This window comes from Amblyomma americanum, chromosome 7 (assembly GCF_052857255.1).
Source record: "Amblyomma americanum isolate KBUSLIRL-KWMA chromosome 7, ASM5285725v1, whole genome shotgun sequence".
Lineage (NCBI taxonomy): Eukaryota > Metazoa > Arthropoda > Arachnida > Ixodida > Ixodidae > Amblyomma > Amblyomma americanum.
Genome location: NC_135503.1, coordinates 179,924,468 through 180,212,825, shown reverse-complemented (window position 1 = coordinate 180,212,825; position 288,358 = coordinate 179,924,468). Strand labels below are relative to the sequence as shown.

At 46.3% G+C, this 288,358-nt stretch overlaps 1 pseudogene; it reads left to right on the top strand.

Moving 5' to 3' along the window:
* Nucleotides 1-81,208: 81,208 nt before the first annotated feature.
* LOC144098226 (uncharacterized) lies at nucleotides 81,209-90,309 on the top strand (annotated as a pseudogene).
* Nucleotides 90,310-288,358: the final 198,049 nt, after the last annotated feature.

Genomic DNA, 288,358 nt, shown 5'->3' with positions numbered 1-288,358 from the left:
CTACAGGAAGCGGCAACTTACGTAGAAAATTACACCAGAGAGAGGGGCCTAAGATGCTCGACGGAGAAGTCGGAACTCCTAAGGGTCGGCAAGCATCCCACCCAAGCGACACTGGAGGTCGTTCTCGAGGGGCAGAACATCCCGAAAAGAACATGGTAAGGATCCTGGGAATGTGGTTGCAAGGAAGCCGGAAATGCAGCCACACGATCAGCGTGCTGAGCAAGGCGGCAGAGCAGGTGGGCCGTATGATCAGCAGTCTCTTCCAAAAGAGATACGGAATGAAGGAAGAAGACACTCTCAAGTTAGTCAACAGCCTAATTGTCAGCCGAGTCACGTACTCCCTGCCGTACCACGCGACGACCAAGGCGGAAAGAGAGCAAGCCGACACCATTCTCAGGAAGGCGTACAAGACTGCTCTGCACCTACCCAAGAACACGTCGAACGAAAAGTTGCTCCAGCTAGGCATCAGCAACACCTTCAGCGAGCTCGCCGAAGCTCTGCTGGGAACGCAAACCACGAGACTCAGAGGCACCCCTACGGGACGAGCGCTCCTGAGCAAGTTGGGTCGGGACACGAGCGGACTAGTAGACAGATACGCGGACGTACCAGACCACCTTAGGAAAACCATTAATGTGGGATCATTGCCGAAAAACATGGACCCCAATCTTAACGAAAACAGACGAAAAGCGACGGCCGAGTACGTAGAAAGAACACCAGCCCAGTTAGACAACACCGTATAAACGGACGCTGCCGTATATCCGCGCGAGAGAGAACGCGTAGCCGTGACGGTAGTGGTAAACAAGGAAGGAAACATGATCACGTGTGCCACGGCAAAGTTCGCCGGCATAGCGGAGGCCGAAGAGATTGCCGTTGCGCTGGCGGCAGCAGAAGGCTACAGAACGGTCCAATCGCTCAACATATTGACGGACTCGAAGGAGACGTGCAGCAACTACACGAGGGGCAGGATCAGCAGAACAGCCCATAGAATACTCAGCGGGGTAACCTCCGCCGAGGAGAAACTCGGGCATAACCTAATCTGGATCTCGGGCCACGCGGGCATAGGGGGGAACGAAAGGGCAGACAGCCTAGCTCGAGGTAACGCATTCCGAGCAGGGCAGTCAAATGCTCCGGAGCTCCGCCTACAGGCTTGCGAGGGGGAATACGCAGATACCTTAAACTTGCATAGGGGAGCTAGAATTAGTTATCCACCACCACACACAGCCCTAACAAAGGAGGAAGCGACCGGCTGGCGCAGATTGCAGACCAACTCCTTTCCTAACCTACACATACTTAATAAGATGTTCCCGACACAATACAGAGCCACCTGCCCTTGGTGCGATGCCACACCTACACTTTACCATATCACGTGGGAGTGCGATCGCAACAAAGCATTCCACCAACACGAACACCCGAGTGCGGAACAATGGGAGAATCGGCTCACCAGCGGCGAGCTCACGACTCAAAGGGCCTTAGTGCAGCACGCGAATGATGCAGCACGACTCAGTGGAGCCTTGGAATAGGGGCCCACCTTTGCTGACGAGATGCCTCAAGTCGCCAGCGCCAGAGAAGACGACGGAGACCTCATAACCGCGAAACCCTTGAAAGATCCAATAATGATTTCACTCACTCCCTGAAGCTGAAACAGCAGTTCGGCTGGCAGCCAGCGGTACACGTTCCTCATTTATAGGCGCGGTCTTCGTCTGTTCGTTCTTCGCGCAGAGGCAGGCGCGCACATAGACGCAGTATCAACTGCGGAATTTCCTTCTCGCTCCGGACGCGCGACACCATTGGTCAAGCGCGAAAACCGGGCTCGAGAAGCATCCAGATTCTTCTAGCGTTGTGCCGCCGCCGGCGTGAGAGCGAAGGGAAGATGACATCACTTAGCACGGTCAAGGCTACGCCTCTCCATCGACAATGAGAAGAAACTATTCGGACATTCTCGAACAATCGACGGTGGTGGTTGTGGGGAAAACATTTATTACGAATGAATAGGAGGTATGTTTGGATCAGCCCGTAAGGTACCGATCCGTACAAGCACTAGGTGGAGGTCCCTAGTATGGGACCCCAGTGGCGGTTGCCGCCGCCCGGGCGCGCCCGACTAAGGCTTGTTGGGCCTGTAAGTCGTGGCAGCCGAGCAGGGTCGCCTCCCAGTCCTCCCGGGTTGGGTTGGGGATGGGGGGAATAGCGGGGTTGGAGGGGCAGGCCCAAACCATGTGATAGGTGTCAGAGGACACTGCACTACAGTGTGGGCAGCTGCCACTAAAGGAGGGGTCAAAATGTTTTAGCGCTGCCGGGCACAGCAATGTATTGGTGAGAAGGCGGAGAAGGAGCCGCTCATCCGCCTTCTTCAGGCCTTTACATAGACTAGGGTAAAGGCGATGACAATTTTGATATGTTGTAATATCTTTGAATGTATAGACCGGATTAAAATCGGGTTCCTGATCGGATGGGGAGGAGAAAACAGCCCGGTGAGAGAGCGCGCGGGCGGCTGCGTCTGCTGCCTCGTTTCCTGCCAACCCCTGATGAGCAGGGGCCCATATGAGGTAACGGTGTGCGGGGTCCGTATCCCGTATGCAATTTTGGTATATTCGATAGGCTAGGAAGGGAGTGCAGCCTTGTTCGACGTTCCGACAGGCCCCTCGCGAGTCGGTGATTATGTATTTTGAATTGGAATGTGAGGCCGCGAGAGCAATCGCGACCTCTTCTGCTTGTGTTACACTGCGGGCTCTGAAAGTTAGGCCGTTAACTGTGTTGCTGTCGTGAACTACCGCGGCCGTGTACCATCCCCCGTGGTGAGGGCCGGAGGCGTCCACGTAGTAGACACCTGTTTTGTTGCCATAATATCGGGCTAGCGCTTCCGCTCGTGCCAGGCGCCGACCATTATGGTCTTCGTGTGACATGTTTGCTGGAAGAGGCCGCACGTGGAGGGCACGTCTCCACAGTTCCGGGATGCGAAACCTGTCTTCCATTGGAGGGGTGTGTTGGATATGGAGTCGAGCAAGAAGGCGGCGACCCGACTCCGTTAGCAACAAGCGCGTGTACTGGTTTGTAAGGTGCGCCTCCCGGAGCTCCCGGAAAGTGTTCACCACCCCAAGAGCCATAAGCCGGCTGTTTGAAGTAGTGATGGGAGGTCAAGGGCACGTTTAACAATTTTGCGAAGGATGACCTCAAGGGCGTCCTCCTCTTGTTTCCGTAGGTGGAGATAAGGAGTCGAATAGAGAATTCGACTAGTTACGAAGTCGTTTGCCAGCCGCAAGGCATCCTTACTTCCTAACCCTCCGCGTTTGTTGGAAACCCGGCGGACCATGCGGCCCACCTGGTCCCCCACCTTACGGAGTTTGGCCAATGTAGTGTCTGGCCGCCTGTGTTTGTGGATGTAGAGTCTGAGTACCCGTATCTCATCACTTTCGCGTATGGGACCGCTCTCAAGAGAGAGAGATATTTTAGTTGTGCACTTCTGTGAGGGGCGGAGGTGCACAAATTATGATTTTTGAGGAAAACATTGATGACCGCAGCGGCGTAATTGAAGACCGCAGCGGCGGGCGTAGCGGACTACTATCGTCGCCGCTGTTTGCAGGCTGGTTTCAATGTCTCCTGTGCTGCCCTGTGTGGCCCACAGAGTGATGTCATCGGCGTACAGGGCGTGCTGCACGCCGGCGACACCACTCAGCTGGGCCGGCAGGTGCATCATGGCCAGATTAAAAGCAGCGGGGAAAGTACCGCGCCTTGAGGGGTTCCCCGCGTGCCGAGTAGGTAAGGACCATGGTCTCTATCTTGAATTCGAATGTAGGATTGTCGATCCATTAAAAATTGGCTTATGTATTGGAATGTGTTGAGGCCACAGTCGGTGTGACTTAGGTTAGTGAGTATGATCTCATGTGTTACATTGTCAAATGCCCCTTTAAGATCCAGGGCGAGTACTACCCGGTCATTATATGGGGGCATTCGAGGGGGTCAAGGACTTCCCGATTGAGTTGCAGGAGGACATCCTGTGCGGATCTGTGTGGGCGGAATCCGAACATGGTGCTCGCAAAGACTTGTTTGTGTTCAAGATATGTAGATAACCGATCCCGCACCATCGTCTCCATTAGTTTGCCCACACATGAGGTGAGAGAGATGGGGCGGAGGTTATCTGTGTCAATTGGTTTGCCAGCTTTAGGAATAAAAGTCACCAAAGCCGTTTTCCATTCGATTGGCAGGGGGGTGTCCCCGCGCCAAATCGCATTGACGTATTCCAGGAGGGACTGGTATGCCAAGTCGGGCAGGTTCGTCAAAAGCTTGACGGTGACCTTATCCCGTCCTGGCGCAGTGCCCCGTTTCATTTTGGCGAGAGCCGCCCGCAGATCATGGAGCTGGAAAGGTTGATCCAGCTCCGTGTTCTCTCTGCCTGCATAAGAGTACGCAGATCCACGGGGGTCTTGGGCTGTACACAGATACTGGTCCCGAAGTTTCTGTGCCAGTTGAGTCGTGTTGCCAGGAAAATGGTCGCATGCGGTCGCTTTCCCTTTGGCGCCCCGCCGGCGATCAAGTGGAAAGGGCCGCCGCACACGCAAGGTTACGTGCTGTCCGGAGTTCCTTTCTCGCGGCGTGTGATCCGCCGTCGGCGCAGCGGTGCGTGGCTGTTAAGGCGCGCTCACACTAGCGGGAAGCTTCCCGCACCGGCACAGCGTCAACGTCGACGCTGCCTCGCAGCTCCTCTGAATGACGCTCACACTGCGCGCGTTTTCTCGCTGCGGTTGTCTTGGAATGTGGAGAGAGGAGGTGCTGAGGGAGGACCCGAACGAGCAGGAAGAGAAGGGGATAGTCACGTGACACTAGAGAAGACTGGAAAGCGCACCCTTTTCTCGCGTCGTCCTCTTGATCGTCTGCTAGCTCCCCTCCCGTCGCCCTGGCAAAGCAGCCGCCGAGTGCCCGGCCGACCGGCCGGCTGGACGCGCGCAGCCTCCGCCGACGGGACCGACGTTACGGTTCACGGTCGGCGCCCATTGGCTGTTCTCGTCAGCGGCACGGGAAAAATATGTACCGAACCCATCGCTCTGCGGGACGGCACAGCAGGCTGTCCGCGGGAGAAAAACCGGCTTGTGCGGGAAGCGGCACGCGGAAAACGTCCTGCGTTGCGCGTTTTCCCGCTAATGTGAGCGCGCCTTTACACCGCTGCGCCGACGGCGGAGCACACGCCGCCCGCCTCGTCATTTGTGCGCATGCGCGGATAGACGTCAGAGCACGCAGCTGGTGTGCGCGCTGCGCGCTACATCACGCTCGCATTTTGCGCCTTCAACGTGGCGGCGCCGTGGCCGGTCACGTGATGCGGAGCAGCTGCCAGGGAAACCGAGTGGAGGAGGAGTGGAGAAGGAGAGTTAATCTACGTCCTGGAACAAAGGCGAATAAACGCCATGCGAAACGCAGGGGCGAAAAACTGGCTTTGCAATTCGACGGGAACCCACCGCGGTGGCTCAGTGGTTAGGGTGCTCGACTACTAATCCGGAGTTCTCGTGTTCGAACCCGACCGCGGCGGCTGCGTTTTTATGGAGGAAAAACGCTAAGTTGCCCTTGTGCTGTGCAATTTCAGTGCAGGTTAAAGATCCCCAGGTGGTCGAAATTATTCCGGAGCCCTCCACTACGCCACCTATGTCTTCCTTTCTTCTTTCACTCCCTCCTTTATCCCTTCCCTTACAGCGCGGTTCAGGTGTGCAACGATATATGAGAGAGATACTGCGCCATTTCCTTTCCCCAAAAAACATATTAAATTCGACCTGACCCGCCGCGGCGGCTAAATGGTAAGGGCGCTCGGCTACTTTTCCGGAGTTCCCGGATTCGAACCCGACCGCGGCAGCTGCGTTTTTAAGGAGGCAAACCGATAAGGCGCTCGTGTTCTGAGCGTTGTCACTGCGTGTTAAAGGCCCCCAGGTGGTCGAAATTATTCCGGAGCACTCCACTACGGCACCTCTTTCTTCCTTTCTTCTTTCACTCCCTCCTTGATATCAATTCCCTCACGGCGCGGTCAGCAGTCATGCAGTGTCACAAAATTCGGCGCAAAGTCGAAAAAAACGGCGCAGAGCGGAAGCAATGACGCCCGCGCACAGTGTAAACAATGGCTGTGGTTTAGCTCTGGTTTAAACCTGGAGTGACGCGATAGCTACAGCCGAATGGAACTTGCTCCGTCGAATTATATTGCCACGTGCCTAGCGCCGCTCGTGCCCACAACAACCGCTTCGTCGTCGTCGGCACCAAACAAGGCTGTCGCGCGGCGCTAGGCACGTGGCAATATAATTCGACGGAGCAAGTTCCATTCGGCTGTAGCTATCGCGTCACTCCAGGTTTAAACCAGAGCTAAACCACAGCCATTGTTTACACTGTGCGCGGGCGTCATTGCTTCCGCTCTGCGCCGTTTTTTTCGACTTTGCGCCGAATTTTGTGACACTGCATGACTGCTGAGGTTTCAACTTTGCCAAAATTTCTCATAATCCTCGAAGGCTATATATAGGGTGTGATTATATTCTGGGCATTTCTCTATCACTTGAATCACTGTGTCAATATGGTCTGTTGTATAGTATCTTTTACGAAAGCCTGCCATATCATATGGTTTATTGAAGTCTATGGTTGTCCTGATTCTAGTAGCGAATACGTCAATAAATATCTTGTAGGCAACGGACAGTAAGCTGATCATTAATTCATGAGAGCTGTAAAACCCATCACAACTTTAAGACTTGGGTGCCACTACAGCGCTGTGGTGCGCACCTTTTCTTCGTGTCTTTCAAAGTTTCGCTGCGTATTTTAACTGTTCATTGCCTGAATTGCCGTCGTTCATAAATACTCGCAAGGCGTGCTTTATTTATTTTGTACGCAGTGTTGAGCTCAAGCATGCCCTGATATCACATTTTAACAGCGCCGTAGTGAGGTACACTTTTTACGATGCGATGGAGCGAGTGAGCTTTTTTTTCGGTTTGGGGGAAGACGCGTGCAACGCAGCAGAGGACGACGGCTCAAGAAGCGAAGAAAATACGTAGGACGCAACAAACTCTCGGTGTCAGGGCTCGTGTGATGCCTTTTCTTTCCTTGCGTGGTCGCCCCCTGTGCGCTGCACGCTTCCGGCAACACGAACCAGCAAGCCCGTGGTATCACATTAGTTGGTAAATGCTTGCCTCAAGAACTACGTGCTGTCCAACACACGTCATCTTCATCATCAGCCTGACTAGGCCCACTGCATAATTAAGGCATCGCCGATATCTCTCTAACCCTGCCCTGTACCAGCCGCGGCCTCCTTATCACTGTAACCTTTTAATCTAATCCGCCCACCTAACTTTCTTCCGCCCCTTGCTACGCTTGCCTTTTCTTATAATCCAGTCCGTTACTATTAGTGACAATCGGCTATGGTTTCTTCGCATTACATGCCCTGCCCAAGCCCATTCCTTTTATGCGAAGAATATTAACGTAGGTTTCGGGCCTTCGCGCGACGCCCGGCGGTGGCCACCATTGACCCTGAAGTGGGGTCACGTGATGACGTCACACAGGCTGCAGATGGGGCCTCATATCGCGCCGTCGGTCGCCTCCCGGCGGTGGCCACCATTGACCTTCAAGTAGGTCACGTGACATGACGTCACGTGATGACGTCACACCGGCTGCAGATGGGGCCTCATATCGCGCCGTCGGTCGCCTCCCGGCGGTGGCCACCATTGACCCTGAAGTGAGATCACATGATGTGACGTCACGTGATGACGTCACACCGGCTGCAGATGGGGCCTCATATCGCGCCGTCGGACGTCGCCCGGCGGAGGCCTCCACGCTTCGGTTCGCGCCGTCGCGCGCGACGCGGCGGCGGCGCCACCATCGCTGCATCACGTGATATGTGACGTCACGCCAGGGATGAAGCGGCGCGCGCCCGCCGTCGTGTCAGTCTCTGTGCCCGCAACCGCGCCAGCGTCTTTGCGCCGGACGTGTATGCGGCAGCTGCTTGACATGCTTCGCATCCACTGGGCTTAACCTTGATAAGCCTCCAATTTTTTCTTAAGCTAGAAGATAAGTCAAACCAGCTCATATTTCTAATGCTCGGAAAGCAGTACGTATGCTTGCCTGTATTTAGCAGGCTGCCATTATGCAGGCGCAAAATCTTCAAAATAACGGCTTATAGGATGTTTGTTCACTGCCCCAAGAAAGGCTAGTTGACTTTAGCATCTTCGATTACCAGATATGACACTGGTAGCCCTTTATGAAGCACTGCTGAACCCAGAATTGTTACTTTTCTACGTGGCACGAGGTATGCAAAGTGCATTGCACTCTAAATATTAAAGGAGTACCCTCTTCTCTAGCGCACTACCTTTACGGGGCAGAGTGTGCTGCCGAAATCTTTGGGTAGGTTCTTAGTAGTAAGTATTCAGAATATTTATGCTTGCCGACGGAAACAAATTTCCGCTTCAAAACGTGCGAAGTTCTAGCAGTTACGAAGATTTAACCGACATCACAGCTTCCTCATTTGCTAATCTCAAGAACTCCTGTGCAGATTTTAACATCTTCATCCTATTGCTAACTGCATCATTACTATGGTCAAAAAGCAGCGGAAATGTCTAAAAAAGGCTGTTTGTTGCGAAGTCCTGCGCCCACAAAGAACCGAATGACTCGGTGACGGCGTAGAACCAAACGTGCTTGGAGGCCGTATAACAGAATTCCTGCTGTTCTTTCCCGCTATAAAGTTAAACCTAACTTGGAAATTTCGAGACAAGGTAGGGAAAGCAACTACAACAATCTGGAAAAAGTGGAAGTTGTTGCACGTGGCCACGATCAATAAATTTAAGGCCGGTTGCATCCCGCGTCACAAACGGAATGAAAACGACACATGTCGCCGGCTTTCAGCGTGAACTAAAAAGCAGACAAAGATTCCGGCATTACTCCCCTTTCAAAGAAGCATCGACGCGATGGTCAGCGACAAGCGAGGTGACCAGAAAAATATACCGGTCTGCACGGAATAAACACTGAGAGTGTAAACAGCGTCCTTTCATCATCATCATCATCATCAGCCCTACTACACCCACTGCAGGGCAAAGGCCTCTCCCATGTCTCTCCAATTCACCCTATCCTTTGCCAGCTGCATCCACCCTTTGCCTGCAAACTTCTTAATCTCATCCGCCCATCTAACCTTCTGCCGCCCCCTGCTACGCTTACTTTCTCTTGGAACCCACTACGTTACCCTTAAAGACCAGCGGTTATCTTGCCTTCGCATTACATGCCCTGTCCAAGCCCATTTCGTTCTCTTGATTTCGACTAGGATGTCATTAACCCGTGTTTGTTCCCTCACCCACTCTGCCCGCTTCCGATCTCTTAACGTTACACCTATCAATTTTCTTTCCATGGCTCGCTGCGTTGTCCTTAACTTAAGCTGAACTCTTTTCGTTAGCCTCCACGTTTCTGCCCCGTAGGTGAGTACCGGTAAGATTATGCTGTTGTACACTTTCCTCTTGAGGGAAATTGGTAAACTGCCACTCATGATCTGCGAGAATTGGCCATATGCGCTCCACCCCATTCTTATCCTTCTAGTTATCTCCCTCTCATGATCCGGATCAGCTGTCACTACCTGCTCTAAGTAGACGTATTCCGGCACAATTTCTAGGCTCTCGCTTCCAATTGTGAACTGTTGTTCCCTTGCTAGGCTGTTGAACATTACCTTGGTTTTCTGCATGTTAATTTTTAGACCCATCGATCTGCTCTGCCTGTCTAACTCGTTGATCATGATTTACAGTTCACCTCCTGAGTGACTCCGCAATGCAGTGTCATCAGTAAATCTCAGATTATTCTGGTATTCTCCATTTATTCTTATTCCCAATTGTTCCCAATTCAGGCCTCGAAATACCTCCTGCAAACATGCGGTGAACAGCATTGGCGAGATCGTGTCTCCTTGCCTGACGCCCTTCCTTATTGGAATTTTATTGCTGACTTTATGGAGCACTATAGTAGCTGTGCAGTTGCTATATATATCTTCCAGTATTTTGACATAAGGCTCTTCTACCCCCTGATTACGCAATGCGTGTATGACGGACGGCATGGACAGCTTCTGGTCGTCCGCTGCGTCGCTGGGATGCTGCTATTCTCTCAGAGACGACTTTATGGTCCTGTTCATCTAGTCGACAGTCAACCTTGTACGGGCCGAAATAGCATTGCGAAAGTTTTTCACTTAATCCGCGGTGGAGAATAGGCGTCCAAACCCAAGCTTGGTCTCCTGGCTTGCATCCGTTTTTGTCTTCGTGGGCGGTAGCGTCTAGCGTCGGTCAGCTGCTGGTATTTGATCCATAATCCGGCTTCTTCATCTTGTGCGCGCTGAAAGTAGGGGGCGACATCGACGACTGGGATTCTTGTTGCTGCCCTGCTATAGACGAGCCTAAGAGGTGTTATCTCTATGGTCTCTTCAAAAGCGATGTTCAACGCTAAGACGACGCAGAAGAGGTTGGTATCCCATACCTTTTGTTTGACGTCTACATACATGGCAAGCATGTAAGCAGTGGTTTTGTTCAGAACCACCGTAAGTCTTTTGACCTTGGTATGGTATGCCGTAGTTCGCCGGAGGCTTACTTGGCTGTAGTTCAGAATGCCTTGGGTAAGTTCGATCGGGCATAATTGCTGTTCCCCTTTCTGTGATGACAGCTTCTGTGGCGCAGTGGCGCAAATGGATCTGTTCGACTAAAAACTTTTCGACATCCGCCGCAATGCCGCTCTGTAGGGTTCTTGCTTCGGCGTAGCGGGTAGTCGTTCACCACGATGATCTACTTGTTGCCCGCTGTTTACGTTGGAAACGGTCTATGGAGATCCATTCTGTCTGTTAAAAGGGCTTGCTCGCTGGTGTCATGGTCTTCAATTGTCCAGCTGGCCTGACCTGTGGGGTATTAAGCCGGCACCGCGCGATGTCAGCAGACAGTCGTGGTCGGTAGTGACCAGCAGTATTTACTGAATTCCCCGTAGAGTGCGGGTGAAATCGAGGTGGCCAGCTGTTGATTCTTTGTACGAAGCTTTCAGATTTTCTCCTCGTAAGCTATTACGAACGGCGAGAGGGAATGAGGTCTTCCTGCGGACGAAGTTCTTCACGAAGAATGCAGTTGGAAGGCAGAAAGTTCACAAACCCCGCTTTTATGCTGCACCAACCGCGCGAAGTCGGTGGTGCATGTCAGCCCAAAAAGGCGTCTTCATCGCCCTCTCCCGGTGGCTTGTCAGCAAGGGCGCCAGCTGGCTGTCCTCATCCATGCGCTTGCGTCCAGATGTGTTGAAGCCGATGATGCCAAACTCCTGTGGGCGCAGGTTTCATCGAGTGAGGCAGCCGGAGGGATCCTAAAGACTGCAAAGCAAGCACACTGCGTGGTCATCGTTGACCAACTACTATGGGCGTCCATACAGGTAGGCGCCGAATTTCTTCATAGATGAGGTGAGGACGAGGCACTCCTTCTTAGTCGTCGAATAGTTAGCCTCGGCCTTCGACAGGGAACGGCTAGAGTACGCGTTTGCTATCAGCAGTACCTCGATTTTTTAACGAAGACGGCGCCAGGGCCTACGCTGTTTGCGTGGCTTTGAATTTCAGTCTAAGCATTTTCAACAAAGTGCCCACAGGCCAGAGGGAACTGTGAACTGTGAAGAGGGAACTGTGAATTAAGATTCCTTGAAGGCTTGCGTTTGCTGCTCTTCCCACTTAAAATGGACCGCCTGCCTTTGTCAGCTGTGTCATAGGCTCGGCAGTGAGCGAAGAATTGACGAGTCGTCGATAATACGTGCACAGTCCGTGGAAACTCCGCACAACTTTCTCATCGGCTCGCGGCGGAAACTGTGCAATATCAGGTGTTTTCTTCGGGTGTGGTCGTACACCCTCCTTTCTTACGATGTGACATAGAAACAGCAGCTTTTGATAGGTGAAGTGGCACTTCTCTGCTTTTAAGTTAGGCCGGAGAACTTGATTGCCTCCAGGCTCCAGCACTTCGAAATGCTTTCATCTGGTTATCAAAGTTCGAGACGAAGACAACGATGTCATCTTAAAATGCTTTGCAAGTTTGCTCCTGCAGGCCTGCCAGCACTGTATCCATTATTGGCCTAAACGTCGCTGGTACGGAACGGGGACCTTATAGGATCACAGTGAACTCAAAGAGGCGGTCCGAAAAGATAAATGCAGTCTTATCGCAATCTCTTTCATCGACTTCCATTGGCCAGTAACCGCTCTTGAGGCCCGTCGACAAGAAATACTTGGCATTGCAGAGCCGGTCGAGTGTGTCGTCGATGCGAGGGAGGGGGTAGACGTCCTTCTTAGTTATGTTCAGGTGGCGGTAATCGATGCAGGAGCGAAGTGAACAGTCTTTCTTTTTCACTACAACAACCGGTGGCACCCAGAACTGATTGATCTCTGGACGAAGTGGTCGGTAAGCACTTCGTCCATTCATAATAGTCTGGCGTTCTCTTAGCGATACATGGTAGAGGCTGCGGCGGAGAACTCGGGCATATTCCTCGGTTACAATTAGGTATTTGGTGATGAGTGTTTGTCGAACTTTTCACGCCGACAAGAAGCACAAGCTTCAACTTGCAAGAAGCCAGAGTATAACTCTTGACTGTTCTTGGAAGGACTCGGTTGATGTTGAATGTGGGCGAGTTCTCATGCTTAGGGGATGCTCTTGGGTATCGGCAGGAAGGGGTGAAGGTGTCTCGAACGTCGGATACTTAATCTAAGTAAGCAATCGTCATGCCTATGTTCAGCGTTTTGTGTTTCATTCCATTTCATTCTTTGGCGAAAATAACGAAGCGCCGACCAAAAGGTGTTGTCAAGAAGGAAGGACGTTTCGACTTCCACAGGGAAGTCTTGTTCACTGATGGCCAACAGACCTACCCCCACCGTCCACAATCTGTCTTCGTATAGGCCTACTCGAACAGAGCTCGCCGTTCTGGAGCTTGGTTTGAACTTCAATACGAGAGCGGCTCCGGACGCAAAAACAAATCATCTGTGCCGTGGAACAGGCTGTGGGACGTGTGGAAAACAATCGCCGAGAAGAAGCTCGTACCCGTGCGATCAGCGTACTCGCCAAGCTGCCACATCGGCACCCCACCCCACTCCTTGCTCAGGAGCGTGATGCAGTCAGGAGCCTGCGGAGCAATACGGATATCGTAATCCTACCTGCTGACAAGGGCAACGCCACCGTCATCCTAAACCACAGCGACTACGTTGAGAAAATGACGAAGCTTCTGGAGGATGATGGCACGTACATGCGACTCAAGCGGGACCCTACACTCAAGGTAGAGCGAGAGTTGCAAAGGCTTTTGACAGACGTCTTCCAGTTTGTTCCACCACAGCACAGGTCGTTATACATCACGCTCCTCTGTCACAATGGATCTGCCCATGCTTTATATGGCCTCCCGAAGATCCACAAGCCAGGCGTTCCAATGCGACCAATAGTGGATTTTACCCGCTCTCCCTTGTACCGGCTTTCAGGCTACTTGCACAAAGTTTTTTCGCCACTCGTTGGCAAGAGACCGACTTTCGTACGCAACTCCTTTGATTTTACTGAAAAAATACGCGAAATCACGATTGACAGCGACGAGATAATGGTGTCATTTGACGTCAGATCACTGTTTACCAGCGTCCCCGTGGATCTGGCGGTGGAGGTATGCCGTTCAGCGCTTCGGGACGACGACGGACTGAGTGCTAGGACACCCATCGATCCATCGGACCTGTTGAAGCTTCTGCAGTTTTGCTCGAAGAACACGTACTTCATCTTTCGGGGCACTGTCTACAAGCAGGTTCATGGCACTGCCATGGGAGCAGCTATCTCGGTCACAACCGCAAACCTCACAATGGAAGCACTGGAAAGCCGCGCTTTGGCTTCGTTCGAGCCGCGCCCGAAGGTCTTCCTGCGGTACATTGATGACTGCTTTTGCATAATCAAAATGAATGCCTTGGCTGCTTTCACGAACCATTTGAACAGCATGGAAGATTCCATCCAGTTTACCGTCGAGGAGGAGATTTCTGGCCGTCTTCCTTTTCTGGACGTCATGGTGAAGCGACGTAATGACCGCCTATCATTCAAGGTGTACAGAAAAGACACGCACACAGGCCAATACCTTCACTTTAATTCAGTCCATCCTACGTGCCATAAACGCTCCGTCGTTTCTACCCTCGTCCGTCGTGCGGAAAGAATATGCTCGAAGCCCGAAGAAAAAGCCTCTCACATACGCCAAGTGCGACGCGAGCTCAACAATCGTGGCTACCCACAGCACTTCGTGAACGCTGTAATACAGCAGACAACGAGACCAGGTCAGCCCGTTCGCCTACCTTGCCGTGCCCGAGCTGCAATACCCTATGTGCCAGGCGTGAGCGAGTCATTGGCCCGCGTTTTTCGCACCTACGATGTGCATATAGCTCACGTGCCTGCGTGCAAGCTTCGTCACGAGTTGGTGTCCGTAAAGGACAAGCTAGAAAAGGAAAAGTTTCCCGGAGTAATTTATAAAATCCCCTGCTCAGACTGCGATCATTCCTACATAGGTGAAAGCGGAAACTTTGAAAGACGGCTGAATGAGCACAAGAATGATGTCAAGAAAAAGAAGGCTTGTTCCAACGCACTGGCTGAACACGTTGAAAACACGAAGCATGATGTCGCTTGGGAAGAAGCGGCAATTATCGGCCGTGAGAAAAACTGGATGTCACGCCAATATCTGGAGTCTTTGTTTATCCAGACAACAGATCAGACGCTCAGCCGTAACATCGGCAATCTACCGCCCTCGTACGCTAGATGCCTGCGACGATTAGCACAACGTACTTAAGCTTTGTGTGCGAAATTTTTTCCATCAGTGAACAAGACTTCCGTGTGGAAGTCGAAACGTCCTTCCATCTTGACAACACTTTTTGGTCGGCGCTTCGTTATTTTCGCCAATGTATTCACCCGACCAGACGAGACTTCGTTGAACCTTAGATTTCATTTCATTCATTGTTTGCCTAAAGGCCCGAAGGCATTACATCATTGGCGACGTATTGTCGTAGCGAGACTGTAGCGCAGGAAAGGGCGATGACACACGAAGGAGAAACGAACAACACGAGCGCTCGAGCTCGTTTCTTCTGCGTGTCTGCTCGTTGCTTGCTGCTCTACAGTCCCGCTATGATCATGCGCCAACAACCCAAAAATGCCACGCTGTGGGATATATTGCTTTGAAACGGCGAAAGGCGATGTGCACATGCACAAAAAATAGAAATTAAAACGTACAAACTTATATAAGAAAGACTAATCATTACAAACAAGTTACTGATTACATAATGTACCCTTGCAAAAAGTACTTGAATATAAGTATCCCGGCGTTTATTTTACATCTAACCTAACGTGGACGAGGCAAGCTGAGCATGTTACATCTAAAGCCTTCAGAATGCTTAATTTCTTAAAACGAAATTTCAATAAAGCAAAGTATAATGCCAAACAACACCTGTATTTCACTTACATATGACCAACTTTTGAATATGGCTGCCCTGTATGGGACCTCCAGTTTGCTTAATTATTTGACCAGCTCGAGCGCGTCCAGAATAATGTTGTGGGATTTGTGTACAATAATTACTTCTCAACTAGTGTCACGTAAAAGCCACCTCGGTTGGGGATCTATAGCTAACTTTACGAAACATTTGATGCAAATCGTGCATCGTATCCATTTTGGAAAGCTGACCATAGACAAAGACCGGTACCTGGTTCAACCTCTTTTTTTTTCAGACGACTTGATCATCAGTGGAAGATCCGAGAGATTAAATGTAGGACAGATATTTACAAAACTTCCTTCTTTCCACGGACGATCAATAAGTGGAACAGGCTGCCAGCCGGCGTCACTGAGTGCTGCACGGAAGGTCAATTCCGCTCATTTTTTTCTAATGTGTGGCATGGCACGCAGTTCTATTGCGCGTGCCTTTTCATTTCATTAGTGTCATTGTATTTATGGAGCGCGGTTGTCTTCCTTCAGTGCGTGCTTGTCCTGATGTAATATTAGTTGTGTCAATGTATTTTCTTATCCTGTGTAATTTCGGCCAAACGAGCAGACTTATTGTGTTTCCCCGCCAGCAATAATGCCTTCGGGTGCTGCAGGTCTCTGCAGGTCAAACAGGCCGCCTTTGTTTGCCATCCAGATGCGTCACTACTTTTCTTTGTATGCTAAGAAAAGAGACAATCGATGCTTACTGCTCCTAACCTGCCCACGGCTGTTTTTGAGCGTGTTGACTGAATTCTTCAACAGCTGTCTTTTTTTTCCTATTGTCAGGAGATGTGGAAGTAAATACAGGTCATTTTCACACGCGCACCATAATAATCGGCGGTGATTCCAGCGCAGACACCTCGTGCGAGGAGAGCAACCCTGCCGTTAATGTCATATTAACACAATCGGAGCAAAACATGGAAATACTTCGTATATTGAAGGAATTGCAGGCACAGTCAGTCGCGCTTTCAGCCAGTAACGAAGATATAAATCAAACCATGGAAGAACTACGGAGCGGACAGCAAAGTATTATTTCAGCCCTCGCCAATATGAATTTCAGGCTTACGACAGTTGAACACTCACTTGAAGCAATTGACGAAGTAAAGCAGGATTTCGAGTGCACTGCTCTTGATATTCGCAAACAAAATATACTGCTGCAGGCACGAATTCATGAATTAGAAGACCGGAGTCGTAGAAATAATTTAGTTTTCATGGTATCGCCGATGAGAATGACCATAGAACATGGAATGAAGCGGAAAAAAAAAACTTCTAAATGTCCTGTCAAAATATTTTGACCCCGAACTCTCGCCGAATGACACAGATAGAGCCCATCGATTAGGCCGGTATTCTAATTCTGGATGCCGTCCGGTGATTGTGAAGTTCAACAACTTCAAATCCAGAAAAAAAATTGTGAAGTGTAAAAAAGACTTCAAAGAAGAAGACATTAAATTGACAGAAGAATACTCGTCCGCCCCACGCCAAGCACGTAAAAAACTTATTGGCTTCGCCAGATCACTTCCTGGCTTCCCATCTTTTAAGCTAAAATACAATATCTTGGTCGTGAACGACAGATCCTACATGTATGACCCTGTAAACGATAAAACATTCAAGGTTACCGCAGAGAGAACCAAGCCGATAACCCAGCATGCGCCTTCGTCTCTCCCCGCTGCATCTAGCTCTTGTAAATATGCCTAACGGATACCGAGGGGAAGTGACCGTTGTCTAAGCGTAGCTCAAACATCAGTTTTATGTACTAATATCCGATGTGCCATCAAAAGACGTACAGAACTCTCCTCTGTCATAAGTGCATGCTCCGCTGACATCGTCGTCCTAACTGAAACTTGGCCGCATGAATACATACATGATTCTGAGATATTCGAATCACTAAATCATTTCCTCTCCTATCGTTGTGGTAGAAAAGGTCGGCAAAATGGTGGCATACTAATAGCAGTCAGTAAAAAAATAGTCATATTCTCTTCACATGACATCAGGCATCGAAATTATATAAGTATCTCTTCGAATAGGCTACCGGAGAATAATCCTAAGCGCATGCTGTCGACCACCTAATGCATCTCCTACATTTGTTGCAGAGCTTCATGATGCCAATAATGTTATCGTAACGCGTTGCGACCATCCTCTTCTTCGACACTACGCAAGGAATTCACTAATTTATGCTCACTGTTTAATCTTACCCAAATTGTTACTCAGCCTAAAAGAATTTTTTTTATTTATTTATGAAATACTGCAGACACTAAGTCCAAGCAGGGTGGGCGTACAAGTGAGTGAAATAAGAAAGAAATAACACTGGAAAATAGACAGAAATAGCACTAATTGGTTAGACCTCATGGGGCAATAGTTGGTTTATTTGATTCCAATCTATTATAGTTCGTGGGAAAAATGAAAATTTGTAGGTGTCTGTTTTGGCGAATATATGGGTTAGAAAACTAGGGTGGTAATGTCAAGTTTTCCCGGCAGATAACGGCTTTAAGTATAATGAGGGGTCCAGACCAAATTTGTTCTCTAATAAAAGCGCAAGAAACTCTAACCTGAATTTTTTTCTTCGGAGTTCAAGTCATTCAATTTGGTTACTTTCCATCAAAGTGGTGGGGGAGTCAGTCTTTGCATATTTATTAAAGATGAATCTAACAGCCTTTCTCAGTATTCGTTCCAAATTGGCTATGTTAGATTTAGTATACGGGTCCCACACTACGCATGCGTATTCGAGTTGTGGTCTGTTTATAGAAGAAGAACAAAGTAGCGATGTTAGGGGGCACGTTCTTCAGTTTATGTCTTAAGCAGCACAATTTGCGAAATGCGGAAGAGCAAATGTTATTGATATGCAAGTTCCACGTTAATTTGCTAGTTATAGGTATGCCTAAGTATTTGTAGTTAGAAACTTGTTCAAGAGGGGACGAAATTAATTTGTATGTGAAACTCTGTGGTATGTTTTTTCTTGTTATCGGAAGATACACACTTTTGTCAGCATTGAGAACCATGCCCCATTGGTCGCACCATTTCAAAATATTGTTCACAGCGTTGTTCAAAACATTCTGGTCATCCCTATTAGTAATTTCTTTGAATATTATACAATCGTCTGCGAACAATCTAATATGCACTGATGGGGTAATTACTTGAACAATGTCATTAATATATAAACGAAAAGGCAGACGGCCCAAGACACTTCCCTGTGGTACATCGGATGAAACTGGAAGAGAGCCCGAACATTGTCCACCAACTTCAACAAACTGCCTGCGGTCCTTTAAGTATGCGGTTATCCAAGTTATGAAAATCTCAGGAATGCCAATATGTTTCATTTTTAGAATTAATTTATCATGAGGAAGTTTGTCGAACGCCTTGCTGAAATCTAAAAAAATTGCATCAATTTGGCCCTTACTATCTATACAGGATGCGAATGAGTTAATTACCGTAATCAGTTGTGTTACTGTCGAGAAACCCCTTCTGAACCCGTGTTGGAATTCGTTTATGACCACATTTTTTTCTAGAAATTCATTCACAACAGCACGATGAAGTCAATGATATGGCACGAGAGTTATGCAACAAAAGACGATTTCCTTTTTTGTAAACGCGGACAATTCGCGCTGTCCCCCAGTCATCAGGTAAATTACTTGTCAGCAAAGAAGCACGAAATATGATCACGAGGAGTTTCGCCAGGGTTTCAGCATAACGACGAAGGAATACATTTGGAATATTATCAGGACCACTTAACGTTTTCGTTTTTAAGTTTAATAACATAAAAAAGGCACCTGAATAAGATATGAAATTCACTTCAGAAAGATGATACACTCGGCTATTCGCCGTACACGCGCTCGGAGCGGAAAATACGTTTTGAAAGTACCCATTAAAATGCTGGGCAATAGCCATCTGATCACATACCATAGCGTTGTTCACTGAAACTTGTGACACGGTTTTCTTTTTCTCACTTATGTAATTCCAAAATTTACTTGGCTCGTTTTTTATGAAATTTTGAAGTGATGTGTTAAAAAAATAATCTTTAGAATCACGTATGGCGCATGCTAGATTGTCGAGCAAATGTTTTATCTGTTTAGGGTCTGTGTGCTTCTTGTGCCGTTTTACCTTTCGCCGGAGTTGAATTATGCTACGTGTCATCCATGGGGTTTCCTTACGTTCTTTTTTGTATTTGCTTGGCACAAAAGTTTCTGCGATTACTGAAGTTACAAGTACATTAGACCTCGTACTACCAAAATGCCCAAAACTGAAGTCAGATATAACCTACATGCCCCAGTTAAACGATCATTCTTTGCAAAATATCTCGCTGAACATTCTCATACAAAAATCTGCTAGTCACACTAAAATAATACGCATGTATTATCGCGCTGATTTCAACAAAGTTAATAATAAACTAGGTTCTTTCCTGGCCACCTTTTTCGACGAATTATACTCGCGATCGGTGAACGCAAACTGGCGCTTATTCAAGAACAAAATCTTAGATCTCACGAGCCGTTTCACGCAAACTCGAGTAATATCTAATCAGCTGCATGCGCCATAGTATAACGTGCATCTTAATCGCTTGTCTAACCGTAAGAAATGTTTCATCCGTTCAGCTAAAGAATCACGCACTGAACATCATTGGTTCCGTTATCGCTCTGCAGCTTACATTTACAATCCTGCGGTCAAGAACGCTAAAGCAAATTATCAGAATAGCACTTTATTAGGTAAGTTGCTCAATAACCCCAGAAAATTTTGGAGCGTAATTAACCTCTTTGAAACGACTTGAATAATACTAACGAATTCAAGTGACCAGCCTATATATGATACTGCCTCTGCAAATGTACTGAATGATGTATTTTCGAGCTTTTATTCAAATGGTGAAATTACGGATTTCTCTTAACTAGCTCATAAAAACTTCCTCCCAATGTACCCTTTAGTCATCTATCCTGAAGGTATAGTTAAAATAACTGATAGTCTTAAGATATCTTCCACTGCCGGTGTTGATTGCATTACTACAAAGTTCCTGAAAAGTACTAAAATGTGTTCATCGCATGCTTTAACAAAAATATTTCAGCAATCAATGAAAAACGGTGAACTATCAGCCGATTGAAAGACAAGATGGCTCCTGTGCATAAATCTGGTAACAAAAATTCGCCGTTTAACTACCGGCCCATATCTATTACCAGCATCCCGTGCAGAATCTTAGAGCATATACTCTTTTCACATATTATCACTTTCCTTGAATGAAACTCGTTTTTCATCCTTCTCAGCACAGTTTTAGGAAATCCTATTCATGCGAAACACATCTACTCTTATTCACGCACAAACTGCACGCAATCTTAGACTGCCGCTCGATCGCCGACTGCATGTTCCTAGATTTAGCGAAGACATTTGACAAGGTTTCCCATTATCTTTTGTTACTAAAACTGTGCATGGTAGGATTACACACTAACATTTTAAAATGGCTCGTAGTTTTTATTTCCCATCGTCAGCAGTTTGTTGCTGTCAAGAACGTTAATTCAACCGTTCACCCAATTCTTTCCGGTGTGCCCCAAGGCACCGTCTTGGGGTCCTGCTTCTATTTATATTTATCAACCATTTACCCTGTAACCTTTTTTCTTGTGTTGATCGTTGCCGATGACTGCGTCCTTTTTCGGGAAATAACAAATGATGGTGACAAGCACATGATTCAGTCTGACCTTAACGCTATCTCAACATGGTGCAAATCTTGGAATATGACTTTAAATGCTGAAAAGTACAAACTTATGCGCATTTCTAGTGTTAATAGCGAATTGCCCGTATATACTTTTAATGATGTGTTACTTGATCCAGTTACCAGATACAAGTACCTCGGAATTCATATCACGTCCAACCTTAGCTGGCATGCGTACATTGAGCACATCACTAACAAAGCTAATCGCGTGCTCGGATATCTGAGACGTAACTTTCACGCAGCCCCAACTAACATCAAACTTCTACACTATACCACACTCGTAAATTCACAACTAGAATATGCTTCATTAATCTGAGACCCTGGTGTTAAGAGTTTGATCTACCTACTGGAGATGTTAAAACACAAATCAGCGCGGTTTATTCTCTCTTACTTTCGGCGTACACCTAGCGTAACGCTACTTATACTACCCTGGGCCGAACTTTATTTTTTTTTATTCACATACTCTAAAGGCCCTTTTAAAGCATTACATAGGGGGTTGGGGTGTACAGTTAATCTAAACAATACTCCACACGTAGTTCTACAAGCAACACAAATCCAGAACAACAGGCAAAGTGGGCTTGGCAGCAGCGCATCGGAAACGATGTTCAGGAGCCATTTTTGCTTTATTCTTCAGGTGCTGGTGGGCCTGTTTCAAGTGCAGCCACCTGTCTTCTGCTTGCCTGGACTGTCTGCCGTCATCGCCGATATCAACAACGACCTACTGGCACGTGCTGATGTGACAAGCGTCAACAGAATCATCGAACCGGCAGCCAGGATTTCTGCGCATGCCCCGACGTCTGGGACGGCAGAGCACGTGGTTCACCAAGCCTTTAAAAGGAGCCCTGCATCTGCGTTCATCTTCAGTGGGCTCGGCAGCAGCGCATCGGAAACGATGTTCAGGAGCCATTTTTGCTTCATTCTTCAGGTGCTGGTGGGCCTGTTTCAAGTGCAGCCACCTGTCTTCTGCTTGCCTGGACTGTCTGCCGTCATCGCCGATATCAACAACGACCTACTGGCACGTGCTGATGTGACAAGCGTCAACAGAATCATCGAACCGGCAGCCAGGATTTCTGCGCATGCCCCGACGTCTGGGACGGCAGAGCACGTGGTTCACCAAGCCTTTAAAAGGAGCCCTGCATCTGCGTTCATCTTCAGTGGGCTCGGCAGCAGCGCATCGGAAACGATGTTCAGGAGCCATTTTTGCTTCATTCTTCAGGTTTGTTCTTATATGCCTACTAAATGCTTCCGCAGCGATAACCGCTGCCTATTGCTGCTGCCTTGCCCACTATGCATTGCGTACTTTTTATCTGATGTCCGGTCATTCACAGAAGATCTATTGTCATGCGGTGACATTGAATCTAACCCCGGTCCAACACAGGAGGATTTGTTGCTTCAGCTTGTTTCAGGCCAAACCAATATGACTGCCTCTATTAACCAGTTGCTGGAAAAACAGACTACGCTGGAGGATAAAATCGGAGGTTTATCTGTTCGCATTACCAACCTGGAAGACAAACTATCCTGTCTGGCATCTATAAGCAAAGTGGTCAGTGATCTAAAAGAAACGGTAGCTCAACTTGAGCAAGATAATTCATACATGCTAAAAAAAATTGATGATTTTTCAATCCAGTCTTCAGTCTTCAGAATGCGATCCGGAAAGAACTCTTTGAAGAAAAATTGAAAGTTGAAATCAATAGCATAGAGAGGTGTCACAGGCTGGGAAAAAAGAAGAAAGATCAAAGCCGCCCCGTAATTATGAAGTTTCAGGACTACAGAGAAAAACTTTCGGTGTTACAGGCTTGTTCGGGGCTGAAAGGAACCAAATTCTCTGTGGCTGAAGACTTTTCCAGCCGAGTTCGTGAAATTAGAAAAAAGCTGTGGCAAAGCTGTGCAGTGGAGAAGGCTAACGGCGCTAAAGCCAAACTGATATTTGATAAGCTGGTTATCGACGGTACTATGTTCGGATGGGACGAAGTGAAGAATGAGCCCTATCGTATATCTAAAAAGAGGGAATGACAGACGCATATTATGAACAAAAGGTTCACACTGATAAACGTCAACTGTCGAAGTATTGTCTGCAAAGCTACGCAACTTGAGGGCCTGCTGTTGACGTATGATGTAGAAATCGCTGCACTCACTGAAACCTGGTTGGGAAAAAATATTTTTGACAGCGAATTCGTACCACAAAACTACAAAGTTTATCGCAAAGACCGAGATGGAAGGGGCGGTGGAGTGGCCATACTGTTCAAATCTTCACTGCAAGTCTTTAGAATGCCAGATATTGACGATGTAGAAGGCATTTTTTGTACATTTTACAAAAACAATGTTCGTTACGTTTTAGGAGCCGTGTACAGGCCACCCAATTCCTCTGTAGCACTCCTAGTGAATCTAAAAAAATATATTGAGCGCCATATAAAACAGAACGATAGGCTAATGTTGACTGGCGATTTTAATTTACCAAACATAGACTGGACTGCCTTTTCGCATTCTAATAACATCATTGAGCAAACTATGCTTGATATTTCTATTGCCTTTGACCTGCTTCAGGTAGTTAAAGATCCTACTAGAGTCCACAATGGTTCATATTCAATTCTTGATCTATTTTTTGTAAATGGTACTGTCAAAGAAAATGTCGAATGCTATGTAACGACCGGTATTTCTGATCACAAAGCTGTTGTACTGACATTGACAAATGCAAACTTTGATCGCCGAAATACTGTCGGTTTCTTTCCTAATTTTTCTCGTGCACATGATGAATCTATTCTTGATATGCTCGACTTTCATTATGACCGCTTTATGAATTTTAATGGAAATGTGAATGACCTATGGCTATTTTTCAAAAGTGTTGTCTTTCAGTGTATTGAACGCTTCGTTCCAAAAATTGCAAAAAAGTCCCCAAAATGTAACCCTTGGATAACACGAGAGACATTACGCTCACAACGAAAGCTAAAAAGAATGAAAAAAAGGTTAAAAGCAGGAAACTATTCCCAAACGATCATTGATGAACAAACAGAAAAACTCAAACAGCTGATTGCCCATGACAAGGAAAAGTACTTTTCTACTCAGCTACCTACCTTCATTAAAACATGCCCTGAGAAATTCTGGAGGCAGATAACTCCAGCTTCACGATCTCATGATACTTTCAAAGTAAATGGAATATGTGAGCTAGATGATGCTTTGGTGTCCACGGCTTTCAATGACTACTTCAAATCGGTGTTTACGCAGGATGACAGCTCTCTTCCCTGCTATTCCGTGAATTTGCCTTCAATTCCTGATGTTGTGATTTCCGAGGCAGGTGTTCTCAATTTATTATTGAAGCTTGATGTAAAAAAATCTCCCGGACCAGATGACATTCCCAACGCATTCCTGAAGCGTTATGCAGAATGGTGTGCCAAGTACTTATGCATCTTATTTAACAAATCACTAAATGAAGGATCATTACCGGATGACTGGAGAACGGCAAGAATCAAACCAATTCACAAAACTGGAGACAAAGCATCTATTCAGAATTACCGTCCGATATCGTTAACATCTACAGCATGCAAGGTCTTGGAACACATCATTCATAAACATATAGCAGATTTTCTTGAACAAAACAATTTTCTAACTAATGCACAGCATGGCTTCAGACGAGGATTTTCCACTGCCACTCAGCTAGTACAAACTATACATGATTTTGCGCAGGCAATAAATGAAGGAAAGCAGACTGACGCTATATTTATGGACTTTAAAAAAGCATTTGATAAAGTTTCGCATAACAAACTTCTTCACAAATTAGATAATGTACTAAAAAATGACAAATTACTTGCATGGATTACAGCCTACTTAAGAAACCGTCGTCAGTTTGTAGTAGTAAATAATTCCCCTTCCCCTCCAGTTCCTGTTGATTCCGGCGTTCCCCAAGGATCTGTTCTTTGGCCACTCCTCTTCTTGATTTTTATTAATGACATTGTCGATAACATCTGTTTCTGTTAGATTATATGCTGACGATTGTGTGTTATATGAAAAGATTACTACTACTGAGGACCAAGTACGGTTAAATAACGATTTCACTAAGATAATAACATGGTGTGACCAATGGCAAATGTGCGTTAATTATGATAAAACAGTGTTCATGCGTATAACCCAGAAAAAGAAGCCTCTTTTGTTTAACTATACTGCTAAAAACAAAGTTCTCTCTCGAGTGAATACTTACAAATACCTAGGTCTGCGGATCTGCAATAACCTCTCCTGGACAGAGCACATTGACAACGTTACAGCTAATGCCCTACGCAAACTATTTTTCCTCCGACGTGCTCTGAAGCTCGCCCCCCCCAGTGTACGTTCACTTTCGTATAACACTATTATTCGCCCTATGTTAGAATATGCCGTCATAATCTGGGATCCTTTCACTAAATCTAACATTGCTAAATTAGACAGAGTCCGAAAGAAGGCAGCACGGTTTATTTACAATACATATAACCGCACATCTATCACTGCACTTCTTAATCAAAGTGGTTTGCTTCCAGTCTCTCATAGAAATCGCATCTGTCGTCTAAAATTTTTATTTCAGTTAATCAAAGGTCAGTACAATATTGACACCTCCAATATTATATCGTTCTCCTGAGGGTACAACACAAGACAACGCCATGATTTTACAGTAACACCATTAAACGCACGAAATAACACCTTTAAGTACTCTTTTTTCCCCAGAACGATTACAGACTGGAATAATCTAACTAATGATGCAGTAACCCAAACTTCACTGAAAAGGTTTGAAAGCCACCTTTAACTTTTTTTATAATGTCGTACCGCTACATTTTTGTTTCATTGTTTCTTGATCTTAAATTGTTGATCAATTGTTCTTGATTGTTTGCTTGTTCCTGAGGTCGTTTTTGTTGTTTCCAGAATTTATGTATTGTGTGCCCACCCCTGCGAAGGTGTTGTAAAAGATCGCAGTATCAATAAATAAATAAAAATAAAAAAAATAGAAAAGAAGTGCAGAAAATTCGAAGTTGAGCATATGCAGGCATCGAGCCTTCCTAATCAGAATTTATTTGTAAAAAAACACATTAGTTTTTGCACAAAGGCGTCGTGATTTAAGGTGAAGACAATATCACCCGGTTACTTGTTCCAGTGGGGAACGGCAAGAAACAATGGTGAATGACTAATGAGGTGGGTACGTGCAAACATGGGTTCGATTTTGAGAGCATGATCTAAGCGCAAAAACACACGGTGGGCGGGTCTAATATAGTATGAAGCGAATGAAGAGTGACTGTGATACAATCTGTGAAAGTGTGATAATAGTGCTAGTGTTCTCTTTTCGAGTGATGGTAGCTTTAGCGATGTTTTGATTGCCGTTATGCTGGACTGACGTGAATAGTTCTTAGTTATAAATCTCGCTGCTTTATTTTGTATCGACTCCAGTTTGTGAATTAAGTACAATTGATGCGGCTTCCTAAGTAAGGATGCGTATTCTATTTTTGAGCGGACGAGGGTAGTGTAAGCTAAAGGTTTGGTGGCAGGATCAGCTTGGTGCAAGTGACGTCTGATGAAACCAAGTGCTTGGTCTACCAAGTCAGTGGTCTACTGACAATTGCATCGATATGGTTATTCCGTGTTAGATCAGAAGAAAAATGAACACCTAGGTATTTTTTCTGTGGAGACATTCTCAATTGGAATGCTACTCATGTAATAACAGCGATTTTGAAGCTGATCATTGGTGGTGAATGTTATAGTCTTTGTTTTAGAGACGTTAATTTGCATTTGCCACTGTTCACACCAAGTGGTGGTTCACTTGCATCACGACGCACAATTGCACGCAGGTGCCTGTTCCACAATATTTGATCATGAGTCTGTTCACTACGAGTTACGTTTTCCCCTTCACATATTTCACGCCGCACAGGTTACATACATAAGGTAGGCGTTTCTACATGCAAAACTAAAACATTCTCGGATTCTTTTATTCCTCGCGCGTCATATGACTGGAACCACCTTCCTTCCTCAGTTGCCACAATTCTTGACCCTGTATTGTTTCGGTTTGCTGTCACCGCTTCTATTGAATAACATATTGTGTTGATCACTTATTATATCTTATCTATGTTTTGGTAATTTATTTTTCTCTGCTGTTGTTTGTATTTTCAGTTTTTTTATGTATTACCCCCTCCCCTCTCTAATGGTTTGCCCTGAAGGTAAAATAAATAATAAAACTGCAGGTGATAAAGCGGTCTTGAAAGACACATTAAACAACATTTTCTACAAAGTGCGCTGAGCTGATCGCAAACTATATGAGATGAATTTTTATTTCTTCGCGGAATGTTTTGTGCTCAGTGCATGAAGCGATGTCTTTAGGCAGTGAATTCCAGGGTTCTATTGCGCTGGGAAAGGATGGGTTGTTGTAAGCAGACGTGTTGCCTCTGATACGTGCTATGGCCTTACTGTGACTGAGCCGGCAGGACGTTCGTATTGGGCTGTTCGTATAGCGTGTCGTGATATTCCGCTATGACAAAATCTATGAAGTAAGTATGAAGGAAGGAGGGACTGCTTGAGGTGACACTAGTTTCTTTTGAGTGGCATGAAGTGATGAACCAAGCTGCACGATTTTGGATAGATTCTAACTAGATGCATAGATACGATTGCCATGGGTGCCAGATGGATGATGCATACTCCAATATTGGCTGCACAGATGTTTCGTACGCCAGCTGTTTTATGTTATGGGATGCAGGTTTTGGGATTACCTCTCAGGTACCCAAATGTGCGTGAAGTGTCGGAGCAAATAGTTGTAATGTGGGTGGCACATAAAAGTGATGTTGTGAGATGTACACCTAGATATCGTAAGACTTTACAACGCTGATAGGGACTGATTAAATCCTGTAATTGTAATTCCTCAAGGTGTATTTGCTTGTGAACGACAGTGATTTGCATTTAGGAAGATTTAAAAGCATCTGCCATTTCTCTTACCATTATGCAATAACATGAAGGTCCTGTTGCAAGACAAGGTTATCAGTCGGGCTATTTATTGCATTATAGATGACACAGTCATCCGCGAAGAGTCGTAATTTAGATTGAATGTTTGAGAGCATGTCGTTAGTGTATAATAAGATAACTGAAAGTGATGGGCCAGCCCCTTGAGGGACACCCAGTGTTACATTTGTTCAGGGTGACTGGATGTCCTTGGCTGATGTGAACTGCGAGCGCCCTTTTATAAAATGTCCGAGCCAGCTTATTAAATTGGTAGGAATCCCGAGGCACGAAAGTTTTGGAAGTATATGAATATGAGCCACGCGAGAGAATGCGTTTGAAAAGTCTGAAAAGATTGCATGTATTTGTAGGTTATCGTCCATGTTCTTAAGCATTCCATAACTACAGCGCAACGAACGGAACGTAGAAGGACACAGGCAGGGACACAACACAGCGCTGAGTGTTGTGTCCCTGCCTGTTGTGTCCCGGCCTGTGTCATTCCTCTAGGTCCCGTTTGTTACGCTGTAGTTATGGAATATACAAACCCACTCGCCACACAACATACCTTCTTAAGTATGTCTTGGGTGAACTCGGCCAGCTGTGTTTCGAATAAAAGTGATTTCCTGAAGCCATGTTGATTAAGATCAAAGAAGTTAATTGAATCAAGGTGGGACATTAAGCTTGATGATATAATGTTTTCTATAAGTTTAGAAGATATGCTAGGAGGGCACAGTGGCGTAGCCATAAATTTTGTTCCAGAGGGGGGGGGGGCTGCTGTTGCAGCACGGCGTCCTCATAGAATTTTGGGGGGGTTCAAACGCAGGAATAATAGCTGCATTGCCTTTGACAATGCTGTTTTGTATTTTTGTATTAGATAACGCTGTGCACTGTATACCCTAGTGAACTACGAATTTTCTAAATAAAATGATGTATTCGTATGTCTTACAAATCGTGTTCGACATAACTGATACAAATGCTTCCATGTGCTTACGTATTTAACAAACAAAGAAAATATCACACGAAGCCCTAGAACTATATCAGTCCGAAACCGGCAAAGTAGTGCATGCCGCTGATATAAAAAAGGTAAAGGTCATGAAAAGAGCAAGCAGCGAACAAATATTTCAATGAGTCTTTGATGTTCAAGAACCTTTACATTTTTGAACATATGCAACGGCCAGGGAAAAATCTCAATGACGCTGTTCTGCCAATGTACTGCGCAGCAGCAGCTGTCACCGGAAATGTATTGCTAGTATTTGCACCAAATTTTTGCCTCAACACAGAGCACGTGTATACACGAGGAGTTCTGCAAAATATACTAGAATTCGAAGATAAAATGAAGTATTAGTAATGCGAAGATACAACTTGATAAAGGACAAAAAGTGCCACTGGAAACAAAGTCACTGTATGGTCAATTGTTCAGGGGAAGCCCCCAAGGAGGAGTAAATTTGTGGATGCCAGTGAGTAATTACTCCCTTATTACAAATTTACTCCATCTTAGGGGCTTCCACTAAACACTTGACCAACTCTGTTCTCACTTCGAGTTATTGATCAGCTCGCTCTCGCCCTGCCATAAGCTCGCCGTCCCTGTTAGCTCAGTCGATAGAGCGACTACTCTGGTGTACCGGTGGTCCCAGGTTCGAACTCCGGACCAGGACGAATTTCTCTTCAACTACGAAGTTTCTGAGAAAGCTCTATAGCTTGCCTTTGTAGCCATGTGGCTGCGCTTGGGTGGATGCCAATGAGTAATTACTTTATAATAAGAAACGTCTTCCAAAGCACAGCCTCGCGAACAACCAGCGGTAGAGTCCAGGAACAGACCAGAGGCAGCGTTCAGTCCAGAGCACGCACGAGGGATCGAGCGTTCGGCGCTTCTCGTCGTCTTCGTTAAGTGCTAGCCTCTGAAGATTCCAAAGCCGAAGGCCAGCCTTACAATTTCCCCCGAGCGAAAGGGCGCCATCCTGGCGGCCTAGGCCGAAGTGACGACGGCGGCGTCATAGTGTGGTTTGAGGCGGGTCGTGTGGACAATGGCGTGGCCTCGGTGACGATGATCAGGGGATGGCGTAAGGGGTTCGATGAGGTAATTGACGGGGGATGTCTGCTGAACAATACGGTAGGGTCCCTAGTACTTGTTAATAAGTTTGGAGGAAAGGCCGGGACCTGAGGAGGGCACCCAGAGCCAGACCACAGAGTCAGGAAGGTTAGCGAGAGGAAGCGCACGTGGATCACGGGTGCTTTTCTGCTGCTGCTGGGCGTGAGAAGTGAAAGACCGGGCAAGCTGTCGGCATTCTTCGGCACAAGTTATGACTTGAGAAAAAGTTGTAAATTCGGAAGCATCAGGGCGGTAAGGAATTCGGAAGCATCAGGGCGGTAAGGTAGAATGGTGCCCATTGTGCAAGAAGGCTCACGGCCGTACGGGAGAAAGTACAAAGAGAATCAGGCGGCGGCTTGAGCAGCGGAGTTATAAGCGTATGTGACCAAAGGGAGAACGCGGTCCCAGTTACAATGGTCGGAAGAAACATGCGTGGCCAGCATGTCGCCGAGGCTGCGGTTAAAACTCTCAACCATGCAATTTGCCTGGGGACGGAAGGCGGAGCTGGTGCGGTGAACGATGTTGCATTCCTGAAGGAGAGCTTCTACAACTTCAGAGAGGAAGGCCGGACCTCTATCACTGAGCAGCACTTTGGGCGCACCATGGCGAAGAATGATGCGATGGAGAATTAAGGATGCAATGTCGTGGGCTGTAGCGGATGGTAAAGGCGATGTTTCAGCGCAGCGTGTAAGGTGGTCGATGGCAACGATGATCCAGCGGTTCCCGGTTGATGTGGTGGGAAGAGGGCTGTAGAGGTCGATGAGAAAGCGCTCGAAAGGCTGCGCTGGGCAAGGCAGCGGCTGCATAGGAGCGAGGGGTCGGTGAGGTGGATGTTTGCGTCGCTGGCATGTGGTGAAGGACTTAACGAACTGGGGGACATAATGGGCCATCTCACACCAGTAGTACCGCTGTCGTAGACGGGTGAAATCCTTCAAGAATCCGGCATGGGCACACTGTAGATCATCGTGCTAGGAAGAGCAAATGAAGGAGCGCAGATGTGTCGGAATGACGGGAAGCCACTTGCGACCATCCAGGAGATGGTTGCGCCGGTAAAGAAGCTCGCCTCGGAGCGCGAAATGGTGGGACTGACGACGAAGAGCACGGGAAGGAGGTCGAGACAATTGGCCAGATAGGAGATCTAAGAGGCAACTGATCCACGGGTCTTTGCGTTGCCCGGAAGCTACATTATCGGACTCAAACGTCAAAGAAGGCAGAGCGGATATACAAGGCACTGCCTCAGATGGTACAGAGGAACGTGAGAGGGCATCAGCATGTTTGCGGCCGGAACGATAGATAACGCGAACATCGTATCTTGGAGTCGCAGAGCCCAGCGCGCCAGTCGACCACAGGGATCTTTCAAAGAGGAGAACCAGCTGAGTGCGCGGTGACAACGTCCTAAGGGCACCCGTAAAGGCAGGGGGCGAAATTTGGCGATCGCCCAAAGGATGGCTAAACACTCCTTCTCGGTGACAGAATAGTTGCCTTCAGCTTTTGTGAGTGTCCGGCTAGCGTAAGCGACGACGTATTCGTCAAGGCCTTGCTTGCGCTGAGCGAGTACTGCACCGAGGCCGACGCCGCTGTCATCGGTGTGGAGTTCCGTTGGAGAACGAGGGTCGAAGTGACGTAGAATTGGTGTAGTGGTCAGGAGGCGACGGAGTGCCGTAAACGCTTCATCACAGGCTGGCGACCGGGCCGAAACGTCGTGGCTGGAAAGGAGCTTGGTCAGGAGGTCGATGATAGTGGCGAAATTGCGGACAAAGTGGCGGAAGTAGGATCAGAGGCCCACGAAGCGGCGGAGGTCTTTTACAGAAGTCGGCTTCGGAAATTTGGCCACAGCTCCCAACTTGGCCGGGTCCGGGAGAACGGCATCCTTCGACACGACATGTCCGAGAATGGTGAGCTGCCGAGCTCCGAAGCGGCGCTTTTTCAAATTGAGTTGGAGTCCAGCGTCGGCCAGGCAACGAAGAACACTCTCTTGGCGGTGGAGGTGAGACGGAAAGTCCGTGGAAAAGATTACAACGTCGTCTAGATAACAAAGGCATGTGTGCCATTTGAGCCCTCGCAGTATGTTGCCCATCATGCGCTCGAATGTGGCGGGTGCATTGCAGAGGCCGAAGGGCGGCATTATATTCATAGAGCCCGTCGGGTGTGACGAATGCAGTTTTTGGGCGATCGGCCTCCACCATCGGAACCTGCCAGTAACCGGAGCGCAAGTCCAATGAACGAAAGAACTGAGCGCCCTGCAGGCAGTCGAGGGCATCGTCGATAGAGGGAGAGGGTAAACGTCCTTGCGTGTAATCTTGTTCAGACGACTGTAGTCCACGCAGAACCGGATGAAACCGTCTTATTTCTTGGCCAGGACCACTGGCGATGTCCACGGGCTGTGCGACGGTTGTATCAGGTGACGCTTGAGCATGTCGGTCACCTGCTCATCAATGATGCGGCGCTCAACGGCTGACACGCGGTACGGACGTTGACGCAAAGAGGCATGGTTTCCAGTGTCAAAGCAGTGGGTAACGGTGGTGGTGCGGCCCAAGAAAGGTTGCTGGTAGTCAAACGAAACTTGAAAACGCAGCAGAACGGCGAAAAGCTGGTCTCGTTGGTAGACATCAGGGCGGCGTCGACGGAACGGTGAAAAATATCGACAGACGAGTGATTCGTGATGGGAATATGCGTAATGGCGCTGACGTGAAGGCCGGCCGTGCAATCGACGAGGGGATATGCTGAGGCGGGATCGAGAAAGGCGACGCTACCAAGCGATTGGCTACGGAGTGAAGTGGTAGGGCAGGAGAACGGGTTGGCCACGTAAATAACGCTGGATCCACGAACAATTGTCAGCTCGGCATGAGGCAGCAAAACAGAGTTCTGGTCAGCGCATCGTAAAGAGGGGGTATAAGTGACAGCTGAATCTTAGAGAGCAGCACAAGAAAGAGGCACCAGCACTGAAGAGAAAGGCGGAACGTCTGTGTCCTCTGACAATACCAAAGCAGCGGCAGCAGCACCGGTTACGTCCAAGGGGGCGTCACTGTAGGGCGACAAGTCAAGCAGAGCACGAGCGCAGTCAATAACGGCGTGATGTGAGGAGAGGAAGTCCCAACCAAGGATAACGTCTTGAGAGGAGCGGGCGAACACGATGAACTCGATTATGTAGGGAACGTTCCCGATGAGCAGGCGGTCAGTGCAGGAGGCTAACGGTCGAATGTTCTGAGCGCTGGCGGTGCGGAGAGAAACGGGAGGAAGGCGTGTCGTCATTTTTTGAGTCTGCGACAGACTGTGTGACTGAGAACGGAAACGGCTGCGCCAGAGTCAACAAGTGCTTCAACGCCGAATCCCTGAACGATCACGGTAATAATATTGGCAGGCAAAGGAACAGGTCTTGAGTGAGTCGCTGCTGGCGACGCAGATCTTGCCTCTGGAACTGCGGTCGTTAGTTTTCCGCGTGGACGGCGGGTTGGCGGTGGAGCATTGGAGAACGGGAACGGTGGGCAGAAGACGGCGAGCGGTGCGAGCGGGGATGGTACCTGGGAGAAAAAGAATCCGGAGGCGGCTCGTGTGATGCAGGCGAGAACGACGGCGGAAGGTCGTACGTCGGCTCACGCCTATAATCTTAGGGACGGTGGTCACGACTGTGACGCAGACGAGCCACGTGGCCACCGAAGCCACTGGCGTAGCAAATAGGGCGGTTGTCGTGTGTGCGCCAGGGGTTGAGTGGCTACGGCTGTGATCGAAGCGGGCAACCGGACGGTAAGGTGGGGTTGGAGGCCGCTGGGGTTCTAACTGCCGGGTAGGTGGCCTGTAGACATGGGAAGCAGGTGAGGGTCGCGACCGCACCACGGCATCGACGTACGTCAGAGGAGCCGCGATCAGAGGTGGCTGAGGAGGAGGTGGCAGTACCTTAGCGGCCTGATCCTCGATCACACGCTGTAGGTTGGGAGTGGGCGATCGCGCAGACGTAGGCGGGCAGGTAGACAAAGATAGCTGGCGTGCGACTTCCTCGCGTACAAACTGCTGGATGCGCTGGAAGAGCGACGGTTGGTCCCGAGTACCGCCCCTAGGAGAGCCAAGCTGGAAAGCGTGGCCACCTAAAAGCAAGCACGCCATGTAGAATAAAGGCGCTGTTTGCGCAGCTCATCGAAGCTTCGGCAGTAGCCGATGACACCCGAGACAGTCTGGGGATCTTTGGCAACGAGCATCTGGAAGGCATCATCTTCAATGCCTTTCATAATATGTGTGATCTTGTCGGCCTCACTCATAGCAGTGTTGACACGCTTACAGAGGTTGACGACATCTTCTATATAACTGGTGAAGTTTTCACTCGTTTGCTGGGACCGACTTCGTAGCGTTGCTCGGCGCGAAGCTTACGCACTGTGGGACGGCCAAAGACTTCAGACAGGCTGGTTTTTAGAGCTGCCAGGCTTGAGATGTCAGCCTCGTGGTTTCGAAACCAGAAATTGACTACGGCGCTCAAATAGAAGATAACGTTGGTGAGCTTGACGGTATCGTCCCACTTAATGTATGCGCTTACGCTTTCATAAGAGGCCAACCAATCCTCCACATCCGTGTCATCTGTGCCGCTGAAGATGGCCGTGTCACTCTGGCGCGGTGAAGCGGCTTGAGTGACGGTCTCAGGCATTGCAGAGGTGGTAGGCACTGCGCGGGTGCGAAGCTGCAGGGCGAGGGGATCGTTGGAACCTCCACCACTTGTAATAAGAAACGTCTTCCAAAGCTCAGCGTCGCGAACAACCAGCGGTGCAGTCGAGGCACAGACCAGAGGCAGCGTTCTTTCCAGAGCACGCACGAGGGACTGAGCGTTCGGCGCTCGAGCTTCGGAGCGTTCGGCGCTTCTCGTCGTCTTGTTCGTTAAGCGCCAGCCTCTGAAGATTCCAAAGCCGAAGGCTAGTCTTACGACTTCCTTATTTTTAAGTCACCGTATGTGTGCAAAAAACCTCACAGCAAGATATTTAAATACACGCATGTCTCCATTAAATCTACGTATCTAAGCAAAAGTCACTTTATATAATGCGTCACACAAGGCAAATAAACTTCTTGTGCAATCACAGGTAGTAAACTTTACACAAGGAAATACAGACAATCAAGGCATGAACAAAACTACAATAGCAGAAATAGCGATATGTACTTGGGTCATGCTGTGGTCGCGACAGCCCCATATGGTTATAATAATAGAGGAACAATGCAGAAATCAATACGAAAGTATGCATTTTTTAACTGCCTGCGTGGCTAAAGTTATTCTGCACCCATAATTACACCGGAGTATTCCTCTTGTTCCAAGGAAATTAAAAGCAGTTCGCTAAAAAAGAAAGGCAAACAAAAGACACAAATGATGCCGCCAGTTGATATAACACATATCCGAATGTGTATGTTGGGAAACGCCGCGTGGGCAGGGCTTTCAATAAGCAAGGTCAATCAAAATCTGCTTTTTATGCCCTCAAAATTTCCGTATTCGCATGGTAATTTTGATGAAGATGCTAACTTTTACAATAAACGGCACAAACTTCTGCGGTATGAGAAGGCACACATTTTCGCATTAGCCCGTTTATGGAGATGAAGGAGCAGAGCTTTTCACTTGCTTTGATTTTTGCTGCTCCACTATCTAAAGGACAAACTTCACTCGGCAGGAAAGTTTAGCGAAGCGGTCAATTACTTCATCCACGTTGATTTCGATGTCCCTGTGGGCGTGTAGAAGCGCCAGCCTAACCTTGCGTCCCTTAAACATTGTTGAGCGCAAGTAGTTTTTAAGTAATCTCATGCTCGAAAACGTTCTCTCTGCGCTGGCAGTGGCCACTGGCAGGGTGACTAGAATCATCAGCAGTTTTTACACATTTTAGTAGAACCTGCAGTCGCAATGAAGGAGGGCATCCGTTCCTGTGCTGGGGCGCTGGCTTGCTGCTTCTTTCCCTCAATCTGTCCACCATAGTCGCAGTTCTCCTAAAGCAGCCCTCGTATCTACGTCCTGCGCAAAAACAGCCAGGAAATTTTCTGATCCTTTCCGTCGATCATCCTGCATTGGTGGTATTTCGGATGGTACATTTGCAGAAGATTGTCCTCTGCTTTTCAAACCATTGGTGCGACTGCATTAATACGTGATCCATGTAAGAAATGAGCGCAGTTCTCCGGAAATATTCCTCCACATATTCTGATGCAACGCTGCCACTATCCTGGTGTCGGACACCGGCTCGTCGGCTGGTGATTTCCACACCCAGTTTTTTGCTAGTTCATGTACATGTGTAACGATTTTTGAGAATGAAGCATTCGCGTTCTGGCGCTCGTTTTTTATGGCCTGCTGTGCCAAATCTATGTCGCCAACGGTGACGATCATGTTCATGTTCCTGGTCTGCAGCTTCTTTGACAGAGGCAGAGTCACCGCTAACACATGTTCCGCCACATGCAGGCTCACAGGGAACGCCGTGACAAAAGTGCCAACGTTAGGCTATTTGCCTGAACTGGACTTTCGCCATTGCCGCTTAATTTTATCTCCTCTAGTGTCGCGATCAACGGTTTAAACAGATTCAAAAATGATAGAACTGCATCATGCTTTTCCACCCAGAGCGTTTCACATAGTCGCAAATGTCGCTTGAGGTAGCTGACCCCGGGTTAGGTTTTCCTGTCTCCGGCGGTCGGAGCCAGTTGCGTTTGAGGGTGGTCGGGCCCGTGAGTGGGGCCGCACATTTGGGCAGTCTTCACGCTCGCCCTGTCCTGGCAGGCAGGCCAGTAATGGAGTCGAGATAAGAAAAGATCAGAGAAAAAACTCGCTGTCCCCATTCCCATCCTAATTCTCATAACCATTTTATCCAATCCCTTCCGCTACTACCCAGGAGATATCAGGGGAGTCTTCCCGGGCCCGCCCTCCAGCTGTGGGTGGCTATGTAGCTTTTTACCCCACCCCCTTCATTTTTTTCCATTTGCCCCACCTACGCGCGGCAAAAGTATACAGTTGCCTTCGGGCGTTTTCATTTATTTTAAAATTGGATTAAGCCGGTTGTACTTCGAGTGGTGCAGGCAGGGACTTATTATTTTTCATTCTTTTTAGGTTGTCCCAACCTGACAAATGCCTTGCGGACACGGGGCCGACCACATCAAACTTATCATTCTCATAAAACGTGTGAACGGATAGGAGATTTGTGGAAAAAGTTCGACGTTGCCTTTATCGTTCCAAAACAATTTCGGATATCTGTGATGGAGCACGCCGCACAGAGAACTAGGTTGAGGGAGTCACTGGCGCAATGTCTACAGTGCGGATAGATATTTCTCACGAACAGCACCTTGCACGCCTTTCGTTTTACCAGCCATCGAGCTGGCACCATCGCAACTTTTGCCACGAAGATGACTCTTGATAATTCCAAGGTCTAGCAGAAATTTTATAATGGTGTCGGCGAGCGCCCTGCCTGTTTGGTCCTGAATGGGCACAAAACCTAAGAACACTTCTTCGATGTCGTTGGCATCCTTGTTTAGGCACCTTGCACAAACGGTGAGCTATTCGATTCCGCAATGTCCGTTGTTTCGTCAGGAAGCACGCAGAAGCAGCCTGCAGCATATACTTTTGCAACTAGGCTGTCTTTGATAATTTTAACCCAAATTTTGCAATTTCGTTTGGTACATCTGGGCTCAACTTTAATACGAGGCTTTACTGGGGCAACTTTCTAAATGGTTCTTCAGATCTGTATCTCCGCAGTAAGCTCGCATGCGAAGAAGGGCTCTGAAAATACCAGAATTTTCAGTAGAGGCTCCGTATGACCACTCTGCCTATGGCCACCGAGATCCACATCTTGTCGCCCGCAAAAGACAACTGTTTCAATAATAGGCCGTCACTTTCTTCTGTTTTTTCTTATTTGGCTTTGCCTACTCTGGTCCATCGGATCGACCACATTAGGGGCGCATCCTGAGAATGTTTGCAGAAAATTATCAGCTGCCATCTGAGACTCATGGTTCTTAATATTTTCGTGTGTGTCTAAGAATCCAAGTGCGCGCTTCCATTTCTGGAACGGCTTGGACACGAGGGCTCCGGTGCGCGCATGTTGGCCCTTGCCTACCTAATCTCTGCAGAAGAGGACACACACTCGGCAAAACGCACCTTCTTGAAGCGTTGACTAGCTTACCCATCGGTGCCTATCTAGCCAGGCCAAACGAAACCTGCGTTTCTGCAAATATTTCGTGCTTTTGAACATGTAACCAAGCGGTGGAATCCAAGGGGAAGTTAGCAGCTCATATTTCGTCTGATCGTCTGAGCCATCGTGGTACATCCCAATGTCAAACTTGCTTGTTTCCACCTCCTGTGGATCTAAAAAAATTAAATATTAGAGGCAACACTATATAGTGCACTACACGACTCTGCTGTTTTCATATTGAAGCGGGAAGACGATGACGAGACTGAGCGAGTGAACGGGTGGACGAAGACGAAGACAACGAAGTTCTGACTGCGTTCTGAGTGCCGTTCGTAGCTGTTCCTTCGCTGGTGTACATAGTTGTAAATGTATTCGTTCCCGCAACATATTTGGTAGAGGTGCGCCTTTCCCCTACGTCTACCAACGACGGAGGTCAGCAGCGGCGACAGTTGCCATGCCATCACTCGTTATTTCTGCTCCTCGTGACCCTGGGACATTTTCTGGCACCGACAACGTTGACGTGGACGACTGGATCCAGATGTATGAACGCGTGAGTACATACAACCGCTGGGATCCAATCCTTATGCTCGCCAAAGTTATTTTCTACCTAAAAGACAGCGCCCGAGTCTGGTACGAGACTCACGGAGTTGACGTGACCAGCTGGGACGTCTGCAAGCAGAAACTGCGCGACCTGTTTGGACGGCCGCTCGGCCGAACACTCCGCTAAGCGGGACCTCGCATCCCGAGATCAAACTTCTACGGAATCCCATGTTTCGTACATCCAGGACGTGTTGGCCCTCTGCTGCAAAGTTGACAATCACATGCCCGAATCTGACAAAGTGGGTCACGTGTTGAAGGGGATCGCCGACGATGCCTTCAACCTGCTCGTCTACAAGAATTGCACTACAGTCGACGACATTATTAAGGAATGTCGCCGCTTCGAGGAAGCTAAAAGCAGGCGTATTAGCCATACGTACACACGCCTCCCCAACACGGCTGCCACTTCCTCATGTGAAGACCTGCTGCACCGGCAAGCTCCTGCGCCTTCAGAAAATCTGACCCACATCATTCGACGCGAACTCGAAGCCATGTACCCTGCCTCCCTGCACCTACGTGATGACTACAGCCACTTGCCCACCATCTCTATGGTACAAGCCGTCGTCCGTCAAGAGCTTGCAAATCTTGGCCTCCAACCCGTCAGCCCTGTACGTCCTTCATCCCCACCCGACATCACTGCGATTGCTCCTGACAGACCTTTCTACTTCGCTCCACGTCACCATAACCCTAACGACTGGCGGACACTCGACGACAGGCCCATTTGTTTCCTCTGCCACCGTATTGGCCACATCTCTCGTCACTGTGGCAATTATTGGTCCCGTCGTGGCGCATACAATCCTCTCAGCTCTCACCGCAACGACGAACAGCCCAGCCACTTCACGCCCCCTCCAGCCCGGCAGATTGCTACAGTCAACGGCCAGTTTTCCCGCCCCAGCCGCTCCCCGTCCCCCCTGCGTCGGCAGTCTCGTTCGCCCCTACGCCGTCGCTCCTCTCCTGGGCCCTACGTACGCTCGCAAGCGGAAAACTAGACACTGCAGTGCCTGGAGGTGATGCTGCAGTACAGCCCTAGTCCGAGAATCCTCGCTTAACCCTCCACGCACACCAAAATTTGCTCGCTGTTCATGTCAATGGAGTCCCTGTGAGAGCCCTGATCGATACGGACGCGCAAGTGTCCGTCATGAGTTCAACCCTCCGACGCCGCCTCAGAAATGTACTGACCCCTGCACCCACAGCCATTCCCCGCGTTGCCGATGGCGGAACGTCTCCTGTGGTTGGACTATGCACAGCCCGTGTGACCATTTCCGGCCGCCATACATCCGTTGTATTCTCTATTCTGGACCAGTGCCCTCATGACGTCATTCTTGGCCTCGACTTCCTATCTGAGCATTCAGCCCTCATCAACTGCGCCACCAGTGTTGTCCAGCTTGGCCTTCCCCTTTCTGCTGAGTCACCGTCCCCAGTTGTACCTCGACTTTGTGCTGTCGACTTTTTCCATCTAACGTCTAAAGCCGCCACTTACATTTCTTTTTCATCTGTTCCTCCTGTCCCTGATGATCCCTATGTAGTCACTCCGGACCTTGACGTCGGCCTCTCGCGAACTATTGCGCTTGCGCACACTGTCTGGACAATGTCGGCCAACCGAGCGTACCTTCCGGTTCTGAACTTTGGCTCGTCTATCCAACCGCTCCCGCAAGGTATCTCACTCGCCACGCTCTGCCCGGCTGCCGAATGTGTCATATCAGTCGTGGACACCTGCTTACCTTCTACTCATCAAAGCCTGTTGCCTGCGGCCACATCAACCGAGAAACCAACGGACGACTACGCCGACATGATCTCTTCTGACCTAGCGCCGATGCAAGCTCACGATCTTAGGTGCCTTTTATCATCTTTTCGCGACATCTTCGACTTTGATGCCCGCGTTTTGGCTCGTACCTCTGTAGTGACGCATCGCATAAACACTGGTGATGCCGCTCCTATCCACAGACGTCCGTACCGCGTGTCCAGCGCTGAACGCACCGTCATCAATCAAGAGGTGGAAAAGATGCTTGCAAATGACATCATCGAACCCTCATCAAGCCCTTGGGCTTCACCAGATGTCCTGGTAAAAAAGAAGGACGGCAGCTGGCGCTTCTGCGTTGGTTACCGGCAGTTAAACCGCATCCCAAAAAAGGACGTATATCCTCTCCCGAGGATCGATGATGCATTAGATTGCCTCCACGGCGCCAAATAATTCTCTTAAATTTATCTTCGATCGGGGTACTGGCAAATTGCCGTTGATGAAAAGGACTGCGAAAAGACCACCTTCGTGACGCCTGATGGCTTATACCAATTTAAAGTCATGCCATACGGACTCTCTAACGCGCCGGCTACCTTTGAACGAATGATGGACTCCCTTCTTCGCGGCCTTAAGTGGTCGACCTACCTCTGCTACCTTGACGATGTTGTGGTTTTCTCGCCTACTTTTGGCACGCACCTCGAACGCCTCTCCAGTATTCTGACAGTGTTCCGTAACGCCGGACTCCAGCTGAACTCATCGAAATGCAGATTCGGTCGCCGCCAACTCACTATTCTCGCACACCTGGTTGATGCTTCTGGTGTCCGCCCAGATCCAGTCAAAATTCAAGCCGTCAAGGACTTTCCTCTTCCTAGGTCGTCGAAAGGTGTGCGCAGCTTTGTCGGCTAGTGCTCGTATTTTCGCCGTTTTACCAATGCTTTCGCCGGCATCGCTTGCCCCCTCACCGACCGTCTTAAGAACGACACCACCCCTCCCCCCCCCCTTCAACTGGGGCCCTGCTCAAGAGTACTCATTTTCCTCCCTCGTTCAATTGCTAACCCCCCGCCCAGTTTAACCCATTTTGACCCGTCGTCTCCCACAGAGGTTCGCACCGACGCCTCCGGATATGGGATCGGCGCCGTGCTAGCCCAACGTCACCAGGGACAAGATCGCGTCATCGCTTATGTCAGTCGCCTACTTTCCGCCGCAGAGCAAAATTACCTCATTACTGAGCGCGAGTGTCTCGCCCTTGTCGGGGCTGTAGCTAAATTCCGCTCGTACCTGTTCGGCCGCTCATTCGCTGTTGTCACTGATCACCACGCTCTCTGTTGGCTGTCTCCACTAAAAGATCCCACCGGTCGCCTTGGTCGCTGGGCTTTGCGCCTCCAAGAATATTCATACTCTGTAGTGTACAAGTTCGGTCGTCGCCACCAGGGCGCTGACTGTTTATCCCGGTACCGTGTGGAGCCACCTTATCTAGAAGACGCTGAGACCCTGCCCTGCCTCTTAGCTATCACTGCTCTCACCGATATCGCCAATGAACCGCGCCACGACTCATCTTTATGCCCTATCTTTGATGGCCTCCGCTCTGCAAACCGATCTCCGTCTCTGCAAATTTATGTCCTCCAGAATGGCATCTTATATCGCCGCAATCTACGCTCTGATGGTCCTCCATCACTGCTCGTCATTCCCCAACATCTACGCTCGTCTGTCCTTGAAGAATTGCACGATCTGCCGACAGCAGGCCACCTTGGCGTGTCCCGCACGTACGCTCCAGTGCGGCACCGCTTCTTTTGGCCTGACCTGTATCGTTCCGTCAAGCGTTATGTTGCCACTTTCGACCTTTGTCAACGTCGGAAAAGGCCCTCTACTTTGCCTGCCGGTCTCCTACAACACATCGACGTACCTGCGGAACCTTTTCACCGTGTTGGCATCGACATTCTTGGCCCTTTTCCCACGTCCCTCTCCGGCAACAAGTGGATCGCTGTAGCAACTGATTATACGACTCGGTACGCCATCACGCGTACTTTGCCTACCAGCTGCGCTACCGATGTCGCCATCTTCTTCATAATGCCATTCTTCACCATGGCGCCCCTCGTCAACTGCTCACCGACCGTAGTCGTTATTTTCTGTCCCGATTGATTAATGACATTTTTTGTTCGCGTGCCACGCAGCACAAGCTCGCGACAGCTTACCATCCACAAACCTACGGGCAAACGGAACCGTTCAACCGCACGCTCACCGGCATGTTAGCAATGTACGTCTTGCCAGACCACCGAGATTGGGACGCTGCCTTGCCTTGTGTGACTTTTGCGTATAACTCTTCACGGCATGACACACCCGGCTATTCCCCTTTCTACCTTTTGTTTGGTCGGCACCCCATCTTGCCTTCGGACACACTCATGCCGTCTTCTTCAGTCGCCACCACTGCTTACGCTCAGGACGCCGTCGCCCAGGCATCGCTGGCGCGCCAAATAGCCCGTAGTCGGCTCCGTGCCTCATAAGCGTCCCAGAAGTCCGTCTACGAAATTGCACCCCTTGCGTGCTAGCCATCGTCCTCCGGCCCCTCCACCGACGTCGTCCATGTCTCCCGCCTAAAACCTTATCACGACGTTCATACGTCGCCACTCTAACGCCTAGACGGCGTCTCATCAGCCGGGGGTCCTCAAGCGGGAAGACGACGACGAGACTGTGCGAGTGAACGGGTGGACGAAGACGAAGACGACAACGAAGTTGTGACTGTGTTCTGAGTGCCGCTCGTAGCTGTTCCTTCGCTGGTGTACATAGCTGTAAATATAATCTTTCCCGCAACAATATTGTATACTAATTTAACGTATAAGACTTCGGCAGGAATTCTCACTGGAGGAGCATGTTGCCACAAGCGGTAGTGGCGCCCGCGGCACAATTTTAATATTAGTCTCTGAAGCGAGTCTCCCGTCTTCAGGGGCGGTAGTAACATTTTGTCTAGACGCAGTATCTGTGTAAACAGGAAGGAAAAAATTTAAGCAGCAGCTGTCAGATGTCGCTCTTCCCCTTGAACCAAGGGGGTTTCTAGGTTCGGCGGGAAAGGTATGTTGCCAGCCGGACAAGACGCCGCCTTTGTTTCTTTTTTATGCCTCGTAACGTCATGTTTGGATTTGAAACGTCGTGTGAAAATGGATGTCTCGCATCTATCAGCAAGGCCCTTTCTGCATACTCGTAGCGTAACGCGCTGGTCCGCCGTTCGTGACTTGACTGAAGAGCTCTTTTCCAACGAACTGACGGAAACTGCCCGAGTGTAGTTCTTTTTTGTGATGTTTTATTTACGGATATGTGCCGGCGACACAGCTAGCGTGAAGTTTTCCGCGAGTGGTGCGGCAATATGTGTAATCAGTGATGGAATTAAGGCGGCTGATGTACTATGTTGACAATGTTCATCATGTCGTCGCTGCAAATCAATCGGTGCTCTTATCGCGCTGCATCTTTGTCTCCACCCCACAAGAGAGATAGATGGCATCCGAAATTAACTGGCTTGGTCTTACGTTTTTTCACGATTCAGCAAGCAGTTGTGCTACACAGGTAAGCTAGCTCATTAGAGAGCTTCACAACCTCAGAATTACGAACGCTATGAAGAGCAGAGGTGGTAAATTACCAAGAGGAGGTTCTTCATCCCCTTGAAGGAACTTGACTTGCGGGATATCTTCCTGTCCAACATTAGCCTCAGTGCTCGTCTGACGCCGTAGGCAAGTAATATTTCGTTGGTGAATTATGGTGAAATATACATATCTTTTGCGGAATAAACGTATTACTGGAGCTTAGCACGAGTGTGACAAAATAAATATGTAGCCTATAAAAACCGTCCAGCCCCTAGTTTTTTAAAACACCGGTTACTTGAATTCAATGACACATGACGGCGAAATGTAAGTCAGTCATGGCTGACAATCTGAGTTGCGAAGCTGTCAGTAATTCTTTTGTGACAAGTATTTATCTAAACCTATTTGCCTACCTTGCAGATAAATTACTTAGTGACCATTGGGTGGTTTGAAGAGTCGTGTGGCATTATTAGAAAAAACTATCAGTTCCCCCAAAAGGGCGCAGCATCGAATGCGATAGCAACACATCAGAAAACTAAATCCACAAGCATGGTGTTGAGCGAGCACAAATATGAACACATCTCATTCCATGACGCTCGCTGTGGAAACGCTGGCTTGAGCAAAAGTGGCCGCATCAGCTATCTTCGTGCTGGCACTGCTTTCAACGCGAAATAAGCGGAGAGCAAGACGAACGGCACCAGACGCACTGTGTACCTATCGCATAGGGCGTGCGCGGCCGCCGGAGCCACGCTTTCTCGGTCGCTTTCAAATAAAGTGCTGGCGGGCTCGCCATAAGCAGCCCCAACCATCCATTGCTCCACTCCGCCTGAGGCCATACGCATAGTGCTCGGTGGCCTACACCACCGAGGGTCTAGAGAGGAACATCGACGAGAAAGTGATGCCGTCGAGCGGAATGATAGCGGTGAGCGACCATTGTTTCTTGTCTTCCACTGCTGGCGAGAAAGCATCCAAAACGCTGTCAGGCCGAAATCCACTCGGCCAAAGAAAAACGAACGCGTCCAAAGGGCGCCGCGCGTGTGCGGTAGTGAGAACACGAAAAAAAAAACGCATGCGCTCTGGCTGGCTTTGGCAGCACGCGAGTAACGAGAACAAGAAAATTGAAGAACGTGTACTGGCGAATATAAGACAAAGTAGAAAAATAGATCAGAAAATAGTTATCTTTGCTGGCTTTGGTATCTTGACATGGACATTTTGGAGCCGGTGAAAAAAATGTTGATATTTTCTTCTGTGACATGACGGTACAAATGAAACACCACAACGCTTCTTCTCATCGGACCTCTCTGCGTGCTTTGTCAACTTGTCTAATAGTGTGTTGATTTCGCTTGTCTCGTTGTATAATCCAATATACGAAATTAAAAAGTCACTCAGTGCACCTTTGGCGTCAAAAGTTTATAAGCATAATAAATTAATTGAAGTTCCCGATTTCAAAATGTAAAGCACGACTTTTGAAATGTCAGTGCCGCTTTTGCGTAAAAAGTTTGTGGGAACTTTACACCCATGAAGTTGCGGAATTGAAATGCCTGGCTCCGTAGACTCCACGGCCGCTGCGAGATACCGCGGCGAGCCCGCTTGCCATCAATAGGCCCTTGAAAGTTTGTGCTAGGATGGGGCTCCTTGATTTACGTGACTCTAAGTGCATGGGCGTTGCAAAGAAATCCAGCCCGATAGCATTGTTCGCGCCAAAATGCCTTTTCTACTCTGAAATTCAAAGACATTGTAGTTGACAAAATAGAGAATGATTTCCGGCGCCGGTGGTTGTTTTCGTCAGCGCTGCGTGACATATCTAAAACATTTCGGGGAGGGGGGGGGGCGGGGCTGAAGCCCCCTCACTACTAAGGTATATATGACGATAGTTAGCTGGGCATAAGTGATCACCTCTTGTGAAATTGTGAACAATTTGGCTACCTTCCATTCATCAGGAATGCTTCCAGTGTCTAAAGATTGGATAAAATTACGTAATGACAGAGTTTCTTTTTTTTTAAGGAGTTTAATGTTTATTTGGTGACATCTTGGACATTATGAGAGGTTTGTGAACTGATTAATTTTGAGATTCTTTCGGGGCTAATTTTTATTACCGGCATTTTTTTTTTGACCATGGGTTTGCCAAACTGTGGGTGTAGAATCTCTGGCGGACGAAAATAGATGAAAAGTAGTGTTTTAGAGGGTTTGCGCATTCATTACTTTCAGCTGCTTTTCCGTCAGGTCCTACAAGAACCCGACGATTAGATTTATATTTAGGGATTAGGATACGCCACAATTTGGTGTGATTTGGTCTGATAATGGATAGAAATTCAACAGAGAAAAACTTGTTTTTCGTGGCAGTCAATTCATTTAAATATTTACTCGCACGCGTGAGCAATCTTTTCCATTCTTCGTGTTTTTTTCTTAGCCTGGCGGATCAGTAAAGTCGTTTTTTCCTACTTAGAAGGCGCATCAAGCTTTTGTTAAACCAAAGATTCTTGGAATCCGATTTGACGACAATGGTCGGGATGTACATAACTAAATTTTTTGTAAATTTGTTTGTAAATTTTTAATCGCAGCTTTGTTCACTTGTAATGTTCCCAGTTTTCGTGAACTGTGGGTTAGACAGGAACCTAGGAAGTCGGTGAAACAGAATGAAATATCCTTATTTATGGAAGTTAAGTTACCTCGCTTAAAGCCAGTGATCAATATTTCTTGCGTCAGTGCCTATTGAAATGTACTGAGGGGCAAATGCGCAGAAACATATAATCTCTAAGGCCCGTATGAGGGGTTACGCAGCGGATGCCACCGGAGCAAGATGTGAGTAATAGATCAAGAGCGTGAGCACTTTTAGTGGGGCATGTGATGACTTGATGCAGGTTGAAGTCCAGTGTTAGGTCAATGAGTTGTTTCGATTCTTTGAAGCGTGAACGGCTAGATACAGAGAGAGAAGCCCAGTTTATACGTAGACAGTTCAAATCATCGAACAGAAAGATGTTGGAATTAGGACATATGCTTTTAATTGTCGTTCATGCGTCATGAAGGGAATCACAGAAAGATCAATCGCTGTCTGGTGGTCTGCAGTAAATGCCCAATATTTCTTTCAATCCGCAGTTGTGCACGCTTACCTAGATATGGTGTGATATGGTGATATGATATTGATATGATATGATTGATGATACGGTTTTTCGGATGACGAAACAGGGTGTAGTTCCTATGTGGAGGGAGGATTTTAGCATCTTTCACGCCTTCCTGTAGCCGCGTTTCTGTCAGTAGAAGAAAGCATCAGTCTCGTCTATAAGGCTGTGCAGTTGATCTCGTTTCGGTAAAATGCTCCGTATGTTAGTGAAGGCGATATTGAGGTTCTAGAAAGGTGAAGGGTCGGGGCTATTTTCGCTCAGCATGTTTTGCGAGGCATTCGGTGCTTTTTGATGACTTGTCGGAAAGCTGCTCGGTCTGTGTAAGACCAGCTAGCTGCATTGTAAACTAAATTACGCTATCAGAGGCAGGATCATATACATAGCTTTCATGCCCTACATGAAGTTTGGCTACGTTAAGCTTAAATGCGCATTTTATGGGCCAAATAAATTGTATCATTTCAGAGCGCGCGAGACGTGGGGCAAAAGCATAATCTTCTCTGATTGCGTAGCTTTTATCTTTCAGTTTGGGTCCGCAGGCTAGAATGGTGCCCTTGGTTTTCAAGTGCGCTAATTTAACAATGATAGGGCCCTTTCTGCAGCATAAAATTTTTCTTAGCGGTGGGCACGCTCAAAGCTGGTTGGGTCTATCAAGCTCATTAGAACAGAATGACAGGAATTTTGTTTCTGATTCTGTCCAGGTTAGATTTTCAGAGTCGTCAAGGCGTAGGAAGGGCGAGTTGTTTCGTCGCATTCGACTGCTGGCATCAATAATTGCGGCCTTTAACATTGCTATTTCATGTCTAATTTGCCTGTTTCTTTCAGGTTAGTTTGGGTGCTCAATTTCCGTTGGGATAATTCCAGCGCAACCACATGGTTTGTTAGTCAGGATAATAAATTGTAATGGGTGATTTGGGTAGTACATATCTGATTCAGCTTAGTACTGAAGGCTGCGTGTTGTTCCTCAAGGTGCTGCAGAGCATCCACGATCGCTTTATCATACCTCTTGGGCCTGAATTAAGCTCGACATCGCCTGACAGCAAGAGCAATAACCACGACAGCAATCCAAGGGTTAGCATGTCACAAAACTCCATGGCAATTGACAATGTAGGGGCATGACACCGCTACAAGGCAGTGGTTGCTATTTCGGTATTCTTTCGAAGAATTTAGGTAACCAACCTGAAACAGGAGGATGCCCGTAAACATGGTGCGGTGTGCCTCGAGTGGTAGGCGCAGCTGCTTGGCTTGAGTAGGGCACGCTCGGGTCTGCGACTGGTCACGGCGATGCCGTGCGTTGCCAGGCGAAGTGCTCTACTCATGCTGGATTCGAGTTCGGGGTGATTAAAGGATATTCCAGCCAAAGCGGATTCCATTTTCTTGCTCCAGTCAAGGTGAGGGCGGTAGTTCAAGGCTGGTAATCTGAGGATGGGCACGCAGTGGAAGACAGCCAGCATGTGTGCATATCAAACAGGAGGATGGCCTCTTGCGATGCCTAATCTTCGATCTGGGAGACACTCCATGTTCCCTTAAGTGATGGCTTCGACGTTCTTGGCCTCCGTCACACATACGCTGACCATGACTCTTGAGCGTGGTGGGAATTTCACTTGTTAAATCCAGGACACTCAGGTCATCGTTCTCATCGAAGGGATGACTTCGTCCGTCAAAAGCGTGTTATGATTAGATCGCAGGTCGATTATCGCGTTATGCCCATTAAGAAAATCCATGTGCAAGAATACTTCGCGGCAGCATTTCTGTAGCACTACTAATGTCGCACGATAGGTATGTCCGTTGACGGTCACTCGCGCAGTACATCGTCCAATGGCGTAATACGGTGACTACCTGCGGTGCGGATTTGTGGGCCGTCGCAAGCGGTCGTGACTTCCTTATAATGTTCCAGTAATCGCCCAATAAGCGGCTCCTGTGTGGACTAGAGCGGTACCTTTCCGGCCATCGAGATGTCCTGGCTCTTGCACACCTCATCGTCCTCGGTGCCGGGTCAATGCTTCGTCGCGTATGTGAATGGTGGGTAGGGCGTGTCATCGAGGCTTTCTGGGTGGTGGTGGTGGCATTCTGAAGTAGTATTGAAGTCCTAACAGCGTATTAGGTGTGGCGTCTTCATGTGGGGTGGTCGGTGGTGGATCTTCCCTGTTTTGTTCGTGAGCAACGTCACCTCCAATGGTTTCAGTCTTTAGTTTCCCGTACGGGGGCTGGGGTACCTTCCGCGAACCGACGCTGTGCAGCGGCGGCCCGGCGACGCAAAACGTTGCGTTGACGGTGATAGTCAAGTCAAGTCAATTTTATTCCAGACATGTAAAGAAAATCACACGGCTGAGGAGTAGGGAAAAAAAAAGCCGCAATATTGCGGCTTGACAACGTTCCCTATCCCTAAACTACATCGGCGGCAGGGATAATGAAAGCGTATACAAAGCACTTAGTTCCCAATTTGAACATAACAGAAAAGAAATCGAAAAAAATAAGAACGTACGGTTTATCCGCAACCGGAAAAGCAATCAACATAATATACCTTACATCACATACAAAAAGAAAAGGCATTTCAAAGCAAACACATTCCAACACAAAGAGCAATCAAGGCATCGCAAAGGCGAGGCTAGCAAAAATTATAAAAACAAAGTTTTCATCTGTTGGTTCGAAGGTAAACTAACGGAAGAGCTGGGTAGGTGAAATTGATTAAGCAAAGTAGGTAAGGCGTAATTTAGTGTCTGAAATCCGTAATTAGTGCGAGGACGTGGAACATACCAAACTTCATGATGGCGAGTTAGATGGGAGTGCGTATTTTTGCGTAAATTGATAGTTTCTTTTAAGAACGGCATTCGACGTTCGGACAAGGATTTGTACAGTTGGAGGAGGCGAAAATCATAAAACGGGGAAACTTTAATTACATTATATTTTGAGTATAAAGGCCCAGAAGACAAATAAGAAGGCACATTTGCTATTGCTTTCAGCGCGGTTTTTTGTACCGTTAACAGCATGTTTTTATTGGTGGCAGTAGTGCTGCCCCAGATTAAGTTACAATATCTTATATTGGATTCGAACAGTGCGATATACAGAAGAAGCTTGGTTCTCTCAGGTAGCATATATTGCATTTTTCTAAGAATTCCGACTGTATGAGACAACTTGGTCTGTAGATGCTCAATATGAGCATCCCACAGCATGTATTCATTAAACACCCAGGGATTTGACTATCTTAGTTATTTCTATGTCAATGACCCAAAATCTCAGAGGATTTTCTAAGTTATAATTCGTGTTTTTGGCTCTGAAAAATACAGCTTTTGTTTTACTTGAGTTAACTAAGAGAGAATTTTCGATAGACCACAGATGCAGTTTATCCAAGGCTTCATTTCCTTTTGCTACTAAGCCATTTACGTCTGAGCCAGTTAAAAAGAAAGTGGTGTCGTCTGCATACAATACATATTCAACTTCTTTATCTATATTTATTAGATCGTTAATATATATATTTAATAGCAGCGGACCCAGTAAGCTTCCCTGGGGAACTCAATGTTAATGAGGCCTGTAAGAAGAGTGAAAATTATCGACAGTGACAAACTGTTCGCGGTTACTGAGGTAATTGGAAATTAAATTAAGCATCTTATCCCTAATACCGTATGCAGAAAGTTTTAAGAGAAGGGTAGTATGATTTATTCTGTCAAAGGCTTTTGAGAAGTCTACAAATATTCCTAAAGTGATCATTTTGTTCGCGATGTTCGTGAGAATGAATTCTTTTTGTCGGAGCAGTGCCAGTTCTGTAGATGAGTGCTGCCTAAATCCGAACTGTTTCATTGTAATGACATTATATTTTTGAAGGAAATCAGACAAGCGTACAAAAATTATTCGCTCTAAGCCCTTGCAAAATATTGGCAAAATAGATATAGGCCTGTAATTATTGAGAACACCTTTAGAACCGCCTTTGTGTAGGACAATCACTTTTGCCTTTTTTCATTTCAAAAGGAAATACACCTGTATCTAGAGCTAAGTTATAAATGTGAGCTAAAATTGGACAAATAATATCTATAATATGCATAATTGCTTACATTTTAATTCCAAATGGGTCTTCACATTTACTAACCTTCATACGCCTGAAGGCTGACAGTACCTCCGTGTCGTCATATGAAGTAAGGAAGAGAGTATTGGACTTATAATTGTCTATGTAATCAATAGCACTAGGATCATGTCCAGAATCTACAAGCGAAACGAAGTAGTCATTGAATTTGTCAGCTAGGTCTTTAGCGGTAAATGTTTCGTTATCAATAATTAAACTGCTAGGCACATTAGATTGCTCCTTACACAACAGTGTGTTTAGTCTTTTCCAAACGATCTTTTGATCTTTGATGCCATAAAATAGGTTGATGTGATAGTCATTTTTCGCTTTTTTTAGGACAGCATTTAGTTTATTCCGATGTCGTTTGAAGACTAAGAAGTCTTCTGAGTCGCGACTTTAAGGAATTTCTGATACAGTTTGTTTTTCTTTGAAATCATTTTAAGAATATGGGCCGTGACCCAGGGCTTGCGAGCCTTTTTAGCTGCTTTAACCGTCTTGTATGGAAAACATTCTCTAAAAATTAAAACGAACTGTTCTAAGAAAAAATGGAATGCTTCATCAGCATTTTTATATTTCAGTACAGGCCCCCAGTCAAACTTGATAACAGCACTTCTGAAAGTATCTAACGTGTCACAATTAATATGCAGCATTTTCTTTTGTATTTTCATGCTACGGTTAATATGTGTGGCATCATAAGTACAAATTGCGTAAACTGGAAGATGGTCACTGAGGGAACTGTCAATGACTCCTGCCGATTTAAGTACAGTCGGCTTGCTGACAATTAACAGGTCAAGCATTGTTGCTGACGAGGGAGTTTCGCGTGTTGGCAGTTTAATGACATTTTGAAGGAAATACGATTCCATAAGAAGCAGCATACGAGTTCGTCGGGGAGAATTTTCGTCTATATTAATGTTAGAATCCCCGCCTACAAAAATAGTGTAACCACAAGCATGTGCAAATTCAAAGACATTCTCCATATATTAAAAAAAAATCATGGATATTGCCATCTGGAGGACGATAAACAACAACAAATAGAATTCTGCCAGTGCACACAGAAAGGATTTCGTAATGAGCTGTTGACGCAGTTATTTCATCTTCCTTCTCACAATGCATGCTATCTAACACTAGCAAGCAAACGCCCCCGCCCCGTCTACCAACTCGATTCAGGTGAAAGGTATAATAACCGCTAAAAGAAAATCCTTCATGATCGTTAAGCCACGTCTCTGTGATCATAACTGCAGTGTAGTTGAATTGAAATTCGTTTAGAAACTCATGTAAAATTTCTTCTTTACCTCGTGCCGATTGCAAATTATTATGCAAAAGTGACAATGCTGATTCTTTTCCAACAGGTGCATTCACGTCACTTGGTTTGGAGTAGCTGTTCATGATGGTTAGCAGTTTTGTATTTAAAAGAAACACACTACAAGCAAGTGCTCTCACGAGACGAGCTTTGCCAGGTCATCCTCCACACGAACAATATGTGCGGATTCTCCATTAGTTCTTCGGACTAGAACTTTACCGTTGGTGTGCCAAGCGTATTCAAAGCCATTCTCTTTAGCCCATTTCCTGGCAACAAGGAGAAGCGACCTATTTCGCTGAGTAAGGTTCTCAGTGACAGATACCTTGCACTGCAAGTCTCTCAGTTTCTTGCATTTCTGAAGCCAGTTGTCTTTCTGTTGCAGCTGAGAAAAACGAATGATTATCCCAGGAACCTTATCTGGCCTCGATGGCAGTCTGTGCAAGGCCTCAACTTCATGCAGATTCAGATTTGGAAGGTCTACTGCGCTACCAACTTCATTGATTTTCGAGAGCAAGTCTTCATTATCAGAGAACGGTACGCCATGAACAACCAAGTTGTGGCGTCTGCTACGCCATTCTAAATCATTTACTTCCAATTTCAGCTGCTGAACCTCGACATTATCATCACGGGCCTCCACAGCTTCAACTCGCTTCCGGAGTTCCTTCAGCTCTGCATCATGCCGAGCTACTGCCTGCAGTATTTCATCGTATTTGTTTGACATTAGTGTTATAGCTCTCTCGATGCCATCAATATTTTCAGGGAGATTTTCTAATTTTTCTAGTTTAGCATGGATTGCCGTCAAAATCTGGTGAGTGTCCATAGGTTGCTTATCTTTCCCGCTACCCGCTCCCCTAAGTCGAGATGAATAGCAGTTAGGGCACGACCATGTCTGAAAGATTGTTTCCGCTTTGTTTTTAGCCGCCGCATCTGTCACCCCAGAACACTTGCCTAGATGATACGATCCAGCACATACCGAGCACTGCATAAAACGTCCTTGAGCTGAGAGCACTTTTGAGCATGCTGCTCAGTCGTTGCCAGAGCCAGACATGGTGAAATACAGGAGCAGTTCAAAAACAACATATAACCACAAAGAACGCTGAGTGTTGCACGCTCGGCAGCGGCGGGAGCAGAATAAAAATCAACAGGTGAAGTAAAAGAAAATACTAACCTGCAATAGACAACAGAACAGTCTTTAGCACATCCGCTCCATGTCACCGCCGCTGCCGATGTGAGTAAAGTGGGCGTGTCGGCCAAAGCGCGATAAGTTGAAGAAAACAGCAGCGTAGTGGCGTCAGTGGTCGTGGCCTGCTTGTATCGCTACTCGTCCCGTGCACCTCGAAGATAGGCTGCAGCGCTCGGTGTCCCGTCAGAAACAGAGCTGCCGAAGATCCTTTCCGGCTTTTGGCAAAGGTGAAGCGATGGGAACTGCAATAGACGACAGAACAGTCTTTAGCACATCCGCTCCATGTCACCGCCGCTGCCGATGTCGAGTGAGCGGGACAAACGGCTCGATTACAGGTACTCCTCTCGGGGCAGATCCTGGTCGGTCTCCCATGGTCGTTGGGTGGAGTGGGGTCGTGCGACATCAATTGAAAATCCCTGCACACCCATTCTTCTATTGGCACAGTGTATAAATACAGGGCCGGGTTCACCGCACTGGAAGCAGAGCGAGCGGCGCCGATCAGGGGTCCTCCAGATGTTTTTTGTTTCCTCGGTGAGCTTTCAACACATGCGGACAGGCGAGTGACTATGATCTTTGGGGCGGCCCCTGGCGCAGAGTTGCAGGACGCCTTTGGCCGCACCTGGCATCGCCTGGCCCCGTCGTGGCCTGGGGTTTTGCGGCCGTCGGAGTCGTGGTGGCTAGTGCATGTTGCACTTCTCTTACGACATCCATAACAATGGCTGCTTGTGGCTGTGGGGATGCCTGAAATATTTTTGCCGAAAAAAAAATATTCGCGAGGTGAGGGCGGTGTGAATATCTAGAAAAGGCAAGAAACCAGGAAATTCTCAATAATTAGCAAGTTCAATTTTTTAAAAAACACTTCAAAATTTTTTTCATTCACATTTGCACCGATTCTCGCTTTCGATGTAATTCAGAGCATGCAGCTTTGCACGGAATAAATCTCCTTTAAAATCGAGAAAAGTATGAAGATGTACCATTTGTGTCGTTTTTCCTTTTAAATGTGAACTTGCTCTCGAAAAATAATAGTAATCACTGGTTTTTTGGGGAAAGGAAATGGCGCAGTATCTGTCTCATATATCGTTGGACACCTGAACCACGCCGTATGGGAAGGGATAAGGGAGGGAGTGAAAGAAGAAAGGAAGAAAGAGGTGCCGTAGTGGAGGGCTCCGGAATAATTTAGAACGCCTGGGGATCTTTAACGTGCACTGACATCGCACAGCACACGGGCGCCTTAGCGTTTTGCCTCCACAAAAACTCAGCCGCCGTGGTCGGGTTCGAACCCAGGAACTCCGGATCAGTAGTCGAGCGCCCTAACCACTGAGCCACCGCGGCGGGTGTCGAAAAATCGGAAATAGCCGTTTTGTTCCCATAGATGTCTAGTACTATTGTAGGCTACCTTTTTGTTGGGGCACGAATTAACGGCATGATGTCATATTACTTTTTCAAACTGCTTTTCAACAAGGTTAAGTTAACAGCGATTACATGGGTGCGTACTGTCCAGCGCCCATCGTGCGTCTCCCGTCTTCCTCCCCAGGGTTGCTAGCCGCCTGCTCGCCCAGGGTTGCCGGACAACTGCGATTTTTCCGCTGCGCGCGCTGGCCGCGCATCGGTAGGCCCGCTTACACTATAATAAAGTTTACAAGTGATGAAACTGCGTACATAGAAGTGAAAAAAGTTGCAAAAAGTGTGTTTTGAGCTAGAAACACTCGTTAATTCCATCCTCAGGTGGTCCAAGTAAATATACAAGCAATGGCAGGTTACGTAGAACGGATTATTGCCTTGCATTGCTGATTTTGTTATCGAGGTAATTTTTCTTTAAAGCGAGAAAGTAGTTTTTCAGTTTAACTCTCGGGCCTCAAGTTGTGTCGTCTCTTAACGCCTCTTCACCACAGAACACGGCACGTGGCATGGCACCACACTTATGGCCAGATAACTTCGTTTGCTGTCGTTCGCTGACATGCATTTTTAGGACTGGTGCTAAAGAAGATATCGCGCGACATTTGCCGTATGACATGCAATAAACGAGATCGTTTTCGCTTGCTTTCCAAGTTCGAACAGACCCGCTCTGGTGCGGGGCGGCCAAGAGAAGAGAAACAACGGTATTCGGCGTGCTGTCTCGCATGGACCATGAGGAGGGATGACCAGCTGGCATGGGAGGTGTATTGCAAGTACTTTAATTATATCCCAAAAGATCGCAGAGAGCTCGCGCCTCGGTGCGCACGTGAAGGTGCGAAGTGCATACCGCTGCGGCGGGTAACGCGAGACGCTCTGGCGGTGAAAGCGGCCCCGCTCGCCCGTAGGTGCGTCGCTCGCATAAAGGTGCTTCGCCACCATAGTGGCTCGTCTACAGTGGTCGCTGGAGCGTTAATTCAGAAATTGCAGATTAAATCAAATACAACAAGGACATCACTTTGGAAACAACTGTGCATTAGCATCTGACGGCCACAAGGGTCAGGTACCGCGTGGAGCTGCTGCGTCGCGGATGGTTTCAACACCGGATCGTTCTGGCCATATCGAAATCGGCGTCTCACAAGCACTTATGCTGTTGATCAGGTCTGTCATGACTCCGACAAGTATTACTGACTGCGAAGAACCACACCGAACAATTGGCTTGGGCATGTGCCGCCCCAGCAACGTTAAGAGACTCTTTTCCCACATAATACCTGCTCGACTACTCAACGTTCCCATGCCTGCAGTGCCAACTTCACTTAAGAACAAGAACGATACATTTCGCGTGGTTGCAGTGTCGCGCTCGGCGGGGAAGAGGCGTTAAAGACATCGCAACTTGCGGCCCAAGAGCTCAACTTAAAAAATTGTCTTCTCGCTTTAAACAAAAATCACCTCAATAAATGTTTCAGAAATGAAAGGTAAAAAAGCGCTCTACGTAACCCGCTATTGTTTGTATTTTTACTTGGAACACCTTATGGCGAAATTAACCAGTGTTTCTAGCTCAAAACGCAGTTTATGCAACTTTAGTATTTCTTTTTCTTCTATGAACCCAGTTTCATCATTTGTAACATTTTGTAGAGGTTTAAGACATCCAGAGGAACAAAACGACTATTTACGATTTCCCGAGGGCAAGTTCATATTTAAAATGAAAACGACAAAATGGTACATTTTCATAATTTTTCGATTGTAAAAAAATATTTATTCCGTGTAAAGCTGCATGCTCCGAATTACATCGAAAGGCAGAATCTGTGCAAATGTCAATGAAGAAAATTTTTTATGTGTTTTTAAAAACTTGAACTTGTTATTAATTATTGAGCAGTGCCTTGTTTGTCGCTTTTTATAAATATGTAAACTGCCCTCGCCTAACGAATAAATCTCTTTCGGCAAAAATATTTGAGCCTTTCATTACGCACATTACGATAAGTTTCCATGAAGTTTGTTGGACAAATTTGAGATGGTCGAGCGCCGCGTCTGGGACGTTTGGCGTGGAATGTCCCAGAGTCATTTGGCTCTCTTTTCACACGACGCCCGTGAGTGCCTTGGATAGTTATTTCCTGAATAGGCCACATGTCCTTAGATAGACTAGTTGTTTTCATGCCGCGTAACACCTTTGCCAGAAGTAAGCGAGCAGCCGTGACGGCGTCGGGAGCGGGCTCGCAGCTGAGCAGCGCCATTGCGGTTACCAGCGCTTTCCGCGCTCCCCGCTTGCGAGTGCTAACTGGCTCACGTATGCCTGCGCCCTCGCTCTCCTTCATTGGGTGATAACATGTAAGCGGGTAGTGTGGACGTCGAGTGATTTCTGGCCTTCGGAGCGCAGTCGTACTGAGCGAGGGAGCAGACTTACGTCAGCAAGTTTACACTGGAGCCGAGGAAAAGCGGTCAGGATGGATGAGCCTGAACCCTTTACGTCGGGTGGTGGTTCAAGCCACTTAGCCACCCAGCGTTTGGGACCGAATCGCCGCCCTCGGCTCCGAGCTCGCTCCGGCCACCTCCGCGCCTGCTCGGTTACCTTTAGCAAAAGCTGTGCATGCTGAGCCCTCTTGTCAGAAAAAAGACGTGTCCGATAGTTCTGGCATCATCCCAACAGTTGAACGATGCCGCGTGCTCAAATTGGTCCTACCATTCCTCTCTGTCTTCGCTTGGGGAGCCATTGGGACTTGGCGGCCCCCGCGGCTGCTGCAGGATGATCGGGGTCGACCACTGTGGCGAGCTGACAGTGCACGTTGCAGATTGTTTCCGGTTGGGCGCGAATGGTGCCGAACTCAGGTTGTGGCTGGCTCGGTGAGCCGGTGACAGCTGCTCCGGTGTGAAGCGCAGAGGGCTGTCGTCACGGCTTGCAGGGGATGTGCGGTACATGGACTCCGACCCAGCACCTCGACCGGATGTCACGTACGGCAGTCAGAAAAACATCAGAAAGGGCTACTAAGAAAAACTATTTACTTTGGGCTGTCCTGCTCCCAAAAGGAGCCGAATGGCAGCGTAGCAACAAGCGTGTCCGGCCGCCGAACAGAATACCCGAAGTTCTTGTCCGCGCTGAGTTAAAAGCTAGCAAGGAACCTTAAAGATAAGGAACGGAAAGCAACTACAATATTCTAGATATATATGCGGAATCAGCTGCTCGTGGCCGTTATCAATTGAGATAGGTCTGGTCGTATCTGGCGTTACAAAGGGAATGATCAACACCCGTGCCGGGGGCTTTCAGCGGGAACGAACAAAGACTCCGGTCTATGTATTTAGTATTTAGTAAGGGAAATTATGAGAGCATTAACATAGAGTTAGAATCATATTTTTTGGTTTTCGATACTTTGGCTGATGAACTTAGTACTGAGCAGTTATGGACCATTCTAAAAGAAAAACTCTTACAGCTACAAGACATGTTCATCCCCACGCAAACTATATCTCCTAGAAGAGCTAAAAACAAACCATGGTTCAACAGCCAGTTACGCGCTCTCACGAAAAGAATAAAGCGAGTTTATCTGAAAATTAGAAAAAGGCGTTGCCCTGGGAATCTAGCTGAACTAAAAAGGTTGAAATTTGAGTTTAAATCGCTAGCAGGAACAGCGAAACTTTCTTACTTTTCTTCACTTGGAGACAGGCTGGCACAGGATTCGAAGCAATTCTGGAAACATGTTCGCAGTCGCGGCAAAGATGACTGCTCGGTACCAACGATAAAAAGTGGTGATACGCTCATTGAAGACGACGCATGTAAGGCTGACACCTTTAGTAAATATTTCTTGTCGGTATTTACTTCATCCCACTAGCGAGCTTTACAGATTCCATCAAATGCTGATCTGATGCCAGAAGTTATCTTTAGTACAGCAGGAATTCGCAAGTTATTGCGCAATGTGAACCCGTCGGTTGCAAGCGGCCCAGATGATTTACCAGCAGCAGTTATCAAAAATTGCGCTGATACATTGTCATTGTATTTTACACGATTATTTGAAAAGAGTTTGCAAGAAGGCACTCTGCCGAAAGACTGGAAATTGGCTCGCGTTGTGCCTATCCATAAAAGTGGACCGATAAATTTGGTAGAAAACTATAGGCCAGTGTCTCTAACAAGTATAGCTTGCAAGACAATGGAGCATGTAATTTACAGTTCTATCATGTCGCACCTCGTTAAACACAATTTGCTTAACCCTGCTCAGCACGGATTTCGCCAAGGTTCGTCTTGCTCTACACAGTTGATTGAGTTTACTTATGATATCGCAGTTGCTATTGATAAACAGAAAGTTATTGATTGCATTTTTTTGGACTTCCAGAAGGCATTTGATATTGTTGCGCATGATCTCCTTGTTTCTAAATTACGCAGCTACAATTTGAATGAAAGAGTCATTGTATGGATCTCTGAATACCTATCCCTACGGCAGCAGAGTGTAGTTGTTGGTGGTCGCTCCTCAAACTATGGTTCTGTCACTTCAGGCGTCCCCCAGGGCTCTGTTCTGGGGCCACTTCTTTTTTTGTTGTATATAAATGATATTAATGCTGATGTTACTTCTTCGTTCAGAATGTTCGCAGACGACTGCGTGATTTATAGAATTATAGATAGTTCACTTGATGTGCAAAGCCTGCAAAACGACTTAGATAAGATAGCCATGTGGTGTAATGATTGGGACATGACTTTGAATACTAAAAAGTGTGTACACGTCACCTTTTCGAGGAAGCGTTCCTACCCTGCTTATATCTACACTATAAACCATGCTGCCTTGAAAAAAGAACAGAATTTTAAATACTTAGGCGTTTATCTTACTGCTGACCTGAGGTGGTCAAAGCATGTTAATTACGTCGTAAAGAAAGCTGCTGGTATATTAGGTTTGTTAAGAAGAAATTTCAGCCACCTTCCACAGCATCTCAAAGGACAGCTATATTTTACTCGCGTCCGCACAGTACTCGAATATGCATCAGTGTGCTGGGACCCGCACACACAAAAACTTATTGACAAATTGGAAAAACTTCAAAATAGGGCAGTCCGCTTTGTACTTGGAAACTATTCCAGGACACTCAGTGTCTCGGGAAGCAAAAAGAATCTTCAGTGGCCAGAACTTAAAGCTCGACGAAGAAACCTGAGATTAAAATGTTTGCATAACATTTTCTATTCCAAGACTGGCATAGACGGATCAAAATATTTGAAGCCGCCTTTCTATGTCTCGAAGCGAAGGGACCACAATTTAAAGCTTCATGAATTTCCTTTTAATGGTGACGTACTCCGTTATTCGTTTTTTTCTGCGAACAGTTCGCGAATGGAATGCTTTGCCGCCACATATTGTTAATGTTCTACCTAATGATGCCTTTTTTCACACGTTAAGTGCATGATTTTTTGTTTTTTGAATGTGAAAGTGCCCCCCTGCTGTAATGCTGAAAGGCGATGCAGGTACCAAATAAAAATAAAAAAAGAACAAAGATTCGCAGCACTATACTGCGTTTTATACATCAAGTGCAGCACTGTCAAAGCTAGCGCTCTCGTTTGCGCTGCCTGCATCCGCGACCAAAAAGTAGTGCACTCCTTGTGGTGAGCGAAAGATAGTAAATGTTTTGCCTTCAGGTTTACTACATGACACATTTGTTATGAGCTTGATTAAGTACACTCTTATTGCTGACGACATGCTATTGCTTTTTCGTGACTCAGACTACTCGGCCACAGAGCAAGCGCGGAGTAACACGCCTCCTTTTATTTTCCCATGCGGACTACGTCCGTGCCTTTCACAGCGTTGCGGCTGCTGTATGAAACGGAGTAGAATCTTCGTTGTGAGAATATACCTCCTCTGGCAAGAATAAGCATTCGGAAAATTTAGTGACTTAAATCTACTTCAGAATTTGGGTAGCATGCGCTGGAGGACAGCTCACTCCCTTTTTGTCCGATGCAGGAGTATTCCTATTTTGAGTGTGTGACTACTTTAAACTGAAGAACTGCTACTGCAACAGCTCTTAGTTTTAAGTTTGGTTTTAGCAGTCGCGACACCACTCTGAATTATAGCAGCAGCGGCTCCAGAGAAACTGTTCGCCAGCTTTCAGGCGCGGTGGAAAACATGATAGTTCTTGGGCACTTTCATGTGTTGGAGACTTATTTGTTTCCTGTATGCAAAATCAACAAAACCAAGTGAATCTAATGTTTGTTTTCATCACTACAGTTATTTGACATTTTCATACATTTCCACTGTAGTAGGAACATCGTCACGTTCTATATAAGTATGCAAAGTGGAAAACTAGTGTAGTAATGTCGACAATGTGGCACTAGGAATATTCTGGCGCCGGCTAAACCTTGGCCCGCAGCACTCGCAGCCGTTTACGAAACCCGTGTCTGGCTCCAGCAGTGGCGTCCTTGGACGCGGTCACACCCGGGTTTCCCACGCCCCCGCCGCTATCCGAGAATTGCGATGTTTGGCCTCAGAAGACGCAAACACCTGCCGAGTGCAGGCGACGCATCCGTGTGGCCAGGCGAGAGTCGGGGCCAGCGGCTGCGTATGCCTTGCAACTGCTGAGATAAAGCGTGGGCGGGCTGCATGCGGGAAGAACACAGGTTCGGCGGTGAGTGTGTTTGAGTTTGAACGGAGCAACGACTGTGCGCGGTGACCCGGCGAGCCGCATGTCCTGCTTTGACAGTGCAGCAGTAGCGCGAGCTACGTCTACTTGGGCCTTGGATTAGTGCGCATGGCCGGAGGAGGTGCCGAAGCACTGTGTGGTAACAATCTTCACTTTCGAGCGAAACCTTAGCATACGACATCACGTCGTGCTAGTGACTTCAACAGCCGAGGGGTTATCGTTGGTTCACAGCGCCAAATTCTCTCAGACGTCACGCGCTACCGCGGCCACTCCGCGCGCGCCGCAGCCGGTGGAGGTTGGGGAGGGGCCGAGTGAGTGGGGCCCGCGCAGGAGCGCCGCCGTTTTGGCGTGCGAGAGGAGGGGAAAAGCGCGAAGACGCGGAGGTTAACATTTTGCTTGCATATAACTCAGCTGTCCCAAAACGCATTAAAATCATTCCTGCTGGAGGATAATTATGAATCGGCGTGTTTTAACATCTCAGACATATCGCAACTTATTGAGAGCCCCTTTCTGGGTGTCTTTAAGGCATCTGTAGAATACTGTAAGGTACTGTTATAGAAATATTGAAGGTGAAAGGGACTTTATCACAAGTAAAATGGGGTAGATGTCTCTGAAAATTGAACAGCGGGTAGTGCAGAACGCGGTCAGTCTAACCACCGAAGCGATCTCGAGCAGCGCGGTGGCGCTTCGTCATTCTTTTTTTCATCTTCCTAAGAGGCACCAGGTGCGGCCGTCATTGTTCGCTACAATTCCACCAGGTTTGAAGAGGAGCCACCCTGGCGACCTATGGCGGGGGCAAGAGGAGCGGGACGTAGTAGATCTTGAGGCAGTTGACGCGGACAGTTTCTTCGCCGCGATATTCGCTATTTCTAAAAAGAGGACGCGAGAGGCACCACAATGTAAATGACAGGGGACGCTTCCTAGAGGATTCGATAACGGCCGTGGTATTGGGTGCGAAATTTCGATGACAACCCCGTGGTATGCATGGCCTAGAACCCACAGCCAAACGACCGATACAGTAGGAAAAACGTGTGGCGTCTGATGTTGATCGTAGCGATAGTTTTGTAGGCCTTGGAATTTCAAGGTATAAGAACGGGCCTCACTGCTAACATTCCTCCGCATGCTTCGCAACTTCTGAAAGTGGCTTCCACTCGGAGGCATTGGTAGTATAAGGTAAGATGGTGTCCATGGCGGATGATGTCTCATGCTTATACAGCCGGAAGAAAGGGGTAAAGCCGGTTGGCGACGGCGTGGATGTATTGTACGTGTGCGTCACGAAAGGAAGGACGGTGTCCCAATTGGTTGAACCTGCCCCTGCGTACAGCCTGAGCATTTCTCTGAGAGTACGACTAAAGCGCTCGGCCAGCCCGTTAGTTTGGGGCTGGTAGGCAGTAGCGGACCGTACGATGCGAAATTCGGCATGCATAGCTTCAACGACGCGGGAAAGAGAGAAGCGGCCTCTGTCAGCAGCTTACGTGCCTCGCCGTGGCGAAGAACAAAATGATGCAGAAGGAACCAAACAACTTTTCGGGCAGTAGTAGCAGGAAGGGCGGCTGTCTCGGCAGATCGGGTGAGCTGTTCAACGCAGACGATAATCCAACGGTTCCCTCAGACCGTGCTGGGGAGCGGCCCGTAGAGATCAAAATAAACACAATCGAAAGGTCGTGCCGGGCATGGGAGTGGTTTGCCAGGGGCCTGGCGCACGGGCGCGGATGACTTCAACCGCTGACAGGCGATACAGGAGCGGACGTATGTATGACTGCAGGCGTACATGCCGCGCCAATAATAACGTTGATAAATATTTAAAGGCTTTCAGCATACTACTATGGGCACACTGACTGTCTGCATTAAAAGAGATGCAAATTTAAAATTTGAACCGGCAGAGAATCGCGAGAACCCTCCGCCGACCATCAGGCATGTGTTGCGGCGGTAGAGGAGGACGTCCCAAACGGCAAAATGCGGCACTTGACGACGTAAAGTTCGAGAAGGCGCAACGTTGGAAGATGCGGATACGACGCCAATGAGGGACACGAGCCACGGTTTTTCCGCTGTTCCTAAGGAATGTCAGCGTTGGTAAGAGATGAGAGGACGGAATCTGTCGCCGAGGAGCAAGCAGCGTCGCTGGAAAAGGGAGGCCGAGACAAAGCACCGGCGCCCACGTGCTTGCGACCAGATCGGTTGGCAACGCGGATGTCAAACTCCTGAAGGCAAAGAGCCCACTGAGCGAGGCGGCCGGACGGTTCTGTAAGAGAGACAGTACAGCCAGCAGAGCGCGTGATGATCGGTGCGACTTCAAAATGGCGACCGTACACACAGAGTCAGAATTTCGTTAGTGCCCATACAGTGGTAAAGCGCAGCTTCTCTGTAACGGAGTAGTTTCAACTTTACCGAGCACACGACTCGCATACGCAACGGCGTATTCTTCGAAGCCATCTTTTTGCTGAGCCATGACAGCTCCCGAGGCCAACGTCACTTGTATCCGTATGGATCTCGGTAGATGCTGTTGAGTCGCAGTGGCAAGGAAGTTGCTGCGAATCCAAAAGATGGCGCAGGGTACTGAACGCTTCGTCGCACTCCGCTGACCTGCCAGACATGTCAATGTTTCCTCCAAGTAGCTTCATCAGGGGCGCAATTATCTCGCCAAATTGCGTAGGAGGCGCCGAAATTTAGAACACAGACATATGAAGCTTCTAAGTTGCTAAAGCGAGACCGGTTTAAGAATCTCTGCCACAGCATGGAGCTTGGCCGGGTCAGGGCGACCGCGTTAGAGATGACTTACCCCAAAGTGGACAACATCCGGGCTCCGAATAGGCACTCCTTGAGGTTCAGCAGTAGGCCGGCTTCAGCCAGGCAATTCAAAACTTGCTGTAAGCATTCGAGATGCGTGGCAAAATCGGCAGAAATGATAATAATGTCGTCCAAGTAGCAAAGGCAGATCTGCCACTTGAATTTCCACAAGATGTTATCGATCATCCCTTCGAAGGCTGCGGGCGCTTTTGCACAGACCGAACGACATCATGTTGAATTCTTAGAGGCTGTCGTGGACGACAAATGCTGTCTTCTCTCTCTCAGAGGCGGAGATCGGCACTTGCCAACAGCCGGAGCGTAAGTGAAGGGACAAAAAGTGCTCGGCGCCTTGGACGTAATCTAGAGCATCGTCAATGCGAGGAAGAGGCCTTTGAGATAAACGGGTGAAACCACGTAGCAACATGTCCTCAACTTGTTCGAAGATGACGCGACGCTCTGCCGCCAACACGCGATATGGCCGCTGTCGAAATGGGCGGTGAGAACCAGTCTCAGTGCGATGAGCGACGGTGGACGTCCGGCCTAGAGGAGTGTAGGCGGCATCGAAAGTGGACCGAAAGGTCTGTGGAAGGGCCGAGAGTAGCGTCCGGTGAGTGAAAGGAAGGGCGTCGTCAATGCCGACCCGGATGAAGGCGTCTGGCAACAGATCACGTGCCGGATCTGAATGCAGAGCGTTGATACAGGAACTGCGGGAAGTCTCATCCAGCTCAGAAAGAAGGCGGGCAGGTTGAATGAAACTCGAAGACTCACCACGTAGCATTGTAAGCGGGCACGGAGAAGGATTGTGGATGAACATCTTCGTGAGAGCTCCTTGAGCAGCGAGAACAGCAGATAGCAGCGGCATGCGTTTGGGGTGCGGTGAACAAAGGAACGAGACGGCGAAATATAAAGCAGTGAAGGCGGAAGTAGCAGGACATGAGAGAAACGCAAGCGCGGAAGCCTCCGGTGCAACGTCGACGTCTTCGGCGACGATGAGCTTTTGAGGACACACGGATTGGGTGTTGTCGGTCAGTTCGTCGGACAGTGCACAAAAGTCAACCACAGCTCGGGCGCAATCGATTATGGCGTTATTTTTCGACAAGAAACCCCACCCGAAAATCATGTCGTGCCAACAGGCCGCAATGACCAAGAACTCTATACAAAATACATGCCATGACGACCCGCACTGTGCATGTGGCCAAAGATGCGATCCTCCTTTAGTAGCAGTGCGGAGTGAGAAACTATCAAATAATGCCAGTTTTTCTAAGCGACGGCAGAGTCACTCGTGAATCACACGGCAGCGCCTGTGTCGAACAGCACATATAAGATATATTATCGACAAAGACCGCTATTGTGTTCGCGGGCAAAAGATGAGGCCTTGAACTTTCCCAGAGAACACAGTTCTTGCCTCAGGAGCTGTGAAACTCAGTATCGCTCGTCAACGAATGTAGGCCGACGGCGCATTGGTAACAGCGAACGGCGTCTTGTATAGGTAGAACGATGTGTAGTATACGGACGCTGGTCGTTTGCGTACGCATCCGCAGAGGAGGCAGAACGAAGCAGCTGAAATGAGCAGGCTGAAGACGCAGCCTCGGGAGCGGCGACCATACGACAGCGAGTGAGGCGGGCCACATGTGTGGGGAAACCACACGAAAAGCATAGAGGACTATTGTCTGCTGTGTGCCAGGGATTGTAATCTAACGGTGGGAGAGCATGGAACGGAGCTGCGCGAAAAAGGCGTTGCCTTGCGAAGGTGACTGGGTGGCAGTGCCACAGGCCGAAGCCGCGCAGCCACTGCGGCGTAGGTAAAAGCAGCGCAACAGGAGCAGGTTGGCTATACCGTGCCAGCGCTCCACCGTACGCCGAAGGAGCAACGGAAGGAAATTCACGGGTGGGGGCTGGAAGGACTTCTGCAACTTGGTCTCGGATTACCTGCGGCAGCGTGGGCGCCAGAGGGTCGGCAGCGTCCGGAGTCAAGTGGACGAGAGAGAATTGAAGCGCAAATTCTTCCCGAACATACTGCTTGGTCTGTGGAAGCAGTGGCGACTGTTCAGAGTCAAACGTCAAAGCCGCCAGAGGCTCCGGGTGCGAGAGTGGAGAACGAATGAGAATGCAGCGCTTGCGTAATTCGTCGTAGCTTTGACATTCGTGATGATGTCGACGTTTGCTGGATTTTCGGCCAGAAGCATCTGGAATGCGTCGTCGCCCACGCCGTTCAGAATTCTGTCGATCTTAGCGCGCTCGGGCACTGAAGCGTCCACGCGCTTTCGCAGGTCTGCAACATCTTCTATGTACCTAGGGAAATTCTCACCAGGCAGCTGCGCCCGGCCACGCAGGCGTTGCTCAGCGCGCAGATTGCGCACCGGAGGCCGACCGAAGACATCTGCGAAACTCTGCTTGAAGGCGAACCACGATGTAATGTCAGCAGCGTAGTTGCTGTTCCACAGATTTTCAACGTACGTGAGATAGAAGATGACGTTGTTGAGTTAGATCGTATCGTCCCATTTTTTATGGGCACTGACCCGCTCGTACGAGGCTATCCAGTCGTCGACGTCGTGGTCTGCGGTTCCGGTGAAGACAGCAGGATCCCGCTGGCGCAAGGCTCCAGCGCAGACCACGATCGGAGGAGGGGCGGTAGGAATAGAGCTGGAGTCTTCAGGCATGGTAGTTATTGGGATCGTACGGCTTCGAAGCTGCCGGGTGTCAGTAAATCCGCAACTCCACCAAGTTAAAGGGGCTTTATCCGCAAATAAAACAGGTATAGAATTCTCCGAAACCTGAACGGCGGGCAACGCACAACACGGCCAGTCTAACCACCCAAGCGACGTCGAGCAACTCGACGGCGCTTCGTGCTTCTCATTTTCACCTTTCTGAGTGGCATCAGGTGCCGTCGTTATTGTTCGCTACATTGGTAATGGTCTAATCTTCCGATGAGTAGCAAAATATTTCTTTGAAGTGTCTGCATCGCTCGTATTTCGAACGTTTTTGATGGTAGCAAACACGCTAATAGCAAGTAACGCTACAGTTTGGGCGTGGTGCAATGACATGAAATAATAGTTTAAGCACACAACTAGACGGGGGTGGTGACGACAGACAGGTAACACACGAGAACTACTTTGCAGAAATTTCTTATTAACCGCAGAGAGAGATATCTAGGCGCTAAAACTTCCATATTACTAGCAAAAAAGAAATGCTAGCCTGCCGAGGGGAGGTCGGCGGATATCTTGATTGATAGACTGAAATCTGGCCATATGTGAAAAAAAGTACGCTCGTAAACTATATTTCTCATTGAAAATGCGCTTGTCCTGAATTTCTGGATGTGAATGGTTTCCTTAGACTTCAGTGTTAGAATTTGTTTCATCTTTGCTTAATGGGTGTGTCCTGAAGTAAGTGGCGCGTAACACGTCATAGTTTCTGCAGTGTGGCGCAGCTTGATAACCCTAAGAAGGGCGTCCTTTTGGAGCACTTTTTGCGTACCTTTGATGCTCACGGCACTCTGCGAGCCATGGCCGTATTGGTGGCTCTAGAAAAACCGGCTACGATTGCGTATAGCGGGCGGCTTTTTTATACTATGACGTTGTTCTTGTAAAACGCTCAAAGGGCTAGAAGCAATAGTCGCTTTCTAGCACTAGCGCCCCAGCGCTGACAGTCGGAGCTCTTACCGCCAACCGCGGTGCGGTAAGTGGCCACCACCGCGGGTTCGGACCACTGGGGCAAACACGAGTCGTCTACTCGGAAGAGCGTTTATTGCTGCCCAGCGATACACGCAATAGCAAACAACCACCACAGTGAGCAACGTTCCGTTCGCGCACAGGGATCAAAAAGTACAAAGGGGAGGACGCATGCGAAAATGTGGGGAAGAAGGTTCCGCTCACGTGGGGTGGGACCTCGCTCACGACAGTCAAGTGACACACGCCAGCCGGGCGCTACTTTGACATCAGCGGTCTCCTTGGAATATCTGTGACTCGTGCGCGTGCGCGGCTGCCGCCAGAAGACTAGCGAGAGAGAAATTGTGATTTTTTTTTTTTGAAGGGAAGAGAAAATACACTGGCGCACGTAACTGTTGACCGAGCTAAGTGGCATCACCGCAATTTCAACAGGCTGCAGAGGGGGAAGTAGGGGAGGTGGGAATTACACAAGAGAAAGGACAGGCAAGAACGGGCAACTGGAGAAACTAGCCTCCTCCCGCGCTGTAGAAAGGAGGTCTCCCTGTCCTAAGAGGGGAAAGAACGAAAGTCTCCGCGGCGGTGTCGCCGCGTGGCGCGTGAGGAATATGGGGCGGCGGGAGTGCCTTCCCCTCGCAAACATACCGAACGGCACGTGCCTAACATCTCGTTATAATTACGTGCGGCCGTTAATAAGAAACAGGGGATTGATGTGTATCCCCTCATTCCCCCCCCCCCTTCTTAAAACTGCCCTACAGCCAAGCAGTGACCGCGTTCACTATGGGATGTACCGAGCGGGGCCGGCAAAACGTCGTTAAATTTTGAGGCCAATTTAAAAGTTTAAGCTCACAGCCACCGGAGTCGTTGTTGAAGGAAGGAAGCCAGGTCGAATAGACCGAGCAGGCGATCACCATGGAGGGCCGTGGATCCAAGCGTTCAAGGGGTTCTGTGAACGCAGGTCTCACTTCCTATGGTCCGTTGGGCAGGGCAGCTGTACCGTGACGTACGGGCGGTAGGGAGGATCAGGGCATTTACGCACGGTGATGTTCCGTTGCATAGCATGCAGCAGGCGTCCGCTCAGCCGGTCGAACACCCCGCTCTTGGTCTGTCCTCTCGGCGGCCATTCTGCGGCGGAGGCTGAAACGCCAACAAGGCTGAGGACTGGGTGAGTTGGTAGTGATTCATCTTTAAACCAGCGGAAGACACAACACACCACCCTCGTCTTATGCTCATATCTTCGCCTGTGTTGTGTCTTCCGGCTGGTTTTAAGATGAAGGAAAGGTGTCGACCCGTCTCCCTCCGAGGGCGTGCAACGGCGTGCGCAGCGGGGCGCCGGGAAGCTCTCGATGTGGAATCTGCATCTGCGGCCTCCGGGGACTCTAAGGCGGCTTCTTTGCAGCAGCTTTCGCTGTGGTAGATACCGGCGCCAGTTTCCCAAAATTCTCGCTCGCTCGTCCCGCAGCCGACCGGAAGTTGACATATCATCATCGTCATCATCCTGGCCATGCCCACTGCAGGGCACAGCCTCTTCCATGTCTCTCCAATTAACTCGGTATTTTTGCCATCCGCGCCCACCCTATGCCCGCAAACTTCTTTATCTCATGCGTCCACCTAACTTTCTGCTGCCCCCTGCTACGCTTGCCTTCCCTTGGAAACCGCTCCGTACCCTTAAGGACCTCCAGTTATCTTGCCTTCACAATACATATGATGTCATTAACCCTCGTTTGTTCCTTCGCCCCCTCTGCCCGCTTCCGGTCTCTTAACGTTACAACTATCATTTTTGTTTCCATAGATCGCTCTGTTGTCCTTAACTTCAGCTGAAACCCTTTAATTAGCCTCCACGTTTTTACCCCGTAGGTGAGTGCTGGTAAGATACAGCTGTTGCATACTTTTCTCTTGAGGGATATCAGTAAACTGCCATTCATGATCTGAGAGAGCCTGCCATGTGCGCTTCACCCACTTCTTATTCTTTTAGTTATAGGTAAGGGTTAATTATAAAGTTGTGGTACAGGCCATTGTTCTGCAGTGCGCGTGGTGTGGCTGATGATGATGATGACTGCCCACGAGAAATGTGCACTCAGGTGGCATGCGCGTTTGAACGGCACAATGCCGAGAAGGATGATGGGGACCGACATGCTTAGCGAGCAGCCCTCTAAGACGGCGTTTCTTGGAGTCCCGTCGCCAGTCGCTATGCTATCCGGTATTCTCGAGGACTGCCCGGGCTGTAGCAACGGCACGGAGGAGGCGTTCGGTGCACAACACAAAACACCTGTCACGAAGGCGGGGCGGAAGCAGTCGTCAGCGGTGGCGCGGAAATATTCTTTTGCTAACTTTTGCGCGCAAAACAAAACACGGCGACGGCACGACTAGAGCGCTTAACGGTCCTTAAAAGAAAACTTTAAGCCACCGAGTATCTGCCACGCCTCGCTATGGTGTTGCGCCGCTCTATGATTTTATCTGAGGCCTTATAACGCATCACTCTCTCAAACACTCTTAAGTTTCAGAGCTTGACGTCAAAATGACGATACCGCGAGGCGTTGACCGCGGAATCAGCGAATTAGCAGCAAGGTTGGGGAGGCTAGTAGCGGGGCTCCGCCCAGGAGCCATTATATTTGCACGAAAAAGGAACGTGTGATACTGTTTTGCTGTTAAGATGCAGTGAATATAATGAGCAATTATTTATTTTCCTAAGAAACTGTATTGAAAATTCAATAACATCAAGCAAAACAAGAAGTATCCTCAGTTTTAAAATTAAGTTACCTGTTCAGTTACTTTTTTTGCAGCGAAGGTGTGCTTTCAGCGGTAAAGCGTGCATTTGTCCGCTTAAAAAACAGAAACGCAGTAAATAAACAACTGCTTTATTTTACTGATAAACTGTGTTGAAAAGTCAGCACAACGAAGGAAAATTAGAAGAGTTCTCAGTTTTGTGATTAAATTTGCTCTTGGGTAACTTCTCTTGCCATGACGGCGCGCTGGCATCGATACAACGTGAAAATGGCGGCCTGCAAGGGAACAGATTTTTCGACGGCTAGTTCCTGGATTTTTTTTTGCGTTTCGTCTAAAATCAAGGTACTTTGCCGACGACTAAGTGCGCGTAGAAATCTGTTTGAAGGTAGATATTGCTACGCTCCAGCGGAGATCAACTTACAAGGAGCGCTCGGCTCGAAATTCGACCTAGACAACTTTATTCTGTTCTCGGTCGGCGCCCACTATGGATGACCGAGCGACGACTGGTTCTGTTTATTTCTCTTTCTTAGAAAATACCAGACAACCATGAATCATCACACAGAAGAAACTGCCGACAGACGGGAGCAGACAGGTCCAGCTGCTGACAGCGCGCAATCTGGGTGCGGGAAATGAGAGACAGCCGACACGACCTGCCTCTAAGGCAACATTCACTCGTCTGTCTAGCAACCTAGTGATGCCGCCCACGTCGGGCTAATCACTTGATGTTCCCTTTGTGTTTCTTTTCCCAGATTGGCTGACGTTCAGTTGTTGCGGTAGTTTTTTTTCTGCCTGTGCAAGATGCAGAAATTGCGATGTTTATGCTCCATTTTATTTCTTTAGACAGAAAGGAAGCACTTGATTTGATAACCTTGCTATTGTCACCGAGGAAGGAACGAGCTTGTTCCGTTAACATTATTTGATGATCTAATAAATCCGGGGTCGACCAGGCAAGAAGTAGGTTCCTTTCATGGCTTGTGTAGAGGAGAATTGCAAAGGGCAGAAAGTTGAGCAAGTTTGTTCACGTTCACTGGTACACAGCGCTTGAACTCTCCACAGTGAATGTGTAGAGTCAATGTTCAAGTTTGCGTATGATCCAGGGCAGCGAGGTAGGTAGGACAGGACACTGATGTGTATTATATTATTGTATTTCGCGCAACGCCAAACATCATCCGAAAATGGCTTACCGGGCCTCGCTGGCAGCAAGGTGGCAATATTGACGTATTGGAGTGCCCGTACTGTGGCTGTATGTGTCGTGATAACCTGCACCACCTAGTTTGGCATTGTTCATAGTTCCGCAAAGGACGCGACGACCTCGTCGCCAAGCATGGTTTTCCCACCCATGGCGAGGAATTTCGTGTATTGACCAGAGCCGGAGCGAACGGCATCATGGAAGATATTGGCAAATACGCTAAGATAAGTGGCCTCTACAAAGCAGTGTAAAGCGTGGCTAGACCAACTATGCCGTTCCTTCATGTATCATTAGACCCCTACGTTTCCTTTCCTTATCAACCCAATTCCCCAACAAACGGCAATGAGCCTCGCTTTCTAAATAAATAGCTCATTAATTCATTTTGCGCAGCCGGCAGAGTGATGTTGGTATAGCTGGGTTTGGTGACGACAATGTTTGAAGGGCTTTAAATGATTTACATAGCTTATAACAACATGCACTTCCTTTCAACTCGGAAGAACACTTAGGTTTTTGTTTTATAATTATGGTCCATCTTATCTGACACACCCTGTATACAGGCCGCTCGAGTAGGAAAGGAAGCAACCAGTTGAAAATGACTAGAATAATAAATACCTTGAAGAAAAGTAGCTTGAAAACAGTTATACATGTCACACATATTATGTGATAGCATAAGGAGCTTGTCGGGCCATTTTGCAGTGTCACCGTCTCAGGCGTTCTGGACTAGACCTCATAGCATTGCGCTAACGCAAACAAAGCTAGGTGTCAGTCATGGAGCAAAAAGAGTGCTCAAAATTTCCCATAATGGAGCTGCATTTATATTCTTAGAGCTGTATAGCATTCCTAGCAACGGTGTTGCATGTTTAGTTATTGTGAAATAACTTCTACTCACGCACTATCTCTGTGATGTTTCGCATCTTTGTCTATCAGTGAAGACGTTCTAGACATTCAGCAGTCAATGTAGTCACTGCACCTTACAATATTTATTATGCATTGCTGTGCAGCGGACTCCTTGCAGTAAGTGCAGCTTTTAGCACCGAGTGAAACCGCTAGCCACATATCATAAAGCTGAAAGCTCAGCTTTGGTATTTACACACATTATATGTGTGAAATGGTTTTCTAGTCGTGAAAATGCATTACGTTCACTGTAACATGCTGTATTTATTGTTCAGGTATCCTCTGTATGAAAACAACCAATTTGAAACTCAATTTTTTTTCTTAATTGCACTTGAAAACACCATATATTATTTATACATCAAGGCGAAGTATGCTTGTATGTACACTGCCACTTCTCCAATAGAAACACTCGTGTAAAATACTGGGCTTAAAAAAATAAACGCTCTTACTGAATGTATGATGCTATAAATATAAGCTTTGTTGGTGCTTTTTGACTCCAAAAAGCATCACGAAGTGCCTTACTCCAGCACTACACGTTTGGTTTATGCATGTTCGTCACCCGGGTAAAGACCACAGGCACTCCACCAAGCTGGAATGATAGCATGGAAGGGGCAGGTAGGCTGACAAAAGCATTGGCAAACGAGAGTGCACAATCATGATTTTCACGTAATGGGCGAGCTGGTTCAACACCTTTTCCGAGTTTGGCAGTGGCAGTGGTGAGCGACAGACACGTCTTACAAGTTTTGCGCACTTTTTCCAGGACACAGCGGCCACCGTCAACGCCTTCCAGCAACCGTGTGCTATTCCCTCCGTCAGCAGTAACCGGCCACGCCCCCCGCTCTCGACAGTTTGGCAGTGGCAGTGGTGAGCGACAGACACGTCTTACAAGTTTTGCGCACTTTTTCCAGGTCCGTTCCTGTTTTGATGAGGCTGTCGCCTCGCTTCGACCCTGGCCCTACCGGAGCTGAACAAGTTGGTTTAAATCGTCGTCTTTTCGTCGACATCCAGGACACAGCGGCCACCGTCAACGCCTTCCAGCAACCGTGTGCTATTCCCTCCGTCAGCAGTAACCGGCCACGCCCCCCGCTCTCGACAGTTTGGCAGTGGCAGTGGTGAGCGACAGACACGTCTTACAAGTTTTGCGCACTTTTTCCAGGTTGGTGCACTTTTTCCCCTCATTTTAACGTCAGTGTAACTGTCTTACTGCCACTGCTGCTGCCAAAACTGTTGATACGCGAGTTCAGTACTTTGAAAAATGGCCAAAGAACTTCAGAAATTGTTTGAGGATCTTAAGCGTGAGATGAAACAAGAGTTTCGCGAGCTAAAAGAAAGTTTCGAGCGAGAACTCAGGAAGGATGTCAGAGATATTAAGGCCAGCATGAGTTTCATAAACCAGTGCTATGAGGAAATGAAAGCTTCCGTGAAAAAAGTTGAAGCAGAGAACGAGGCTCTGAAAGAAAGTATAAGCACGTTGAAGGAAGAACGCGAAGCTCTCTATGCGCAAGTAAAAGAGCAGGAATCCCGACTTATGCAGAACGAGCAACACTCGCGGTGCCTGAACGTCGAAATTAAAGGAGTGCCACGGGTAGACGGTGAAAACCTGCACGAACTGACAAAACAGTTGGGTGAAGTAATCGGGACGCCTCTGAAGGACACTGACATTGAAGTCTGCTATCGGGTCCAGACCGCCGGAAATTCTACCTCCCCTAACATAATTGTGCAGTTTACTCACAGAGCTCCGCGTAACTATTTCTTAGAAAAAGCAAGAAAGCACAGGCTAACGGCTCGTGACCTCGCGATAGAACAAGATGATAAAATTTTTGTCAATGAGCACCTGTGTCCGGCAATGAAACGCCTCTTCGGTGCTGTAAATGCCGCGAAAAAGGAACGAGGATGGGAATACGCCTGGGTCAAGAATGGAAAAATCTACGTTCGCCAAACTGAAACATCAACAGTTATTCCTATCACTCGCAAGGATCAGCTCTCTAGGATTGCTTAAAATGTTCCAGCTTATCTGTACAGCTTGTATGCTCTAAACATGGATTTTCTACCACAGCCAATTCATAAATTGGCCAAAAAGAAAAAACCTGCCCTATCTTTTTTTCATCAGAACGTCCGATCTTTAAGAAACAAAGATAATGAAATGCATGCTTTGCTAGAAGTATTTGAAATGTCTTTCACTGTGCTCATGCTCACTGAAACATGGTATGAACGCGAAACGGCTATATTCTGCCCATCTGGTTATCAATGCTTCTATCGAAATCGTCACGACAAAAGAGGCGGTGGTGTTTCTATCCTGGTAAAAGATAACCTGCTGTGTGATACCGAAGAGAAATTCTGTGCTGTCACTCCTGATTTTGAAGTGCTTACCTTACGACACCTTGACAATATGTTTTGCGTGGTCTACAGACCGCCATCTGGTACCTTTAGCCGTTTTTTGGCCTTCCTTGAAGAACTTTTAAATATGTGACGGAGCAAAAAGCACAGATCTTCTTAGGTGGAGACATGAATGTGAACATGATTGTACCTACTCCTTACCAGAAAGACTTGAGCCTTACCCTTTCTACTTATGGCCTATCTAATGTAATCACCAACCCAACGCGTATCACAGAACAAAGTTCTACATTACTAGACGTATTTATTACCAACGTTAACACAGACACTACATTTGCTGGCACTCTTTGTACAGGTATAAGTGATCATCTGGGAACCTTTTTATTCGTAGACAAGCAATTTCCCATCAAGTGGAATGAACCAAAGCCCACATATCGTCAAGTTATTACATCTTCGCGTCTTGAATCATTCCGCCAGGATGTTGAAAAACAAACATGGGATGCAGTATATGAATGCCGTGAGAGCAACACAGCGTACCTTATCTTTATAAGTATACTTAAGAAAATATACCACCAGCATTTTCCAGTAACACAAGTAAAAAAGCCAAAGAGAGCGCGAAAACCTTGGTTAACGAGAGAACACCTGAGAATGGTCAAGCATAAAAATGCGTTGTATGCCAAATTTGTAAAAACTAAAGATTTAAATATACTTGCAGAATTTAAGAGCTACCGGAATAAACTTACGTCTACGCTGAGGAAAGCTAAGGATTCATACCTAATAGATATGTTCGATGCTGAAACTACACTGCGTCCAGATGCAGCCTGGCGCAAGTTGAACTCTTTGGTGCGTCCCGGTACTCCTACGCTTACACTTGGCACCTTTAAGCATGGGGAAAAAGAGCTCTCCGGTGTTCCATTGGCAGTTGCTTTCAATCACTTTTTTATTCAGCAAACGAAAGATAATGAACTCGATGGGAGTTGCATTAGAAACTACGCTCAGTACGTGCGAGGAAACGATAGGACAAGTTCGCTGTTCTTGGCCCCGACTGAAACAGCTGAGGTTTTCTCTTCCATCAATAACTTGAAGAATAGTAAAACGCTGGACGTAAATGGCTTCCAGATATTGCCCGTAAAATATGTACTTGACATACTGTGCCCGATTATTACCTATATTTATAATTTGATTCTCTCTACTGGGGTTTTCCCTACAGGAATGCAAATTGCTCGAGTGATACCCATTTTTAAAAAAGGTGATAAGAACCTATTCACAAACTACCGACCGATTTCTATACTGCCTGTGTTTTCCAAAGGCATCGAGAAAATAATACATCACAGAGTGACTTCTTATTTTGACGAAAATTACTTATTTCTAGATTTTCAACATGGATTCAGGAAGAAAAGATCTACAGAGACAGCACTTCTAACTCAAAAAGAAATTATAATTAAGGCATTCAGTGAAAACAAGCTCACCATGGGTATTTACATCGATTTTACTAAGGCCTTTGACCTCATAAATCATGATATTCTTCTTTTTAAATTGGAAAGGTATGGTGTGCGGGGCCTAGCGCTAACCCGATTACAATCTTACTTATCTCACAGAACCCAATATGTAGATATAAACACAGCATCCTCTCCTACCCTCCATATAACATGCGGAGTGCCCCAAGGAATCATTCTTGGGCCTTTGCTATTTTTAGTTTATATAAATGACATCGTCTACAGCGCTAGTAATGTTCAGGTTGTGTCATTTGCAGATGACACAACTTTTTTTGTCACAGGTATTTCCGAGGCCGAGGTTGAAAGCAAAACAAGCGAAGCCCTTAATAAACTGCACTCATGGGCAGATGCAAACTCCTTGCACATAAATCCGTCAAAAACACAAATTCTGTTATACCTCCCCAAGGGAAAGAAAATATCTAGGCCTCTCAAAATAGCCTTAAACAGCCAACCAATAGAGCTTGTGACTTCTGTAAAAACACTGGGCGTTATCTTTTCTCACAACCTAACTTGGAATGCGCACATAGAACACATTTGTTCGAAAGTTTCCTCAGCTCTAGGTATACTTGGTCGCTTTAGACATATTTTTCCAGTAAGGGTAAAGATGTTGCTCTACAACGCGTTAGTACTAAGTCTTATCCAATACTGCAGCTTGGTTTGGGGAACAACAGGGGTAACAAATCTTCATAGATTGCATTTGCTGCAGAAAAAAGCCGTCCGGTCCATAGCAAATGTGCCATTCCTTTTCCCCACATGAAATATCTTTATAAAGTATGATATCCTTCCAATCTTCGCGTTATACTTTTACAGGCTTCTATTATGCTATAAATACTCTTCACAACAACGTGACAATCCCTTTATTGTACTTGGACAACTGAGAGAAAATAACAGCTGCCGTAACACTAGATACAAAGAAACTTGGATCACTCCAACACCAAGAACTTACTCTATGAACCAGTCCTTAAGTTACAACCTTCCCCTCTTGCTAAACAAACTAATCCATGACAATTTTGATATTACCAGAAATTCAAAACACAATATCCGTGACTACTGCCGAGACAATTTCAATCTGTGAAAGAAGCAGACATGATATATTTTAGTATATTTTAGTGATGTAAAACATTTGCTTTGAGTACATGTGTGTATTGCGACTTTCGTTTTGCATGTGTGTTCGCGCTTCGCGTAAATGTGGATTTGCATCGGATACCCATGACATTACTAATTGATGTAAATGATGTGACTCTCGCCTTCCTTCTGTACTGCCACTGTCTCAAGGAGTCGGGACCTCCAGTCAAGCTGTTACCATAGCTTTTAGTCCCGGCTCCTCCTTTGTAAGAAAGGAAAATAAACTTGAACTTGAACTTGAACTTCAACTTCAGGAAGAGACTGTGCGACACGCAGCTGGGCGACTGGGAGGTATACTAACAAACACATTGACAATGAAGTGGTAGCCGGTGGGGGCACTTCTCACTGCAGGCTTCTGGCCGGACACAGGTTGGCCAAGGGCACGACCGCATTACACAGTTGCTTACATACTTGCAGATGTGCGCTGTGCACTGACACGAGGCAATGACAGTGACATCTGGAACAGTGACTGATGTGACTCTCCACTCCAGCAACGTGAGTCGTCGCTAGACGCTAAGGTTTCCACCGCAACTCTCGCTGTACCATCACTACGTACGTCTGCCTCTGGAGACGGGTTGTCCAACAGTGGATGAAAATACAGTAGCGCATTGCTCTTCCCTGGAGGTAGATGAGGAGGGATCCTGTCTCTACGAGGTAGCCAGCATGTAGAGGTGGCCTATTGTTATCTGGGTCAGTGGCAGCGTCGCCTGCACCCTCTGCTGACAAGAGCGCATCCAAACAAAGGTTGTGAAGTGCAACACGCGTGGTGATGATACACACTGTCCACTCCCTCTGGCATTGGTGCGTCCGGTGCCTTTGCAAGCTCCAGAAGCGGCTCTCCGGCGCACTGACGCAGCGCTCAACCACAAATTGCTTGAATGCATGTTGCGTTTTGTACAGGCCATCTGCTGAGTTGGGTTTTTGATGCCATGCCATTGGCGCAAGCAGCAATGGCTCCAGTGGACAAACATTGTCTCCTGATGCATAACAAAAAATGACGCAGTTGCACATGGCCTTTCTCAGTGATCTCAACAGCATTACATGAAGCTCTACTATAAAATGGATATTCGTGCTAAGTAGCGCTCAGCCGGCCAACGCATGATTCAGGCGTATAAGTGAGCACTGCTGTAAGTTCTGACCCTTACCATTATACTGATATAAATGATGTTCTATGATTGCCTGCACAACACAAGGGCCGTCAGGTACATTGCTGACCCTCCCACGCAGGAAAAGCACGCCATCTCGAGCTGAGAGGACTGGGAGGTCCTGCTCACATCTGCAGACCCTGCATTGCAGCTTGTTGCGGTGACTCGGGCTGCCGACGTCATGTCCCGACATGACCAACAGCGGGACCGCGCAGTGGCCCAGGGACCCAGCAGGGTCTAGAACTCACCTGTAGCAATAAAGCTTTCCGGTCTGTCTGTCTGTGTTTCTGCTGCAGTTATAAACAAAAGGGTAACTGTGTATCATACCGCAACGTGATTGCATTGCTGTAACTAGCCGCACTGATTCTTGTAGCTTTAGCAGATCCGAGTAATTGCATAGTGCTGCAGCTCAATATATGCGACGGAGGTGGCCCGAAGTTTGACAAGGCTTTTTTCGTGTTGTCCAGAAAAAACTCACCGTCGTCCAGCGGGCTTTCCTCCGCCTTGGAGTGCCGCCAGACGAATGCGTCGTGGAAGGATCCGGGTCAGCAGGTGTCCGCGGCAGGAATGCACATGTTCACGCCACAGATGTGAGAAAAAAAACACCCACAGCACGAACTTGCTCTCGTTGCCGAGGCCCGCACTTGTAGCCGAACTCATGCGGTCAAAAACAGTGGCCAAGGTCTACTCACTATCATGTTCGCAGCGTAGAACCCCTTGTGGCTTGTTCCCGGCACTGATTCGAGGCTACGTGATGGCGAAGGGTTCGAAATCGACACACCCGACGACACCGGGGATGCTACCGCGGCGAAAGTTTTAAGCGAAGGAAGCCCTCCTTAGCCGCCGCTTTTTCTTCCGGTCTCGCGGGAAAGCGAATACACTCCTTCTGCGACCCAACGTTGAGAATGGTCTCCGTCACCTGCCGCAAACACTTGCTCACAGTCGGTTGGGCTACGCCGTCATTTGCTTCATTTCCTACGGTGCTTTGATAACCACCGGTGCCGAAGAAGCCCCGCGCGCACAGCACCTGCCACTCCACTGACGCTGCACTAACCCGCACACCTCCCAGTTCAACGGCGAGTTCGTCGCACAGGCACTATGCAGTCTCCATCCTAAATCGAACCTTCGAAATAACTCGTCCCGCGCGTCAAAATCGTCTTCACGCACCCTCCTACAACATTGCTCGCGTGGCCACCCGCGTATAAGGCACTGTAAACAGCCGCCATTTTCGCTCACGATGATTGTGAACGGTTTAGGGGCTACCTTTCTCGCTCTAAAGTTTCATACCGCAAAATTAGTTGCGCAACGTCATCACTCCAGCTGTGTTCACTACGTAAATAGCAACCGCTGGGGACGCAAAATTTCTGATATGTCCACCGGCCAAGCCCGAAAAATAGGAGTGTGGCAATATGGCGGCATTGTGAGCGTTTTAGTCGGTTTTAGTACTAAGAGCAATCCGTAATACGGCTCCTGGTGTGGCCAACAATTTGATGACGCCGCGTGCCGGCGACAGTACACGAAGTACGTAGAAAAGCAAGCATGGCAAGCTTCTGGGCCACATTTTCTGCCTCTAATCCGGTTAGTATTCAGGCGCATCTTGAAACTCTTGTAGATTTTCTGGGTATTTGGCGAGCGCCTGAAAGGTGGCACAGCAATGTTTCTGACAGGGACAGTTACTTTGTTTCATTTTTGGTTGTGGCGTTGCATTCCGTTGCTGAATAGCGTAAAATGATGGGCTGAATTGTTCATAAAGCACAGAAGGTGGAACGAACGAAAACGCACGCAGGAAAAGAGAGGAGGCACACAGCTGAGGAGAACAGCGGTATTGACTGTGTGCGTCCTCTGTCTTGGCTTGCGTCCGTTTTTGCTGGTTCCACCTTCTGTGCAATTCTGTAGCCAGCATCGTTCCTCTGATTTTTTCGTTATCCGCGCCGTTCCCCGCGCGTAGGCCGCATCCTGCTGCAGCACGTGATAGAAGTACTGGCCTTCAATGACGACGTTAACCACGCCTTCGTGATTAACATGCCTGGAAGAATCCTTGCGGACCTCTTGGAGGGATCCATGCGAGAGTACGACGTCAGCAAGACAGCGCCGGTTGCCGACTTTCTCCAGGTCTCGGGCAAGTCAAACTTCATTTGTTTTCCAAAATAATATTTACGCGACGCCAGCTCGATACACTCTACAACAGACCCAATCTAGTCTTTTTTTTTATTTTCATAGTCCCCCTAAACGCTCACAGTTCTTTCAGAAGAGTGAATCGCAGGACCAGTTCGTGTCTATCAGAAAAATATCCAGCGGAAGAAAGACGCAGCAAAAGAGCAAACATACACACAGTCGCCGAGCTTACGACTGATTTGTTGATGGCACTCTTTCTCGGCGATAATTACAAACACGGATCCCTTATGCAAGTCAGCTCATTCTTTTTCATTAGAAATGCCTCGAGAAGCTAGCGTTCCTGTCTAGTATTTCTCCTCCGAATTATTGTGTTGCAGTGAAACAAAGGTGAACAGTTGCAGCATTTTTTACATGCCAGGCCAGGTTGCTAATTGTAGCTAATCGGCAGGAGTTGCCATGCTCACTGAGCCGTTCTTTCAGACATTGACCTGTTTGCCTCATATAAACTCTTCCTCAGCATGTGGAGATAGAATACACGCTCCCATGTCTCAAAAGGCACTTTTACCATGCGAATATGCCCACCCGAATGTTAAAATCCAGCATTGCGAACTTTTGTTTCACCAAATGCACTTAAAAAGAGTTGCCCACACTTCATTCACGAAAGCCTTTCCGAGCAGGTTAATCGACTAAAAAGTACCTTCTGGCTTTGCGCCCGCGCTGCTGGTATCGGGCTCAAATGAGTTGAGGAAAAATTCGGTGTGAATAAGGAGTTTTCGACCCTTCACAAGCTTGCTGGTCTTTGCGCCCGAATCTCTGGATGCGAAAAACCACAAACCTACATAAACAAGCACCAAACGAGATTCACGAGGTGTGCTGTCGTTGTCGTGTTTTCTATCCCCATGTCCTGTGGAAAAGTTTACATGAGGCAAACTGGCCAATGTGTAAACAAAGCGCTCAGAGAGCATGGCAACTTCGGTCGATTAGGTACCGGAAGCAACCTGCTTTACATGTAAAATATGCTTTAACTGTTCACCTTTCTTTCACTGCACCACAGTAGTTGCCAGGGAAACACTAGAAGAGAACGCAAGCTTCTCGAGGCATTGCGAACGAAAAAGAAGGGTGTTTATCGGTTTTATCGGTGGTTTCATTCACGCCCTCGCTCTGTATTTTTTTTGTATCTCCGTTTGCACAGCAAGGTAGCTTTAAGTACGTGGTTGTGCCAATAATATATCATCCGTAAGTCCGCCGTCTGTGTGTGTGTATGTGTCTCCTATGCTCCTGCGTCTTTTCGCTAGTTCATTTTCCTGCAAGAGGTTTCGGCCACTGGCGTGATTACTCATAGAACTACATACCCAGATAAATAATAAATAAGTGGCCGCCAAGGTAACGAAGACAAAGAAAGAAGACCCCTGATAACTACAATAATCTTTTATATGGATGGTGATAATTCTAACTCAGCTACCAAATCTTCTCATTATGAATGAATGAATTTTAATTTCTCGTCTATGCGAGTGGAAACTGGGACTAAAGGTACTAACGACCTGACGGAAGGTCCGAGCCCCCTACAGCAAACAGCATCGACAGCCGTGATCACTGAAGGAAATATATATAAAAGGGAAATGTACAGAATTTACATAAGTACAGGAATATTACACTTGTGTGTATTACACATTACACTGGCACAATGCACACATAGCACAACTGCACTCTATATATTCATTTTGTGAATGGATAAACATACAAACAGAAAAGGAACAGAATTACAGCAAGCAAAAAGAGGAAACATCGGCAATTAGCAATACGGTAATCTTTCTTTTTTAAATACTTAATGAAGCGCTAATATCTAATAGTTCATAGACGTTGTTAAGTATTTCCGTTGACTTATAAAAGAACTACTGCTTTCCATATATTGTTCTTGTTTTCGCCATGTGTCTGATATTTTGTCGCAGAAGGTGCCGTGGTGTACCAAGATTGGAATATTTTAAAGAATAATTTCTGCTTGTGTACTGTAAGCAGAAGATTCTTATCATAAATTTTGTCTGCACGAAAAAGTGAATAACGCTGGAATAACGGGGCTGTTGCAAGATCTGCGTAACGGCCAAGGTAATTTATGAATATACGAAGAATGCGGTTTTGCAAAACAATTCCCTTATTGTAGTTCGTTGTTGTTGTTCCCCACACCAAGATCCCATAGCAGAGTTATGAATAAAAAAGGGCATTGTATAACTGTTGTTTGAGCCAAAGATGAAACAGGTAGGCTATTCTTTTAATAATGCCTATGGATTTAGAAAGATCATTGCATAACCGACTTATATATGAACTCCATGATAAATGTTCATCAAACTATACACCTAAGAATTTTTGTTTCCTAACGCGCGTCATTTATGTGTCATTAAAATATAACTTAATGTCACTCTTCATGTTTTTGTTACGAGACCTGAATAAAACGTACATTGTTTTCTCTGAGTTGAGTTCAAGGCTGTTTCAGCTCGGCCATTCTAAAAGAATATTTGGATAGGTATTTGCGCTGAGAGCAAGTTCGGTAATGCCATTGGAGGCCAAAAATACATTATTATCGGCATACATTATCAAGTCTGGTGAGTCAGGTATTCGAACAGTGTCATTTATATACATCAGGAACAATAGTGGGACAAGTTTTGAGCCCTGAGGTACACCCTTTGTTAAAGACAAAGTTCAGAATAACTAGAGTTTTCCTGAACAATTTGGCTTCCATTTGTAAAATAACTTCTTAATAAATCACCGGCAGGGCCATGTATCCCGTAATTTCTAATTTTTGGTAATAGCATTTTATAACGAACTGAGTCGAAAGGCTTTCTTAAATCTAAAAAAAAGTCCAAGTGTAACGTTTTGTTTTTCAATGTGGTCAATTATAGTCTTTGGTGCTAAGAAGGGCTTGTTCGGCTGACTTATTTTTTTGAAAGCCACAGTGGCACTTTGTGATCACGTCGTGTCAAATATCAAAGTTTCAAAACGCTTTGAGAATATATTTAGGATGGGTATCGGTCGGTAGTTTGAGGGTAGATTCCTCGTACCGGCTTTATAGATTGGTATCACTCGCGCAGTTTTTAAGGCCTACGGAAAGATTCCTGAAGATATAGAAATGTTCACAATGCAAGCTAAAACTTCACTTAGTTCCTTCGAGACGCATTTAATCGGCTCCGGGCGAATTCCGTCGGGTCCGGACGAGGCAGTACTTTTCGGCTTGTTTATTAAATTCCGTATCTTTGCGCTGTCTGTGGGCTGCATGAAGATAGTGTTTGTCACTGGCGTGATATTGTTTGCATAAGTCATACTTTCATTACCTGCTCTTGGAGCACATGATCCAGCTTGTAGGAAACTATATTTCATGCGCTTGTTACTTGGTCGTAGGAACTTTTTACGTTTCCAAGAAAAATGTCAAAAGATGCATTAACATCGCGTTCATTGTAGACCGCCGGCCAGTCTATCGCTGCAATTAATTCCCGAAAGTGTTCTAGCGAATACTCGTTTATCATTCGGCTATAAAAAGGCGCACGGGAGGCACGGATGTAGGATGTGAAATTCATAATAGGAAACAGCGGTTAAGTGTCGCTTATGTCAATTGAAAGATCACCTGTAATTATATCCTCTTCATTTATGTTATTAACGCAGATGTCAATTGAAGTGGCACTGTTCTTTGTGACTCGGGCTGGTAATGTAACATGATTTGTGCAGGCGTGACAACCTAGAAGTGATTTCAGTTCCCACGCCCATGTATCCGGTGACATCATGTCTACATATCCCATGATTATCACAAGTTCATTAGTAGCGCAGGCTTGCGATAGCACTGCATCCAAAAAACTGGAAACTTTTCTTTTTAACCCGTAGGAGGTCTATAGACGACCAATACCGTGGCCTTCCCACATGTACTGTAAGGCATTCCACGTCGTCTGTAACTATGGAAAATATGTCCACTACGGTAAAATGTTTCCCTTCTTTTATTTACATAGCCACACTCCTTCCCTTTGATTGGTTCTAGTTAAGTGCTGCGAACGATCATATCGAGATAGCCACGTTTCTGTGGAAAGCACAATGTCAAGTTTAATTTTATTGATGCCATCAGGTCCTCTATCTCGTCAACTTTATTCCTTATACTCCTGGCGTTAATATTCATGGTCGAGAAACTTTTTAAACCTGCAGTTTCTTCATTGAGGCTTGATATGTCATATTAAGTGTCGCTGATTGATGGTACTGTCATAACGAATAATTTTGAAAGCAGCGAAAAATTGTCTAAGTGCCCGTACACTCTCGGATGTCATCTTTGCTAAGTTTTTTTGGGATGCTATTCGGATGACCTTTGAAGCTTCATTTTTCCGTGCCAACCCACGTCCTTTGTAAGTCTAGACGAACTGCCAGTTTACCTTCGATTTTTTCTCGCGCGTAGCCACAAGCAGGTACTTTTCTTTTGCGTGTGTGAGGTGCTCATTTACATACGCAGAGTTTTTCAAATCCAAACCGATCTCCTTACATGTCAGCCATTTATTTCTGGCCTTAGCGAGGACTTCGTCGCACTTCATTTGTCGAACGAAGCTAATCACAAATGCTACATCGACATGATGTCACGCCAGATTACGGCGTGACTCACACTTACGGCAACTGTTACCGCCGCTGTCCTCCTCACACTCCTTCTCTTACCATTTCGCACAACGCCTTTATTAACACGCTTCAAAGGAATAAGCGTTGCCTTAGCCCAGCCCCCGCTGTGTATGGTGCGGATTCTTCAGTGGCGACGAGGATGGGATGACAACGGGCCGCCCTCTTAGTACGCCGCAGCCTTCGCCACCATGAGAGGATATGCCAGCCCGCCCAGTTTGACGAGACGGGCGACAAGTGGCCAGCTTAGCCAGTTCCACTGGAGGCTTTCTTTGAAGGCAATGACATCACGGACGACAAGAAGAAGCGGGCCCTGTTGCAGCGGTCCCTGTTGTCGTCAGCGGTTGCAGCGCTGACCACCCACACAGTGGATTTACTGAGTGGTCGATGCGCGCCAGACAAGGTGAACGGACTTTCGCCCAAGTGGTAGCTTTGTTGCAGCAGCACTTTTCGCAGCAACTAAACGAAATAGCACAGTCGTGCAAGTTCTTCGAACGCTACCAGCTGCCAGGCGAACCTGCCGAAGATTTCATAGTTGTTATTCTTCAAATAGCGGACACATGCAATTTTGGTGCAACGGTGGATGGATCGAATGCTACGAGATCGCATCGTTCGTGGACTGCAAAGCGCAGGAGCGTGTCGACAGTTGCTGGCGAAGCCGCAGCTGATGAGGAGTGAAGCATAAAAAATCGTGCTATCAGCTGAAAAGGCAGAAGCACGCGCGCAGCAGATAAGGAGCCACGCCGATGAAGGAAGCGTACATGCGATTGGAGGACAGGCGTATCACCCAAGAAACCGGCCACGGATTATTTCGTGCAACCGCTGGGGAGCGAAAGGGCGCGAACCAGAGAATTGCCGGTTCCGTTCGGCAACATGCTTCAAGTGCCAACAGCGGGGCCATATCGCCCGAGCCTGTTCCCATAGAGAGAGAGAGTTCATTGAAGGGCCAAGGCGGATTTAAAGTGGTGGCGAAGGCTGGGCCGAAAAGTGGTTTTGCGCGACTGCAGCACAACCAGAGGATGGGGGGCAAAACACTCATATAAAGAAATGATAAAGCTACAAAATTTGAATGTAATCTGCCAATAGAAAAGAAAAAATATATTAGCACCTTGTTTTATGAAAGAGGCAAGTCATTTTATTAAAACCTGGCAAATTTTGTATTTTTGCAACACTCTTGACCTGCCCCCTATTCATGAGTGTGCGGTGCATTACAGCGCGTCTTTGCAGGCCTTGTTTCGATACCCGGCTAACCCGGCCACAGTGGCGGGAGCTTACGAAGCGATTTCTTATCGCCAGCTGTCTGCGATGGCGCGCCTGGTAAAGCGTATAAATTTAGCTCGCCGGTCTCAAAATGCTCCTTTTGCGAAGTTTTCGTCGTCCTTGCACGTCGCTTCTTTGTCACCGTTCGGTAAGATTTGCACCCCGCTGCACCGCTGCGGCAGTTTTCTCGGTTTTGTCGTTTCCTTCGGCGTGCGGCCAGTGCGAAGTCTTTTTCCGTCTTTGCACGCTTCGCGCTCTTCCAAGGCTTTGAAGCGCTTAGCGCTTCATTTCAAGATGAGCTTGCGGCATGTGAAGAAACGATGCTCCGTGGTACACTGCGACAGCGTGGATAGTACGATTGGTGTCACGCTACACCGATTCCCGCTGGACTTTCACAGGTGAGCTCTTGACAGTGTCGTCTGCTCTAGGTATGCGCGATAGCTTCGATATGGTTTCGCCGGGCTGTTCGCTCGTGTTTCATAGCTGTAACCCGTTCGTGCGTACTTGGCTTCATGTTTTCGGGGATATTTATGTACTACACTGCAGGGCACACACTTTCAGTGCTGAGGTGTGCGAAAGAGGCCCACATTTTTCTAATTTATAGTGAGTTTCATGCAGCTGACTATCACCAACGTGAACTTCACACCGGGCTCTCAGGAGCAACCACGTGCACGCTGCTGACCGGGAGGCCCATTTAGAACAAAGTTTGCTACCTGCCAGCTCTGAGTACGACATTGTTTAGTTTTGCAAAACCATGAAGCCAATTTGAGGATCCCCTCGCAACTGGGAGTATCGAAACTCAGCCTCGTGTATGTGCGCGGCTTTGAGGAGGCTTTAACTGGATTCGCTGAGCAGGAGTTATTGCCTGCCTTGGTATTGCTGTCCTACATATACATGACTGTCAGGGTAATTTTAAACGCACTTCACTCTCGTCACTCGTTGAGCTTAGAAAAGCAGCTAGCCGCGTGGCATGAGGATGAGCGTTACCGCACTCTGGGGCGCAGAGAGCTTGGCGCGAGCATTTACTACCATAGTTCAGATGTAATGCAAGTATAATTTACTGCAGTTAGCAGTGCCAGGAATAATGACGCATTGGCGTTTCGAGTATGCGTATTCCTTTTGGCGCAGTTGTATCTAACGTGCATGTTGCATCACGTCCAGGTGCCGAGCGTGGGCGCAGTTCTGCCGCAACGTCAGCCTGGAGAAGAAGGCGCCGTCGCAGCTACGAGAACTCAGGATTTGCTCGAGGCACTTCGAACCATCTGTGTATCTGCCGTCAGGAAGGCTGCGACACGATGCTTTGCCTACTCGAGCAAGCATTGCCGGTAATATTTGTTATCAAACTTTTAAGGCATTCGCCGCTCTTGAAATGTCAGGTTTTGTGAAAAAATGAAATTTTTCCTTTTTGTCGTAACCGTAAACAGTCCAGCGTCTTTTGCAAAACGAATTATGTATCTTTCTTGTGGCTTTAAAAATTACAGTAAATTTTTACCTGCACCCTGCTAAGCGAAAACGAAAATGGAAGTATCGCTTTCACGTGAGCACATATAATTATATATATATATATATATATATATATATATATATATATATATATATATATATATAATATTCGTTTTACGTCTCTTGTATGCACTGTACACTGTATGTGAGGTTCGTGACAAATGTCCAACATAGCATAGAATTAGGTTTGTGCTTGTGGTAAGCTAATGGCACAAGCTTAGTAGGCGAAGGGTGCTCAAGCGAATTTCTAGGCACGGGTGCGGAAAAAGTACACTGACGGTGTGAATACTCTTGCTTGATATTTCCGGTAAAAAAAAGGATAATGGAAGTGGGATATTCGGTAGTCTGGTATGGCAAAGGGCTCCAAAGGATCTTAACGTGAGTCTGTCAGTCTTCCGGTTCAGGCTGTTTGATGCCGCTAGCCACTTCAGCAACGGAAACCAGGCGACTCTACATGTTTTGCAGCAAGTGGGACTTGAATCTTTCATATTCACCGTGAAACCTTGTCTCACGAACGGTCCCTGTCGTGTCCAGAGGGCATTCTCGTCCTTCCTTTGATAGCTCAAAAGAAGTGAGGGGAAAAAAATGGTGAGCCTTCCTAAATGTTTGATGAATTTTAGTACTCCAGAACTTTGCTTTCTTGTATGCAGAGCTTCTTTTTTCATCTTCAGTCTTATCAGGATGCAATCTTATGCCGACTTGGGCAAGGTACGCTTGGTGAAAAGCTTCTCGAGATATTGTGTGCTCATGTGTTATGTATCAAAGCATGCACTGAACGATTATAGAAATGCACTAATAATTGTTTGTGTTGTTGCCTTTTACCTCAATATTCATGCTAGCGAAAGCCAATGTTTGTACAGGTTTTTATTTTTTGCGATAATTGCTTACGAATTCATTCTTGTTGCATCTCATTGCGTAGGCCATAGGCTGACCTGCATAAATCTGTAAACAATATGGGGCACATTACTTGATTTGCGAGCTATAGTTGTTTGTGTGATAGGCGACTTTCGCACTCTTCAAAGTAAAACATAGCATATGAAAATTGCAAATGATTTACTGGTGCTCCACAGCTGCTGATGACATCAAACTAATGTGCCTAACGATTAAGGGTGGTAAACAGAATTTTATTTCATTGGATAAGCATTTTTCTTTCTAGATTGATGACAATGTGAACCGCATGCTGTGGAAGCTATAGTTGTTTGGAAATTATTTACTATAAAGGCACTGAATTCTCTTTTCTCTCCGCAATAATGTTGCCATTTCAGACACCTCAAGCGAATGCAGCAGCGACATGGACTGTTCACAATCTCTGAGCGAAACTTCGGCATCAGTGCGCCGGGCTGGAGAACCAGGTGAGCAGGGTTGTATGCATAACTTACATAAATCTTTTGAAAATGGTGACTACTGAAAGCTCATTGGACTGCTTCCTATGATAGCTGCTGTCTCCGGTGAACCTGTTTCCAAGGGGTACGTCCAGAGTCGGTCGTCCCAGTCGCTGCTACTCTTCCAAGAAGGTGATTGTTATTTCGTATCTGCTCGAACAGCCTGAGGAGGTATGGCTCAGAAATATGCTACAATTCCTTGTCTGTGCGCTGTGCAGATGCAGATGGTGCCAGCCCTACTGGTTCTACGCTGATCCAAGCTTGTTCCCACGCCAGTGGCTTCATAATGGTTCAGTGTAAGTGTTAATTCCGCCTGTGGCGCTTAGTTATTATTTGTGCATTGTTGGGTTGCTGGCTTCCCTGTCAGAACTGTGCTGTCACTATATTTTGTTCTTTATATTCTGTGGGCGCAGCTGACCACACATATGCAGGACCAAGCACTGAAGCAAGCGCTTCATCTCTGGAACCTGGCACGGCAGGGGTGGCCGCAACACTGTCAGCGAGTGCTGATCTGTCACCAGGAGCTCCGTTCAGCAGTTCGCCTCTTTCTTATGAAGGTTAGCAATTTTACAACGCTTTCGCAATATTGCGCACTTTTTGGTGCTACAGGACTATATGCAGCTATGACTAAACCCGACGTAGCAACTTATTGCTCTTCCGTCGACTCTGTACGTTGCAGGATCTTTCACCAGCCCCATCAATGAAAGGCGGCCACTGCAGAAACTTCGAGCCAAGCTCAGGCAGCTGCGTAACCGCAAAAAGAGGCTGCAAGGACTGCTGCTTCAGCGCCGACGCATGAAGACCACTGCCGAATTGGTAGATAGTTTGCGTGAGCATTTAACACCAGCTGTTGCTGCTTTTGTTGAAGCTCAGTTAAAGATGCACAATGTCAGCAGGTTTGGCCGTCGATGGTGCAGCCAAAACAAAACCTTTGCTTTAGGTTTATACTTCCACAGCCCAAAAGGTTACAGATATTGCAGAAAACTCCTGAAACTTCCATCTGTTAGGTCACTGCAGCTGTGGCTTGCACGCGTACCATTGAGGGTTGGATTTTATCCTGAAGTTTTTGATTTGATCGAGAAACGGGCAGCGTCTTTTCCACGGCAAGACAGGGCTTGCACCATAATTGTTGATGAAATGCATGTTTCAAAGGAGCTGTCGTACAATCCAGTGCCGGACAGATTTGAAGGCCTTGAAGAGTACAGTGCAGCACAAGGTCCAAATCTTGCAAACAAGGCGCTTGTGTTCCTGGCCAAAGGAATATGTACGCCGTGGAAGCAGCCTCTTGGCTACTTCTTTGCAGATAAGGCAGCGCCTGCAACTGTTCTGTATGACCTCCTCTTCAAATGCCACAAAATGTTGGTTGGAGCTGGATTGCAGCCTGTGGCTGTGGTTTGTGATCAGGGGAACCAAAATGTTTCTCTGTTTTCGAAACTTGTGACCCCTGAAAAGCCGTACTTAAGTGTGAATGGTTAACCGCTTTTCTTTATTTTTGATCCACCGCAATTGCTCAAGTGCTTGCGCAATATGCTCTTCAAGTATGACGTCAGGGTAGGCAGTGACACAATTAAAAGCTCGTACATACGACAGGCTTATGAGAAGGATCGAGAAATGCAAATTCGGTCCGTCCCAAAGTTGAGTGCCCGGCACTTTAATTTAACTTTTGCTTCGAAGATGTCTGTGAAACTCGCAGCACAGGTATTCAGCAATCATTGCGCTGCTGCATTGTGCACATTGGTAACATTCCAACAGTTGCCATCAGAGGCTATCCACACAGCCAGATTTGTTGAGAGGATCGATAGACTATTTGACAGTCTAAATACTTCACAGAAGCGGGGAAAGTCTCCGTATGCATCTGCAATTTGTGCAGGATCTGTGCAAGAAGAGGTTTTGGAAGAGTGTATTGCAGTTTTCGAAAACATCGAAGTTCTAGGCTGTGCGCGGCAGCCCCTTTGCATCCGTGGCTTCTGCCAAACTATGAGGGCTGTGCTGCTGTTATGGAACCACCTGGCCTCTCGCTATGGTTTGACATACCTCCTTACCAGGCACCTGAACCAGGATGCACTTGAAAACACCTTTGCTATTGTTAGGTCGAAATCTGGATCGAACAGCAACTCGTCTTGCCGGCAGTTTCAAGCAGCATTTAGGCATCTTTTAGTTAGCAACCTTTTCAAACTGTCGGAAAGCAGCAAATGTGCTGAAGACATGTCTAGCCTTCTAGCCACTCTCCCAGTTTGTTTATCTAAGTCTGCTCCTTCTCTCTGTACAGCTGCCACATCTTTGCCAGTTGCAGTAGAAGTTTTGCCATATCATTATCAGTCTCCAATACTAGAGAACAACATTGTCTATTTTGCTGGCTGGCTTGCCTACAAGTTTATGAATGATCACAGGTGTGTTACAGGGCCACATACGTGCGTGGTGAGGCTAGAAAATGCCGCTTTTGCCGATCAGAGCCAAGTTCTCTTGTACTTAAGTGTCAAAAATCCTGGAGAAGGTGACTTTGGGAGCCTGTCAGTTCCTACACCCTCGTTTGTAGCTTTCGTCAATGCTTGCGAGCAGGTTTTTGTCGCATCTAGTTCCAATATTGTGGGAAAAGAACAAGTAGGGCATGATCTGTGCATGTTGCTTCATGCCAAGGTAGAAAAATCGCTGACTGTGTGTGGTGATGACGTTTATGATGGTTTGTTTGCCCTGTTCGTCAGGGTGAGGCTGCATTGGCTTGCACGCAGAAAAAATCTTGAACTGCACAGTCAAACTACTAAACGGAAAGCCACGAAGCAAGCACTGAGGCTAAGCAAATGAAAAGGATGCAATTCCCGAGCTGTTGGTTGAATATTTTGTGAAGTTGCAGGCTATTATGCAGCCTGTGCAACAAATCAGCTTAGTCTGGTTTAACGGTTGCAAAGGGTTTTTTTCTGGTTCACAGCCTGGTTTTATTCTTTTATTTTTTACTTTTGTATTTTGATTTGCTAGGATGTGACGTGGTTGCTCACAGGGGCAATGGTTTAACAATGTAGCATCTTTCATCGTTCATTCCACTATGTCACTCTTTTAGGGTACTTTTATGCCATGTACAGCCTGTTCAAGTGTCACCTATGTACTTGTGCAATATTGTCAGATAAAACGCCATACCGATAAAGCGAATGCCTCTGAAAGGAGACTTTCTAGGCAAAGGATTAACCTAGTTTCCGTGGCGCTGGGATTAATTTTTCCACCTGCTCGCCCCCCCCCCCCCCCCCCCCTGCAGTTCCGTGCTGGCAGGTATAATGAAATCAACCATTGTCATCATAACTACCACTCGGCACCACTGGCTACCAGGCCACCTTTTAGCAGGCTAGTTGCATCTCAGAGTTTTTAGTAGGATCTTTGTCAGCGCAACGAACAGAACAGCGCTGGACTTTTATCTGGCTATATTGTAGCGTACAGTACACTGATTACATGCTTTACTGCCCCGCGAATGTCCTTGCACTTCACTGTACGCTGTACTTCATGTTTACTTTTGTTGACGTAAAATTACTTCAAATTGATCCGGCTAACGACTAGAAGTACTCTGGAGATGGGACGCCGGCTCAATGTATGGTATTTGCTCCTACGTTTAGCACGTTTGAGGGTGCTTAAGCTGGCTTTAACATTCCCTTGCAGATGTAAACGCACCTGCTATATTCTTTCAGCTGAAGAAATTAAATGTGAAGAATAATTCTAGTGTGCTCTATGGTCTGTGTTGATGCGCCTACTTATGTCATGTTATGTTTGCTTCAATTGAAGCTGTCGTAGCATTGTTTTCTATACTTTTCAATTTCCTAACTGACAACGTTCGTGGCACTTCAGTGTTTTTCCTATCTGCACTGTGACTATTGAGATGATTAGCCAACTTAAACAATACTGCTTGTGCTGCCTGTGACATGTATTTTTTGTTTGTGTGCCAAGGGTGTGCTTTGTGACTGTATTTGTTTGGTTGCTGCAATAAACAATGAATATGAAACTATGAGAACCATACTTGCCGTACACTCTATTGCGAACTGTGCACTTGAGCCAGTGCTTTGTGCATCATACCTTGCATCATACCTTGCTGTACTCAAAAGCTCTCAAAAGTACTAGCACCAGTATTTGCACTACGAATCATGCATGCTTCGCCAGTGTCTGGAAGTGTTGCTGCCTTTCTATGCTGCCCCTCCTTTACGAGTCACTTTCATTGCGTTCCCAATTGCACATTAACAAGGCCATAACTAGCAGGAACTCGAGCACATTTGACTGGCAAAGGTTGGGGCGCGCTGAAAGGCAGCAACCTTCGAGAGGTACGGGCTCGAAAACGCGGATTCTACAGAAAGACCGCTTTATAATTCGCGCCAAAAGCATGCGTATGCGTGACGTCATTCTACGTCACGTTTGCGTAGTTTGCCTCCCAAAATCCAGGGGGCGCTGGAGTGCCCACGAGCCGCCATTTTTTGGACCAATGGGCGTCTATGGAGCCTTCGCTACCAGTGTACATCTACCTTGGAAGGGCAACCAGGGCTGTCGCGTCGAAGTAAAAACCCTATCTTCGCGGGAGAAGAGCACATCTGTTTGCCAAAATGGTATATTGGCATTGGAAGCAGCGGACAGTGATGTAAGCCACGTCGGCATCACGCAACCCATTGTACGCCCATTGAATTGTGAGGGCGTTCCAGTGGACCTGCAAGTCGATACAGGGTCACCAGTGTCAGTCATCACAAGCCCACCTACGAGCAAAACAAGATAGTGTGGCCCAAGCTGCGTGATTCGCCATTGAAACTGATTTGCTTTCAGGGAAGGCTTCCCGTTCGGGGACAACTCAAGCTCAAGGTTTCTTGCGGAAACTGGTCAATGGACAGATCCCTCGCAGTCCTCGGTTGCTCCGGCCCCAACCTATGCGGTCGCGACCTGATCCAGGCGTTCAACATGCTGGGGGCGCCAGTAATGAACGTGAACACGACATATGAGCGCAAGCCTTTCGTCTGGACGGATGATGTGCACCGGCTGGGAACAGAATTCGCTTATGTGTTCGCGCCAGGCCTAGGACTCGTCAAGGGTCCGCCGGTACACATTGAGATGCAGGACAACGTTGTACCGAAATTCTGGAAAGCACACGAAATTCCATACGCCTTTCGCCTAAGGGTAGACGCTAAACTTGAGCGCCTTTTGGCGGCGGGCACCATTGTCCCTGTGCCTCATTCTAAATGGGTCGCACCGGTGGTACCGGTAGTAAAGCGTAACGGCCACATTCGCCTCTGCGGTGAAATTAAACTCACGGTCAACAAAGCTTATCACACTCAGTAACACCCGATGCCCCGTGTAGAAGATATCCTGGGAAAGTTGAACGGTGGTCAGGTTTTTGCCACGATAGATTTTCGGGAGGCTTACAATCAGCTACCGTTAGACGAAGAAGCCATGCTACTTACGACCATAAACACGCATAAGGGAGTGTTTAGCTTCACTCGCCTGCCATTCGGAGTGGCTTCTGCGCCGGCAGTGTTCCAACGCCGCATAAAGACCATCTCGCAAGGAGTTCCTCGGGTTCAGGCCTACTTAGACGACGTCATCATCGCAGAGAAACACAATGACTGCACCACACTGCACGAAGTGTTGCAGCGGTTTCGGGAAAATGGCGTGTGATTGAATGCGGACAAGTGCAAATTCCTTCGAGCAGAGGTAGATTTCCTGGGAAATCGAATTAGTGCCCAGGGACGGCAACCAAAGTCGGAAAACGTGGAGGCCATTCTTCTCATGCAGGTGCCGCGGAACATCACAGAATTAGTCATATCTGGCAATGGTAACATTCTGCCACAAGTTTCTTCCCAATGCATTTAGAGCCATGGCCCCCCTGTATCAACTGCTCCGCAAGGAAGCTAAGTGGGAGTGGGGTCCCAGTCACCAACAGGCGCTCAGCAAGGTGAAGGACCTCCTCAAGTTCTCTGATTTCCTGGCGCATTTTGACCCACTCAAGCCTCTTGTCCTAGAATGCGACGCCTCGCCGGATGGGATCGGTGCAATGCTTTCTCACGATGTCGGGTCTGGGGTGCGTCGTCCCATAGGCTTTCATTCTCGGGTACTGGCGGAAGCCGAGAGAAATTATTCACAGCTGGAGCGTGAAGCTCTGGCTCTAGTTTTTTGGGGCTCGAAATTCCGACAGTACCTACTCGGTAAGCCATTCACACTGTTGACTGACCATAAGCCGCTTGTGGGACTTTTTCATCAAGATCGGGCTGTACCAGTGATGGCCGCCGCCCGAATCTAGCGATGGGCCCTGCTGCTGAGTGCATACGACTACGTCATCAAACATCAGCCGGGAAAGGACAACGTGTCAGCAGATGCTCTCAGCCGACTTCCGACGTCCGCAACGTCTCAGCCAGAGACCCTGGAAAAAACCTTGGATGGCGAGTATGTGTTGCTCACGGAAAACATCCATGACGGTGTTAAGTCCGCGAAGCAACTGGCCGCTCTCACCTCGCACGATGACGACTTAGCAAAGGTGCCAAAATGGGTGCGAGAAGGATGGCCCAAAAACTTGGGGCCCAAGGATCTGCATTTGCGACCATACTTCAACCGGAAGGCTGAGATAACGTAGAGTCATGGGCTTCTATACTGGGGCCATCGCGTAATCGTGCCTAACAGCGCAAGAGCGGGAATGTTACACCTGCTGCATGATTCCTATCAAGGAATTTGCTCAATGAAGCGGCTGGGCCGCTCCCTGCTGTGGTATCCCGGGATTGATAACCAGATAGAGAACATGTTTAAGTCGTGTCGCAGTTGCGTACAGGCAGAGCCTATGTCCCCCAAGAACTCCCCGGTCGCATGGCCAGAAACGGAACGGGCGAGCATTGGTCAAGGCTGCATATTGATTTTGCGGGGCCGATCGATGGACACATGCTACTGATCGTTGTGGATTCACATAGTAAATGGATCAAAGCCGTACCCCTGAAAAGCACCACAACCCTTGCCACCATAGAAGCCCTGCGCACCTTGTTTGGCACGTTCGGATTGCCCCGGACGCTGATTTCTGATAATGGCCCGCAATTTCCAAGTGCTGAATTTCGGGAGTGTGTGAAGCTTAATAACATAACACATCTCCGGACAGCCCCGTGTCATCCGCAGTCCAACGGGCTCGCAGAACGCGCCGTGAGAACTGTTAAAGATTTTTTGAAGAAGAACGTCCATGGGTCTTTGAAAACACGCTTGGCAAGGATTCTGCACAGGTACCGAATAACGCCGCCGGCCGGGGGCAGTACCCCAGCAAAACACCTTATGGGCTATGAGCTCCGTTCCAGACTGGACAACGCAGTGGCACCACCGGGGCCTCTCGCTTCGCAGTCTCCAGTTGAGCGCCATGTTCCTGGTGTGTTGCGGCCGAGGGAACATAGCTGTCTGGGTAAAGAACTTCTGGCGAGGCGATGCATGGATTTCAGCCCGAATCACGTCATCGGCCGGCACTCGCATAGTGAACGCCGATGGCTCAGAGGAGTAGAACATTCGTCGACACACCGACCAGATCAAGCCTCGTGTGGGGGAGCATGACCTGGACGAGTGAGGCGGTGACACTGAGCGCCAGGATGGAACCGCCAGCCCCCAAGTAGTTGGGACACCGGGACAGGGGCCAGGAATACGCGAGGCTGCCCCAAGTACCCCGACGCCAGAACTGCGCCGGTCGGGCCGGACACGAATACCTCCAGACCGCTAAGTACCGCAGAGTGAACGAGATGCTACATCGGAAGGACGTCACGCCAGATTACGGCGTTACTCACACTTACAGCAACTGTTATCTCCGTTTTCCTCCTCACACTCCTTCTATAACCGTTAAGCAACACGCCTATATTAACACGCTTCAAAGCAATAAACGTTGTCTTGGGCCAGCCACCGCTGTGTATAGTGCGTATTCTTCAACTTTGTTGTGGACATCTGCTTTCTGTGTCGGGACCCAGTTACATTATCAATGTCATTTTCTTCATCATGAGTAATATTCTATAGAAATTTTTCGTACCTACAGATTGCCAACTCCCTCCGTTCGCAGCCAAAATAAATTGTGTAGATTTGGCTACGTAAGACTGCATTGCTAATCATATTACACACATGCTGTTTTGTGCCATCAATATATGAACTTGCCCCATTCAAAGTCAAAACAAGTTATATAGATTTGGCTATAAAATTCTATACCGATTGCTGCGTGCCTTCGCTTTGTTAACACTCTCTGTTCGCTGTCAAAGTGCATCCTTTAGAACACGCAGCGTGAGACTTCTTAATGGGTGATATTTTATCAGCTTGTTTTGGGCTTTCACTACACGAACTCGCTCCACTCATACTTAAAGAGATTCTGTAGGCTGGGTTCAATAAGACTTCACCACAGCTGTCTTCACTATACCAACTCGCTCTGCACACACTCAAAAGGATTTCTATAGGATTGGCGCAGTGAGACTCCACAATGAGCCATACATTATATAGATAAAAACTCGTGCGATATAGGTGTGATACCACGATACACAAGAGAATGTAGTGTATGAATTACATCATTCATAACCCGTTCGTTGCAAAATAATTTTATTTAACTTGTTCCCTGTGTTGAATAAATATAGACGTCCTCTCAAGATGCCACAAAGATGCTATGGGAAGTGCAATAAATTAGTTGTAACGCTTTCTCTTGAGTACATTACGAAGGTGGATCTGCATTAAGTTATCGACTGCGAAAGAATGGCAAGACTGACTATCGCCCCTGCATAGTTGTCTAGGCTCGATCCACACACCGCAACGTTGTCACTGCGGCTTGCTACAGTAGGTCACCAACGAAGCTAACATAAAAATATGGCCTGATGTCTCTGTGAGACATGCTTTGTGTCCGTTGGCACCAAAAAACTATGAAACAAGTCTGCCGATCGCTGGAATATACGCGTCTTCAGGAGAACGGTCTCTGGTGCAGAATCATGTGGCAAACAAAATCTTTTCTTCAGATCAAATTGACAACGAAGGAAATTTCCGCCACTCGGAAGACTATATTAATTGTGACATCTGCATTACAAATCATTTGCAGCCCCTCTGATAGCGAAAACAGCTAAAATGTGCGTCTGACTGTATAGACGCCACGCAGGTCAAATTGTCTCCGAACGTTTTTCTCCAGTGACGAGGCGGAGCGTATAGCTCCAGTTCAGATAGAATCTAATCCACCTGAGATATGAACCACACAAGCTTGAAAGCGTTAGCATGCTGAAAAATATGCGACGCATATAGAAGTTGATTGGAATTCCGAAAAAAAGAGGAACTAGAATGGTGCATGGTGCCTGAAGTATCAAGCACAAATGCGTTGTACTTGTGCGTCTTCAGGTGCAGTGAAAAACACCAAAGGAACTCAATTCACACAGAAAGAAAAGCGACAAAAATTAATTAACAATGTGCGAAAAAAGAATTGAAAATAAGTGTGCCTGTAACGAGGGATTGAAAATTGCAATCGAAACTTGAAAATTGCCCCGCCGTGGTGGCTCAGTGGTTAGGGCGCTCGACTACTAATCCGGAGTTCCCGGGTTCGAACCCGACCGCGGCGGCTGCGTTTTTATGGAAGAAAAACGCTAAGGCGCCCGTGTGCTGTGCGAAGTCAGTGCACGTTAAAGACCCCCAGGTGGTCGAAATTATTCCGGGGCCCTCCACTACGGACCTATTTGTTCCTCTCTTCTTTCACTCCCTCCTTTATCCCTTCCCTTACGGCGCGGTTCAGGTGTCCAACGATATATGAGACAGATACTGCGCCATTTCCTTTCCACCAAAAACCAAATATTATTATTAAACTTGAAAATTGCTTTTGAGGAAAGGAAATAACGCAGTAACTGTCTCACATATCTCTGTGGACACCCGAACCGCGCCGTAACGGAATGCATAGAGGAGGGAGTGAAAGAAGAAAGGGATGCCGTAGTAGAGGTCTTCGGAATGATTTCAGCCACATGGGGCATTTAAGAGGTATCTGATGTAGTTTGGTTGACAACGCTGTATATCAGATGCCCCTTTCCTTTGGCAAGCAATATGTAGGACAAACGGCAGCCGCTTGAATGATAAACTTCGTGAGCATGCGCGCGGCGTGAAGAACATGTGTGGAGAAGGTCTGTCAGCGCACTGCCGCGTTTGTGAGAGCATACCCCTTCTCAAAAGATGTTCGGTTTTAAAACAGGAAAAGAAAAACCGGCTAGCACGTGAAATAATTAAGGCTGAATGATTGGCACTTTTGAAAAATGACTTTGAAGTAGATGTTCTGCAGCGCTGTTGCCAAAGCAGATTTTGTGTCTGGGTGATATGCTTTGATTGTGTATTGCGCTGATGGTGCAAGTGTGATAAGACGATATAAGAACCACCCTCCTTAATGCAATAAATCATTGTTAGAAGTTCAAGCTGTGGGTGTCTGTCCGTGTCTTTTCTACGCTCTGGATTTTCCTTATTTATACTCGTTTCCTTTTTTTTCTTGTTCGGTACGAAATAACCGCATAGCCGTGGCCGTACTCTATGGAGATGTCTTTCGACATCCATGAATTATAGCGCCGCCACTAGAGCCTGAGTGTTTCGTACGAATGTTCATTTTTAAAGAATATTCGCACAAACAGTGAATATTCACACAAATCATCAATCCGTATACGATTCGGTTTTCTCTACACTCTTCTTATTCGAGCCGGCAGAAGATCTAGCATACTCGTATTATGTTCGTTTTCTGAAAACTACTAATTACGTGCGCCTACCTTTAGTGTTTAAGATCTTCGACAATTAGCAGTAAATCTTTAATGTAGGATATGACTGTAATGTAATACAAGTCCTTTGAGCGCCGTGGTATATCAGAGGCAATGAAATTTTATTTCAGCAGAAAAACAGCAATGCAATAAAAATTGACAACTGCTTCAAGGGCAATTTTCTAAAATCACTGAGTGGGAGTACTCGGGCTTGCCCCGCCGCGGTGGCTCAGTGGTTAGGGCGCTCGACTACTGATCCGGAGTTCCCGGGTTCGAACCCGACCGCGGCGGCTGAGTTTTAATGGAGGAAAAACGCTAAGGCGCCCGTGTGCTGTGCGATGTCAGTGCACGTTAAAGATCCCCAGGTGGTCGAAATTATTCCTGAGCCCTCCACTATGGCACTTCCCTCTTTCTTTCTTCTTTCACTCCCTCCTTTATCCCTTCCCTTACGGCGCGGTTCAGGTGTCCAACGATATATGAGACAGATACTGCGCCATTTCCTTTCCCCCCAAAACCAATTATTATTATTATTACCCGGGCTCAAACGTGACCGTGGCGGCCGCGTTTCGATGGAGACGAAACGCAAAGGCGCCAATGTTATGTGCGATGTCGGTGTACGTTCAAGATCTCCAGGTGGTCGAAATTGTCACGGACGCTACGGCACCTCTTCCTTCCTTCCTCTTTCTTTACTTCTTTCATTCTTTCTCTCATTCCTTCTTCATTCATTTCCTTCTTTATTCCTTTCCTTCCTTTCTTTCTTTCTTTCTTTCTTTCTTTCTTTCTTTCTTCCTTCCTTTCTTTCTTTCTGCTTTCATTCCCTGCTTTATCCTTTCTTTTATGGCGCGGTTCCGGTGTCCACAGACATATGTGACACAATTACTGGGCCGTTTCCTTTCCTCAAAAAAAAAATTTTCTTTTTCATATCAATAATGAAGCAGAATGTTCACTCAGCATTTTCAGCGGAGTTGCGACGATAAGTCAAGCCAATTTTCAGGAAATCTCAATACAGGCTCATTTCTGCCTAATTGATGTCAGAAGAAAATTTCAATACAGATTGTCAGCATTGAGCAACTCGATTTCAACATTTATGTAACATTTAGACATATATTTATGTAAGGTTACGCCTTCCTGGAACAGCCCAATTTTACGAGAGACTGTTTTAATTTCCATGCTTCAATGGATTCCACGGGTAGTGTAGAGCCACGGCGTACTCATAAAAAAGTACCCTGAAATACGGTGGCTCTGCAATCCCGTCCAGTAATTCTCACTCAGGTTGATCACATAGCGGCAAGAGCAATGGAAAAATTGCTACACAGCTCCGCCTCCTGAACAAATTCGCACGCGTATCAGCGGCAGCGGATAAAATTAGTTACCTCGGATGGGAGTAGTAGCGCATGGTCGGAGCGCAGCGTAGTATATATGCCGCACAGGCCGTATTCACAAACTGAACCACCTTAGCGTCAGTGAAATAAATGCAGTGGATCAGAATTTGAGCTCCTTCCCAGTAACCAGTCCAGCTGCTAAGCGGTAAATGCGAAGATGGGGCGGGGCAAGGACGTTATCTGCAGACCCTGGTGCCGTATCCGCCTGTGATTGTTGCATTATGTGTCAAATTGAAAGCTTGGTTTTCCCTTCCCTTCCCAGGAGGCTGCTCTGTAGCGCCAGTGGTGCCTGCGTTACGGCAAGCCGCGCTCGCAGAACTCGCTACTTCCAGACGTGCCAGAGCTGTGCATTCCCTACAGGTATTCGAGTCGAGTACAACGTCAAGCTTCGGGCGTACCAGAGGGTGGCCAAGCTACAGACTATTTGTACTGACTGCCGCGTACCGATGTACATGAACGTCGAGAGGAACCAGACTTATCGCTACGTGGTGCCTCAGACCATGTTCAACGGCACTGCGCAGGCGATCTTCGAGAGGCTTCCGAAGAAAGACATTCTCAACACTGGTGCGTACATCTCTGAATGCACTGCGTAATGGCAGCCGCCCACTACCCGGGTTTGGGGAAAGCCAATGCGCAAGCACGGCGCTGTAGTCTCTTATTTCCCGGTTAAAGGACAAGGAACGGAAAGCTGGAGCTCTGCGCTGAATTCTGCTGGGGCTTCCATCCACTCTGAGAGGAGTGTTGTTACATACATGTGACTTTCAACATAGCTGGTACACTGAGGCCCGGGCAGGGAAGCATCAATCACCCTTTATTTTAGTCCCTTAATAGATGTTGCGTAAGCATGCTGCAGAGTGCTCCTTGGAACAAGTGCGAAATTTTCTGTGCTTTAGTAATCGCTAGTACTGCCACGTTCACTGTGGCCACACTAGAAAATAGCTATGAAAAAGCTGCTTTTTTCCGCAGCTTCACAATGCTCCTGCCGGCTTATGGAGCTAATACCCCTGTCACACGGGCACTAGTAAGGCCTTAGAAATTAAGGTCCTTTGCCCCAAAGGCGCGTGACGCGCATCTACACGGCAAAGCGTCAAAACTTTTTCGATAAAGTTCCGTAGCAATAAAGGCGGCCGTCAGCGGCCTTAAAGTTGCTTAAAGGAGCAACCCAGACGACAGCGCCAGCTAGCGAGCTCAAAGAATAAAAAATTGACGCAATTTTTAGTTTTGAAACCGCAAAAAATATCTAATTTATCTTATTCAATGGTTAATTTTGCGAGGAGGCTATGACTAAAGACATCCACACTGCTAAGAAAGGACTTGAACGCTTTTCAGCAGCCGCATCGACACACACGTGTTTGCGCATCTCGCTTTGCTATTTTTTCTTCGTTTGCTCTTTGTTGAGTGCGTGTTTTGAGTTTGCTTGTGTGCACAAAGACACAAGCAACAAAGCACGCTTCTCGAACACAACGAGGAGCCGAACGGAAAAGTGCGCCTACAGTGGTCGGACCGAGAACGATGAAAAAAAAAAAAAAGAAACTGTTTCAAAATATCCGTTTCTCACCGTCAGAACGCTCGTTTACTATCGTGATAGCTACTTTTTTCAAACATACACGAATGCACTCTTAGCTGAAGTGCTACCGTCTGCTTTAATTTCATAATGTTACTAGCGCCGCTTCACACACAGCGGTGTCTTTTGGCATTCACGGAGGCCGCGTTCTAGCTCCTTTGGATTTGCCGTGTAGCTGCGTCGCTGCTCCTTTTCGGTTTTCCTCCTTTAGTGCAATAAGACAACTTTACGGCAAAGGCCGAGAAGACGTCCCGTGTGACAGGGGTATAAGAGTAGATACATGGCTAAAATCAGATGCATTTTGCAAATAGTGTTCATTCAGGGGACAATTCTTCCATATTTCAGCACAGCGACTCAAGAAAAAAAACTTTAAATTTCGAGTTTGGTGCACGTACGCAACACCCAAGGAAAAGTATCCTAATAAACGCTGAGAGAAATGCGGTGCTCATGTGAAAAGACTGAAGGAGTCCCTACGTAACATTCCAATAGCATCTGTGAGCTGACAACCAAGAATATTTAAGATTAATTGTTTCGCTATTTTTACCCCAGAGCAAGAGCATGAAAAAGGAAAGAAACCAGGGTGGCTGACACCAAAACACAAACGCAGCTAAATGTAGTCATTTTAAGTTGTGCTTTATTTAAAATTGTCCTTTCTTGGAAAATGGTAGTCTGTGGGAACAGTAGTTTGCCTGCATAACTTTGTGATCGCGAAAATGTGGTTCACTGTGTTCAAATTTGAAACTGTTTTTAATATCACGGAGTACCTTCTTTTTAAGCATACAATCTTCAGCCGCCGTTGTGGCTGAGTTGTTTTTGTGCTCGGCTGCTGGCCGGAAAGACGGGGGTTCGAGCCCGGCCGCGGCGGTTGAATTTCGATGGAGGAAAAATTCTAGAGGCCCGTGTACTGTGCGGTATCAGTGCACATTATAGAACCCCAGGTGGTCGAAATTTCCGGAGCCCTTCACTACGGCGTCCCTCATAGCCGGAGTCGCTTTGGGACGTTAAACCCCCATAAACCAAACCAAACCATACAAGTCTTCATGTTAGCTGCGGAAGTGTCTACGAACACAATGCTGCTGCAGTACATCTGCAGGGTAACTAGAGCGCTGTGTTCAAGTTTTCTAATGTGAACTGAAAGCATTCTGGGTTCACAGTTCAACGCATCCACAGCCTTGCTTAATTTAGAAGAAACCCTTTTAAAGGCATGTTTTTTGAAAGGTCGCTGCCAGTATTTTTACATGCTTTTACGCAGTAGGGACTCAAAGGCGTAAATGGAGTCAGTCGTGAGTGGAACAAGACGCTTGCCGTTTTAATGCGATGCCATTCCGTGTCCCGTCCACAGAGAAATGTCGGTGTCTGTTCGTGTTACGAAACTGTCATCGAACGAAAAATCTGTTACGTGGTCGGGACGTAATAGTGACGTCATCACTTTAACTAAAGAAATGGTGGCCAAGTGGAATCGAATCGCTTTGAGTCGGGAGCCGGGCGCTATCTCTACACACCTGAGGAGCGTTTTTTGGCGGCGATAGTTTACAGGCCTTGTGCGACAGCCTTATTCTAAAGAGTGGGCAACGAACACTTTGTTACACAGTGTCAGCAATTAGCGCCATGGTTAGAGTAAGTAATTATCGTAACCAGATAAACAGAACCTATGCGCACTGAAAGCCGCAAACGACTTATGTTACTTTGAAAAGTATAATCTTGAGCAATAAGGCAAATTACAAAACTAATACGACACGTACAGACAGCAAACGACGTGTACATTGCGCTCTGTACATGTCTTACGTGTTTCGTCCTTTGTCTTATTGCGAAGGATCGTACTTTTGAAACTGTAAGCCAACTTGCCCAAACGAAATTACTACTATGTTACTTGTCATGCTATCGCATCTTCCTCTTAATGGTAGGCTAAGTGTCTGCAAAGGTTTGAGTTTCGTGCTAGATTAATCAATTTTGTCGGCACCACACTTTAAGCTCATAACGGAAAACACCTTTGATTTATTTCTCTGCTACATGGAGTACTGTGGAGTCATCTGCTTGAGTAATATACTTATAAAGTTATCTGCTTGGCTAATTGGTATAGCATTAAAAATTTTGAAAGCCCTCGGAGAGAAAAAGACAAGAGAAATGGATGGAACTAATGCATCACCCGTCCACTTCTGCTGTCTTTTTTTATCCGAGCGCTTTAAAATTTAAGGATAATATTCTTACAGTTTCTAAGAAATCTTGGAATACCATTTCTGTAGATTAGGAAAAGGCTAGCCCCAACGATACGCCTATGTGGGACTCTTGAAATCACGGATTTTTATACCTCTTATTTACTCAGGTTTCATTTTACGTGCTGCCCTTGTGTGCAGTGAGAAAAGCTTCATTTAAAGGGACACTGAGGAGAACCCTATGAAAAATTTTTTGTTAGCAATATCTGATAGGTCGGCATTCCATAACTTTGTTGACGCTTGTCCGGGAGCGAAAGATGCATTTACTTCAAAGAAATTTAGATTCGAAGTTGAAAAATGTTTTCCCGCCGCTCCGATACAAACTCGAGAACTCTTATGACGACACGGAGAACTCTTACGACGACACAGAACGGAGTGACGTGAAGCGTGACGTAAACGGAGGCTCCGTGATTTCTGACGGCTAGCGGTGCGGTCTAGCAGCTGCCGAAATGAAAGCTACCGCCGCCGCACGTTGAAGGCATCCATCGGGGGTCGCCACCGTCGCTTCGTTTACGTTTGCACCGGCGTCTTGCCAGCGTTACGATGGATCCCGTTCCCGAACCCGACGACGTAGTTCTCGCAAAAACTCTGGCCTGCATTTTAGCGACCTCAGCCCCACAGAGCGTGCGATGCTTTTGAGGGAGCACGGTTAGGTTAGGCGCCGACGGGTAGTTTCTCCCTTCCTCAGTGAGCACCGTTGCAAACTAAATATCGTAACCCCAGTGCGGGGAGTCGCGAGGGGTGCGTTGCGCCCATTGGAGGCTGGCTGGGGCTTTGGGGCCAACGGATTGTGATTCCTTGAACGGAGCGGTTGCACGGCGCAGCAGGCAGCGTCGAGGTCTCCCACGGTTGCAAGGGCCAAGTTATTTATTTTTTGCCACAAAAACAAATGGGTGCTCGACGGCGGTTGCGTTTAAAGTCGGCGGCTTGAAACCAAAGCCGGCGCACGACGCTTCAACGGCTTTCGCTAGATCCAACGGGTCCACTGGATCTGGCTCTCTCGCCAACTTGCATGTACCTTCAGATATGTACTGTGAATGGATTAATATAGCCGAGCTCGAAAAGAACAGCTCCGCTGAACTGCCGCAGCTATTGAATATAACGCGCACCTCGCCGCGGAGCCAAATCAGTCTGGCCGGGCCGGCGGCGGCTGGCGCACTCGGCGCGAAATGGATACATGCTCCAATCTCCCCGCCAATGCGGTCAGAGTGCGCCGAAGCCGCCGAATGCGTCAGTGGTCAAGCGCAGTTGGAGTATAGAGGGTCTCGCTTTGACCGACGTGACTTCGCCGTGCAGGGCGCGCCTCGCCGCAGTATAAACGCGCCTTAGCAGAGCCTGCGCATAACCGCTAGCCAACGTATTCAGCGGCGGCATCCATGGGAGCCACTGAAACCCCCCCGCCCACTCACTAAATAAAAGAAAAGAAGTCCGGTGCCGAGGTTCGGATTCGAACCAGGGCCTTCGGCGTTTGAGGCGGAAACGCTGCCGCTCCGCCACGACGGCTCAAGTTACAGCCGTCAATAAAGGCACATCTAGTGAATGCACTCTTCTGATGCAGAAATCTCAGCGCTTTCGCTAGGTTTATACTGGCCTAACAGAGCTAGGCCATCAGCAATTTTTCGGAACTGCCTTGTACCTTGTCTCCCGTCCATAATAAACGATTTCCGTTAAGTAGTTTGAAGTTGACTGGCACAGCCGGGAATGTTTCGCCGGGCAAGCGTGCGAATACACAAGTGCTGTCTTGCACGATCACCGACCATCGTGCCATCATAGCTTTTCATCGACCGTGGCGATCATCTGACAAGCCTTAACATGCTCCTTCAAAGGTTAACTAGCACTTGAAGCGGCACTTGGAGTTCCTCTGTTGTTCGGTGCTTGTAAATCAAAGCGCGTCAAAAACAAAACGATGGGGCACGCAAAGCTCATAGACGCGAGGCGCCATAACAAATCGAAACTCTCCGGGCCATCTGTGGCGCCGCCAAGCATCCGTTTTCTTTGCTTCCAACATTCAGGTTGTCTTTTGCCTGCTTTCCTTGTGTGATAAAAGTGCACTATTGGTTTTAAAACAAAACTTACTTCAATTTTGATCTGCGCAACCTACCTTTGTCAGCCTCAGAGATTCGCGAAACCAAGAAGGATGGAAAATTCCTCCGAGGTGGCGTCTCTCGTCCTATGGCGTCACCACGCTTGTACTTGCGAGATTGGCCTGTGGTGGCGATACCTGTATTTTGGTTCTTGCTATTTTCTACCTTACAAAAGCTTTGTTTTCAGTAAGAGCGGCGTTTTTGTGATCAGGAGCTGGTATTCTATCGATACAAGCCAACTTCACTTTCTCCTCAATGTCCCTTTAAAAAAGTGCTCAGTAGCGCAGGACAAGAATGAAGAGATGAAATCCATCTTGAGCTCCAGCGCTGAATACTCAATTTTGATGGTCGAATTTAAGGGCACAATGAAGGAAAATATAAACGGGAGATAAAAAATTCAGATTCATAAATTACCCTTCGGGAACATTTTCAGCCCCGGGGTGGCTCAGTGGCTATGCCGCTAAGCTGCTGGCCCGACCGACGCGGGTTCGATCGCGGCCTCGGCGTTCGAATTTCAACGGAGGCGAATCTCCAGAGGCCGTGCTCTATGCTACGTAACTGCAGGTTAAAGAACAGCAGGTGGTCGAAATTTTTGTGGAGCCCTTCACTACGGCGTCCCTCATAACCTGATTCGCTCTGGGACATTAAAGCCCTATTAAACTTAAACTTTGTCATTTCAGTTTTTTTTCCCTCGTACGAGATGAATATTGTTTGGTTGAGGAAATCGTGAATGGAGTTCCGACTGCCTCCTCGATTGTCAACCTATATTTATACGGGTCATTTTTATATGCATCTGTCTGGCAAATAAAAAACGGCAGCAGCCTGAGAGGGCTCGAGCAAAAGTGTCCTTTTTTAGAAGACATAAACTCACAGGGCCACCGCACTGTTGGCTGTTGGCCGAAGATTTAGTATAAAAATTATATATTTTGTCGTGGTAATACCTTTCTAGCGCAAAAGCGATTTGCTAGCTGCTTTTATTTGGTATCAGTATTCTGTTCTATAAATTCGCGCAACGCAGTATTGCAGTATGCGCTGGCTTTGCTCATTACGAGTTATTGGCAGATTTAAATTCAGAATATTGACATATCTGGTGTTGTAGTTCGGAATCACTAAGAGGTTTATTTAAAGTGGGCGTCTGCTTGAATACATTATCTCACAATGACAGACTTTTATTTCATACATCAGCTTCAACTGCAAAATATTGATTTCGCGGCAGAGTCGGAGGCTCGATTCTTGGGATTCTGAAGGTGAATGAAAGGGTCGAAGTATGCTTTATAAACGTAGGCGTGTGAGCTAGAACAGTATGTTAAATCAGTCAGTCAGTCAGTCAGTCAGTCAGTCAGTCAGTCAGTCAGTCAGTCAGTCAGTCAGTCAGTCAGTCAGTCAGTCAGTCAGTCAGTCAGTCAGTCAGTCAGTCAGTCAGTCAGTCAGTCAGTCAGTCAGTCAGTCAGTCAGTCAGTCAGTCAGTCAGTCAGTCAGTCAGTCAGTCAGTCAGTCAGTCAGTCAGTCAGTCAGTTTTTATTTGCAGGAAAATCACATCATCCTGCGGGTGGCAGAGACTAAAGGCATGGCTGCCTGACGAGGTCTCTGCCCCCGTAACAAAAGAAGCAACCTACAGAAGTACAGCAGAGAGCTGGTACAAAAAAGAGAAAAAAAAGAGAAGAAAAAATGGCAGTGGGAAAGCGAATAATATATGGTTTTCTGAACTCAGACGTCGGTAATGCTCTACACGGCAATAACACAAAGCAGTTTGATGAACATTTCGAGAAAACGTTGTTAAGGTGTGATTTCCGCATCATGTTGAAGTCTATCATTACTCCAAAGTTTTGGATCCAGTCAACTTACCGTTATTCAACTTTTCAAAGAATATTCTCAATAACTCAATAATTGGGTGTTTATTAGGCGAGCGAAAAAGAATATATTATGAAGAATATGATTGGAATTAGCCTAACCGCACAACCATCGCGCAGAACGAGAACCTGCTCAGCCTTACAGAACAGGAGTTGTGTTTTGTCTTTCCTACCATTGACCTAACCGCTAACCTAAGTCTCTCGTTTAGTGGAGGTTCGGGTTGACATTCTCGTACCGGTCTGAAACTCCGCAGCCATGCGCTAGAGACACCCGATATTCCCGAAGACGCTAATCATCAAGCCGTCCAAGTGGGCTCAGCAGTCCTGTGTTCCGGCTCTCTCCGCCAGAAGGGTTGACGACCATGATGCTGAAGACTGGCTCACATCAAACGAGTGTTGAGCGCCTATAACAATTTGGACGATGCTACAAAATCGACCAACGTCATCTACTATTTGACGGTCATTGCCAACATTTAGTATCTAAACCACGAAGGAGACCTCTCCACGTGGGTTACTTTCAAGAAAAACCTCTACGAAGTGTTCGGACGCCTTGCTCTGCGAAACATGGGTGCTGAACACAACTTGCGTAACCGTTCGCAGAACTTGGGCAGACATTCACGAGCTACATTTAAGATGTTTTCAACCTGTGCACTAGTGGCAACGCCCAGATTTCCGAGACCGAAAACATCAAACATATTCTAAAAGGAATCGAGGATGACTTCTTTCAAATGCTGGTGTCGCAAAATCTGCGCCCCGTTTCCGAAGTTGTCAGTCACTGCCAAAGCTACGACGAGCTGCGCAAGTAGAGGCGCCTCACTCGCCAGCACGCCGCGCCTGTCGAGTCGTTTGACGGCCTGTCGGCTGCACCCGGCCAATCTGCGCTATTTGCACAGACTAAAGAGTCCGTGCACCCGGAAATTGCTTGTCAGCTCTCGCTCCTGCCACCCCATTCGAGGCCGTCTGCATACCTTGCTTTAGAATTTCAATTTGGGCTAGATAATTCAGAGCACTTGGGAAAGCAAACAATAGAGCCTGCAAAGATAAACGCATCAAATGTACGACGCAGGACAAGCGGTAATTTAATCTAGCCTTATTTGCCTTCATCTAACCTACACTTACGTAGCGAATAAAATTAGGTGAAGTTTCCGTCATTCTTCCACTGTGTCTTTGTAGGCGCTGTTGTTATCTTTCTCAAGTTCCATACCTGGCGCCAGACCTTCGTAATGTCATCAGCGAACAACTGACTGAGGCTCTTCCACCGGTCCATCCGCCCACACCTGCGCTGCCTCCTGCACCTGCAGTCGAACCTTCACACGGCCGACGCCACCTAACTACCGCCAGACTATGCTACGCCTTCAGAGCCTGTTCCTAAATGTCCTCAAGCACCGACTCCTTTTTATCCGACCGGTTTCATCATTCGCCAATCCCTGGTGTACAAGTGACAATCGCCCCATCCCTTAGTTTTTCGGATCGCCTGGTCATGCGGCGCGGCTTTACCGTCATTCTGTGCCTATAGTCACCGCCACCACCGCGACTTGCCGGCTACTGGCTTCTCCAAGTCAATACTGAGCGCCAGCCAAGCCGCTACCGAATCATCCTCCTGTCTCAGCGCCTTCTCCGCCCGGCACTCACTATCCCCGAGTCGTCGCTACCTTTGTCATATACGCCGGCGCCCCACTCTTACGCAAGAGTAAAACCACATGCCGCAGTTCCTGAGGCCGCCAGCGAAATGCAAAACGCCTCATTTATCTACCGCAAAACATATCGACGTTTCTGTAGAGTGTGCTTCTGTTACAGCGCTCATCGACACCGTGCTGGCGTTTCTGACATAGCCGCCACATTTTTCCGCTCCTTGTGAAAAGTGACGACACCACTTTTTGGATTCTCGCTGCGCACCGCTAGCGCGCAGCCTATTGCGCCATTAGCGTCGTCCACGGCTCACCACTTTATTCAGTGCGTAACTTACGTAACTGAATTCATAATTTCGCCAAGCTGTTCACATGACATCATCTTGGGCTGCGAGTCCTTGTCGTGCCGTAACGCAGTCATCGATTGTGCTCGTGCTCAAATGGAGTTCTTTGCGCTCCCAGCGATCCCTCGTCGACCCCTGCCCTTTCTGCTGCTTTTCCCAAAGACGTCATTGCCGAAGACACTGACCGCATGCGCGCTCTTCTGTTCGTGTTCCCATAGCGTATGCCTTTGCTCGTGGCGGGAACGCACTTTTTACACCATCGCCCACATTTCTCCTCCGCAAGCCCCTGCCCCTACCTCACGTCGTGCTCTCCAACTCAGCTGGCCCTCTTTCTTTGTTAGAGGCCAATCTGTTTGCATATCCATCGGCTGTGCGTCGCGGCGAGTCCCTGGGTACCGTCCAGCTGATTAATTTTATTCTCCATTGCTTTAAGAATGTTGCTTCGCCATCCCTCGACGTTACGTAGATGCACTCACCGCACCTGTTCCTGCGCTTTGGATATTCAGAGCATTCTGTGGTAGCAATAAGCGAGTTGTGATAAGATTGTCAAGCAAACTAAGGTTAAATGCAATGAGTATGAGGCGCCGGTGAGTTTGAAGGAAACGCGGCTCGTATCGGCAGAGGAGGCCCAAGTTGCGGATTTTATGCGGAAATGATGCGTAATAATTGCAAGCCTTGACAGGGCTGACCTACAGAACACCAAACTAGCGTCACATATGAATGCTTTAGAAAGAGAACTAGAGGTAGAAAAGGCGGAAAAGCGAAAACTTCAAGAATAGCTTGATATATTTGAAGCAAAAATGTCTGACACCGCCAAAAAGCCATATTGGCGGACATTCCAGCGCCAGACACGTGTATAGCGCGTGCACTTGTATGGGCAGCGATAAGAGAGTAGGCCACGCAAGTTTGGGCAGGAACAGCTCTTTAAAGGTGGCAGATCTTTAGTTTGGAAGCCATAAAGAGAAAGGGAACAGGGAAAGGGAACAAGGTAAACCCAAGAAATGAGGTTACAGTGACTCATAAAAGGAAGTAGAATTCGGAAGTTAGGAGGGAAGAGAGAGTACTCTAGTGCTTATGGCTAGTGACTCAAACATGTGGAGGTGCAAAAAAGCTATAATGGAGTGCGTAAAGTGTGATAGGCGGGTAGCCATTGGGGTATTACCAGAGAGGGCAATGGACGCGGTACTGAGAGAGACGAAAAACGAACTTTCAGAGAATGTTTCAGGGCGCAGTTTCGTAGTGACAGCGCCATGGCTAAACGATATCCTGAATGGTAACGTCGCAAAAGCAGTGGAAAGATCAGTTGAAGGAGCTGGCGCTATAACGGCGATAGCACGGCAAGGGCAGATCGTGGAGTGCACAGTGCCGGTGGTGCAAGGACGGAACGGAGATGCTGCACGGGACGTTGTGGCTCTTAATCGATAGATAAGGAAGTTAAGCCAGGATAAAGGCCTTGAAGTGGCAGATATAAACAGGGAAGTCCACAGAGCAGGCTATGGCAGAGGGTTTACACGAGATGGTGTTCAATTTAGTCGAAGAGTAGAAGCAGAGGTCGGCTGTCTTTTCTGGCAGCCCACGGCAGCTCAGCGCGTAGGAGTAGGTGGAAGCGGTGAAGAAGGCGTAATAATGGAGGCTGAGAAACACAAAATTCACACCAGAAGGTTCAGGAAGAAAACTACCGCAAACAAATTTGCCACCAAGATCGATTACATAAACATGAAAGGGGGTAGACAGAGACCGCAATGGTTAGAAGTATAACCGCTGTTAAAGGACAATGAAATAAGTGTGCGGGCGCGGTGCGAGACCCATCTCATGGATCTAGAAGATCCACCGTTTATGGATGGCTACGTCTGAGATGGGTGCAACAGATAGATAAAGAGGTAAATTTATTGACGCAGGCAAAGAGGTCGGCCAGAAAGATTGACATCTGGCCAGCTACTCTGCACTGAGGAATGGGAGGAGAAGAAAGCAGCTCGTGATGGGTGACGATGTGGTGGGAAGAACAACAACGAAGAAAGCCGAAGGGGCAGATGGGCTGATACATTCAACGAACAAATTGACAAATAATAAAATTAAATTGCAAAGAACATGTCTGGGTAGCAGAAATTTTGTCGGTAAAAGTACATGCCTAGGGGCAGTTTGTTTAAAATACAATAAAAAATTATAACGCTTCTTTGTATTTAGCTCTTTATCGAACACATCAGGGTTATTAGTAGGTATATAGGAGAGGCCTTTGTCCTGCAGTGGTAGTAATTATGCTACTGATTATGATACTCAGTGTATCTTATGCTCGTAATTAAGAGCTTACTTTTTTAGCGCTCTAATATATTCCAGGAAGAAACCTAAGAATCCTAATGTTGCCATTTGCACCTCTTCTTCAGAGAGCATGGCCAAGTTTTTCCTAGCCTCCATGCAGCGGCAGAACATCAATAAGGTTGTTTTTTAAGGGTACATCTGCATTAGAAAGTGGGTGAAGAAGGGGATGATGGGCATGAACACGAAATGTTGCTGGCTGCACGAGCTTGATATTTTTCGATTATATTTTATATTTCATCGCTACAGACGTAACATGGACGCATTCACAACATACACCAGCATGGCCGCTGTCACAACGTCCCGCATCTGCCAATATCTCACCCAACCACTGACCATCGCCCACCGTCTCCAGGAACCACCGTGCTTTCTAATATAATAATTCCCCAAGGTGTTGGATGCCAGTTTCCTACATTACTATCGTTGGCTTTTTTCCAATATTGCAGCCTAGCCGCACTGTAATTGCGGACAGCGATAGCGTGCTTAGCCTTACTGACCACTGTACATCGTTCTGCTACCATTGGCTTGAGCACTGACCTAAGCACCTCTTGCAACATTTAGTTTTAGAGCAATTTTATGTCAGCTTATTACTTTTGCGCCAATATGATAAGCCTAAGCACTCACTTGCGCTCTGTGTGATCTGCTCCATATTGTTTTCACGAAAAACAAGAGCTGTGCCTTCAGCCTACATGATCACCTTCGGTGCACGTAAAAAAGGAAATATCTTTAACATAAAGAGATAAGAAAATAGGGCCTGAGACGGACCCCTGGGGAATGATTGAGGAGATATCTGGTAGTGATAATGAAAGCTCATTTAGAAAAGTATATTGTTTTATCCTAGTTAAGTAACTAGAAAAGAATTCTAATGTTTGTCCTCTGAGTCCAGATTTTTTAAACTTTTTTAATAAAACTTGTTCTACAGCAGTCTAAAAAAATTATTGTCATTTTGTTCTTATGCAATGCCATGCATATTGTTTGGGATAATTTCATGGCTGCTAGAGATATAATAATAATAATAATAATAATAATAATAATAATAATAATAATAATAATAATAATAATAATAATAATAATAATAATAATAATAATAATAATAATATATTTTGTCACCGTCAGCAGCAAATACAGGCAAATACAGCTTTAAGGCGGCTTGTAGGACCGTACCTAAAAAAAATACATAGTGACAGAAAAGTATGACTCATGGGTAAGTATATAGCCGAAGAAAGCAAAATAACAATAAACATAAAAAAGACCACACTGAGAATTAGTAACTTCATTCGAAACACAACTGAAAAGATCATTAAGGCGCAAAGCCTAATAAGGCGAAACAGATTGGAGTAATCCCAAAACTAATTTTTCCATTCATTCTTCAGTAAGTCTCTGAGCTTGCCTCTAGAGCTAGCCTTAAATATTTCATCGGGCAGTTTGTTGAGGGTAGTCAGAACATAAGCGCAACGCCTGGCCGCACCATACTTCGTGTTTGACCGGAGAACAATGCATCGGTTATGTTTTCTAAGTTGTCTCGTCTGGGTAGTTTCCTGGTTAAATTCACTGTACCAATAGTGCTTAAGGACCACAGTATCAATGGATAAGAATTTGGAATAAGAATTGGGAGCCCTTGTTTACAGAAGATATTGTCAGCTGACAAAATGGGTGTGTTGTCCGCAACGTTTTTAAGAATATTCTTTAAAATGCTGTCGATCGTACATACCCAACTATCCGAGCAAAAGGCAAAGATGGTAGTACCGTATCTTAACACAATGCACGACAAAGCATGTAGAATTGTTTTTTTTACGGATATAGGCACAAAACTTTTGATATTAAACAACAGCCATGCCAAAGACCTCAATTTACAACAAAGATTAAGTAAATGGTAATGCCAGGTTAAGCTAGTGTCGAAAAACACTGCTAGATACTTAACACATTCCACACATTCAATAGGTGAACATTTACAAGAAACACAGTTTGAAATATGCAAGTAAATAGGAATGTTAATAACAGTTGTGTTTAGTGGAGCGCGAAAACTGAGGAGCTGTGTTTTTCGTGCGTTGACAGCAATTACATTGTCAGCAAACCGCCGCATTGCATTGTAAATGTCACTTTGCAACAAATCAGAGGCCAGTTTGTAGGATATAAGCTTTGCCAGTAACGCTGTGTCATCAGCTTATTGGAACACTAAAGAATTGGAAATAGCCAAGGGGAAGTCATTCACAAAAAAATTAAACAACAATGGCGATAAAAGTGAGCCCTCAGGTAGACCCGCTTTGAGCGGCTATTTACAACTGAAAACGCCCTTATCACCGATAGCGACCACTTGATAAAGATTTCTGAGGTAGTCTTCGAGAATGTGGTAAAAAGGCGCACGGACTCCTGGCAAATACAGCTTGCCTATCAAGATTTGATGGCTAAGGGAGTCAAATGCGTTCGCTACATCTAAAAAGAGAGCACACGTGAAACGATTCTGATCAAACGCTGAAAACAGTTTATCCTAAAATTCCTCAAGAAGGGAAAGAGTACCGCGCCGAGAGACAAAGCCGAACTGGCGATCATTCAGGGCAGAAAATTTGTTAAGAAAAGAAGGCATAGTGCATAAACGAAATTTTTCTAAGACCTGGGCAATTACAGGTGGGATAGAAATTGGCCGGTAGTTTTCAATCTCATCTTTATGTCCTGAGTTGTGTAGGGATAAAACAACTGCAGTTTTCAGGTGTTCAGGAATTCCGTCGCCCTCCAAAAACCATTCAGTATGCAAAGGAGAATATCTGCAAGAACATTAAAATTTCTGCGAAGGTTGTGTAAAGGTATCCCATGATATCCAGTACGCTTGTTAGGACGGAATCTCAAAAGGATCCCTTCCAGATTATATCTCAAGATCCCAGGAAGAAAAGCGGGCGCAGGTATGGACTGAATTAAAGAACTAGAGCTAGTAGTTGGAGTATGCGCACTTTTCGACGCTTTTACAAAGTGTTTATTGAACGCATCTGCTACTGCTGGTGGAGGCTGACTGAACGTTCCGAAAACAGAACGTGTAATTCATACCTCTGAGGTAATTTTCTAAAGACCAAGTCTTGCTCACTTTATTTGAAGATTGATGGAATTTATAAAAGAAGTAATGGCGCTTGGCGCCGAGTAAAAGGGCGACAACCCTGTTTCTTGCTGACTTGTATTCTAAACGCAGAGCTAGGTTTTTTGGACTTCTTTTGCACCTTTTCCACAAACTATCTCGATACGAAATTGCATTAAGAATGTCCGGCCTCATCAAGCAGTGACCCTTTCTGACTGTTTTAGTTACCACCCGAGTGCACTCTAATTCAAAGATCTTCAGCTGCATACAACACTTTTCATAGACCTTGCCCGCTGAAACTTCCTTATTTAGCGATGCCCAATCAAATGAAGCGATAAGATTATCAAGCTTGAACTGATTGACCATGGGGACAAGGAATTTGCGTTGAACAGAAGCAGTTACCGTATCAGCGGTTCCAGACACATTCCGTAAAGCTAGACGACATGCTACGAAATAGTGGTCGGCCAGCCGTTGTAAAATAGTCCACGACCGAAATGAGCAATCAGGAGCTCTAACGGCTTTGTGGTCTAGGCACGACTGCACTAGTTGGTTATTAATTGATCCCACTTTAGTAGGAGCGCCAATTGTGCATTCTAGACCATAAGCAGAGAACCTGGATAGGTATAATCACAAACCGGTGGTTTCGTAGGGAATAAAATGTTAATATTAAGGTCACCAGTCAAACAGAATTGATCCACGGCACTCCAACGCAGCAAAGTATCTTTAAGCCCAATAAGAAATCGTGAAAGGCTGGACGAGGGCGGTCGATAAAGAGATAACAGATGCACAGAAAATGACTGTTTACAGATTTAGAGCATTAGGGACTCAGCATGCTCAAAAGATGCATCTACAGGAGAAACAACATAGTTGTCATTCACAAAAACAGCAATACCACCGCCACGACGTCCGTTTAGTGTAATAGAATGGGCAGAAAAACCCTGCAAAGTAAATGTATCAATGCACGCCTGAGAAACATTGATTTCAGTTACTACGAACACGTCAACATAGGCAGCTGCAGATTCAGCTATAAACTTAAACTCTTCCCAATATTTGCGCGAAGTTCGATTGTTTACGCTCACAACTGTAAAATAGTGATCAAAGTTGTATCCAAATTCTGTTTTAGATGAAGTAAAATTGGGTAGTTCGCAGAATGAAAACGGCATAGTGGTTAAACAATAATTTGCAGGTCTGCTTGTTTACCGATTTGAACAAGAGACGCTATTCCGTTCTTTTCACGAAGATTTTTCCCCCCTTCACCCAACAAAACTGATAACCCTCCGCCTTTGCCTTGGTCCTTGTTTTCCAGAAGAGGTCACAGTTAGCGTTAGTCAAGTTATCATTGAAAAAAATCTTTGGAAAGAATTCATCTTCACGCAGCTGTCTCACCTTGCAACGAGCGTCAAGCCATTTTTGCTTCCAGTCTGCTGAAGGGAAGCGCACATGGACCACTGGTGTACCGTCAATTTTGGCTTTTAAGCGATGGGCAACCGCGATGTCGTCACATGAAAACCCCGCCAGTTCCAGTTTAGATGCCATTTGCATGAGTGTTTCTGCTAAGTTGTCACCGTTGTTCTAAGGCAAACCATGAATCTCAAGATTCATTCTTCTGCTTTATTGTTCGATTTCTTTTTGATTTTCTTCTAGTTTTTGTATCAAAGCTAGCTGAGTCGACACAGTACCTTTCAAGGCTTCCAGTTCAGAACTTTGAGACACTTGAAGTAATTCACTATCCTGTTGCTGTTTCAAAAGGGAAGAGTACTTCTCGGTTAGAAATGACACAGATCCTTCGAGTTCCCGAACTGATTTAGAGACCGCCGTTAATTCTTGCTGCATCAGTAGGAGAGAAACAACTTTCTTATGAAGATCCGGCAGCGATTGCAGACTTTTCCTGATTTCTCTAAGCTCAATAAACAAAGAGGAATCCGACACACAGTTTTCATCAGTAGACTCAGACGCGCTATTGTGTCTCTTTTTGTAGGAGAGAATCAAGTTTTGCGATCCCAAACTTCTCTCTTGGATTGACCCATGTTAATAAACGTATTCTTGGCTATACCTGAGCACGACTGCCTGAGATGATATGAAAATTGGCAGTTCGCACAAGACCTGAATTTTCCATCAGCAGGAAGAGGCTTTTGACAAGCAATGCAATTATCATAATTAGCCATTGAGGACAGCAAACACAAGCAGCCGTAAAACAAAAAAAAACCGGCAACTAATGCAGAAACATGGCAAGGAAACTAACAACAGTCCGGGAAATTGTTCATCAAAGGAAGTCCTGCTAATAAAAGCACAACCAGAGTCGCTCAGCGGAAGAATAGCAGCACGTTCAGACATCCGCGGCAACTGTCGTAGACGCCGCCAGCAAGTGTTGACGCCTCGCAGCAAGCAGCCAGCAGAGACTTCTATGACGAGCAGAGGGGCGATGCAGAAGCTTTTTCGTTTAGTGGCAGCCAGCCGGCACAGCACGCACGCGCACCAACGTTAAGTGAGGATAGCCAGCCGGCGTGCTGGGGAAGTCTCGAAGGAATGAAACGGTGGGCGCGTTCACCGGACGAGAAATGGTGGCATTCACCGAATTCCCGCAGCAGCCGCCGTCACAACTGCCAGCGTGTGCATGTGCCTCGCAGCAAGCATCCAGTTGAGACTAATTTGACGAGCATAGGGGTGAGGCAGAAGCTTTTCGGTGCAGCGGCAGCCAGCCGGCACAGCACGCAAGCGAACCAACGTTAACTGGGGATAGCCAGCCGGCGTGCTGGGGAGGCATTTACCGAATTCCCACAGGAGCCGCCGTAATAATAATAATAATAATAATAATAATAATAATAGTAATATTAATAATAATAATAATAATAATAATAATAATAATAATAATAATAATAATAATAATAATAATAATAATAATCTTTATTTTGCCATCGTACATTTGGATGGGAGGACGGCGGGAAAAAAGCTGCTCGCAGGCAGCTTGACCAGCCCACAGCCCCTGTTTTTTTTTCTTTTTTTTTGGCAGAAGAAGCAATACAATACATCAAATCTGTACACAATTTGGCACAGTAGTCATAGTACAAACAACAGAATAACATGAAATCACAGAAAATGAAAGTATCCGAAATCATGAACTATACATAAGGCGGAGATTTCTGTAAGGACATGAAAATAAATCAAACCCATCTAATTTGTAGGTGTTCAAAAGAGAGGGAAACGTGTAGGATAGGCGCTGTTTCCCGGTGTTCAGACGAGGAGTAGGAACTAACCACCGTTCTGCATATCTAGTGGGGTATCGTGGCAAATTGGTTTGCAAGTTTGCAAGACCCTGTAAGCTATTCAGATTGTGTCTTAATTCTGTTTTGTTCTTCACGCTGAGTCGGTATTTATATAAGTTGTATATACTAATTACCTTGGCATTGTGAAAAAGGTCTGCAGTGTGGGATCGGTGTGATGTAATATAAACATGACGTATGTATTTTTTCTGTAAAAGATGTATGCGCTGTAAAATAGACGGTGCTGCGGTTCCCCATACGAGTTGACAATAGTTAAGGTGCGAGTAAAAAAGTGAGTTATATAAAAGCAATTTGGTTCTCGTTGATAGCTGATATTTTAAACTGCCTACCAAGCCGGTGATTTGAGCTAACTTTGTTATGAGATAGTTTATGTGATCATTCCAAGACATATGGGAGGAGAAAATTACTCCAAGACACTTGAAACTCTCCACAATTTCTACGTTACGGAAGTTTAGTACTATGGCATGATGTGGCGGGATGATTTTGTTTATTGGCCGAAAAAAGATTGCTTTTGTTTTCTGTTCATTAATACGCATGGAATTATTTGTTGCCCATTTTCCCAACGCTATCATTGTGTCGTTACATGCGGATATTATTTCTGAGATATTTTTTCCGGAGAAAAAGATGCTCGCATCATCCGCGTACATAATAAATGTTACTTCAGGGTTTATGTTTATAATATCATTAAGGTATAGATTAAACAGCAGTGGTCCTAGTATATTACATTGTGGTACACCAGCGTGGATAAATTTAATTGCAGAACGGGCATTATTTAGCTGAACCACTTGCTTTCTCTGAGATAAATACGACCTTATTAGTTGTAAGGCAGTTCCGCGGATGCCATATCGCTCTAGTTTTAGCAACAGAATATTGTAATCCACCAAATCGAAGGCCTTTGAAAAATCGACAAATACACCAAGTGCCAGAAAGTTTTGTTCAAACTGTTCAAGAATAAATTCTTTTTGTGCAAGAAGTGTCAGTTCGGTTGATTTGTTTTTAGTAAAGCCATACTGATGTGAAGTAAGAAGATTGTATTTGTCAATGAATTTGGATAAGCGTATGTGCAAAAGTTTTTCAAAGACCTTCGAAAACACAGGTAATATGGACACCGGTCTATAGTTGCTCAGATCATTTCGGTCACCTTTTTTATATATTACAGTTACTTTCCCTATCTGCATTTTGGCCGGAAAGACTGCTGTTGTTAAACATGTATTAAATATGTTGGCAAGACCTGGAGCAATGATGTCGGCTACGTGTTTCACAGGCCGCACCTGAAGGTCATCGATATCTCGGGATGTACTATTTTTTAGGTTCTGGATTACAGATATTATTTCCTGGTCAGTTGCAGGTTGCATAAATATAGAGTCACTGTTCGGAGTACTCATGCACTCTAAAGCGTCGGACGAGCCGCTGCTCGTGGCAGTCCTAAAAAAGTAAGTATTAAATGCATCGGCTAAATCGTTTCCAGATAACTCTTGACCATTGACTTGTAGTTCCGAGGGTGCGGCATGAATCTTGCGACGGTGTAGAAGCGTGTTTAGCCGAGACCAAAGTAAATCATGTCTGTCACGATCAACGTTCAGATAAGAAAGGAGGTATTCCTTTCTTGCGAACCTCAGTTTTTTGGTCAATTTATTTCTGTGTTGTTTAAAAGTGACCAAGTCAACTTGGGCTCGTGTACTTAGAAACCGTTGATACAGTTGGTCCCTAATGTTTATAATAATAATAGTAATAATAATAATAATAATAATAATAATAATAATAATAATAATAATAATAATAATAATAATAATAATAATAATAATAATAATAATAATACTAATAATAATAATAATAATAATAATAATAATAATAATAATAATATAATAATAATAATAATAATAATAATAAACCTTTTATTGCACATAACGTGTACAGGGCAATGAAACGGGCCTGTCAAAGCCTTTAGTGACTTGAGGGACTTGGCCCGGCAAATCGGCAGACGAACGTGCAATATTAACATAAAATATGAACATAATATCAACACAATACAAACACGAAATGAATAGTGGCCAAAGTGCAAAAGGCTAGGAAAAGGAACATGAACAAGTAACGAAAATAAACTGCAAGGAGCCTAAGTTAAGACAACAGTAGTTTAACAATTCCTGACTGATATGAACGTTTTTCAGACATATAGAAACCGTGTGACAATGAGTGAACCATGATTTTTAGCACTTTTTTTGATGTTGCGGAAAACACTTCCTCTGGCAAGTCATAAACATTTGGGGAACATAAACACAGCGCCTGGCTTCCTCATACTTTGTTGAGGAGCGCGGCACCTTGAAACGAATGGAACTACGCAGGCGTCGGGAAGCTTTTTGAAATTGCTGTCCCAGAAATGTCGCACCACTACAGTCTGTAGAAAGAGTGTTCGAAAGCATGGAAGACCAAGGGCTGTGAAAATATTATCAGACACAGAGAAGGGGGCGTTATAGGCTATGTTTCTTACTATGTTTCTTAATAAAGTGGCAACTCTGTTTTGCATCTGGCGGAGCAAAAAGCAAAAACAGTAATCCCATATCGGACAATGCTGTACACCAGAGCATGCGCAATATTTTTTTTTATGTGAAAAGGCACAATGGATCTTATATGGAAAAACAACCAGGCCGCGCTCCGAAGCTTATCACAGACGTGTGAAAGCTGGCTGTGCGAAGACATATCAGTGTCGAAGAAGACTCCCTAGTATTTTACCGAACTCCCATCGGCGACCGGCATGCACCGACAGGGAGAACAGTCGTCAACATGTAGAAAAACTAGCGTACCATAACGGTTAGTTTTAACGGGTATCTGAAGCAAACGAGTCTTGTTTTAATCGGGTTAACCTCAAAGTGAACAAAGTCATTGTTTTGTATATTATTCTGGAGATTAGTAATGGCCATGTTGTAAGAAGAGTGCTTGGAAAGCAAAACAGTGTCGTCACAGTATTGAAATATTAGACCTTTGAAAATAACCTGAGATAAGTCATTAACGAACAAATTGAACAGAAGAGGTGATAATATGGAGCCCTGTGGAACCCCGGCCTTCAATGGAAGTTGACTACTTACATTTGTCATCCCGTCTAAAACAACAACTTGTGAACGACCGGAAAGGTAATTCTTGAGCACATCGTAAAATGGACCTCTGAAGCTTATGGAGTATAGTTTTTCGAATAAAATACCGTGATGAACTGATTCAAAAGCTTTAGAAATGTCTAAAAATAAAACAACACTTAACATATTTTGATCGAAAGCTGAAAAAAGTTCATCGGAGAACTCTTCCAGAAGAACTACAGTACCACGACCGGGAACAAAAGCAAACTGGAGGGTTGACAAAACGGAAAATGTTTCAACAAAGGATGACATGGATCTCAAAAGAAATTTCTCGATTATGTGGGAAAGTATAGGCAATATCGAGATGGGTCGATAGTTTTTCATGTCTTTTTGTCCTCCTTTACATAGCGATTTAACTAAAGCAGTTTTAAGGTCATCCGGGAAAAATTCAGTGCGCAGAAAACCATTCAGCATGAAAATCAGAACACCAGGCAATGCCTCGAAGTTTCTTTGGAGCAAATTTGCTGACAAGCCGTCAATACCAGGAGATTTATTTCGCTTGATGCTAAAGATTATATCACGCAGTTCTTGTTTTGTAATGCTGGCTAGGAAAGCGGACGCAGAGTTTGATTCTTTGAACGTGTATTGGTATGTCTGACTGGAACATGCTTTCTCTGAGGCCAGTGCGAAAAAAAGATTAAAACTATCCGCGACTTCGATGCAAGCTCCCGAAAAGATTGAAAGCGGGGACGTACTTGCAGAATTTTTGCCTCGAAGGTGGTTTATCGGTGACCACGTTTTAGCGGCATTCCTTGACGACTGGTGAAATTCTTGAAAAAAGTACTTGCGCTTAGTGTACCTTAGCAGAGCGACCACCCTATTTCTTGCGGCTTTATACTCTAGCCGTGAGGCTTGATTTTTTGGTACCCGTTTACACCGTCTCCAAAATATGTCTCTGTATGAAATGGTAGGCATTACGTCAGGGGTCAACCAGTTACATTCTCTTCGGCGCTTTTTTATTACTACGCGTTTAAAATTGTTCTCAAACTTCCTTATTTGGTCACAGAAGATGCTATAGACCTTCTCCGGTGAATTACTAGGTTAGTGCTAACCAGTTAAAATTGATAATTAAGCTATCTAAGACTATGTAGTCAGCCATTGTAATATAGGTGAGGTTATTTGGAACAGCGTTTCGTGAAGCATTTGATAAAGGAAAAGATGGAGACGAACGACAAGCAACCAGATAGTGATCCGCGAAGCGCTGTAATATAACACAGGAGGCAAACGAGTAGTTAGGAGCACGTAAGACAATGTGGTCTATACATGTACTAGTTAGATGATCGTTAAGCATTTCTTCACGAGTAGGAACTGTGGTTGTTTTTATTAAGCCACATGAGGACAGGAGAGACAAGTAATCGGAAACGGTGCCCATTTTAAGGCACAATGTATTTATGTTTAAGTCGCTCACTAAACATATTTCTTCCACGGAATTCCAGAGGTGCAATATTTCTCCGAGTTCTAGCAGAAATCGGGTGATACTAGTGCATGGCGGCCGATATACAGCCAACAAACTTAAACACCGGGCGCCGCAAGTTATCTTCAACGCTAAACATTCCGCATGCGCGAAGTTCACGTCCATTGATGAAACATCAAATTTATCATTTACAAAGATGGCGATTCCACCACCTCGACAATAAGGCCTTGTCACAAAACGACTTTGATAGCCTGGCACTGAAAATGTACGCAAGCAAGCATCTGAAGTATTGATTTCTGTCAGCACGAATACATCGACGAATCATATTCCTGACGTAGCGACGAGCTTGATTTCTTCCCAATATTTGCGAAGGCTCCTGATATTTGTATTTACAATAGTGAAATCATTATCAACGCTCACACCAAAAGTGTCCTTGAACGAATGGAAGTGTGGTAGCTGGTAGCCCGTGTTAGCCATGATAGCTACACAATGCTGTCCAAGTCTGCATGTCTGATTATTCGAAGAAGAGACGATCCTTCACTCTTTTTCACAAAAATCTTGCCACGCTTCACGCAGGCAAAGTTGTACTCCATTTTCTTTGCTCTAATCCTAGCACGCCAGAATAGGTCACGGTTTAGTCGTGTCAAGTTTTCGTTCAAAAATATATTTTCAAGCGAACTAGCTTCGCAGAGTTGTAGAAGCTTTCCTCGGGCAGTGAACAGATTGTTTCTGGCAGCAGTTGAAGTGAAGCACACAAGGACCCTCGGAATGGAGTCACGCTTGCCCGGCAGATGATGAATCGCCTCAACCTCCGACAGGGAAAGATTCTGGAGGTGTAATTTTTCAGCCATATCACAAAGCACTTCCTTCAGATTTTCATTCTCTTTTTCTGGGAGACCATGGATTTCCAAGTTCATGTTGCGGCTTTATTGCTCGCTCTCGTTCATGTCAACCTGCAGGTGCTCTAGCTGTTCGGCTTGTGCCTGAACTGTTGCTCGGAGGGCGGTGATCTCCGCATCTCTAGACGTTGCTTGTTCCTTGGCGGTCTTAATTTCATGAAGAATGGAGTTATATTGTTTGGCTATAAAACTCACCGAGTCCTCGAGTTCATGAAATGACCGAGTTAGGCTGACAACTTCGGCGTTTAAGAGGAGCAATGAATCAACCTTTTTGTTAAGCTCAGGTAGACATTCTAGACTTTTTTTTATCTCGAGCAGCTCCAAAAGCAAAGTTGAATCCTCGCCTGCACCTTCATCAGCCTCGGAAGCACCTACCTGAGCAGCGGAACCACCAGCGCGTTTTTTTGCTGCTCTGCATGTTTTACACACCCTCATGCCCCTTTTTGCTGGGCCCATTGTATTAAAGGTTCTAGGTGCCATTCCGGAACATGTCTGACCTAAATGGTACGATAGCGTACAATTCGCACAGGTCATGAACTTCCATCATCGGGAACTTCTTTGTGCCCTCATGAAAATTGTCTATAGACTTTTTATAGACTCTATAGACGCCCTCTAGACTGATTTTTTTCAATAGACAGTCTATAGTGAATCATAGACTAAAGTCTATAACCGTCCTATGTTTTTTGTCTATAGATGGTCCATAAACCACCTATAGACTGAAGTCTATAACCGCATCAATTTCCTTCTGTCTATAGATGGTCCATAGACTATCTATACACTAAAGTCTATAACAGACAATTTTCCTTTGTCTACAGACGGTCAATAGATTATGTATAGACTTAAGTCTATAACCGCCTTATTTCCTTTTTTTCATAGACTGTCTATAGACGAAAGTCCATAACAGACATACTTTTCCTTTGTCTATATTCAGTCAATACATTATCTATAGACTAAAGTCTATAACAGCCTTAATTTCCTTCCGTCTATAGGTGATCCATAGACTATCTATGTACTAAAGTCTATAACCGCATTAATTTTCTTCTGTCTATAGATGGTCCATAGAATATCTGTAGACTAGTCTGTAAGACAAGCTTTCTTTGTCTATAGACGGTCAATATATTATCTATAGACTGAAGTCTATAACTGCCTCATTTCCTTTTGTGCATAGAAAGTCTATAGACCATCTATAGACCAAAGTCTATAGGAGACATAATATTCCTTTGCCTATAGGCGGTCAATAGATTTTCTATAGGCTAAAGGGACTAAAGTCTATACCTGCTTTATTTCTTTTTGTCCATAGACAATCTATAGACCATCTATAGACTAAAGCCTATAACAGCCATAATTTCCTTTTGTCTGTAGACAATCTATAAACCATCAATAGGCTAGTCTATACTAAGGTGGCAGACTGGGCATGTTGGTGATTCATAATGGAAATGTACAGCGCAAATACAGACAAGGACACAAGAAAGAATGACATGGAACTCACAAGCGCTGACTTGCAACAGGTTTATTTCGAAATTCGGACCAGTATTTATAGCAAAACCAGGCAATCATCACGCATGCGCAGTAGGAGTCAAATGTTGTCTCAAATATAACAGCTCTTTGTTAGTTAGAGCAATAGATGACTTGGCCACGCAGGACTCACCCAACCGGTCTATCAATTCAGCCTCTACTATCTCTCGAGTTAGTTGGCAACGGTGTTTGGCAATCACAGAACAATCTTTGTACACAGGCCGACACATAAAATCTTCATCAGAATCGCTGTCATCATTACCGTTCTTACATTTTCTGCAGTGAGCGTCCAGGAACCCTCCTCGCCGTTCAGACACATTGCAGTGTTCTCGGAGGCGGTCATTCAAACATCTACCGCTTTGCCCAACATAACTCTTTCCACATTTCAAAGGGATGCTGTAGACGATGGACTGCGTACATTCAACGAACTTAGTTCGGTGCTTCTTTTTGCAGTTGTGATTTTTTGAATCAGTGGGCCTGGACAGTCTGCAAAATTTTTGTAGCTTATCGGGTGCAGAGAAAAGAACTTTTACGTTCCCCCGTTCACCGATCTTTTTAAGGCGATGGGACAGGCCATGAATGTACGGGATCACAGCAATCCGTTTTGTTGAAGGCAGTAGTGACGTACGAGGCTCTCTTGAGCACAGGCGCTTAAGGAGGGTTTCCGCGACACTGATCAAAACATGAGTGGGATACCCCGCTGCTCTGAGACGAAGGATCTGTTCACTGAAGCTAGCAGCCATTAACTCAGGACTAGATTTACAAAGCGCATTTTTGAAGCATAGTCTTACAATTCCCCTCTTCACCAATTTGGAATGCGCTGAGCCGAATGGAAGCAGTGGCTTGTTAGCGCGTGGCTCGTACTTCCAGTAAATCTGTGCGTTAAGAAATAAAAGCCTGACGTCCAGAAATCGAATACTGTCGTCAGAAGGCATCTCATGCGTTAATTCTAGAGGCGATAATCCTGCACGTAAGAAGGTCAATGTGTTAGTAGCTAGTACTTCAAAAATGCGCTTTGTAAATCTAGTCCTGAGCTAATGGCTGCTAGCTTCAGTGAACAGATCCTTCGTCTCAGAGCAGCGGGGTATCCCACTCATGTTTTGATCAGTGTCGCGGAAACCCTCCTTAAGCGCCTGTGCTAAACAGAGCCTCGTACGTCACTACTGCCTTCAACAAAACGGATTGCTGTGATCCCGTACATTCATGGCCTGTCCCATCGCCTTAAAAAGATCGGTGAACGGGGGAACGTAAAAGTTCTTTTCTCTGCACCCGATAAGCTACAAAAATTGCGCAGACTGTCCAGGCCCACTGATTCAAAAAATCACAACTGCAAAAAGAAGCACCGAACTAAGTTCGTTGAATGTACGCAGTCCATCGTCTACAGCATCCCTTTGAAATGTGGAAAGAGTTATGTAGGGCAAAGCGGTAGATGTTTGAATGACCGCCTCCGAGAACACTGCAATAATGTGCCTGAACGGCGAGGAGGGTTCCTGGACGCTCACTGCAGAAAATGGAAGTGCGGTAATGATGACAGCGATTCTGATGAAGATTTTATGTGTCGGCCTGTGTACAAAGATTGTTCTGTGATTGCCAAACACCGTTGCCAACTATCTCGAGAAATAGTAGAGGCTGAATTGATAGACCGGTTGGGTGAGTCCTGCGAGGCCAAGTCATCTATTGCTCTAACTAACAAAGAGCTGTTATATTTGAGACAACATTTGACTCCTACTGCGCATGCGTGATGATTGCCTGGTTTTGCTATAAATACTGGTCCGAATTTCGAAATAAACCTGTTGCAAGTCAGCGCTCGTGTGTTCCATGTCATTCTTTCTTGTGTCCTTGTCTGTATTTGCGCTGTACATTTCCATTATGCTAGTCTATAGCCGGTTTAGCAGCCATTTATCTATAGACGACATATAGACAATTTATAGACCAAAATCTCTAACCGCCTTAATTTTCTAAAGTCTATAGACAATCTTTAGACCGCATATAGACTATTGTCTATAGACCTATTGTCTATTGTTTATAACAATTCTAATTTTATCTAACACTCTATACATTGGCTTTCGACTAAGTCAATAAAATATCCATTTCTTTCCGCACTGCATGCTGAGTAGAACTGCATCGGGCCGCCGCGGTGGTTAAGTTGTTATGGCGCTCGGCTGATGACCCGAAACACGCGGGTTCGTTGCCAGCCGCGGCGGTCGAATTTCGATGAAGGCTAAATTCTTGAGGCCCGTGTAGTGTGCGATGTCAGTACACGTTAAAGAACCCCAGGTGGTCGAAATTTTCGGAGCCCTTCTCTACGGCGTCCCTCATTCCCTGAGTTGGCTTGGGACGTTTAACCCCCCCGAACCAAACTGCATCGTGTGACCGCAACTATTGTCAGAATCCTCCTCTTCCTTTGCTATTTCAGGAATAAAAAAATATTGTCCAACGGCAATGCAATACCTTCCTGTATATTGTTTGTAGAAGATTTGAAGAGCTAATTTTCCTTAAACCGCGACGCATATTGAGAATATAATTCAATAATCTTTAATGCTGACAGGTAGAGCGAGGAAAGGCACACATTTCTGAAGTAAAGGTGCTGCAGACTCTACTACATCAAACGAACACGCTCTCCCTTAAAGGAATCGCTCGAGAATATACCATTACATCGTTCTATCGTTACTGTCCAACGCGCCTAATTAAGAAGCATGTCATCAGTGACTACATTTATTTCTCCTTAAAACCTCCTGTAAAATAAGGGGGAATAACAGGGCTGAGAATTCAAGGATGTGCCCATCTCTCAGAAACATGATTAGAAGAGTCTCAAAGATCATGGTTCTCTGCGGAATTAAGATATGCCATTTATGCCTTTGCAGTTTGCATTCACGTGAAAAAGTGCTGCGACTCAAATATCAGAAACCCAGTATATTTTCGTTATTCGCCGTACACCTGCTGCATCGGAGGCGATAACACGCTGTTGTCCATACCGGTTTTCCAAGCACACGCCAAAAAGACGTTATTGGATTGGAAAACATTTAATTCGTCAGAAAAGGCATAATATAGACGATCCGTGTTATGTGGCTATCAGTCCACGGCTGACAGCGACCTCGGTAGCCCATTCATTGACCCGGGTTTGAACTCCCAAGTCTGAGATGACCAACACGGCCTCCCACTGCTCGAGAGTAGGAACCTGTATTAGAGATTTCGGGGGCGGCTCCTCTTTACAATTCCGCAATAGGTGATCATAAGTAACTAAATCACCACATAATGTACATGCAGGGTCGTATTCACCGGGGTAGAATTTTGACAACAGGTAAGGCGTCATGAAGGATCGCGTCTGGAGTCGCTTCCAAGTGGTCTCCTGCTCCTTATTAAAGGCGCTTTGTCTGGAGGAGGGAATATCCTCCTTTCAAGTTTAAAATGATTAGTAATATTGTGAAAAGATGATAGGCCGTCCTTCGAAAAACTCTCAGCAACGACAGCGTCCCCTGCTCGGCCGACGAATCCTCGAGCTGTTATGTGTGCCGCTTCGTTACCAGGGTTCCCCGAGTCAGTCGGGACCCATATCAATTCAATAATTCTGTCTAAGTCTTTGGCTTGACCCAATATGCTCATTGCTGCCTGAGAAATTCTGTCCCCCTGGCAAATTTAGAGTCGCTGAGTATGGTAGTAGGTTCTGTGTTAATGGTTCTGTGTCAGCCGTTTCCGAGGATTTCGTTATGGTAGTGCCGGAGACTATCAGTCTACCTTGCGTATCCACCGCCGTTAGTGCGAACGCTTGTTTCTGGTGATATTCTGCGGCATCTACATATACTGCATGTTCATCTTGGTTGTATATGTTGTGTAGAGCTTTTGCCCTAGCCCTTCTCCCCTCGTGGTGAGCAGGATGCATATTCTTAGCTAGTGGCTTAACTCTTATTACCTTAGCGATGCGTTTGGGTATCTGTGTTTTGGTATCTTGGGGTGGCAACTGTATGTCTAGTCCTAAACGATCAAGTATGGTTCTTCCTGCTTTAGTGCGGAACGCCGGCCTCTCTGCACTGTTAAGTGTGCCTCTGTAAGCTCGTGTTAGGTGTTGCGTACTCCCAAGCCCAGAAACCTTTCGGTGGAAGTAGAGTTCGGTAGCCCTAATGCTACCTTGTATGCTGTTCTAATCATAGAATCTACTTTGGCTTTTTCACTACTGTCTAATTTTAAGTATGGGAGTGCGTAGACAAGCCTGCTTATTACAATTGATTGTACTATTTTGCAAAGTTCTGTCTCCTTCACTCCCTTCCTTTTGCTTGCAGTTCGTCTAATTAGTCTTACCGTCATATTGACGGTTGTCTGGAGTTTTTCTAGTGTTTCCTTGTTCTTCAGGTTCGACTGAAGGAAGAGTCCTAGGATTCTTATAGTTTGAACTTCCTTTACAGGGAGCCCTTCCACCCAGATTTTCAGTGGAGGCGGAGGTTTGTAATTTTTTGCTCGAGGGCCCCTTGGTTTGTATCTGATTAGAAATAATTCAGACTTGGAGGGCGAGCAGGTTAGCCCTGCTTTACCCGCCAGGTCTTGTATTATGTCTACAGCTTGTTGCAGGGTATCCTCTATCTTACCATCGCTGCCAGTTGTGGTCCATAAAGTGATATCATCTGCGTAGAATGTGTGTCGCAGCCCCGGGATGGCTGCAAATTTAGAAGGAAATTTAATTAGTGAGAGATTAAAAAGGAAGGGTGACAGGACTGAGCCCTGTGGCGTCCCTTGACCTCCAAGTGAGATATAGTCTGATTTAATCTCTCCCACTGCTATCTCTGCCGTTCTGTTACTGAGAAATGACTTGATGTACTGGAAAGTTCTTTCCCCTGGGTTGATGTCCGAGAGATTCCTTAAGATAGCATCGTGCGTGACATTATCAGACGCCTTGTTCAAATCCAAGCCTAATATGGCTTTAGTTCCTCTGCTGCGTTCCATGTCTATTATGTCTGCCTTGAGTTGCAGCATAACATCTTGGGTAGAAAGATTAGCCCTGAAGCCTAGCATGGAGTTAGGGAGTAAGTTATTGTTCTCAGCGTATTCTTGTAGCCGACTGAGAATTATATGTTCCATTAATTTTCCTAAGCAGGATGTTAAAGAGATTGGGCGTTGATTCTCTATACACAATTTCTTGCCTGGCTTTGGAATGAATGTAATCTTTGCATGTTTCCATTCTTGTGGAATGTTTCCGTCTGTCCAGTATTTGTTCATGAGATCAGTGAGTGCTGTCACTGACCCTGCGTCCAAGTTTCTAAGTGCTTTGTTAGTAACACCGTCAGGCCCGGCTGCAGACGTGGTGCGTATTTGCCCCATGGCAAGCCACACTTCCGACTCCGTAATATCAGCGTCCAAGTCCTCGTTTGGTGTTGCCTGTTCGTTTGGTGTACGTCGCCACTTGATAGGTGTGATCTCCAAGCTGGAACGCTTTGACTTCGGAGTACATTGCAGCTCGCTGGCGTGCCGGGGTGCTTAGAGTGAGCGTGTTGTTATAGAATTAACACGCATGGTGTCTTCAGTTAGTGCGGCCTGAAGAGGAACCTTGGCTGCCGCGCACATGGCGAGTTCCAGTTGGCGTGGCGCAAATTCGTTTAAGTTCCAGCCTCGCGGACGGCAGACTATTTTGTAGTCGCTCTTTGGGAGTTGCGGTAGGGGTACTCGCCTTTTGATAGCGGGCGGCTTCCGTTTCTTCTAGGCAGGAACGCCGGAGTCATCGTTGGCGGCGTCTTGCTGCAGGCGCCGGGCGCGGTCTTGTAGGCGAAGAAAGGTTTCCCACTCTCCGGACGCCAGCTCCGCGGGCGAAATGTCATGCCCCACGATGGTGTAGCTCATAGTTGAGGTCGTGTGAGCGGCCGGCTGGCTCGAACAAGCGAGCGCAGGGCCCAGGGCCCTGAGGGCACGGCAGCGTGTAGAGAAGTCCGTGAGGCACACAGAAAAGGGCGTTGGCTTGCCAGAACTGCTGTTCGCGGGTACGGGGCAATGCTCCGAAGATCTCCCAAAAACGGCAGATCAGAGAATGCAGTATTTCCGCCAAAAGTTGGCTGTGAAGCGAGAGCCCATGTAGAATATGTCCACACAGCTCGGTGTCTTCGTCTTCTTCCAAAAAGACGTTATGCTATGCAGCATTATAATTATTTGAGAAGTGCGCCACTTACTTTTCGATGGGGGATGCGCGCCCATGGACAAAGTATGAAGGTTTCGGTTTTGGTTTTCGCGAAAGTAATAAGGTTTTTAAAGCGCGAGTGTAGTATTTATGCTTTAAACCAATGGCCCTTTGTGTTCTTGGATGCTAGAGCAAGCTACACTTGTCAAGAGTGCAACCAATATAGACATGACTGTGAAATTGGTTTCTGTTTCACTTTTCACCCATTTTGCCCTGAGGCGGCGGAAAATCATCCGGGCAGCAAACAACTGTGAGCGCCGGTGTTTCGGCGTCGGTGGCGTTTTCTCTCGTGGATTACGTTTTGATTGAAATTCAACTTAGTCCTCCACTTACGGTAAGTCTACACGATTATTTTTATTCATTTGGTCTCCTTAGCCACTGTAAGCAGTGCTGTGTGTGCAAAGCAGATTATGTGCGTAGCGACAAACTTCCTCTCCACGTTTGTAAGCTGCGTTTGTAAGCACGTTTGTGTGAGCAGCGGCAGCCGCCATGTTCTCGAATAATGCGCTTACGTCTGTGCCGCTATGTCTTTTCAAACGCTCGAAAAGGCAATCGGTGCGAAACCCGGAACGGTAAGCACTCCTCGCGAGCTCTCTACTGGCTTTTCCTTGTTGAAAGGTAGGTGCACAGCCAGAAATATCGCTTAGCCCGTGAGTGAAGGCCGAAATGAAACTATGCGTTGGAGCCGTGTGAGCACGATTTACTGGCATCTGCGGAAACGCACAATCAAGTTCTGAGGCGGATTACATTTATTTTTTATTCTTTGTATTATCGCCTGTCGAGACCATGGAGTGCTGTTCATTGAGAGGTGTGCATTAATTGCTTGTTTGTTGTAGCCGCTCACTCGGTGCGCGTCGAGGGCAGCGACGTTTCACCAAATATGTTTCGTAACGCTGTTGACTAGAACTCGAGGCGTTTGTCAAAGTTGTAGTGAAGCGGCGGTGGAGGAATGCTAATAGAGTGATGGGTTAAAAAAAGTGGTTGCCGGCGCAAATGGCGAGCGTGTACAAACACCGCGAAGAACCTAAGAGCTGCATCCCGTCCCCCCTTTCGTTGCACACGTATGGATTCGTCCATCCCTGTTATCCGAGCCGTTGGACGCCGCTGCTGGCCTGCGGGCAATTGATTTCGAAAGATGAGTAAAGGTCGCCTCGACAAGAGATGGCTTACATTTAGTTCCGAGAGGCTCGTTCATGAAACCCGCTCACGCGTGCACAAATTTCTCCAGTACCAATTGTGCGAGAGGAAGAGTATGCGTTTCTGATCCCAGACTGCTACATTACAAAAACGCCAATGTAACTGGGCGCTTTTTTGCGCCGCGAATGCAATTATGCTCCCGCTGTTTTATTATGGCTGCGCCTTTTGATGAACACGTTAATTGTTTCAATGAAATAATTCTTACTTTGAGCGTGTTCGTTGCTTTCGTTAGATTTTTCTATCAGCGTTAGGTTAGGGTACCTGCATGCAAGTGTCTCCTTTTTACTGCTCTGTCCGGGCTGCACTTGAAGTAAAAACTTAACTGAATTTGAGATGGTATTTCATCCTTACAATAATGAGCTTGTTGTCTGAAGCTCACGTATGGTTCTGAAATGGCGCTGCTGCAGCCACTATGTGCTGTTTGAGTTTTTCTGGATAATGAGCACGGCATGGAAGTGCTGTAACCCGCTTGTTCCAAAGAGCGCACGCTGGTGTATGAGTATGCTGTTTCGTCTTAGTGTTTCAAGTTGTGGGCGCAAAACCATGGTGAACTGGTTCGTAGTCTGCCTGGTAGGTTTTGCATGGCTTGTGCCCATTTGAGTATCAGCGTACGTACCAGGCTTCATGCAGGGTACTTTGAAGCGCTTGTTCAATAGCGGGTATAAGAATAAATGCTTGAATATTCTCCAGTTGGGATCCTTTTGCAAGGAGTACTGAATGTACATTTTATGGAGCAGCATTCTCAACACCTCGTAGCGAGTCAATGATTATAAGTGGCACAAGTTTTCTAAGTATTCTATTCAAATTAATGTAAAGGGAATGCATATAGATTTCAGTATTTGTAGTAGGTATTTAGTGTACAGGTAGAGTGCTGCAAGAAATGTGGGTATTAGTTACAATGTTTTATGACAGCCACTTAGAATTTGTCATGCATATTTACTGAAATGATAAATCCGGCGTGATGGATCAGTGGTTATCGTGTTCTTCAGGTGCTCAAGTTATGCCAAGTCGTCAGTTATGTTATGTAAAGCTGCGTCAAGTTATCGTCACCACTGCAAAGTAGCGACGATAACTGCGAGCATCACATAACCGTCTCTGCCTTTGTGCAGATTACCCACTGTGCAGCCGTGCATCTCACTGGTCATCGCACGTGCCCTGAAGACGGACGGTAATCTCGAGCAGCGTACCAGGAAGGCGTGGTCATCGGTGTCATCAGAAAATCCGGCACAGCATCAACGGGTTCACTGTGGGCTATAAAAGAAGATTCCTTCCATTGGGACCTCACTTGGCAGTGGTGACCGTAACGGCGAGCATCGTGTAACCGTCTCTGTCTTTGTGCAGGTTTGTGCATAATTATGCCTCACTCAATGTGATTTTGTTTTCCTTTTATGTCGTCGCAGCTGCTAAGTGGATGAGTTTTTTGTATAAGATCTGAGTGTACTATAGCTCGTTGTTGTGCTTGCAGTCTTGCACTCACTGATAGCATCTTTTCAACAAGCTGAGAGTGCAAATTTAATTTTCGTCGTGGTGCATGTGCAGGAATAACAGAAGAATCTTTCAATGCTAAGCGCAAAGTCAAAAAGAAAGCATGGAAATGTGACTCTTGTCGAGGCAACCACAAGGGCACAAGCACCACAAAAAATCCGCAGCATGATTCCGACGTGATACTCAGATTACTGAAGACTGAAACGAAGCTTGATGCTCTTTTGCCTTTGTCAAAAAAGTTTGATTCAATTGAGTCACAAATGCAGTTGCTCTCTGATAAGTTTGACGACTTTCAGAACCACCTGACTGTTCAAGAAAAAACTACAAAACAACTAACAAAGCGAGTTGAAGGGCTGAAATTTAACAATGTAGGTAGTGATATAACTCAGCGGAAGCAGGACCTAGATGATTTGGAGTGGCGTAGTCGCTTTCTAACCCTAGAGCTTCATATATTGACTGAAACCCAGGATGAGGACTTTCTAAGCATTGTAAATGAGTTTGAAGAAAAGCTGAAAGTTAAGGCGATTACACAAGACGACATTACCGCTGTGCATTACCTACACAGGGCTGAACTGACGAAAACATTGCAAACCTTTTCAACATGCACTTTGTTGAAGTTGGTGCCTCAAATGATATTCATGGTACATTATCGTGTGAACAAAACATGAATATTCAATGTCCTCAAGCTGTATTTCTCACTCCAACTTGCGCCGAAGAAGTCCTCAACATAATCATGACGCTGAAGGACAACTGTGCATCAGCCTACGATGAAGTGAGTTTCCCTCGTGAAAGCTGTAGCCGCACTGATAACTCCAGTCCTTACGCATATATGCAACTGCATACTTCAGGTAGGGATATTTCCAAACCAAATAAAGCTTGCGTGTGTTCCAGCTATTCATAAAGGTGGTGCTTTTGAAGACTTGAACAACTATAGACCAATGTTAGTGCTTTCAGTCTTTTCAAAAGTTGCTAAACACATAATGAAGAAAAGAATGGTCGATTTCCTCACTCTGCATAACTTGATAGTAAAAGAGTAGTTTGGATTCAGAAAGAATAAGGCAACTAAAACTGCTTTACTTTATGTTAAACAGATAATTCTTGATAACATTAAGAAATGAAAGCTTACTTTGGGTTTATTTCTTGATTTCCGGAAAGCCTTTGATTCTGTCTATCATGATATATTATTAATAAGGCTACCGTTCTATGGAATCCAAGGTACAGCACATGCCCTGATGGGAAGCTGTTTAATTTGCTGGGAGCAATACACCACAATAAAGAGCACCGAATCCGATCAAGGCACTAATAAATACGGAGTTCCATAGGGATCCATTCTAGGCCCTATATAATTCTTGATATATATGAGTGATATTATAAATACCCCAGGCTGCTCTGAAATGGCATTACATGCAGATGACACTAATGAATTTTTTTTTCAGGTTGCAATGAAAGCTTCGTCTACAGGGAAGCAAATGAATGGCTTCACTATTTAGACTTTTGGTTAACCTTTAATAAACTAGACCTAAAGATAAACAAGACGGAATACCTGATTTTCAAGCCAAAAGGTAGCAAAAAAGATAGTTCCAATTGAAGTTCAGGAATGACATTATCAACCAGTCTAAGAGGATTTGCTTTCTAGGTTTTATCTTTCATGAAAAGTTTCTCTAGAATTCGCATATAGAGGCTCTCCGAATTGAACTTTCTCGTGTTTTTGGCATATTAAACAGGTTGCCAGTGAAGCAACAAACTTACTATGCTCTCTTTCATTCACGTTTAACATACTGCTCCCTGGTATCGTCAGACACAAAGAAACCTTGATTAGCTTCACCCTCTGCAATAGTGCTCAATATGTGGTATTCGGAAATTTCAAAAACGGAACATTGCTTGCCATACTTTAAGATCTATGACATACTAGAGATCAGTAAGCTATTCAAATATAAGTTATTTCTGGAAATCATGCACCAGTATATGTTACATCATTCAAATATTGATGTTCAATACAAAAAGAAACACACTCCACATCTCCTTAGGGAAGATGAAATACTGGTGCCCCGACCTCGCACCAACTATGGTGATGTGAGATTATGTATGCAAATAGCAAATTTATTGTATCAATATCCAGCCATCTTTGAATTTTTACCAATCTACCCATCACTACCTAAAAAAAACACTACGACATATGTACCTAATGGAATAATAAGTCAAAGAATTTCTTTTGTGTCATGGATGATATTTCGGTGTGTTTTACATATAAATTGTATTCGGGAATCTCTAAACCTTTTTTTTCATATGCAGAAGCATGCACACAGTCCTCAGGGTTGTCCATTTGTTTTGTGTGCTTGCATACATATTGGTTGTTGTACGATGTACTGTACTGCAAATGTGTTCGAATATGCCTATAGTGGTTGCCACTCCTCTCAGGGGTGGGATGGCCTCATCAGGCAAAAATGCCATTAGCCTTCTGACCCAGGACAAATTTTGTATATTTTTTGTCCGAATAAAAAAAACTGTACTACTACTACAACCTGAATGATGCAGTTTCGATCCTGGTATAGCCGGTCGCGTTTCGATAGAGGCAAAATGCTAGAGGTCTAAGTTCTATGCAATGTCAGTGCATGGTAAGAAACCGCACGTGGCCGAAATTACTCTGTAACCTTTTACTACGGCGCCTCTCATAGCCTGAGTCACCTTAGGTTTTTGGACCACATAAAACCTAACCAAAACATCGACTAGCTTTCTTGAAAGGGATAGCCAGGATATATATGCCTTGTGTTGGTAGTACATTTGTAGAGATGGAGTGGGAATTTTTTTTTCAGTTCCTCTTACTTTTTTCCTTCCACTGTACAGGTAAACATGCCCAGTCGACTGACTGCAGACAAAAGGATGCAAGATTGCTTCTGAGGAAACTATAGTCGGACCATTACTTTCAACATTTATTTTTATGTGGTGCATTCTTATGGTGCATGTATTGCATATTCCTTGCCTGCATAGCTTGGAAATAAAATAAATAGTAAGTATATTGATCGTCATGTCATTTGTGAAGACCATGTGGCGACCTTTCTCAACAGTTGTAGACTGTCTACAGGCAGTCTACAGACAATGGACAGTTGTAGACTGTCTACAGGCAGTCTAGAGACAATGGTCTATTAAGGTTTTCAAGACAGAGCTCTATAGACTGTCTATTGACAAATGTCTACAACATTGCCAGGACACATAACTGTGGAATGTCTATACACAGTCTATACACCTGTGTCTACTGGACTAGTAGACTTTTGTCTATAGACAGAACCTGGAAGTGTATGGCCTAAGTCTATAGATCATCTATAGACTGCTTATAGACCTGTGTCTATCATCAGTAGACATTTGTCTTTAGACGGTCTATGGACAGAAGTCTATAGGAAGTCTATGGCCGTAAATCTATAAATCTTCTATAGACTGTCTATGGACCTGTGTTTATAGACTGTCTATGAACCTATCTACTTTCAGTAGACATTGGTCTATAGACTGTCTATAGACAAAAGTCTACTAAAAGCGTATGGCCATAAATCTATAGACTGGTCTAAAGGATTTGTCTATTGACAGTCTATAGACTTCTTAGACTAAAGTCTATAGACAGTCTACGGACTGTCTAAAGAAATTTTTGTAAGGGTGGCAAGCAATATATTCGGTAGTATCATTAGGCATTTTAACATGTAGAGAGCGTACATAGAGGGCAGTCGGCAGCAAATGTTGATACTGTACTCTGCTGCATTCTGTTCAACCAAACTATTGCGCATTTGTAACCTGCCCGTGTGCTTTGAATACCTGCCGTTTTTGTTCTTTTTTCGTCGTTGTTGTTGTTGCCTTTTTTTTTTCTCTGTTCCCTTTTATTAACCAAATTGCATAGTGTTCCTTGTATTTCTGCCCCTCCCCTCTACAATGCTTCTGTAAGCCCTGAGGGTAAAATAAATAAATAAATAAATAAATAAATACAAAGTGTCAGCGTTGAGCAACGTAATCGCCGCCGTCTGCAGAGGATCCCGCGATGTCCGTTGGCTTAAGTAGTTTTACGATGAAACCAGGTTTTCAGATGAAGTTGGTGATTGCCGCCAGAAGCTGCAGGACGGTTAGCTTCGACGAAGGTTATAGTGGCATCCGGGGTATCAGGGGAACCGCATTCAGGGCGCCGCTTGTTGAAATACAGAGTGTCAACGTTGGGCAACGTAATCGCCGCCGAATAATAATAATAATAAATGTAGTGCACTAAAGAATACAAAGCACAAGAAACGGGCCTGTCTATTGCGGTTAATTTTAAAGGGATCTAAAGCAAACGAGTCGAGTTTGTGAGGCGTTAACCTTTAAATAATTATCAGCTAACCAATTCGTTGTTTTGTGTAAATTACCTTGGAGGTTCGAGATAGCCATGGTATAAGAAATATGTTTTGAGAGCGGAACAGTGTCGTCAGCGGGTCGAAATATTAAACCTTTTGAAAGAACCCTAGATAGATCATAATTATTTTGAAAAGTAGATGTGATAGTATGGAACCCTGAGGAACTCCGGCCTTCAGTGGAAGTTTACGACTTGCGTTTTTGATTTAGTCTAAGACAACTACTTGTGATCGTTCGGCGAGATAGCTTTTGAGGACATTGTAAAATGGTCCCCCAAAACCGCTGGAATATAATTTTTGAAATAAAATCCCGTGATGAACTGTCTCGAAAGCTTTTGATATGTCCAAGATTATACCAACGCCAAACAAATTTTGGTCAAAAGCTGAAATTAGTGCATCAGAGAATTCTTCTAGAAGGATTACCGTACCACGATCGGCTACAAAACCAAACTGTCGAGTCGACAGAATTGAAAATTTTTCAACAAAAGACGGCACGGATTTCAAGAGAATTTTTTCCGTAATATGATAAAGTATGGGTAGGTTTGAAATAGGAAGATAGTTTTTCATGTCATCCCTTTTCCCTCCTTTAAAAAACGGCTTAACAATCGCAGTTTTAAGCTCCTTGGGGATAAGCGTGGTATCAAGAAAACAGTTTAGCATGATGAGCAGGATATTGGATAATGCTGCAAATTTCCTTGCAGCAGATTCGGGGATAAACCGTCGATGCCAGGAGGCTTGTTACGCATAAAGCCCAAAATTTTTTGGTGAAAGTCACTTTCTGAAAATCTAGGTAGGAAAGCGGACGCTGATATAGGTTGCTTAAGCGTGTAATGGGCGGCCTGGCAAGAAGATGCATTCTCGGAAGCCAGTGCGAACAGATGATTGAACTTATCCGCGACCTCGACCATATCGCCTGGAAAAAACGAAATTGGGGAAATGTTTGCAGCGTTCTTGCCACGAAGGTAATTTATCAGTGAAAATGTTTTTGCGGGGTTCTTTGATGACAGGTGATTTTTTTCGAAAAAGTACTGACGCTTCGTAGACCTTATTAAGGCAACTACCCTATTTCGTGCGGCTTTGTATTCGAGACGTAGGTGTTTTTTTTAGGCATGCGTACACCGTTTACAGAGCATGTCTCTTGTGACGTTCCTTGTGTGTGCTACGAAGGGCCTCATTTCGGCGGGCCTGGCCCCGTGACAAGACGGCGGGCATCATCAATTAACGAGCCATACTCGTTGAGAGTGAACGACCAAAACGAAGGGGTTTAAGCACAACCGGACCCCCTTTCCATAGTGTCGGCACGTGTCGAACGCCGCCGCCGCCGCCGCGGGGAGACGGGCGTTATCTTCCCCAATTGCCGTGGCCGTGCCAGGGACAAAGGGCCTCGTTTCGGCGGGCCTGGCCCCGTGGCAAGACGGCGGGCATCATCAATAAACCCTCCCGAGCACATCCCAAGACAAGGGACCACTTTCCCGGCCTTTTAGTGACCTCGCGTTCTGGCCTTGAGTGGCGAGTGTCATTTGATGGAGAACGGAGGTCGGTGACCCGCGGGAACCGACAGCGGGCCATAGACCGTCTACCACAGCCGACGCTACCTCGACGACAACCTTCTTTCCCTCGGACTAAACACGTGCTGGGGGCGAGACCATAAGTGCGGTGGTGTGTTTGTGCGCCCAACTGAAAGCCCTAGGCCCCTCCCACTCCGGCGTGGGCGTCCTCACCCTAGGGAGTGTGGGGATAGGAGGATATAAAAATCGACGAGGAGTACGGAAGAAAAACGCTCAGGACGACATCGTTCGCCAAGGGGGCCTTCAGCGCCGAAGCCCGACGGCGTGCAGCTTCTGCCAGCAACCGTTCGAACTCAACTCCGGAGCCCCTCCATCGTCTCCATGAAGTCGTCGGCACGTAAGCTCGGACGCCCCAGCCTCTGATGTATAATCATAATCATGTGTAATTATTGAATATATCTGTTTGTTTAAACTGAGCCATACGGTTTCTCTTTGCCTCTCCGTCCCGTGTGGACGTGCCCATTATGGGGGTCGTCACACTGGTGTCAGAAATGGGGTCTCAAAAGCAAATGTCCTCTGAATGCTGAGACATTCATGACTTCAAAATTGTAATCAAAAGGGAATCACGGGACTGATTGTGGGACTTTTACCCCCATTTGAGAGGCTTGAGGCACCTGTTACGTCTCGCCTACGGCGCGCGGTATAGCCGGCGCGGATGCAACGGACGCCGCGGCTTCGTTCATCGCTGCCGCAACGCCTCCCGCCAAGCGCGTCCAGGCAGGTTTCTGTGCCACGTGTCGTCGTGCGTGCGTGTGTGTGTGTGTGCATGTTGGTGCGCACGCTTGTCAGAGCGCGGCAGCCGGGGAGAGGAGCTCCCCAACTGGGAGGCGAGGAGGTCTGACCGGCGCCGGCCTGGCGGACGCGCCCGTCACGCCTGAACATGTTCAAGCGTCGCCGTATCGGATGACTCTTCCCAAGCCGTTCCCTCTTGCCCTCGACTCCGAGGGTATAAGACGCCGCTGCCCCTGACGCCGAGAGAGACTTCGATTTCGCCCTTCGAGTAACGTGGTCGCCCTGACCGGCTGCTCTTTTGAGATGCCAGAATAAACAAGTTGTTCTGTTGCCAGTCGACTCATCCTTTGCCGGCACCTTCGGATGTTTCCAGCTTTGCCCCAGGCCGCCAGGCCAACGCTACCTTTGGGGCTTGCAGCCCAAATGCAACAACTGGTTGCCAGCGGTGAGATCCCGACAACGGAGGCCAGCAGCGAAGATATGCGGTCAACTGTATGCTGAGCAGCACAACGACCATCCGGGAGCAGTGCAACGAGCCCTGTGTGATGACTGGTTGCCTGCAGCGGAACGACTGCGCTGAATTCTTGGCTGCGAGGTTTGGTGAGTGCGGGACTTTCTTCTTCTGAGTTTTGCCAGGCTTTTGTTAGTGTCAGAAACAGAGCTGGTAATTGTGGTTGTCGTTGCTGCCGGGTTAGTTTGCGGCAAGACAATAGTAGGCAGTAGAGAAAGCAGCATTCGGAGCAGCCATGGATTTGAAGTCGTTGCGCAAACCGAAATTGCTGGAGCTTGCAAGAGAGTTGGGTCTTGATGTCTCAGACAAACTCAGAAAACCAGAACTGCTAAGGGCGATTCTTGAGTTGGAGGCTGAGGATGACGAGCTGTCGGAATGCCTTGAGACCATTGAGGAGAGGGAACAAAAAGAAAAAGACGAGCGCGAACGTAAAGAACAAAAAGAGAAAGAGGAGCGCGAACGTAAACAGCAAAAAGAGAAAGAAGAGCGCGCTTTGGAAATGAAGCGTCTCGAGGTAGAGATGGAACGCGCTCGTAATGGAAGTCAGGCACACGGTGCAGGAGAACGGGTATCGTTCAAAATGACTGACCTGATGCGGCCGTTTAAGCTTGGAGAGGACATTGGTTTGTTCCTGGTTAACTTTGAGCGAACGTGCGAGAAGCAGGGGTTCTCTCGGGAAACGTGGCCACAGCGCTTGCTCACTTTGTTACCCGGCGAGGCGGCTGACGTAGTCGCTCGCTTGAAGAGAGAGGAGGCAGAGGATTTCGACCAAGTGAAATCGAGTCTGCTAAAAAAGTACAGGCTGTCAGCGGAGGCGTTCCGTCGGAAGTTTCGGGAAAATGAAAAAGGCAGAAGTGAGTCATATACAGAGTTTGCCTACAGGCTTATGTCAAACATGCAGGAGTGGCTCAAAGAAGAGAAAGCGTTTGGTGACCACGAGAAAATTCTGCAGTGTTTCGGGCTGGAACAGTTTTATAGTCGGTTACCTGAGAACGTGCGGTACTGGGTCCTGGATAGGCCAGACGTTAGTACAGTGGCTAAAGCCGCCGAGCTAGCCGAGGAGTTTGTGACGCGTCGGGCTCGCGGAGCTAAGGACGGTCAAAAGGGTGAATTTGGCTCCAAGTCTGAGAGGCCGAAGTTCACACCCATGAGAGCAAGGGGGGACACACGTAGTGCGGATGCGAGTGAAAGCAGTCCGACCGAACGTAAGGAGACGGCGGCAGCCGAAGCCGAACGCAGAAAGCGGTTCGAGAGGAGGCAAGCGCGCGTGTGTTATACGTGCCAGAAGCCGGGTCACTTTTCGGCGCAGTGTCCAGAAACAAAAACAAAAGTCGTGTTTTTGTCATTATGCAGCACTGACGAGAACATGAAGCTTCTCGAGCCTTACATGCGAGACTTCCTCGTGAACGGGAAAGAGTGCCGAGTGCTTCGGGATTCCGCAGCTACAATGGATGTAGTTCACCCCTCTTACGTAGAACCCGATATGTTCACGGGCGAGTGCGCATGGATCAAGCAAGCCGTGGAAGCTCACAGCGTGTGTCTGCCCGTAGCAAAAGTGGTTATTGAAGGACCTTTCGGAGCAATTGAGACGGAGGCCGCAGTGTCATCTATGCTGCCCCCCCAGTACCCATACCTATTTTCGAACCGGTCCGATCACCTCCTGCGCGAGAAGGGGCTTTTGTTTGGTGAGGCTAGCGTTCAGGCCTTAACCAGATCGAGAGTTCGGGAGCTCGCTGCAAAGGCGGTAGTTGCGGGGCCGACGTTGTCGAACAATGAGAAAGGGTCGGAGGCGCAGCAAGCTGATATTCAGAGCACGTCCGAACTGAATAAAATTGAGCCTGTAGCGCTGAAGGCACCAAGTACTGAAGAGGAAACGCCCGACACGGGAAAGTTAGAAGAGCTATCTGCAGATTTGCTCATCGCGCCTACGTCCGATGGACTTAATAGGTTGCTAAAAGTCAGCCGGTCGGCTTTGATAGCCGAGCAAAAAAAGGATGGCAGCCTAGAAAACATGCGCTGCAATGTCAAGGAAGGTATCGCCAAGAAAAATGTTCGTTTTGTGGAAAGAGGTGGGGTCTTGTACCGGAAGTATCTAGACCGCAGGGGAGTCGAATTCGATCAGCTGATCGTGCCTCAGTGCTACCGTCAGGATCTGTTGCGCTTGTCGCATGGCGGTTCGTGGTCCGGACACCTAGGAGTTAAGAAGACTAAGGACCGTCTCTTGCAAGAGTACTATTGGCCAGGGTGTTTTCGTGACGTAGAAACCTTTGTGAGGACATGTGACACCTGTCAGCGGGTTGGCAAACCAGGGGACAAATCGAGGGCGCCGTTGAAGTTGGTACCTATCATTACGGAGCCTTTTAGACGGCTCGTTATTGATACAGTGGGACCTCTGCCGGTAACAGCCACGGGGTACAGACACATTTTGACTGTGATCTGCCCAGCGACAAAGTTCCCTGAAGCAGTGCCGCTTAAAGATCTCAGCTCAGTTGAGATAGTCAATGCACTACTGTCCATATTTGCGCGAGTTGGTTTTCCTGCGGAAATCCAGTCAGATCAGGGCACAGTGTTTACCAGCGCTTTGACGACAGCCTTTCTCGAAAGGTGTGGGGTAAAGCTGTTACACAGCTCAGTGTACCACCCACAGTCGAATTCCGTTGAGAAGCTCCACTCCGTCATGAAGCGCGTGTTGAGAGCATTGTGTTTTGAGCAACAAAGTGATTGGGAGCTGTGTCTGCCTGGGGTGATGTTTGCATTAAGGACCGCGCCGCATGCGGCTACGGGGTTTTCGCCAGCTGAGCTGGTGTACGGTCGCTCGCTGCGGTCTCCGCTTCGCATGCTTCGAGACTCGTGGGAAGGCAGGGGCGACGACCCAGTCGTGGTCGAGTACGTGCTTAGTCTCCTCGAACGCTTAAGAAGGGCACAGGAGTTGTCAGGTGAAGCAATGGCAAAGGCCCAGCAGAGGGCCAAGGTTTATTATGATCGGACAGCCAGGGCCCGTCGTTTTGAGGTGGGCGATGAGGTGATGATATTGCGCACATCGCTAAAAAACAAACTCGACGTGCAGTGGGAGGGCCCAGCACGGATTGTTCAAAAACTGTAGGATGTTAACTACGTGGTGAGTCTGCAAGGAAAACGGAAAGCACAGCAAGTTTACCACTGTAATCTGCTCAAACCCTATAGACAACGGGAAGCAGTGGTGTGTATGATGGTAAACGTTCCCGAAGAGCTTCCGGTCGAGCTTCCGGGACTAGGCTCAGTGACGAACAGGGAAGACACTGATCAGGTCATTAGTGACTTAATCATCAAAGCACCGCTGTCAGCTGAGCAGAGAACCGAACTACACCAACTCTTACAAGAGTTTCAAGGTCAGTTCTCTGAGAGGCCTGGTAGGACTTCTGTCCTTACTCATGATATAGAACTTACCTCGCCAGAGCCAGTACGATCCAAGGCGTACCGGGTGTCACCCCGCCAGCGCGATATTATGGAGGCTGAGGTAAAGAAAATGCTACAGCTCGGTGTTATTGAGGCGGGTGAGAGTGATTATACCTCCCCTTTGATTTTAGTTGAGGTACCGGGCAAGGAACCTCGTCCTTGCGTCGACTACCGCAGGCTTAATTCGATCACTAAGGATCAAATTTATCCGATCCCTAACATCGAGGAGCGCCTTGAGAAAGTTAGTAGCGCTCAGTTTATTTCCACCCTAGATCTTGTCAGGGGTTATTGGCAGGTTCCACTTACAGAAGAGGCTAGTAGGTATGCGGCGTTCATTTCACCAATGGGAACATTCCGTCCTAAAGTTTTGAGTTTTGGTTTGAAGAACGCGCCATACTGCTTTTCAAGCCTCATGGACAAAGTGTTGCGGGGACAGGAAGAATTCGCTTTACCGTATTTAGACGACGTAGCGATATTCTCTGCATCCTGGTCTGAGCATATGGCACACTTGCGGGCAGTGCTAACCCGCCTGCGCGAAGCGGGCTTGACAATCAAGGCTCCCAAGTGCCAATTAGCACAGGCCGAGGTTGTCTACCTCGGTCACGTGATTGGACAGGGTCGTCGCCGCCCCTCTGAAATAAAGGTGGCCGCTGTGCGAGACTTCCCGCAACCGCGCACGAAGACCGATATTCGGTCGTTCTTAGGTGTCGCCGGCTACTATCAGAGGTACATCCCCAGGTACTCCGATATCGCGGCTCCCCTGACGGATGCTCTAAGAAAAACAGAGCCCCAAACAGTCGTCTGGAGCGAGACAAAGGAAAGAGCTTTTAGCGCCCTAAAGAGCGCCCTAACAAGCCAGCCTGTGCTACGATCGCCAGACTATACAAAAGGGTTCGTTGTTCAGTGCGATGCTAGTGAGCGAGGCATGGGCGTTGTACTGTGCCAAAGGGACAATGGAGAAGTGGAACACCCCGTCCTGTATGCTAGTCGTAAGCTGACCTGTCGTGAGCAGGCGTACAGCGCCACCGAGAAAGAGTGTGCGTGTCTCGTGTGGGCCGTTCAGAAATTGTCATGCTACCTAGCCGGCTCGAGGTTTATCATTGAGACGGATCACTGCCCTCTCCAATGGCTGCAGACCATCTCTTCCAAAAATGGCCGCCTCCTGCGCTGGAGCCTCGCTTTGCAACAATATTCCTTTGAGGTGCGTTACAAAAAGGGGAGTCTCAACGGTAACGCCGATGGCTTAAGTCGAAGCCCCTAACGTAGGAATCCGCCTCAAAGTTGTTTGTTACTGATGTTTTCTTCCTGAGGCAGGATTTTTAACATATTGCTTTTGTTTAGTGTTTCAAAGTGATTATGTGCTTTCTAGTGCAATTTTCCAATTTGTGGACGCGTTCTGAGTGCTGCTTGACTACTGTAAGGAACTAGGCAGTAGTATAAAAGGGGAAAGAGCCTGGCAGAGCTTAGTGAGGGTTGTCTCGTGCTTGCTGACTGAGCGGTTGCGTTTCGGCGTAGTTCTAACGCTTGCTGGGAACGAGCACAAAAATGGCAACTCTCCCGAAGTGACTTTGCAGTGTCCTATGTGATCCTGAACCCGAGAACGAGGCCTTCTCTGTGCGCTGCGCTCAAGCAACGTCGAGCGACGACCGGTTTCGATTACGAGCCTCATCGAGCGACATCCCTCTGGACAGCGGATGCAGTCCCCTGACCATCGGGATCTCCTTCTCCCGGCGGGGCGGTCTGTTACGTCTCGCCTACGGCGCGCGGTATAGCCGGCGCGGATGCAACGGACGCCGCGGCTTCGTTCATCGCTGCCGCAACGCCTCCCGCCAAGCGCGTCCAGGCAGGTTTCTGTGCCACGTGTCGTCGTGCGTGCGTGTGTGTGTGTGTGCATGTTGGTGCGCACGCTTGTCAGAGCGCGGCAGCCGGGGAGAGGAGCTCCCCAACTGGGAGGCGAGGAGGTCTGACCGGCGCCGGCCTGGCGGACGCGCCCGTCACGCCTGAACATGTTCAAGCGTCGCCGTATCGGATGACTCTTCCCAAGCCGTTCCGTCTTGCCCTCGACTCCGAGGGTATAAGACGCCGCTGCCCCTGACGCCGAGAGAGACTTCGATTTCGCCCTTCGAGTAACGTGATCGCCCTGACCGGCTGCTCTTTTGAGATGCCAGAATAAACAAGTTGTTCTGTTGCCAGTCGACTCATCCTTTGCCGGCACCTTCGGATGTTTCCAGCTTTGCCCCAGGCCGCCAGGCCAACGCTATCTTTGGGGCTTGCAACCCAAATGCAACACACCGGAGGGCTTGAGCGAAAAAAAAAATGTCTGTATCTGAGGGAGCTCCCACTCCACAGCCGTCGCTCGGAGCAAGCATGCTGGCATTAGGAAGCGTCATTCCGACGTTTACGGGAGATAAGACAGGGGTTCCAATCCGCGATTTCTTTTCCATGCTAGAAGAGATTGGGAAAATGGGGGGATGGTCCGATGCTCAAATGCAGGGAATGGCGAGGTGTAAGATGGCAGGAGCTGCTCATGATTTTGCATGGCGAGACGAAAAGGTAAAATCCACAAAATCATTTGCGGAATTTAAGAAGCTCACGTTTGAGCATTTCGACACTGAACCACGTCACGTGCGGGTACAGAGGTTCCGTGACGCCGGACAGATGGTAGGGGAGGACGTGCGAACGTTTGCGTCGGGGCTTCAGCGCCTAGCACGCGATACGTTAAGCAGGGAGGAGGAAGGAGACCAGCTAAAGAAGAAATACGCGAAGGATTTACGTAAAGAGGAAATGACCGCTTTGTTCGTGGCTGGTCTGCAGAACCCCGTGCGCCGGTTCGTGCTCTCGCGCAAGCCGAGAAATTTCGGCCAAGCCGTGGCGGCCGCATTGGATGAGGAACGAAATGAGGCGTTAACGACAGCCGCAGCGAGAGTACGCGTCATAGAGAGAGCGGTGCTCAACCCTGAGGTTGCTCTCTTGACAGAGCGGTTAGATCGCTTAGAACAGCTGCTATCTCAGCAGGTGGAACGCCAGGTTGAAGCGCGCGCTCAACAGCGCCCATTCGCTGGAAACCGGAGACCGCCACAAAGCTACAGGCGCGGTATGCGAGATTTTGAAGAAATCGTATGCTTCGCTTGCCAGGGTCGCGGACACACCGCCGGGTTCTGCCAAAACGTGCGCCGTGGGGAGCCTCAAAGAGAAGCAGGCGAGACACGCCCTAAGCAAGCCTACAGCGGGGCTCCAGGTACCGAGACAAAAAACTAGATAGTCTTCCCCATCCTGAGGAGCGTGAGGAGGGAGCAGAGGATGATGAGGTGGTGGTGGTTTGTGTGGCCGACGAGGCATGCCCTGTTGTGCGTTGCAAGTTAAATGGTTGTTGCATGGAATTGTTGATAGATACGGGGTCAAAGGTGACATTGCTTAAGGAGAGCAGTTTTAACACGCTTCGAAGGAAGGGGGACTGCGATGTGTTGGAAGCGTCTGGTGGTATGGCAACCAAATTTGTAGGCATAACGGGGGATCCTCTTGGCATAAGTGGACTCTACCGGTTGCACTTCTCTCTCGGCGGAATTGCATTGAAGCACCCCTGCTACGTATGCCCGGACACGGTGTCTCTGCCAAACGGAGTGTCAGGTATATTAGGGCAGGAGTTTTTGAGAAAAGGGAAGGTAGTAGTCTCATTCTCTGAGGAAGCGGTTAATGCGGGCGGCTCAAAAGTTCCGTTTTTGAACAGGAGAGGGGCTGAGATTCCCTTTACCGATATTTACACCCGTCAAACAGTGGGATCATTGTCAAACAGTGGGATCATTGGAGAAGGTATATTCGCGGGTTGCCGTCAGGCTGGTCGATGAGGCGGTCGTCCTTCCTTGGTCGGAGCACATTTTGTACGCGTGTGTGCCTTCAGATGTAAAGAGCGGCGCCGTGGGAGTGCTTGAGCTGGTCGACTCTCTCAGCAATGACCTGAAGGCAGCCGCGTGCCTCGTGACAGTTAATGACGCCCACAGAGTGCCCCTACGGGTGGTTAACTGTAGCCAGCAGCCACTGAGCCTTCCCAAGAACAAAACATTGACTTTCTTTACCTCTGCGATAGAGAAACGTGAGCCCAACGATACGGTACTCGCAACTGTAGAGCATGCTAGTCCTTCGGCTGCTCCAAAGGCGTCGTTCGATCTTTCTCACGTAAAATACAGGGAGATGGAGGCTCTCGCTGGTTTGCTGAACGGCTACTCGGAGGTATTCGTCGCTAACCAACCTGGATTTGGGCTGCTGTGGCGTTATAAAGCACAGGATAGAAACCGGCACTTCATCGCCCGTTTACCAGCGTGCGTACAGGATTCCTTACTCCCAACGTGAGGAGATGGAGCGGCAGGTGCAGGACCTGATTGATCGCGGCATTGTCGAACACTCAAAGTCACCCTGGGGAGCACCAGCACTATTGGTGGAAAAGCCAGATGGCTCGTATCGATTGGTAGTGGACTCCCGCAAACTAAATGCCGTAACTCGCATCGATCCATACCCCATCCCCAATATACAGGAGACGCTTTCTCAGCTGGGCTCTGCCAGGTACTTCATGGTAGTGGACATGGCGGCGGGATTCTGGCAGATAGCAATGGATCCGGCAGATGCCGAGAAAACGGCATTCAACACGCCATCAGGGTACTATGAATGGAAAAGAATGCCGACGGGTCTGGCCAACAGCCCTGCTGTCTGGCAGAGAACCGCTGATGTTACCCTGGCAGGTCTTCTGGGGAGGCTGTGCTTCGTGTATATGGATGACATAATCATATACAGTGAGAGTTGTGAGAACCATTTGCGCAATATTGAGCAGGATTTGGTGCGACTAAGAGGAGCGGGTCTCAAGCTGAAGCCCTCTAAGTGCCAATTCCTCAAAAACGAGGTGAAATACCTCGGTCACGTTGTTTCAGCTGACGGCGTGCGACCGGACCCTGAGAAACTAAGCTGTGTCTCGGATTTTCCATCCCCGACTAACGTCCGCCAGATCCGGCAGTTGCTCGGCCTGATCGGTTACTACCGAAGGCACATAGAGGAGTTCGCCAAGATTGCTAAGCCGCTCACCGCCTTAACAGCCAAAAATGTCGCCTTTCGCAGGGACTAAAACGCGGAGGATGCTTTTGGGGCCCTGAAAAGGAAGCCAATGAGTGCACCGCTGTTGCGCCACCCGGATTTCAATTTGCCCTTCGTTATGGCCACAGATGCGTCAAAGTTTGCAGTTGGTGCCATGATATCTCAGGTTTATCGAGGGCAAAGAACATCCCGTTGCTTTTGCTAGCCGACAGCTGAGCCCTACAGAGCAAAAGTATGGCGCTACGGAAAGGGAGTGCCTGGCCGTTGTCTGGGCAGTAAAGCACTTCAGATGCTACCTTTAGGGCCGCAAATTCAAGCTAGTCACAGACTGCCATCCTCTGAAATGGGTGATGAGTGTCAGGGACCCAAGCTCGCGACTCGCTTGATGGAATCTACACCTGCAGGAATACTGCTTTGAAGTGGAGCACAAGTCAGGAAAGACACATCTGAATGCTGATGCACTCAGCCGCACAGCTGCCGTGGCAGCTATAGATGAGTTTGTCCCCTTAGTCGACCCCGCCGAATTACGCACAGAGCAGTGCAAAGATCTTGACCTGAAGCGAATAATCGAAAGCCTAGAGGGCGCAACGTCTCACCCCGAACAGCTAGGTTATTTCATTGGCAAAGACGGCACCCTATGTCGGCGCACGAGGCCAACCAGGAAAGGGAGACCAGAGAAAACCGCTTGGGAGAGAGTCGTCATACCTCGGTCGTGGACAGAAAGGATTCTTCGCGCGTTTCACGATGCGCCATGCGCTGGTCATTTTGGAGTAGCAAAGACACGCAGGCGTGTGGAGCGTTTGTACTTTTGGAGTCGCATGCGACAGATTGTTAGAGACTACTGTGCGAAGTGTCATTCCTGTCTCGAAAGAAAAACACCCAAGGGACGAAGACCAGCTCCAATTCAATCGTTCCCTGAGGTTTCGGCTCCCTTCGAGCGAACAGGTATGGACATAATGGGCCCATTGAACACTACTTCCGGAAACAGGTACATTTTAGTATTTGTCGATCACCTTTCAAAATACGCTGAAGCGGTAGCACTCCCAGATCAGAATGCAGACACGGTTGCAAGAGCATTTGTCGAACAGATCGTGCTCCGACATGGACCCACGAGGCAACTCTTGACAGATCGGGGAACAAACTTCGTGTCGCAGCTAATGAGGAGAGTTTGCGAGCTGCTTAAGATAGCTAAGAAGCAGACAGCACCGTACCATCCGGCTTGCAACGGCGCGGTGGAGCGACTGAACCAAACCGTGGCCGGGTTCCTGTCGCATTTTGTTTCGCGCGACCAGCGGGACTGGGACTTGTGGCCGCTCCCGTATGCAATGTTTGCCTACAATTCCGCAGCACACGAGAGCACGGGCGAATCGCCATACTTTCTTCTCTACGGCCGAGACCCGGACCAGCCTAGTGAAGTGCCAGAGGGCCCCCGTCGTGTCACATACGCTTCACTGGACGACTATAAGGTTGAGCTAGAATCGCGCTTGCAAGTGGCGAGGGACATGGCAAAGGAGGCCTTAAAGAAAGCGGCGAAGAGCAGGAAGGAGGTGCACGATCGCAGTGCTAGAGACGCGCCGTTTGATGTGGGGGACAGCGTGTACATTGAAAACTGCCAAAGGCAGATTGGGCTAGCTCGTAAGTTCCAGACGAAGTGGAGAGGACCGTGCGAGGTTGTCGAGAAGCTTTCTCCGGTAAACTTCAGAGTCCGAGACGTGAACCGGCGCTTGATAAGGATACACGCAAATCGCCTCAAGTCGGCACCGGTTCAGTATTCACGAAATGAGGAAAGGGAAAGGGCGGATTTTGATGGGGACAGAAGTGAAGCGGAGCGCGCAGATAGTTCGCAAGAAACGCCCTCTCCTCCATTTGTTCGGCAGGCGCCAGAGGTGACGGCCGAAATGCCACCGGATTTACTTCATGCATTGCTAGAAGAAGAAGAAGCGCGCGAGGTTGCCGCGCAGATAACGCCAGGAGAGGCTCCTGCCACGAGCCCTCGCGAGTCTCAAAGCAGACAAAGGGTCACAGACTTACTTGGTATGACTCATGAAGGCCGATATCCGCTGCGAAATCGGAAAGCTAAGTCGGACTAATGGCGTAAACACAGCGGAGTTGGTAGTTAAACCTTTCTGTCATTAAGTAACACCTTCAGAGGAGATCTTGCGGAGCGCATGCAGAACCTGCCCTACTTCCATTCGTTATCTATATTTTTGCCTGTGCCGTGATCGTGCTAGAAGTGGGAGCTCCTTTGTAACTGTGGTAAATTTATTTTGTCCAGTTTGGACTAGAAAGGAGAGGCTTGGGTGCTGAGTTTCATGTTTATCTGTAAAAGAAGATGAGTGCTGCCCCTGGAGACGCCAGTTATGACAGCTGAGGCATATGGTGTTGTGCAGTGGTGTTGAATGCAGCGAAAAGTGTTTTGTCGGACGCACTGTGCGAGGCGATTCAGAAAGCGAAGGGGAGCTGCATGGAATCAAATGTTCGGAGAACATTCTTCTGGAGGGTGAGCGAGTGTGACGTTCCTTGTGTGTGCTACGAAGGGCCTCATTTCGGCGGGCCTTGCCCCGTGACAAGACGGCGGGCATCATCAATTACCGAGCCATACTCGTTGAGAGTGAACGACCAAAACGAAGGGGTTTAAGCACAACCGGACCCCCTTTCCATAGTGTCGGCACGTGTCGAACGCCGCCGCCGCCGCCGCGGGGAGACGGGCGTTATCTTCCCCAATTGCCGTGGCCGTGCCAGGGACAAAGGGCCTCGTTTCGGCGGGCCTGGCCCCGTGGCAAGACGGCGGGCATCATCAATCAACACTCCCGAGCACATCCCAGGACAAGGGACCACTTACCCGGCCTTTTAGTTACCTCGCGTTCTGGCCTTGAGTGGCGAGTGTCATTTGATGGAGAACGGAGGTCGGTGACCCGCGGGAACCGTCAGCGGGCCATAGACCGTCTACCACAGCCGACGCTACCTCGACGACAACCTTCTTTCCCTCGGACTCAACACGTGAGGGGGGCGAGACCATAAGTGCGGTGGTGTGTTTGTGCGCCCAAGTGAAAGCCCTAGGCCCCTCCCACTCCGGCGTGGGCGTCCTCACCCTAGGGAGTGTGGGGATAAGAGGATATAAAAATCGACGAGGAGTACGGAAGAAAAACGCTCAGGACGACATCGTTCGCCAAGGGGGCCTTCAGCGCCGAAGCCCGATGGCGTGCAGCTTTTGCCAGCAACCGTTCGAGCTCAACTCCGGAGCCCCTCCATCGTCTCCATGAATTCGTCGGCACGTAAGCTCGGACGCCGCAGCATCTGATGTATAATCATAATCATGTGTAATTATTGCATATATCTGTTTGTTTAAACTGAGCCATACGGCGTCTCTTTGCCTCTCCGTCCCGTGTGGACCTGCGCATTTGGGGGGTTGTCACACTCTACAGGAAATGGCACGCATTATATCTGCAGTCAACCAGTTGTAATCCTTCCTGCGCTTGTTTATTATGACGTGCTTCGAATTTTTTTCGAACTTTATATTTGGTCGCAGAAGATACTATACACCTTCTCTGGAGAATTAGATTCAGTTATTGCCAAACAATTAAAACTCTTAATCAAGGTATTTAAGGCCCTCTGGTCAGTTACAGTGATGTAGATTAAATTATTGGATGTGGTGGTTCTAAGAGCAGCTGGTGCAGGAAACGATAGAGACAAACGACAAGCGACGAGATAATGGTCCGAAAAACGTTGCAAAATAACAAGAAGCAAATGAGTAGTTAGGGGCACGTAAAGCGATATGGTCTAGACAAGATATTGTTAAGTGGTCGGCAAGTATTTCTTAACGGGTAGGAGCGGTAGTTGTAATTGAAACACCGTGTGTGGAGAGGGAGAGACAAGTAGTCGGGTACGGAGCCCACTGTAGGACACAAGGTATTTATATGTTAGTCTCCACTAAACATAGTTCTTCAACTGAATTCAGTAAGTTAAACATTTCCTCGAGTTCCAGCAAGAAACGATTAACACTGTTGCAAGGTGGCCGATATAGAGCTACGAACCTTAATCCCCGAGCACCACAGGATATCTTCAGTGCTAAGCATTCCGCATGAGCGAAGTTCCCGTCAAAAGGTGCAACGTCAAACGTGTCTCTTACAAAGATGGCGATTCCGCCCCTCGTCGATGAGGGCGCGTCACAAAAATGGCACTGATAACCCGGCACTGAAAACGTATGCATGCATGTGTCTGTAATATTGATTTCCGTCAAGACGAATACATCAACAAACCCGATTCTTGATATTGGTAACTAGCTTAAATTCTTCCCCTACTGTTTTCGTAGGCTTCTGGCATTGGTGTTTACGACAGTAAATTCATTATCTGAGCTCTGACGAAATGTGTTCTTGAAAGACCTAAAGTTCGGGATCATGCAGCAGGTGCTGCCCATGGCAATTACACGATTAGATCCAAGTCTACTGGCCTAGTTATTCGGAGAAGGGACGGGCTTTCAGACTTTTTTGCATATATCTTGCCCCGATTAAACCAAGCAAACTTGTCCTCATTCAGTTTTGCCTTGGTCCTTGCATGCCAGAATAGATCTCGGTTCAGCGTTGTCAAGTTCTCGTTGAAAAAAAACATTTGTTGCTTTCCAGGCTCGCAAAGATTTTCAAGCTTCCTGCGGGCTTCGAACAGCTTTTCTCTGGAAGCAATGGGAGTGAAGCGCACAAGAATCCCAGAAATAGCGTTGCGCCTGCGTTGTAGCCGATGTATTGCTTCAATCTCTGACAGAGAAAAATTTTGGACTTCTATTCTTTCAGCGATATCACTCAGGCATTCCTTAAGATTTTCATGGTAAAAAAGCGCGGAAAAAACACGAGGACGGAACAAACACGACGACACGAGCGCTGACTTTCAACTGGTGATTTATTACGCACGTGTGTACATATACTATTCCCGCCAAACACTACACAGAACAAAAAATATTCAAGAAACACTGCGTCATCACTGAACACATTAAATCTACCTTGCTGCAAATGCAAGCTCCAAACAGGTGATTTCATGGTTAGCCAATGATAATGAGGGCTTGCTAATGCATGCTGCACCCCCCTTGTCAATATGATATGCCTCTACTAACTCCCTTACTATCTGATCTTTATGTTTCAAGATGACGGATGTCTGATGAAGCAATGGGGCGCACGTGTGCTTAGGTTGCCTGCAGTGCAGCGCCAAATTCGAACCGGCTGCCCTGTCCAAAGAATTGTGATGCTCCCTCAGCCGTTCGTTAAGACATCGCCCAGTCTGGCCAACATACCACCCACCGCATGAAAGGGGGATCTTGTATACTACAGCTTCGACGCACTCAACCCTCCTCTCTGGGTGTGCTGTGGTACAACCACCACAAATCCTCCTTCCTAGTAGGGACTCTCGCTTCCGAAGCACAGCTCGACAAATGTTGCTTAATTTTCTGCGAGACGAAAATACAACATCAACTAGAAATTTTCGCCCCACTTTCTTCAGACGGTGTGATAATGCATGGACGTAAGGGATGACAGCAATCTTCCGGCGATTCGAGACATCTTCCTGAGGAGCATGCTTATGCTCCGATTTGATTTTGGCCATCAGCCTTTCGCATAACCTTCCGATAGTTGCCTCAGGAAAACCAGCGTCCTTAAGCCTAGAAATCTGGCCTTGCACACCTTCCTCAATGATATGGACACACGACTTGTTGAGGGCGGCGCGAACTCAAGACAGGGAGATGCCCTCCTTTACTAGATTAGAGTGCCCAGGCTGAAAGCTGAGTAGGGGCTTGACGGAACGAGGCGAATACAGCCAGCAAACATGTCCGGGATCAAGTCTCAGCTCCACATCCAAGAATTGTATCCTACCTTGTTTAACGGTCTCCGTGGTGAAAGCAAGTCCTTGACCATTTCTGACAAATGTGTTCACATCTTGCGTGCATCCTTCGTTTTCAACAAAAACGAGGTAATCGTCTACGTATCTGTGTACTTTTAGTACACCGCCCGGTAACTCTCCTGCAATTGCTTTGTCAATTCTGCTAAGGAACAAGTCACTTAGCAGCGGAGCCACGCGAGGCCCAATGCATATCCCGGAACGCCGTATAAACACACTGTCGTTCCATCCAACAGTGGTGGACCGGAGGTACATACACAGCACTTCAAGGAAAGCATCAAGAGATACACCGCAAACATTTCGGAAGCGCACTTCGTCATTGTCCTCACTTATACATTCCCTAACAAAGCGCAGCAAACACTCTTGAGGAATTGAATAGTATAAATCCTCGACGTCCACGCTGAACACAAGACAGTCACCAGGATTTCTTTACGGACTCGCGCAAACGGTCGATATTGGCCTTTTTATGAAGGGCGACGGCACGTCTCAACTTTTGCGGCATTCTCTTGCATTTGTAGAAAATTCCTGGAGATGGCAGCAAGCGCTTTGTCCGAGAACACACTCTCCTTCATAACAACAAAGCACCCCTCCTTGTCTGCTATCAGCAATCTCAGGTCGTTCGCGGCCAGGTGGTTCACTAATGCGCCAAACCCTTTTTGAGCCTTACGCTTGCCAAGGGAACCTTGGAAAGCTGAGAAGCACTCCGAAGTGGTAGAGACAAGCTCGTTTTTTCAAAGAAAGGTTGAATGTTTGTTGTGGCAATGAACGTGAACGAAGTGATTGCCGACTCTTTGCTGATTGATGCAAGACAGCTGACCAGAACACTAATTTCTTGTGGAACAGGGTCCGCCGCTCATTGTCTGCGAGCAAGGAACGCATGTCTGCCGGTGCTCGCGGTAGGGTAGTTGTTTTGGATTACGCTGTTGTGAAAGAACGCCATCGCAAGACACTGAAGCTGGGACCAAAGTACTGTTTCAAGCCACTGCTATTACCAGCAGAAGAGTTGGGCCTGTCAAGGACAATCGCTAGGCAGGTCCCTGAAGTGCAGCGCCAGCAGTGCCTCTCCGAGTGCTTCTCAGTGTTTCAAGGTTCCCTTGGCAAGCGTAGGGCTCAAAAAGGGTTTGGCGATTTAGTGAACCACCTTGCCGCGAACGACCTGAGACCGCTGATAGCAGACAAGGAGGGGTGCTTTGTTGTTATGAAGGAGAGTGTGTTTTCGGACAAAGTGCTTGCTGCCATCTCCAGGAATTTTCGACAAGTGCAAGAGAATGCCGCAAAAGTTAAGAGACGTGCCGTTGCCCTTCTTAAAAAGGCCAATCACGACCGTTTGCGCGAGTCCGTAAAAAAATCGGAACGCAGCACGCTTGAAATATTTTTACGGTTAAAACCCACAAAATAGGCTTTCCGTTTCGGTACATAATTTCGGAGAAGGGAACTGGGCAGCTTGTTGTTTCCAGCTACTTACAGAAGGCGCTTGCTTCTCCTGCTTTTGAAGACCCTTTCCGAACGCGAAACTCCGACGGCGTCTTGGAGTACCTTCAGAACAATAATCCTGGTGACTGTCATGGGTTCAGCGTGGACGTCGAGGATTTATACTAATCAATTCCTCATGAATGTTTGCTGCGCTTTGTAAGGGAATGTATAAGTGAGAACAATGACGAAGTGCGCTTCCGAAATGTTTGCGGTGTATATGTTGATGCTTTCCTTGAAGTGCTGTGTATGTACCTCCGGTCCACCATTGTTGCATGGAACGAAAGTGTGTTTATACAGCGTTCCGGGATATGCATTGGGTCTCGCGTGGCTCCGCTGCTAAGTGACTTGTTCCTTAGCAGAATTGACAAAACAATTGCAGAAGAGTTACCGGGTGGTGTACTAAAAGTACACAGATACGTAGACGATTACCTCGTTTTTGTTGAAAACGAAGGATGGACGCAAGATGTGAACACATTTGTCAGAAATGGTCAAGGACTTGCTTTCACCACGGAGACCGTTAACCAAGGTAGGATACAATTCTTGGATGTGGAGCTGAGACTTGAGCCCGGACATGTTTGCTGGCTGTATTCGCCTCGTTCCGTCAAGCCCCTACTCAGCTTTCAGTCTGGGCACTCTAAGCTTGTAAAGGATGGCATCGCCCTGTCTTGTGTTCGCGCCGCTCTCAACAAGTCGTGTGTCCATATCATTGAGGAAGGTGTGCAAGGCCAGATTTCTAGGCTTAAGGACGCTGGTTTTCCTGAGGCAACTATCGGAAGGTTATGCGAATGGCTGATGGCCAAAATCAAATCGGAGCATCAGCGTGCTCCTCAGGAAGATGTCTCGAATCACCGGAAGATTGCTGTCATCCCTTACGTCCATGCATTATCACACCGTCTGAAGAAAGTGTGGCGAAAATTTCTAGTTGATGCTGTATTTTCGTCAAGCAGAAAATTAGGCAACATTTGCCGAGCTGTGCAGCGGAAGCGAGAGGCCCAACTAGGAAGGAGGATGGGTGATGGTTGTAGCACAGCACACGCAGAGAGGAGGGTTGAGTGCGTCGAAGGTGTAGTATACAAGATCCCCCTTTCATGTGTTGAGTGGTATGTTGGCCAGATTGGGTGATGCCTTAAAGAACGGCTGAGGGAGCATCACAATTCTTTGGACAGGGCAGCCGGCTCAAATTTGGCGCTGCACTGCAGGCAACCTAAGCACACGTGCGCCCCATTGCTTCATCAGACATCCGTCGTCTTCAAACATAAAGATCAGATAGTAAGTTGAACTAGTAGAGGCATATCATATTGACAAGGGGGGTGCAGCATGCATTAGCAAGCCCTCATTATCATTGGCTAACCACAGAATCACCTGTTTGGAGCTTGCATTTGCAGGTAGATTTAATGTGTTCAGTGTTGACGCAGTGTTTCTTGAACATTTTTTGTTCTGTGTAGTGTGTGGCGGGAATAGCATATGTACGCACGTGCGTAATAAATCACCAGTTGAAAGGCAGCTCTCGTGTCGTCGTGTTTGTTCCGTTCTCGTGTTTTTTCCGCGCTGTTTACCATGGATAACAGTAACCAACTTGCTCAGCTTTCCGTACATTTAAGATTTTCATCCGCCTTCTCTTTGAGTCCATGGATTTCCATGTTCATGTTACGACTGTACTGTCCACTGTCATTTAGTTCGGCTTGCATTCGTTCTAGCTGTTCAGCTTGCTTCTGGATAGTTGCTCTGAGGGCGGATACTTCTGCATCTCGATAAGCCGTTTGTTCCTTGGCTGCTTTCAGTTGTTCGAGAAGAGAATAGTACTGTTGTGATAAAAAAGTCACAGAGCTTTCCAATTCTTGAACTGTTTTGGTTAATGCGGTCTCTTCTGTTCTCAGGAGGAGCAGCGAATCAACCTTCGTATGAAAGTCCGGTAGGCATTGTAGGCTCTTTCTGATATTCTGTAGTTCCGAAATCAATGCCGATGCCATGCCCATACTTTCATCGACCTCGGCAGCATCAGGCTGAGAGCTGGAATTGCCTGTGCGTTTTCTTACCGCACTGCATGTCTTGCATACCCACACATCTCTTTTCGCTACGGCAATTGTGTTAAATGTGTTAGGGGGAATTCCAGAACAATTTTGAGTCAAATGGTAAGAAAACGTACAACTTGCACAGGTCATGATTTTCCCATCATCACGCAGTGCCTGGTAGCATGTAATACACTCTGTCATTGTCATATAGGGAAGGCGAGCACAGTGTGCAGTCCGCCGTAAATTCAAACACGAAAGATACCAGCTAAAAACGAGACTACTTGTTGGAATACAACCTGTTAGCGTTGGGCAACGCACTCGCCGCTGACTGCAGGGGCTTTCCGCTGTCCATAGGCTTAAGTAGATTGCCGTTGATCCCTGGTTTTCAGATGAGTTAGCTGCTTGTCGGCAGAGTCGGCACAACGGTCTGCGCTGATGAAGGTGATAGCATGGTCCGGGGCGTCACGTGGGCCGCACCAAGATCACCGCCGTTGGTCCGTGGTTTTCAGACGAGTTAGTTGCTTTTCGCCAGAGTCAGCAGAACGGTCTGCGCTGATGAAGACGATAGCACGGTCCGGGGCGTCACGGGGGCCGCATCAAGGTCACGGCCTCTTGGAATACAACGTGTTAGCGTTGGGTAACAATCTCGCCGCTGACTGACAACAACAACAACAACAACAACAACAACAACAACAACAACAACAACAACAACAACAACAACAACAACAACAACAACAACAACAACAACAACAACAACAACAACAACAACAACAACAACAACAACAACAACAACAACAATAATAATAATAATTTTATTCACAAGTTTACAAATACAATCACAGAAACCAAGCTCACCTAAGCCATCACTGTGGCTTTTTTACGCGAAACCTGTCAGTCAACAGCAAGACTAGGCCGCAAAATTGACTATTTTTTGGTAGAGAAAAGAAAGGAGACACGAAAGAAACCAAACAACTTGCAAGTAATACAAAACCAAGCACAAAACAGGTAGAAAATAAAAAGTTTCACAATGGCGCAGATATTAAAGTGTACATCAAAATCATTCTAAGTGCAGATTCTTGAGTTTTTTTCGAATATCACGTGTAGACTCACAGGAATTAATTTCAGGGAGAAGAGCATTAAATATATCTGGAACATAATAAGCTCGACTATATTTACCAGATCTGGTCCGTGTGTGAGGAACTGAAAATTTATTTATAGATACTGCGATTTAGTACAGATCATAGCAGGGTGGGAAAAAAATAAAACCAAACAAAATACAAGCATATAAACACTAAATTCAAAACATTTGCAGGCCCTTTTCAAACATGAACAAAGAATTATGATTAACAATCTCGCTGTTAAGTTTATTCTATTCAGTAATTGTCCTCGGAAAAAAAAGAATATTTAAAGCAGTTATTTCGCGCGTTCAAATGGGTTATTGTTTTAGTAGAGTGGAGAGCTGGGCGAGTCGGTACATGATTGAAGAAGGAAACCAGCGCAAAAGACGAAGACACAGGAACAAGGAACACAGGACGCCGCTGTTAGTGCATGCCTTTGTCTCGTGTTATAACCTGAGGAGTAAGCAAAATATTTAGTAGTATTAACTTTATAATGACCTTTTACAAGCTGTAAGAAAAACTTTAATGGACAAACACGACTGCGCTCAACAACTGGGAGTAACCGACTTCGCCTCACGAGCACACTTACAGATGCACGGCCATATGAGTTAAAAATAAATCTAACTACTTTATGCTGTATTCGCTCTAATTTCTGAATGTTTGTTACCGTGAAAGGGCCCCAGATGATTACAGCATATTCTAGTAACGGACGGAAGAGGAAATTGTATGCCAATAGACGAACACTAGGTGGAGATGACTTTAATGTGCGCCTCAAGAAAAAGAGTTTCCGCATTGAATATCCTACGACAGCGTCTACGTGTTTTGACCATGAAAGGTTGTTTGTAATCAATAGGCCCAAATATTTATACTCGGTCACCTCTAATAATGATATGATGGTAGTACCGTGCGCAAAATGAAGAGGTTTTTTTTGTGAGTAATTTTCATAAACACGTTTTTTTTTCAAAATTAATGCACATCTGCCATTTGTTGCACCATGCAACCACTCTCGCTAGGTCATTATTTAGACGTACTACCTGGTCATCAACTGAAGACACCACTTGATATAAAATACAGTCATCCGCGTACAGCTTCACGCGGACTGAAAAATCTGCCACAATGTCATTAATAAACAATAGAACTAAGAATGGTCCTAAAACAAATCCCTGGTGTACGCCAGACATGACCCGAAAACCACTAGAAGATATATTGTTTAAAGTGACGAATTGACACCTGCTTGGGAGGTAAGCTGTAATCCATGTAAGTATCTGGTCATTTTTATATATTAAATTAATTTATGAATTAATTTGCTATGCGACACCTTAACAAATGCTTTGCGGAAATCCATGAATATTGCGTCTGTTTGCTTTCCCTGATTAATCGACTGAGCAAAGTCATGCACTGTTTCAACTGTGTACTTGTAGAAAACACACGCCGGAAACCATGCTAAAAATCGGCATGTACTTTGTGTTATTCCAAGAAACCTAATATATGTTTATGAATTATAAGTTCTAAAATTTCACATGATGTTGACGTTAGAGATATAGGTTGGTAAGTCTCGATGTGCGCTTTTTTTCCAGTTTTCTGCAGAGGCTTAATTGCGGCTGTCCTCCAGACATCCGGTAAAGAAACGTTATGTAAAGATCTGGTGAATATTACTGTCAGGTAATTTGCGCACCACTCCGCAAAGCGCTTCAAAAAAGCGTTTGGTATGTTATCGAGACCTGCTGATTTTTTTAACATCAAGGTTCAAAAGCAAGTTAAAAATACCAGTCTCTGAAATTACAACATCAGATATGGCTGGGAGCTCTGTAGAAAACTTGGGCAGACAACCATTGTCCTCGGTGAATACTGACTGAAAGAATTTGTTGAACGCGGGAAAAACAGCCTCATTACGCATACATTTCCCGTCTATTATGAAACCGTTTGTGGAAGAAGATTTGGGCGTGATTTGGCGCCAGAACTTCTCAGGAGACGTTCTAATGAACGAAGGCAGGAGCGTTCCGTAATACTTTTATTTGTCGCAAATTATTTTCTGCTTAAGTTGCTCTGAAATTGCTTCTACAATTGGTTTTAATGCTGAATTTCTTCTTGATTTCTTTTTTACCCTTATAAGCCTTCGCTGCATGCGTAACGTCTCCTGAGAGGTCCATGGATTACGGTACACAAATTTTTTTGCAATTTTGGGGACGAAACGGGCTATACTATCAGAAACAAAAATTTCAAGTTGAAGCCATAAGCCATTCACACTATCAGAGCTATTCATAAATTATCAAAACATGAATAAAGCATATCCAGAGTAGATTCGTCTTCCGCACGCGAAAAATTGGGAAAAAATTGCACGCTAGTTTGTCGATCTGGGTACACGTTTGACAAGCAGAGCAGCACAGCCTTGTGATCAGATATTCCGTTCGTGACGTCACAGGTTATGAAGTTGCGGATGGCAACATTTACAAAATATAGATCTAGAATAGATCCTGCGGCTCCTTGCACTCTCGTAAACTTGTTTACTACTTGCAGCAGGTCAAATGTGAACACAATGTCGAGCGTTAAAGTATCAGCGTTATGGGCAGAGCATGATAAAAAGGTGTGTCAGTCAATGTGAGACAAGCTGAAATCACCACCTGTAAAAAGCACCAAGAACAAAGCGAACCTTTTTAATGTATGTTTTGCAAAATATGCTTCAATTCCTTGAGCATCAAGGTATCTTGAAAAATTGCAATGATGATTTCATTAAAATTGCCACTCCTCCACCTCTTCTGTCCCGGTCGCCACGAAAAACCTAATAGTCTTTGGGAACAAATTCACTGTCAAATATTTCATTGCTTAACCAGGTCTCAGTAAGCATGGCAACGTCTGCGTCGTGTGAGAACAGCATGCCTTCAAGTTCTGCAGCTTTGTTTACGACGCTGCAACAATTTACGTTAAGGATTATGAAAACCCGACTGTTCCCTTTCTTGTCTCACATTTGACTCCTCGGGATTTTATACCGAATGTTTCTTGCATTATCCCATCCGAACTGTTACCGTCAATGCTAACCTTGTCAAACACCAGCTTAACCTTGACACCATTGCTCTTTTCACGAGATGCACTATCCCATAACTTTTTTCTGACGTCACGAATTTTTGAGCAGTCTTCACTAACAGATAAATCTGCGGCTTTCAACTTTGGACATGCCTTTATTATTGAAGCCTTTTCTCGGTAGTCACTAAATTTTATGACAGGGCGATTCTATGTTGATTTCATACCTATTCTGTGACACATTTCTTTGCTGTTTACTACCACTCCTAACTTCCCGTCGAAAATTTCCTTTGTTATTTTGTCCCGAAGGTCTGCTTCTTATTCTTCATTCTCTTGTATTCCGTAAATCAGCAGGTTATTCCTACGGCTCCTGTTTTCCAGGTCGTCTGTTTTATTTAACAGGTATGAAACGGTGGCTTCCAGTTCAGTTACAGTCGACTTCACGTCCTGCAGTTCCGTTTTTAAAGTGTTGATCGTTGCTACCTCATTCTCAAGACTTTTAATTCTATCTGTCAAGCTATCTAACTTTTCTTCAAAAGAACGCTGTTTTGCCAGAATGTCATTAATACACGATATCAGGGAGCTTTAGCCCAAGAGTAGCCGCTATAGCATTTCCTTTTCCGTCATATCTGGGCCTGGATGTGATTCTATGTCACCATATTTTAACAGATCGTCTTAGAAAGAATACACTACGACAGAGCATTTCTTATACACAGTGAGCAGGGCAGCAGCAACAGAAAGCGGTTGTCGCTACGATAGAAACAGGCAGATAAATAGTTACCAACCTGCGCAATGAAGCAAAATGGGCTCCTGAGCATTGTGCTCCATGTGCTGCGGCCGAGCCCACTAGTTTGCAGGTGGTGATGAGGAGCGTCTTATATAGGCGACGATGTCCCCATGATGTGACGTCCCCAGGGATGGCGCAGTCGCAGAAACGGTGGCTATAGGCACGCTGGGGTGGTTAATCAAGCAAAGGGCGGCACGTGCGAGTTTCTCGAAGCAAACGTCACTTGCTTGATATGAAGGCATTTGGAAGGAATCATAACCGAGGCATGATGTTTCTACGGGCAGCAAGACGGCCAAAACCTGCGCAATGAAGCAAAATGGGTTCCGAAGCATTGTGCTCGATGTGCTGCTGCCTAGCCCACTGGATGCAGACGGCGATGAGGAGCGTCTTATATAGGCGACGATGTCCCTATGATGGGACTCCTCAGTGATGGCGCAGTCGCAGAAACGGTGGTGATAGGCACGCTGGGGTAGTTAATCATGCAAAGGGCGGCACGTGCTGGTTTCTCGAAGCAAACGTCACTTGCTTGATATGAAGGCAGTTGGAAGGAATCATAACCGAGGCATGATGTTTCTACGGGCTGCAAGACGGCCAAAACCTGCGCAATGAAGCAAAATGGGTTCCTGAGCATTGTGCTCGATGTGCTGCTGCCGAGCCCACTGGATGCAGACGGTGATGAGGAGCGTCTTATATAGGCGACGAAGTCCCCATGATGTGACTTCTCAGTGATGGCGCAGTCGCAGAAACGGTGGTGATAGGCACGCTGGGGTAGTTAATCATGCAAAGGGCGGCACGTGCTGGTTTCTCGAAGCAAACGTCACTTGCTTGATATGAAGGCAGTTGGAAGGAATCATAACCGAGGCATGATGTTTCTACGGGCAGCAAGACGGCCAAAACCTGTGCAATGAAGCAAAATGGGTTCCTGAGCATTGTGCTCGATGTGCTGCTGCCGAGCCCACTGGATGCAGACGGTGATGAGGAGCGTCTTATATAGGCGACGAAGTCCCCATGATGTGACTTCTCAGTGATGGCGCAGTCGAAGAAACGGTGGTGATAGGCACGCTGGGGTAGTTAATCATGCAAAGGGCGGCACGTGCTGTTTTCTCGAAGCAAACGTCACTTGCTTGATATGAAGGCAGTTGGAAGGAATCATAACCGAGGCATGATGTTTCTACGGGCAGCAAGACGGCCAAAACCTGTGCAATGAAGCAAAATGGGTTCCTGAGCATTGTGCTCGATGTGCTGCTGCCGAGCCCACTGGATGCAGACGGTGATGAGGAGCGTCTTATATAGGCGACGAAGTCCCCATGATGTGACTTCTCAGTGATGGCGCAGTCGAAGAAACGGTGGTGATAGGCACGCTGGGGTAGTTAATCATGCAAAGGGCCGCACGTGCTGGTTTCTCGAAGAAAACGTCACTTGCTTGATATGAAGGCAGTTGGAAGGAATCATAACCGAGGCATGATGTTTCTACGGGAAGCAAGACGGCCAAAATTTGCGCAATGAAGCAAAATGGGTTCCTGAGCATTGTGCTCGATGTGCTGCTGCCGAGCCCACTGGATGCAGGCGGCGATGAGGAGCGTCTTATATAGGCGACGATGTCCCCATGATGTGACGTCTCAGTGATGGCGCAGTCGCAGAAACGGTGGTGATAGGCGAGCTGGGGTGGTTAATCAAGCAAATGGCGGCACGTGCTGGTTTCTCGAAGCAAACGTCACTTGCTTGATACGAAGGCAGTTGGAAAGAATCATAACCGAGGCATGATGGTTGTACGGGCGGCAAGACGGCCAAAACCTGCTCAATGGAGCAAAATGGGTTCCTGAGGATTGTGCTTGATGTGCTGCTTCCGAGCCCACCCTGCAGCAGGCACATGACGTAAAGGCCGGGGAAGCACAGTGGAGACTTTAAATGTATCGCTCTAGAAATGTTTTAGTACAACGGTAAGAACAAAAAGGGATAAAAAATTGGGCATTCTTAGCATCTGGAAAAGGTTGACATTTTGCGCAGAATACACATCGTAAGAAATACTTTTTAACATGCATTTTAACAATCTATTTACATGTTGATGCCAGATACCAAAACAATGAACAAAAGTTGTGATTCCATACCTGAGTATACTATAGGCCTACGAATGAACCAATAATTTCCTGACCGAAATAGGTAGAAATATCTTAATACGATACAACAAACAGATGACATTACGGAGTTTTCCACATATGTAGGATAAGTGAATAGAAACAAGAAGACCGGAATCAAACCAAATTCCCAGGTACTTTACACAATCCGGAAACTGTACTGGAGGGCAAGAGCAGTTCATACATCGGGATGAGTGTAGACAAAGGGGGTAAGAAAGTGACACACTCATGAGTGGGCTGCGGAAGCAAACTAACCTTGATTTATAGTGAATAATATCTATTAAGTTCATATCAAACCAATTAAATAATTTTTTGGACGTCAGTCTGAAGCATTAAGCATGCGTTGGAAAAATTCACGTGAGTAGCTACAAGTGCAGTATCTTCGGCATATTGAAATAGTTTGCAAGTAGGTAGCACAATATACATTCCCTTAACATATACATTAAAAGTTAAAAAATAAGGGAGGCAATATGGAACCTTGCGGTACACCAGCCTTGAGAAAAACACAGGGCTGGAGATATTTGAAATAGAAACAAGCTGGAAGCGATCTGTAAGGAAGTGTTGCAACAACCTAAAAAAAGGACCACGAAAACCTAAATTGTAGAGCTTATCCAATAATATAGCATGATATACCGTGTCAAACGCTTTTGCGACATCCAGAAAAAGTGCACATGATACGAGATTTCTTTCTAGTGAAGAAAACAAGTGGTCACTCATTTCTTCTAACAAGGCCTGAGTTCCTTTTTTTTTCAATAAAACCTTACTGACAATCGGAAAACCCCCCGATTTGGAAATAAAGGTGTTCATTACTAAGAATATGTGTTTTTCTAAACCTTTAGCTTAACTAGGTAGGATGGAAATGTTGCGGTAATTATGCAGACACTTTGCATAGCCACCTTTGAAAAGAGGCCGCACAACGGCTGTTTTTAAACGTGCTGGAATGCTTCCGCTTAAAATTATCCCGTTCAGGATTTCTAACAGGACTTTCTTGAAAATGCCGAAATTCCTGTAAAGATCAAACATGCGGATTTTATCGACTCCTGGTGATTGATGACTGCCGAAGCTGCCTAAAAAAGAGTAAAGTTTTTCTTCCGTGATAGAGGGAAGGAAAGCGGATTCAATTATCGGATTAGTTGTGCTAACAGTGGAACACGAATGCTTGGACGCCCCAGAAAACTTAGCAAAGAATTGGTTAATGTTGTTAACGACTGTTGATAAATCTGAATCAAAATTGTTCTGCACATCATTAGTCGAGCTTGAAGGTAAACCTCTCACCTCATTTATAAGAGAACATATTTTCTTGGAATTATGACGAGATATATGAAAGCGGTTTGCATTGTACGAACGCTTGGCCGCACGAATGAGGGCGTTTACTTTAATTCGAGAAGTTCCAAATTGAGCACGGAGAGACCTATCACTGGGCGTACGTCTGCAGCGTTGCCATAGTAGGTCTTTTTCTTTGATAGCGGACAAAATCACACTGTTTATCTAGGATTGATTCGAGCGGCGTTGGCGGACATAAACTTTCTTTTCACAAGATTTGTAAATAGATTCTATCGAGCATAAAAATTTCTCGTATAATTCAGACCTGTCGGTCGTTTCCAGCATACCTGGCCAGTCTAACAAAGCTACAAGTTTATCAAAAGTAACAGTATCACTAACAGACCGGCAGACGTTAGATCTAGAACATGACAAAAGAGACGGGAAGCGCAACTGACAGGCAATAAAGTAATGGTCAGCAACGTTTTGCTGTATTACTGCACCGTGAACTGAAGCAATCTCCGTGCGGATGTTGAAATGATCTATACAAGACTTTACTAAATATTTAAGAAGTAATTCTTCTCTAGTTGGAATGTCAATGATGCTTTCAAAGCCATGTTTTGAAATGATATCTAAGTAATCACAAGCCAAGGATACTATGGGATTAAAAATGTCGATATTAAAATCCCCTACTAGACATATGTTAGGGTCTAACGAGGACCTCAGTTAATGTGCTTCCAACTCATTAAGGAACGAGTGCAGGTTACTCGTAATAATAGTGATAATAATCGCTTGTTTCGCTCTGTGCAATACAAAAACCAAGCACGTGCAGGCTAAATGTGCGAAGTAAAACGGACAAGGACATTTGGACGAAGATATTCAGCAGCAAGCAGCAATATTTCTATAATTCTACACAGAAAATCTCTGCAGTCAATAAAAAAAATAAGACAACTAGAAACAAATACACACAGGGCAAGTAACATAGCAATACAGATGAGAACAAATGCGAGAAAGCATAAAGGCTGGCTGTGTTTAGTTCACCTGGGAAGACAGTATAGCGTGAACTTCATTTTAAAATTTCATTTTTCTGTCATCTTGAAGCACTTTATCCAGAGCTCTACGGTAAGCCTTTAATAAATTCGCTATCTCGTAATCGATCTTTTACAAACTGTAATGTTACGGGGCTTACAGAATGCGTAATTGTTACGCGGGAAATTATAAGCCATGCGTGATATGAGGTACTATTCCTCAAATACATGCTTATTTAGTGTAGCTAGAATTTGATTATGCATGGCTAGTTTCTTACATTTGCGGGGATATGGTGGCCGCAGCTGCCAATTGATAGGGTTAATTGAAGTGACATGGAAGAGGCCTTTGCCCTGCAGTGGGCGCAATCAGGCTGATTATGGCGATACCTGGATAAAAGGTCGCACGTGCACTTACAAAAGGTAAGGTTAGCAATTACATGTACAACTCTCCTCTGCAAAGTGCAATTTTTTCTCATTTGTCATTGCCGTTGTAGCTCATACAAGTTAGCCGTAATACATGTAGGAAAATGAAAAAGTGACTAATAAATTCGTCATCTTACCTGATATGGTAATGAATTTCTCAATTTATTTAGCAACCCTTCAGATCGAGCCGTCTTTGTGAGAATATAATTTAACCTGAAAATCAATTGCGCTACAGCCGTGCTGAGATTTTTTTTTCTAATTTAGGGTATCATTCCGAACCCTTAGCTTTGTAGCCTGGCAGGCATATAGTTGAATCAGAACATATGTACGCGCCCGGTAGCGTCCTTATGAATTTTGGCTGCTTCCTAGCAAATGTGATGATTTGATGATGAATTTTTATGCATGAAGGACAGCAGTGGGCAAACAGCGCCACGGCACGCGGTATTTTCCTCACAATTGCGAATGCAAATCGCGATGGTACACAGATTTTTTACCCTAGATTCATGCGATCATTTTGTGTGGGTATCGAAATTAATAACTTCACCTCATACAGGCCTAATACGCACCTCGCAGAAATAAGCGGTTTCTCACCACTGCACAAATCAAGTGTGCAGCGAGAAGGGAAGCACGACTCCGGACAGCCCCATGAAAGAGTTTGGTTCATGGGGCTTATAGTTCCAAACAGACTCAGTCTACGAGGACGCCGCAGAGAACGGCTCCGGAAATTTCGACCACCTGGGGTTCTTTAACGTGCACTGACATCGCATAGTACATGGGCCTCTAGAATTTTGCCTCCATCGAAATTCGAACGCCACGGCCGGGATTGAGCCCGCGTCTTTCGGGTCAGCAGCCGAGCAAAATAACCACTGAGCCACCGCGGCGGCTGCCCGCCGAAGAATAGCGATGGGACCAGTGCTTCCAGCAACTGTGCAGTTTTTTTACAAATTAAATATCTAAACTGGAACTTGCTGTCCTGCGCACTACGCAATGATTACAGAAAAAAACTATCCACGGTTTAATCGCGCTAAACCGATATGGGACGTGCAAAAGCGAGCTGATGTATAATAGTGTGACGCGACAAGCGACGCTGTAGCAACAAGATGGAGCAAATTTCAAAGAAAAATCGAATGAAATTTGGTTTTTGAGGAAACGAATTGGCGCAGTAACTGTATCGCAAATCTCGGTAGACACCCGAAGTATGCCGTAAGAGAAGGGAAAAAGGATAGAGTGCAAGAAGAAAGGAAGAAAGAGTTGCTGTAGTGGAGGGCTTCGGATTAATTTCAACCACCTGGGGATCTTTAACGTGCGCTCACATCGCACAGCACACAGGCACCTTTTGCCATTTGCCTCCATCAAAATGCCACCTCAGCGGTCCGGTTCGAACCCGGGTACTCCGGCTGAGTAGCCGAGTGTCGTAACCACTGAGCCACCGCGGTGGGTAAAATCTCAAAGCCGTGAACTACTTTTTCGGGGAGGGAGGGGGGAGTAATTGGTAGCAATGTGCTGGAAGTGGTAAGCGAATACGCCTACTTAAAGCTGGTAGGCACCGAAGAACCGGATGAGGAGAGTGAAATGACTAGAGGAATAAGAATGGGGTGGAGCGAATTTGGTAGGTTTTCTGAGATCGTGAATGGCTGTTTACCAATATCCACCAATTTAAATTATGCCTCTAAGAGTGATGTCTTACCTGTACATACCTATGAGGCAGGAACGTGGAGGTTTACGATAAACGTTTAACTTGAGGACAACGCAGCTAGCTATGGGAAGTAAAATGATAGGTGTCGTGTTATGAGAGATGGAGAGGGCAGAGTTGGTCTGGGAACAATCAATAGTTAATGGTATTCTAGCCGAAATAGAGAGCACAATATGGGCGGGGCTTGTAATGCCAAGGCAAGATAACTGAATCGATGGTCGTTGAGGGTAACAATAAATTCCAAGAGAAAGCAAGCGTAGCAGAGGGCGGTAGAAAGATGGTTGTGTGATGAGATAAATAAAATTGTGGGGATAGGACTGCCACAGCTGGCACATGAGGGTAACAGAATGAATTCCAAGAGAAAGCAAGCGTAGCAGAGGGCGGTAGAAAGGTGGGTGGGTGATGAGATAAAGAAGATTGTGGGGATAGGACTGCCACAGATGGCACATGAGATGTGGAAGAGGCCTTTGTCATGCAGTGGTCATAGTGAAGCTGCTGTTGCTGCTGCTTCTATGTGATATGCACAGAGGACAACAGGCGGCTGAAGGAAGGCATTAGCGGTACCGCGTAATGTGCTTATGGCGGGGCTTCTATGTCTCCCGATTTTTTTTTTCTGTAATCATGACAGTACCGACAGGCGCATTACTTAGTTGCAGCGTTTAATTTCCTATAAACACGATACTTACTACTAGCGGTGGTATGGTCTGCATCTTTTCTTACATGCTTTTCGAGGTCCAGCTCTACCTTCTTCAACATGTGTGACAAACTCGCTCAACGTTCACGTGAAAACAAGTACAATTGTTATCAGCTACCCATATTTTTCTCAATGCGCAATACAGTTTGAAAAGGGATGTGATTTATGTCTGAAAACATTCACAGAAGTCTTTACGACCCTACTTTGTTTATCATGTTTCGTTGTCCTGATCTTGCCTGGTTTTTCCTTTGTCTTGATTTATTTGTGTTCTCTATTAATATCGGAACACTGATCTCGCCTCTGTCGTGTGCACTGTTTAAGTTAATTTGCTTGAGTTTATGTAATTTCTTATGCTTCGAAGCTTGATTCATCTTTCTTTTAAGTTAAAAGCCTGATAATCTTCTTCCTGTTGAAATAAAAAAAACGCGCTTAAATAAACATAAAGTCCAAGTAAGGCTTGTCGCATCATCAAGCAGCTTTGGCTGCAGGGGTGTTCTGAAGCTGTTATCTCCTTCATAAGAAGTTGATTTCTTTTCAAAACTGAAATTGAATAAATAATTGTCTCTTTTAGCACAAGAACGCCAATAGACTGAGCAAGCGCTGTCATGACACGTAACCCTTGCATGGCTACCTCACCACAGGTGTTACAGTCCTAGAGCTCATACGGCTGTACATCAACCGGTCGTCGCCCGTCAGGACCAGGATCGAGGGCCGGATTACCATCACCAGTGGCTGCCGGCGCAGCACCCTTTCAGTGGCTTCTACACTGCTCGTGATCTCCGCACTGCAAGCGACGCGGTTGCTGGCTTCTGCGGCGGCGTCGTGACGTCGCTCCGCGTGAAGCATCCACAGAGATGTCGCCCTCGCTCCTGACAGCTTTTTGTTCGGACGCCAGCAAATATAATATATCCATCAAAACGCGGCCAAAAGAAAAAGGCGCCTGTCTGCTGTGCGATGTCAGTGCATGTTAAATATCCACAGGTGGTTGAAATTGTTCCGCAGCCCTCCACTACAGCACCTTTTACTTCCTTTCTTCTTTAACTCCCTCCTTTATCCCTTCCATAACAGCGCGTTTCGGGTATCTGCGTGAGCGGTTTTTGAAAGGCTGCGGGACAGGCGTCAACAGCACCGGCGCAGACCTTTGCAAACGCTACGCCATTTCTACCATGAAGCGCTTTATCAGTATAAATCATCAGCACCGATGTTTGTTTACAAACGTCGAAACCACGTACATAGGTGGTGCCTAAACCAGCCCAAAGTACGGTGGACATTCCGTCATGGTGAATCTCCGTGAAGTGACTTTCGGGCCGTTCCTGTTTCTGTCCATGATCTTTCCGACTTTTGAAACTTGAGGAACTATTGCTATCAGACGTTTTCTTGACAGTAGACTCGGCTGCCCTCACCTCATTTGGTGCTTTACATGCTGCTGCATTCAACTGCTTCTCTTGTTGCGGCGAGGAGGTGTTTAAGGGACATCAGCTGGGGTAGCATCCCAGGTTTAAGGGGTTATTTCAATCAGTGCGTGAAGTAGAGGACCAAGAAAGGTAAGAAGCCCCATGCAATTGTTTGTCTTCACTGTGCACATTTGCTCACCTAAGGAAGAATTCTGCACCCGAAGCAGATACCAAGCTATGCCTGTGTGACAGCTTCCCGCTGAGTTAAGCCCATCAAGCCATAGCTTAAATGGCCTCATTTTTTTTTGTGCCGAGCAGCACACCCAACGTCCCTCACTGCTTTTAATGCTTGTGTTGCTTTATTGTATACCTAGTGTTCTTCGGCATTAACAATGCTTTTGGCCAGCTTGGCTGCCTATACTCACTCCCTTGTTGACTGCATAAAGCTTCCATCGGTGACATAGGCAAACCTTCCAACTCTTGGCTCATCTCGCGTCGTTTTATGGGCACGGTTACACTACTACTACTTGTGAGCACTTCAAATGTAAACGAATAAAAGGTGATTATATTGAATAAATAGCAAGTGCTATGCAGGGTGCTTCGCGTAACTTGAGTCAAGGCTTAAAGGAAGGCAAGAACCCGCAGCTCGATGCATCCAGTGACATACCGTTCGTCGTCATGGCACGCTCCTCAGAGTATCTTTATATTCTGCTTACTTAGTAAACTAGGTGAGATGAATCATACAAAATTGTTAATGTTCACTTTAGGTCCAAATGCATTTCACTAAATTCTAGCTGGGGTTCATAGACAACGGATCCAGTTCTTTGTTGGGACTTACCTCTTGCATATTCCTCCTTTCCGGCATTGAAACAAAAGCCCATCAAACATGAAAAAAACATGACCATGCTCATACGCTACCATGTTTTAGCATTCCCAACCATCATTTTAATCATCGAAACGTGCACTCTGAACGTGTCTACGTGAGGAGCTGCCACTCAGTTGAACAAACTGCACAACCATACAAATAAAACAAGAGGCTAGCATGAAGCACATGACACACACACACACGCACGCAGGTACACACACACACACACACACACACACACACACACACACACACACACACACACACACACACACACACACACACACACACACACACACACACACACACACACACACACACACACACACACACACACACACACACACACACACACACACACACACACACACACACACACACACACACACACACACACACACACACACACACACACACACACACACACACACACACACACACACACACACACACACACACACACACACACACACACACACACACAAACACACACACACACACACACACACACACACACACACACACACACACACACATACATACATACATACATACATACATGCATACATACATATATACATACGCATACACATACATACATAGATACATGAATTTTATTCCAAGATATATATATGCACTGAATAGTGTGTGCCGGCAGAAGCGCAAGTGCTTGTGGGTGGACCATGGTAGTCACAACAATGCGCGGTCAATACAAAACGCTGAAAGTACACAACTGTCATTCATTGCAAAAAAAAAATAGTAATATAAATTAAAGCCGACACAGTGCATGTAGCTTATTTATCGGAAAACCCCATTAAAGTAAAGTAATGCTAAGGAAACCACAGTCAATAATTAGAACACAAATTTCAACAACAGGATACAAATTACAAGCAAATAAGTTTTTTCCGTCATTTTACCTTTCTATACATATTTTCAGTCCAGATTTCACAACCGTCATGGAATCGCAACCCAACACCTTTGCAGATATTTAGTTAAAATAGTAAGGTATGTAAAACTGTTCTTTGCTTTTACCATAGTTGGTGTAAAGCCTACGAGCTTTATAAAGCGCTATGTGCCTAAGCTACTGTGCTTTTTTTTTATCTGGATGTTTAAACTGTACGGAAAATTATTTTATAAGACTACTACTTGCATGTACAAGTAATGGAGAGCAATAACTCCTGCTTTAATTATTCTGGTCGGACTTCTCGTGAGCTGTGCTACAGAATAAATTAGTGGAGATTCTACACAGCAGTTCATCAACCTTCTTGATATTACAAGTCGCACCAGAACCACACACTGAAACACCGTATCTAAGGAGAAGATTCTCCTAAAAATCTATACACAGTTTGACGCAAGTTTACAGCTGTAGTGTATTTTATACGATAAAGCTGCACAGAAAGAGCATGGAGTCTCTTTAAGAGATCGTCAATTTGGGAAGACCAACACAGGTGGGAATCAAGATACAGGCCGAGGTTTTTAAAAGTGCTCGAGTAGGACAGCCGCGAAAACATTCGCAATTGGCACCGTTGCTACCATGCAGAATAATCGACTCAGCAAGATTAACATTTTTGTGCGTATTTCTGAAACGTATTAACGCAGTTTTTTATTTGTTCACGTATACTTGATTTCCAGAAAACCAGTCTACTATTTTATTGATATCGTAATGAAGTAGTTTCAGTCCCAGTGGGCTTGATACAAGGAATATTGCAAAAGCTAAGTCGTAAGCATGCTGAAATAATTTTGCTTTTGGTTTAGGTTAACGATGTCAATGCGTCCCGAAACTGAACATTGTGGAATGGCGTAGTGAATGTCAGAAAAAGTCCTAAATGAATCTAAGTTTTACATCTTGTTGACGGTGGGAACAGTGCTTTCAAAAAATCTTGATGTGTACCACGGAATATAATACTTTCCAGCTTACGTAACAAAACAGAGCGCTCTACTGTATCGAATAATTTCGAAAATCCAAGAATAATTCAAAAACACTAATTCTCATCCGAGTTACCTTTGATAAAACCACAGCAATCTTAGCAAGCTTAACCGTCCCATTATTACGGCGGGAACATTACTGTGCAGCACTCAAACATGAATACTTCTCAGAAAAAGATGCAATATATTTGTCCACCACTTTTTCCATCAGGATGCCAATGGCTGGTAGTATGGCAGCTTGTCTGTAGTTTATTTGATGTGTATTTTTTTCCTACTAGCAGAATGGTCATAATACTGAGATCTTCAGACCTAGTGGAATTTCTACTGTCATAAAGGAACCATTAAGTATACGTAAAAGTACTCCTTTAAGTTCTGAGCAATTCTTTCGCAAATCACGCAGTCTAATCCTATTGTATCCTGGTAGTTTGCTGTCCGGTAGCGCGCTAATAAGGTTCCATACCTATACGTCATGTGCAAGAGAAAAGCAGCAGAATTAATTGTTTTCTTGCCTTGGTATTGCATGGTAGAAACAAGATTGTTTTTTCAGTCCCCTCATGAATGATACTGTCACCAAAGTGGTGACTGCAATCCGAGGAGCAGATCGACAGCGAATATGGCGTCTAAACAAAACTTGATTTGGGGCCGACTTGCACCCACAATAAACTGAATCACTCGGCGGCGGCGTAGCAACAAACGTACTCGGCGGTCGTCGAGCAGAATGCTGCCGCTGTCGGCCGTGCTCAATTTAAAGGTGATAGCGAACTTTCGAGATAAAGTTTGAAAAGTTACTAGAACATTCCGGAACAACGTAAAATCAGATCTGCTGGGCTGCGACCAATCGAGATAAATCTAGTCGCGCCTTGCGTCGCATACAAAGCGATAAAGAGGTGTGGCGGCAGATTTGAAGAAGGAACAAACACTGCAAATATTCGCCGCATTACTCACCTGTCAAAGAAGCATCGACGCGATGTATTAAAACAAATATTGCCACTAGCAACAAATAGAACGGATCTTGCGGAAATAGAGCATGGAAATGCAGCGTCCTTTAGCGCGCATAATACGGTTTCAGGCGGACTACATGAACAACTTCTGGTCGTACGCGGCGTCGCTGGGTTGCAGTCATTTCGTCAGGGATGACTTCATATTCCAGTTCACCTAGCCGACGAAGAACCTTGTACGGGCGGAAATAGCGGCGCAAAAGCTTTTCACTCAACCCACGGCGGCCAGTAGGCGTCCAAACGAAGACTTGGTCTCCTGGCATGTATTTCGCGTTGCATCTTTGTAGGTTGTAGCGTCTGGCGTCGGACCGCTGCTGATCTTTGACCCGTAATCGGGCAAGCCTTCGAGCTTCTTTTGCGCGTTGAAGGTAAGCGGCGACGTCGACGTTCTCTTCTTCGGTTACGTTGGGCATCATGGCGTCGAGCGTGGTTGTGGCCTCTCTTCCATGGACGTGTCTAAAAGGCGTCATCTGGGTTTTCTCCTGCACTGCGGTGTGGTAGGCGAAGACGACGTAAGGCAGGATGACATCCCAGGTTTTGTGTTCGGCGTCGACATACATGGTGGGCATATCGGCGATGGTTTTGTTCAACAGCTCGGTCAGTCCGTTGGTCTGCGCATGGTATGCAGTTTTCCTCCGGTGGCTGGTTTGGCCGTAATGCAGGATGGCTTGTGTTAGTTCCGCCGTGAATGCTGTTTCTCTGTCCGTGATGAGCACATCGGGGGCGCCGTGTCGAAGAAGAATGCACTCCACGAAAAATGTGGCGACTTTTGCAGCTGTTCCGTTCGGTAGGGCTTTCGCCTCGGCGTAGCGGCTCAGGTAGTCGGTCGCTATGATTATCCACTTATTTCCATACGTTGACGTTAGAAAAAGGCCAACAAAGTCAATGCCGATCTGCTGAAGGAGCCTTGAGGGAGGTTCAATGGTGTCCAGATATCCTGCTGGCCGTGTGGGAGGGGTCTTTTGTCGCTGACAATCTCGGCAGGTTTTCACATAATGTGCGACATCGGTAGAGAGCCGGGGCCAGTAATACTTGTCTTGAATGCGGCGGAGGGTGCGAGGAAACCCGATATGTCCATCTGTCGGCTCGTCGTGTGAAGTGTGTAGAACTTCTTCGAGGAGACAAGCAGCTACAACAAGGAGGTAGGCTATTTTGCTCGTTGCAAAGAAGTTCTTCACAAGGAACTCATTCTGCGCACAGAAGGAAGACAGTCCTCGTTTGAATGAAGCGGGGGTGAAGAAACCTTGCCTTCCAGTTACTCGATCAGGCGTTTTAGGTCGGGGTCCGAGCGTTGCGATTCAGCAAAAGAGCTGGGGCTGATGGGTCCCAGGAAGGCGTCCTTATCGTCTGTCTTATCGGTGTCCTTATCGGTGTATCTACAGGGCTCGTCAGAGGCAATCGGCGTCAGAGTGCTTGCAACCAGACTTGTAAACGACGGTGACGTCAAACTCCTGGAGACGCAGACTCAATCCAGCGAGTCGGCTAGAGGGGTCCTACAAATTGGCAAGCCAGCACAGCGCGTGGTCATCGCTGACCACCTTGAACGGTCGTCCGTACAGGTAGGGGCGGAATTTCGACGTGGTCCAGATGATGGCAAGGCACTCCTTCTCAGTTATCGAATAGTTAGCCTCGGCCTCGGAAAGGAAACGGCTAGCGTATGCGATGACTTTCTCCAGCCCGTCGCTTTTTTGAACGAGAACGGCGCCTAGGCCCACGCTGCTGGCGTCGGTACGATGTTCAGTATCGGCGGTTTCATCAAAATGCGCGAGGATCGGTGGGAACTGTAAAAGAAGCTGAAGATCTTTGAAGGCTTCTGCTTGCGGCGCTTCCCATCTAAACGGCACGTCTGCCTTCGTCAGTTTGGTCAGAGGATCGGTGATGTGCGAAAAGTTTTTCACAAATCGTCGTAATATGCGCACAGTCCGAGAAATCTGCGCACTGCTTTCTTATCGGCCGGCGGTGGAAACTATTCAATAGCAGCTGTGTTCTGCGGGTCTGGGCGTACTCCCTCCTTGCTAACGATGTGGCCTAGAAACAGCAGCTCTTTGTAGGCAAAGTGGCGCTTCACTGCTTTCAAGGTTAGGCCAGACGACTTGATGGCATCTAGTAGTGTTCGAAGTGTTTTGAGGTGCTCTTGAAAGTTCGAGACGAAGAAAACGACGTCATCTAAATATACCAGAAAACGTTGGTCCTTCAGGTCTGCCGGCACTATATCCATTACTCGCTGAAACGTCACTTTTCTCACGTCATCCTTTCTTTTGGTCGGCGCCTTCTTCTCTCGTCATGTACCATCCCGACCAGACGGGTTTACGTCAGGCTCTAGACTTCAAACGTCACTGGTGCGGAACAGAGACCAAATGGCATCACCTTGAACTCAAACAGCCCATGCGGAGTGATGAATGCTGTCTTCTCGCGATATCTTTCATCGACCTCAATTTGCCAGTAGCCGCTCTTGAGGGCCATCGATGAGAAATACTTGGCGTTGCAGAGGCAGTCCAGTGTGTCGTCTATGTGGGGGAGCGGGTAAACGTCCTTCTTTGTTATGTTGTTCAAGCGGCGGTAATCAACGCAGAATGAAAGTGTGCCGTCTTTCCTTCTCACTAGAACAACCGGTGCCGCCCATGGGCTGTTTAAAGGCTGGATGACGTCGTCAAGAAGCATTTCTTCGACTTGGTCCCGGATGGCTTGTCGTTTTTGCGATGACACACGGTAGGGGCTTTGACAGAGAGGTCGGACGTCTTGGTCCGTTATAATGCGATGCTTGGCAATTGGCGTTTGTCGGACCTTCGGCGATGTCGAAAAACACTCACTGTAGCTTCGAAGCAGATTGCGGATCTAGTGTTGTCTGTTCCGGGGTAGGGTTGGGTTGATGTCGAAAGTGGGCGAGTTCTCTTGGTCAGGCGAATCTTCTGCGGAGGGGTCGGAGATTCTCGAAGGAGTCTCGTACGTCGGATATTTCGTCGAAGAAAGCAATCGTCGTTCCTCTGTTAATGTGCCGGTATTCTTCGCTGATGTTTGCCAGCAGTACTTCGGCCTGGCCATTGCGAAATGTGCGATGGCTCTTGCGATGCTGATTCCTCGGTATAGAAGCAACTGCACGTTCCTCTCGGTGATGGCTTCAGGGTTAATGGCTTTCGTGGCGCCTACGGTAACGATAACGCTTGAACGGAATGGAACGCTCACTTCTTCCTCCAGGACACTCAGGGCAACGTGATTTTCCCGAGTTTTCATCGAAGCGATGGCTTTGTCCGTCGAAAGCGTGATCAGCTTGGATAGCAGGTCGATGGTCGCCTGATGATCATTAAGGAAATCCATACCCAAGATCACATCGCGGGAGCATTGCGGTAGCACAACAAAGGTCGCAGGATAGGTATGTTGTATAACAAAGGTAAAAACAGCGCTAAATTTTACACAAACACACAGAAAGACCAGACAGGACGGGCGTATGTCCTTTGACAGTCACTCGCGCTGTGCATCGTCCTGATGGGGTAATGAGGTGGCCCCCTGCGGTGCGAATTTGTGGGCCGTCCCAAGCCGTTGTGACCTTTCTCAGCTGCGCAGCGAATGTTCCATTCATCACCGAGTAATCGGCTGCTGTGCCGTCTAGAGCGGTAACTTTCCGGCCGTCGATAGTCACTTCTAAATCGGACTTCCTGTCGCTCCTGCATGTCGCTCTCCGCGTCGGGTCACGGCTTCGTCGCGTATGCGAGTCGCGGGTGGGGCGTGTGGTCGAAGCTTTTCTGGGTGGTGGCGTCGTTTTGAAGGCAGTTTGCGTCATGGTCGGGGTTGTCATTTTGTGCGGCGTCGGTGTAGCGAGTGTAGGTTCTTCATGCGGCGTCGCGGGTGCAGGCAACACCCCCTAAATACTGAAGGCCTCTCCATTTCCTCTTTTCCACTGGCGGACGTCATCACGGTAAGATCGGCGGAGGATCGCGCCAGCCCGGGCGCAGCCGACGAGAGACCAACATGACTTGTCTCGGCTCGCTGCTGTCAATTATTGTTGGGCCAGTCGCATTCCAGGGCGCGACTTTAGTAGGTTATTAAGCCGTCCAGTTAAATAAACTTACTCTTTTCGGTACGGCTTTTCCAAAGAATAAAATTTTGTTGCTCCGTGGCTTGAACACTACCACTTGATAATATTTACTGCACTATAGACGTGGGCATTTCCGGCTTCAAACCTCGGAAGATCTGTAGCCAATGACGCGTCTCGTGCTCTGGCTATATTGTGCGCAAACCACTTGTTTCTGTAGTAGGTCGCATCAGTCGCACGATACTCAGTGACTCTCACGGCATGTTTTTAGAAACGAAGCAGTATGCCTGGATGTTGTTGTGCCCCAAACTGAAATTCTAGTTATGCTGGGGGACCTTCATTTCACGTTTACAGGTTCCCAGCTAACGCCGGGGAAAGAACTGCGTGGACGCGCGCCGTGCCGTGTAAGAGTTTTGAGCCAACGAAATACACAGTGGTAAGAAAGTCTGCTTTTTATTTCAGTTCACTTCGCTCTCATAGTTCTGTAGTTGCTTTTGCAGTCGCATAATTGTGAAAACTGCCGAGTATTTCTGTGGTTGATTTACTTCTGATTTGAGCTCTGCAAAAAGCACTTCCACCCGAGTGACTTCATCACTTCTACAAGCTACACTGACACGGAGACGGGTAAAGTCGTTGAAGTTCCCCTCAAGCTCAGGCGTCTAAGACCAGGGACTAAGCCGAGCATTTTTCTTGGTTGCCCCGCGTACCTTTCTAAATAGAAATGTACAGACCGCGAGGCCCCTGAAGAAAAGTGTGTTCGTATGGAGGCTCAAGCGTTGCAATGGGCAGTGCAACAGTCAACCAGAACTCAAGAAGAAGAGGGAAAGAACAACGCAGTCGCCTCTTTCACAGACCTTCTGTGTCTTGTGAACAAGCTTTCCGCGGAAGAGTTCTGGAACAATGTGGTCACTAAAGACAAAGTGCTTTTCTTGAACTTTGTGCCTCAAGATGCTCCGGTTGTGCGCTGTGCTGTGGTTGTGAATGCAAACCTATTTTTGAAGGTATACTTTGGAGAGACGCGGCTTGAGAAGGTAGGCACCGTGCTTTTCCCCGTTTCTATTTCTGACATCAGGCAACTAGGACATACACTTAATCATCCAGATGAGACCCTGAAATGTTCTGTAAAGAATGAGGAAAATGTTTAGCTTCTTTTGTGGCAGACATTGGCATTGCTAGATGAACTGTCGACTTCACAGTTTCCATCTGACTGGCAGGCAGAAGTAGTGAAGTTCCTCAGGCAGCAAGTTGAGATTGTTTTGACTAAAGCTGTGAAGTATCATGCCGAATTGCTTGTATTCGCAAGTATTATGTTTACCATATCACCTCTTGCTTGCAAGTTCTTGCGAAGTACATCAAAGGTGAAGCGTCCCCACCCAAACACTATTAGACATATTTGTGCTGCATATAGCATTAGCCCTTCATTAGAACAACAAGGTAAACTGTATTTGTCTTATGCAAAAAAATGGCATTAGCACTGAAAGAGCATGAATGGACTGTAACACTCATGATAGACGAGATTCATTTACAGTCTTATTTCGAATACAAAAGTGGATTTGCTACAGGCGCATCCACAAACAGTAGTAGTGCTGAAAAGTCTGCGTACGTGTTCATGGTTCAGAGCCTTCTCTCATCAAACAAAGACGTTGTGCATAATCTCCCCGTTTCAAAACTCTGCAAATACCAACATTGCTTTCTCAGACACATCATTAAAGAGCTAGAGGATGCTCGACTTCAGGTGATTTCCAATATTTCAGATAATAATTGCATAAACCGGAAAGCAATGCCATTTTTTCTGACCCTCCCAAATGTAATATTGTGTATGCACACCCATCTGATCCTTCAGGACCTTTGTTCTTTGTCTTAGACAGTGTTCACATTCTGAAGTGTATCCCCAATAACTGGCTTTATCAACATAATCTAGGCACCTGCATGTTTTTTCCTGATATAAGTGGACATTCTAGTAATACGCAGGTGCTAAAAGCATCATTTGGCACATTGAGAAAGACACATGAAGAAGAAAGTAATGAGCTCCTGCAGTTAGCCCCCACATTATATTTAAAAGCCTTAAATCCATCCAAGTTAGAGCGTCAGAATGTGAAGCATGTCCTGAAGATTTTTAACACTTCAGCAATTGCAGCACTGACAAGCTCCAAATTAGCTAAACTTCAGCATACCAAAGGCACAGCTGAATTTATTCGCATTATAATGAAATGGTGGAACATTGTCAATGTAAAAACACCTCACAAAGGACAGCGACTGCGTGACAGCTTTCAAGAGCCTGTCAGAAGTCTGTGTTGCCCCCAGATCGACTTCCTGAACAGTGTAATTGATTGTCTACATATCTGGGAAAGCCTAAAACATGATGCAGGTCACATCACCCGGGAAACACTTAGTGCATTCCGTCACACTTCCCACGCACTTGTAGAACTGTCACGGTACTGCATTGAAGAGCTTGGTTACACATAAGTGTTGTTGGGAAAGTTTCAAACCGACTGCCTAGAAGACAGATTGGGAAAATATCGGCAGTTGTCAGGAGCACATTAACTTGTGTCTATACGGCTGATATACGAATCCGAGCACAAAATCAGACTCCAGAAAGTGCTAGAACTGCCCGAACTCCCTCAGCTAGACGTGATTACTCCCTGTGCTGGTGTTAACAACCTGCAAGCTTTGAAACACTTTAATATTGCTGTAAGAGAGCAAGGCGTTGCAAAGAAGCAGCCGATGCTTCCGGCAATTACATGTCTGGCTGGTTATTGTGCACACGCAGCTACAAAACAGCTTGCATGTACCTCTTGCAAAGAGAACCTTGTACTAGAAAACAGGAGCTTCGACACCGATGATTTTTCGTTAATTTCCAGCGCTACGAGAGGTAGTCTCATGTTTTTTCAACCCGTGGTTGTACATGCAGTTATAACAATCGACATAGTGTTGGATCAACTTGTAAATGAAAAAAAAATGCCCCAAAGGTCGATGATTGTGTGAAGCAAAAGGAGTTTTTGTTGCCTTAACATCGTCTATTATTAACAGCAATGAAGAGCTTGACACGTGTGATCATGGACATTCACCACAGCCCGTCATGAAGTACATTTTGAGTGCGGCTGCAAATGTTTTCCTCAACAATCTTTGTAAAGTGCAGAATGACAAGATTGCAACCAGTAAGCAAGAGAAAAGCGAAAACTGAAGACTCTGCAAACTTAATATTATTGAGCTGCATTTGCAGGCAATGTTGATTTTGATATGTTGGTTTTTATTTCTTGAAAATAATTTGCATTTTTTGATGACACTCGCATCTGTTTGAATGAGAAATTGTGTGTACATATTTGCATATTATGTTTTTCATTTGAAAGTGTGTTTTTTCGTAGCTGACATTGCAATTTGTTGGAATGAAAAATGATTTATTTGTACATAATGGCATGCCGGCCGTGTTCATCTCAAAATGAGCGTGGTAATAAATGACACTCCGTTCGTTCAAATAAAAATGTCTCTTAATTGTTTCTGTAGTTAGATTCAAATACCATACAAGAGACTGGGGTATTAGTTTCAAGTATAGAATGCTTTCCTGCATCCAATCTCGATGAGTCACGAAACCATGCAGCGATGTCCTTATCTGCTACTCCCCCGATCCATAGCAATTATCAAGAGAAGTAACTCAGAAAAGAAAAAAAAACTCAAGAGTCCTAATGTAAATATCAGAGAAAAAAAATACAATGTAGGCAATGGTGCTCTGCGGATGCATTTGTCACGCGCCAGTGCGGAAGAATAATGACAAATCATTAGCATTCATGTCCTTTAGCGTAATAAATATTGGAACGGTAAATTTAAGCTCACAAGCTTTTCCACGCGAAAAATCACATGGGTAGCTCTCTATAGCATTTAGGCGCTGTGAAGCCGACTACCAGGGAGATCTCACCTCCGTGACGTCACTACGGCGTGGAGAGGCCTTCAGTATTCTAGGGGGTGTTGTTGCAGCGTCTTCATGGGGCGTGGTCGGTGGAGGATCTTCGGCGTTTCGGTCGTGAGCGACCTCACTTCTAGAGTTTCTGTCTAGTTTCCCCTACGGGGGCTTGGAGACCTTCCTCGTGCCGCGGCTGCGTAGCTGCGGCGTGGCGATGCAAAACGCGAGGTTGACGGCGATGGTGAGCGCGAAAATCGGTTCGGCGTCTACTCCTCTGGACGCAGGAACTCGTCGATTTCCTTCGGACGTTGGCCGAAGCGTGTTGTGGGGCGTTAACAGCAAATCCTCGAAGACGAATACGTCGGTACGGGCAGTGACGTAGAATATGGCCGGCATCACCGCAATGGAAGCACAACGGCCGGTTGTCGGAAGTCCTCCAGGCGTCGCATTTCCAGGGGCTTGAGCGTCAATCGTAGACTGGGCGGGCGGGGGCAGGGAGGTGGCGGTCGGGAACAAGGTGTTCATCTCGGACAGGATGCAGGGGATGTCGTTGGGTATGTGGAGTCTTTACTGCAAAGGCGTAGGTCATGGCCTGGGGTTCTGTGGCCGTCGGGGTGTCAGGTGCCTGTTGCACTTCTTCCCGTACCACATCCATTAGAGCCGCTGCTTGTGGCTGTGGGGAGGATGACAGTAATCGGCGTAGCTCCTTTCGGACAATTTCGCGGATAACTTCCCGCAAGCTGTCGCTGGTGGTGGCCGTCGTGTCCGAACGGATTGCACAGGCAGAGGAAGGGCGATTGTACTGCCAAGCTTGGATGTCGAGGGTCTTCTCAATCGTGCAGGCTTCAGCATGAACTCCTCCACTGTTTTTGGCGGCTGGCGGACGAGGCTGCAAAAGAGTTCTTCTTTTATGCCGCGCATTAAACACTGAATTTTCTTTTCCTTGGTCAACTCGGTGTCGCGCGGCGAAATAGGCCCCTCATCTCCTCGATGAAACCACTGATGGGCTCATTCGGAAGCTGGATCCTTGACTCGAGGAATCGTTCTGCTCTTTCTTTCCTCACGACACTGGTGAATCCCTTCAATAGTTCTCTCTTGAATAGCTCCAATGTCGCAAAGGACGACTAGTGGTTTTCGTACCACGTGCGTGCGGAGTCATCCAATGAGAAAAACACGTGTGCAATTTTTGCCTCATCATCCCATCCCACTTGTTGAATGACGCCACGCGCTCAAATTGGTCCAACCATTATTCGGGCTCTTCGCCTAGGGATCCATTGAAAGTAGGCGGCACCCGCGGCTGCTGCAGTATGATCGGTGTCGACATCTTCGGCGAGGTTGCGGTGCTCGTAGCAGCATCTTTCCGCTGTCTGGTGCGGTCCGGCAGTTTCCAGAACTAAGGCTCCTCTCCCTGGAGACGTCGGCTAGCTCGCTGAGCTGCTGGCTCGTCCTCAGGTGCGAAGCGCAGAGGGCTGGCGTCACGACATGAAGGGGGCGTCCGGAACGTGGCAAGGCATCCAGCACTTCCCCCGGATGTCACGTAGTGGGGACGTCAGTCGAAGGAGCGATGAAGACGGACAAAAGGCCTTCTAAAAGAAAACTGTTTATTGAGCTGACTTGCGCCCAAAACGGACCGAATCACTCGGCGGCGGCGAAGCGAAAACCGTGCTCGACGGTCGTCGAACAGAATTCCCGCCGCTGTCGGCCGTGCTCAATTTAAAGCTGATAGCGAACTTTCGAGATAAAGCGTGCAAAGTTACTAGAACATTCCGGAACAACGTAGAATAAGCTCTGCCTGGCTGCGACCAATCGAGATAAATCTAGTCGCGTATTGCGTCGCAAACAAAGTGATAAAGTGGTGTGGCGGCAGATTTGAAGAAGGAACAAACACTGTCAATATTCGCGGCAATACAAACGCAGCTATAAAATAATTAGCAATGAACGAAGGATCCTGTTCCTCAAATGTACAATGCGACTTCTCATCCAAATGAAATTTATTCTCTCTACTTAATAATTCATTCAATAGACTCCAGGTATTCCTTGAATTGTTGCTACACCTAGAAAACTCTGCAGAAAAACATTGATTCTTTACTTGCTTCAGAACAGCACTAAGTTTATTACGATATGCCCTATACCGCTCTTTCAAGAAAAGATTCTCGACGTCTTGTTTATAATCATGAAAAAGTGGTCTTTTTCATAATATAGTTTAAGAATATCATTCTTTATTCATTTGTCCTCTGGATTTCTGAACTTGATTTTAAGCTCCTTCCTGGAACTTGCATACAGCTCAAACTGGCACACTTCACTGCTTTCCTTTCCCATTTCATTATGTCTGCATGAGAGCTCAATCAAAGCTCCACTTGATTTGGCTGTAGGTGGCCAGCTTACCACTTATCGCAGATCACCGCTCACGCTTTCTGCGCTGGGAACATGTGCTGACGCATCTTCTAGGCATTGTGCACAGCGGCGTTGACCGCTAACTTTGAGACCATGTGCACACTTGCTTCGTTCGTTCAAAACGCGCTTGGTGGGGCTACAGTATGGCAGCACAAAATAGCAATTTCATGCGTTCTTTTGTATTTCGCGGGCTTTCGTTAAACGCTGAAAAAAAGGACACGAAGGAGAAATTTTGCTACAAAAAGAGAATTTATGGTTTCTTAAACCTCTGTACAGTTTAATAAAATGCACCTGATTCCAAAGTAAATAATAAAAAAGTTACATAGCTAAACTTAGGCAGTCAATTAAGCGGAACATAAGAAATACTCAGAGAAGCATGACACGAGGGTAATCAATGTACCATTGGTTTCACTGAGCTGCAGTTCAGTTCTTTTTTATTCCTTGGTTCAAGCAACGTGAAACATCCTGTGTACCATATGCAACATGTAGCATGAGATGCTGGGGTGATTGCTGAGGGGCGTATTGCATGGGCACCAAGGCAGATGTGGTTTCGCTAGCACTGCTTCAAATCCTGCTTAGGGTTTTGGCTGCCCCGGCCGACTGTTGAATACGCTAGAATGCATGATTAGCCCCTTGGTGCTCTGGTATCTGGATGTTAAGAAAACTTTGCATTTCGTCACCATACACGTGGCTGCAAGAAGATGGAATCAAGTCAATAACTTTCTTGCAAGGGACAAAAGAACGACGGTGACTACCAACTGCACCCATTTCAGCCTTAATCAGCCATCATGTCATTACTCGGCTTATTCTTACTCATCTTATTAGGCGATGAAAAGATGGATGACCCCACTTCAATACTTGCTGCTACTCTCTTTTAGCCTTGGTGTAGGCCGCGCATGTAACTTCAGAGACAATAAGGTTGCTCAGCCTCTTTCCTCATGCAGTTGCTGCTGCCTTCTAATTTCAAAGCAGTCCGGACCCTCAATAAGGGGGCTGTTTTCATGTGCACACTCAAGTAAACCCGCTCCTTGACTCTAGAATGGCATCTGGCTTTCTCCTTGAAGTGCTTTGGCTCCATTTGGAGAGTAATGTTGCAGGTCAAAAAAGAATGTCAGTGGCTTAGCTCGACAACGCCAGAATATACGTAGCGAGAGGAACGTTTCACTGGCTGACATTGTTGTGGTCACTGTATGTTTAGCAATGAGGGACATTGGGTATAGGCATCTTTTATTCGCTTTGCTTGGCAGAGACGAAGACTGCCCGATGATCTTGAAGTACAATGCAGCGCTCTCATTTTGTCGATATAGTATTTTGTTTTGGTAGAGCCTCTTTAGTATACGAGCTTTATAGTGGTTCCCCATATACTAGTCTGGGCGTGAGGGTCCGAAGCTAAAGTCAAACTTCTCTTTCATACACTGACTAAGAAGGTCTCGTTTCCTGGTGAAATCACCCAAGGTCACACACAGCAGTGACACCGTGCTGTAGGCTGGTATACACGAGGAAACCACATTAATCGTTTGCTTGACATGTTATCGGTGCCACGTAGACTCCTTGGAATATAATGCCCCTTTCCAGAAGCCGAACACAGCAGGTTTCAATATTATTCATCGCGATCGAAGAGAGATGTCTGACAGCGGTGATACCTTGTTTCACGCACATACACACAGACTTCAGCATTCTTATTGGGTTCAAGCCAACTGCCAGGCGACAACCTCAGGATCGGAAGAGAAATATTCACCGGCGTATATATCGGAGGGCACGCACACTCAATGAATAGAATAACCGGGAGTATAGAGCTCCTTCAGGGGAAAGGCTTCGGCGCCTAGAAGTAGTAGTTTTAGTTCTTGGTTCCGCGCGTCGGAAATAATCACCGGCGTATATATCGAATGATACGCACACTAAAATAATAGAATCACCGCGACTATACAGCTTGTTCAGTCGAAAAGCCGTCGGCGCCATAGTAGTACAAGTTTTCGTTGTCTGTACCGCGCATCGAAGGTACTCGCCTTCGTAAAAATAGGAGGGCACGCACACTCAATAACTAATACAACCGGCGACTATCCAGCTCGTTCATTTGAAAAGCCGTCGGCGCCGTAGTAGTCTAAGATTTATTTGTCGGTAACGCGCATCGGAGATATTCGCCTTCGTAAAAATCGGAGGGCATGCGCACTCAATAAATAAAACAACCGGCGACTATACAGCACGTTCAGTCCAAAAGCCGTTGGCGCCGTAGTAGTATAACTTTTTTACGTCGGTACCGCGGATCTAAGATATTCGCCTTCTTATAAATAGGAGGGCACGCACACTCAATAAATAAAACAACCGGCGACTATCCAGCTCGTTCAGTAGAAACGCCGTCGGCGCCGTAGTAGTATAAATTTTTTATGTCGGTACCGCGGATCTAAGATATTCGCCTTCTTATAAATAGGAGGGCACGCACACTCAATAAATAAAACAACCGGCGACTATCCAGCTCGTTCAGTAGAAACGCCGTCGGCGCCGTAGTAGTATAAATTTTTATGTCGGTACCGCGGATCTAAGATATTCGCCTTCTTATAAATAGGAGGGCACGCACACTCAATAAATAAAACAACCGGCGACTATCCAGCTCGTTCAGTAGAAACGCCGTCGGCACCGTAGTAGTATAACTTTTTATGTCGGTACCGCGGATCTAAGATATTCGCCTTCTTATAAATAGGAGGGCACGCACACTCAATAAATAAAACAACCGGCGACTATCCAGCTCGTTCAGTAGAAACGCCGTCGGCACCGTAGTAGTATAACTTTTTATGTCGGTACCGCGGATCTAAGATATTCGCCTTCTTATAAATAGGAGGGCACGCACACTCAATAAATAAAACAACCGGCGACTATCCAGCTCGTTCAGTAGAAACGCCGTCGGCGCCGTAGTAGTATAAATTTTTATGTCGGTACCGCGGATCTAAGATATTCGCCTTCTTATAAATAGGAGGGCACGCACATTCAATAAATAAAACAACCGGCGACTATCCAGCTCGTTCAGTAGAAACGCCGTCGGCGCCGTAGTAGTATAAATGTTTTTGTCGGTACCGCGGATCTAAGATATTCGCCTTCTTATAAATTGGAGGGCACGCACACTCAATAAATAAAACAACCGGCGACTATCCAGCTCGTTCAGTAGAAACGCCGTCGGCGCCGTAGTAGTATAAATTTTTATGTCGGTACCGCGGATCTAAGATATTCGCCTTCTTATAAATAGGAGGGCACCCGCACTCAATAAATAAAACAACCGGCGACTACCCAGCTCGTTCAGTAGAAACGCCGTCGGCGCCGTAGTAGTATAAATTTTTATGTCGGTTCCGCGGATCTAAGATATTCGCCTTCTTATAAATAGGAGGGCACGCACACTCAATAAATAAAACAACCGGCGACTATACAGCTCGTTCAGTAGAAACGCCGTCGGCGCCGTAGTAGTATAAATTTTTTATGTCGGTACCGCGGATCTAAGATATTCGCCTTCTTATAAATAGGAGGGCACGCACACTCAATAAATAAAACAACCGGCGACTATCCAGCTCGTTCAGTAGAAACGCCGTCGGCGCCGTAGTAGTATAAATTTTTATGTCGGTACCGCGGATCTAAGATATTCGCCTTCTTATAAATAGGAGGGCACACACACTCAATAAATAAAACAACCGGCGACTATCCAGCTCGTTCAGTAGAAACGCCGTCGGCGCCGTAGTAGTATAAATTTTTTATGTCGGTACCGCGGATCTAAAATATTCGCCTTCTTATAAATAGGAGGGCACGCACACTCAATAAATAAAACAACCGGCGACTATCCAGCTCGTTCAGTAGAAACGCCGTCGGCGCCGTAGTAGTATAAATTTTTATGTCGGTACCGCGGATCTAAGATATTCGCCTTCTTATAAATAGGAGGGCACGCACACTCAATAAATAAAACAACCGGCGACTATCCAGCTCGTTCAGTAGAAACGCCGTCGGCGCCGTAGTAGTATAAATTTTTTATGTCGGTACCGCGGATCTAAGATATTCGCCTTCTTATAAATAGGAGGGCACGCACACTCAATAAATAAAACAACCGGCGACTATCCAGCTCGTTCAGTAGAAACGCCGTCGGCGCCGTAGTAGTATAAATTTTTATGTCGGTACCGCGGATCTAAGATATTCGCCTTCTTATAAATAGGAGGGCACGCACACTCAATAAATAAAACAACCGGCGACTATCCAGCTCGTTCAGTAGAAACGCCGTCGGCGCCGTAGTAGTATAAATTTTTATGTCGGTACCGCGGATCTAAGATATTCGACTTCTTATAAATAGGAGGGCACGCACACTCAATAAATAAAACAACCGGCGACTATCCAGCTCGTTCAGTAGAAACGCCGTCGGCGCCGTAGTAGTATAAATTTTTATGTCGGTACCGCGGATCTAAGATATTCGCCTTCTTATAAATAGGAGGGCACGCACACTCAATAAATAAAACAACCGGTGACTATCCAGCTCGTTCAGTAGAAACGCCGTCGGCGCCGTAGTAGTATAACTTTTTTACGTCGGTACCGCGGATCTAAGATATTCGCCTTCTTATAAATAGGAGGGCACACGCACTCAATAAATAAAACAACCGGCGACTATCCAGCTCGTTCAGTCGAAAAGCCGTCGGCGCCGCACTAGTATAAGGTTTTTTTGGCGATAGCGCGGATCTAAGATATTCGCCTTCGTAAAAATAGAAGGGCACGCACACTCAATAACTAATACAACCGGCGACTATCCAGCTCGTTCAGTCGAAAAGCCGTCGGCGCCGTAGTAGTATAACTTTTTTACGTCGGTACCGCGGATCTAAGATATTCGCCTTCGTAAAAATAGGAGGGCACGCACACTCAATAAATAAAACAACCGCCGACTATCCAGCTCGTTCAGTCGAAAAGCCGTCGGCGCCGTAGTAGTATAAGTTATTATGTCGGTACCGCGGATCTAAGATATTCGCCTTCGTAAAAATAGGAGGGCACGCGCACTCAATAAATAAAACAACCGGCGACTATCCAGCTCGTAACAGTCGAAAAGCTGTCGGCGCCGCAGTTGTATAAGTTTTAGTTGTCGGTACCGCTGATCTAAGTTATTCGTCTTCGTAAAAATAGGAGGGCACGCACATTCAATAAATAAAACAACCGGCGACTATCCAGCTCGTTCAGTCGAAAAGAAATCGGTGCCGTAGTAGAATAAGTTTTTTATGTCGGTACCACGGTCCTAAGATATTCGCCTTCGTAAAAGTAGGAGGGCACGCACACAAGATAAATAAAAAAACCGCCGACTATCCAGCTCGTTCAGTCGAAAAGCCGTCGGCGCCGTAGAAGTAAAAGCTTTAGTTGTCTGTACCGCGGATCTCAGATATTCGCCTTCGTAAAAATAGGAGTTCACGCACACCCAATAATTAAAACAACCGCCGACTATCAAGCTCGTTTAGTCGAAAAGCCGTCCGCGCCGAAGTAGTATAAGTTTTAGTTGTCTTTACGCGCATCGAAGATATTCGCCTTCGTAAAAATAGAGTTCACGCACACTCAATAAATAAAACAACCGGCGACTATCCAGCTCGTTCATTCGAAAAGCCGTCGGCGCCGCAGAAGTATAGGTTTTTTATGTCGGTAGCGCGGATCTAAGATATTCGCCTTCGTAAAAATAGCAGGGCACGCACACTAAATAAATATAACAACCGCCGCGACTATCGAGCTCGTTCAGTCGAAAAGCCGTCGGCGCCGTAGTAAAATAAGTTTTAGTTGTCTTTACGCGCATCGAAGATAATCGCCTTCGTAAAAATAGGAGGGCACGCACACTCAATAAATAAATATACCGCCGACTATCAAGCTCGTTCAGTCGAAAAGCCGTCGGCGCCGCAGTAGTATACGTTTTATTTGTCTTTACGCGCATCGAAGATATTCGCCTTCGTAAAAATAGGAGGGCACGCACATTCAATAAATAAAACAACCGCCGACTATCAAGCTCGTTCAGTCGAAAAGCCGTCGGCGCCGTAGTAGAATAAGTTTTTGATGTCGGTACCACGGATCTAAGATATTCGCCTTCGTAAAATAGGAGGGCACGCACACTCAATAAATAAAACAACCGCCGACTATCCAGCTCGTTCAATCGAAAAGCCGTCGGCGCCGCAGTAGTATAAGTTTTTTATGTCGCTACCGCGGATCTAAGATATTCGCCTTCGTAAAATTAGGAGGGCAAAACACTCAATAAATAAAACAACCGCCGACTATCCAGCTCGTTCAGTCGAAAAGCTGTCGGCGCCGCAGTAGTATAAGTTTATAGTACTCTTTACGCAAATCGAAGATTTTCGCATTGAAAAAATTAGGTGGGCACCCACACTCAATGAATAAAACAACCGGCAACTATCCAGCTCGATCATTCGAAAAGCCGTCGGCGCAGCAGTAGTATGTTTTTTATGTCGGTAGCGCGGATCTAAGATATTCACCTTCGTAAAAATAGGAGGGCACGCACACTAAATAAATACAACAGCCGCCGCGACTCTCCAGCTCGTTCAGTCGAAAAGCCGTCGGCGCCGCAGTAGTATAAGATTAAGTTGTCTTTACGCGCGTCGAAGATATTCGCCTTCGTAAAAATAGGAGGGCACGCACACTCAATAAATAAATATACCGCCCACTATCCAGCTCGTTCAGTCAAAAATCCGCCGGCGCCGCAGTAGTATACGTTTTAGTTGTCTTTACGCGCATCGAAGATATTCGCCTTGATAAAAATAGGAGGGCACACACATTCAATAAATAAAACAACCGGTGACTATCCAGCTCGTTCAGTCGAAAAGCCGTCGGCGCCGTAGTAGAATAAGTTTTTTATGTCGGTACCAGGGATCTAAGATATTCGCCTTCGTAAAAGTAGGAGGGCACGCACACTCAATAAATAAAACAACCGCCGACTATCCAGCTCGTTTAGTCGAAAAGCCGTCGGCGCCGTAGTAGTAAAAGCTTTAGTTGTCTGTACCGCGGATCTAAGATATTCGCCTTCGTAAAAATAGGAGGGCACACACACTAAATAAATATAACAGCCACCGCGACTCTCCAGCTCGTTCAGTCGAAAAGCCGTCGGCGCCGCAGTAGTATAAAATTTAGTTGTCTTTACGCGCATCGAAGATATTCGCCTTCGTAAAAATAGGAGGGCATGCACATCCAATAAATAAAACAACCGCCGACTATCCAGCTCGTTAAGTCGAAAAGCCGTCGGCGCCGCAGTAGTATAAGTTTTAGTTGTCTTTACGCGCATCGAAGATATTCGCCTTCGTAAAAATAGGAGTTCATGCACACCCTATAAATAAAACAACCGCCGACTATCCAGCTCGTTAAGTCGAAAAGCCGTCGGCGCCGCAGTAGTATAAGTTTTAGTTGTCTTTACGCGCATCGAAGATATTCGCCTTCGTAAAAATAGGAGGGCACGCACACCCAATAAATAAAACAACCGCCGACTATCCAGCTCGTTAAGTCGAAAAGCCGTCGGTACCGCAGTAGTATAAGTTATAGTTGTCTTTACGCGCATCGAAGATATTCGCCTTCGTAAAAATAGGAGGGCACGCACGCCCAATAAATAAATCAACAGCCGACTATCCAGCTCGTTAAGTCGAAAAGCCGTCGGCGCCACAGTAGTATAAGTTTTAGTTGTCTTTACGCGCATCGAAGATATTCGCCTTCGTAAAAATAGGAGGGCACGCACACCCAGTAAATAAAACAACCGCCGACTATCGAGCTCGTTAAGTCGAAAAGCCGTCGGCGCTGCAGTAGTATAAGTTTTAGTTGTCTTTACGCGCTTCGAAGATATTCGCCTTCGTAAAAATAGGAGGGCACGCACACTCAATAAATAAAATTACCGCCGACTATCCAGCTCGTTCAGTCGAAAAGCCGTCGGCGCCGCAGTAGTATAAGCTTTAGTTGTCTTTACGCGCATCGAAGATATTCGCCTTCGTAAAAATAGGAGTTCACGAACACTCAATAAATAAAACAACCCCCGACTATCCAGCTCGTTCAGTCGAAGAGCCGTCCGCGTCGCAGTAGTATAAGTTTTAGATGTCTTTACGCGCATCGAAGATATTCGCCTCCGTAAAAATAGGAGGGCACGCACACTCAATAAATAGAACAATCGCCGACTTTCCAGCTCGTTCAGTCGAAAAGCCGTTGGTGCCGCAGTAGTATAAGTTGTCTTTACGCACATAGAAGATATTCGCCTTCGTAAAATACGAGTTTACGCACACTCAATAAATAAAACAACCGCCGACTATCAAGCTCGTTCTGTCGAAAAGCCGTCGGCGCCGCAGTAGTAAAAGGTTTAGTTGTCTTTACGCGCATCGAAGATGTTCGCCTTCGTAAAAATAAGAGGGCACGCACACACAATAAATAAAACAACCGCCGACTATCCAGCTCGTTCAGTAGAAACGCCGTCGGCGCCGTAGTAGTATAAATTTTTATGTCGGTACCGCGGATCTAAGATATTCGCCTTCTTATAAATAGGAGGGCACGCACACTCAATAAATAAAACAACCGGCGACTATCCAGCTCGTTCAGTAGAAACGCCGTCGGCGCCGTAGTAGTATAAATTTTTATGTCGGTACCGCGGATCTAAGATATTCGCCTTCTTATAAATAGGAGGGCACGCACACTCAATAAATAAAACAACCGGCGACTATCCAGCTCGTTCAGTAGAAACGCCGTCGGCGCCGTAGTAGTATAAATTTTTATGTCGGTACCGCGGATCTAAGATATTCGACTTCTTATAAATAGGAGGGCACGCACACTCAATAAATAAAACAACCGGCGACTATCCAGCTCGTTCAGTAGAAACGCCGTCGGCGCCGTAGTAGTATAAATTTTTATGTCGGTACAGCGGATCTAAGATATTCGCCTTCTTATAAATAGGAGGGCACGCACACTCAATAAATAAAACAACCGGTGACTATCCAGCTCGTTCAGTAGAAACGCCGTCGGCGCCGTAGTAGTATAACTTTTTTACGTCGGTACCGCGGATCTAAGATATTCGCCTTCTTATAAATAGGAGGGCACGCACACTCAATAAATAAAACAACCGGCGACTATCCAGCTCGTTCAGTAGAAACGCCGTCGGCGCCGTAGTAGTATAAATTTTTATGTCGGTACCGCGGATCTAAGATATTCGCCTTCGTAAAAATAGGAGGGCACACGCACTCAATAAATAAAACAACCGGCGACTATCCAGCTCGTTCAGTCGAAAAGCCGTCGGTGCCGCACTAGTATAAGGTTTTTTTGGCGATAGCGCGGATCTAAGATATTCGCCTTCGTAAAAATAGAAGGGCACGCACACTCAATAACTAATACAACCGGCGACTATCCAGCTCGTTCAGTCGAAAAGCCGTCGGCGCCGTAGTAGTATAACTTTTTTACGTCGGTACCGCGGATCTAAGATATTCGCCTTCGTAAAAATAGGAGGGCACGCACACTCAATAAATAAAACAACCGCCGACTATCCAGCTCGTTCAGTCGAAAAGCCGTCGGCGCCGTAGTAGTATAAGTTATTATGTCGGTACCGCGGATCTAAGATATTCGCCTTCGTAAAAATAGGAGGGCACGCGCACTTAATAAATAAAACAACCGGCGACTATCCAGCTCGTAACAGTCGAAAAGCCGTCGGCGCCGCAGTTGTATAAGTTTTAGTTGTCGGTACCGCTGATCTAAGTTATTCGTCTTCGTAAAAATAGGAGGGCACGCACATTCAATAAATAAAACAACCGGCGACTATCCAGCTCGTTCAGTCGAAAAGAAATCGGTGCCGTAGTAGAATAAGTTTTTTATGTCGGTACCACGGATCTAAGATATTCGCCTTCGTAAAAGTAGGAGGGCACGCACACAAGATAAATAAAAAAACCGCCGACTATCCAGCTCGTTCAGTCGAAAAGCCGTCGGCGCCGTAGAAGTAAAAGCTTTAGTTGTCTGTACCGCGGATCTCAGATATTCGCCTTCGTAAAAATAGGAGTTCACGCACACCCAATAATTAAAACAACCGCCGACTATCAAGCTCGTTTAGTCGAAAAGCCGTCCGCGCCGAAGTAGTATAAGTTTTAGTTGTCTTTACGCGCATCGAAGATATTCGCCTTCGTAAAAATAGAGTTCACGCACACTCAATAAATAAAACAACCGGCGACTATCCAGCTCGTTCATTCGAAAAGCCGTCGGCGCCGCAGAAGTATAGGTTTTTTATGTCGGTAGCGCGGATCTAAGATATTCGCCTTCGTAAAAATAGCAGGGCACGCACACTAAATAAATATAACAACCGCCGCGACTATCGAGCTCGTTCAGTCGAAAAGCCGTCGGCGCCGTAGTAAAATAAGTTTTAGTTGTCTTTACGCGCATCGAAGATAATCGCCTTCGTAAAAATAGGAGGGCACGCACACTCAATAAATAAATATACCGCCGACTATCAAGCTCGTTCAGTCGAAAAGCCGTCGGCGCCGCAGTAGTATACGTTTTCTTTGTCTTTACGCGCATCGAAGATATTCGCCTTCGTAAAAATAGGAGGGCACGCACATTCAATAAATAAAACAACCGCCGACTATCAAGCTCTTTCAGTCGAAAAGCCGTCGGCGCCGTAGTAGAATAAGTTTTTGATGTCGGTACCACGGATCTAAGATATTCGCCTTCGTAAAATAGGAGGGCACGCACACTCAATAAATAAAACAACCGCCGACTATCCAGCTCGTTCAATCGAAAAGCCGTCGGCGCCGCAGTAGTATAAGTTTTTTATGTCGCTACCGCGGATCTAAGATATTCGCCTTCGTAAAATTAGGAGGGCAAAACACTCAATAAATAAAACAACAGCCGACTATCCAGCTCGTTCAGTCGAAAAGCTGTCGGCGCCGCAGTAGTATAAGTTTATAGTACTCTTTACGCAAATCGAAGATTTTCGCATTGAAAAAATTGGGTGGGCACCCACACTCAATGAATAAAACAACCGGCAACTATCCAGCTCGATCATTCGAAAAGCCGTCGGCGCAGCAGTAGTATGTTTTTTATGTCGGTAGCGCGGATCTAAGATATTCACCTTCGTAAAAATAGGAGGGCACGCACACTAAATAAATACAACAGCCGCCGCGACTCTCCAGCTCGTTCAGTCGAAAAGCCGTCGGCGCCGCAGTAGTATAAGATTAAGTTGTCTTTACGCGCGTCGAAGATATTCGCCTTCGTAAAAATAGGAGGGCACGCACACTCAATAAATAAATATACCGCCCACTATCCAGCTCGTTCAGTCAAAAATCCGCCGGCGCCGCAGTAGTATACGTTTTAGTTGTCTTTACGCGCATCGAAGATATTCGCCTTGATAAAAATAGGAGGGCACACACATTCAATAAATAAAACAACCGGTGACTATCCAGCTCGTTCAGTCGAAAAGCCGTCGGCGCCGTAGTAGAATAAGTTTTTTATGTCTGTACCAGGGATCTAAGATATTCGCCTTCGTAAAAGTAGGAGGGCACGCACACTCAATAAATAAAACAACCGCCGACTATCCAGCTCGTTTAGTCGAAAAGCCGTCGGCGCCGTAGTAGTAAAAGCTTTAGTTGTCTGTACCGCGGATCTAAGATATTCGCCTTCGTAAAAATAGGAGGGCACACACACTAAATAAATATAACAGCCACCGCGACTCTCCAGCTCGTTCAGTCGAAAAGCCGTCGGCGCCGCAGTAGTATAAGATTTAGTTGTCTTTACGCGCATCGAAGATATTCGCCTTCGTAAAAATAGGAGGGCATGCACATCCAATAAATAAAACAACCGCCGACTATCCAGCTCGTTAAGTCGAAAAGCCGTCGGCGCCGCAGTAGTATAAGTTTTAGTTGTCTTTACGCGCATCGAAGATATTCGCCTTCGTAAAAATAGGAGTTCATGCACACCCTATAAATAAAACAACCGCCGACTATCCAGCTCGTTAAGTCGAAAAGCCGTCGGCGCCGCAGTAGTATAAGTTTTAGTTGTCTTTACGCGCATCGAAGATATTCGCCTTCGTAAAAATAGGAGGGCACGCACACCCAATAAATAAAACAACCGCCGACTATCCAGCTCGTTAAGTCGAAAAGCCGTCGGCGCCGCCGTAGTATAAGTTTTAGTTGTCTTTACGCGCATCGAAGATATTCGCCTTCGTAAAAATAGGAGGGCACGCACACCCAATAAATAAATCAACAGCCGACTATCCAGCTCGTTAAGTCGAAAAGCCGTCGGCGCCACAGTAGTATAAGTTTTAGTTGTCTTTACGCGCATCGAAGATATTCGCCTTCGTAAAAATAGGAGGGCACGCACACCCAGTAAATAAAACAACCGCCGACTATCGAGCTCGTTAAGTCGAAAAGCCGTCGGCGCTGCAGTAGTATAGGTTTTAGTTGTCTTTACGCGCTTCGAAGATATTCGCCTTCGTAAAAATAGGAGGGCACGCACACTCAATAAATAAAATTACCGCCGACTATCCAGCTCGTTCAGTCGAAAAGCCGTCGGCGCCGCAGTAGTATAAGCTTTAGTTGTCTTTACGCGCATCGAAGATATTCGCCTTCGTAAAAATAGGAGTTCACGAACACTCAATAAATAAAACAACCCCCGACTATCCAGCTCGTTCAGTCGAAGAGCCGTCCGCGTCGCAGTAGTATAAGTTTTAGATGTCTTTACGCGCATCGAAGATATTCGCCTCCGTAAAAATAGGAGGGCACGCACACTCAATAAATAGAACAATCGCCGACTTTCCAGCACGTTCAGTCGAAAAGCCGTTGGTGCCGCAGTAGTATAAGTTGTCTTTACGCGCATAGAAGATATTCGCCTTCGTAAAATACGAGTTTACGCACACTCAATAAATAAAACAACCGCCGACTATCAAGCTCGTTCTGTCGAAAAGCCGTCGGCGCCGCAGTAGTAAAAGGTTTAGTTGTCTTTACGCGCATCGAAGATGTTCGCCTTCGTAAAAATAGGAGGGCACGCACACACAATAAATAAAACAACCGCCGACTATCCAGCTCGTTCAGTAGAAACGCCGTCGGCGCCGTAGTAGTATAAATTTTTATGTCGGTACCGCGGATCTAAGATATTCGCCTTCTTATAAATAGGAGGGCACGCACACTCAATAAATAAAACAACCGGCGACTATCCAGCTCGTTCAGTAGAAACGCCGTCGGCGCCGTAGTAGTATAAATTTTTATGTCGGTACCGCGGATCTAAGATATTCGCCTTCTTATAAATAGGAGGGCACGCACACTCAATAAATAAAACAACCGGCGACTATCCAGCTCGTTCAGTAGAAACGCCGTCGGCGCCGTAGTAGTATAAATTTTTATGTCGGTACCGCGGATCTAAGATATTCGACTTCTTATAAATAGGAGGGCACGCACATTCAATAAATAAAACAACCGGCGACTATCCAGCTCGTTCAGTAGAAACGCCGTCGGCGCCGTAGTAGTATAAATTTTTATGTCGGTACCGCGGATCTAAGATATTCGCCTTCTTATAAATAGGAGGGCACGCACACTCAATAAATAAAACAACCGGTGACTATGCAGCTAGTTCAGTAGAAACGCCGTCGGCGCCGTAGTAGTATAACTTTTTTACGTCGGTACCGCGGATCTAAGATATTCGCCTTCTTATAAATAGGAGGGCACGCACACTCAATAAATAAAACAACCGGCGACTATCCAGCTCGTTCAGTAGAAACGCCGTCGGCGCCGTAGTAGTATAAATTTTTATGTCGGTACCGCGCATCTAAGATATTCGCCTTCGTAAAAATAGGAGGGCACACGCACTCAATAAATAAAACAACCGGCGACTATCCAGCTCGTTCAGTCGAAAAGCCGTCGGCGCCGCACTAGTATAAGGTTTTTTTGGCGATAGCGCGGATCTAAGATATTCGCCTTCGTAAAAATAGAAGGGCACGCACACTCAATAACTAATACAACCGGCGACTATCCAGCTCGTTCAGTCGAAAAGCCGTCGGCGCCGTAGTAGTATAACTTTTTTACGTCGGTACCGCGGATCTAAGATATTCGCCTTCGTAAAAATAGGAGGGCACGCACACTCAATAAATAAAACAACCGCCGACTATCCAGCTCGTTCAGTCGAAAAGCCGTCGGCGCCGTAGTAGTATAAGTTATTATGTCGGTACCGCGGATCTAAGATATTCGCCTTCGTAAAAATAGGAGGGCACGCGCACTCAATAAATAAAACAACCGGCGACTATCCAGCTCGTAACAGTCGAAAAGCCGTCGGCGCCGCAGTTGTATAAGTTTTAGTTGTCGGTACCGCTGATCTAAGTTATTCGTCTTCGTAAAAATAGGAGGGCACGCACATTAAATAAATAAAACAACCGGCGACTATCCAGCTCGTTCAGTCGAAAAGAAATCGGTGCCGTAGTAGAATAAGTTTTTTATGTCGGTACCACGGATCTAAGATATTCGCCTTCGTAAAAGTAGGAGGGCACGCACACAAGATAAATAAAAAAACCGCCGACTATCCAGCTCGTTCAGTCGAAAAGCCGTCGGCGCCGTAGAAGTAAAAGCTTTAGTTGTCTGTACCGCGGATCTCAGATATTCGCCTTCGTAAAAATAGGAGTTCACGCACACCTAATAATTAAAACAACCGCCGACTATCAAGCTCGTTTAGTCGAAAAGCCGTCCGCGCCGAAGTAGTATAAGTTTTAGTTGTCTTTACGTGCATCGAAGATATTCGCCTTCGTAAAAATAGAGTTCACGCACACTCAATAAATAAAACAACCGGCGACTATCCAGCTCGTTCATTCGAAAAGCCGTCGGCGCCGCAGAAGTATAGGTTTTTTATGTCGGTAGCGCGGATCTAAGATATTCGCCTTCGTAAAAATAGCAGGGCACGCACACTAAATAAATATAACAACCGCCGCGACTATCGAGCTCGTTCAGTCGAAAAGCCGTCGGCGCCGTAGTAAAATAAGTTTTTGTTGTCTTTACGCGCATCGAAGATAATCGCCTTCGTAAAAATAGGAGGGCACGCACACTCAATAAATAAATATACCGCCGACTATCAAGCTCGTTCAGTCGAAAAGCCGTCGGCGCCGCAGTAGTATAAGTTTTTTATGTCGCTACCGCGGATCTAAGATATTCGCCTTCGCAAAATTAGGAGGGCAAAACACTCAATAAATAAAACAACCGCCGACTATCCAGCTCGTTCAGTCGAAAAGCTGTCGGCGCCGCAGTAGTATAAGTTTATAGTACTCTTTACGCAAATCGAAGATTTTCGCATTGAAAAAATTAGGTGGGCACCCACACTCAATGAATAAAACAACCGGCAACTATCCAGCTCGATCATTCGAAAAGCCGTCGGCGCAGCAGTAGTATGTTTTTTTATGTCGGTAGCGCGGATCTAAGATATTCACCTTCGTAAAAATAGGAGGGCACGCACACTAAATAAATACAACAGCCGCCGCGACTCTCCAGCTCGTTCAGTCGAAAAGCCGTCGGCGCCGCAGTAGTATAAGATTAAGTTGTCTTTACGCGCGTCGAAGATATTCGCCTTCGTAAAAATAGGAGGGCACGCACACTCAATAAATAAATATACCGCCCACTATCCAGCTCGTTCAGTCAAAAATCCGCCGGCGCCGCAGTAGTATACGTTTTAGTTGTCTTTACGCGCATCGAAGATATTCGCCTTGATAAAAATAGGAGGGCACACACATTCAATAAATAAAACAACCGGTGACTATCCAGCTCGTTCAGTCGAAAAGCCGTCGGCGCCGTAGTAGAATAAGTTTTTTATGTCGGTACCAGGGATCTAAGATATTCGCCTTCGTAAAAGTAGGAGGGCACGCACACTCAATAAATAAAACAACCGCCGACTATCCAGCTCGTTTAGTCGAAAAGCCGTCGGCGCCGTAGTAGTAAAAGCTTTAGTTGTCTGTACCGCGGATCTAAGATATTCGCCTTCGTAAAAATAGGAGGGCACACACACTAAATAAATATAACAGCCACCGCGACTCTCCAGCTCGTTCAGTCGAAAAGCCGTCGGCGCCGCAGTAGTATAAGATTTAGTTGTCTTTACGCGCATCGAAGATATTCGCCTTCGTAAAAATAGGAGGGCATGCACATCCAATAAATAAAACAACCGCCAACTATCCAGCTCGTTAAGTCGAAAAGCCGTCGGCGCCGCAGTAGTATAAGTTTTAGTTGTCTTTACGCGCATCGAAGATATTCGCCTTCGTAAAAATAGGAGTTCATGCACACCCTATAAATAAAACAACCGCCGACTATCCAGCTCGTTAAGTCGAAAAGCCGTCGGCGCCGCAGTAGTATAAGTTTTAGTTGTCTTTACGCGCATCGAAGATATTCGCCTTCGTAAAAATAGGAGGGCACGCACACCCAATAAATAAAACAACCGCCGACTATCCAGCTCGTTAAGTCGAAAAGCCGTCGGCGCCGCAGTAGTATAAGTTTTAGTTGTCTTTAAGCGCATCGAAGATATTCGCCTTCGTAAAAATAGGAGGGCACGCACACCCAATAAATAAATCAACAGCCGACTATCCAGCTCGTTAAGTCGAAAAGCCGTCGGCGCCACAGTAGTATAAGTTTTAGTTGTCTTTACGCGCATCGAAGATATTCGCCTTCGTAAAAATAGGAGGGCACGCACACCCAGTAAATAAAACAACCGCCGACTATCGAGCTCGTTAAGTCGAAAAGCCGTCGGCGCTGCAGTAGTATAAGTTTTAGTTGTCTTTACGCGCTTCGAAGATATTCGCCTTCGTAAAAATAGGAGGGCACGCACACTCAATAAATAAAATTACCGCCGACTATCCAGCTCGTTCAGTCGAAAAGCCGTCGGCGCCGCAGTAGTATAAGCTTTAGTTGTCTTTACGCGCATCGAAGATATTCGCCTTCGTAAAAATAGGAGTTCACGAACACTCAATAAATAAAACAACCCCCGACTATCCAGCTCGTTCAGTCGAAGAGCCGTCCGCGTCGCAGTAGTATAAGTTTTAGATGTCTTTACGCGCATCGAAGATATTCGCCTCCGTAAAAATAGGAGGGCACGCACACTCAATAAATAGAACAATCGCCGACTTTCCAGCTCGTTCAGTCGAAAAGCCGTTGGTGCCGCAGTAGTATAAGTTGTCTTTACGCGCATAGAAGATATTCGCCTTCGTAAAATACGAGTTTACGCACACTCAATAAATAAAACAACCGCCGACTATCAAGCTCGTTCTGTCGAAAAGCCGTCGGCGCCGCAGTAGTAAAAGGTTTAGTTGTCTTTACGCGCATCGAAGATGTTCGCCTTCGTAAAAATAGGAGGGCACGCACACACAACAAATAAAACAACCGCCGACTATCCAGCTCGTTAAGTCGAAAAGCCGTCGGCGCCGCAGTAGTATAAGTTTTAGTTGTCTTTACGCGCATCGAAGATATTCGCCTTCGTAAAAATAGGAGGGCGCCGACACTCAATAAATAAACAACCGCCGACTGTCCAGCTTGTTAAGTCGAAAAGCCATCGGCGCCGCAGTAGTATAATTTTAGTTGTCTTTACGCGCATCGAAGATATTCGCCTTCGTAAAATTAGGAGGGCGCCGACACCCAATAAATAAAACAACCGTCGACTATCCAGCTCGTTCAGTCGAAAAGCCGTCGGCGCCGCAGTAGTATAAGTTTTAGTTGTCTTTACGCGCATCGAAAATATTCGCCTTCGTAAAAATAGGAGGGCATGCACACCCAATAAATAAAACAACCGCCGACTATCCATCTCGTTAAGTCGAAAAGCCGTCGACGCCGCAGTAGTATAAGTTTTAGTTGTCTTTACGCGCATCGAAGATAATCGCCTTCGTAAAAATAGGAGGGCATGCACACTCAATAAATAAATCAACCGCCGACTATCCAGCTCGTTCAGTCGAAAAGCCGTGGGCGCCGTAGTAGTATGAGCTTTTTATGTCTGTACCGCGGATCTCAGATATTCGCCTTCGTAAAAATAGGAGTTCACGCACACTCAATAAATAAAACAACCACCGACTATCCATCTCGTTAAGTCGAAAAGCCGTCGACGCCGCAGTAGTATAAGTTTTAGTTGTCTTCACGCGCATTGAAGATATTCGCCTTCGTAAAAATAGAGTTCACGCACACTCAATAAATAAAACAACCTCCGACTATCAAGCTCGTTCAGTCGAAAAGCCGTCGGCGCCGCAGTAGTAAATGTTTTAGTTGTCTTCACGCGCATCGAAGATATTCGCCTTCGTAAAAATAGGAGGGTACGCACACACAATAAATAAAACAACCGCCGACTATCAAGCTCGTTGAGTCGAAAAGCCGTCGGCGCCACTGTAGTATAAGTTTTAGTTGTCTTTACGCGCATCGAAGATATTCGCCTTCGTAAAAATAGGAGGGTTCGCAAACTCAATAAATAAAACAACCGCCGACTATCCAGCTCGTTCAGTCGAAAAGCCGTCGGCGCCGCAGTAGTAAATGGGTTAGTTGTCTTCACGCGCATCGAAGATATTCGCCTTCGTAAAAATAGGAGGGTTCGCACACTCAATAAATAAAACAACCGCCGACTATCAAGCTCGTTTAGTCGAAAAGCCGTTGGCGCCGCAGTAGTAAATGTTTTAGTTGTCTTCACGCGCATCGAAGATATTCGCCTTCGTAACAATAGGAGGGTACGCACACTCAATAAATAAAACAACCGTCGACTATACAGCTCGTTCAGTCGAAAAGCCGTCGGCGCCGCAGTAGTAAATGTTTTAGTTGTCTTCACGCGCATCGAAGATATTCGCCTTCGTAAAAATAGGAGGGCACGCACACTCAATAAATAAAATAACCGCAGACTATCCAGCTCGTTCAATCGAAAAGCCGTCGGCGCCGCAGTAGTATAAGTTTTTTGTGTCGGTACCGCGGATCTAAGATATTCGCCTTCGTAAAAATAGGAGGGCTGCGCACTCAATAAATAAAATAACCGGCGACTATCCATCTCGTTCAGTCGAAAAGCCGTCGGCGCCGTAGTAGTATGAGCTTTTTATGTCTGTACCGCGGATCTCAGATAGTCTCCTTCGTAAAAATAGGAGTTCACGCACACTCAATAAATAAAACAACCGCCGACTATCAAGCTCGTTCAGTCGAAAAGCCGTCCGCGCCGCAGTAGTATAAGTTTTAGTTGTCTTTACGCGCATCGAAGATATTCGCCTTCGTAAAATTGGAGTTCACACACACTCAATAAATAAAACAACCCCCGAATATCAAGCTCGTTCAGTCGAAAAGCCGTCGGCGCCGCAGTAATATAACTTTATAGTACTCTTTACGCAAATCGAAGATTTTCGCCTTTGGAAAAATTAGGTGGGCACCCACACTCAATAAATAAAACAACCGGCAACTATCCAGCTCGTTCATTCGAAAAGCCGTCGGCGCAGCAGTAGTATGTTTTTATGTCGGTAGCGGGGATCTAAGATATTGACCTTCGTAAAAATAGGAGGGCACGCACACTTAATAAATACAACAGCCGCCGCGACTCTCCAGCTCGTTCAGTCGAAAAGCCGTCGGCGCCGCAGTGGTATAAGATTTAGTTGTCTTTACGCGCGTCGAAGATATTCGCCTTCGTAAAAATAGGAGGGCACGCACACTCAATAAATAAATATACCGCCCACCATCCAGCTCGTTCAGTCAAAAAGCCGTCGGCGCCGCAGTAGTATAAGTTTTAGTTGTCTTTACGCGCATCGAAGATATTCGCCTTCGTAAAAATAGGAGTTCACGAACACTCAATAAATAAAACAACCGCCGACTATCAAGCTCGTTCAGTTGAAAAGCCGTCCGCGCCGCAGTAGTATAAGTTTTAGTTGTCTTTACGCGCATTGAATATATTCGCCTTCGTAAAAATAGAGTTCACGCACACTCAATAAATAAAACAACCTCCGACTATCAAGCTCGTTCAGTCGAAAAGCCGTCGGCGCCGCAGTAGTAAATGTTTTAGTTGTCTTCACGCGCATCGAAGATATTCGCCTTCGTAAAAATAGGAGGGCACGCACACACAATAAATAAAACAACCGCCGACTATCCAGCTCGTTCAGTCGAAAAGCCGTCGGCGCCGCAGTAGTAAATGGTTTAGTTGTCTTCACGCGCATCGAAGATATTCGCCTTCGTAAAAATAGGAGGGTTCGCACACTCAATAAATAAAACAACCGCCGACTATCAAGCTCGTTCAGTCGAAAAGCCATTGGCGCCGCAGTAGTAAATGTTTTAGTTGTCTTCACGCGCATCGAAGATATTCGCCTTCGTAAAAATAGGAGGGTACGCACACTCAATAAATAAAACAACCGTCGACTATCAAGCTCGTTCAGTTGAAAAGCCGTCCGCGCCGCAGTAGTATAAGTTTTAGTTGTCTTTACGCGCATTGAATATATTCGCCTTCGTAAAAATAGAGTTCACGCACACTCAATAAATAAAACAACCTCCGACTATCAAGCTCGTTCAGTCGAAAAGCCGTCGGCGCCGCAGTAGTAAATGTTTTAGTTGTCTTCACGCGCATCGAAGATATTCGCCTTCGTAAAAATAGGAGGGTACGCACACACAATAAATAAAACAACCGCCGACTATCAAGCTCGTTGAGTCGAAAAGCTGTCGGCGCCACTGTAGTATAAGATTTAGTTGTCTTTACGCGCATCGAAGATGTTCGCCTTCGTAAAAATAGGAGGGCACGCACACAGAATAAATAAAACAACCGCCGACTATCCAGCTCGTTCAGTCGAAAAGCCGTCGGCGCCGCAGTAGTAAATGGTTTAGTTGTCTTCACGCGCATCGAAGATATTCGCCTTCGTAAAAATAGGAGGGTTCGCACACTCAATAAATAAAACAACCGCCGACTATCAAGCTCGTTCAGTCGAAAAGCCGTTGGCGCCGCAGTAGTAAATGTTTTAGTTGTCTTCACGCGCATCGAAGATATTCGCCTTCGTAAAAATAGGAGGGTACGCACACTCAATAAATAAAACAACCGTCGACTATCAAGCTCGTTCAGTCGAGAAGCCGTCGGCGCCACAGTAGTATAGGTTTTTGTTGTCTTCACGCGCATCGAAGATATTCGCCTTCGTAAAAATAAGAGGGTTCGCACACTCAATAAATAAAACAACCGCCGACTATCCAGCTCATTCAGTCGAAATGCCGTCGGCGCCGTAGTAGAATAAGTTTTTTATGTCGGTACCAGGGATCTAAGATATTCGCCTTCGTAAAAGTAGGAGGGCACGCACACTCAATAAATAAAACAACCGCCGACTATCCAGCTCGTTCAGTCGAAAAGCCGTCGGCGCCGTAGTAGTAAAAGCTTTAGTTGTCTGTACCGCGGATCTAAGATATTCGCCTTCGTAAAAATAGGAGGGCACGCACACTCAATAAATAAAATAACCGGCGACTATCCATCTCGTTCAGTCGAAAAGCCGTCGGCGCCGTAGTTGTATGAGCTTTTTATGTCTGTACCGCGGATCTCAGATAGTCTCCTTCGTAAAAATAGGAGTTCACGCACACTTAATAAATAAAACAACCGCCGACTATCAAGCTCGTTCAGTCGAAAAGCCGTCCGCGCCGCAGTAGTATAAGTTTTAGTTGTCTTTACGCGCATCGAAGATATTCGCCTTCGTAAAATTGGAGTTCACGCACACTCAATAAATAAAACAACCCCCGAATATCAAGCTCGTTCAGTCGAAAAGCCGTCGGTGCCGCAGTAGTATAACTTTATAGTACTCTTTACGCAAATCGAAGATTTTCGCCTTTGGAAAAATTAGGTGGGCACCCACACTCAATAAATAAAACAACCGGCAACTATCCAGCTCGTTCATTCGAAAAGCCGTCGGCGTAGCAGTAGTATGATTTTTATGTCGGTAGCGGGGATCTAAGATATTTACCTTCGTAAAAATAGGAGGGCACGCACACTAAATAAATACAACAGCCGCCGCGACTCTCCAGCTCGTTCAGTCGAAAAGCCGTCGGCGCCGCAGTTGTATAAGATTTAGTTGTCTTTACGCGCGTCGAAGATATTCGCCTTCGTTAAAATAGGAGGGCACGCACACTCAATAAATAAATATACCGCCCACTATCCAGCCGGTTCAGTCAAAAAGCCGTCGGCGCCACAGTAGTATACGTTTTAGTTGTCTTTACGCGCATCGAAGATGTTCGCCTTCGTAAAAATAGAGTTCACGCACACTCAATAAATAAAACAACCTCCGACTATCAAGCTCGTTCAGTCGAAAAGCCGTCGGCGCCGCAGTAGTAAATGTTTTAGTTGTCTTCACGCGCATCGAAGATATTCGCCTTCGTAAAAATAGGAGGGCACGCACACACAATAAATAAAACAACCGCCGACTATCCAGCTCGTTCAGTCGAAAAGCCGTCGGCGCCGCAGTAGTAAATGGTTTAGTTGTCTTCACGCGCATCGAAGATATTCGCCTTCGTAAAAATAGGAGTTCACGAACACTCAATAAATAAAACAACCGCCGACTATCAAGCTCGTTCAGTTGAAAAGCCGTCCGCGCCGCAGTAGTATAAGTTTTAGTTGTCTTTACGCGCATTGAATATATTCGCCTTCGTAAAAATAGAGTTCACGCACACTCAATAAATAAAACAACCTCCGACTATCAAGCTCGTTCAGTCGAAAAGCCGTCGGCGCCGCAGTAGTAAATGTTTTAGTTGTCTTCACGCGCATCGAAGATATTCGCCTTCGTAAAAATAGGAGGGCACGCACACACAATAAATAAAACAACCGCCGACTATCCAGCTCGTTCAGTCGAAAAGCCGTCGGCGCCGCAGTAGTAAATGGTTTAGTTGTCTTCACGCGCATCGAAGATATTCGCCTTCGTAAAAATAGGAGGGTTCGCACACTCAATAAATAAAACAACCGCCGACTATCAAGCTCGTTCAGTCGAAAAGCCATTGGCGCCGCAGTAGTAAATGTTTTAGTTGTCTTCACGCGCATCGAAGATATTCGCCTTCGTAAAAATAGGAGGGTACGCACACTCAATAAATAAAACAACCGTCGACTATCAAGCTCGTTCAGTTGAAAAGCCGTCCGCGCCGCAGTAGTATAAGTTTTAGTTGTCTTTACGCGCATTGAATATATTCGCCTTCGTAAAAATAGAGTTCACGCACACTCAATAAATAAAACAACCTCCGACTATCAAGCTCGTTCAGTCGAAAAGCCGTCGGCGCCGCAGTAGTAAATGTTTTAGTTGTCTTCACGCGCATCGAAGATATTCGCCTTCGTAAAAATAGGAGGGTACGCACACACAATAAATAAAACAACCGCCGACTATCAAGCTCGTTGAGTCGAAAAGCTGTCGGCGCCACTGTAGTATAAGATTTAGTTGTCTTTACGCGCATCGAAGATGTTCGCCTTCGTAAAAATAGGAGGGCACGCACACACAATAAATAAAACAACCGCCGACTATCCAGCTCGTTCAGTCGAAAAGCCGTCGGCGCCGCAGTAGTAAATGGTTTAGTTGTCTTCACGCGCATCGAAGATATTCGCCTTCGTAAAAATAGGAGGGTTCGCACACTCAATAAATAAAACAACCGCCGACTATCAAGCTCGTTCAGTCGAAAAGCCGTTGGCGCCGCAGTAGTAAATGTTTTAGTTGTCTTCACGCGCATCGAAGATATTCGCCTTCGTAAAAATAGGAGGGCACGCACACTCAATAAATAAAACAACCGTCGACTATCAAGCTCGTTCAGTCGAGAAGCCGTCGGCGCCACAGTAGTATAGGTTTTTGTTGTCTTCACGCGCATCGAAGATATTCGCCTTCGTAAAAATAAGAGGGTTCGCACACTCAATAAATAAAACAACCGCCGACTATCCAGCTCATTCAGTCGAAATGCCGTCGGCGCCGTAGTAGAATAAGTTTTTTATGTCGGTACCAGGGATCTAAGATATTCGCCTTCGTAAAAGTAGGAGGGCACGCACACTCAATAAATAAAACAACCGCCGACTATCCAGCTCGTTCAGTCGAAAAGCCGTCGGCGCCGTAGTAGTAAAAGCTTTAGTTGTCTGTACCGCGGATCTAAGATATTCGCCTTCGTAAAAATAGGAGGGCACGCACACTCAATAAATAAAATAACCGGCGACTATCCATCTCGTTCAGTCGAAAAGCCGTCGGCGCCGTAGTTGTATGAGCTTTTTATGTCTGTACCGCGGATCTCAGATAGTCTCCTTCGTAAAAATAGGAGTTCACGCACACTTAATAAATAAAACAACCGCCGACTATCAAGCTCGTTCAGTCGAAAAGCCGTCCGCGCCGCAGTAGTATAAGTTTTAGTTGTCTTTACGCGCATCGAAGATATTCGCCTTCGTAAAATTGGAGTTCACGCACACTCAATAAATAAAACAACCCCCGAATATCAAGCTCGTTCAGTCGAAAAGCCGTCGGTGCCGCAGTAGTATAACTTTATAGTACTCTTTACGCAAATCGAAGATTTTCGCCTTTGGAAAAATTAGGTGGGCACCCACACTCAATAAATAAAACAACCGGCAACTATCCAGCTCGTTCATTCGAAAAGCCGTCGGCGCAGCAGTAGTATGATTTTTATGTCGGTAGCGGGGATCTAAGATATTTACCTTCGTAAAAATAGGAGGGCACGCACACTAAATAAATACAACAGCCGCCGCGACTCTCCAGCTCGTTCAGTCGAAAAGCCGTCGGCGCCGCAGTTGTATAAGATTTAGTTGTCTTTACGCGCGTCGAAGATATTCGCCTTCGTTAAAATAGGAGGGCACGCACACTCAATAAATAAATATACCGCCCACTATCCAGCCGGTTCAGTCAAAAAGCCGTCGGCGCCACAGTAGTATACGTTTTAGTTGTCTTTACGCGCATCGAAGATGTTCGCCTTCGTAAAAATAGAGTTCACGCACACTCAATAAATAAAACAACCTCCGACTATCAAGCTCGTTCAGTCGAAAAGCCGTCGGCGCCGCAGTAGTAAATGTTTTAGTTGTCTTCACGCGCATCGAAGATATTCGCCTTCGTAAAAATAGGAGGGCACGCACACACAATAAATAAAACAACCGCCGACTATCCAGCTCGTTCAGTCGAAAAGCCGTCGGCGCCGCAGTAGTAAATGGTTTAGTTGTCTTCACGCGCATCGAAGATATTCGCCTTCGTAAAAATAGGAGTTCACGAACACTCAATAAATAAAACAACCGCCGACTATCAAGCTCGTTCAGTTGAAAAGCCGTCCGCGCCGCAGTAGTATAAGTTTTAGTTGTCTTTACGCGCATTGAATATATTCGCCTTCGTAAAAATAGAGTTCACGCACACTCAATAAATAAAACAACCTCCGACTATCAAGCTCGTTCAGTCGAAAAGCCGTCGGCGCCGCAGTAGTAAATGTTTTAGTTGTCTTCACGCGCATCGAAGATATTCGCCTTCGTAAAAATAGGAGGGCACGCACACACAATAAATAAAACAACCGCCGACTATCCAGCTCGTTCAGTCGAAAAGCCGTCGGCGCCGCAGTAGTAAATGGTTTAGTTGTCTTCACGCGCATCGAAGATATTCGCCTTCGTAAAAATAGGAGGGTTCGCACACTCAATAAATAAAACAACCGCCGACTATCAAGCTCGTTCAGTCGAAAAGCCATTGGCGCCGCAGTAGTAAATGTTTTAGTTGTCTTCACGCGCATCGAAGATATTCGCCTTCGTAAAAATAGGAGGGTACGCACACTCAATAAATAAAACAACCGTCGACTATCAAGCTCGTTCAGTTGAAAAGCCGTCCGCGCCGCAGTAGTATAAGTTTTAGTTGTCTTTACGCGCATTGAATATATTCGCCTTCGTAAAAATAGAGTTCACGCACACTCAATAAATAAAACAACCTCCGACTATCAAGCTCGTTCAGTCGAAAAGCCGTCGGCGCCGCAGTAGTAAATGTTTTAGTTGTCTTCACGCGCATCGAAGATATTCGCCTTCGTAAAAATAGGAGGGTACGCACACACAATAAATAAAACAACCGCCGACTATCAAGCTCGTTGAGTCGAAAAGCTGTCGGCGCCACTGTAGTATAAGATTTAGTTGTCTTTACGCGCATCGAAGATGTTCGCCTTCGTAAAAATAGGAGGGCACGCACACACAATAAATAAAACAACCGCCGACTATCCAGCTCGTTCAGTCGAAAAGCCGTCGGCGCCGCAGTAGTAAATGGTTTAGTTGTCTTCACGCGCATCGAAGATATTCGCCTTCGTAAAAATAGGAGGGTTCGCACACTCAATAAATAAAACAACCGCCGACTATCAAGCTCGTTCAGTCGAAAAGCCGTTGGCGCCGCAGTAGTAAATGTTTTAGTTGTCTTCACGCGCATCGAAGATATTCGCCTTCGTAAAAATAGGAGGGTACGCACACTCAATAAATAAAACAACCGTCGACTATCAAGCTCGTTCAGTCGAGAAGCCGTCGGCGCCACAGTAGTATAGGTTTTTGTTGTCTTCACGCGCATCGAAGATATTCGCCTTCGTGAAAATAAGAGGGTTCGCACACTCAATAAATAAAACAACCGCCGACTATCCAGCTCATTCAGTCGAAATGCCGTCGGCGCCGTAGTAGAATAAGTTTTTTATGTCGGTACCAGGGATCTAAGATATTCGCCTTCGTAAAAGTAGGAGGGCACGCACACTCAATAAATAAAACAACCGCCGACTATCCAGCTCGTTCAGTCGAAAAGCCGTCGGCGCCGTAGTAGTAAAAGCTTTAGTTGTCTGTACCGCGGATCTAAGATATTCGCCTTCGTAAAAATAGGAGGGCACGCACACTCAATAAATAAAATAACCGGCGACTATCCATCTCGTTCAGTCGAAAAGCCGTCGGCGCCGTAGTTGTATGAGCTTTTTATGTCTGTACCGCGGATCTCAGATAGTCTCCTTCGTAAAAATAGGAGTTCACGCACACTTAATAAATAAAACAACCGCCGACTATCAAGCTCGTTCAGTCGAAAAGCCGTCCGCGCCGCAGTAGTATAAGTTTTAGTTGTCTTTACGCGCATCGAAGATATTCGCCTTCGTAAAATTGGAGTTCACGCACACTCAATAAATAAAACAACCCCCGAATATCAAGCTCGTTCAGTCGAAAAGCCGTCGGTGCCGCAGTAGTATAACTTTATAGTACTCTTTACGCAAATCGAAGATTTTCGCCTTTGGAAAAATTAGGTGGGCACCCACACTCAATAAATAAAACAACCGGCAACTATCCAGCTCGTTCATTCGAAAAGCCGTCGGCGCAGCAGTAGTATGATTTTTATGTCGGTAGCGGGGATCTAAGATATTTACCTTCGTAAAAATAGGAGGGCACGCACACTAAATAAATACAACAGCCGCCGCGACTCTCCAGCTCGTTCAGTCGAAAAGCCGTCGGCGCCGCAGTTGTATAAGATTTAGTTGTCTTTACGCGCGTCGAAGATATTCGGCTTCGTAAAAATAGGAGGGCACGCACACTCAATAAATAAAACAACCGCCGACTGTCCAGCTTGTTAAGTCGAAAAGCCATCGGCGCCGCAGTAGTATAATTTTAGTTGTCTTTACGCGCATCGAAGATATTCGCCTTCGTAAAAATAGGAGGGCACGCACACAATAAATAAAACAACCGGCGAATATACAGCTCGTTCAGTCGAAAAGCCGTCGGCGCCGTAGTAGTATGAGCTTTTTATGTCTGTACCGCGGATGTCAGATAGTCGCCTTCGTACAAATAGGAGTTCACGCACACTCAATAAATAAAACAACCGCCGACTATCAAGCTCGTTCAGTCGAAAAGCCGTCCGCGCCGCAGTAGTATAAGTTTTAGTTGTCTTTACGCGCATCGAAAATATTCGCCTTCGTAAAATTGGAGTTCACGCACACTCAATAAATAAAACAACCCACGAATATCAAGCTCGTTCAGTCGAAAAGCCGTCGGCGCCGCAGCAGTATAAGTTTATAGTTGTCTTTACGCAAATAGAGGATATTCGCCTTTGGAAAAATTAGGTGGGCACCCACACTCAATAAATAAAACAACCGGCGACTATCCAGCTCGTTCATTCGAAAAGCCGTCGGTGCCGCAGTAGTATAAGTTTTTTATGTCGGTAGCGCGGATCTAAGATATTCGCCTTCGTAAAAATAGGAGGGCCCGCACACTCAATAAATATAACAGCCGCCGCGACTATCCAGCTCGTTCAGTCGAAAAGCCGTCGGCGCCGTAGTAGTATAAGTTTTTTATGTCGGTACCGCGGATCTAAGATATTCGCCTTCGTAAAATTAGGAGGGCAAAACACTCAATAAATAAAACAACCGCCGACTATCCAGCTCGTTCAGTCGAAAAGCTGTCGGCGCCGCAGTAGTATAAGTTTATAGTACTCTTCACGCAAATCGAAGATTTTCGCCTTTGGAAAAATTAGGTGGGCACCCACACTCAATAAATAAAACAACCGGCAACTATCCAGCTCGATCATTCGAAAAGCCGTCGGCGCAGCAGTAGTATGCTTTTATGTCGGTAGCGCGGATCTAAGATATTCTCCTTCGTAAAAATAGGAGGGCACGCACACTAAATAAATACAACAGCCACCGCGACTCTCCAGCTCGTTCAGTCGAAAAGCCGTCGGCGCCGTAGTAGTATAAGTTTTTTATGTCGGTACCGCGGATCTAAGATATTCGCCTTCGTAAAATTAGGAGGGCAAAACACTCAATAAATAAAACAACCGCCGACTATCCAGCTCGTTCAGTCGAAAAGCTGTCGGCGCCGCAGTAGTATAAGTTTATAGTACTTTTTACGCAAATCGAAGATTTTCGCCTTTGGAAAAATTAGGTGGGCACCCACACTCAATAAATAAAACAACCGGCAACTATGCAGCTCGATCATTCGAAAAGCCGTCGGCGCAGCAGTAGTATGTTTTTTATGTCGGTAGCGCGGATCTAAGATATTCACCTTCGTAAAAATAGGAGGGTACGCACACTAAATAAATACAACAGCCGCCGCGACTCTCCAGCTCGTTCAGTCGAAAAGCCGTAGGCGCCGCAGTAGTATAAGTTTTAGTTGTCTTTACGCGCATCGAAGATAATCGCCTTCGTAAAAATAGGAGGGCATGCACACTCAATAAATAAATCAACCGCCGACTATCCAGCTCGTTCAGTCGAAAAGCCGTGGGCGCCGTAGTAGTATGAGCTTTTTATGTCAGTACCGCGGATCTCAGATATTCGCCGTCGTAAAAATAGGAGTTCACGCACACTCAATAAATAAAACAACCACCGACTATCAAGCTCGTTCAGTCGAAAAGCCGTCCGCGCCGCAGTAGTATAAGTTTTAGTTGTCTTTACGCGCATTGAAGATATTCGCCTTCGTAAAAATAGAGTTCACGCACACTCAATAAATAAAACAACCTCCGACTATCAAGCTCGTTCAGTCGAAAAGCCGTCGGCGCCGCAGTAGTAAATGTTTTAGTTGTCTTCACGCGCATCGAAGATATTCGCCTTCGTAAAAATAGGAGGGCACGCACACTGAATAAATAGAACAATCGCCGACTTTCCAGCTCGTTCAGTCGAAAAGCCGTTGGCGCCGCAGTAGTAAATGTTTTAGTTGTCTTCACGCGCATCGAATATGTTCGCCTTCGTAAAAATAGGAGGGCACGCACACACAATAAAGAAAACAACCGGCGACTATACAGCTCGTTCAGTCGAAAAGCCGTCGGCGCCGCAGTAGTAAATGTTGTAGTTGTCTTCACGCGCATCGAGGATATTCGCCTTCGTAAAAATAGGAGGGTTCGCACACTCAATAAATAAAACAACCGCTGACTATCCAGCTCGTTCAGTCGAAATGCCGTCGGCGCCGTAGTAGAATAAGTTTTTTATGTCGGTACCAGGGATCTAAGATATTCGCCTTCGTAAAAGTAGGAGGGCACGCACACTCAATAAATAAAACAACCGCCGACTATCCAGCTCGTTCAGTCGAAAAGCCGTCGGCGCCGCAGTAGTAAATGGTTTAGTTGTCTTCACGCGCATCGAAGATATTCGCCTTCGTAAAAATAGGAGGGTTCGCACACTCAATAAATAAAACAACCGCCGACTATCAAGCTCGTTCAGTCGAAAAGCCGTTGGCGCCGCAGTAGTAAATGTTTTAGTTGTCTTCACGCGCATCGAAGATATTCGCCTTCGTAAAAATAGGAGGGTACGCACACTCAATAAATAAAACAACCGTCGACTATCAAGCTCGTTCAGTCGAGAAGCCGTCGGCGCCACAGTAGTATAGGTTTTTGTTGTCTTCACGCGCATCGAAGATATTCGCCTTCGTGAAAATAAGAGGGTTCGCACACTCAATAAATAAAACAACCGCCGACTATCCAGCTCATTCAGTCGAAATGCCGTCGGCGCCGTAGTAGAATAAGTTTTTTATGTCGGTACCAGGGATCTAAGATATTCGCCTTCGTAAAAGTAGGAGGGCACGCACACTCAATAAATAAAACAACCGCCGACTATCCAGCTCGTTCAGTCGAAAAGCCGTCGGCGCCGTAGTAGTAAAAGCTTTAGTTGTCTGTACCGCGGATCTAAGATATTCGCCTTCGTAAAAATAGGAGGGCACGCACACTCAATAAATAAAATAACCGGCGACTATCCATCTCGTTCAGTCGAAAAGCCGTCGGCGCCGTAGTTGTATGAGCTTTTTATGTCTGTACCGCGGATCTCAGATAGTCTCCTTCGTAAAAATAGGAGTTCACGCACACTTAATAAATAAAACAACCGCCGACTATCAAGCTCGTTCAGTCGAAAAGCCGTCCGCGCCGCAGTAGTATAAGTTTTAGTTGTCTTTACGCGCATCGAAGATATTCGCCTTCGTAAAATTGGAGTTCACGCACACTCAATAAATAAAACAACCCCCGAATATCAAGCTCGTTCAGTCGAAAAGCCGTCGGTGCCGCAGTAGTATAACTTTATAGTACTCTTTACGCAAATCGAAGATTTTCGCCTTTGGAAAAATTAGGTGGGCACCCACACTCAATAAATAAAACAACCGGCAACTATCCAGCTCGTTCATTCGAAAAGCCGTCGGCGCAGCAGTAGTATGATTTTTATGTCGGTAGCGGGGATCTAAGATATTTACCTTCGTAAAAATAGGAGGGCACGCACACTAAATAAATACAACAGCCGCCGCGACTCTCCAGCTCGTTCAGTCGAAAAGCCGTCGGCGCCGCAGTTGTATAAGATTTAGTTGTCTTTACGCGCGTCGAAGATATTCGGCTTCGTAAAAATAGGAGGGCACGCACACTCAATAAATAAAACAACCGCCGACTGTCCAGCTTGTTAAGTCGAAAAGCCATCGGCGCCGCAGTAGTATAATTTTAGTTGTCTTTACGCGCATCGAAGATATTCGCCTTCGTAAAAATAGGAGGGCACGCACACAATAAATAAAACAACCGGCGAATATACAGCTCGTTCAGTCGAAAAGCCGTCGGCGCCGTAGTAGTATGAGCTTTTTATGTCTGTACCGCGGATGTCAGATAGTCGCCTTCGTACAAATAGGAGTTCACGCACACTCAATAAATAAAACAACCGCCGACTATCAAGCTCGTTCAGTCGAAAAGCCGTCCGCGCCGCAGTAGTATAAGTTTTAGTTGTCTTTACGCGCATCGAAAATATTCGCCTTCGTAAAATTGGAGTTCACGCACACTCAATAAATAAAACAACCGCCGACTATCCAGCTCGTTCAGTCGAAAAGCTGTCGGCGCCGCAGTAGTATAAGTTTATAGTACTCTTCACGCAAATCGAAGATTTTCGCCTTTGGAAAAATTAGGTGGGCACCCACACTCAATAAATAAAACAACCGGCAACTATCCAGCTCGATCATTCGAAAAGCCGTCGGCGCAGCAGTAGTATGCTTTTATGTCGGTAGCGCGGATCTAAGATATTCTCCTTCGTAAAAATAGGAGGGCACGCACACTAAATAAATACAACAGCCACCGCGACTCTCCAGCTCGTTCAGTCGAAAAGCCGTCGGCGCCGTAGTAGTATAAGTTTTTTATGTCGGTACCGCGGATCTAAGATATTCGCCTTCGTAAAATTAGGAGGGCAAAACACTCAATAAATAAAACAACCGCCGACTATCCAGCTCGTTCAGTCGAAAAGCTGTCGGCGCCGCAGTAGTATAAGTTTATAGTACTTTTTACGCAAATCGAAGATTTTCGCCTTTGGAAAAATTAGGTGGGCACCCACACTCAATAAATAAAACAACCGGCAACTATGCAGCTCGATCATTCGAAAAGCCGTCGGCGCAGCAGTAGTATGTTTTTTATGTCGGTAGCGCGGATCTAAGATATTCACCTTCGTAAAAATAGGAGGGTACGCACACTAAATAAATACAACAGCCGCCGCGACTCTCCAGCTCGTTCAGTCGAAAAGCCGTAGGCGCCGCAGTAGTATAAGTTTTAGTTGTCTTTACGCGCATCGAAGATAATCGCCTTCGTAAAAATAGGAGGGCATGCACACTCAATAAATAAATCAACCGCCGACTATCCAGCTCGTTCAGTCGAAAAGCCGTGGGCGCCGTAGTAGTATGAGCTTTTTATGTCAGTACCGCGGATCTCAGATATTCGCCGTCGTAAAAATAGGAGTTCACGCACACTCAATAAATAAAACAACCACCGACTATCAAGCTCGTTCAGTCGAAAAGCCGTCCGCGCCGCAGTAGTATAAGTTTTAGTTGTCTTTACGCGCATTGAAGATATTCGCCTTCGTAAAAATAGAGTTCACGCACACTCAATAAATAAAACAACCTCCGACTATCAAGCTCGTTCAGTCGAAAAGCCGTCGGCGCCGCAGTAGTAAATGTTTTAGTTGTCTTCACGCGCATCGAAGATATTCGCCTTCGTAAAAATAGGAGGGCACGCACACTGAATAAATAGAACAATCGCCGACTTTCCAGCTCGTTCAGTCGAAAAGCCGTAGGCGCCGCAGTAGTAAATGTTTTAGTTGTCTTCACGCGCATCGAATATGTTCGCCTTCGTAAAAATAGGAGGGCACGCACACACAATAAAGAAAACAACCGGCGACTATACAGCTCGTTCAGTCGAAAAGCCGTCGGCGCCGCAGTAGTAAATGTTGTAGTTGTCTTCACGCGCATCGAGGATATTCGCCTTCGTAAAAATAGGAGGGTTCGCACACTCAATAAATAAAACAACCGCTGACTATCCAGCTCGTTCAGTCGAAATGCCGTCGGCGCCGTAGTAGAATAAGTTTTTTATGTCGGTACCAGGGATCTAAGATATTCGCCTTCGTAAAAGTAGGAGGGCACGCACACTCAATAAATAAAACAACCGCCGACTATATAGCTCGTTCAGTCGAAAAGCCGTCGGCGCCGTAGTAGTAAAAGCTTTAGTTGTCTGTCCCGCGGATCTAAGATATTCGCCTTCGTAAAAATAAGAGGGCACGCACGCTCAATAAATAAAATAACCGCAGACTATGCATCTCGTTCAGTCGAAAAGCCGTCGGCGCCGCAGTAGTATGAGCTTTTTATGTCTGTTCCGCGGATGTCAGATAGTCTCCTTCGTAAAAATAGGAGTTCACGCACACTCAATAAATAAAACAACCGCCGGCTATCAGGCTCGTTCAGTCGAAAAGCCGTCCGCGCCGCAGTAGTATAAGTTTTAGTTGTCTTTACGCGCATCGAAGATATTCGCCTTCGTAAAATTGGAGTTCACGCACACTCAAAAAAAAAACAACCCCCGAATATCAAGCTCGTTCAGTCGAAAAGCCGTCGGCGCCGCAGTAGTATAACTTTATAGTACTCTTTACGCAAATCAAAGATTTTCGCCTTTGGAAAATTTAGGTGGGCACCCACACTCAATAAATAAAACAACCGGCAACTATCCAGCTCGTTCATTCGAAAAGCCGTCGGCGCAGCAGTATTATGTCTTTTATGTCGGTAGCGGGGATCTAAGATATTCACCTTCGTAAAAATAGGAGGGCACGCACACTAAATAAATACAACAGCCGCCGCGACTCTCCAGCTCGTTCAGTCGAAATGCCGTCGGCGCCGCAGTAGTATAAGATTTAGTTGTCTTTATGCGCGTCGAAGATATTCGCCTTCGTAAAAATAGGAGGACACGCACACTCAATAAATAAATATACCGCCCACTATCCAGCCGGTTCAGTCAAAAAGCCGTCGGCGCCACAGTAGTATACGTTTTAGTTGTCTTTACGCGCATCGAAGATGTTCGCCTTCGTAAAAATAGGAGGGCACGCACACACAATAAATAAAACAACCGGCGACTATCCAGCTCGTTCAGTCGAAAAGCCGTCGCCGCCGTAGTAGTAAATGTTTTAGTTGTCTTCACGCGCATCGAAGATATTCGCCTTCGTAAAAATAGGAGGGTACGCACACACAATAAATAAAACAACCGCCGACTCTCAAGCTCGTTGAGTCGAAAAGCCGTCGGCGCCACTGTAGTATAAGTTTTAGTTGTCTTCACGCGCATCGAAGATATTCGCCTTCGTAAAAATAGGAGGGTTCGCACACTCAATAAATAAAACAACCGCCGACTATCAAGCTCGTTCAGTCGAAAAGCCGTTGGCGCCGCAGTAGTAAATGTTTTAGTTGTCTTCACGCGCATCGAAGATATTCGCCTTCGTAAAAATAGGAGGGTACGCACACTCAATAAATAAAACAACCGCCGACTATCAAGCTCGTTCAGTCGAGAAGCCGTCGGCGACACAGTAGTATAAGTTTTAGTTGTCTTTACGCGCATCGAAGATGTTCGCCTTCGTAAAAATAGGAGGGCACGCACACACAATAAAGAAAACAACCGGCGACTATACAGCTCGTTCAGTCGAAAAGCCGTCGGCGCCGCAGTAGTAAATGTTTTAGTTGTCTTCACGCGCATCAAGGATATTCGCCTTCGTAAAAATAGGAGGGCACGCACACTCAATAAATAAAATAACCGCAGACTATCCAGCTCGTTCAGTCGAAATGCCGTCGGCGCCGTAGTAGAATAAGTTTTTTATGTCGGTACCAGGGATCTAAGGTATTCGCCTTCGTAAAAGTAGGAGGGCACGCACACTCAATAAATAAAACAACCGCCGACTATCCAGCTCGTTCAGTCGAAAAGCCGTCGGCGCCGTAGTAGTAAAAGCTTTAGTTGTCTGTACCGCGGATCTAAGATATTCGCCTTCGTAAAAATAGGAGGGCACGCACACTCAATAAATAAAATAACCGCAGACTATCCAGCTCGTTCAATCGAAAAGCCGTCGGCGCCGTAGTAGTATGAGCTTTTTATGTCTGTACCGCGGATGTCAGATAGTCTCCTTCGTAAAAATAGGAGTTCACGCACACTCAATAAATATAACAACCGCCGAATATCCAGCTCGTTCAGTCGAAAAGCCGTCGGCGCCGCAGTAGTATAAGTTTTAGTTGTCTTTAAGCGCATTGAAGATATTCGCCTTCTTAGAAATAGGAGGGCACGCACACTCAATAAATAAAACAACCGGCGACTATCCAGCTCGTTCAGTAGAAACGCCGTCGGCGCCGTAGTAGTATAAATTTTTATGTCGGTACCGCGGATCTAAGATATTCGCCTTCTTATAAATAGGAGGGCACGCACACTCAATAAATAAAACAACCGGCGACTATCCAGCTCGTTCAGTAGAAACGCCGTCGGCGCCGTAGTAGTATAAATTTTTATGTCGGTACCGCGGATCTAAGATATTCGACTTCTTATAAATAGGAGGGCACGCACACTCAATAAATAAAACAACCGGCGACTATCCAGCTCGTTCAGTAGAAACGCCGTCGGCGCCGTAGTAGTATAAATTTTTATGTCGGTACCGCGGATCTAAGATATTCGCCTTCTTATAAATAGGAGGGCACGCACACTCAATAAATAAAACAACCGGTGACTATGCAGCTCGTTCAGTAGAAACGCCGTCGGCGCCGTAGTAGTATAACTTTTTTACGTCGGTACCGCGGATCTAAGATATTCGCCTTCTTATAAATAGGAGGGCACGCACACTCAATAAATAAAACAACCGGCGACTATCCAGCTCGTTCAGTAGAAACGCCGTCGGCGCCGTAGTAGTATAAATTTTTATGTCGGTACCGCGCATCTAAGATATTCGCCTTCGTAAAAATAGGAGGGCACACGCACTCAATAAATAAAACAACCGGCGACTATCCAGCTCGTTCAGTCGAAAAGCCGTCGGCGCCGCACTAGTATAAGGTTTTTTTGGCGATAGCGCGGATCTAAGATATTCGCCTTCGTAAAAATAGAAGGGCACGCACACTCAATAACTAATACAACCGGCGACTATCCAGCTCGTTCAGTCGAAAAGCCGTCGGCGCCGTAGTAGTATAACTTTTTTACGTTGGTACCGCGGATCTAAGATATTCGCCTTCGTAAAAATAGGAGGGCACGCACACTCAATAAATAAAACAACCGCCGACTATCCAGCTCGTTCAGTCGAAAAGCCGTCGGCGCCGTAGTAGTATAACTTTTTTACGTTGGTACCGCGGATCTAAGATATTCGCCTTCGTAAAAATAGGAGGGCACGCGCACTCAATAAATAAAACAACCGGCGACTATCCAGCTCGTAACAGTCGAAAAGCCGTCGGCGCCGCAGTTGTATAAGTTTTAGTTGTCGGTACCGCTGATCTAAGTTATTCGTCTTCGTAAAAATAGGAGGGCACGCACATTCAATAAATAAAACAACCGGCGACTATCCAGCTCGTTCAGTCGAAAAGAAATCGGTGCCGTAGTAGAATAAGTTTTTTATGTCGGTACCACGGATCTAAGATATTCGCCTTCGTAAAAGTAGGAGGGCACGCACACAAGATAAATAAAAAAACCGCCGACTATCCAGCTCGTTCAGTCGAAAAGCCGTCGGCGCCGTAGAAGTAAAAGCTTTAGTTGTCTGTACCGCGGATCTCAGATATTCGCCTTCGTAAAAATAGGAGTTCACGCACACCCAATAATTAAAACAACCGCCGACTATCAAGCTCGTTTAGTCGAAAAGCCGTCCGCGCCGAAGTAGTATAAGTTTTAGTTGTCTTTACGCGCATCGAAGATATTCGCCTTCGTAAAAATAGAGTTCACGCACACTCAATAAATAAAACAACCGGCGACTATCCAGCTCGTTCATTCGAAAAGCCGTCGGCGCCGCAGAAGGATAGGTTTTTTATGTCGGTAGCGCGGATCTAAGATATTCGCCTTCGTAAAAATAGCAGGGCACGCACACTAAATAAATATAACAACCGCCGCGACTATCGAGCTCGTTCAGTCGAAAAGCCGTCGGCGCCGTAGTAAAATAAGTTTTTGTTGTCTTTACGCGCATCGAAGATATTCGCCTTCGTAAAAATAGGAGGGCACGCACACCCAATAAATAAAACAACCGCCGACTATCCAGCTCGTTAAGTCGAAATGCCGTCGGCGCCGCAGTAGTATAAGTTTTAGTTGTCTTTACGCGCATCGAAGATATTCGCCTTCGTAAAAATAGGAGGGCACGCACACCCAATAAATAAATCAACAGCCGACTATCCAGCTCGTTAAGTCGAAAAGCCGTCGGCGCCACAGTAGTATAAGTTTTAGTTGTCTTTACGCGCATCGAAGATATTCGCCTTCGTAAAAATAGGAGGGCACGCACACCCAGTAAATAAAACAACCGCCGACTATCGAGCTCGTTAAGTCGAAAAGCCGTCGGCGCTGCAGTAGTATATGTTTTAGTTGTCTTTACGCGCTTCGAAGATATTCGCCTTCGTAAAAATAGGAGGGCACGCACACTCAATAAATAAAATTACCGCCGACTATCCAGCTCGTTCAGTCGAAAAGCCGTCGGCGCCGCAGTAGTATAAGCTTTAGTTGTCTTTACGCGCATCGAATATATTCGCCTTCGTAAAAATAGGAGTTCACGAACACTCAATAAATAAAACAACCCCCGACTATCCAGCTCGTTCAGTCGAAGAGCCGTCCGCGTCGCAGTAGTATAAGTTTTAGATGTCTTTACGCGCATCGAAGATATTCGCCTTCGTAAAAATAGAGTTCACGCACACTCAATAAATAAAACAACCTCCGACTATCAAGCTCGTTCAGTCGAAAAGCCGTCGGCGCCGCAGTAGTAAATGTTTTAGTTGTCTTCACGCGCATCGAAGATATTCGCCTTCGTAAAAATAGGAGGGTACGCACACACAATAAATAAAACAACCGCCGACTATCAAGCTCGTTGAGTCGAAAAGCCGTCGGCGCCACTGTAGTATAAGTTTTAGTTGTCTTTACGCGCATCGAAGATATTCGCCTTCGTAAAAATAGGAGGGTTCGCAAACTCAATAAATAAAACAACCGCCGACTATCCAGCTCGTTCAGTCGAAAAGCCGTCGGCGCCGCAGTAGTAAATGGGTTAGTTGTCTTCACGCGCATCGAAGATATTCGCCTTCGTAAAAATAGGGGGGTTCGCACACTCAATAAATAAAACAACCGCCGACTATCAAGCTCGTTTAGTCGAAAAGCCGTTGGCGCCGCAGTAGTAAATGTTTTAGTTGTCTTCACGCGCATCGAAGATATTCGCCTTCGTAACAATAGGAGGGTACGCACACTCAATAAATAAAACAACCGTCGACTATACAGCTCGTTCAGTCGAAAAGCCGTCGGCGCCGCAGTAGTAAATGTTTTAGTTGTCTTCACGCGCATCGAAGATATTCGCCTTCGTAAAAATAGGAGGGCACGCACACTCAATAAATAAAATAACCGCAGACTATCCAGCTCGTTCAATCGAAAAGCCGTCGGCGCCGCAGTAGTATAAGTTTTTTGTGTCGGTACCGCGGATCTAAGATATTCGCCTTCGTAAAAATAGGAGGGCTGCGCACTCAATAAATAAAATAACCGGCGACTATCCATCTCGTTCAGTCGAAAAGCCGTCGGCGCCGTAGTAGTATGAGCTTTTTATGTCTGTACCGCGGATCTCAGATAGTCTCCTTCGTAAAAATAGGAGTTCACGCACACTCAATAAATAAAACAACCGCCGACTATCAAGCTCGTTCAGTCGAAAAGCCGTCCGCGCCGCAGTAGTATAAGTTTTAGTTGTCTTTACGCGCATCGAAGATATTCGCCTTCGTAAAATTGGAGTTCACACACACTCAATAAATAAAACAACCCCCGAATATCAAGCTCGTTCAGTCGAAAAGCCGTCGGCGCCGCAGTAATATAACTTTATAGTACTCTTTACGCAAATCGAAGATTTTCGCCTTTGGAAAAATTAGGTGGGCACCCACACTCAATAAATAAAACAACCGGCAACTATCCAGCTCGTTCATTCGAAAAGCCGTCGGCGCAGCAGTAGTATGTTTTTATGTCGGTAGCGGGGATCTAAGATATTGACCTTCGTAAAAATAGGAGGGCACGCACACTTAATAAATACAACAGCCGCCGCGACTCTCCAGCTCGTTCAGTCGAAAAGCCGTCGGCGCCGCAGTGGTATAAGATTTAGTTGTCTTTACGCGCGTCGAAGATATTCGCCTTCGTAAAAATAGGAGGGCACGCGCACTCAATAAATAAATATACCGCCCACCATCCAGCTCGTTCAGTCAAAAAGCCGTCGGCGCCGCAGTAGTATAAGTTTTAGTTGTCTTTACGCGCATCGAAGATATTCGCCTTCGTAAAAATAGGAGTTCACGAACACTCAATAAATAAAACAACCGCCGACTATCAAGCTCGTTCAGTTGAAAAGCCGTCCGCGCCGCAGTAGTATAAGTTTTAGTTGTCTTTACGCGCATTGAATATATTCGCCTTCGTAAAAATAGAGTTCACGCACACTCAATAAATAAAACAACCTCCGACTATCAAGCTCGTTCAGTCTAAAAGCCGTCGGCGCCGCAGTAGTAAATGTTTTAGTTGTCTTCACGCGCATCGAAGATATTCGCCTTCGTAAAAATAGGAGGGCACGCACACACAATAAATAAAACAACCGCCGACTATCCAGCTCGTTCAGTCGAAAAGCCGTCGGCGCCGCAGTAGTAAATGGTTTAGTTGTCTTCACGCGCATCGAAGATATTCGCCTTCGTAAAAATAGGAGGGTTCGCACACTCAATAAATAAAACAACCGCCGACTATCAAGCTCGTTCAGTCGAAAAGCCATTGGCGCCGCAGTAGTAAATGTTTTAGTTGTCTTCACGCGCATCGAAGATATTCGCCTTCGTAAAAATAGGAGGGTACGCACACTCAATAAATAAAACAACCGTCGACTATCAAGCTCGTTCAGTTGAAAAGCCGTCCGCGCCGCAGTAGTATAAGTTTTAGTTGTCTTTACGCGCATTGAATATATTCGCCTTCGTAAAAATAGAGTTCACGCACACTCAATAAATAAAACAACCTCCGACTATCAAGCTCGTTCAGTCGAAAAGCCGTCGGCGCCGCAGTAGTAAATGTTTTAGTTGTCTTCACGCGCATCGAAGATATTCGCCTTCGTAAAAATAGGAGGGTACGCACACACAATAAATAAAACAACCGCCGACTATCAAGCTCGTTGAGTCGAAAAGCTGTCGGCGCCACTGTAGTATAAGATTTAGTTGTCTTTACGCGCATCGAAGATGTTCGCCTTCGTAAAAATAGGAGGGCACGCACACACAATAAATAAAACAACCGCCGACTATCCAGCTCGTTCAGTCGAAAAGCCGTCGGCGCCGCAGTAGTAAATGGTTTAGTTGTCTTCACGCGCATCGAAGATATTCGCCTTCGTAAAAATAGGAGGGTTCGCACACTCAATAAATAAAACAACCGCCGACTATCAAGCTCGTTCAGTCGAAAAGCCGTTGGCGCCGCAGTAGTAAATGTTTTAGTTGTCTTCACGCGCATCGAAGATATTCGCCTTCGTAAAAATAGGAGGGTACGCACACTCAATAAATAAAACAACCGTCGACTATCAAGCTCGTTCAGTCGAGAAGCCGTCGGCGCCACAGTAGTATAGGTTTTTGTTGTCTTCACGCGCATCGAAGATATTCGCCTTCGTAAAAATAAGAGGGTTCGCACACTCAATAAATAAAACAACCGCCGACTATCCAGCTCATTCAGTCGAAATGCCGTCGGCGCCGTAGTAGAATAAGTTTTTTATGTCGGTACCAGGGATCTAAGATATTCGCCTTCGTAAAAGTAGGAGGGCACGCACACTCAATAAATAAAACAACCGCCGACTATCCAGCTCGTTCAGTCGAAAAGCCGTCGGCGCCGTAGTAGTAAAAGCTTTAGTTGTCTGTACCGCGGATCTAAGATATTCGCCTTCGTAAAAATAGGAGGGCACGCACACTCAATAAATAAAATAACCGGCGACTATCCATCTCGTTCAGTCGAAAAGCCGTCGGCGCCGTAGTTGTATGAGCTTTTTATGTCTGTACCGCGGATCTCAGATAGTCTCCTTCGTAAAAATAGGAGTTCACGCACACTTAATAAATAAAACAACCGCCGACTATCAAGCTCGTTCAGTCGAAAAGCCGTCCGCGCCGCAGTAGTATAAGTTTTAGTTGTCTTTACGCGCATCGAAGATATTCGCCTTCGTAAAATTGGAGTTCACGCACACTCAATAAATAAAACAACCCCCGAATATCAAGCTCGTTCAGTCGAAAAGCCGTCGGTGCCGCAGTAGTATAACTTTATAGTACTCTTTACGCAAATCGAAGATTTTCGCCTTTGGAAAAATTAGGTGGGCACCCACACTCAATAAATAAAACAACCGGCAACTATCCAGCTCGTTCATTCGAAAAGCCGTCGGCGCAGCAGTAGTATGATTTTTATGTCGGTAGCGGGGATCTAAGATATTTACCTTCGTAAAAATAGGAGGGCACGCACACTAAATAAATACAACAGCCGCCGCGACTCTCCAGCTCGTTCAGTCGAAAAGCCGTCGGCGCCGCAGTTGTATAAGATTTAGTTGTCTTTACGCGCGTCGAAGATATTCGGCTTCGTAAAAATAGGAGGGCACGCACACTCAATAAATAAAACAACCGCCGACTGTCCAGCTTGTTAAGTCGAAAAGCCATCGGCGCCGCAGTAGTATAATTTTAGTTGTCTTTACGCGCATCGAAGATATTCGCCTTCGTAAAAATAGGAGGGCACGCACACAATAAATAAAACAACCGGCGAATATACAGCTCGTTCAGTCGAAAAGCCGTCGGCGCCGTAGTAGTATGAGCTTTTTATGTCTGTACCGCGGATGTCAGATAGTCGCCTTCGTACAAATAGGAGTTCACGCACACTCAATAAATAAAACAACCGCCGACTATCAAGCTCGTTCAGTCGAAAAGCCGTCCGCGCCGCAGTAGTATAAGTTTTAGTTGTCTTTACGCGCATCGAAAATATTCGCCTTCGTAAAATTGGAGTTCACGCACACTCAATAAATAAAACAACCCACGAATATCAAGCTCGTTCAGTCGAAAAGCCGTCGGCGCCGCAGCAGTATAAGTTTATAGTTGTCTTTACGCAAATAGAGGATATTCGCCTTTGGAAAAATTAGGTGGGCACCCACACTCAATAAATAAAACAACCGGCGACTATCCAGCTCGTTCATTCGAAAAGCCGTCGGTGCCGCAGTAGTATAAGTTTTTTATGTCGGTAGCGCGGATCTAAGATATTCGCCTTCGTAAAAATAGGAGGGCACGCACACTCAATAAATATAACAGCCGCCGCGACTATCCAGCTCGTTCAGTCGAAAAGCCGTCGGCGCCGTAGTAGTATAAGTTTTTTATGTCGGTACCGCGGATCTAAGATATTCGCCTTCGTAAAATTAGGAGGGCAAAACACTCAATAAATAAAACAACCGCCGACTATCCAGCTCGTTCAGTCGAAAAGCTGTCGGCGCCGCAGTAGTATAAGTTTATAGTACTCTATACGCAAATCGAAGATTTTCGCCTTTGGAAAAATTAGGTGGGCACCCACACTCAATAAATAAAACAACCGGCAACTATGCAGCTCGATCATTCGAAAAGCCGTCGGCGCAGCAGTAGTATGTTTTTTATGTCGGTAGCGCGGATCTAAGATATTCACCTTCGTAAAAATAGGAGGGTACGCACACTAAATAAATACAACAGCCGCCGCGACTCTCCAGCTCGTTCAGTCGAAAAGCCGTAGGCGCCGCAGTAGTATAAGTTTTAGTTGTCTTTACGCGCATCGAAGATAATCGCCTTCGTAAAAATAGGAGGGCATGCACACTCAATAAATAAATCAACCGCCGACTATCCAGCTCGTTCAGTCGAAAAGCCGTGGGCGCCGTAGTAGTATGAGCTTTTTATGTCAGTACCGCGGATCTCAGATATTCGCCGTCGTAAAAATAGGAGTTCACGCACACTCAATAAATAAAACAACCACCGACTATCAAGCTCGTTCAGTCGAAAAGCCGTCCGCGCCGCAGTAGTATAAGTTTTAGTTGTCTTTACGCGCATTGAAGATATTCGCCTTCGTAAAAATAGAGTTCACGCACACTCAATAAATAAAACAACCTCCGACTATCAAGCTCGTTCAGTCGAAAAGCCGTCGGCGCCGCAGTAGTAAATGTTTTAGTTGTCTTCACGCGCATCGAAGATATTCGCCTTCGTAAAAATAGGAGGGCACGCACACTGAATAAATAGAACAATCGCCGACTTTCCAGCTCGTTCAGTCGAAAAGCCGTTGGCGCCGCAGTAGTAAATGTTTTAGTTGTCTTCACGCGCATCGAATATGTTCGCCTTCGTAAAAATAGGAGGGCACGCACACACAATAAAGAAAACAACCGGCGACTATACAGCTCGTTCAGTCGAAAAGCCGTCGGCGCCGCAGTAGTAAATGTTGTAGTTGTCTTCACGCGCATCGAGGATATTCGCCTTCGTAAAAATAGGAGGGTTCGCACACTCAATAAATAAAACAACCGCTGACTATCCAGCTCGTTCAGTCGAAATGCCGTCGGCGCCGTAGTAGAATAAGTTTTTTATGTCGGTACCAGGGATCTAAGATATTCGCCTTCGTAAAAGTAGGAGGGCACGCACACTCAATAAATAAAACAACCGCCGACTATATAGCTCGTTCAGTCGAAAAGCCGTCGGCGCCGTAGTAGTAAAAGCTTTAGTTGTCTGTCCCGCGGATCTAAGATATTCGCCTTCGTAAAAATAAGAGGGCACGCACGCTCAATAAATAAAATAACCGCAGACTATGCATCTCGTTCAGTCGAAAAGCCATCGGCGCCGCAGTAGTATGAGCTTTTTATGTCTGTTCCGCGGATGTCAGATAGTCTCCTTCGTAAAAATAGGAGTTCACGCACACTCAATAAATAAAACAACCGCCGGCTATCAGGCTCGTTCAGTCGAAAAGCCGTCCGCGCCGCAGTAGTATAAGTTTTAGTTGTCTTTACGCGCATCGAAGATATTCGCCTTCGTAAAATTGGAGTTCACGCACACTCAAAAAAAAAACAACCCCCGAATATCAAGCTCGTTCAGTCGAAAAGCCGTCGGCGCCGCAGTAGTATAACTTTATAGTACTCTTTACGCAAATCAAAGATTTTCGCCTTTGGAAAATTTAGGTGGGCACCCACACTCAATAAATAAAACAACCGGCAACTATCCAGCTCGTTCATTCGAAAAGCCGTCGGCGCAGCAGTATTATGTCTTTTATGTCGGTAGCGGGGATCTAAGATATTCACCTTCGTAAAAATAGGAGGGCACGCACACTAAATAAATACAACAGCCGCCGCGACTCTCCAGCTCGTTCAGTCGAAATGCCGTCGGCGCCGCAGTAGTATAAGATTTAGTTGTCTTTACGCGCGTCGAAGATATTCGCCTTCGTAAAAATAGGAGGACACGCACACTCAATAAATAAATATACCGCCCACTATCCAGCCGGTTCAGTCAAAAAGCCGTCGGCGCCACAGTAGTATACGTTTTAGTTGTCTTTACGCGCATCGAAGATGTTCGCCTTCGTAAAAATAGGAGGGCACGCACACACAATAAATAAAACAACCGGCGACTATCCAGCTCGTTCAGTCGAAAAGCCGTCGCCGCCGTAGTAGTATGAGTTTTTTATGTCTGTACCGCGGATCTCAGATATTCGCCTTCGTAAAAATAGGAGTTCACGCACACTCAATATATAAAACAACCACCGACTATCAAGCTCGTTCAGGCGAAAAGCCGTCCGCGCCGCAGTAGTAAATGTTTTAGTTGTCTTCACGCGCATCGAAGATATTCGCCTTCGTAAAAATAGGAGGGTACGCACACACAATAAATAAAACAACCGCCGACTCTCAAGCTCGTTGAGTCGAAAAGCCGTCGGCGCCACTGTAGTATAAGTTTTAGTTGTCTTTACGCGCATCGAAGATGTTCGCCTTCGTAAAAATAGGAGGGCACGCACACACAATAAATAAAACAACCGCCGACTATCCAGCTCGTTCAGTCGAAAAGCCGTCGGCGCCGCAGTATTAAATGGTTTAGTTGTCTTCACGCGCATCGAAGATATTCGCCTTCGTAAAAATAGGAGGGTTCGCACACTCAATAAATAAAACAACCGCCGACTATCAAGCTCGTTCAGTCGAAAAGCCGTTGGCGCCGCAGTAGTAAATGTTTTAGTTGTCTTCACGCGCATCGAAGATATTCGCCTTCGTAAAAATAGGAGGGTACGCACACTCAATAAATAAAACAACCGCCGACTATCAAGCTCGTTCAGTCGAGAAGCCGTCGGCGACACAGTAGTATAAGTTTTAGTTGTCTTTACGCGCATCGAAGATGTTCGCCTTCGTAAAAATAGGAGGGCACGCACACACAATAAAGAAAACAACCGGCGACTATACAGCTCGTTCAGTCGAAAAGCCGTCGGCGCCGCAGTAGTAAATGTTTTAGTTGTCTTCACGCGCATCAAGGATATTCGCCTTCGTAAAAATAGGAGGGTTCGCACACTCAATAAATAAAACAACCGCTGACTATCCAGCTCGTTCAGTCGAAATGCCGTCGGCGCCGTAGTAGAATAAGTTTTTTATGTCGGTACCAGGGATCTAAGGTATTCGCCTTCGTAAAAGTAGGAGGGCACGCACACTCAATAAATAAAACAACCGCCGACTATCCAGCTCGTTCAGTCGAAAAGCCGTCGGCGCCGTAGTAGTAAAAGCTTTAGTTGTCTGTACCGCGGATCTAAGATATTCGCCTTCGTAAAAATAGGAGGGCACGCACACTCAATAAATAAAATAACCGCAGACTATCCAGCTCGTTCAATCGAAAAGCCGTCGGCGCCGCAGTAGTATAAGTTTTTTGTGTCGGTACCGCGGATCTAAGATATTCGCCTTCGTAAAAATAGGAGGGCATGCGCACTCAATAAATAAAATAACCGGCGACTATGCATCTCGTTCAGTCGAGAAGCCGTCGGCGCCGTAGTAGTATGAGCTTTTTATGTCTGTACCGCGGATGTCAGATAGTCTCCTTCGTAAAAATAGGAGTTCACGCACACTCAATAAATATAACAACCGCCGAATATCAAGCTCGTTCAGTCGAAAAGCCGTCGGCGCCGCAGTAGTATAACTTTATAGTACTCTTTACGCAAATCAAAGATTTTCGCCTTTGGAAAATTTAGGTGGGCACCCACTCTCAATAAATAAAACAACCGGCAACTATCCAGCTCGTTCAGTCGAAAAGCCGTCCGCGCCGCAGTAGTATAAGTTTTAGTTGTCTTTACGCTCATCGAAGATATTCGCCTTCGTAAAATTGGAGTTCACGCACACTCAATAAATAAAACAACCCCCCAATATCAAGCTCGTTCAGTCGAAAAGCCGTCGGCGCCGCAGTAGTATAACTTTATAGTACTCTTTACGCAAATCAAAGATTTTCGCCTTTGGAAAATTTAGGTGGGCACCCACTCTCAATAAATAAAACAACCGGCAACTATCCAGCTCGTTCATTCGAAAAGCCGTCGGCGCAGCAGTAGTATGTTTTTTATGTCGGTAGCGGGGATCTAAGATATTCACCTTCGTAAAAATAGGAGGGCACGCACACTTAATAAATACAACAGCCGCCGCGACTCTCCAGCTCGTTCAGTCGAAAAGCCTTCGGCGCTGCTGTAGTATAAGATTTAGTTGTCTTTACGCGCGTCGAAGATATTCGCCTTCGTAAAAATAGGAGGGCACGCACACTCAATAAATAAATATACCGCCCACTATCCAGCCGGTTCAGTCAAAAAGCCGTCGGCGCCACAGTAGTATACGTTTTAGTTGTCTTTACGCGCATCGAAGATGTTCGCCTTCGTAAAAATAGGAGGGCACGCACACACAATAAATAAAACAACCGGCGACTATCCAGCTCGTTCAGTCGAAAAGCCGTCGCCGCCGTAGTAGTATGAGCTTTTTATGTCTGTACCGCGGATCTCAGATATTCGCCTTCGTAAAAATAGGAGTTCACGCACACTCAATAAATAAAACAACCACCGACTATCAAGCTCGTTCAGTCGAAAAGCCGTCCGCGCCGCAGTAGTTTAAGTTTTAGTTGTCTTTACGCGCATTGAAGATATTCGCTTTCGTAAAAATAGAGTTCACGCACACTCAATAAATAAAACAACCTCCGACTATCAAGCTCGTTCAGTCGAAAAGCCGTCTACGCCGCAGTAGTAAATGTTTTAGTTGTCTTCACGCGCATCGAAGATATTCGCCTTCGTAAAAATAGGAGGGTACGCACACACAATAAATAAAACAACCGCCGACTATCAAGCTCGCTGAGTCGAAAAGCCGTCCGCGCCGCAGTAGTATAAGTTTTAGTTGTCTTTACGCGCATCGAAGATAATCGCCTTCGTAAAAATACGAGGGCACGCACACTCAATAAATAAATCAACCGCCGACTATCCAGCTCTTTCAGTCGAAAAGCCGTCGGCGCCGCAGTAGTAAATGTTTTAGTTGTCTTTACGCGCATCGAAGATATTCGCCTTCGTAAAAATAGGAGGGCACGCACACTCAATAAATAAAACAACCGCCGACTATCAAGCTCGTTCAGTCGAAAAGCCGTCCGCGCCGCAGTAGTATAAGCTTTAGTTGTCTTTACGCGCATCGAAGATATTCGCCTTCGTAAAATTGGAGTTCACGCACACTCAATAAATAAAACAACCCCCGAATATCAAGTTCGTTCAGTCGAAAAGCCGTCGGCGCCGCAGTAGTATAACTTTATAGTACTCTTTACGCAAATCAAAGATTTTCGCCTTTGGAAAATTTAGGTGGGCACCCACACTCAATAAATAAAACAACCGGCAACAATCCAGCTCGTTCATTCGAAAAGCCGTCGGCGCAGCAGTAGTATGTTTTTTATGTCGGTAGCGGGGATCTAAGATATTCACCTTCGTAAAAATAGGAGGGCACGCACACTAAATAACTACAACAGCCGCCGCGACTCTCCAGCTCGTTCAGTCGAAAAGCCGTCGGCGCCGCAGTAGTATAAGATTTAGTTGTCTTTACGCGCGTCGAAGATATTCGCCTTCGTAAAAATAGGAGGGCACGCACACACAATAAATAAAACAACCGGCGACTATCCAGCTCGTTCAGTCGAAAAGCCGTCGCCGCCGTAGTAGTAAATGTTTTAGTTGTCTTCACGCGCATCGAAGATATTCGCCTTCGTAAAAATAGGAGGGTACGCACACACAATAAATAAAACAACCGCCGACTATCAAGCTCGTTGAGTCGAAAAGCCGTCGGCGCCACTGTAGTATAAGTTTTAATTGTCTTTACGCGCATCAAAGATGTTCGCCTTCGTAAAAATAGGAGGGCACGCACACACAATAAATAAAACAACCGCCGACTATACAGCTCGTTCAGTCGAAAAGCCGTCGGCGCCGCAGTAGTAAATGGTTTAGTTGTCTTCACGCGCATCGAAGATATTCGCCTTCGTAAAAATAGGAGGGTTCGCACACTCAATAAATAAAACAACCGCCGACTATCAAGCTCGTTCAGTCGAAAAGCCGTCCGCGCCGCAGTAGTATAAGTTTTAGTTGTCTTTACGCGCTTTGTAGATATTCGCCTTCGTAAAAATAGAGTTCACGCACACTCAATAAATAAAACAACCTCCGACTATCAAGCTCGTTCAGTCGAAAAGCCGTCGGCGCCGCAGTAGTAAATGTTTTAGTTGTCTTCACGCGCATCGAAGATATTCGCCTTCGTAAAAATAGGAGGGTACGCACACACAATAAATAAAACAACCGCCGACTATGAAGCTCGTTGAGTCGAAAAGACGTCGGCGCCACTGTAGTATAAGTTTTAATTGTCTTTACGCGCATCAAAGATGTTCGCCTTCGTAAAAATAGGAGGGCACGCACACACAATAAATAAAACAACCGCCGACTATACAGCTCGTTCAGTCGAAAAGCCGTCGGCGCCGCAGTAGTAAATGGTTTAGTTGTCTTCACGCGCATCGAAGATATTCGCCTTCGTAAAAATAGGAGGGTTCGCACACTCAATAAATAAAACAACCGCCGACTATCAAGCTCGTTCAGTCGAAAAGCCGTTGGCGCCGCAGTAGTAAATGTTTTAGTTGTCTTCACGCGCATCGAAGATATTCGCCTTCGTAAAAATAGGAGGGTACGCACACTCAATAAATAAAACAACCGCCGACTATCAAGCTCGTTCAGTCGAGAAGCCGTCGGTGCCACAGTAGTATAAGTTTTAGTTGTCTTTACGCGCATCGAAGATGTTCGCCTTCGTAAAAATAGGAGGGCACGCGCACACAATAAAGAAAACAACCGGCGACTATAGAGCTCGTTCAGTCGAAAACCCGTCGGCGCCGCAGTAGTAAATGTTTTAGTTGTCTTCACGCGCATCGAGGATATTCGCCTTCGTAAAAAATAGGAGGGTTCGCACACTCAATAAATAAAACAACCGCTGACTATCCATCTCGTTCAGTCGAAATGCCGTTGGTGCCGTAGTAGAATAAGTTTTTTATGTCAGTACCAGGGATCTAAGATATTCGCCTTCGTAAAAGTAGGAGGGCACGCACACTCAATAAATAAAACAACCGCCGACTATCCAGCTCGTTCTGTCGAAAAGCCGTCGGCGCCGTAGTAGTAAAAGCTTTTGTTGTCTGTACCGCGGATCTATGATATTCGCCTTCGTAAAAATAGGAGGCAACGCACACTCAATAAATAAAATAACCGCAGACTATCCAGCTCGTTCAATCGAAAAGCCGTCGGCGCCGCAGTAGTATAAGTTTTTTGTGTCGGTACCGCGGATCTAAGATATTCGCCTTCGTAAAATTGGAGTTCACGCACACTCAATAAATAAAACAACCCCCGAATATCAAGCTCGTTCAGTCGAAAAGCCGTCGGCGCCGCAGTAGTATAACTTTATAGTACTCTTTACGCAAATCAAAGATTTTCGCCTTTGGAAAATTTAGGTGGGCACCCACACTCAATAAATAAAACAACCGGCAACTATCCAGCTCGTTCATTCGAAAAGCCGTCGGCGCAGCAGTAGTATGTTTTTTATGTCGGTAGCGGGGATCTAAGATATTCACCTTCGTAAAAATAGGAGGGCACGCACACTTAATAAATACAACAGCCGCCGCGACTCTCCAGCTCGTTCAGTCGAAAAGCCGTCGGCGCCGCAGTAGTATAAGATTTAGTTGTCTTTACGCGCGTCGAAGATATTCGCCTTCGTTAAAATAGGAGGGCACGCACACTCAATAAATAAATATACCGCCCACTATCCAGCCGGTTCAGTCAAAAAGCCGTCGGCGCCACAGTAGTATACGTTTTAGTTGTCTTTACGCGCATCGAAGATGTTCGCCTTCGTAAAAATAGGAGGGCACGCACACACAATAAATAAAACAACCGGCGACTATCCAGCTCGTTCAGTCGAAAAGCCGTCGCCGCCGTAGTAGTATGAGCTTTTTATGTCTGTACCGCGGATCTCAGATATTCGCCTTCGTAAAAATAGGAGTTCACGCACACTCAATAAATAAAACAACCACCGACTATCAAGCTCGTTCAGTCGAAAAGCCGTCCGCGCCGCGGTAGTTTAGGTTTTAGTTGTCTTTACGCGCATTGAAGATATTCGCCTTCGTAAAAATAGAGTTCACGCACACTCAATAAATAAAACAACCCCCGACTATCAAGCTCGTTCAGTCGAAAAGCCGTCTACGCCGCAGTAGTAAATGTTTTAGTTGTCTTTACGCGCATCGAAGATGTTCGCCTTCGTAAAAATAGGAGGGCACGCACACACAATAAATAAAACAACCGGCGAATATACAGCTCGTTCAGTCGAAAAGCCGTCGGCGCCGCAGCAGTATAAGTTTATAGTTGTCTTTACGCAAATAGAGGATATTCGCCTTTGGAAAAATTAGGCGGGCACCCACACTCAATAAATAAAACAACCGGCGGCTATCCAGCTCGTTCATTCGAAAAGCCGTCGGTGCCGCAGTAGTATAAGTTTTTTATGTCGGTAGCGCGGATCTAAGATATTCGCCTTCGTAAAAATAGAAGGGCACGCACACACAATAAATATAACAGCCGCTGCGACTATCCAGCTCGTTCAGTCGAAAAGCCGTCGGCGCCGTAGTGGTACAAGTTTTCGTTGTCTGTACCGCGCATCGAAGGTACTCGCCTTCGTAAAAATAGGAGGAGGGCACGCACACTCAATAACTAATACAACCGGCGACTATCCAGCTCGTTCAGTCGAAAAGCCGTCGGCGCCGTAGTAGTATAAGTTATTATGTCGGTTCCGCGGATCTAAGATATTCGCCTTCGTAAAAATAGGAGGGCACGCGCACTCAATAAATAAAACAACCGGCGACTATCCAGCTCGTTCAGTCGAAAAGCCGTCGGCGCCGCAGTTGTATAAGTTTTAGTTGTCTGTACCGCGGATCTAAGATATTCGCCTTCGTAAAAGTAGGAGGGCACGCACACAAGATAAATAAAAAAACCGCCGACTATCCAGCTCGTTCAGTCGAAAAGCCGTCAGCGCCGTAGTAGTAAACGCTTTAGTTGTCTGTACCGCGGATCTCAGATATTCGCCTTCGTAAAAATAGGAGTTCACGCACACCCAATAATTAAAACAACCGCCGACTATCAAGCTCGTTCAGTCGAAAAGCCGTCCGCGCCGAAGTAGTATAAGTTTTAGTTGTCTTTACGCGCATTGAAGATATTGGCCTTCGTAAAAATAGAGTTCACGCACACTCAATAAATAAAACAACCGCCGACTATCAAGCTCGTTCAGTCGAAAAGCCGTCGGCGCCGCAGTAGTATAAGTTTATAGTTGTCTTTACGCAAATCGAAGATATTCGCCTTTGGAAAAATTAGGTGGGCACCCACACTCTATAAATAAAACAACCGGCGACTATCCAGCTCATTCATTCGAAAAGCCGTCGGCCCCGTAGTAAAATAAGTTTTAGTTGTCTTCACGCGCATCGAGGATATTCGCCTTCGTAAAATTAGGAGGGTTCGCACACTCAATAAATAAAACAACCGCTGACTATCCAGCTCGTTCAGTCGAAATGCCGTTGGTGCCGTAGTAGAATAAGTTTTTTATGTCAGTACCAGGGATCTAAGATATTCGCCTTCGTAAAAGTAGGAGGGCACGCACACTCAATAAATAAAACAACCGCCGACTATCCAGCTCGTTCTGTCGAAAAGCCGTCGGCGCCGTAGTAGTAAAAGCTTTTGTTGTCTGTACCGCGGATCTAAGATATTCGCCTTCGTAAAAATAGGAGGGCACGCACACTCAATAAATAAAATAACCGCACACTATCCAGCTCGTTCAATCGAAAAGCCGTCGGCGCCGCAGTAGTATAAGTTTTTTGTGTCGGTACCGCGGATCTAAGATATTCGCCTTCGTAAAAATAGGAGGGCATGCACACTCAATAAATAAAATAACCGGCGACTATGCATCTCGTTCAGTCGAAAAGCCGTCGGCGCCGCAGTAGTATAAGTTTTAGTTGTCTTTACGCGCATCGAAGATATTCGCCTTCGTAAAATTGGAGTTCACGCACACTCAATAAATAAAACAACCCCCGAATATCAAGCTCGTTCAGTCGAAAAGCCGTCGGCGCCGCAGTAGTATAACTTTATAGTACTCTTTACGCAAATCAAAGATTTTCGCCTTTGGAAAATTTAGGTGGGCACCCACACTCAATAAATAAAACAACCGGCAACTATCCAGCTCGTTCATTCGAAAAGCAGTCGGCGCAGCAGTAGTATGTTTTTTATGTCGGTAGCGGGGATCTAAGATATTCACCTTCGTAAAAATAGGAGGGCACGCACACTTAATAAATACAACAGCCGCCGCGACTCTCCAGCTCGTTCATTCGAAAAGCCGTCGGTGCCGCAGTAGTATAAGTTTTTTATGTCGGTAGCGCGGATCTAAGATATTCGCCTTCGTAAAAATAGAAGGGCACGCACACACAATAAATATAACAGCCGCTGCGACTATCCAGCTCGTTCAGTCGAAAAGCCGTCGGCGCCGCAGTAGTATAAGTTTTAGTTGTCTTTACGCGCATCTTAGATACTCGCCTTCGTAAAAATAGGAGGGCACGCACACTCAATAAATAAAACAACCGCCGACTATTCAGCTCGTTCAGTCGAAAAGCCGTCAGCGCCGTAGTAGTAAACGCTTTAGTTGTCTGTACCGCGGATCTCAGATATTCGCCTTCGTAAAAATAGGAGTTCACGTTCACCCAATAATTAAAACAACCGCCGACTATCAAGCTCGTTCAGTCGAAAAGCCGTCCGCGCCGAAGTAGTATAAGTTTTAGTTGTCTTTACGCGCATTGAAGATATTCGCCTTTGGAAAAATTAGGTGGGCACCCACACTCTATAAATAAAACAACCGGCGACTATCCAGCTCGTTCATTCGAAAAGCCGTCGGCGCCACAGAAGTATAAGTTTTTTATGTCGGTAGCGCGGATCTAAGATATTCGCCTTCGTAAAAATAGGAGGGCACGCACAGTAAATAAATATAACAACCGCCGCGACTATCCAGCTCGTTCAGTCGAAAAGCCGTCGGCCCCGTAGTAAAATAAGTTTTAGTTGTCTTTACGCGCATCGAAGATAATCGCCTTCGTAAAAATAGCAGGGCACGCACACTCAATAAATAAATATACCGCCGACTATCAAGCTCGTTCAGTCGAAAAGCCGTCGGCGCCGCAGCAGAATAAGTTTTTGATGTCGGTACCACGGATCTAAGATATTCGCCTTCGTAAAATAGGAGGGCACGCACACTCAATAAATAAAACAACCGCCGACTATCCAGCTCGTTCAATCGAAAAGCCGTCGGCGCCGCAGTAGTATAAGTTTTTTGTGTCGGTACCGCGGATCTAAGATATTCGCCTTCGCAAAAATAGGAGGGCATGCACACTCAATAAATAAAATAACCGGCGACAATCCATCTCGTTCAGTCGAAAAGCCGTCGGCGCCGTAGTAGTATAAGTTTTTTATGTCGGTACCGCGGATCTAAGATATTCGCCTTCGTAAAATTAGGAGGGCAAAACACTCAATAAATAAAACAACCGCCGACTATCCAGCTCGTTCAGTCGAAAAGCTGTCGGCGCCGCAGTAATATAAGTTTATAGTACTCTTTACGCAAATCGAAGATTTTCGCCTTTGGAAAAATTAGGTGGGCACCCACACTCAATAAATAAAACAACCGGCAACTATCCAGCTCGATCATTCGAAAAGCCGTCGGCGCAGCAGTAGTATGTTTTTTATGTCGGTAGCGCGGATCTAAGATATTCACCTTGGTAAAACTAGGAGGGCACGCACACTAAATAAATACAACAGCCGCCGCGACTCTCCAGCTCGTTCAGTCGAAAAGCCGTCGGCGCCGTAGTAGTATAATTTTTTATGTCGGTACCGCGGATCTAAGATATTCGCCTTCGTAAAATTAGGAGAGCAAAACACTCAATAAATAAAACAACCGCCGACTATCCAGCTCGTTCAGTCGAAAAGCTGTCGGCGCCGCAGTAGTATAAGTTTATAGTACTCTTTACGCAAATCGAAGATTTTCGCCTTTGGAAAAATTAGGTGGGCACCCACACTCAATAAATAAAACAACCGGCAACTATCCAGCTCGATCATTCGAAAAGCCGTCGGCGCAGCAGTAGTATGTTTTTTATGTCGGTAGCGCGTATCTAAGATATTCACCTTCGTAAAAATAGGAGGGCACGCACACTAAATAAATACAACAGCGCCGCGACTCTCCAGCTCGTTCAGTCGTAAAGCCGTCCTCGCCGCAGTAGTATAAGATTTAGTTGTCTTTACGCGCGTCGAAGATATTCGCCTTCGTAAAAATAGGAGGGCACGCACACTCAATAAATAAATATACCGCCCACTATCCAGCTCGTTCAGTCAAAAAGCCGCCGGCGCCGCAGTAGTATACGTTTTAGTTGTCTTTACGCGCATCGAAGATATTCGCCTTGATAAAAATAGGAGGGCACACACATTCAATAAATAAAACAACCGGTGACTATCCAGCTCGTTCAGTCGAAAAGCCGTCGGCGCCGTAGTAGAATAAGTTTTTTATGTCGGTACCAGGGATCTAAGATATTCGCCTTCGTAAAAGTAGGAGGGCACGCACACTCAATAAATAAAACAACCGCCGACTATCCAGCTCGTTCAGTCGAAAAGCCGTCGGCGCCGCAGTAGTATAAGTTTTTTATGTCGGTAGCGCGGATATAAGATATTCGCCTTCGTAAAATTAGGAGGGCACGCACACTAAATAAATATAACAGCCGCCGCGACTCTCCAGCTCGTTCAGTCGAAAAATGCCGTCGGCGCCGCAGTAGTATAAGATTTAGTTGTCTTTACGCGCATCGAAGATATTCGACTTCGTAAAAATAGGAGGGCATGCACATCCAATAAATAAAACAACCGCCGACTATCCAGCTCGTTAAGTCGAAAAGCCGTCGGCGCCGCAGTAGTATAAGTTTTAGTTGTCTTTACGCGCATCGAAGATATTCGCCTTCGTAAAAATAGGAGTTCACGCACACCCAATAAATAAAACAACCGCCGACTATCCAGCTCGTTAAGTCGAAAAGCCGTTGGCGCCGCAGTAGTATAAGTTGTCTTTACGCGCATCGAAGATATTCGCCTTCGTAAAATAGGAGTTTACGCACACTCAATAAATAAAACAACCGCCGACTATCAAGCTCGTTCTGTCGAAAAGCCGTCGGCGCCGCAGTAGTAAAAGCTTTAGTTGTCTTTACGCGCATCGAAGATGTTCGCCTTCGTAAAAATAGGAGGGCACGCACACACAATAAATAAAACAACCGCCGACTATCCAGCTCGTTAAGTCGAAAAGCCGTCGGCGCCGCAGTAGTATAAGTTTTAGTTGTCTTTACGCGCATCGAAGATATTCGCCTTCGTAAAAATAGGAGGGCGCCGACACTCAATAAATAAAACAACCGCCGACTGTCCAGCTTGTTAAGTCGAAAAGCCGTCGGCGCCGCAGTAGTATAATTTTAATTGTCTTTACGCGCATCGAAAATATTCGCCTTCGTAAAAATAGGAGGGCATGCACACCCAATAAATAAAACAACCGCCGACTATCCATCTCGTTAAGTCGAAAAGCCGTCAACGCCGCAGTAGTATAAGTTTTAGTTGTCTTTACGCGCATCGAAGATAATCGCCTTCGTAAAAATAAAAGGGCATGCACACTCAATAAATAAATCAACAGCCGACTATCCAGCTCGTTCAGTCGAAAAGCCGTGGGCGCCGTAGTAGTAAATGTTTTAGTTGTCTTCACGCGCATCGAAGATATTCGGCTTCGTAAAAATAGGAGGGTACGCACACTCAATAAATAAAACAACCGCCGACTATCAAGCTCGTTCAGTCGAGAAGCCGTCGGCGCCACAGTAGTATAAGTTTTAGGTGTCTTTACGCGCATCGAAGATGTTCGCCTTCGTAAAAATAGGAGGGCACGCACACACAATAAAGAAAACAACCGGCGACTATACAGCTCGTTCATTCGAAAAGCCGTCGGCGCAGCAGTAGTATGTTTTTATGTCGGTAGCGGGGATCTAAGATATTCACCTTCGTAAAAATAGGAGGGCACGCACACTTAATAAATACAACAGCCGCCGCGACTCTCCAGCTCGTTCAGTCGAAAAGCCGTCGGCGCCGTAGTAGTATAAGTTTTTTATGTCGGTACCGCGGATCTAAGATATTCGCCTTCGTAAAATTAGGAGGGCAAAACACTCAATAAATAAAACAACCGCCGACTATCCAGCTCGTTCAGTCGAAAAGCTGTCGGCGCCGCAGTAGTATAAGTTTATAGTACTCTTTACGCAAATCGAAGATTTTCGACTTTGGAAAAATTAGGTGGGCACCCACACTCAATAAATAAAACAACCGGCAACTATCCAGCTCGATCATTCGAAAAGCCGTCGGCGCAGCAGTAGTATGTTTTTTATGTCGGTGGCGCGTATCTAAGATATTCACCTTCGTAAAAATAGGAGGGCACGCACACTAAATAAATACAACAGCCGCCGCGACTCTCCAGCTCGTTCAGTCGAAAAGCCGTCCTCGCCGCAGTAGTATAAGATTTAGTTGTCTTTACGCGCGTCGAAGATATTCGCCTTCGTAAAAATAGGAGGGCACGCACACTCAATAAATAAATATACCGCCCACTATCCAGCTCGTTCAGTCAAAAAGCCGCCGGCGCCGCAGTAGTATACGTTTTAGTTGTCTTTACGCGCATCGAAGATATTCGCCTTGATAAAAATAGGAGGGCACACACATTCAATAAATAAAACAACCGGTGACTATCCAGCTCGTTCAGTCGAAAAGCCGTCGGCGCCGTAGTAGAATAAGTTTTTTATGTCGGTACCAGGGATCTAAGATATTCGCCTTCGTAAAAGTAGGAGGGCACGCACACTCAATAAAACAACCGCCGACTATCCAGCTCGTTTAGTCGAAAAGCCGTCGGCGCCGTAGTAGTAAAAGCTTTAGTTGTCTGTACCGCGGATCTAAGATATTCGCCTTCGTAAAAATAGGAGGGCAAGCACACTCAATAAATAAAATAACCGCCGACTATCCAGCTCGTTCAGTCGAAAAGCCGTCGGCGCCGCAGTAGTATAAGTTTTTTATGTCGGTAGCGCGGATATAAGATATTCGCTTTCGTAAAATTAGGAGGGCACGCACACTAAATAAATATAACAGCCGCCGCGACTCTCCAGCTCGTTCAGTCGAAAAATGCCGTCGGCGACGCAGTAGTATAAGATTTAGTTGTCTTTACGCGCATCGAAGATATTCGCCTTCGTAAAAATAGGAGGGCATGCACATCCAATAAATAAAACAACCGCCGACTATCCAGCTCGTTAAGTCGAAAAGCCGTCGGCGCCGCAGTAGTATAAATTTTAGTTGTCTTTACGCGCATCGAAGATATTCGCCTTCGTAAAAATAGGAGTTCACGCACACCCAATAAATAAAACAACCGCCGACTATCCAGCTCGTTAAGTCGAAAAGCCGTTGGCGCCGCAGTAGTATAAGTTGTCTTTACGCGCATCGAAGATATTCGCCTTCGTAAAATAGGAGTTTACGCACACTCAATAAATAAAACAACCGCCGACTATCAAGCTCGTTCTGTCGAAAAGCCGTCGGCGCCGCAGTAGTAAAAGTTTTAGTTGTCTTTACGCGCATCGAAGATGTTCGCCTTCGTAAAAATAGGAGGGCACGCACACACAATAAATGAAACAACCGCCGACTATCCAGCTCGTTCAGTCGAAAAGCCGTCGGCGCCGTAGTAGTAAAAGCTTTAGTTGTCGGTACCGCGGATCTAAGATATTTGCCTTCGTAAAAATAGGAGGGCATGCACACTCAATAAATAAAATAACCGGCGACTATGCATCTCGTTCAGTCGAAAAGCCGTCGGCGCCGTAGTAGTATGAGCTTTTTATGTCTGTACCGCGGATGTCAGATAGTCTCCTTCGTAAAAATAGGAGTTCACGCACACTCAATAAATAAAACAACCGCCGACTATCATGCTCGTTCAGTCGAAAAGCCGTCCGCGCCGCAGTAGTATAAGTTTTAGTTGTCTTTACGCGCATCAAAGATATTCGCCTTCGTAAAATTGGAGTTCACGCACACTCAATAAATAAAAAACCCCCGAATATCAAGCTCGTTCAGTCGAAAAGCCGTCGGCGCCGCAGTAGTATAACTTTATAGTACTCATTACGCAAATCAAAGATTTTCGCCTTTGGAAAATTTAGGTGGGCACCCACACTCAATAAATAAAACAACCGGCAACTATCCAGCTCGTTCATTCGAAAAGCCGTCGGCGCAGCAGTAGTATGTTTTTTATGTCGGTAGCGGGGATCTAAGATATTCACCTTCGTAAAAATAGGAGGGCACGCACACTTAATAAATACAACAGCCGCCGCGACTTTCCAGCTCGTTCAGTCGAAAAGCCTTCGGCGCCGCAGTAGTATAAGATTTAGTTGTCTTTACGGGCGTCGAAGATATTAGCCTTCGTAAAAATAGGAGGGCACGCACACTCAATAAATAAATATACCGCCCACTATCCAGCTCGTTCAGTCAAAAAGCCGTCGGCGCCGTAGTAGAATAAGTTTATGTCGGTACCAGGGATCTAAGATATACGCCTTCGTAAAAGAAGGAGGGCATGCACACTCAATAAATAAAACAACCGCCGACTATCCAGCTCGTTTAGTCGAAAAGCCGTCGGCACCGTAGTAGTAAAAGCTTTAGTTGTCCGTACCGCGGATCTAAGATATTCGCCTTCGCAAAAATAGGAGGGCACGCACACTAAATAAATATAACAGCCGCCGCGACTCTCCAGCTCGTTCAGTCGAAAAGCCGTCGGCGCCGCAGTAGTATAAGTTTTAGTTGTCTTTACGCGCATCGAAGATATTCGCCTTCGTAAAAATAGGAGGGCACGCACACCCAATAAATAAAACAACCGCCGACTATCCAGCTCGTTAAGTCGAAAAGCCGTCGGCGCCAGAGTAGTATAAGTTTTAGTTGTCTTTACGCGCATCGAAGATATTCGCCTTCGTAAAAATAGGAGGGCACGCACACCCAATAAATAAAACAACCGCCGACTATCAAGCTCGTTAAGTCGAAAAGCCGTCGGCGCTGCAGTAGTATAAGTTTTAGTTGTCTTTATGCGCATCGAAGATATTCGCCTTCGTAAAAATAGGAGGGCACGCACACTCAATAAATAAAATTACCGCCGACTATCCAGCTCGTTCAGTTGAAAAGCCGTCGGCGCCGCAGTTGTATAAGCTTTAGTTGTCTTTACGCGCATCGAAGATATTCGCCTTCGTAAAAATAGGAGTTCACGAACACTCAATAAATAAAACAACCGCCGACTATCCAGCTCGTTCAGTCGAAGAGCCGTCCGCGTCGCAGTAGTATAAGTTTTAGTTGTCTTTACGCGCATCGAAGATATTCGCCTCCGTAAAAATAGGAGGGCACGCACACTCAATAAATAGAACAATCGCCGACTATCCAGCTCGTTCAGTCGAAAAGCCGTGGGCGCCGCAGTGGTAAAAGTTTTAGTTGTCTTTACGCGCATCCAGGATATTCGCCTTCGTAAAAATAGGAGGGCGCGCACACTAAATAATTTTAACAACCGCCGACTATCCAGCCGGTTCAGTCGAAAAGCCGTCGGCGCCACAGTAGTATACGTTTTAGTTGTCTTTACGCGCATCGAAGATGTTCGCCTTCGTAAAAATAGGAGGGCACGCACACACAATAAATAAAACAACCGGCGACCATCCAGCTCGTTCAGTCGAAAAGCCGTCGGCGCCGTAGTAGTATGAGCTTTTTATGTCTGTACCGCGGATCTCAGATATTCGCCTTCGTAAAAATAGGAGTTCACGCACACTCAATAAATAAAACAACCACCGACTATCAAGCTCGTTCAGTCGAAAAGCCGTCCGCGCCGCAGCAGTATAAGTTTTAGTTGTCTTTACGCGCATTGAAGATATTCGCTTTCGTAAAAATAGAGTTTACGCACACTCAATAAATAAAACAACCTCCGACTATCAAGCTCGTTCAGTCGAAAAGCCGTCGGCGCCGCAGTAGTAAATGTTTTAGTTGTCTTCACGCGCATCGAAGATATTCGCCTTCGTAAAAATAGGAGGGCACGCACACTCAATAAATAAATCAACCGCCGACTATCCAGCTCGTTCAGTCGAAAAGCCGTCGGCGCCGCAGTAGTAAATGTTTTAGTTGTCTTCACGCGCATCGAAGATATTCGCCTTCGTAAAAATAGGAGGGTTCGCACACTCAATAAATAAAACAACCGCCGACTATCAAGCTCGTTCAGTCGAAAAGCCGTTGGCGCCGCAGTAGTAAATGTTTTAGTTGTCTTCAAGCGCATCGAAGATGTTCGCCTTCGTAAAAATAGGAGGGCACGCACACACAATAAATAAAACAACCGGCGACTATACAGCTCGTTCAGTAGAAAAGCCGTCGGCGCCGTAGTAGTATGAGCTTTTTATGTCTGTACCGCGGATGTCAGATAGTCGCCTTCGTAAAAATAGGAGTTCACGCACACTCAATAAATAAAACAACCGCCGACTATCAAGCTCGTTCAGTCGAAAAGCCGTCCGCGCCGTAGTAGTATAAGTTTTAGTTGTCTTTACGCGCATCGAAGATATTCGCCTTCGTAAAATTGGAGTTCACGCACACTCAATAAATAAAACAACCCCGAATATCAAGCTCGTTCAGTCGAAAAGCCGTCGGCGCCGCAGCAGTATAAGTTTATAGTTGTCTTTACGCAAATAGAGGATATTCGCCTTTGGAAAAATTAAGTGGGCACCCACACTCAATAAATAAAACAACCGGCGACTATCCAGCTCGTTCACTCGAAAAGCCGTCGGCGCCGCAGTAGTATAAGTTTTTTATGTCGGTAGCGCGGATCTGAGATATTCGCCTTCGTAAAAATAGGAGGGCACGCACACTCAATAAATATAACAGCCGCCATGACTATCCAGCTCGTTCAGTCGAAAAGCCGTCGGCGCCGTAGTAGAATAAATTTTAGTTGTCTTTACCCGCATCGAAGATATTCGCCTTCGTAAAAATAGGAGGGCACGCACACTCAAGAATTAATTATACCGCCGACTATCAACCTCGTTCAGTCGAAAAGCCGTCGGCGCCGCAGTAGTATACGTTTTATTTGTCTTTACGCGCATCGAAGATATTCGTCTTCGTAAAATAGGAGGGCACACACATTCAATAAATAGAACAACCGCCGACTATCAAGCTCGTTCAGTCGAAAAGCCGTCGGCGCCGCACAAGTATAAGTTTTAGTTGTCTTTACGCGCATCGAAGATATTCGCCTTCGTAAAAATAGGAGGGCGCGCATATTCAATAAATGAAACAACCGGTGACTATCCAGCTTGTTCAGTCGAAAAGCCGTCAGCGCCGTAGTAGAATAAGTTTTTGATGTCGGTACCACGGATCTAAGATATTCGCCTTCGTAAAAGTAGGAGGGCACGCACACTCAATAAATAAAATAACCGCAGACTATCCAGCTCGTTCAATCGAAAAGCCGTCGGCGCCGCAGTAGTATAAGTTTTTTGTGTCGGTACCGCGGATCTAAGATATTCGCCTTCGTAAAAATAGGAGGGCATGCACACTCAATAAATAAAATAACCGGTGACTATCCATCTCGTTCAGTCGAAAAGCTGTCGGCGCCGCAGTAGTATAAGTTTATAGTACTCTTTACGCAAATCGAAGATATTCGCCTTTGGAAAAATTAGGTGGGCACCGACACTCAATAAATAAAACAACCGGCAACTATCCAGCTCGTTAAGTCGAAAAGCTGTCGGCGCCGCAGTAGTATAAGTTTTAGTTGTCTTTACGCGCATCGAAGATATTCGCCTTCGTAAAAATAGGAGGGCACGCACACCGAATAAATAAAACAACCGCCGACTATCCAGCTCGTTAAGTCGAAAAGCAGTCGGCGCCGCAGTAGTATAAGATTTAGTTGTCTTTACGCGCATCGAAGATATTCGCCTTCATAAAAATAGGAGGGCACGCACACCCAATAAATAAAACAACCGCCGACTATCGAGCTCGTTAAGTCGAAAAGCCGTCGGCGCTGCAGTAGTATAAGTTTTAGTTGTCTTTACGCGCATCGAAGATATTCGCCTTCGTTAAAATAGGAGGGCACGCACACTCAATAAATAAAACAACCGCCGACTATCCAGCTCGTTCAGTCGAAAAGCCGTCGGCGCCGCAGTAGTATAAGCTTTAGTCGTCTTTACGCGCATCGAAGATATTCGCCTTCGTAAAAATAGGAGTTCACGAACACTCAATAAATAAAACAACCGCCGACTATCCAGCTCGTTCAGTCGAAAAGCCGTCGGCGCCGCAGTAGTAAAAGTTTTAGTTGTCTTTACGCGCATCGAAGATGTTCGCCTTCGTAAAAATAGGAGGGCACGCACACACAATAAATAAAACATCCGGCGACTATCCAGCTCGTTCAGTCGAAAAGCCGTCGGCGCCGTAGTAGTATGAGCTTTTTATGTCGTTGCCGCGGATCTAAGATATTCGCCCTCGTAAAAATAGGACGCCACACACACTAAATAAATATAACAACCGCCGACTATCCAGCCGGTTCAGTCGAAAAGCCGTCGGCCCCGCAGTAGTATACGTTTTAGTTGTCTTTACGCGCATCGAAGATATTCGCCTTCGTAAAAACAGGAGGGCACGCACACTCAATAAATAAAACAACCGCCGACTATCAAGCTCGTTCAATCGAAAAGCCGTCGGCGCCGCAGTAGTATACGTTTTAGTTGTCTTTACGCGCATCGAAGATATTCGCCTTCGTAAAAATAGGAGGGCACGCACCCTCAAAAAATAAAACAACCGCCGACTATCCAGCTCGTTCAGTCGAAAAGCCGTCGGCGCCGCAGTAGTATAAGTTTTAGTTGTCTTTAAGCGCATTTAAGATATTCGCATTCGTATAAAATAGGAGGGCACGCACACTCAATAAATAAAACAACTGCCGACTGTCCAGCTCGTTCAGTCGAAAAGCCGTCGGCGCCGCAGTAGTATAAGTTTTAGTTGTCTTTACGCGCATCGAAGATATTCGCCTTCGTAAAAATAGGAGGGCACGCACACCCAATAAATAAAACAACCTCCGACTATCCAGCTCGTTCAGTCGAAAAGCCGTCCGCGCTTCTGTAGTATAAGTTTTAGTTGTCTTTACGCGCATGCACACCCAATAAATAAAACAACCGCCGACTATCCAGCTCGTTAAGTCAAAAAGCCGTCCGCGCCGCAGTAGTATAAGTTTTAGTTGTCTTTACGCGCATCGAAGATAATCGTCTTCGTAAAAATAGGAGGGCACGCACACTCAATAAATAATACAACCGCCGACTATCCAGCTCGTTCAGTCGAAAAGCCGTCGGCGCCGCAGTAGTATAAGTTTTAGTTGTCTATACGCGCATCGAAGATATTCGTCTTCGTAAAAATAGGAGGGCACGCACACTCAATAAATAAATCAACCGCCGACTATCCAGCTCGTTCAGTCGAAAAGCCGTCGGCGCCGCAGTAGTATAAGTTTTAGTTGTCTTTACGCGCATCGAAGATAATCGTCTTCGTAAAAATAGGAGGGCACGCACACTCAATAAATAAAACAACCGCCGACTATCCAGCTCGTTCAGTCGAAAAGCCGTCGGCGCCGCAGTAGTATAAGTTTTAGTGGTCTATACGCGGATCGAAGATATTCGCCTTCGTAAAAATAGGAGGGCACGCACACTCAATAAATAAAACAACCGCCGACTATCCAGCTCGTTCAGTCGAAAAGCCGTCGGCGCCGCAGTAGTAAAAGTTTTAGTTGTCTTTACGCGCATCGATGATATTCGCCTTCGTAAAAATAGGAGGGCACGCACACTAAATAAATATAACAACAGCCGACTATCCAGCCGGTTCAGTCGAAAAGCCCTCGGCGCCGCAGTAGTATACGTTTTAGTTGTCTTTACGCGCATCGAAGATATTCGCCTTCGTAAAAATAGGAAGGCACGCACACTCAATAAATAGAACAATCGCCGACTTTCCAGCTCGTTCAGTCGAAAAGCCGTTGGCGCCGCAGTAGTATAAGTTTTAGTTGTCTTTACGCGCATCGAAGATATTCACCTTCGTAAAAATAGGAGTTCACGCACACTCAATAAATAATACAACCGCCGACTATCAAGCTCGTTCAGTCGAAAAGCCGTCGGCGCCGCAGTAGTATAAGTTTTAGTTGTCTTTAGGCGCATCGAAGGTATTCGCCTTCGTAAAAATAGGAGGCATGCACACCCTATAAAGAAAACAACCGCCGACTATCCAGCTCGTTCAGCCGAAAAGCCGTCGGCGCCGCAGTAGTAAAAGCTTTAGTTGTCTTTACGCGCATCGAGGATATTCGCCTTCGTAAAAATAGGAGGGCACGCACACACAGTAAATAAAACAACCGGCGACTATACAGCTCGTTCAGTCGAAAAGCCGTCGGCGCCGTAGTAGTGTGAGTTTTTTATGTCTGTACCGCGGATCTAAGATATTCGCCTTCGTAAAAATAGGACGCCACACACACTAAGTAAATACAACAACCGCCGACTATCCATCCGGTTCAGTCGAAAAGCCGTCGGCGCCGCAGTAGTATAAGTTTTAGTTGTCTTTACGCGCATCGAGGATATTCGCCTTCGTAAAAATAGGACGCCACACACACTAAATAAATATAACAACCGCCGACTATCCAGCCGGTTCAGTCGAAAAGCCGTCGGCGCCGCAGTAGTATACGTTTTAGTTGTCTTTACGCGCATCGAAGATATTCGCCTTCGTTAAAATAGGAAGGCACGCACACTAAATAAATATAACAACCGCCCACTATCCAGCAGGTTCAGTCGAAAAGCCGTCGGCGCCGCAGTAGTATACGTTTTAGTTGTCTTTACGCGCATCGAAGATATTCGCCTTCGTAAAAATAGTAGTTCACGCACACTCAATAAATAAAACAACCGCCGACTATCAAGCTCGTTCAATCGAAAAGCCGTCGGCGCCGCAGTAGCATACGTTTTAGTTGTCTTTACGCGCATCGAAGATATTCGCCTTCGTAAAAATAGTAGTTGACGCACACTTAATAAATAAAACAACCGCCGACTATCAACCTCGTTCAGTCGAAAAGCCGTCGGCGCCGCAGTAGTATAAGTTTTAGTTGTCTTTAGGCGCATCGAAGATATTCGCCTTCGTAAAAATAGGAGTTCACGCACACTCAATAAATAAAACAACCGCCGACTATCCAGCTCGTTCAGTCGAAAAGCCGTCGGCGCCGCAGTAGTATAAGTTTTAGTTGTCTATACTCGCATCGAAGATATTCCCCTTCGTAAAAATAGGAGGGCACGCAAACTCAATAAATAAAACAACCGCCGACTATCCAGCTCGTACAGTCGAAAAGCCGTCGGCGCCGAAGTAGTAAAAGTTTTAGTTGTCTTTACGCGCATTGAAGATATTCGCCTTCGTAAAAATAGGAGGGCACGCACACTCAATAAATAAAACAACCGCCGACTATCCAGCTCGTTCAGTCGAAAAGCCGTCGGCGCCGCAGTAGTAAAAGTTTTAGTTGTCTTATCGCGTATCGAAGATATTCGTCTTCGTAAAAATAGGAGGGCACGCACACTCAATAAATAAATCAACCGCCGACTATCCAGCTCGTTCAGTCGAAAAGCCGTCGGCGCCGCAGTAGTATAAGTTTTAGTTGTCTTTACGCGCATGCACACCCAATAAATTAAACAACCGCCGACTATCCAGCTCGTTAAGTCAAAAAGTCGTCGGCGCCGCAGTAGTATAAGTTTTAGTTGTCTTTACGCGCATCGAAGATAATCGTCTTCGTAAAAATAGGAGGGCACGCACACTCAATAAATAATACAACCGCCGACTATCCAGCTCGTTCTGTCGAAAAGCCGTCGGCGCCGCAGTAGTATAAGTTTTAGTTGTCTTTAAGCGCATTGAAGATATTCGCCTTCGTAAAAAAGGAGGGCACGCACACTCAATAAATAAAACAACCGCCGACTATCCAGCTCGTTCAGTCGAAAAGCCGTCGGCGCCGCAGTAGTAAAAGTTTTAGTTGTCTTTACGCGCATCGAAGATATTCCCCTTCGTAAAAAAGGACGGCACGCACACTCAATAAATAAAACAACCGCCGACTATCCAGCTCGTTCAGTCGAAAAGCCGTCGGCGCCGCAGTAGTATAAGTTTTAGTTGTCTATACGCGCATCGAAGATATTCCCCTTCGTAAAAAAGGAGGGCACGCACACTCAATAAATAAAACAACCGCCAACTATCCAGCTCGTTCAGTCGAAAAGCCGTCGGCGCCGCAGTAGTATAAGTTTTAGTTGTCTTTAAGCGCATTGAAGATATTCCCCTTCGTAAAAAAGGAGGGCACGCACACTCAATAAATAAAACAACCGCCGACTATCCAGCTCGTTCAGTCGAAAAGCCGTCGGCGCCGCAGTAGTATAAGTTTTAGTTGTCTTTAAGCGCATTGAAGATATTCGCCTTCGTAAAAAAGTAGGGCACGCACACTCAATAAATAAAACAACCGCCGACTATCCAGCTCGTTCAGTCTAAAAGCCGTCGGCGGCGCAGTAGTAAAAGTTTTAGTTGTCTTTACGGGCATCGAAGATATTCCCCTTCGTAAAAAAGGAGGGCACGCACACTCAATAAATAAAACAACCGCCGACTATCCAGCTCGTTCAGTCGAAAAGCCGTCGGCGCCGCAGTAGAATAAGTTTTAGTTGTCTTTACGCGCATCGAAGATATTCCCCTTCGTAAAAAAGCAGTGCACGCACACTTAATAAATAAAACAACCGCCGACTATCCAACTCGTTCAGTAGAAAAGCCGTCGGCGCCGCAGTAGTATCAGTTTTAGTTGTCTATACGCGCATCGAAGATATTCCCCTTCGTAAAAAAGGAGGGCACGCACACTCAATAAATAAAACAACCGCCCACTATCCAGCTCGTTCAGTCGAAAAGCCGTCGGCGCCGCAGTAGAATAAGTTTTAGTTGTCTTTACGCGCATCGAAGATATTCCCCTTCGTAAAAAAGCAGTGCACGCACACTTAATAAATAAAACAACCGCCGACTATCCAACTCGTTCAGTAGAAAAGCCGTCGGCGCCGCAGTAGTATAAGTTTTAGTTGTCTATACGCGCATCGAAGATATTCCCCTTCGTAAAAAAGGAGGGCACGCACACTCAATAAATAAAACAACCGCCCACTATCCAGCTCGTTCAGTCGAAAAGCCGTCGGCGCCGCAGTAGAATAAGTTTTAGTTGTCTTTACGCGCATCGAAGATATTCCCCTTCGTAAAAAAGCAGTGCACGCACACTTAATAAATAAAACAACCGCCGACTATCCAACTCGTTCAGTAGAAAAGCCGTCGGCGCCGCAGTAGTATAAGTTTTAGTTGTCTATACGCGCATCGAAGATATTCCCCTTCGTAAAAAAGGAGGGCACGCACACTCAATAAATAAAACAACCGCCGACTATCCAGCTCGTTCAGTCGAAAAGCCGTCGGCGCCGCAGTAGAATAAGTTTTAGTTGTCTTTACGCGCATCGAAGATATTCCCCTTCGTAAAAAAGCAGTGCACGCACACTCAATAAATAAAACAACCGCCGACTATCCAACTCGTTCAGTAGAAAAGCCGTCGGCGCCGCAGTAGTATAAGTTTTAGTTGTCTATACGCGCATCGAAGATATTCCCCTTCGTAAAAAAGGAGGGCACGCACACTCAATAAATAAAACAACCGCCCACTATCCAGCTCGTTCAGTCGAAAAGCCGTCGGCGCCGCAGTAGAATAAGTTTTAGTTGTCTTTACGCGCATCGAAGATATTCCCCTTCGTAAAAAAGCAGTGCACGCACACTTAATAAATAAAACAACCGCCGACTATCCAACTCGTTCAGTAGAAAAGCCGTCGGCGCCGCAGTAGTATAAGTTTTAGTTGTCTATACGCGCATCGAAGATATTCCCCTTCGTAAAAAAGGAGGGCACGCACACTCAATAAATAAAACAACCGCCCACTATCCAGCTTGTTCAGTCGAAAAGCCGTCGGCGCCGCAGTAGTAAAAGTTTTAGTTGTCTTTACGCGCATCGAAGATAATCGTCTTCGTAAAAATAGGAGGGCACGCACACTCAATAAATAAAACAACCGCCGACTATCCAGCTCGTTCAGTCGAAAAGCCGTCGGCGCCGCAGTAGTATAAGTTTTAGTTGTCTTTACGCGCATCTTAGATACTCGCCTTCGTAAAAATAGGAGGGCACGCACACTCAATAAATAAAACAACCGCCGACTATTCAGCTCGTTCAGTCGAAAAGCCGTCGGCGCCGCAGTAGTACAAGTTTTAGTTGTCTTTACGCGCATCGAAGATATTCGCCTTCGTGAAATTAGGAGGGCACGCACACTCAGTAAATACAACAACCGCCGACTATCCAGCCGGTTCAGTCGAAAAGCCATCGGCGCCGCAGTAGTATAAGTTTTAGTTGTCTTTACGCGCATCGAGGATATTCGCCTTCGTAAAAATAGGACGCCACATACACTAAATAAATATAACAACCGCCGACTATCCAGCCGGTTCAGTCGAAAAGCCGTCGGCGCCGCAGTAGTATACGTTTTAGTTGTCTTTACGCGCTTCGAAGATATTCGCCTTCGTAAAAATAGTAGTTCACGCGCACTCAATAAATAAAACAACCGCCGACTATCAAGCTCGTTCAATCGAAAAGCCGTCGGCGCCGCAGTAGTATACGTTTTAGTTGTCTTTACGCGCATCGAAGATAATCGCCTTCGTAAAAATAGTAGTTCACGCACACTCAATAAATAAAACAACCGCCGACTATCAAGCTCGTTTATCGAAAAGCCGTCGGCGCCGCAGTAGTATACGTTTTAGTTGTCTTTACGCGCATCCAAGATATTCGCCTTCGTAAAAATAGTAGTTCACGCACACTCAATAAATAAAACAACCGCTGACTATCCAGCTCGTTCAGTCGAAAAGCCGTCGGCGCCGCAGTAGTATAAGTTTTAGTTGTCTTTACGCGCATCGAAGATATTCGCCTTCGTAAAAATAGGAGGGCACGCACACTCAATAAATAGAACAATCACCGACTTTCCAGCTCGTTCAGTCGAAAAGCCGTTGGCTCCGCAGTAGTATAAGTTTTAGTTGTCTTTACGCGCATCGAAGATATTCGCTTTCGTAAAAATAGGAGTTCACGCACACTCAATAAATAAAACAACCGCCGAATATCCAGCTCGTTCAGTCGAAAAGCCGTTGGCGCCGCAGTAGTATAAGTTTTAGTTGTCTTTACGCGCATCGAAGGTATTCGCCTTCGTAAAAATAGGAGTTCACGCACACTCAATAAATAAAACAACCGCCGACTATCAACCTCGTTCAGTCGAAAAGCCGTCGGCGCCGCAGTAGTATAAGTTTTAGTTGTCTTTACGCGCATCGAAGATATTCGCCTTCGTTAAAATAGGAGTTCACGCACACTCAATAAATAAAACAACCGCCGACTATCCAGCTCGTTCAGTCGAAAAGCCGTCGGCGCCGCAGTAGTATAAGTTTTAGTTGTCTTTACGCGCATCGAAGATATTCGCCTTCGTAAAAATAGGAGGGCACGCACACTCAACAAATAGAACAATCGCCGACTTTCCAGCTCGTTCAGTCGAAAAGCCGTTGGCTCCGCAGTAGTATAAGTTTTAGTTGTCTTTACGCGCATCGAAGATATTCGCTTTCGTAAAAATAGGAGTTCACGCACACTCAATAAATAAAGCAACCGCCGACTATTCAGCTCGTTCAGTCGAAAAGCCGTCGGCGCCGCAGTAGTATAAGTTTTAGTTGTCTTTACGCGCATCGAAGATATTCGCCTTCGTAAAATTAGGAGGGCGCCGACACCCAATAAAGAAAACAACCGCCGACTATCCAGCTCGTTCAGTCGAAAAGCCGTCGGCGCCGCAGTAGTATACGTTTTAGTTGTCTTTACGCGCATCGAAGATATTCGCCTTCGTAAAAATAGGAGGGCACGCACACTCAATAAATAAAACAACCTCCGACTTTCCAGCTCGTTCAGTCGAAAAGCCGTCGGCGCCGCAGTAGAATAAGTTTTAGTTGTCTTTAAGCGCATTGAAGATATTCGCCTTCGTAAAAATAGGAGTGCACGCACACTCAATAAATAAAACAACCGCCGACTATCCAGCTCGTTCAGTCGAAAAGCCGTCGGCGCCGCAGTAGTATAAGTTTTAGTTGTCTTTACGCGCATTGAAGATATTCCCCTTCGTAAAAAAGGAGGGCACGCACACTCAATAAATAAAACAACCGCCGACTATCCAGCTCGTTCAGTCGAAAAGCCGTCGGCGCCGCAGTAGTATAAGTTTTAGTTGTCTTTAAGCGCATTGAAGATATTCGCCTTTGTAAAAAAGTAGGGCACGCACACTCAATAAATAAAACAACCGCCGACTATCCAGCTCGTTCAGTCGAAAAGCCGTCGGCGGCGCAGTAGTAAAAGTTTTAGTTGTCTTTACGGGCATCGAAGATATTCCCCTTCGTAAAAAAGGAGGGCACGCACACTCAATAAATAAAACAACCGCCGACTATCCAGCTCGTTCAGTCGAAAAGCCGTCGGCGCCGCAGTAGAATAAGTTTTAGTTGTCTTTACGCGCATCGAAGATATTCCCCTTCGTAAAAAAGGAGTGCACGCACACTAAATAAATAAAACAACCGCCGACTATCCAACTCGTTCAGTAGAAAAGCCGTCGGCGCCGCAGTAGTATAAGTTTTAGTTGTCTATACGCGCATCGAAGATATTCCCCTTCGTAAAAAAGGAGGGCACGCACACTCAATAAATAAAACAACCGCCCACTATCCAGCTCGTTCAGTCGAAAAGCCGTCGGCGCCGCAGTAGAATAAGTTTTAGTTGTCTTTACGCGCATCGAAGATATTCCCCTTCGTAAAAAAGGAGTGCACGCACACTCAATAAATAAAACAACCGCCGACTATCCAACTCGTTCAGTAGAAAAGCCGTCGGCGCCGCAGTAGTATAAGTTTTAGTTGTCTATACGAGCATCGAAGATATTCCCCTTCGTAAAAAAGGAGGGCACGCACACTCAATAAATAAAACAACCGCCCACTATCCAGCTCGTTCAGTCGAAAAGCCGTCGGCGCCGCAGTAGTAAAAGTTTTAGTTGTCTTTACGCGCATCGAAGATAATCGTCTTCGTAAAAATAGGAGGGCACGCACACTCAATAAATAAAACAACCGCCGACTATCCAGCTCGTTCAGTCGAAAAGCCGTCGGCGCCGCAGTAGTATAAGTTTTAGTTGTCTTTACGCGCATCTTAGATACTCGCCTTCGTAAAAATAGGAGGGCACGCACACTCAATAAATAAAACAACCGCCGACGATTCAGCTCGTTCAGTCGAAAAGCCGTCGGCGCCGCAGTAGTGCAAGTTTTAGTTGTCTTTACGCGCATCGAAGATATTCGCCTTCGTGAAATTAGGAGGGCACGCACACTCAGTAAATACAACAACCGCCGACTATCCAGCCGGTTCAGTCGAAAAGCCATCGGCGCCGCAGTAGTATAAGTTTTAGTTGTCTTTACGCGCATCGAGGATATTCGCCTTCGTAAAAATAGGACGCCACATACACTAAATAAATATAACAACCGCCGACTATCCAGCCGGTTCAGTCGAAAAGCCGTCGGCGCCGCAGTAGTATACGATTTAGGTGTCTTTACGCGCTTCGAAGATATTCGCCTTCGTAAAAATAGTAGTTCACGCGCACTCAATAAATAAAACAACCGCCGACTATCAAGCTCGTTCAATCGAAAAGCCGTCGGCGCCGCAGTAGTATACGTTTTAGTTGTCTTTACGCGCATCGAAGATAATCGCCTTCGTAAAAATAGTAGTTCACGCACACTCAATAAATAAAACAACCGCCGACTATCAAGCTCGTTTATCGAAAAGCCGTCGGCGCCGCAGTAGTATACGTTTTAGTTGTCTTTAGGCGCATCCAAGATATTCGCCTTCGTAAAAATAGTAGTTCACGCACACTCAATAAATAAAACAACCGCTGACTATCCAGCTCGTTCAGTCGAAAAGCCGTCGGCGCCGCAGTAGTATAAGTTTTAGTTGTCTTTACGCGCATCGAAGATATTCGCCTTCGTAAAAATAGGAGGGCACGCACACTCAATAAATAGAACAATCGCCGACTTTCCAGCTCGTTCAGTCGAAAAGCCGTTGGCTCCGCAGTAGTATAGGTTTTAGTTGTCTTTACGCGCATCGAAGATATTCGCTTTCGTAAAAATAGGAGTTCACGCACACTCAATAAATAAAACAACCGCCGAATATCCAGCTCGTTCAGTCGAAAAGCCGTTGGCGCCGCAGTAGTATAAGTTTTAGTTGTCTTTACGCGCATCGAAGGTATTCGCCTTCGTAAAAATAGGAGTTCACGCACACTCAATAAATAAAACAACCGCCGACTATCAACCTCGTTCAGTCGAAAAGCCGTCGGCGCCGCAGTAGTATAAGTTTTAGTTGTCTTTACGCGCATCGAAGATATTCGCCTTCGTTAAAATAGGAGTTCAGGCACACTCAATAAATAAAACAACCGCCGACTATCCAGCTCGTTCAGTCGAAAAGCCGTCGGCGCCGCAGTAGTATAAGTTTTAGTTGTCTTTACGCGCATCGAAGATATTCGCCTTCGTAAAAATAGGAGGGCACGCACACTCAATAAATAGAACAATCGCCGACTTTCCAGCTCGTTCAGTCGAAAAGCCGTTGGCTCCGCAGTAGTATAAGTTTTAGTTGTCTTTACGCGCATCGAAGATATTCGCTTTCGTAAAAATAGGAGTTCACGCACACTCAATAAATAAAGCAACCGCCGACTATTCAGCTCGTTCAATCGAAAAGCCGTCGGCGCCGCAGTAGTATAAGTTTTAGTTGTCTTTACGCGCATCGAAGATATTCGCCTTCGTAAAATTAGGAGGGCGCCGACACCCAATAAAGAAAACAACCGCCGACTATCCAGCTCGTTCAGTCGAAAAGCCGTCGGCGCCGCAGTAGTATACGTTTTAGTTGTCTTTACGCGCATCGAAGATATTCGCCTTCGTAAAAATAGGAGGGCACGCACACTCAATAAATAAAACAACCTCCGGCTTTCCAGCTCGTTCAGTCGAAAAGCCGTCGGCGCCGCAGTAGAATAAGTTTTAGTTGTCTTTAAGCGCATTGAAGATATTCGCCTTCGTAAAAATAGGAGTGCACGCACACTCAATAAATAAAACAACCGCCGACTATCCAGCTCGTTCAGTCGAAAAGCCGTCGGCGCCGCAGTAGTATAAGTTTTAGTTGTCTTTACGCGCATCTTAGATACTCGCCTTCGTGAAAATAGGAGGGCACGCACACTCAATAAATAAAACAACCGCCGACTATTCAGCTCGTTCAGTCGAAAAGCCGTCGGCGCCGCAGTAGTATAAGTTTTAGTTGTCTTTACGCGCATCGAAGATATTCGCCTTCGTAAAATTAGGAGGGCGCCGACACCCAATAAAGAAAACAACCGCCGACTATCCAGCTCGTTCAGTCGAAAAGCCGTCGGCGCCGCAGTAGTATACGTTTTAGTTGTCTTTACGCGCATCGAAGATATTCGCCTTCGTAAAAATGGGAGGGCTCGCACACTCAATAAATAAAACAACCGCCGACTATCAAGCTCGTTCAATCGAAAAGCCGTCGGCGCCGCAGTAGTATACGTTTTAGTTGTCTTTACGCGCATCGAAGATATTCGCCTTCGTAAAAATAGTAGTTCACGCATACTGAATAAATAAAACAACCGCCGACTATCCAGCTCGTTCAGTCGAAAAGCCGTCGGCGCCGCAGTAGTATACGTTTTAGTTGTCTTTACGCGCATCGAAGATATTCGCCTTCGTAAAAATAGGAGGGCACGCACACTGAATAAATAGAACAATCGCCGACTTTCCAGCTCGTTCAGTCGAAAAGCCGTTGGCTCCGCAGTAGTATAAGTTTTAGTTGTCTTTACGCGCATCGAAGATATTCGCTTTCGTAAAAATAGGAGTTCACGCACACTCAATAAATAAAGCAACCGCCGACTATTCAGCTCGTTCAGTCGAAAAGCCGTCGGCGCCGCAGTAGAATAAGTTTTAGTTGTCTTTACGCGCATCGAAGATATTCCCCTTCGTAAAAAAGGAGTGCACGCACACTCAATAAATAAAACAACCGCCGACTATCCAACTCGTTCAGTAGAAAAGCCGTCGGCGCCGCAGTAGTATAAGTTTTAGTTGTCTATACGCGCATCGAAGATATTCCCCTTCGTAAAAAAGGAGGCACGCACACTCAATAAATAAAACAACCGCCCACTATCCAGCTCGTTCAGTCGAAAAGCCGTCGGCGCCGCAGTAGTAAAAGTTTTAGTTGTCTTTACGCGCATCGAAGATAATCGTCTTCGTAAAAATAGGAGGGCACGCACACTCAATAAATAAAACAACCGCCGACTATCCAGCTCGTTCAGTCGAAAAGCCGTCGGCGCCGCAGTAGTATAAGTTTTAGTTGTCTTTACGCGCATCTTAGATACTCGCCTTCGTAAAAATAGGAGGGCACGCACACTCAATAAATAAAACAACCGCCGACGATTCAGCTCGTTCAGTCGAAAAGCCGTCGGCGCCGCAGTAGTACAAGTTTTAGTTGTCTTTACGCGCATCGAAGATATTCGCCTTCGTGAAATTAGGAGGGCACGCACACTCAGTAAATACAACAACCGCCGACTATCCAGCCGGTTCAGTCGAAAAGCCATCGGCGCCGCAGTAGTATAAGTTTTAGTTGTCTTTACGCGCATCGAGGATATTCGCCTTCGTAAAAATAGGACGCCACATACACTAAATAAATATAACAACCGCCGACTATCCAGCCGGTTCAGTCGAAAAGCCGTCGGCGCCGCAGTAGTATACGTTTTAGTTGTCTTTACGCGCTTCGAAGATATTCGCCTTCGTAAAAATAGTAGTTCACGCGCACTCAATAAATAAAACAACCGCCGACTATCAAGCTCGTTCAATCGAAAAGCCGTCGGCGCCGCAGTAGTATACGTTTTAGTTGTCTTTACGCGCATCGAAGATAATCGCCTTCGTAAAAATAGTAGTTCACGCACACTCAATAAATAAAACAACCGCCGACTATCAAGCTCGTTTATCGAAAAGCCGTCGGCGCCGCAGTAGTATACGTTTTAGTTGTCTTTACGCGCATCCAAGATATTCGCCTTCGTAAAAATAGTAGTTCACGCACACTCAATAAATAAAACAACCGCTGACTATCCAGCTCGTTCAGTCGAAAAGCCGTCGGCGCCGCAGTAGTATAAGTTTTAGTTGTCTTTACGCGCATCGAAGATATTCGCCTTCGTAAAAATAGGAGGGCACGCACACTCAATAAATAGAACAATCGCCGACTTTCCAGCTCGTTCAGTCGAAAAGCCGTTGGCTCCGCAGTAGTATAAGTTTTAGTTGTCTTTACGCGCATCGAAGATATTCGCTTTCGTAAAAATAGGAGTTCACGCACACTCAATAAATAAAACAACCGCCGAATATCCAGCTCGTTCAGTCGAAAAGCCGTTGGCGCCGCAGTAGTATAAGTTTTAGTTGTCTTTACGCGCATCGAAGGTATTCGCCTTCGTAAAAATAGGAGTTCACGCACACTCAATAAATAAAACAACCGCCGACTATCAACCTCGTTCAGTCGAAAAGCCGTCGGCGCCGCAGTAGTATAAGTTTTAGTTGTCTTTACGCGCATCGAAGATATTCGCCTTCGTTAAAATAGGAGTTCACGCACACTCAATAAATAAAACAACCGCCGACTATCCAGCTCGTTCAGTCGAAAAGCCGTCGGCGCCGCAGTAGTATAAGTTTTAGTTGTCTTTACGCGCATCGAAGATATTCGCCTTCGTAAAAATAGGAGGGCACGCACACTCAACAAATAGAACAATCGCCGACTTTCCAGCTCGTTCAGTCGAAAAGCCGTTGGCTCCGCAGTAGTATAAGTTTTAGTTGTCTTTACGGGCATCGAAGATATTCGCTTTCGTAAAAATAGGAGTTCACGCACACTCAATAAATAAAGCAACCGCCGACTATTCAGCTCGTTCAGTCGAAAAGCCGTCGGCGCCGCAGTAGTATAAGTTTTAGTTGTCTTTACGCGCATCGAAGATATTGGCCTTCGTAAAATTAGGAGGGCGCCGACACCCAATAAAGAAAACAACCACCGACCATCCAGCTCGTTCAGTCGAAAAGCCGTCGGCGCCGCAGTAGTATACGTTTTAGTTGTCTTTACGCGCATCGAAGATATTCGCCTTCGTAAAAATAGGAGGGCACGCACACTCAATAAATAAAACAACCTCCGACTTTCCAGCTCGTTCAGTCGAAAAGCCGTCGGCGCCGCAGTAGAATAAGTTTTAGTTGTCTTTAAGCGCATTGAAGATATTCGCCTTCGTAAAAATAGGAGTGCACGCACACTCAATAAATAAAACAACCGCCGACTATCCAGCTCGTTCAGTCGAAAAGCCGTCGTCGCCGCAGTAGTATAAGTTTTAGTTGTCTTTACGCGCATCTTAGATACTCGCCTTCGTGAAAATAGGAGGGCACGCACACTCAATAAATAAAACAACCGCCGACTATTCAGCTCGTTCAGTCGAAAAGCCGTCGGCGCCGCAGTAGTATAAGTTTTAGTTGTCTTTACGCGCATCGAAGATATTCGCCTTCGTAAAATTAGGAGGGCGCCGACACCCAATAAAGAAAACAACCGCCGACTATCCAGCTCGTTCAGTCGAAAAGCCGTCGGCGCCGCAGTAGTATACGTTTTAGTTGTCTTTACGCGCATCGAAGATATTCGCCTTCGTAAAAATGGGAGGGCTCGCACACTCAATAAATAAAACAACCGCCGACTATCAAGCTCGTTCAATCGAAAAGCCGTCGGCGCCGCAGTAGTATACGTTTTAGTTGTCTTTACGCGCATCGAAGATATTCGCCTTCGTAAAAATAGTAGTTCACGCATACTGAATAAATAAAACAACCGCCGACTATCCAGCTCGTTCAGTCGAAAAGCCGTCGGCGCCGCAGTAGTATACGTTTTAGTTGTCTTAACGCGCATCGAAGATATTCGCCTTCGTAAAAATAGGAGGGCACGCACACTGAATAAATAGAACAATCGCCGACTTTCCAGCTCGTTCAGTCGAAAAGCCGTTGGCTCCGCAGTAGTATAAGTTTTAGTTGTCTTTACGCGCATCGAAGATATTCGCTTTCGTAAAAATAGGAGTTCACGCACACTCAATAAATAAAGCAACCACCGACTATTCAGCTCGTTCAGTCGAAAAGCCGTCGGCGCCGCAGTAGTATAAGTTTTAGTTGTCTTTACGCGCATCGAAGATATTCGCCTTCGTAAAATTAGGAGGGCGCCGACACCCAATAAAGAAAACAACCGCCGACTATCCAGCTCGTTCAGTCGAAAAGCCGTCGGCGCCGCAGTAGTATACGTTTTAGTTGTCTTTACGCGAATCGAAGATATTCGCCTTCGTAAAAATAGGAGAGCACGCACACTCAATAAATAAAACAACCGCCGACTATCCAGCTCGTTCAGTCGAAAAGCCGTCGGCGCCACAGTAGAATAAGTTTTAGTTGTCTTTAAGCGCATTGAAGATATTCGCCTTCGTAAAATTAGGAGGGCGCCGACACCCAATAAAGAAAACAACCGCCTACTATCCAGCTCGTTCAGTCGAAAAGCCGTCGGCGCCGCAGTAGTATACGTTTTAGTTGTCTTTACGCGCATCGAAGATATTCGCCTTCATAAAAATGGGAGGGCTCGCACACTCAATAAATAAAACAACCGCCGACTATCCAGCTCGTTCAGTCGAAAAGCCGTCGGCGCCGCAGTAGTATACGTTTTAGTTGTCTTTACGCGCATCGATGATATTCGCCTTCGTAAAAATAGGAGTGCACGCACACTCAATAAATAAAACAACCGCCGACTATCCAGCTCGTTCAGTCGAAAAGCCGTCGGCGCCGCAGTAGAATAAGTTTTAGTTGTCTCTAAGCGCATTGAAGATATTCGCCTTCGTAAAAATAGCAGTGCACGCACACTCAATAAATAAAACAACCGCCGACTATCCAGCTCGTTCAGTCGAAAAGCCGTCGGCGCCGCAGTAGTATAAGTTTTAGTTGTCTTTACGCGCATCTTAGATACTCGCCTTCGTAAAAATAGGAGGGCACGCACACTCAATAAATAAAACAACCGCCGACTATTCAGCTCGTTCAGTGGAATAGCCGTCGGCACCGTAGTAGTATACGTTTTAGTTGTCTTTACGCGCATCGAAGATATTCGCCTTCGTAAAAATAGTAGTTCACGCATACTGAATAAATAAAACAACCGCCGACTATCCAGCTCGTTCAGTCGAAAAGCCGTCGGCGCCGCAGTAGTATACGTTTTAGTTGTCCTTACGCGCATCGAAGATATTCGCCTTCGTAAAATTAGGAGGGCGCCGACACCCAATAAAGAAAACAACCGCCGACTATCCAGCTCGTTCAGTCGAAAAGCCGTCGGCGCCGCAGTAGAATAAGTTTTAGTTGTCTTTAAGCGCATTGAAGATATTCGCCTTCGTAAAATTAGGAGGGCGCCGACACCCAATAAAGAAAACAACCACCTACTATCCAGCTCGTTCAGTCGAAAAGCCGTCGGCGCCGCAGTAGTATACGTTTTAGTTGTCTTTACGCGCATCGAAGATATTCGCCTTCGTAAAAATGGGAGGGCTCGCACACTCAATAAATATAACAACCGCCGACTATCAAGCTCGTTCAATCGAAAAGCCGTCGGCGCCGCAGTAGTATACGTTTTAGTTGTCTTTACGCGCATCGAAGATATTCGCCTTCGTAAAAAAGGAGGGCACGCACACTCAATAAATAAAACAACCGCCAACTATCCAGCTCGTTCAGTCGAAAAGCCGTCGGCGCCGCAGTAGTATAAGTTTTAGTTGTCTTTAAGCGCATTGAAGATATTCCCCTTCGTAAAAAAGGAGGGCACGCACACTCAATAAATAAAACAACCGCCGACTATCCAGCTCGTTCAGTCGAAAAGCCGTCGGCGCCGCAGTAGTATAAGTTTTAGTTGTCTTTAAGCGCATTGAAGATATTCGCCTTCGTAAAAAAGTAGGGCACGCACACTCAATAAATAAAACAACCGCCGACTATCCAGCTCGTTCAGTCGAAAAGCCGTTGGCTCCGCAGTAGTATAAGTTTTAGTTGTCTTTACGCGCATCGAAGATATTCGCTTTCGTAAAAATAGGAGTTCACGCACACTCAATAAATAAAGCAACCGCCGACTATTCAGCTCGTTCAGTCGAAAAGCCGTCGGCGCCGCACAAGTATAAGTTTTAGTTGTCTTTACGCGCATTGAAGATATTCGCCTTCGTAAAAATAGGAGGGCGCGCATATTCAATAAATGAAACAACCGGTGACTATCCAGCTTGTTCAGTCGAAAAGCCGTCAGCGCCGTAGTAGAATAAGTTTTTGATGTCGGTACCACGGATCTAAGATATTCGCCTTCGTAAAAGTAGGAGGGCACGCACACTCAATAAATAAAATACCCGCAGACTATCCAGCTCGTTCAATCGAAAAGCCGTCGGCGCCGCAGTAGTATAAGTTTTTTGTGTCGGTACCGCGGATCTAAGATATTCGCCTTCGTAAAAATAGGAGGGCATGCACACTCAATAAATAAAATAACCGGTGACTATCCATCTCGTTCAGTCGAAAAGCTGTCGGCGCCGCAGTAGTATAAGTTTATAGTACTCTTTACGCAAATCGAAGATATTCGCCTTTGGAAAAATTAGGTGGGCACCGACACTCAATAAATAAAACAACCGGCAACTATCCAGCTCGTTAAGTCGAAAAGCTGTCGGCGCCGCAGTAGTATAAGTTTTAGTTGTCTTTACGCGCATCGAAGATATTCGCCTTCGTAAAAATAGGAGGGCACGCACACCGAATAAATAAAACAACCGCCGACTATCCAGCTCGTTAAGTCGAAAAGCAGTCGGCGCCGCAGTAGTATAAGATTTAGTTGTCTTTACGCGCATCGAAGATATTCGCCTTCATAAAAATAGGAGGGCACGCACACCCAATAAATAAAACAACCGCCGACTATCGAGCTCGTTAAGTCGAAAAGCCGTCGGCGCTGCAGTAGTATAAGTTTTAGTTGTCTTTACGCGCATCGAAGATATTCGCCTTCGTTAAAATAGGAGGGCACGCACACTCAATAAATAAAACAACCGCCGACTATCCAGCTCGTTCAGTCGAAAAGCCGTCGGCGCCGCAGTAGTATAAGCTTTAGTCGTCTTTACGCGCATCGAGGATATTCGCCTTCGTAAAAATAGGAGTTCACGAACACTCAATAAATAAAACAACCGCCGACTATCCAGCTCGTTCAGTCGAAAAGCCGTCGGCGCCGCAGTAGTAAAAGTTTTAGTTGTCTTTACGCGCATCGAAGATGTTCGCCTTCGTAAAAATAGGAGGGCACGCACACACAATAAATAAAACATCCGGCGACTATCCAGCTCGTTCAGTCGAAAAGCCGTCGGCGCCGTAGTAGTATGAGCTTTTTATGTCGTTGCCGCGGATCTAAGATATTCGCCCTCGTAAAAATAGGACGAAACACACACTAAATAAATATAACAACCGCCGACTATCCAGCCGGTTCAGTCGAAAAGCCGTCGGCCCCGCAGTAGTATACGTTTTAGTTGTCTTTACGCGCATCGAAGATATTCGCCTTCGTAAAAACAGGAGGGCACGCACACTCAATAAATAAAACAACCGCCGACTATCCAGCTCGTTCAGTCGAAAAGCCGTCGGCGCCGCAGTTGTATAAGTTTTAGTTGTCTTTACGCGCATCGAAGATATTCGCCTTCGTAAAAATAGGAGGGCACGCACACTCAATAAATAAAACAACTGCCGACTGTCCAGCTCGTTCAGGCGAAAAGCCGTCGGCGCCGCAGTAGTATAAGTTTTAGTTGTCTTTAAGCGCATTTAAGATATTCGCATTCGTATAAAATAGGAGGGCACGCACACTCAATAAATAAAACAACTGCCGACTGTCCAGCTCGTTCAGTCGAAAAGGCGTCGGCGCCGCAGTAGTATAAGTTTTAGTTGTCTTTACGCGCATCGAAGATATTCGCCTTCGTAAAAATAGGAGGGCACGCACACCCAATAAATAAAACAACCTCCGACTATCCAGCTCGTTCAGTCGAAAAGCCGTCCGCGCTTCTGTAGTATAAGTTTTAGTTGTCTTTACGCGCATGCACACCCAATAAATAAAACAACCGCCGACTATCCAGCTCGTTAAGTCAAAAAGCCGTCCGCGCCGCAGTAGTATAAGTTTTAGTTGTCTTTACGCGCATCGAAGATAATCGTCTTCGTAAAAATAGGAGGGCACGCACACTCAATAAATAATACAACCGCCGACTATCCAGCTCGTTCAGTCGAAAAGCCGTCGGCGCCGCAGTAGTATAAGTTTTAGTTGTCTATACGCGCATCGAAGATATTCGTCTTCGTAAAAATAGGAGGGCACGCACACTCAATAAATAAATCAACCGCCGACTATCCAGCTCGTTCAGTCGAAAAGCCGTCGGCGCCGCAGTAGTATAAGTTTTAGTTGTCTTTACGCGCATCGAAGATAATCGTCTTCGTAAAAATAGGAGGGCACGCACACTCAATAAATAAAACAACCGCCGACTATCCAGCTCGTTCAGTCGAAAAGCCGTCGGCGCCGCAGTAGTATAAGTTTTAGTGGTCTTTACGCGCATCGAAGATATTCGCCTTCGTAAAAATAGGAAGGCACGCACACTCAATAAATAGAACAATCGCCGACTTTCCAGCTCGTTCAGTCGAAAAGCCGTTGGCGCCGCAGTAGTATAAGTTTTAGTTGTCTTTACGCGCATCGAAGATATTCACCTTCGTAAAAATAGGAGTTCACGCACACTCAATAAATAAAACAACCGCCGACTATCAAGCTCGTTCAGTCGAAAAGCCGTCGGCGCCGCAGTAGTATAAGTTTTAGTTGTCTTTAGGCGCATCGAAGGTATTCGCCTTCGTAAAAATAGGAGGCATGCACACCCTATAAAGAAAACAACCGCCGACTATCCAGCTCGTTCAGCCGAAAAGCCGTCGGCGCCGCAGTAGTAAAAGTTTTAGTTGTCTTTACGCGCATCGAGGATATTCGCCTTCGTAAAAATAGGAGGGCACGCACACACAGTAAATAAAACAACCGGCGACTATACAGCTCGTTCAGTCGAAAAGCCGTCGGCGCCGTAGTAGTGTGAGTTTTTTATGTCTGTACCGCGGATCTAAGATATTCGCCTTCGTAAAAATAGGACGCCACACACACTAAGTAAATACAACAACCGCCGACTATCCATCCGGTTCAGTCGAAAAGCCGTCGGCGCCGCAGTAGTATAAGTTTTAGTTGTCTTTACGCGCATCGAGGATATTCGCCTTCGTAAAAATAGGACGCCACACACACTAAATAAATATAACAACCGCCGACTATCCAGCCGGTTCAGTCGAAAAGCCGTCGGCGCCGCAGTAGTATACGTTTTAGTTGTCTTTACGCGCATCGAAGATATTCGCCTTCGTTAAAATAGGAGGGCACGCACACTAAATAAATATAACAACCGCCCACTATCCAGCAGGTTCAGTCGAAAAGCCGTCGGCGCCGCAGTAGTATACGTTTTAGTTGTCTTTACGCGCATCGAAGATATTCGCCTTCGTAAAAATAGTAGTTCACGCACACTCAATAAATAAAACAACCGCCGACTATCAAGCTCGTTCAATCGAAAAGCCGTCGGCGCCGCAGTAGTATACGTTTTAGTTGTCTTTACGCGCATCGAAGATATTCGCCTTCGTAAAAATAGTAGTTCACGCACACTCAATAAATAAAACAACCGCCGACTATCAAGCTCGTTCAATCGAAAAGCCGTCGGCGCCGCAGTAGCATACGTTTTAGTTGTCTTTACGCGCATCGAAGATATTCGCCTTCGTAAAAATAGTAGTTGACGCACACTCAATAAATAAAACAACCGCCGACTATCAACCTCGTTCAGTCGAAAAGCCGTCGGCGCCGCAGTAGTATAAGTTTTAGTTGTCTTTAGGCGCATCGAAGATATTCGCCTTCGTAAAAATAGGAGTTCACGCACACTCAATAAATAAAACAACCGCCGACTATCCAGCTCGTTCAGTCGAAAAGCCGTCGGCGCCGCAGTAGTATAAGTTTTAGTTGTCTATACTCGCATCGAAGATATTCCCCTTCGTAAAAATAGGAGGGCACGCAAACTCAATAAATAAAACAACCGCCGACTATCCAGCTCGTACAGTCGAAAAGCCGTCGGCGCCGAAGTAGTAAAAGTTTTAGTTGTCTTTACGCGCATTGAAGATATTCGCCTTCGTAAAAATAGGAGGGCACGCACACTCAATAAATAAAACAACCGCCGACTATCCAGCTCGTTCAGTCGAAAAGCCGTCGGCGCCGCAGTAGTAAAAGTTTTAGTTGTCTTATCGCGTATCGAAGATATTCGTCTTCGTAAAAATAGGAGGGCACGCACACTCAATAAATAAATCAACCGCCGACTATCCAGCTCGTTCAGTCGAAAAGCCGTCGGCGCCGCAGTAGTATAAGTTTTAGTTGTCTTTACGCGCATGCACACCCAATAAATTAAACAACCGCCGACTATCCAGCTCGTTAAGTCAAAAAGTCGTCGGCGCCGCAGTAGTATAAGTTTTAGTTGTCTTTACGCGCATCGAAGATAATCGTCTTCGTAAAAATAGGAGGGCACGCACACTCAATAAATAATACAACCGCCGACTATCCAGCTCGTTCTGTCGAAAAGCCGTCGGCGCCGCAGTAGTATAAGTTTTAGTTGTCTTTAAGCGCATTGAAGATATTCGCCTTCGTAAAAAAGGAGGGCACGCACACTCAATAAATAAAACAACCGCCGACTATCAACCTCGTTCAGTCGAAAAGCCGTCGGCGCCGCAGTAGTATAAGTTTTAGTTGTCTTTACGCGCATCGAAGATATTCGCCTTCGTAAAAATAGGAGGGCACGCACACTCAATAAATAGAACAATCGCCGACTTTCCAGCTCGTTCAGTCGAAAAGCCGTTGGCTCCGCAGTAGTATAAGTTTTAGTTGTCTTTACGCGCATCGAAGATATTCGCTTTCGTAAAAATAGGAGTTCACGCACACTCAATAAATAAAACAACCGCCGAATATCCAGCTCGTTCAGTCGAAAAGCCGTTGGCGCCGCAGTAGTATAAGTTTTAGTTGTCTTTACGCGCATCGAAGGTATTCGCCTTCGTAAAAATAGGAGTTCACGCACACTCAATAAATAAAACAACCGCCGACTATCAACCTCGTTCAGTCGAAAAGCCGTCGGCGCCGCAGTAGTATAAGTTTTAGTTGTCTTTACGCGCATCGAAGATATTCGCCTTCGTTAAAATAGGAGTTGACGCACACTCAATAAATAAAACAACCGCCGACTATCCAGCTCGTTCAGTCGAAAAGCCGTCGGCGCCGCAGTAGTATAAGTTTTAGTTGCCTTTACGCGCATCGAAGATATTCGCCTTCGTAAAAATAGGAGGGCACGCACACTCAACAAATAGAACAATCGCCGACTTTCCAGCTCGTTCAGTCGAAAAGCCGTTGGCTCCGCAGTAGTATAAGTTTTAGTTGTCTTTACGGGCATCGAAGATATTCGCTTTCGTAAAAATAGGAGTTCACGCACACTCAATAAATAAAGCAACCGCCGACTATTCAGCTCGTTCAGTCGAAAAGCCGTCGGCGCCGCAGTAGTATAAGTTTTAGTTGTCTTTACGCGCATCGAAGATATTCGCCTTCGTAAAATTAGGAGGGCGCCGACACCCAATAAAGAAAACAACCGCCGACTATCCAGCTCGTTCAGTCGAAAAGCCGTCGGCGCCGCAGTAGTATACGTTTTAGTTGTCTTTACGCGCATCAAGATATTCGCCTTCGTAAAAATAGGAGGGCACGCACACTCAATAAATAAAACAACCTCCGACTTTCCAGCTCGTTCAGTCGAAAAGCCGTCGGCGCCGCAGTAGAATAAGTTTTAGTTGTCTTTAAGCGCATTGAAGATATTCGCCTTCGTAAAAATAGGAGTGCACGCACACTCAATAAATAAAACAACCGCCGACTATCCAGCTCGTTCAGTCGAAAAGCCGTCGGCGCCGCAGTAGTATAAGTTTTAGTTGTCTTTACGCGCATCTTAGATACTCGCCTTCGTGAAAATAGGAGGGCACGCACACTCAATAAATAAAACAACCGCCGACTATTCAGCTCGTTCAGTCGAAAAGCCGTCGGCGCCGCAGTAGTATAAGTTTTAGTTGTCTTTACGCGCATCGAAGATATTCGCCTTCGTAAAATTAGGAGGGCGCCGACACCCAATAAAGAAAACAACCGCCGACTATCCAGCTCGTTCAGTCGAAAAGCCGTCGGCGCCGCAGTAGTATACGTTTTAGTTGTCTTTACGCGCATCGAAGATATTCGCCTTCGTAAAAATAGTAGTTCACGCATACTGAATAAATAAAACAACCGCCGACTATCCAGCTCGTTCAGTCGAAAAGCCGTCGGCGCCGCAGTAGTATACGTTTTAGTTGTCTTTACGCGCATCGAAGATATTCGCCTTCGTAAAAATAGGAGGGCACGCACACTGAATAAATAGAACAATCGCCGACTTTCCAGCTCGTTCAGTCGAAAAGCCGTTGGCTCCGCAGTAGTATAAGTTTTAGTTGTCTTTACGCGCATCGAAGATATTCGCTTTCGTAAAAATAGGAGTTCACGCACACTCAATAAATAAAGCAACCGCCGACTATTCAGCTCGTTCAGTCGAAAAGCCGTCGGCGCCGCAGTAGTATAAGTTTTAGTTGTCTTTACGCGCATCGAAGATATTCGCCTTCGTAAAATTAGGAGGGCGCCGACACCCAATAAAGAAAACAACCGCCGACTATCCAGCTCGTTCAGTCGAAAAGCCGTCGGCGCCGCAGTAGTATACGTTTTAGTTGTCTTTACGCGAATCGAAGATATTCGCCTTCGTAAAAATAGGAGAGCACGCACACTCAATAAATAAAACAACCGCCGACTATCCAGCTCGTTCAGTCGAAAAGCCGTCGGCGCCACAGTAGAATAAGTTTTAGTTGTCTTTAAGCGCATTGAAGATATTCGCCTTCGTAAAATTAGGAGGGCGCCGACACCCAATAAAGAAAACAACCGCCTACTATCCAGCTCGTTCAGTCGAAAAGCCGTCGGCGCCGCAGTAGTATACGTTTTAGTTGTCTTTACGCGCATCGAAGATATTCGCCTTCATAAAAATGGGAGGGCTCGCACACTCAATAAATAAAACAACCGCCGACTATCCAGCTCGTTCAGTCGAAAAGCCGTCGGCGCCGCAGTAGTATACGTTTTAGTTGTCTTTACGCGCATCGAAGATATTCGCCTTCGTAAAAATAGGAGTGCACGCACACTCAATAAATAAAACAACCGCCGACTATCCAGCTCGTTCAGTCGAAAAGCCGTCGGCGCCGCAGTAGAATAAGTTTTAGTTGTCTCTAAGCGCATTGAAGATATTCGCCTTCGTAAAAATAGGAGTGCACGCACACTCAATAAATAAAACAACCGCCGACTATCCAGCTCGTTCAGTCGAAAAGCCGTCGGCGCCGCAGTAGTATAAGTTTTAGTTGTCTTTACGCGCATCTTAGATACTCGCCTTCGTAAAAATAGGAGGGCACGCACACTCAATAAATAAAACAACCGCCGACTATTCAGCTCGTTCAGTGGAATAGCCGTCGGCACCGTAGTAGTATACGTTTTAGTTGTCTTTACGCGCATCGAAGATATTCGCCTTCGTAAAAATAGTAGTTCACGCATACTGAATAAATAAAACAACCGCCGACTATCCAGCTCGTTCAGTCGAAAAGCCGTCGGCGCCGCAGTAGTATACGTTTTAGTTGTCCTTACGCGCATCGAAGATATTCGCCTTCGTAAAATTAGGAGGGCGCTGACACCCAATAAAGAAAACAACCGCCGACTATCCAGCTCGTTCAGTCGAAAAGCCGTCGGCGCCGCAGTATAATAAGTTTTAGTTGTCTTTAAGCGCATTGAAGATATTCGCCTTCGTAAAATTAGGAGGGCGCCGACACCCAATAAAGAAAACAACCGCCTACTATCCAGCTCGTTCAGTCGAAAAGCCGTCGGCGCCGCAGTAGTATACGTTTTAGTTGTCTTTACGCGCATCGAAGATATTCGCCTTCGTAAAAATGGGAGGGCTCGCACACTCAATAAATATAACAACCGCCGACTATCAAGCTCGTTCAATCGAAAAGCCGTCGGCGCCGCAGTAGTATACGTTTTAGTTGTCTTTACGCGCATCGAAGATATTCGCCTTCGTAAAATTAGGAGGGCGCCGACACCCAATAAAGAAAACAACCGCCGACTATCCAGCTCGTTCAGTCGAAAAGCCGTCGGCGCCGCAGTAGTATACGTTTTAGTTGTCTTTACGCGAATCGAAGATATTCGCCTTCGTAAAAATAGGAGAGCACGCACACTCAATAAATAAAACAACCGCCGACTATCCAGCTCGTTCAGTCGAAAAGCCGTCGGCGCCACAGTAGAATAAGTTTTAGTTGTCTTTAAGCGCATTGAAGATATTCGCCTTCGTAAAATTAGGAGGGCGCCGACACCCAATAAAGAAAAGAACCGCCTACTATCCAGCTCGTTCAGTCGAAAAGCCGTCGGCGCCGCAGTAGTATACGTTTTAGTTGTCTTTACGCGCATCGAAGATATTCGCCTTCATAAAAATGGGAGGGCTCGCACACTCAATAAATAAAACAACCGCCGACTATCCAGCTCGTTCAGTCGAAAAGCCGTCGGCGCCGCAGTAGTATAAGTTTTAGTTGTCTTTACGCGCATCTTAGATACTCGCCTTCGTAAAAATAGGAGGGCACGCACACTCAATAAATAAAACAACCGCCGACTATTCAGCTCGTTCAGTGGAATAGCCGTCGGCACCGTAGTAGTATACGTTTTAGTTGTCTTTACGCGCATCGAAGATATTCGCCTTCGTAAAAATAGTAGTTCACGCATACTGAATAAATAAAACAACCGCCGACTATCCAGCTCGTTCAGTCGAAAAGCCGTCGGCGCCGCAGTAGTATACGTTTTAGTTGTCCTTACGCGCATCGAAGATATTCGCCTTCGTAAAATTAGGAGGGCGCCGACACCCAATAAAGAAAACAACCGCCGACTATCCAGCTCGTTCAGTCGAAAAGCCGTCGGCGCCGCAGTATAATAAGTTTTAGTTGTCTTTAAGCGCATTGAAGATATTCGCCTTCGTAAAATTAGGAGGGCGCCGACACCCAATAAAGAAAACAACCGCCTACTATCCAGCTCGTTCAGTCGAAAAGCCGTCGGCGCCGCAGTAGTATACGTTTTAGTTGTCTTTACGCGCATCGAAGATATTCGCCTTCGTAAAAATGGGAGGGCTCGCACACTCAATAAATATAACAACCGCCGACTATCAAGCTCGTTCAATCGAAAAGCCGTCGGCGCCGCAGTAGTATACGTTTTAGTTGTCTTTACGCGCATCGAAGATATTCGCCTTCGTAAAATTAGGAGGGCGCCGACACCCAATAAAGAAAACAACCGCCGACTATCCAGCTCGTTCAGTCGAAAAGCCGTCGGCGCCGCAGTAGTATACGTTTTAGTTGTCTTTTCGCGCATCGAAGATATTCGCCTTCATAAAAATGGGAGGGCTCGCACACTCAATAAATAAAACAACCGCCGACTATCCAGCTCGTTCAGTCGAAAAGCCGTCGGCGCCGCAGTAGTATACGTTTTAGTTGTCTTTACGCGCATCGAAGATATTCGCCTTCGTAAAAATAGGAGTGCACGCACACTCAATAAATAAAACAACCGCCGACTATCCAGCTCGTTCAGTCGAAAAGCCGTCGGCGCCGCAGTAGAATAAGTTTTAGTTGTCTCTAAGCGCATTGAAGATATTCGCCTTCGTAAAAATAGGAGTGCACGCACACTCAATAAATAAAACAACCGCCGACTATCCAGCTCGTTCAGTCGAAAAGCCGTCGGCGCCGCAGTAGTATAAGTTTTAGTTGTCTTTACGCGCATCTTAGATACTCGCCTTCGTAAAAATAGGAGGGCACGCACACTCAATAAATAAAACAACCGCCGACTATTCAGCTCGTTCAGTGGAATAGCCGTCGGCACCGTAGTAGTATACGTTTTAGTTGTCTTTACGCGCATCGAAGATATTCGCCTTCGTAAAAATAGTAGTTCACGCATACTGAATAAATAAAACAACCGCCGACTATCCAGCTCGTTCAGTCGAAAAGCCGTCGGCGCCGCAGTAGTATACGTTTTAGTTGTCCTTACGCGCATCGAAGATATTCGCCTTCGTAAAATTAGGAGGGCGCCGACACCCAATAAAGAAAACAACCGCCGACTATCCAGCTCGTTCAGTCGAAAAGCCGTCGGCGCCGCAGTATAATAAGTTTTAGTTGTCTTTAAGCGCATTGAAGATATTCGCCTTCGTAAAATTAGGAGGGCGCCGACACCCAATAAAGAAAACAACCGCCTACTATCCAGCTCGTTCAGTCGAAAAGCCGTCGGCGCCGCAGTAGTATACGTTTTAGTTGTCTTTACGCGCATCGAAGATATTCGCCTTCGTAAAAATGGGAGGGCTCGCACACTCAATAAATATAACAACCGCCGACTATCAAGCTCGTTCAATCGAAAAGCCGTCGGCGCCGCAGTAGTATACGTTTTAGTTGTCTTTACGCGCATCGAAGATATTCGCCTTCGTAAAAAAGGAGGGCACGCACACTCAATAAATAAAACAACCGCCAACTATCCAGCTCGTTCAGTCGAAAAGCCGTCGGCGCCGCAGTAGTATAAGTTTTAGTTGTCTTTAAGCGCATTGAAGATATTCCCCTTCGTAAAAAAGGAGGGCACGCACACTCAATAAATAAAACAACCGCCGACTATCCAGCTCGTTCAGTCGAAAACCCGTCGGCGCCGCAGTAGTATAAGTTTTAGTTGTCTTTAAGCGCATTGAAGATATTCGCCTTCGTAAAAAAGTAGGGCACGCACACTCAATAAATAAAACAACCGCCGACTATCCAGCTCGTTCAGTCGAAAAGCCGTTGGCTCCGCAGTAGTATAAGTTTTAGTTGTCTTTACGCGCATCGAAGATATTCGCTTTCGTAAAAATAGGAGTTCACGCACACTCAATAAATAAAGCAACCGCCGACTATTCAGCTCGTTCAGTCGAAAAGCCGTCGGCGCCGCACAAGTATAAGTTTTAGTTGTCTTTACGCGCATTGAAGATATTCGCCTTCGTAAAAATAGGAGGGCGCGCATATTCAATAAATGAAACAACCGGTGACTATCCAGCTTGTTCAGTCGAAAAGCCGTCAGCGCCGTAGTAGAATAAGTTTTTGATGTCGGTACCACGGATCTAAGATATTCGCCTTCGTAAAAGTAGGAGGGCACGCACACTCAATAAATAAAATACCCGCAGACTATCCAGCTCGTTCAATCGAAAAGCCGTCGGCGCCGCAGTAGTATAACTTTTTTGTGTCGGTACCGCGGATCTAAGATATTCGCCTTCGTAAAAATAGGAGGGCATGCACACTCAATAAATAAAATAACTGGTGACTATCCATCTCGTTCAGTCGAAAAGCTGTCGGCGCCGCAGTAGTATAAGTTTATAGTACTCTTTACGCAAATCGAAGATATTCGCCTTTGGAAAAATTAGGTGGGCACCGACACTCAATAAATAAAACAACCGGCAACTATCCAGCTCGTTAAGTCGAAAAGCTGTCGGCGCCGCAGTAGTATAAGTTTTAGTTGTCTTTACGCGCATCGAAGATATTCGCCTTCGTAAAAATAGGAGGGCAAGCACACCGAATAAATAAAACAACCGCCGACTATCCAGCTCGTTAAGTCGAAAAGCAGTCGGCGCCGCAGTAGTATAAGATTTAGTTGTCTTTACGCGCATCGAAGATATTCGCCTTCATAAAAATAGGAGGGCACGCACACCCAGTAAATAAAACAACCGCCGACTATCGAGCTCGTTAAGTCGAAAAGCCGTCGGCGCTGCAGTAGTATAAGTTTTAGTTGTCTTTACGCGCATCGAAGATATTCGCCTTCGTTAAAATAGGAGGGCACGCACACTCAATAAATAAAACAACCGCCGACTATCCAGCTCGTTCAGTCGAAAAGCCGTCGGCGCCGCAGTAGTATAAGCTTTAGTCGTCTTTACGCGCATCGAAGATATTCGCCTTCGTAAAAATAGGAGTTCACGAACACTCAATAAATAAAACAACCGCCGACTATCCAGCTCGTTCAGTCGAAAAGCCGTCGGCGCCGCAGTAGTAAAAGTTTTAGTTGTCTTTACGCGCATCGAAGATGTTCGCCTTCGTAAAAATAGGAGGGCACGCACACACAATAAATAAAACATCCGGCGACTATCCAGCTCGTTCAGTCGAAAAGCCGTCGGCGCCGTAGTAGTATGAGCTTTTTATGTCGTTGCCGCGGATCTAAGATATTCGCCCTCGTAAAAATAGGACGCCACACACACTAAATAAATATAACAACCGCCGACTATCCAGCCGGTTCAGTCGAAAAGCCGTCGGCCCCGCAGTAGTATACGTTTTAGTTGTCTTTACGCGCATCGAAGATATTCGCCTTCGTAAAAACAGGAGGGCACGCACACTCAATAAATAAAACAACCGCCGACTATCAAGCTCGTTCAATCGAAAAGCCGTCGGCGCCGCAGTAGTATACGTTTTAGTTGTCTTTACGCGCAACGAAGATTTTCGCCTTCGTGAAAATAGTAGTTCACGCACACTCAATAAATAAAACAACCGCCGACTATCAAGCTCGTTCAGTCGAAAAGCCGTCGGCGCCGCAGTAGTATAAGTTTTAGTTGTCTTTACGCGCATCGAAGATATTTGCCTTCGTAAAAATAGGAGGGCACGCACCCTCAAAAAATAGAACAATCGCCGACTTTCCAGCTCGTTCAGTCAAAAAGCCGTTGGCGCCGCAGTAGTATAAGTTTTAGTTGTCTTTACGCGCATCGAAGATATTCGCCTTCGTAAAAATAGGAGTTCACGCACACTCAATAAATAAAACAACCGCCGACTATCCAGCTCGTTCAGTCGAAAAGCCGTCGGCGCCGCAGTTGTATAAGTTTTAGTTGTCTTTACGCGCATCGAAGATATTCGCCTTCGTAAAAATAGGAGGGCACGCACACTCAATAAATAAAACAACTGCCGACTGTCCAGCTCGTTCAGGCGAAAAGCCGTCGGCGCCGCAGTAGTATAAGTTTTAGTTGTCTTTAAGCGCATTTAAGATATTCGCATTCGTATAAAATAGGAGGGCACGCACACTCAATAAATAAAACAACTGCCGACTGTCCAGCTCGTTCAGTCGAAAAGCCGTCGGCGCCGCAGTAGTATAAGTTTTAGTTGTCTTTACGCGCATCGAAGATATTCGCCTTCGTAAAAATAGGAGGGCACGCACACCCAATAAATAAAACAACCTCCGACTATCCAGCTCGTTCAGTCGAAAAGCCGTCCGCGCTTCTGTAGTATAAGTTTTAGTTGTCTTTACGCGCATGCACACCCAATAAATAAAACAACCGCCGACTATCCAGCTCGTTAAGTCAAAAAGCCGTCCGCGCCGCAGTAGTATAAGTTTTAGTTGTCTTTACGCGCATCGAAGATAATCGTCTTCGTAAAAATAGGAGGGCACGCACACTCAATAAATAATACAACCGCCGACTATCCAGCTCGTTCAGTCGAAAAGCCGTCGGCGCCGCAGTAGTATAAGTTTTAGTTGTCTATACGCGCATCGAAGATATTCGTCTTCGTAAAAATAGGAGGGCACGCACACTCAATAAATAAATCAACCGCCGACTATCCAGCTCGTTCAGTCGAAAAGCCGTCGGCGCCGCAGTAGTATAAGTTTTAGTTGTCTTTACGCGCATCGAAGATAATCGTCTTCGTAAAAATAGGAGGGCACGCACACTCAATAAATAAAACAACCGCCGACTATCCAGCTCGTTCAGTCGAAAAGCCGTCGGCGCCGCAGTAGTATAAGTTTTAGTGGTCTTTACGCGCATCGAAGATATTCGCCTTCGTAAAAATAGGAAGGCACGCACACTCAATAAATAGAACAATCGCCGACTTTCCAGCTCGTTCAGTCGAAAAGCCGTTGGCGCCGCAGTAGTATAAGTTTTAGTTGTCTTTACGCGCATCGAAGATATTCACCTTCGTAAAAATAGGAGTTCACGCACACTCAATAAATAAAACAACCGCCGACTATCAAGCTCGTTCAGTCGAAAAGCCGTCGGCGCCGCAGTAGTATAAGTTTTAGTTGTCTTTAGGCGCATCGAAGGTATTCGCCTTCGTAAAAATAGGAGGCATGCACACCCTATAAAGAAAACAACCGCCGACTATCCAGCTCGTTCAGCCGAAAAGCCGTCGGCGCCGCAGTAGTAAAAGTTTTAGTTGTCTTTACGCGCATCGAGGATATTCGCCTTCGTAAAAATAGGAGGGCACGCACACACAGTAAATAAAACAACCGGCGACTATACAGCTCGTTCAGTCGAAAAGCCGTCGGCGCCGTAGTAGTGTGAGTTTTTTATGTCTGTACCGCGGATCTAAGATATTCGCCTTCGTAAAAATAGGACGCCACACACACTAAGTAAATACAACAACCGCCGACTATCCATCCGGTTCAGTCGAAAAGCCGTCGGCGCCGCAGTAGTATAAGTTTTAGTTGTCTTTACGCGCATCGAGGATATTCGCCTTCGTAAAAATAGGACGCCACACACACTAAATAAATATAACAACCGCCGACTATCCAGCCGGTTCAGTCGAAAAGCCGTCGGCGCCGCAGTAGTATACGTTTTAGTTGTCTTTACGCGCATCGAAGATATTCGCCTTCGTTAAAATAGGAGGGCACGCACACTAAATAAATATAACAACCGCCCACTATCCAGCAGGTTCAGTCGAAAAGCCGTCGGCGCCGCAGTAGTATACGTTTTAGTTGTCTTTACGCGCATCGAAGATATTCGCCTTCGTAAAAATAGTAGTTCACGCACACTCAATAAATAAAACAACCGCCGACTATCAAGCTCGTTCAATCGAAAAGCCGTCGGCGCCGCAGTAGTATACGTTTTAGTTGTCTTTACGCGCATCGAAGATATTCGCCTTCGTAAAAATAGTAGTTCACGCACACTCAATAAATAAAACAACCGCCGACTATCAAGCTCGTTCAATCGAAAAGCCGTCGGCGCCGCAGTAGCATACGTTTTAGTTGTCTTTACGCGCATCGAAGATATTCGCCTTCGTAAAAATAGTAGTTGACGCACACTCAATAAATAAAACAACCGCCGACTATCAACCTCGTTCAGTCGAAAAGCCGTCGGCGCCGCAGTAGTATAAGTTTTAGTTGTCTTTAGGCGCATCGAAGATATTCGCCTTCATAAAAATAGGAGTTCACGCACACTCAATAAATAAAACAACCGCCGACTATCCAGCTCGTTCAGTCGAAAAGCCGTCGGCGCCGCAGTAGTATAAGTTTTAGTTGTCTATACTCGCATCGAAGATATTCCCCTTCGTAAAAATAGGAGGGCACGCAAACTCAATAAATAAAACAACCGCCGACTATCCAGCTCGTACAGTCGAAAAGCCGTCGGCGCCGAAGTAGTAAAAGTTTTAGTTGTCTTTACGCGCATTGAAGATATTCGCCTTCGTAAAAATAGGAGGGCACGCACACTCAATAAATAAAACAACCGCCGACTATCCAGCTCGTTCAGTCGAAAAGCCGTCGGCGCCGCAGTAGTAAAAGTTTTAGTTGTCTTATCGCGTATCGAAGATATTCGTCTTCGTAAAAATAGGAGGGCACGCACACTCAATAAATAAATCAACCGCCGACTATCCAGCTCGTTCAGTCGAAAAGCCGTCGGCGCCGCAGTAGTATAAGTTTTAGTTGTCTTTACGCGCATGCACACCCAATAAATTAAACAACCGCCGACTATCCAGCTCGTTAAGTCAAAAAGTCGTCGGCGCCGCAGTAGTATAAGTTTTAGTTGTCTTTACGCGCATCGAAGATAATCGTCTTCGTAAAAATAGGAGGGCACGCACACTCAATAAATAATACAACCGCCGACTATCCAGCTCGTTCTGTCGAAAAGCCGTCGGCGCCGCAGTAGTATAAGTTTTAGTTGTCTTTAAGCGCATTGAAGATATTCGCCTTCGTAAAAAAGGAGGGCACGCACACTCAATAAATAAAACAACCGCCGACTATCCAGCTCGTTCAGTCGAAAAGCCGTCGGCGCCGCAGTAGTAAAAGTTTTAGTTGTCTTTACGCGCATCGAAGATATTCCCCTTCGTAAAAAAGGACGGCACGCACACTCAATAAATAAAACAACCGCCGACTATCCAGCTCGTTCAGTCGAAAAGCCGTCGGCGCCGCAGTAGTATAAGTTTTAGTTGTCTATACGCGCATCGAAGATATTCCCCTTCGTAAAAAAGGAGGGCACGCACACTCAATAAATAAAACAACCGCCAACTATCCAGCTCGTTCAGTCGAAAAGCCGTCGACGCCGCAGTAGTATAAGTTTTAGTTGTCTTTAAGCGCATTGAAGATATTCCCCTTCGTAAAAAAGGAGGGCGCGCACACTCAATAAATAAAACAACCGCCGACTATCCAGCTCGTTCAGTCGAAAAGCCGTCGGCGCCGCAGTAGTATAAGTTTTAGTTGTCTTTAAGCGCATTGAAGATATTCGCCTTCGTAAAAAAGTAGGGCACGCACACTCAATAAATAAAACAACCGCCGACTATCCAGCTCGTTCAGTCGAAAAGCCGTCGGCGGCGCAGTAGTAAAAGTTTTAGTTGTCTTTACGGGCATCGAAGATATTCCCCTTCGTAAAAAAGGAGGGCACGCACACTCAATAAATAAAACAACCGCCGACTATCCAACTCGTTCAGTAGAAAAGCCGTCGGCGCCGCAGTAGAATAAGTTTTAGTTGTCTTTAAGCGCATTGAAGATATTCCCCTTCGTAAAAAAGGAGGGCGCGCACACTCAATAAATAAAACAACCGCCGACTATCCAGCTCGTTCAGTCGAAAAGCCGTCGGCGCCGCAGTAGTATAAGTTTTAGTTGTCTTTAAGCGCATTGAAGATATTCCCCTTCGTAAAAAAGTAGGGCACGCACACTCAATAAATAAAACAACCGCCGACTATCCAGCTCGTTCAGTCGAAAAGCCGTCGGCGCCGCAGTAGAATAAGTTTTAGTTGTCTTTAAGCGCATTGAAGATATTCCCCTTCGTAAAAAAGGAGGGCGCGCACACTCAATAAATAAAACAACCGCCGACTATCCAGCTCGTTCAGTCGAAAAGCCGTCGGCGCCGCAGTAGTATAAGTTTTAGTTGTCTTTAAGCGCATTGAAGATATTCCCCTTCGTAAAAAGGAGGGCGCGCACACTCAATAAATAAAACAACCGCCGACTATCCAGCTCGTTCAGTCGAAAAGCCGTCGGCGCCGCAGTAGTATAAGTTTTAGTTGTCTTTAAGCGCATTGAAGATATTCCCCTTCGTAAAAAAGGAGGGCGCGCACACTCAATAAATAAAACAACCGCCGACTATCCAGCTCGTTCAGTCGAAAAGCCGTCGGCGCCGCAGTAGTATAAGTTTTAGTTGTCTTTAAGCGCATTGAAGATATTCGCCTTCGTAAAAAAGTAGGGCACGCACACTCAATAAATAAAACAACCGCCGACTATCCAGCTCGTTCAGTCGAAAAGCCGTCGGCGCCGCAGTAGAATAAGTTTTAGTTGTCTTTAAGCGCATTGAAGATATTCGCCTTCGTAAAAAAGTAGGGCACGCACACTCAATAAATAAAACAACCGCCGACTATCCAGCTCGTTCAGTCGAAAAGCCGTCGGCGCCGCAGTAGTATAAGTTTTAGTTGTCTTTAAGCGCATTGAAGATATTCGCCTTCGTAAAAAAGTAGGGCACGCACACTCAATAAATAAAACAACCGCCGACTATCCAGCTCGTTCAGTCGAAAAGCCGTCGGCGCCGCAGTAGTATAAGTTTTAGTTGTCTTTAAGCGCATTGAAGATATTCGCCTTCGTAAAAAAGTAGGGCACGCACACTCAATAAATAAGACAACCGCCGACTATCCAGCTCGTTCAGTCGAAAAGCCGTCGGCGCCGCAGTAGAATAAGTTTTAGTTGTCTTTACGCGCATCGAAGATATTCCCCTTCGTAAAAAAGGAGTGCACGCACACTCAATAAATAAAACAACCGCCGACTATCCAACTCGTTCAGTAGAAAAGCCGTCGGCGCCGCAGTAGTATAAGTTTTAGTTGTCTATACGCGCATCGAAGATATTCCCCTTCGTAAAAAAGGAGGGCACGCACACTCAATAAATAAAACAACCGCCCACTATCCAGCTCGTTCAGTCGAAAAGCCGTCGGCGCCGCAGTAGAATAAGTTTTAGTTGTCTTTACGCGCATCGAAGATATTCCCCTTCGTAAAAATAGTAGTTGACGCACACTCAATAAATAAAACAACCGCCGACTATCAACCTCGTTCAGTCGAAAAGCCGTCGGCGCCGCAGTAGTATAAGTTTTAGTTGTCTTTAGGCGCATCGAAGATATTCGCCTTCGTAAAAATAGGAGTTCACGCACACTCAATAAATAAAACAACCGCCGACTATCCAGCTCGTTCAGACGAAAAGCCGTCGGCGCCGCAGTAGTATAAGTTTTAGTTGTCTATACTCGCATCGAAGATATTCCCCTTCGTAAAAATAGGAGGGCACGCAAACTCAATAAATAAAACAACCGCCGACTATCCAGCTCGTACAGTCGAAAAGCCGTCGGCGCCGAAGTAGTAAAAGTTTTAGTTGTCTTTACGCGCATTGAAGATATTCGCCTTCGTAAAAATAGGAGGGCACGCACACTCAATAAATAAAACAACCGCCGACTATCCAGCTCGTTCAGTCGAAAAGCCGTCGGCGCCGCAGTAGTAAAAGTTTTAGTTGTCTTTACGCGCATCGAAGATATTCCCCTTCGTAAAAAAGGACGGCACGCACACTCAATAAATAAAACAACCGCCGACTATCCAGCTCGTTCAGTCGAAAAGCCGTCGGCGCCGCAGTAGTATAAGTTTTAGTTGTCTATACGCGCATCGAAGATATTCCCCTTCGTAAAAAAGGAGGGCACGCACACTCAATAAATAAAACAACCGCCAACTATCCAGCTCGTTCAGTCGAAAAGCCGTCGGCGCCGCAGTAGTATAAGTTTTAGTTGTCTTTAA